Here is a 284661-nt window from a genome sequence, read left to right as displayed (position 1 = left end):
GCGTGAGCCACCGTGCCTGGCTGGAGCCAGCTACTTCTTATCCTCATCCTTGTGTATAAATCTTGTTGTAAACTTTCAAACAATTTTTTGTTTTATTTTTATTTTTTTACATTTGAGACAGGGTGTCTCTCTGTCATCCAGGCTGGAATGCAGTGGCATGATCACAACTCACTGCAACCTCAGCCTTCCAGGCTCAAGTGATCCTCCCACCTCAGCCTCCCAAGTTGCTGGGACTACAGGTACCCATCGTCACACCCAGCTAATTTTTTTTTTTTTTTTTTTTTGAGATGGAGTCTCGCTCTTTCGCCCAGGCTGGAGTACAGTGGCGCCATCTCGGCTTGCTGCAAGCTCTGCCTCCCGGGTTCACGCCATTCTCCTGCCTCAGCCTCCCCAGCACCTGGGACTACAGGCGCCTGCCACCATGCCTGGCTAATTTTTTGTATTTTTAGTAGAGACGGGGTTTCACTATGTTAGCCAGGATGGTCTTGATCTCCTGACCTCATGATCCACCCGCCTTGGCCTCCCAAAGTGCTGGGATTACAGGTGTGAGCCACCGTGCCTGGCCACACCCAGCTAATTTTTGTATTTTTAATGGAGACAAGGTTTTGCCATATTGCCCAGGCTGGTCTCAAATTCCTGGGCTGAAGCGATCCACTTGCCTTGGCCTCCCAAAGTGCTAGGATTACGGGTATGAACCACCTCACCTGTACTTGTAAACTTTTTTTTTTTTTTTTTTTTGAGACGGTGTCTTGCTCTGTCGCCCAGGCTGAAGTACAGTGGTGTAATCTCAGCTTACTGCAACCTCCACCTCCCAGGTTCAAGCAATTCTCCTGCCTTAGCCTCCCGAGTAGCTGGGATTACAGGCGCCCATCACCATGACCGGCTAATTTTTTGTATTTTTACCAGAGATGGGGTTTTGTATTTTTAGTAGAGACAGGGTTTCTCCATGTTGTCTAGGCTGGTCTTGAACTCCTGACCTCAAGTAATCCACCCACCTTGGTCTCCCAAGGTGCTGGGATTACAGGCGTGAGCCACTGTGCCTGGCCCTTGTTACAAACTTTTAATTGAACAAACAATGGATAGTAGAGACGTTCTAAGATTTGTCTAATGAAATGCTTTGTGTTCCCATGCTCTTTCACGTACTAGCTGTGTCAACTTGAACAAGTGACTTAAGTTCTCAGTGTCTGCTAACGGTCCTTACACAGATGGTTGTTGTTGTGAGGCTTAGTTACCACACAAAATTCTTAGATTAGTGTCTGGCACATAATAAGAACCACAGCCCCCAAATGCTAGTTGTCATTCATTATCTTAGCATACCATGTGAAGCTTGTGTTCTTTTACATTCTGTAGCCATCTGTATTTTAATATAAAATTGTGTTGTCTTTCTCTCTCTTTTATTTTTATTTTTTGAGTAAAACAGACATTTCAGAAAGATGTACCAGATTTTTATCACATGGCTTTGTGAGACACGGCACCCAGCCAACTTCACACACAGTCACACATATGCATGCATGAGCACACATGCATGCAGACACACACACTTTGACAAGGCATGCTACGCCGGGCTGCTTCCCAAATGGGCTGAAACAAGTCCTGTTGCCCTGAAGAACCGCCTGTCCCCTCTCCCACCCACTCATCACGCTCCGTGGAGTGAGACAGGAAAGGGTGATTGGCTCACAGTGGCAGCATAGCCCTTGGCAAACCTGTTGGCAAACATGACTTGGGAGAAAGGACTGGCTCCAGCTCTTATCCCAAGTGTCAGAGCCTCGGTCCCAGCCCTGACTCGATGCCCTCCTTTGCTGTGCAACCCTGGCCATGTAACTTCACTTCTCTGAACCCCAGCTTTGTCTTTTGAAAGGGAGCTAACTGTTCCTACCTCTCGGGGTTATGAGGATTTGACAGACACATGGAAAATGCCTGGCATGTCGCTGTTGCCCCATAAATGAGAGCTCTCAAAAGACTGGCTCCTTTTTTAGCTCAGTAAAAGCTGTCTTTTATAGTCTTTAAGAAAATGGGGCTGGCCGGGCGTGGTGGCTCATGCCTGTAATCCCAGCACTTTGGGAGGCCGAAGCGGGTGGATCACGAGGTCAGGAGATCAAGACCATCCTGGCTAACACGGTGAAAACCCGTCTCTACTAAAAAAATACAAAAAAATTAGCCGGGCATGGTGGCGGGCTCTTGTAGTCCCAGCTACTCGGGAGGCTGAAGCTGGAGAATGGCGTGAACCCAGGAGGCAGAGCTTGCAGTGAGCTGAGATTGCGCCACTGCACTCCAGCCTGGGCGACAGCTCAAGACTCCATCTCAAAAAAATGAATAAATAAATAAGTAAAAATAATAAATAAAATGGGGCTATGGTCTATGTGCCTTACATAATTAATAGACTTTATTGCTTTTTGATGTATCTGTTAATCCAATAAAGGTGTTTGTCTCCTAACACTATTTTATTTCATATTTTATTCATATTTTACAATGGGTAAGTCAATGGAGCCCACTAAACCTCAGTTTCCTTATTTCTAAAATGAGAAAGAAAAAACTTTCCTCAAAAGGTTGTTTGGAGAATTTAATGAGATGGTATATGTGTGTCCAGGAAGTAAGAGATCAGTTTTTTTGCAGCCCCTTTTCTCTCACTAGGCTAAATTTCTCAAAGACAGAAGGGAGTTATTATTATTATTATTATTATTATTTTATTATTTTTGGAGACAGAGTCTCACTCTGTCATCCAGGCTGGAGTGCAGTGGCACCATCTCGGCTCTCTGCAATCTCCACCCCCAGGGCTCAGTGGATCCTCTCATGTCAGCCTCCAGAGTAGCTGGGACTACAGGGAGAGAGTTTTATTTACCTCTGTATCCTCATCATTGAATATGTAGTAATACATTTAATAATAGCAGTGACAGTGACAACAACTTTCATTTACTGAACACTTACTGTGTTCGAGGCTCTGTGCCAAGTGCCTTTTTTTTTTTTTTTTTTGAGACGGAGTCTTGCTCTGTCGCCCAGGCTGGAGTGTAGTGGCACGATCTTGGCTCACTGCAAGCTCCGCCTCCCGGGTTCACACCATTCTCCTGCTTCAGCCTCCCCAGCAGCTGGGACTATAGGCACTCCCTGCCACGCCCAGCTAATTTTTTGTATTTTCTTTTTTTTTTTTTTTTTTTGAGACGGAGTCTCGCGCTGTGTCACCCAGGCTGGAGTGCAGTGGCGCGATCTCGGCTCACTGCAAGCTCCGCCTCCCAGGTTCACGCCATTCTCCTGCCTCAGCCTCCGAGTAGCTGGGACTACAGGCGCCCGCCACCACGCCCGGCTAGTTTTTTGTATTTTTAGTAGAGACGGGGTTTCACCATGTTAGCCCGGATGGTCTCGATCTCCTGACCTCGTGATCCACCCGCCTCGGCCTCCCAAAATGCTGGGATTACAGGCTTGAGCCACCGCGCCCGGCCGTATTTTCTTTTTTTTTTTTAGTAGAGATGGGGTTTCACCATGTTTAGCCAGGATGGTCTCGATCTCCTGACCTTGTGATCCGCCCACCTCGGCTTCCCAAAGTGCTGAGATTACAGGTGTGGGCCACCACACCCCGCTACGTGCCTCTTAATAGAAGGACAAGTAATAGACGTGTAAACGATTTGATTTTCTCTGCTGATGATTTAAACAAGAAGGAATTGTTTTACCTTTCCCTTGGGGAAGTTTTGTATTCCATACTGGAGACAAAGTTTATTCTTGGGCCATGTACATTGTTTCGCCAAATCAGTTGGATAAAAATTAGAGCAATCCGTAGTTTACTTACCTATAAAATGGAGCTTATGATTAACTTGACTCATGTAAAGGTGTCCCATAAATGGTACATAACTGACAATGGTTTTTGCTTACTCCTTCCTTTCCTCCCCATGTACACACACCCCTCCTTGGGGAGAAGGCAGTGACTAGGAAAGATTTGAAACTGAGTGGCAGAGAGCTGAGTCCCTTCGCCCCTCTGGGATTCTGTTTCTCCTTGGCATGGTGTGGGAGATTTTTCTGGAATAATTTCCTAATTCTGAGACTCTCCAAGCCCTAGCTTAAGTCCTGCCTCCTTCAGAAAAATCTCCCTTAATCGCCACAGCACCAGAGTCTACTTACACAAATACCACATGCCCCTGTGATCACATGTTGCATATTCCAACTGTATTTAAGTCCTAGAAGATGGGATTGTTTTTTTTTTTTTTTTTTTGAGACGGAGTCTCGCTCTGTCGCCCAGGCTGGAGTGCAGTGGCGCGATCTCGGCTCACAGCAAGCTCTGCCTCCCGGGCTTACGCCATTCTCCTGCCTCAGCCTCCCGAGTAGCTGGGACCACAGGCGCCCGCCACCTCGCCCGGCTAGTTTTTTGTATTTTTTAGTAGAGACGGGGTTTCACCGTGTTCGCCAGGATGGTCTCGATCTCCTGACCTCGTGATCCGCCCGTCTCGGCCTCCCAAAGTGCTGGGATTACAGGCTTGAGCCACCGCGCCCGGCCAGAAGATGGGATTGTTGTGTTAGTGTTTTGATTTCTGTTTTCCCAAACTCTCTCCTTTCTTTTCTCCCCTCCCCTCCCCTCTTTTCTTTCCGAGACAGGGTCTCACTCTGTCAGCCAGGCTGGAGTGCAGTGGTGTAATCATAGCTCACTGTATGTAGCTTCAAACTCCTGGGCTCAAGAGATCCTCCCACCTCAGCCTCCCAAGTCTGAGACTGCAGGTGCACACCACCACACCCAGCTACTTTTTAAAAAAAATTTTGTAGAGATTAGGAGGTCTTACTTTGTTTCCCAGGCTGGTCTTGAACTTCTGACCTTGTGATCCTCCTACCTCAGCCTCCCACAGTGCTTGGATTACAGGTATGAGCCACTGCGCTTGGCCAAGTACTTTCTTTTTTTGTTTGTTTTGTTTTGAGACAGTCTTGCTCTGTCGCCCAGCCTAGACTGCAGTGGCGTGATCTCAGCTCACTCCAACCTCCACCTCCCAGGTTCAAGCAATTCTCCTGCCTCAGCTTCCGGAGTAGCTGGGACTACAGACACTGAGCCACTCAAGCAAATCTGAGGCTCCAAAACAGCCAAACTGCAGAGGCCTTCAGGTATTTAAAAAGCACGCATTTTGGAGTCAGATAGTCATGTCATGATTCTGTCCCTTACTAGCTGTGTGACTTGGGCAAGTTATTTTACCTTCCTGAGTCTCCGTGTCCTTATCTGGAAAGTGGAACAACACCTACTTTTAAAATTGGTGTGAGGAAGGAATGAGCACAAAGCCTAGTGCCAAGAAGGTGCTCAGAGAGTTCCTAAGCTCAGGTGGGTTGATGGGGGGCCCTGGGATGTGGGACTGGCTCTTTACCCACTCTGTGGCCTTAGACAAGGCCCTTCTTATTTCTGGGTCTCAGCTGCTCCATCTATGACCACACCTGGGATTTTTTTTTTGTATTTTTATTTAGGCGGGGTTTCACCACATTGGCCAGGCTGGTCTCGAACTCTTGACCTCAAGTGATCTGCCCACCTGGGTCTCCCAAAGTGCTGGGATTACAGGTGTGAGCCACCATGCCTGGCCAGGTACTTCCTTTTCTTTTGAGGCAGGGCGGGTCTCACTGTGTCACCCAAGCAGGTCTTGAATCCAGGACTCAGGGGATCCTCCCACCTCAGTCTCCTGAGTAGCTTTCATCCTTTATAAACCTTTCAAAGTCTCCAAGTCATAGATGGAGCAGCTGAGACCCAGAAATAAGAAGGGCCTTGTCTAAGGCCACAGAGTGGGTAAAGAGCCAGTCCCACATCCCAGGGCCCCCCATCAACCCACCTGAGCTTAGGAACTCTCTGAGCACCTTCTTGGCACTAGGCTTTGTGCTCATTCCTTCCTCACACCAATTTTAAAAGTAGGTGTTGTTCCACTTTCCAGATAAGGACACGGAGACTCAGGAAGGTAAAATAGCACTAAGTCACACAGCTAGTAAGGGACAGAATCATGACATGACTGTTTTTTAAATACCTGAAGGCCTCTGCAGTTTGGCTGTTTTGGAGCCTCAGATTTGCTTGAGTGGCTCAGTGGACAGCCTCTCTGAGTTTCTGTAGCGGTAGTGTTGTACCTCAAAGCAGGGAGTCGGTTACCAAGGCTGATGCCTGTGCCCACCTCCTTCTGTCCCAGCAGCTGGGGTCCAGGGGTTCACAGAGCAGGCACTCACGGCCCCTGCTCTAGCAATGATCTGCGTGGCATGCCACCCCATCCCCAAAGCCCATTGTCTCCCCAGGAGACAATATGGAGAAAGGACCCAGACTAGTGGGCTGCCTGTATCCATCTGTAACCATGGAAACCCCTTAGGGAGATAATTCCAAAACCCTCCTTGCCGCCTCCCACCCTGCAGCTGTGCCTCCAGGAGCCCGGCCTCCAGCAGGAGGGGAATTACTGATAATTGCCGCTCCCCTAGCACTGCCACCACCAAATGGGACACAGCTGGACCCCCCTCCACAGGGATCTCCCCCACCCTCCCAGTCCCAGAATTGGTGTTGGTAAAGGGGCCTTGGATGGGTTTAAGGCCTAAGCTGTATTTCTTTTGCAAGAGTCAAAAGACCCTTGTGGTTCCGCACTGGTGAGATGTGTCCTTGATCCCACATTTGGGCATAGAGAAAAAAGGACTCAGCACAATTCTCAACCAGTGGCCTGGGAAGGGCTTAGGTCTTCAGTGCATGACTCCCCTCTGGCGGCCAGTTGCTGCAATTGTCAGAGAGGAGCACAAATGATGACCTCTTTTCCTGGGTATTTATTGTGGTCCAGATACACACACACATTAGATCTAATCCTTCCTACCTCTCGGTGAGGGGGGTCTTCTTGTCCTACTTGCACATGCTGAAGCCAAGGTGTCCAGAGAATATCCAGAGGAAGGATGACAAATTGGTTGCGAGGGTGAACCTGGACAGCCCTGGCTCAAAACCACCTCTACTGTCACCAGCCCCGTGGCCTTGGGCAAGTTACCTAAATGCTTGGAGTCTCAGTTTCTTCATCTGTAAAATGGGGGTGATGATAGCATACATCTCATGGGGGTGATATGAGGATCATATGTGTGAAAGTTTATGAGCCTTCAGAAAGGTGATCCACACATAGCAAATAAAATTCAGGGCCCTGACGCACAAGCTGTCCTTCAGGCATAATCATTGAACTACACCCAGGCTCAGTTCTGTGGGGCTAATTGTGGCTTCCTCATAGGGCTGTTGTGATAATTAAGCAGATCTGGGCATGAATGTGCTTGCTTTGCAACTATTAGCTTTTTTTTTTTTTTTTAGATAGGGTTTCCCTCTGTCATCCAGGCTGAAATGCAGTAACACAATCACAGCTCATTGCAGCCGTGACCTCCTAGGCTCAAGAGATCCTCCAGTCTCAGCCTCTTGAGGAGCTGTGACTACAGGCATACACCACCACGCCCAGCTAATTTTTAAATATTTTTGTAAAGACAGAGTCTCGCTATGTAGCCCAGGCTGGTCTTGAACTCCTAGACTCAAGCCATCCTCTGGCCTTGGCCTCCCAAAGTGCAGGGATTATAGGAGTGAGCCACTGTGCCCGACTTCTTAGCATCATTTTTGATCTGCTTGTTTGGGAAGGAATAATCACAGGGGTGGAGTAGTGTAGGGGGCAGGGGGTGGGGGAGAGCAGTGGGTGAGCAAGTGAATTATAGGCCAGGTATGGTGGCTCACTCTTGTAATCCTAGCATTTTGGGAGGCTGAGGTGGGAGGATTGCTTGAATGTAGGAGTTCGAGACCAGCCTGGGCAACACAGCAAGACTCTTATCTCTAAAAAAAGAGAAATAAAGGAAAGAGAAAGAATAGGGGGAGCGGGGGGGGGGGGGGGAGGGAGGGGGGGGAGGGGGAGGGGAAGAAAAAAGTGAGTTATGTCTCTCTCCGTGAGCCTGGAGGAGGTACATGACAATTCTGGCTCCTGTGACTACCTCCTTGGCCTCACAAGGCCCCCAGCTCACCATTTCCCCCCAAGCAGAGTTACAGAAGGACTGTGACAGTGCACAGACTTCCTTGGAAAGTCTCTTGGAAACAGATTGTGAGTGATCTTGCACCTATTCCAAAAAACCTTTCTTTTTTTTTTTTTTTTTTTTTTTTGAGACGGAGTCTCACTGTGTCTCCCAGGCTGGAGTGCAGTGGCGCGATCTCGGCTCACTGCAAGCTCCGCCCCCCGGGTTCACGCCATTCTCCCGCCTCAGCCTCCCAAGTAGCTGGGACTACAGGCGCCCGCTACCGCGCCCGGCTAGTTTTTTTTTTTTTTTTTTGTATTTTTAGTAGAGACGGGGTTTCACCATGTTAGCCAGGATAGCTATTCCAAAAAACCTTTCATTGGCCGGGCCGTGTGGCTCACCCCTGTAATCCCAGCACTGTGGAAGGCCAAGGCAGGCGGATCACCTGAGGTCAGGAGTTCGAGACCAGCCTGGCCAACATGGTGAAACTGTCTCAACAAAACATACAAAATTAGCCAGGCACAGTGGCTCATGCCTGTAATCCCAGCACTTTGGGAGGCCGAGGTGGGCAGATCACCTGAGATCGGGAGTTTGAGACCAGCCTGACCAACATGGAGAAACCCCATCTGTACTAAAAATACAAAATTAGCCGGGTGTGGTGTTGCGTGACTGTAACCCCAGCTACCCAGGAGGCTGCAGCAAGAGAAACACTTGAACCTGTGGGAGGCAGAGGTTGCAGTGAGCCGAGATTGGGCCACTTCTCTCCAGTCTGGGCGACAGAGCAAGACTCTGTCTCAACACAGACAAACAAAAAACCTTTTGTTGAGTTTAGTTCAATAAGCAATTCTTGTGCTTGTACTCTGCAGTGGGTACTATGCTGGATATTGGGGTGTGAAAATTAAAAAGACAAGGAGAAGCTTAAATCTGAGGGTGGGGTGGGGAGGAAGACAGAACATTAAAACAACTGTAATTACAATTGCAAAACGATGATAGAGGGCCAGCATGGTGGCTCATCTGTGTAATCCCAGCACGTTGGAGGCCAAGGCAGATCACTTGATTCCAGGAGTTCAAGACTAGTCTGGGCAACATGATGAAATCCCTTCTCTACAAAAACAAACAAACATACAAACAAAAACGATGATAGATTGAGATTCCTAACAAGAGGTGGGGTGCAGGGCTCAGGGTCAGCTTCCAAAAGATGGCTGGCATAATCTACCACCATCCCCACTGTGGCCAACACCAAAACCACCTTGATTTCAAAACTGAATGTCTTGCTTATTTCAAAAGAGATCTGGGCTGGGTGCGGTGGCTCATGCTTGTAATCTCAGCATGTTGGGAGGCTGAGGTGGGCGGATCACTTAAGGTCAGGAGTTCAAGACCAGCCTGGCCAACAAGGTGAAACCCTGTTTCTACTAAAAAGAAAAAAAACAACACAAAAATTAGCTGGGCATGGTGGTGGGTGCCTGTAGTCCCAACTACTCGGGAGGCTGAGGCACGAGAATTGCTTGAACCCAGCAGGTGGAGGTTGCAGTGAGCCAAGATCATGCCACTGCATTCCAGCCTGGGTGACAGAGCAAGACCCTGTCTCAAAAAAAAAAAAAAAAGCCTGGGCACAGTGGCTCACGCCTGTAATCCCAGCACTTTGGGAGGCCGAAATGGGCAGATCACGAGGTCAGGAGATCGAGACCATCCTGGCTAACATGGTGAAACCCCGTCTCTACTAAAAAAATACAAAAAAATTAGCCAGGCCTGGTGGCGGGCGCCTGTAGTCCCAGCTACTCAGGAGGCTGAGGCAGGAGAAGGGCGTGAACCTGGGAGGCGGAACCTGCAGTGAGCTGAGATCCGGCCACTGCACTCCAGCCTGGGCGACAGAGTGAGACTGTCTCAAAAAAAAAAAAAAAAAAAAAGAGTTCTGAGTCATTTTTCAATGTTAGCAGTTGAGTTGGATTCTTAATTTTGTCCCAGGTTTCTGTTTTCTTAGCCTGAGGAGTTAAAAATGCACCCTTTTAAAATTGAGTGCTGTTTAAGATCATGTGGGGGATATGGCAGTACACAGCATTCTCAATGATTTGTTTATCTGGTTTACGAAAGAGAAGAAGGAAGAAACTTGTATCTGAGAGCAGAACAGTTTTTTTCTGGTGGCAGAGGTGGAGAGAGACATGACAAGCAGGGAGCACAGCATGGGCAACAGGGAGAGCTGAGAGGTCAGAGAGGGAGTTAGGAAGAGTGTGTTTGATTAGAACATAAGGGGGCCAGGTGCAGTGGCTCACACCTGTAACCCCAGCACTTTGAGAGGCCGAGACGGGTGGATCATTTGAGGTCAGGAGTTCGAGACCAGCCTGGCCAACATGGTGAAACTCATCTCTACTAAAATAAAATTAGCTGGGCAGTAGTGGTGCCTGCCTGTAATCCCAGCTACTTGGGAGCCTGAGGCAGGAGAATCGCTTGAGCCTGGGAGGCAGAGGTTGCAATGAGCAGAGATTGCGCCACTGCACTCCAGCCTGGGTGAAAGGGTGAGAGCCTGTCTCAAAAAAACAAACAAACAAAAACCTAAGGCCTATGTGTGAAGGGTCTGAAGATCAGAAGGACCTTGTGGTGGCGGTGGCTGGGCCATAGTGGGGAGCTGCTTGCCAGACCTTGAGCTAGAGAGAGACAAGGTCTGGAAAAGGAGGGAATAAACCGACAATTACAGGAATTATAGGTGGTATTATCCCTAAGAGGCGCTGAGCAGCTCTGCTGGGACCTGACTCCCGCATGGGATGTCCCTCTTCCCGCATGGGATCACCTCCACGGGACCCAACAGCTGTGAAAAACTTTCCCAGGGCCTACAGACACCTGGAAAGAATCTGGCCAGTCTAGTAGCCCTGGCCTTCTCAGCGGGGCTGCATCTTTCACATCCTGTTTCTCCTCCCCAAGCCCATAGCGGGTGAGTTACCTTGTTGATGAGAAGAAAGACGACTCGCAGGCTTTGGCAGGTGCTGGAGTTCACCTCTAGGTGGCAGCCTTCACCTTTCAGCCCCACCAGCTTCCAGCCAAAGGTCTGAGAGAAGGGAAAGCAACTAACGAAGACGCGGGAGGACCCACCAGGCGCGGCAGGCATAATCACCGAGCTGCACAGCCACCCTCTCAGGCACACGTCATTCTCTCCATGTCACAGCTCAGAGAAGTGAAGTCACTGGTCCAAAGTCACACAGATGGGTGGGCACGGTGGTAATTGGCTTCTCTGAGCCTCCAGGTTCTTCATCTGTACAGAGACTGACCCGTTCCTAGCAATCACTAATCTACTTTTTTTTTTTTTTGAGACAAGAGTGTTGCTCTGTCCCCCAGTCTGGAGTGCAGTGGTGTGATCTCCGCTCACTGCAATCTCTACCTTCCGGGTTCATGCAATTCTCCTGCCTCAGCCTTCCAAGTAGATGGGATTACAGGCATGCGCTACCATGCCTGGCTAATTTTTGTATTTTTAGTAGAGACAAGGTTTCACCATGTTGGCCAGGCTGGTCTGGAACTCTTGACCTCAAGTGATCCACCCACCTCAGCCTTCCAAAGTGCTGGGATTACAGGCATGAGCCACCGCTCCCAGCCTCTTTTTTTTTTTTTTTTTTGAGACAAAGTCTCACTTGGTTGCCCAGGCTGGAGTGCAGTGGCACAATCTTGCTTCACTGTGACCTCTGCCTCCCGGTTCAAGCGATTCTCCTGCCTCAGCCTCCCAAAGTGCTGGGATTACAGGTGCCTGCCACCATGCCCAGCAAATTTTTGTATTTTTAGTAGAGATGGAGTTTTACCATGTTGGCCAGGCTAGTCTCAAACTCCTGACCTCAGGTGATCTGCCCGCCTCGGCCTCCCAAAGGGCTGGGATTACAGGTGTGAACCACCAAGCCCAGCCCCACTAATCTACTTTTTGTTTCTATAGATTTATTTATTCTAGCCTGTAATCCCAGTACTTTGGGAGGCCAAGGTGGGCGGATCACCTGAGGTCAAGAGTTCAAGACCAGCCTGGCCAACAGGGTGAAACCCATCTCTACTAAAAATGCAAAAATTAACCAGGCATGGTAGTACACATCTGTAGTCCCAGCTACTTGGGAGGCTGAGGCAGGAGAATCCCTTAAACCTGGGAGGCAAAGGTTGCAGTGAGCCGAGATCATGCCACTGCACTCCAGCCTGGGTGACAGAACAAAACTCTGTCTCAAAAAAAAAAAAAAAAAAAAAAAGGCCGGGCGCTGTGGCTCAAGCCTGTAATCCCAGCACTTTGAGAGGCCGAGACGGGCGAATCACGAGGTCAGGAGATCAAGACCATCCTGGCTAACATGGTGAAACCCCGTCTCTACTACAAAAATGCAAAAAACTAGCCAGGCGAGGTGGCGGGTGCCTGTAGTCCCAGCTACTCGGGAGGCTGAGGCAGGAGAATGGCGTAAACCCGGGAGGCGGCGCTTGCAGTGAGCTGAGATCTGGCCATTGCCCTCCACCCTGGGTGACAGAGCGAGACTCCGTCTCAAAAAAAAAAAAAAAAAAAGATTTATCTATTCTGGATATTTCACTAAATGGGATCGTACAAACGTGGCCTTTCGTGTCTGGTTTCTTTCACTTAGCATAATGTCTTGAAGAGTCTTCCATGTCATAGCATGTATCAGTACCTCATTCCTTTTCATGGGGCCAGATATGGTAGTTCATGCCTATAATCCCAACGCTTTGGGAAGCTGAGGCAGGAGGATTGCTTGAGCCCAGGAGTCCAAGACCAGACCATGCAATATAGTGAGACCCCCATCACTATTAAGAAAAAAAAGAGGCCAGGCGCGGTGGTTCACACCTGTAATCCCCGCACTTTGGGAGGCAGAGCCAGGCGGATCACAAGGCCAGGAGATAGAGACCATCCCGGCTAACATGGTGAAACCCCGTCTTTACTAAAAATACAAAAAATTAGCCGGGCACGGTGGCAGGCACCTGTAGTCCCAGCAGACTGTAGTTCACACCAGAATGGTGTGAACCTGGGAGGCAGAGCTTGCAGTGAGCTGAGATCGTGCCACTGCACTCCAGCCTGGGGGACAGAGCGAGACTCCGTCTCAAAAAAAAAAAAAGAATAAAGAAAAAAAAGAAGGCTGGGTGTGGTGGCTCACGCCTGTAATCCCAGCACTTTGGGAGGCCGAGGTGGGTGGATCACCTGAGGTCAGGAGTTCGAGACCAGCCTGGCCAGCATGGTGAAACCCTGTCTCTACTAAAAATACAAAAATTAGCCGGGTGTGGTGGCGTGCGCCTGTAGTCCCAGCTACTCGGGAGGCTGAGGCAGGAGAAGGGTGTTAACCCAGGAGGCAGAGCTTGCAGTGAGCCAAGATCGCACCACTGCACTCCAGCCTGGGCGACAGAGGGAGACTCTGTCTCAAAAAAAGAAAAGAAAAGAAAAGAAAAAATTACATTCCTTTTTTTGGCTGAATAATATTCTGTTATATAAGTATACCACCTTTTTTTTTTTTTTTTTTTGAGGCAGGATCTTGCTCTGTTGTCCAGGCTGGGATGCAGTGGCATGACTTCTGCCTCCCAGGTTTAAGCAATTCTCTCACCTCAGCCTCCCACGTAGCTGGAACTACAGGTGCATGCCACTACACCCAGCTAATTTTTGTGTTTTTTTGTAGAGATGGGGTCTCGTCATGTTACCCAAGCTGGTCTCAAACTTCTGGGCTTAACTGATACACCTGCCTTGGCCTCCCAAAGTGCTGAGATTACAGGTGTGAGCCACTGTACCTAGAATTTTATGTATTTAACAAACATTCATATAGTGTTTACTATTTGCCAGTCACTGTTAGAAAGCTACTCGGGAGGCTGAGGCAGGAGAATGGCATAAACCTGGGAGGCGGAGCTTGCAGTGAGCTGAGATCGGGCCACTGCACTCCAGCCTGGGTGACAGAGCGAGACTCCGTCACAAAAAAAACAAACACACACACAAAAAAAAACAAAAAAAAAAGAAAAAAGAAAAGCCCACGAACCCATCTTCCAACAGTTTTCCAGTAAAAGGGTTACCACTAGCAGAACTTCCTTAAAGCAATAGCTTGTTTCTCTTTTTAAAAAATAACTTTTTTTTCTCCAATCTAATACATGTTTATTGTAGAATAGGAGAAGCACAAAGAAGATGGAGCAGGGACTTTTCTTCCTTGTTTCCCATAGCTCTGATCTGATTTCTCTGTGATTTGGGATTCGTGTGAACAGGTGACACACTGAGGAGCCTGGGACAGGGGATAGGTACCTTCAGGAAGTCTGTCAAGCAGTTTGTATTGTGATTAATAGGACTTTGAGCACAGGGAATCTGCGGAATTTTTCAGGAGAAGATATACCAGCTGGAATGGAAGTTCGCTTTAGTTTGGGGATTTTTCCAGGGCTATCTGGGGTTGCCTGAAACAGGAACTTCCTCACTTACCTGCTCTGTGGCAAGTCATGGCTTCCTCATCTGGAAAATAGTACTAAGTATCCCTTACTCATCCAGTTGTGGGGCACAGTCTTTCCACTTCCAACAGTGTCTGCAGCACTGGAACCCCTGGTTCATTAGCAGAATGTACCCTCCTTCACATGGGGTTTTGGGGCTGAGTTCATTGTTCACAACAGTGCAGTGCCTTGAGAGACAGAGATCTGGGTTCAGGTCCTGATTTCATCTTTTTTTTTTGTATTTTTAATAGAGACGGGGTTTCACCGTGTTAGCCAGGATGGTCTCCATCTCCTGACCCCGTGATCCGCCTGCCTCGGCCTCCCAAAGTGCTGGGATTACAGGCTTGAGCCACCACACCTGGCCGATTTCATGTTTAAACAGTTGTCAAGTTCCTTTACATATTTCAGTCTCATTTTCCTCATCTGTCCAAAATGTACCTGTGTTACAGGGTAGTTGGGAGGTTTCAACAAAATAATGTATGTAAAATACCTAGCTGGGTGTTTATGCCTAGGAAGTTCTTAGGAAATGTGAGCTATTATCATTTATTTCAGGCCTACTTTGTGCCTGGCATCTCAGGGGAGGAAGGCACAAAAGTGAAAACAAAGCCTGGGTCCTGCCCCCAAGGAGTTTGAAGCTTTGTTGATAGGTAGACTAGAGTAAAAGGGTCTTACGCACTGGAGATCGGATCAGAGACATAAGAACAACTGCCAATTCTTTTTTATTATTATTATTATTATTTTGAGACGGAGTCTGGCTCTGTCGCCTAGGCTGGAGTGCAGTGGCGCGATCTGGGCTCACTGCAAGCTCCGCCTCCTGGGTTTACGCCATTCTCCTGCCTCAGCCTCCCGAGTAGCTGGGACTGTAGGCGCCTGCCACCTTGCCCGGCTAGTTTTTCATATTTTTTAGTAGAGACAGGATTTCACCGTGTTAGCCAGGATGGTCTCGATCTCCTGACCTCGTGATCTGCCCGTCTTGGCCTCCCAAAGTGCTGGGATTACAGGCGTGAGCCACCACGCCCGGCAACTGCCAATTCTTGAGGCTCCTTATGAACCAGGTTCTGTGCTGAAAGCTTTATATGCATTATCTCATGAGATTTCCTCACAATCCTATGAGGTAAGTGCTATTAGGATTAGAAAATCAAAGATCAAAGATCAGAGAATCTTTTAGGAAATTTGCGTGGGTCACATAGCTAATAGTGTCAGGGCCTGGGTTTGAACCCAGGGGTGTCTGACTTCAGATTCTTTACTCCTTCTACTCCATTTGAGTTGGACCTTGAAGGATGAGTCAGATTTGGGCACATGGGGATGGAAGAGAGGAGGGGCCTGGAGAATAGGAGGATATGGAGCCAGGTAAGCAAAGCCTGGGAGATGGGAAAGTGTAGGGCATGTATGACAGAAACTCTGAGGTTTTTTTTTTTTGAGAGAGGGTCTCGCTCTGTGACCCAGGTTGGAGTACAGTGGCATGATCTTGGCTCAGTGTAACCTCCGCCTCCTGGGTTCCAGCGATTCTTCTGCCTCAGCCTCCTGAGTAGCTGGGATTACAAGCATGCACCACCATGCCTGGCTAATTTTTTTTTTTTCTTTGTATTTTTAGTAGAGACGGATTTTTGCCATGTTGACCAGGCTGATCTTGAGTTCCTGGCCTCAAGTGATCCACCCACCTCGGCCTCCCAAAGTGCTGGGATTACAGGCATAAGCCACCGCGCCCGGCCTGTTCATTTATTTTGAGACAGTCTTACTGTGTCGCCCAGGCTGGAATGCAGTGATATGATCATGACTCACTGCAGCCTTGACCTCCCTGGGTTCAGGTGATCCTCCCACCTCAGCCTCCTGAGCAGCTGGGATTACAGGTGTGTGCCACCACTCCCAGCTAATTTTTCTATATTTTGGAGAGACAGAGCTTTTACCATGTTGCCCAGGCTGGTCTTGAACTCCTGGGCTCAAGAGATCTGTCCACCTTGGCCTCCCAAAGTGCTGGGTTTACAGGCATGAACCACTGTGCCCGGCCTGAAACTGCAAGTATTTAGTCTGGTTCCATGTGAGGGCCTCTTTTGGTCCATTTCACAGAAATCTTAGCCAAAATATATTAAGTACCTACAATGCATCTGACATTTCTCTAAAGACTTTATAACCAACACCTTACTAAATCCTCACAGTAAGTGGAGAGGTCACTTGTGCACCCCCATTTAAAAGATGAGGAAATTGAGGCTCAGAATGGTCCACCGACCTGACCACGATCACAATGCTAGGAATGAATGGGGCAGGAATTCAAGCTCAGGGAGGCAGATTTCAGATCTGTGCCCCACACCTCTTGCGAGAATTAGTCAGTTCCCAGGCAGTGAAACTCTAAAGCCAGCCCCAGCTGCCCGAAACTCAACCACAGAGAGCTGGCTCTCAGCCCCTCACTGGCTTCCAGCCCCTCACTGGCTCCCTTCTTTTCTCCCAGCTCCACCCTGCCACCCCCATTTCCCTCCCTGGCCCTGGGGCCCTGCTCCTTCCCCAAACCTGCTCCACCACAATTCCTTCCAGGTTCCCTCATCTGTAAAATGGGGATAATAATAGTGTCTGCCTCAGGGTAGTGTTGTGAGGATCAGAGGAGGGGCTCAAGGTGCTTAGAACCCAGCGTATAGTAGGTTCTCAATAAAAATCAGTGACCTCACCACCACTGTCATTTAAGTAGTGTCTCTGAAGTCCTCTGAAACTGACTGACTGATAGCATTATCCACATTTGATGGTTGGGGAAATTGTGGTTAAGAGAAGTGAAGCAGCAGCTGTCCAGTGTCACTTAGCTAGGAAGTAGAGAGCGGGACTTAATCTGGGCTTCCTGATTTTCTGACTTCAGATCTCATTAACTTCTCTTATTCTTTGCAGCCAGGCAGATGAGTGAATCATAATCAGTATTTATTACCTGCCTTCTGCACTCCAGCCAGGCCCTAGATGCTAAGGGGCATTCTAGAGAGATCTGACCTAGATTCTTGAAGGAGCATAGAACCTAACTGATAAACAAGGTATGAAAACAAAGCCTCGTTTTGTTGAGGTAGAACACACAAAGGGTCCCAAGAGGGCAAGAATCATTTGACTGAGAGGAAGCAGGCAGGGGAGGCTTCTTGAAGGAGATGAAGTTTAAGCTGGGCCGCAAAGGACCAATGAGATATGTAGACTAGAGTAAAAGGGTCTTATGCACTGGAGATAAGTTCAGAGATGTGACCGGGCGTGGTGACTCACACCTGTAATCCCAGCACTTTGGGAGGCCGAGTAGGGTGGATCGCCTGAGGTCAGGAGTTCGAGATCAGCTTGGCCAACATGGTGAAACCCCGTCTCTACGGAAAATACAAAAATCAGCCAGGCATGGTGGCTGGTGCCTGTAATCCCAGCTACTTGGGAGGCTGAGGCAGGAGACTCACTTGAACCTGAGGCAGGAGAATTGCACCGTTGCATTCCAACCTGGTGACAGAGTGAGACTCTGTCTAAAAAAAAAAAAAAGGCAGAGATATAACAACATCTGCCAATTCTTGAGTCTCCTTATGATCCAGGTTCTGTGCTGAAAGCTTTATATGCATTATCTCAGGAGATTTCCTCATGATCCTATGAGGTAAGTGCTATTAGGATGAGAAAATCAAGGATCAAGGATCAGAGAATTTACAAAATTTGCCTAGGTCACACAACGAATAAAGTGTCTGGGCCTGGGTTTGAACTCAGGGCTGTTGGCCACACAGCCTGGGCTCTTAATCATCATGGGTTATTGCCACCTTGTCTTCAACCATCTAATGAGGAATTAAGCTGTGGACTGTCTCTGGAGGGCTTTGAATGCCAAGGCTCAGACTTGCATAAAAATCACACAGCACCAGGCAAGAATCAGACCTGGAATGTAGCAGCAGCTTCTAGCAGCTTTACCACTCACTACCAAAAGTTGCTTCTCTGAGCCTCTCTAAACTGGAGTGATGAGGAATATATTATCAGCAATGAAGATTTTTGAATGAGGCAGGGAGGCTCTTGTGACAAAAGGATTGTTTAAAAGAAACCTGGAGATGTTCAAACATTTACTGAGTGTTGGGTCCTAAGAATACAACTGTGAATAAGACAAAGCTCTGCAGTGGGCCTCTGACCCTGCTGTGCCGGCAGGCAGCTTGGGAGGGTAGGAGAAGAACCCCTTAACTGGAAAAACAAGGGCTCCAGAGCTGGGACCTGTCCCAGATTCCATTGCCAGCTCTCAAATCAGGGAATCTCTCTGTATGACCTTGGGCAAGTTACCCAGCCTTTCAGACTGTCAGTCTTTATCATGGGGATCATCATTCCTCTTCCCAGGATTGTTGGAATAAATTAACTAAAACAACCCTTGTAAGGATCTAGCATGGTGCTTGGCATCCTGCAGGCGCTGAATAGATGTTCGTTTTCCCTGTAAAGAAGTAGACTAGTTTGCCTCCATCCCTCACCCCTCTGCCATTAAAGGGAACAAGTTCTTGGCCTTCATTTTAGCAGGAAAGGGGATATGAATGCACATGTGCTAGCTAAGCAACAATGCAAACTAACAAAAGGGCCTGTGGCCTGGGGAATACACTGCTGAGTCTGGGCTCAGGTCGGGACCCGGCGCCAAAATGTTTCCCTTCAACCCCAGGGAATCCGGGCCCATTTCTCGGGGCGCTGTGCTCTGTTCTGGCCGCCTCTGCACTGTGCATCCCAGAACCACCCTGTCTGCGTCTCGCCGGCTGCTAGCTAGCGCGTCCAGCGGCGGGCGGCACCGACAGCAGGTGTGGCTGCCCCTTTAAGCAGCGAAGCTCGTGTTGCAATCGCCGCCTCGAGTACTGGTTCTTTCCGGGGGGTGGAGCCTGTACTCTTGCAGCAGCCAACCGGAGCGCGGCATTTTCCGCGGGAGATCCGAATTTCGCGGCACGCCGTTTGGCGCTAAAAAAAAAAAAAGAAAAGAAAAGAAAAAAGAAAAAAAAAGAGGCAGAGAAAAACTCAGGGACTAGAGAGCCGGCCGCAAGGAAGTCGGTGCAGTCGAGACCCCCTTCCCCGTCCCAGCGCATCGCGTCTCCACCGAGCTCGCGGGCACGCCGGGGACTCCTCCCCAGAGCCGGCCGGACCCCAGGTGCCGAGGCCTTGGGGGGCGCGGGGCGTCCCGGGTCGCGGTGCCCTCGGGGCGGGACAGCCCCTGGCAGTGCCACCACCGCAACCGCCGGTCGATCTCCAAGCGGCGATCTCCAAGCGCTGCTCTGCTCGGCTGCGGGCCAGGAGGGGAGGGTCCGGCCTTGCCCCGCAGACGTCCATTGGTGGCTTCCCCTGGCCTCCGCGCCATGCCGCGGGCCGTGTGAGCGGCTGCAGCACCGGAACCCGCAGGTGTCCGCGGGCGCGCCAGGCCCGTTTGGGTAGGGGGCGCCTTACTCGCTATGCTGCAAGGGCCCCGGGCCTTGGTTTCGGCCGCTGGGCAGCCCCCGAAGGTGGTGCCCGCGATGAGCCCCACAGAGCTGTGGCCATCCGGCCTCAGCAGCCCCCAGCTCTGCCCAGCTACTACCACCTACTACACGCCGCTGTACCCGCAGACGGCGCCTCCCGCAGTGGCGCCCGGCACCTGCCTCGACGCCACTCCCCACGGACCCGAGGGCCAAGTTGTTCGATGCCTGCCGGCAGGCCGGCTACCGGTAATGCTGGGGCCCCCACCGCTTCCCCCTATGCTTTTCCAGGTGTGGGGAAGGAGGGAGGGGTGCCTGAGATCCAGTTTGAGTGGAGCAGGTAGAGTTTTGGGAAGAGGGAACATGAGCTTTCAGTTTCCAGGACCCAGTGCCCCCAATATCTGAGTAGAAGACCCCTTCATTTTCAGACTTTGGATGAAGTAATCTCATCCATTCTAGTGGAGTGGAATGAGCACTGGATTGTGAGTCTGGAGGGAGACCCAACCCACTACTCCCAGTGCACTGTGTGACCTTGGGGAAGCCCATGCAGCCAAAGTTGCCCCCATTCATTCATTACTTCATTGTTTGGCCAGAAACCAGCACTGGGTGCCTGCTATTGTCCAGGCAAAGAGCATGCCTGGGGACACTGTGGGACTTTGGTAAGACAGAGGGATAGGTCTAGTGAGTCTCTCAGGTTCAATCTGCCATGGACAGACTCCAAATTGTCCAGCCAACTCCTAGTATAGCCCCAAGTATCTGCCCTTGGTCCTCCCCAAGGCCCAGTCTTCCCTCCCAGGCAGCCTGTAGCAGAAATGTGGGCAGCCCCCTGGGTTCTGTTCAGATTGGCTGCTCTCTCCTTAAGCTCCCAGGCTCGTTGCCAGAGATGGCCCAAAGTGTAGTGGCACCAGGCTGCCTGCCGACCTGGGCTCAGGGTGTGTTTTGTGGGAGTGGAATTCCTGGAGCCCATGTGAATCAAAACAACTTTAGGGTGGGGGGTGGAATGGGAAAAGCCCGGGGAAGTGGGGGTGGTGGTGGTTGAGGAGCCTGGTTTCTGGTGTGACTCTGCCATTAATTCTCTGTGTGTCCTTGGACAAGTCTTGGCCCCAGTCTGGGCCTCAGTGTCCTCTCCTTGACAATGCGTGTGTGCACAGGGTGGCTGTGGGGCTAGCTCTTCTCTGCCACATTCGACTCCAGGTCCTGGGTTTTGGAAGCCGGCTCCAGGGAGAGGATTGGGGTGTTATAGGTTTGCTTAGTTGTGGGTGTGGTGAATAAGTTCAGGTACAGGGATAAGACCACCCCCCACTGCCCCAGAGGCATCTGGTCAGACCTGTGCTAGTCAGCAGGCACGGATGCCCAGCCAGCTCTGGATGCAGGCAGAGCCACCACTCCCTGCCAGTGGACTCAGGCTTTGCCCATGTTCAAAACGTTAACCTTCCCGGAGACCCTTCCTGCACATGATTTCTAACTAGGAGGGCAGTGGGCAGGAATGGTATTGTCCCCATATTACAGGTTAAGCAACCGAGGATAACTGGGATTGGTGATCTTGTGGTCAGCATTTTATAGCCCAAAACATCTTTGTAGATTGTGAAATAGATGGCATTAGTAGCTCCATGTTACAGGGGGAAGCAGGCTCAGAGAGGGGATGTGACCTAAGGTCAGAGATGGGGATGGGGTAGAGTGATGGGACTCACAAGGCAGTAGGCTCTTCTCTGTTTTATTTTTTGCAGAGACAGGGGTCTCCCTATGTTCCCCAGGCTGGTCTCAAACTCTTGGGCTCAAGCGATCCTCTTGCCTCGGCCTCCCAAAGTGCTGGGATTACAGGCATGAGCTGCTGCACCTGGTCAGGCAGTAGGCTCTTCTCTATGTAGCCTTGACTTTCTTTAATACTGCCTGACTTAGGAGCTGAGTACCCCCCCGGGAAGGGAACTTTGCAGCAGGCCCACTCTTCTCTGGCCAGCTGCTTTCACACTGGAATTTTCAGTAACAGCTGTGGTTTTACACTGCTTTGAACCCTCCCAGAGGAGCCCAAGTGCATCTTGTCTGTACCTCCCTCCCAGAGGGGCTCAGTGATCTTAGCAAGAAGGTCTCTTTTTTACTGAGTGCCTCTCGTGTGCCAGACACTGCTTGGCACTCTTCACGTTCATTATCTTGGTCAAGATGTTCAGAATGAGGCATCTTGCAGATAAGGAAACTGAGCAAAGAAAGGAAGTCACTTGCCTGGGTCACAAGCAAAGAAGCAGGAGAGTCTCCTTGCAGCAGACCACCCTAAAGGCCTGCCAGGCCCAGAGCTCCCACTCCTGTCAATCCCCAGATGCCCGGGGCCCAGCCCCGTGGGTAGGCCTGCCCTCTGCTTACTCATTTTACAAGGGTGTGACCTGGAGCAGCTCCAAACCCAACCCTGGGTGTGGCCACTTGCTTTGTGGCCAGGCTGCAAAGTGCAGGGTGAGCAGGATTTGTTGGGGAGCTTCTGTTTAAAGCGACCTCAGGCACTGTCCAAAGATGGCAACCAAGTTCAGTGGCAGAATGAAGGCCAGAACCCAGATCTCCTGGCTCCCTGTCCAGAGCTCTTTCCAAGTCCTCTGAGGAAAGCTCAGGGAATGCTCCTTTATCGCATGCCTCCTCTGGCCAGGCGCATGGCATCATTCTCTTTCATCCCTGCAGGAAGCTCTGCCCAGGCTGGAGTATAGTAGTATCATCTCGGCTCACTGCAGACTCCGCCTCCCAGGTTCAAGTGATTCTCCTGCCTCAGCCTCCTAAGTAGTTGGGATTATGGGTGCCTGCCACCATGCGGGGTTATTTTTTGTATTTTTAGTAGAGATGGGGTTTCACCATGTTGGCCGGACTAGTCACGAACTCCTGACCTCAGGTGATCCGCCTGCCTTGGCCTTCCAAAGTGCTGGGATTACAGGCGTGAACAGAAAATTTGTCTGCATTTTCCAAATTTCCTCTTGTGAGGCAGAAAGAACACAAAAATTTTAACACACAACTCTATAAGCCAGGTCAGGTGAGGAGATGTAGGCTCAGAGAGGCAGACAGTGAATCCCAGGCTGCCCAGCTACCAAGTGGCAGAGCTGGGATCTGAAAGCAAGATTCGACCCCTTACATTTGCTCCTACCCCCACCATCTAACTTAGGGCTTAGGAGAGACCAGGCTCCACTCTGTGTGACCTTGGGCAAGTCACTTCCTCTTCCCCAAGTCCCAGTTTCCTCACCTTGGTGCCTGTAAGGGGGTTGTGCCTGGGATCTCTGACCCTCTGCACTTCTACAGCTGCCTGAGTAAGGAGCTGTACTCTTCTCCATAGGGGTTGGCAGGGTGGGCTTGAGTCCTGACCAGGCCTTGAAGATCCAGCCAAAGGGGCTACCTAAGAGCGTCCAGGATAGAGCTAAGCCGGTCTCTGGCTGTGGCCATAGCCTTTGCTCTCCTCCTCCCACCGCAGTCTCTTTTCAGCTCACCCTTGAACTTCCCCCTTTTCCCACTGGTGCTCCCCATACGTCAGTGCTAGTAGCCCCCCGATGGGAGCACTCCCTGTGGGCAAAGCGCTTTGCTGCACTATCTCGCTGAATCCTCAGCATAGGTGGAGACAATGATGCCCATTTTATAGGTGACTCGAGGTCAACTGATTTCCCAGCTAAGAAGGGGAAGGCCTAGATGCAAACCCAGGCCGGTCTGACTCCAAGACCTGTGCTCAGCCTCACCTTGATCCTGATCCTCCTGGGCTTGTCCTCTGCTACCTGTGTTCTGCAGGTTCAGCCCAAGCCATAGGCTGACTTTACTCTGGGCACTGCCCAAAGGTGTCAGGGAGGTATCCTTAGGGGGACACTTTGCTGCACTGGGACCCTGGGAGTGCAGACTAAGGGTAAAGGAGGGTGAGAAAAGAGAGACGGCTGTGTGCGTGTGTGTGTGTGTGTGTGTGTGCACGTGCATGCAGTGATGGGGACAGGTGGGCATAGCCCAGGCCTTGGCCCAAATTCTAACAAATCCTGGGGCAGCGTGTGTGGGATGGAGCTGAGGCAACCTGGTACATGGCTTTGGAGTCAGGCCTGGGTTCAGACCCTGGCTCTGGCCTTTGTGTGACCTTGGGCATGTGCCTACTCTCTGTAAGTCTCCATTTCTTGTCTTACGAGAGCCAGTGCCAATACTGATGCAGTAGGACTGTTATGAGCATGTAATAGGCCCAGCATAGATATTCTGTGCAAGGTCTTCCCGGGGTTCTTCCTGGTGTGTTCTGTGCGGGGAGGCAGGTGTGGCTGGGGAGGCTCTGGGCTGCCCCACGTCTGCATCAAGTAGAACTCCACCTGAGCGTCCCTTCTCCCTGCCCTTGGTGCTCCTGCCGGGGGATATATGAAGAATACTGGGATGCGCAGCCTTGGTCAGGATTGATGGAGGACTCAGAGCTCCCCAAGCCTCAATTACTTCAGCTGTACAATGGGGATTAGTGGTGTGGGAAGATTCAGGGAAGTGATGAATGTTGGGGCGTGGTGCAGGGCATGTGGAAGGTCTCTGCCAGTGCCTGGCCCTTTCTCTACTGACAGGGTGGGGCTAAATCCCTAGAATATAGGTTTTCACCAGTTAGGAAGGTAGAAAAGGAATATTCAAGAGACTCATTCAAGAATGAGCAGTAAAGTGTTTGGATGGTTTCCAGGTCTGGGTAGTGGTGGAGAGCAGGAGTGTCATATCCAGCCTCCTCAAATCAGCCCAGGAAGACTTCCTGGACGGGGCAGGAGTGGGGGCAGGGGAACTGACAGCAGGAAGAGCTGTCACCACCCCCAACACCTGTCAGCCCAGCTGTGCTCAGCAGCAGTTAGAAGTCTCAGCCCTGCCGAGCATGACCTCAACACCAAATGTTAAAATAGGCTTCTCTGTCCAAGCCGGGGTAGGGGTGTCTGGGGGATCCAGAGTTGGAAGGAGGAAAGAAATGGGCTTGATGACCCCCAGAAGGATGTATCAAGGAAGAGGTCGAGATTAGATTTTAAGGAAGGGACTCTGCATTTCCTGAACACCTACTGTGTGCTGAGACACAGGCTGAGAACTTTACAGAAGTTAAAGGAGCAGGAGCTACCCAGGGTCTTTCTTCAGCATGCAGACAGGGAGCTAAATAAGTGCTTCAAAGGGAAGCGATGCGGGGATTAATTCAGCCTGTTCCAGGGTTTTTAAGATCCAGAGGCTGCCCAGGTAGTGCCTTCCTTGAATCCTTACAATAGCCCCTTGAGGTAGGCATTTTCTACCCCATTTACAGAGGAAGAAACTGAGGCTCCTAGATATGGAGCTCGTACAGTGAGCCTGCAAAGGAGCTGGAGATTCAAGCATGGGTCTCTGACCTATGTCCCAGTGTCCCAGTGCCCCAGCCCTGCCCCTGCCCTGCCCCTGCCCAGCCCTAACCAGGAGAGAGGCCCTTTCCGGGCCAGTGCAGCTCTGGGCCTAATTGGGGCCCGGGTGGCGACAGGGTGGAGAGGAGCAGATGGGTCTGTGGTTTGATTTCCCCGGCAGGTGTTTCCCAAGCTTGGCGGGAACAGAGAGGGGGAGCGGGAGGGGGGTGGCCTCAGCTGCTTGTCCTTAGACACGGGAAGGATTCATTGTCTGCGGGAAGGATTCATTGTCTGCCCCTCTCGGCAAAGAAAGAATGGCAAATGCAGTCTATTCAGGAGGCCCTGGGGCCCTCAAGCTGGAGCCCAAACATGGGGGTGGGGATGTTTGTACTGCTTTCCACTGTGGGCACCTCCCTGGGGTGTGGCACTGAGCCAGGAAGTCCACTGGGTCTGGGCGGATGCCCAGCCCCACCCTGATAAGGACCAGCTGTGGGACTGTGATGGGCACTCAGTCTGGCTGGGCCAGCTGCTTCTGTAGGGGGCCCTTTCCCCACCCTGATGTGGTTTAGGCCCTACCCACTGCTTCCTCCTGGTATCATCCTCTGGGTGTGGTGGGGTGAGAAGCGGGTGTAGGAGCGGGCTTGAGGCCTGTGGTTAAGGAACCCTGAGCCCCTGGCCAGACTGGCTTTGGTAGGGTCTCAAGTGCCTGGGCCTCAGAGGATGGGAATTTTATTTGCTCTTCAGGAAACAAGACTTCCCCTGAAAGCTCACTTCCTCAGGTCATTGATATTTTCCTATCAAGTACAGCAGGGCTTCACCAGGACTGGCGGTAAACTGAGGCACAGAGGTGGCTGCTAAGTGACCTTATCACTTTGGCCCCATATCAGGGAAAGGCTAAAGGAGGAATGATTCTCAAACTCTGCCTCTCTCTTCCCCTTCTCTCCAAGGCCAAAAGGAAGCTGGATCTGGAGGGGATTGGGAGGCCCGCCGTCCCTGAGTTCCCAACCCCCAAGGGGAAGTGCATCAGAGTGGATGGCCTCCCCAGCCCCAAAAGTAAGCAGTGCTGATGGGGCCTCTGGGGTGGGGTGGGGCAGGGACAGAGGGCAGTGCCCTGCCCAATCACTGGGAGTCATATTTGGATCACTTTCCAGTTTGCAAAAGCTTCCTGTGCATTTTATCAAAAGCTTCCTGTGCATTTTATCACTTGATCCTGCCGGGTAGGTAGGCTTGTCTCTCTTTACTAATCAGGCAACTTGAGACTCTGAGAGCTTGAGTGACTTGCCCATAGTCTCAGAGTGGAGTCAGGACTAGAGCCTGGACATGTAAGTCTTGCACTACTTCTACGTTTTTTGCTTTTTGTTTTTGTTTTTTGTTGTTGTTTTGAGACAGGTCTCGCTCTGTCACCAAGCGTGGATTGCAGTGGTGCCATCTTGGCTCCCTGCAACCTCCACCTCTGGGGTTCAAGCAACTCTCTCACCTCAGCCTCCCAAGTAGCTGGAACTACAGGTGCATGCCATCATCCCTGACTAATTTTTGTATTTTTAATAGAGACACAGTTTCCCCATATTGGCCAGGCTGGTCTCGAACTCCTGACCTCAAGTGATCCACCTGCCTCGGCCTCCCAAAGTGCTGAGATTACAGGCGTTAGCCACCGTACCTGGCCAGTCTCGCACTACTTCTACCATGCCATGTACTGCTCTCATGATCTAAATGCAGTGACCAGTGTTTTACTTGGGAATTTATTATTTTTAAAAAGTTTTAATGTTTAGGTCAATGTCAATTTTTCTCAATCAGAGGAGCAGGGGCTAACTGGGGTCTTTCTCCCACATGCAGACAAGGAGCTGAACAAGTGATTCAAAGGGAAGGGAAGCACAGATTAATCCAGTCTCTGCCACCCCAGAGGTTTTTAAGATCCAGAGGCTGCCCAGGTGTGCCTTCCTAAAGCTAAGTTGGAGGGGGTTGCTGCCTCTTGATATTTTCAGTCAATATCCTGGATGGGCCGGGTGCGGTGGCTCACACCTATAATCCCAGCACTTTGGGAGGCCAAGGCGGACAGATCACCTGTGGTCAGGAGTTCCAGACCAGCCTGGCCAACGTGGTGAAACCCCATCTCTACTGAAAATACAGACATTAGCTGGGCGTGGTGGTGCATAATCCCAGCTACTCGGGAGGCCGAGGCAGGAGAATCGCTTGAACCTGGGAGGCAGGTTGCAGTGAGCCGAGATCATGCCACTGCACTTCAGCCTGGGAGACAGAGTGAGACTCCATCTCAAAAAAAAAAAAAAAAAAAAAAAATTCCGGGTTAGAGCAGGAGTTTAAGCAACTGTGTTTGGAAGGAACACTAGTTTTGGGGGTCCAGGAAGGCCTATGCCCCGACCTGACAGTTCACTCCTGTGAACCTTAGTTGTCTCGTGTGAAAGGAGGCACAGCTAGATCAGGAATGGCAAGAAAGTTTCCTCTACATTTGATTGGTCAAAGCTGCCCAAAGCACTGTCTTAAAGGATCCTAAGGCTCATGATAACTGGTCCTCTTCCAGAGGAACCTAAGACTCTAAAACTCAGGCTCCAGAATTATTAGATTGGCCACTAACTTGCCATATGACTTGGAAGTCACTCGATTACAAAAGTCCCCTTGTGGTTTAAGATGCTGCAGCTGAGATGTGGTCTTGCAACATCAACCTCATTTGAAAAAGGGACCTTTTTCATGAACCTCCCCCACTTTATGTTACAGGACCGATTTTTTTCAGATCACTGTGATTCACATGGGAAAAAAAAGCAAGTGCGTATCTATAAAAATGCTCTTAAATCCAGGCTTATCATTTCTACCCTATTCTAATTCCAAACTCCGGACATTTAGGTGGCAGGATAGGGTAATGCTTAAGAAGGAAAACTCTGGGCCGGGTGCAGTGGCTCACGCCTGTAATCCCAGCACTTTGTGAGGCCGAGCCGGGCACGATGACGGGCACCTGTAGTCCCAACTACTCGGGAGGCTGAGGCAGGAGAATGGCATGAACCCGGGAGGCGGAGCTTGCAGTGAGCCGAGATTGCATCACTGCACTCCAGCCTGGGGAACAGAGCGAGACTCCGTCTCAAAAAAAAAAAGGAAGGAAAACTCTGGAGCCAGACTGCCTGGATTTGAATTCCAGCTTTGCCACTTTCTAGCTGAGTGAGCTAAGCAAATTACTTAAACTGTGCCTCAGTATTCTCATCTATAAAATGGGGATGACTGTACAGCAACCTTATAGGGTGTTGTAGGACTTAAATGTGTTCGTATATGGAAAGCACTTAGAACAGTGACAGTAGTTGTGGATGGTGGTATGGCAGCCCTAAGCTGTGGTGGAAATGTGCATTTAACCAGGAGTCAGGACACTTGGCTTCCAATACTGCCCACTGGCTGTGAGACCTTAAGCAAGTCACCTTCCCTCTCAGGTATCAGGTTTCCTGTCTGGACAGTGGTGGTGATGGATGCCCTTGCTCACAGTGCTTTGTAGACTGGAAGGTGGTGAAAAGTTGGTACTTAATGAGCCTAGATCAATGGACGAGGGTCCTGCGTGGGCCCTCCCTGAGCTGTGACTGGGTCCCCTTCTTCCTCAGCCCCCAAATCCCCCGGGGAGAAGACTCGGTATGACACCTCGCTGGGGCTGCTCACCAAGAAGTTCATTTACCTCCTGAGCGAGTCAGAGGATGGGGTCCTGGACCTGAACTGGGCCGCTGAGGTGCTGGACGTGCAGAAGCGGCGCATCTATGACATCACCAACGTGCTGGAGGGCATCCAGCTCATCCGCAAGAAGGCCAAGAACAACATCCAGTGGGTGTGAGTGCCTGGGCGGCCAGTGGTACCCTCCAATGGGTACTTGCGCTGTGGGCGGAGCCAGAGGCAATAGCCAGTGGCTGTGAGTGGCAGGGGCAGGGCTGAGAGCAACATCCAATGGGCACAAGGGCTGAGGCGGACCAAGAGCAACATCCAATAGGCTTATTGCTGGGGGTAGAGCCAATGTATGGTGAGGAAGAGCGCAGTGTACCTGCTGAAGTAATAGGAGAACGTGATGCAGGGCAGAGTGACGAATGACATCTGGGAGGTGTAAAGGCCAAAGGGGACCCCAGATTCTTCCTCTCGAGTCAGAGATCCTAATATCCACTCCTTCTAGCTTAGGGCAGTCCCCTGGGAGCTAAGTAGGGGGATCCCGGACTTCTTCCAGATCTGAGATAGGAGTACTCCAGCCTCCTCTCTCCATTTCTACAGGATTTAAAGAACTGACCTACGGCCCTTGGCATAGGTGGCCTAAGAGAACCTAAGAGTTCAACCTAAGAGGTGGCCTACAGCCCTGGCCTAAGAGAAGCCAGAGTGGGGAGTCAGGACTGAGGCTACTCCAGTTGGAGGAGGCTGGGGGATAGGGATGAACAGAATCGAGAGCCCCCCAGAAGTGGGGTTCAGGCCTTGACTTGTTTCTTCTCCCAAGCCCAACCCCCAAACCTCTCGTTCCAATCCCTGGTAGCTCCCTGAGAGCCAGGCATGACCACTGATTTACACAACCCAGGGGAGCACTCTCATAGACTATTTTTTGAATGGCCTTGTTCTGGAGTTTCACCCACAGACTGACACTGGGGGGCTGCTCTGTTCCCAGAGGCAGGGGAATGTTTGAAGACCCCACCCAGCCTGGGAAGCAGCAACAGCTGGGGCAGGAGCTGAAGGAGCTGATGAACATCGAGGAGGCCTTGGACCAGCTCATCCAGAGCTGCTCTCTGAGCTTCAAGCACCTGACTGAGGACAAGGCCAACAAGAGATATCCTCCTTCGTTGGGGGAAGGTGTCAGGGAGCAGGAACCTGTTGCATGTCTATATCTATCCTGAGCTGATTCAGTAACTTACCCTAAGGGTCTGGCATCTGTTTCTTCCTTCCTGGGTGGCCTTTCTTCTCAAGTCTATTTTTTGAATTATTTATTTATTTTTTTTAGAGACAAGGGCTCATTCTGTCATCCAGGCTATAGTACAATGGCATGATCATAGCTCACTACAGCCTCACACTCCTGGGTTCAAGTGATCCTCCCACCGCAGCCTCCCGAATAGCTGGAACTACTGGCATGCGCCACCATGCCTGGCTAATTTTTTATTTTTTGTATAGACAGGGTCTCACTTTGTTGCCCAGGCTGGTCTCTAACTCTTGGCTTCAATCGATCCTCCCACTTCAGTCTCCTGTCTCCCAAAGTGTTGAGATTACAGGCATGAGTCACTGTGCCTGGTCTCAAGTTTATTAAAGGTATTTTTTCATTATTGAAAATAAGCCAAGTACATTTGCCTTTAAATCTGGAAAATGGAGAAAAAGAATGACAAACTGCCACCTTAACATAGCCATTGTTCCAGAACTGCACACAGAATGTGTGTTATTTAAATATAGTTGTAATATAGTTGTGTGCCTCTGCACATAGCTTTTCTTTCTTTTCTTTTTTTTTTTTAAGACAGAGTCTCACTCTGTCGCCCAGGATAGAGTTCAAGAGTTCAACCTCCACCTCCCAAGTTCAAGCGATTCTCCTACTTCAGCCTCCTAAGTAGCTGGGATTACAGGTGCCCGCCACCACGCCTGGCTAATTTATTTATTTATTTATTTTTTGAGATGGAGTCTCGCTCTTGTTGCCCAGGCTGGAGTGCAGTGGTGCGATCTCGGCTCACCGCAACCTCTTCCTCCTGGGTTCAAGAGATTCTTCTGCCTCAGCCTCCCAAGTAGCTGAGATTTCAGGTGCCTGCCACCACACCCAGCTAATTTTTGTATTTTAAGTAAAGATGCGGTTTTACCATATTGGTCAGGCTGGTCTCAAACTCCAGACCTCAGGTGATCCACCCGCCTCGACCTTCCAAAGTGCTGGGATTACAGGAGTGAGCCACCACACCCGGACTTCATGCCCGGCTAATTTTTGTATTTTTAGTGGAGATGGGGTTTCACCATGTTCGCCAGTCTGGTCTTGAACTCCTGACCTCAAGTTATCCACCCGCCTCGGCCTCCCAAAGTGCTGGGATTATAGGCATGAGCCACCGCGCTCGGCCGAATATCTTTATACATAGAACGCTTTCCCATATTTTTACTTGTTTTCCTAGGTCAGATCCCTAGGATTAAAATGAAGAGGTCAAAGAGCATGGACTTTGCTAAGGCTCTTTCATACATTTTCCAAAATTGTTTCATATCAAATTGGTTTTGGATATGATCTTGTATTTTTGGAAGGATGTGAGGCATTGTGAGAAATATAAAGAAATAAAACACATCTTCCTGCCTTCTCAGAACTAATGATCTAGTTTGAGAGATGAAGCCTTTATATAAAAAACTGATATAAGGCAACAATTTTTATGATTTATATCCCCATTTGCTTTCCAAAGGGATCCAAGGTAGCTTATGATTTTTTTTTTTTTTTTTTTAGACGGAGTCTCACTCTGTCGCCCAGGCTGGAGTGCAGTGGCCAGATCTCAGCTCACTGCAAGCTCCGCCTCCCGGGTTCACGCCATTCTCCTTCCTCAGCCTCCGGAGTAGCTGGGACTACAGGCGCCCGCCACCTCGCCCGGCTAGTTTTTTGTATTTTTTAGTAGAGACGGGGTTTCACCGGATTAGCCAGGATGGTCTCGATCTCCTGACCTTGTGATCCGCCCGTCTCGGCCTCCCAAAGTGCTGGGATTACAGGCTTGAGCCACCGCGCCCGGCCCAAGGTAGCTTATGATATTAACAGGTTACAGATTGTAGTTATTTCTAAGCTGCACAAGGAGTGAGGAAGTAATGTTCAGAGGCTTAGGAGGTGAAGGTGCTTCCTGGCAGGCTTGGGGTTTGAATTTTGACCAGACAGTCACTTTTCTTGACTCTCCTGCCCTACGCTGGCCTATGTGACTTACCAGGATATCCGTGCTGTCGGCAACTTTAAGGAGCAGACAGTGATTGCCGTCAAGGCCCCTCCGCAGACGAGACTGGAAGTGCCCGACAGGACTGAGGTGAGAGGCGAAATATTTGGTGGAGAGCAGGGTTGAGACCCTGCTAGGGAGGGTTCCAGGCAGCTCTGCAGACTGTCCCGGGCACTGCCTAGCCCCATGCTTCCCAGGCCCATTCTGGTGTCCATGGCAATATTGGTGGCCTTCAAGCTTGAGCAGAAATGGCAGAGGCTGGAAAGGGCAACCGAGACTGAGCAGTGGCCTGAGAAAATCTCTGTTCCTAGTTTCTTCTGCATCCCACCGGCCCTGGGTTCCTGCACACATGCACACTCGTGCCCACGTATGACGGTGTCAGTACTCATGAAAATCCCTTCATGCTGACTGTGCTTTCCCAAGTTAAAGACCAAAATTCCTGACGCTCCCTATGAGGCTTCGGTGCTCTGACCCCAGCTGGCCTCGTCCTTTTCCCTGCTGCCCCATCTGTCTTTGTTTTGGCCACACTGACCTGTCTGCAGTTACCCCATTGCACTAAGTTCATTCCTAGTATGAGATCTTCTGTTTTATTTTATTTTATTTTAATTATTTATTTATTTACTTATTTATTTTTGAGACGGAGTCTCATTCTGTCACCCAGGCTGGAGTGCAATGGCGTGATCTCGGCTCACCGCAACCTCCGCTTTCCAGGTTCAAGCGATTCTCCTGCCTCAGCCTCCCAAGTAGCTGGGATTACAGGCGCCTGCCACTATGCCCGGCTAAGTTTTGTACTTTTTTTAGTAGAGATGGGGTTTCACCATGTTGGTCAGGCTGGTCTTGAACTCCTGACCTCGTGATCCACCCGCCTCGGCCTCCCAAAGTGCTGGGATTACAGGCATGAGCCACTGAGCTCGACCTATTTGATTTTTTTTTAAAGACAGGGTTTTGCTTTGTCACCCAGGTTGGAGTGCAGTGGCATGATCTCAGCCCACTGCAACCGCTGCCTCCCAGGCTCAAGCCATCCTCCCACCTCACCCTCCTCAGTAGCTGGGACCACAGTTGCATGCCACCATGGCTAGCAAATTTTTTGTACTTTTTGTAGAGACGAGGTTTTGCCATGTTGTCCAGGCTGGTCTCGAACTCCAGCGTAGAAGTGATTTGCCCACCTTGCCCTCCCAAAGTGCTGGGATTACAGGGGTGAACCACCGCACCTAGCTGTGCAAGACCTTCATACATGCTCTTCCCCTCAGCTGAAATGCTCTTCCCTCTCTGCCTGGTTTACTGCTATTCATCCTACAGGTCTCAACTCAAATGTCACTTCCTCAAGGAAGCCTTCTCTGATTACCTCCAGACTTCGTAAACACCTGTGCTTTTCCACTGCCTTTAATCTCCATTTGCTGAGGTATATTTGGCATGATTACACAATTGCATTCTGCTTCATCTATTAAAGTATAAGCTTCACAAGAGAATGTTCTGCTCACGTTATATCCCTTGCCCAGAGCCAGCCCCAGGAAGAACGGGGGCTGCAGAGACGATTAACGTCCCGCCCCTCCCCTGGAGGAGTTCAGGACTTAGTGGGAAAAAAAAACCGCTGTCATTTATAGACAGAAGATGTGCTTTGAGAGCATAGAGAAAGGGTAGTTAGAGGAGGTATCCCAGATAGGAACAGTTAAACTAGGTCTTAAAGAACGAATAGGGTTTTTGCTAGGTGTAGTCCTGTGGGAGCACAGGCATGGAGACCTGGACATGTGCCGGGATGGCAGGCATGTCATCAGTTGTGGCTTAAGTTGTAGTTATGTGGTACGGAAGAGGCAGAGTGGGAAGGCCAAATATTAGGACTCTTGGTTACAAGTAACAGAAAGCCAAGTCCAATTGGCTTCAGCCGGAGGTATGCGTAGGGGTGGCGGGAACCAAGTGACAAGTCCTGGGGGAGATTCAGAGATTGCGGGCAAGGCTGGATGTAGATGCCCAAACTATGACTTCAGGTCTGTCTCACGCTTTTCATCTCTCTGCTTTTCTCTGTGCTGACTCTATTCCCAGGTGGGCTCTCTCCTTGTGGTGGCAGAGACAGCTTTTATGATACCAGCTCAGCAACCCCAGTGGGAAGGGGGCTCCCATTTCCCACAAGTCCAGCAAAAGTCGTGGGCCTAGTGCTGGTTGGATCCACCTGAGCCATTTGCCACCCCGAACCAATCATGTCACACTAACTTTCCTGGCTGCGTCACAAGCTCACCTACTGGCATTGGGGAAGGGTTCTGCCCCCCTGCTCCCAAACTACATGACCTGAGAGTGGAGGGAAGAGTGATTTCCCACAGGAAAATCAAGGTGTTCCCCCTAAAAGAAGTGGGTTTCGGGGCCAGACAGCAGAAACAGCGGAAGTCCACCTTAGGCCAGATGGAGTTGGTCTCAGTGCCAGCCCAGGGGTTGAGCTTACACCCAGGGATGGCAGCAGCCATGTGCATCTGTCCATACACACTGAGTGTAAGTGTCCAGCTGCCCAGAGCAATGACCTGGCTTCTCTTCCTCCTTCAGGACAACCTGCAGATATATCTCAAGAGCACCCAAGGGCCCATCGAAGTGTACCTGTGCCCAGAGGAGGTGCAGGAGCCGGACAGTCCTTCCGAGGAGCCCCTCCCCTCTACCTCCACCCTCTGCCCCAGCCCTGACTCTGCCCAGCCCAGCAGCAGCACCGACCCTAGCATCATGGAGCCCACAGCATCCTCAGGTAGGGCCCTTGTCCAGAGGGACAGGAGGTCGGGGGAGCGACCGGCCTTAGTTTTCTCTTCTACATCAATGTTGAAAATCTCCTGTTTTATCCAGCAGCTGGAGATGCAGTCATCCTACCCCACACATGTGCATTGTACTTCATGCTTTATAAAGCCCCGCTAGGAAGGCTGGTGCTGCTCCAGGGCAGAGGAAGGCCTGGATCTGAATCCCAGCCCAACCACTTACCAGCTTTGTGACCTTGGACAAGTTACTTCACCTCTCTTGGCCTCAATTTTTCTCATCTGTGAGTTGGGCACAGTAATTAATACTGTCTAACTCATAGGTTGTTGTGAGATTATAGCTCATGCCTATAATCCCAGCACTTTGGGAGGCTGAGGCAGGAGAATCATTTGAGACCAGGAGTTCAAGAGCAGCCCAGGCAACAGGATACCCTGTTTCTACAAAAAAATTTAAAAATTAGATGGGTGTGGTGGCACACGCCTGTAGTCCCAGCTACTCGGGGGGCTGAGGTGGGAGGATCACTTTAGCCATGGAGGTTGAGGCTGCAGTGAGCTATGATCATGCTACCACACTCCAGCGTGGGCAACAGAGGGAGACCCTGTCTCAAAAATAAAAATAAGAATAAAATTTAAAAAGAATAGGCCAGATGCTGTGGTTCCCACCTATAATCCCAGCACTCTGGGAAGGTGAGGTGGGAGGATCACTTGAGCCCAGGAGTTCAAGACCAGCCTGGGCAACATAATGAAACTCCATCTCTAATAAAAATAAAATAAAATAATAAAATTTGCCCATTACAAAAAATTAAGGCATAGAGGTGATGTGTCTTACCCAAGGTCTCCCAGCTGGGAGGCAACAGAGCTGTGTCTTGAACCTTGGTCTATGCACTCCCAGCCCAGTGCTCTCTCCACAAGGCATAGAACAAATCAAAGAAGGGGCTTCTGGCTGGGAGGTGGACAGTATGGTTAAGAGCTGGCTACCCCTGGTGGAAGGTAGTACAGGGAAGTTGCCAGGGAGCAGAGTTCCTGAGAGCTTCCCAAAGAGGGTGGGAGTCCAGAAGGAGTACAAATGGAAGCCTGTAAAGGCCCCTCTCCAGAACAGTTTTTGCCTTTTCCTGGGATCACACATCCGGTTAGACCGGCACGATTCTTCAAGGCTGTGTAGGCCAGTGTTCCACTTTTTATCTTCTTATTTAGCAGCAGCATTCTCTTAAGTAGAACCATAGTGTTTAGACAAAGGTAGGGCTAGAGCTGGGCTGATGGAATAGGCTTGCTGGAAGGGTTCTGCAGTACCCTGGTTGTGTCCGTTTCTCTAACTAAGAGGTTAATAAACTATTGCCTGCAGGTCAAATCTGACCTGCTTTTAATGACCCATGAGCTGAGAATGGTTTAACATTTTTAAAGAGTTGTGGGAGAGGCCGGGCACGGTGGCTCAAGCCTGTAATCCCAGCACTTTGGGAGGCCGAGACGGGTGGATCACGAGGTCAGGAGATCGAGACCATCCTGGTTAACACGGTGAAACCCCGTCTCTACTAAAAAAAATTCAAAAAACTAGCCGGGCGAGGTGTCGGGCGCCTGTAGTCCCAGCTGCTCGGGAGGCTGAGGCAGGAGAATGGTGTGAACCCGGGAGGCGGAGCTTGCAGTGAGCTGAGATCCGGCCACTGCGCTCCAGCCTGGGCGACAGAGCGAGACTCTGTCTCAAAAAAAAAAAAAAAAAAAGAGTTGTGGGAGAAAGAAAAAGAAGGCAACTGTGTGACAGAGACCACAAGTGTCCCACAAAACCTAAAATACTCTCAAGCCTTTTTTTTTTTTTTTTTTTTGAGACAGAGTCTCGCTCCGTCACCCAGGCTGCAGTGCAATGGTGCGATCTCGGCTCACTGCAACCTGTGCCTGCCGGGTTCAGTCAATTCTCCTGCCTCAGCCTCCCAGGTAGCTGGGAATACAGGTGCCTGCCATCACGCCCAGCTAATTTTTCTGTGTGTGTATGTATTTTTAGTAGAGACAGGGTTTCCCCATGTTGGCCAGCCTGGTCTTGAACACTTGACCTCAGATGATCCACCTGCCTCAGCCTCCCAAAGTGCTGGGATTACAGGCTCCAGCTCTTCATAGAAGTTTGCTGTCCCCATCTAACTCAACCCTTCTTTTTACACATGAATGAACAGAGGCCCAGAGAGGGCAAGTGGCTTCCCTAAGGTCACACAGCAAGTTGATGGCAGAGCTGGGACCAGAGCCCAGCCTCCCAACTCTTCTCTAATGATCTCTCGTGTGTCTTGTCAGGCCTCATCAGGGACCAGAGCTTCTCCCTGTGCCAGCCATCTGTCCCTCGGGGCACCTCCCCAGTGCCTATCTCCCATCCCAGACCTGTGCCCCACCCTCTGGTCCATCCTCCTCCTGCTGTGCCTCCTCACTCAAGTGTTAGCATGCGCATAGCCCTCCAAAGCTGGAATCACCTTCGCTTCAGTTGTCCTCTGAGACGTTGGGTGGAGGTGGCAGATCCCAAAGCATAAACAAGGGTGTGAAGTTGTTTTTTTTTTTTGAGACAGAGTCTCACTCTATCACCCAGGCTGGAGTGCAGTGGCATGATCTCGGCTCACTGCAACTTCTGCTTCCCAGGTTCAAGCGATTCTCCTGCCTCAGCCTTGTGAGTAGCTAGGAGTACAGGCACGTGCCACCACGCCTGGCTAATTTTTGTATTTTTAGTAGAGACGGGGTTTCACCATGTTGGCCAGGCTGGTCTCAGACTCCTGACCTCAGATGATCCACCTACCTCAGCCTCCCAAAGTGCTGGGATTATAGGCATGAGTCACCCAGCCTGGCCGGATGGGAAGTTTTTACCTGAGGTTTACAAATCAAGATCCTGAGGCCTAGAGAGGACTAGAGGCTTACAGAACAATCAGTGGTGGGGCCAGCTCTCATGTCATAGCTGTTCCCCCGACCCTTGTCGCATGGCCTCAGTGTTACCCTGCTGAAGGGAAGAAGAGGAAGTTTTCCTGGTCTCGGCTCACTGCAACCTCCGCCTCCCAGGTTCAAGCGATTCTCCTGCACAGACACACACACCCCCCCACACGCGTGTTCCGTGCTGTGTTCTGAAGTAGTGTTGTTTTGAGGTCTGAGTGCCAGAGGCCATGTAAGAGAGGAAGCTGCTACAGTCTTGGGACCTGGGTCCTGGCCCTGGTTATGCATTACCAGGGGAAGTGTTCTCTTCAGCCTCAGTTTCCCTCATTTGTAATAGAAGGGGTTTGAACAACATCATCTCTGACATTTCTCCAGGCTCTGACATTCTGAGATAAACCTAAATGTAGCTGATGGCACAGGATTTGAAATTGGGAGACCTGGGTTCAAACCTGTATCTCACCTCTTAGTGACTTGGTGACTGTCAGTGAATCACTTTAACCCCTCGAAGCCTCAGTTCCCATATCTCTCAAATGGGGACACTTGAAATTTCCTCGCGAATACTGAGTGGGTTATAGGAGATGATATGGCATAAATGTGCTTTTTTAAAAAAAAAAAAAACTTATGTGGCCGGCCGCAGTGGTGCACGCCTGTAATCCAGCACTTGGAGAGGCTGAGGGAGGTGGATCATTTGAGGCCAGAAGTTCCAGACCAACCTGGCCAACACAATGAAACCCCGTCTCTACTACAAATACAAAAATTAGCCGGAGGTGGTGGTGCATGCCTGTAATCCCAGGTACTCAAGAGGCTGAGGCACAAGAATCACTTGAACCAGGGAAGCAGAGGTTGCAGTGAGCTGAGATTACATCATTGCACTCTAGCCTGGCCGACAGAGTGAGACTCTGTCTCAAAAAAAAAAAAAAGGCTTGTGTGAAGAGCATCTACTAGCTGGGCCTAGTGCTGTTTTAGAGACGGAGCCATTCAGAGTGTGGTGGAGAGACACATATTACAAAAGGCGATTCTATTTCTGGACGTGATCAACAGCAGGAGACAGTAAGGTCTGATCTATAATAGACATTTTCACATGTGTCTTATCAGTTACTGCTTCTAATACTCATCCCTGTTTTTCCACATGAGGAAACAGTTCTGGGGTTCCATGGCTGGTGAGAGGAGGCGCCAGAGTCTGAGCCCACATGCTCCCCGCTCCCAAGCCAGGCCTCTGACTGTAACATCAGCAGCGTGCCAAACAAACTTTAGATTTTTTTTTTTAATTCAAATACATTTAATTGACTTATTTGGGCCCTAGTTTTCTCATCTGTAAATGGGGGTAACAGCATGAACTCCCTCAGGGCCGTTTGAGTGTCCAAGGAGGCTAAACCACGCCTTGCCTCAAGGGCAGTGTCACCACCTCCCCCATTAGTCTTGGTAAATGGGAGCAATTTTTTTTTTTTTTTGTGAGGCTGAGTCTTGCTCTGCCTCCCAGGCTGGAGTGCAGTGGCTTGATCTAGGCTCACTGCAAGCTCCGCCTCTTGGGTTCACGCCATTCTCCTGCCTTAGTCCCTCCTGAGTAGCTGGGACTACAGGTGCCCGCCAACACATCTGGCAAATTTTTGTAGTTTTAGTAGAGATGGGGTTTCACCATGTTGGCCAGGCTGATCTCGAACTCCTGACCTCAGGTGATCTGCCCACCTCAGCCTCTCAAAGTGCTGGTATAGGCATGAGCCACTGCGCCAGGCCAAACCAGTGCTTCATATGCACTTACCATGCAGTCCTCTGAGCAACCCTTTGAGGTAGGTAGAGCTACCGTGCCCCTTGCAGAGGGGAGGAAGTGGATGCCCTAAAACGTGAAGCCCAGAGCAAGACTCCATCTCAAAATAAATAAATAAATAAATAAATAAGTGAAATCACATGTCTACGGGTGCACCTCCAGTTTCAACAGGCAGCCTAGCATCCCAGCGCAGTTGTATCTTCAAAATACTACTTGGCTGGGGCTTAAGGAATGACTCCAATGGGGGGAGTTCTGAGCATCAGGATGTATGTGGCAGGCAATTTCCAGTGCCTCATTGCATGTCCCTGTATGGGAAATCACCATCTTACCTCTTAGTGGAAATGAGCAGGCTGGGTGTGGTGGCTCATGCCTGTAATCCCAGCACTTTGGGAGGCTGAGGCAGGAGGATTGCTTGAGCCCAGAAGTTCGAGACCAGCCTGGGCAACAGAGTGAGACCCCATCTCTACAAAAAAGTTTAAAAATTAGATGGGCATGGTGGCATGCACCAGTGGTCCCAGCTACTCAGGAGACTGAGGCGGAAGGATTGCTTGAGCTCAGGAGGTTGAGGCTGCAGTGAGCCGTGTTCACCCTACTGCACTCTGCACTCTAGCCTGGGCAAGACCCGGTTTCCAAAAAAACAAAAAAAAAAAAAAAAAAAAGAAGAGAAAGAAATGAGCTTAAAGTGCTGGAGAATGGCTACTGAAAGGTCAAATAAGATGAGGCCAGATAAATGACCATTGAATTTAGCAGCATGGAGGTCATTGGTTCAGGGACATGGTGGGGAGAGATCCCAGACTGGAGTGAGTTGAAGAGAGAATAGTAATAAGGAAGTAGAGACAAGCTCAGGCTACTCTGGAGAAAGTTGACTGCGCGAAGGAGCAGAAAAATGGGCCAGTAATTGGAGAGGGTGACGAGGTAAGGTATAGTTGTGTGTCGTGGGGAGTAGAGTCAACATAACAAAAATTTACCATAGTAACTATTTTTAAATGTACAGTTCAGTGGTAATTAATACATCATAATGTTGTGTAACTATCACCACCATTCATGTCCATAACTCCTTCCACCTTGTGAAACTAAACTCTGTACCTATTCCCCATTCCCCTCTCTCCCCAGCCCCTGACAACCACCCTTCTACTCTCTGTCCCTGCAATTTTGACTAAGTATTTCATATAAGTGGAATCACACAGTATTTGTTTTTTTGTGATTGGCTTATTTCACGTAGCTTAATGTCCTCAGGGTTCATCTATGTTGTAGCATATATCAGAATTTCTTTCCTTTTTGGCCGGGCGCGGTGGCTCAGGCCTGTAATCCCAACACTTTGGGAGGCTAAGGGAGCCGGATCACTTGAGGTCAGGAGTTTGACACCAGCCTGGTCAACATGGTGAAACCCCATCTCTACTAAAAATACACAGATTAGCTGGGTGTGGTGGTGTGTGCCTATAGTTCAGCTACTTGGGAGGCTGAGGTGGGAGAATTGCTTGAACCTGGGAGGTGGAGGTTGCGGTGAGCTGAGATCACAACACTGCACTCTAGCCTGGGTGATAGAGTGACACCCGATCTCAGAAAAATAAAAAGTACATGAAAAGGGGTAGGGTTGGGTGTAGACTCTGGAAGGTGGATTTTGAGAGCAGGGCATTGCACCCAGGCTGAGGAGAGAGGAGAAGGGTGCAGTCGTCCAGAGAACCGGAAGTCTGTCCTCGTGTGCTGAGGACTTGGATGCCAGGGCCAGGCGTAACGTTTGTCTGTTTGTCTCCAGTGCCAGCGCCAGCGCCAACCCCCCAGCAGGCCCCACCGCCTCCATCCCTCGTCCCCTTGGAGGCTACTGACAGCATGCTGGAGCTGCCGCACCCACTCCTGCAGCAGACTGAGGACCAGTTCCTGTCCCCGACCCTGGCATGCAGCTCCCCTCTGATCAGCTTCTCCCCGTCCTTGGACCAGGACGACTATCTGTGGGGCTTGGAGGCGGGTGAGGGCATCAGCGACCTCTTCGACTCCTACGACCTCGGGGACCTGTTGATTAATTGAGTGGCCCCGCCTGCCCCCAGCAGCCTGCCCCTGACTCTACCTCCTCACAAACAGGCTGACAGGCCCTCTGCCTGCACAGGGACATTGGACACTAGGTGCTGCCCTCAGGGAATGGGGTCTCCTCGCCTTTCCCACCCCAGCCGGCAGAAGCTGTGTGGGGAGATGTGAATGGTACGGGTGAGGAGGGGATAAGGGTGTGGGTCCTCACCTTCCTAATGGAAGCTGGGCCTGGGGAGGCCCATCCAGTCTTCTGACCTCTGACCTCTCACGAGAAGGCTGCAGGTGAGGTGGCCAAGTCCAGGGAAAGGCCCTGCTACCTCCTTTTGAGGGGTAATTAGGACCCTCGACGTACCAAGAAGCACTTAATGCCTTTGTATTTATTTCAGGTTGAGTGGTTTGTTTGTGCTCCCTGAGTTTTAGCAGGGAGGTTGTTCTAGTTTTTAGTGAGGCCTCCGCAGACAGGCCCATCAGGGCCCATCGCTGTCCATGTTCCAGGGCAGGTCTGGGTTTCCAAGGGAGGGACCCAGGCCACGTCCCTGGTTTCCCCACAGTGGTGGGGCTGGGTCTCTGAGGGGCTGTCCAGTTGGCCGGAATGCTAATTGCACTTAGGCCTCACAATTCTAGTAAAGGGCAGCTGTGGGCCCTTTCGTCTCTCCCCCTGTTCTTGGCCTCACATCTCCAGCTGAGCTGCCAGTCTTGGCTTCCTGGTCACCTCTGTCCCAGAGATGGTTCCAGGGAGCCATCCTAAGGCAGGTAGCACTGTGGCTCCTTACCTCTCCCTCCCTTTGAGATGTAAAAATGGTCCAGCAGAGACAAGCTCCCAAGGAAAACAGACAGGAACATGGGGGCAGCTGTCATGGCTGTGGCGGGCACCTTTCCTCAGAGTTTCTTCCTTGGTCTGGTCCAGGAGCCATTTTGCACCAAGGACTTGGTAGGCAGAGGCAGCCCCACTGTAAAGAAGGGTCAGATTAAAACAAAAAACTGCCCAAAGCATCCCCTCCGCCCCCCGATGTGGCGCTGGCATCATTCTCTGCTTCCCTGGGAGGAAGTTTTTTATCATGTTATTGAAGGGGATGGTTCCTTAAGGACCGCTGCACCCCTCAGAGCTCACTCAGACCCCCAAGGACAGAGGTGACTGGGGCTTGGTGACTTGTTCACCCCTTTTTTCCCAGGTATACTGAAGGGGTGACAGAGAGAGGTCTTCATGGCAGACCAGGCCTTCGCAGCTAATGGGGAGAGGAACTCATGTTACCTCTTCAGGCCTTGGGTCCTAAGGGGGTCTTTTGGCTTCAGCCTGTTCCCCCAGAGGCTTGATCATCCCACATTGTCCCTGCAGTCCAGCTGCTCTTGTCCTCCACTCACCCTGGGATGTGGGTGCTCTGGGCTGAACCAAGGCCGTGCCTTCTGGAGAGAGGCGCAGGGGTTGGTCTGAGAGGCCTGCCACCCACCGCTCAGGGAGCTAGGTTTTCTCAGAGGCTCGGCTGGACAGCACTTTTTTAAAAAGTCTGTAGCATTAAGCTGGTTTAAAATATGAAGTTGGTTTTGTTGGATGGCTCCTGAACTAACTGACTGATGTCTGAAGTTTGAGACGGGGGATTATTTCAGGGTGGGGCCCAATGTGATCTAATGCCCAGTTGGGGACAATTGTGCCTCCTCATTTGCTCAAATTCCTGGGCCCCCAAGTTAGCCCCCTCCCGGGAGTGGTCAGCAGGTCACAGCTGCCCCCACTCTATAAGCAAGGCTAATTTTGTACCCTTTACAGAAATACTTTTGGTCTCCCCTCCCCAAATACAAGGGTCTTATCAGAAGCCCATCTTAAAGTCCAGCATGCTCAGGAACCCGGCGTGGGATCTCGTTTGGGGTGAGTGGGCTGATCTTCTGAGGTCTCCACTGGGCTGCCATTTAGCCATGTGCCATCCCTGGAGTCAGAGGTGTTTGACTCCCATCCCTTGGGCTCTGTCTGGAGCTTTCCCCAAGAATTACATCAGAGAAAAGGAAGAAGAGGCCTGCAGGACCCATTGGGAATGAGGTTTAATACTGAAGTCTGGAATGTAAGCTCATGCCCTAAACACCTCTCCGTATGGCTGGACAGGGGAGCTGCCCTCAGGCTTGTGCCCTGTGTCCTCAGCAGCTGTCTCTGTCCCCCTCTGTACTGTCCCTTTCATGCCTTGCCTAGCCACGGGGCTAGACCTCCCAGGCTAAGCCTCAGATTCAGTGCAGAACGCAATCTCATGCCCGCTTCCTGCCAGTGACACTTGAAGCCTCCCGACTTCCACAGAGCGCTTTCAGGACGCATTTTGAGTGGTATTTTCTTTTTTCTTTTTTTTTGAGGCGGACTCGTTCTGTTGCCCGGGCTGGAGTGCAGTGACCTGATCTCGGCTCATTGCAACCTCTGCCTCCCAGGTTCAAGTGATTCTTCTGCCTCAGCCTCCCAAGTAGCTGGGACTATAGGCATGCGCCACGACGCCCGGCTAATTTTGTATTTTTGGTCGAGACGGGGTTTTGCCATGTTAGTCAGGTTGGTCTTGAACTCCTAACCTCAAGTGATCCACCACCTCGGCCTCCCAAAGTGTTGGGATGACAGGCATGAGCCACCAGGCCCAGCCTGAGTGGTATTTTCTTTAGGGACCAGGTAGACTTTAAAACTAGGGTAGGAGAAAAACCAGTTTCTTTCTGAGGTAAATAATTTCTGGCAGGAAACTTCCCAGCCCCACCAGCAGCCCCCGCAAAATCCCCCATGTCCTCAGGGATGTCTAAAGCTTGGGGCTCCAGGAAATCATCCAGTAGAGTTGGAGATTCAGAGATTTCTTGAAGACGAGAACATGCTCCTAACTCCCTTCCCATTAAAGGTGTTAGACCAGAGGGTGTTCCTTTTCCACAGTAATGGGATCGGCTGGTGTGCCTGCAGGGAGGAAGAGGGAGGTGGTCAGGCTTGAAAAACTGGCTTTAGGATGGTTCTGACTTTGTTCTCCCTCCCCTAGTGTTCTCAGTCTCCATTCTGCAGTGTTTCGAGTTTTAGGGAAAGGGTTTGGGCGCCCCAGCATCCAGGTGTTGTGTGGCTTAGCGCACGTGAAGTGAAAACCTTTTGCGGTTGTTTGGAAGCAGCTTTCTGGTTCTTGTCATTGTATCCTGAGGTCCCAGAACCCTACTCTCCCACGAGGACCCTCAGTGACCATGATGGCATAAGCCTGGCCAGCCTGCTGGCTCCTGGTTGAGCTGAAGAACCTTGCCTGTGGCACTTTTCGAGGGTGAGCTGGACCCGAGAGTACATGGTCCCCGTGCTGGGACTCATGCGGGTCAGTTCCTGCGGCCTGATTTCGCTAGTCCTGTCTTGATGAGCACCATGTAAGCCTCCTTGTATTGAGATAATTGGGCATTAAACATTAAACTGCAACTCTGGGCATCTTGTCTTTGTGGATCTGGCCCCCCCCAAGCTGGGTGTTGGGGGCTGTCCTGGCCAGTGCCGGGGGCACATGATTGCCCAGTGGATTTCCCTCCAAGAAACAGCCTCTTATCACCATGCCTACAATCTCACCATTAAGGCATTGAAAAGTTCGCAGCACCCAGATCTAAACTGTGATCAGCCTTGCCTCTGTCACCTCCCATCTGGGTTATTTCCACAGCTTCCTGAATGGTCTTGCTGCCCACACTCTCCATCCCACCCTCTACATCAGTGGGTCCAACTGTAGTCCTCAGACCAGCAGCAGCAGTATCATCTGGAAATGTGAGGCACGCATATTCAAGACCATATCTCAGGCTGGGTGCGGTGGATCACTTGAGATCAGGAGTTCAAGACCAGCCTGGCCAGCATGCTGAAACCCCATCTCTACTAAAAATAAAAAAATTAGCCAGGTGTGGTGGTGGGTGCCTGTAATCCAAGCTACTGAGAAGGCTGAGGCAGGAGAATTGCTTGAACCCAGGAAGCAGAGGATGCAGTGAGATCATACCACCGCACTCCAGCCTGGGCTACATAGTGAGACTGTCTCAAAAAAAAGGCTGGGTGCAGTGGCTCACACCTGTAATCCCAACACTTTGGGAGGCCAAGGCGGGCAGATCACAAGGTCAGGAGATCGAGATCATCCTGGCTAACACGGTGAAACCCCGTCTCTACTAAAAATACCACACACACACACACAAATTAGCTGGGCATGGTGGCAGGCACCTGTAATCCCAGCTACTCGGGAGGCTGAGGCATGAGAATGACTTGAACCCAGGGGGCGGAGGTTGCAGTGAGCCGAGATGGCGCCATAGCACTCCAGCCTGGGTGACAGAGCGAGACTCCGTCTAAAAAAAAAAAAGACCTTGCCTCAGACCTGCTGAATAAGAAACTCATGGGGTGGGACTCAGAATTTCTGAGGCTCCATGAATCTCCCAGGTGATTCTAATGCAGGTGAAGTTTGAGCTGACTTCTGCTACCCCACAGAGATCTTTCTACACTTGATCTTAGCCAAAAGGCTAAGAAGCAATCCCCAGAGAGATCTTTCTAAAATGTAGTTCTAATCATGTTACTCTCCTGCTTAATGCCCATCCATGACTCCTCTCTGCCCTCAGGATAAAGTTCTAACCCTTTTGTGTGGTATGAATGGCTATTTACAACTTCCAGCTGGCTTCCTCTACCTTACCTGTGGCCTCCCTGGCCACCCTTTCCCACCACCATTGCCACACTGGGCTTCCTTGTCATCTCCTGAAATCGACATGTCTTCCCTCTTCTGGGCCTGTCTACATGCTGTTCCTTCCACCTAGGATGCCCTGTGCTCCATTTCAGCTGAGTGGGCGCCTACTTATTCTTCAAGGCCCAGTTCAAGAATCTTTTTTTGTAGCTTTCTTGACATAACGTGTAATCATTAGTACTTTGCACATGGACATTGTTATAGCTTATTGAATATCTATTACATGTTGGGCACTGAGAAGATAAATATGAATAAGACCTAGTCCTCATTTTCAGGATGCTCACAAAACACAAACATAAAAATGTAATTATAAATAATGTAACAATGGTAGTGATTGGTATACATTACAGGAGTTGGTGGGAGGGGGATTGGTCATTTTGGAAGGCTTCCTGGCCTTCATATACCATAATCTCATTTAATGCTCACAACAACTTCAGGAAATCAGAGTTACTCTTATAATCACTTTATAGATACGGAAACACTCAGAAGTTCCCAAGTAACCCTCATACATTGTTGGGGATGTAAAATTTGAAGCCACTTTGGAAAACAGTTTGGCAGCTCCTCAAAAAGATAAACATAAAACTACCATAAGACCCAATTTTACTCCTAGGTATAGAATTATTCCTACTTGAAGTAGGTTCATTTCTACTTCAAGAGAAATGAAAACATATGTCTATGCAAAGACAAGACTTGGACACAAACTTGGACACAAATGTTTCTAGCAGCATTATTCATAATAGCCCCAAACTGGAAATACCTAAATATCTATCAACTGGTGAACAGATAGACAAAATGTATTAGATTCATACAGTGGAATACTTTTCAATATACAGAGGAACAAAGTACTGATACATGATACAATATGATCCTCAAAAACATGGTGCTAAATGACAGAAGCAAATCACAAAAGATCACATATAATTCCATGTACATGAGACATGAAGAACAGAAAAATCTACAAAGAATAAGTAGGCTGGGCGCGGTGGCTCACGCGTGTAATCCCAGCACTTTGAGAGACCAAGGCGGGTGGATTACCAGAGCTCAGGAGTTCAAGACCAGCCTGGGCAACATAGTGAGACCTCGTCTCAACAAAAAACAAACAAAACTAGCTGGGTATGGTGGTGCATGCCTGTGGTTCCAGCTACTTGGGCTACTGAGGCAGGAGAATCACTTGAACCCAGGAAGCAGAGGTTGCAATGAGCCGAGATGGTGCTGTACTCCAGCCTGGGTGACAGAGTAAGACCCTGCCTCAGAGAGAGAGAGAGAGAGAAAGAATGAAAGAACGAACGAAAGAAAGAACAAAAGAAAAAGAAAGAGAGAGAAAGAAAGAAAGAAAGAGAAAGAAAGAAATAGAGAAAGAAAGAAAGAAAAAGAAAGAAAGAAAGAAAAAGAAAAAGAAAGATTGGTGACTGTGATTGCCTGAGGAGTTGGGGTAGGAATGGGATTAATTATAAATGGGGATGAGGGCTCTTATAAATAGAGATGCAAAGATTTTCAACAAAACACAAGCAAACCAAATCCAGCAACATATAAATAAAAAGAATTACACTTCATCGGACTTATCCCAGGAATGCAAGATTGGTTTAACATCCAAAAATCAATTAGTGTAATACGCGTATCTGTAAAATAAAGGACGAAAACCACATGATCATGTTATTAGATGCAGAAAAAACTTGAAAAAATTTCACACCCCTTCATGATTAAAAAAAAAAAAATCAAGAAACTGAAAACAAGAAACTAGGAATAGAAAATAACTTTCTCAACCTGATAAAGAGCATCTATGAAAAACCCACAATTAGTGTCATACATAATGGTGAGATACTGAATGCTTCTCCCCCAACCCTGGCCCCAAGATCAGAAACAAGACAAGGATACCCACTCCCTCCATTTCTATTTAACATTGTACTGGAGGTTCTAGCCAAGACAATTAGGCAAGAAAATAGCATGGGGAGCAACTAGATTGATAGGAACAAGCAAAATCATCTCTATTTGCAGACAATGTAGAAAATTCTAAGGAATGCATTAAAAAACAACTAATAAATGAGTTTAATAAGGTTGTAGGATAAAAGATCAGTATACAAAAATCAGTAGTATTTCTATACATTGGCAATGAACAACCCAAATAATAAAATTAAGACAACACTGTCTTTTACAATAACACCAAAAATAATAAAATACTTAGAGATAGATTTAGCAAAAGAAGTGTAAAACTTATACTCTGAAAACTGCAAAGTACTAAATAATGCTTTGTATTTTAATTGAAAGAAATTAAAGAATACCTTAGTAAATGGAAAGACATTTTATATTCATGGATTGGAAGACTTAATATTGTTAAAATGGCAGTATTTCCCAAATTGACTTTCAGATTCAATGTAGTCACCATCAAAATTCCAGCGGGCTTTGCAGAAATTGACAAGCTGATCCTAAGATTCATATGGAAATTCAAGGGACTCAGAATAGCCAAGATAATCTCTCTTTCTTTTTCTTTTTTTCTTTTTTTTGAGACGGAGTCTTGCTCTGTTGCCCAGGCTGGAGTGCAGTGGCATGATCTTGGCTCACTGCAAGCTCCACCTCCCGGGTTCAGGCCATTCTTCTGCCTCAGCCTCCCGAGTAGCTGGGACTACAGGTGCCCGCAACCATGCCCGGCTAATTTTTTTGTATTTTTAGACGTATATTAGAGACGGGGTGTCACTGTGTTAGCCAGGATGGTCTCGATCTCCTGATCTTGTGATCCGCCCACCTCGGCCTCCCAAAGCGCTGGGATTACAGGCGTGAGCCGCCGTGCCTGGCTGATAATCTTGATAAGAAAAACGAAGCGGCCGGGCGCGGTGGCTCAAGCCTGTAATCCCAGCACTTTGGGAGGCCGAGACGGGCGGATCACGAGGTCAGGAGATCGAGACCATCCTGGCTAACACGGTGAAACCTCGTCTCTACTAAAAAATACAAAAACTTAGCCGGGCGAGGTGGCGGGCGCCTATAGTCCCAGCTACTCGGGAGGCTGAGGCAGGAGAATGGCGTAAACCCAGGAGGTGGAGCTTGCAGTGAGCTGAGATCCGGCCACTGCACTCCAGCCTGGGCGACAGAGCGAGACTCTGTCTCAAAAAAAAAAAAAAAACGAAGCTAGAGAACTTCCCGATTTCAAAACTTACCCAAAGCTACAGTAGTCAACACAAGCATAAGGATAGACAAATAGATCAATGGAATATAATTGAGAGTCTAGAAATGAGCCCTCATTTATAGTCAACTGATTTTTAAGAAGAGTGCCAAGACAATTCAATGGAGAAAGAAGAATTTTTTTCAACAAATAACCCTGGGACAATTGGATCTACACGTGAAAGAATGAAGCTGGATCCCAGTACTTTGGGAGGCCGAGGCAGGTGGATCCCTTGAGGTCAGTAGTTCAAGACCGGCCTGGCAAACATGGTGAAACCCCGTCTCTACTAAAAATACAAAAATTAGCCAGGCATGGTGGTGCATGCCTGTAATCCCAGCTACTCAGGAGGCCGAGGCAGGAGAATTGCTTGAACCCGGGAGGCAGAGGTTGCAGTGAGCAGAGATGGTGCCACTGCACTCCAGCCTGGGTGACAGAGCGAGACTCTGTCTCAAAAAAAAAAAAGAAAGGGAATGAAGTTGGACCCCCTAACTCACAACATATACAAAATTTGACTCAGAAATGCATCAAAGATCTAAATATATAAGCTAAAACTATAAAACTTTTAGAAAAAAGCATAGGCATAAATCTTTGTGACCTTATATTAGGCAACAATTTCTTACTTTTTTTTTTTGAGACAGGGTCTCATCTCTCACCCAGGCTGGAGTGCAGTGATGTGAATACAGCTCACGGCAGCCTCAACCTCCTGGGCTCAAGCAATCCTCCTACCTCAGCCTCCTGTGTAGCTGGGACTACAGGCACTACTTGCCTGCCATCATGCTCAGTTAATTTTTAAATTTTTTATAGAGACAGGGTCTTCCTGTGTTGCTCAGACTGGTCTTGAACTCCTGGCCTCAAGTGATCCTCCTGCCTTGCCTCTCAAAATAATAATTTCTGAAATATGGCACCAGAAGCACAAGCAACAAAAGGAAGAAAATAGATAAATTGGACTTTATTAAAATCAAAAGCTTTTTTTTTTTAGATGGAATCTCTCTCTGTCGCCAGGATGGAGTGCAGTGGCTCGATCTCAGCTCACTGCAACCTCCACCTCTGGGGTTCAAGTGGTTCTGCTGCCTCAGCCTCCCAAATAGCTGGGACTACAGGCGAGCACCACCATGCCCAGCTAATTTTTGTATTTTGAGCAGAGACGGGATTTCACCACGTTGGCCAGGATGGTGTCGATCTCTTGACCTCGTAATCCACCCGCCTCGGCCTCCCAAAGTGCTGGAATTACAGGCGTGAGCCACCGCACCCAACCTAAAATTAAAAACTTATTTGTTGCAAAGGACATCATCAAGAAAGTAAAAAACCAACCTACAGCTAAGTTTTTGATTTTTTATAGAGACAAAGTCTCACTATGTTCCCCAGGTTGATCTTAAACTCCTGAGTTCAAGTGATCCTCCTGGCTTGGCCTCCCAAAATACTGAGATTATAAGTTTGAGCCACCATGCCCGACCTATGTGATCTCACTTATATAAAATATCCAGAATAGGCAAATGTACAGAGATTCATGGCTACTTAAGGTTGTTGGGGAGGGGAGAAGAGGAATGACTGCTAATGGACACAGGGTCTTATGGGGCTGTGATGAAAATATTCTAAAGGTGATATGGTGATGGTTCCTGTGTATTATTTAGCAATCAGTGCAACCCTTCACATTAACAAATTAAAGGAAAAACCTATGTGACCATCTCCATAGATACAGGAAAAACACTTGAAACATTCAACGCTCATTCATGATTTTTAGAAAACTGATAGCTAAATAAGAATACACAGGAATTACTTTCTACAGCAAATATCAAACTTAATGGTGAACCTTTAGAAATAAGAGAAGGACATCCAGTATCATTCCTACAAATCAACATCATATTAGTGATCCTGGACAAAGCAATAAAACAAGGAATAAGAAAAAAGCCCCTGCCAGTCTGTTTGGAACTTATGCAATTAACTACAATGTTGTCCCGAACAAGGGTCATTTATTTATCAGACATTTATTGGGCATCTACCCTGTTCCAAGGTTGGGTCATAACTACTGCTCCCTCCTTGTCAAGGATATTTACCTGCCTTAAGAAATTGTTTCCTCTTTCCCTGGATGGCCAAGGCCTGGCAGGTGTGCATCTGCAGCAGGACTCTTGAGGTGCCTCAAGCTCTGGGTTGCAGCAGGGATAGAAAAGCAAACCTTTCAGGGGGTTTTAACTGAGAGTTTCAAAGGGCTCAACAGTGTGACAATACTTTTTTGTTATGTATATTAAGCTGCTTACTTTGCTTTTAGATCCTTCCACAGATCCTGGAAGAGAGAACAGGTAATAAAACTGAACTTTGGAAAATCTAAGATACTGAGAACCATAAAAAGAACCAAAAGGGCTCTTCACTCATTTGTTTCACAGAATTTTCCTTTTTTTTTTTTTTTTTTTAATTTGAGACAGAGTCTCACTGTGTCGCCCAGGCTAGCGTGCAGTGACGCAATCTTGCCTCACTGCAACTTCCGCTTCCAGGGTTCAAGCAATTCTCGTGCCTCAGCCTCCTGGGTAGCTGGGACTACAGGCGCCCACCACCACACCAGGTTAATTTTTGTATTTTTAGTAGAGACAGGGTTTTGCCATTTTGGACAGGCTGGTCTCGAACTCCTGACCTCAAGTGATCCGCCTGCCTCTGCCTCCCAAAGTGTTGGGATTACAGGCATGAGCCACTAAGCCCAGCCCACAAACCTTTCTTGAGCATCTACTATGTGCCTGCCTCTGCCTGGTGCTAGGGAAACCATGCCCCCTGACTTTATGGAGCTTACAGCCAATTCTAATTCCAACCATATAAAGTTTATGGATTTGAACACATATTTAAACAAACACCTTTGAGCCTCTGTGTGCTGGCTGGTAGATTCCAAACTTCAGTGCTCATCAGAATCAGAGGGCTTGTTAGAGTACAGCTTGCTGGGCTCCATCCCTAGAATTTCTGATTCAGTAGGTCAGGAGTGGGACCTAAAAGTGGACATTTCTGAGCCAGGTGTGGTGGCTCATGCCTGTAATCCCAGCACTTTAGGAGGCTAAAGCAGGCAGCTCACCTGAGGTGGGGAGTTCGAGACCAGCCTGACCAACATGGAGAAACCCTCTCTCTACTAAAAATACAAAATTAGCCAGGTGTGGTGGCGTATGCCTGTAATCTCGGCTACTTGGGAGGCTGAGGCAGGAGAATTGCTTGAACCTGGGAGGCGGTGGTTGCAGTGAGCTGAGATTGCATTATTGCACTCTAGCCTGGGCAACAAGAGCGAAACTCCATCTCAGAAAAAAAAAAAAAAAAGGCAGGGGGGCATTTCTAACAAGCTCCAAGGTGATGTTGAGGATGCTGGTCAGGAGGACACCACTTTGAGGACCACTGCACTGGATAACATGCAATGCCCACACTGGGATTCAGACATTGCAAAATGTAAAAAAGAAAGAAAACAATCCCTATTCCTGAGGAGCTCACAGCCCAGTGGATTCACTCACTTGTTCATTCATTTGTTCAACAAATTAGGGCCTTGTGTGCATAACATCATTTAGCCTCCAGCCAAGCGTGGTGGCTCACGCCTGTAATCCCAGCACTTTGGGAGGCAGGTGGATCACTTAAGCCCATGAGTTTGAGACCAGCCTGGACAACATAGTGAAACCCCATCTGTATAAAAAATACAAAAATTAGCCGGACATGGTGGTGGCATGCTTGTAGTCCCAGCCCTTTGCGAGGCTGAGCTGGAAGGATCACCTGATCCCAGAAGGTCTAGGGTGCAGTGAGTCATAATCATGCCACTGCACTCCAGCCTGGGCAACAGAGTGAGGCCCCATCTCAAACAACCAAAAAAAAAAAAAAAACACAAACAAAAATCAGTTATTAGGTTGGTGCAAAAGTAATTGTGGTTTTCGCCATTAAAAGCAATGGCTATGTGGTTTCCAGCAAAACCCTATAAAGTAGGTATTGTTATTAGCCCCATGTTTACAAATGAAGAAATTGAGACTCAGAGAGGTAGGGCAATGTGTACAAAGTCACACAGCATGTGATGGAGCCCAGGCTGTGCATCCCCAGGAAGCCCTACTCTTAACCTCTAGCCAAACCTCATGTATTATAAATACGTCGTTTATTAAATTGTTATTAGTGCCACCATCAAGGAAGAACGGAATGCTCTGGGAGCTCGGATAGACTCCATTTATGGAAGGATGGACTCCATCTATGGAAGGATGGACTCAGAGAGGGTTGGGGATGGGCCTGAAGGAGACGTTTGCCAAAGGAAAGAAGGGGAGAAGGTTGCACAGCAGGCAGAAGGAGCTCTTTGGGAAAAGGCCAGGTGGCTCCATGGTTAAAATATGTAGAATAGGGCTGGATGTGGCGGCTCACGCCTGTAATCCCAGCACTTTGGGAGGCTGAGGCGGGCGGATTGCCTGAGCTCAGGAGTTCACCACCAGCCTGGGCAACATGGTGAAACCCCATCTCCACAAAAATACAAAAAATTAGCCTGGTGTGGCAGCATGTGCCTGTAGTCCCAGCTACTTGGGAGGCTGAGGCAAGAGAATCGCTGGAACCAGGGAGGTGGAGATTGCAGTGAGCCGAGATCACGCCACTGCACTCCAGCCTGAGTGACAGAGTGAGACTCTGTCTAAAAAAAGAAACAACAAAACAAACATAGAATAGAGCGTCCCAGTACATCTTAATTCACTGATTCTAAGGCTTGTGCCAGTCCTCAAATGACCACAGCAAAGGGTGACCAGCAGGATGCCCAGTGTATCTGTTGGCTGGTGGTTGTGTTGACCTAGTTATGGCCACATACCCCTTCCTGGAGTGTGTAGTCCCTCAATTAAAGGGATCCCTGACCACTCTAAGAGTGTTTGCCTGGTCAGCACTTTCTAGGCCTCTGCCCAGACAGGTTATTTTCCCAGCATGGGGACTGCTGCCCTCTGGTGGTCACTCTGCCAAATGCAGCAATTGGGAAAAGCTAACTTTTATTGAGATATCTTTAGGGACCAGGTTTTAGTCTATGTCATTTTTTCAAAAATCTTATAGAATAGGCATTATTATCACCAGTGAGGCTCAAAGAGGTGAATTTAGTTATGTGAGGTCACACGGCTAGTAAGGGTGAGCAGGAGAGGCACTTCACCTGGTGATACAACCAGACTACAACATGGTCATCTAAGCTCCAAGGACCATGCTTGTGACTTCCATGCCTCCTAACTGACATTATGGGGGCTCCATTCTGACCTTTGAGATTTCCTGTGTGTGTACACTGCCAGATGCTGGAGAAACAAAGACATAGTCTTTTGCCCACAAACAATCTGACTAGTGGTCCCTCAAATATAAACCGTGAGAAGACACCTGGCTTCCGGAGCAGCAAAGGAAGCATGATATGCATGTGTGTGTATTTGGTATTCTAAGGAAACAGGCCCCTGGGGAAGCCTATAGGCAGTGTCCCAGCCACAAGGAATCTTCTTCCCAGACAATGCGTCCCCTGAGGCCAGCAATCCCCTACCCCACCACCACTACTAGGCTGTACTTTCAGGTCCCTGGGACAAGCCTGATCCTGTTATTTCTTTCTTTTCTTCTTCTTCTTCTTCTTTTTTTTTTTTTTTTTTGAGATGGAGCCTTGCTCTGTTGCCTAGGCTGGAATGCAATGGTGCGACCTGGGCTCACTGCAACCTCTGCCTCCCGGGTTCAAGCGATTCTCCTCCCTCAGCCTCCCAAGTAGCTGAGACTACAGGCACCCGCCACCACACCCAGCTAATTTTTTGTATTTTTAGTAGAGACGGGTTTTCACCATGTTAGCCAGGATGGTCTTGATCTCCTGACCTCGTGATCCGCCCGCCTTGGCCTCCCAAAGTGCTGGGATTACAGGCATGAACCACCACACCCAGCCTAATTTTTGTATTTTTTTTTTAAGAGATGGGGTCTCACTACATTGCCCAGGCTGGTCTCAAACTCCTGGGCTCAAGCCATCCTCCTGCCTCAGCCTTCCAAAGTTTTGGGATTATAGGTATGAGCCACTATGCCTGGCCTCATTATTTCTCTCTTTACACAAATCTTCCTCATGGTCTGAGCCCTTTCAGGATCACCGCCTTCTCTCGAGCTCTGTAACCCTGGCAGGGCCACCAGTCACCAGGTTCCTTGGAGGTACTAGGGAAGCTTTTGTGGATAAATGGCCGTGAACTTGCAATACAGTTGATCTGCTGTCACTTCTGACATGATGGTTATTGTCAGGAAAATGCTCACCAGTGTGAAGGTCATTCACATTCCTTTGACCCAGACATACCCATCTCTTCTCATGTTGCCAGCTTTTTTTTGAGACAGAATCTTGCTCTGTTGCCCAGGCTGGAGTGCGGTGGCACAATCTTTGCTCACTGCAACCTCCACCTCCTGGGTTCAAGTGATTCTCATACCTCAGCCTCTCGAGTAGCCAGGACTACAGGTGTATGCCACCAAGCCCAGTTAATTTTTGTATTTTTATTATTTTATTTATTTATTTATTTTAGTAGAGAGGAGGTTTCACCAGGCTGGTCTTGAACTCCTGACCTCAAGTGATCTGCTCTCCTCAGCCTCCCAAAGTGCTAGGATTACAGGCATGAGCCATGGCGCCCAGCTGCCAGCACCGTTTTTCCAAGTGTCCAAGGCAATAGTTTCCCCTAAAACCAATTCACGAGTTTTTACTGAGCACCTACTAGGAAAGCAAAACACAGGCGGAGGAAAATTTTAGAGGGAGAACTTCATGCCTTTTATTAAGAACCTGCGAGGTACATGGAATTGTCTTAAGCCTGTTACTCCTCACATCACCCCAGTTGGGAGGGGAAGATGAATCCTTTTTTAGATGAGAAAGCAGCTTGGAGAGGGATAGGGACGTATCGAGAATCACAGAGTAAGAGGCAGAGCTGAGATTTGAAGACAGGTCTAGCCTGATGACACCATCTCAACTTCTGTGCCTGTGGTCCTCAAAGAGTACTCCCCAGACCAGCAGCATCAGGATTACCTGGGTAGTTGTTAGAAATGCAGATGATCGGTCAGGCGTGGTGGCTCACGCCTGTAATCCCAGCAATTTGGGAGGCCGAGGCGGGCGGATCACCTGAGGTCAAGAATTCAAGACCAGCCTGGCCAACATGGTGAAACCCTGTCTCTACTAAAAATATCAAAAATTAGCCAGGCACAGTGGCAGACGCATGTAATCCCAGCTACTCAGGAGGCTGAGGCAGGAGAATCGCTTGAACTCAGGAGGCGGATGTTGCAGTGAGCCGAGATCGCACCAATGCACTCCAGCCTTGGCGACAGAGCAAGGCTCTGTCTCAAAAAAAAAAAAAACCAAACAAAAAAAAATGCAGATGACTAGGTCCCATCCCACATCAACTGAATCTGAAATTCTGGATGTTGGCCCCAGGAGTCTGCATTTTAATAAATCCTCCAGGTGATTCACATGCACACTCAAGTGTGAGAACTGCTGACCTATGCTGAGGCGGTCTCCGTGGTCCAGGTGCCCACGCTTAGATGGGAACGACCCTCAACTGGTACATACACAAACAACTCCCGTCAAGACAAATTCCATAATAGCAACAGGGGAGGGAGAATCATTCTGGGGGTTCTGGAAAGGTTTCATGGAAAAGGTAACATTTGAACTTGACCATAATGAATTGGAGGATTTTCAAGATCATAAATGGAAGAAAAGGGCTTTTGGGTAGAATGGAAGCAAGGAAGCCAGAAAGTACCTGTTCATAAAATGGGAATATAGGTCAATTCATGACATGCTTTGCCTGCTAGGCTGAGAGGTCTTGCCTTTATTCTGGAGGCAGTGGGGATCCCTGGTAGCTTTTTGAGCACAGGTGTACTCATAGCTCAAAGTCCCTATATGTCATTGCCCAACAACAGTGCTTTCTTTCTTTTTTTTTTTTTCTTTTTTTTTTGAGACAGAGTCTCACTCTGTCGCCCAGGCTGGAATGCAGTGGCACAATCTTGGCTCACTGCAACCTCCGCCTCCCGGATTCAAGCAATTCTCTGCCTCAGCCTCCCGAGTAGCTGGAATTACAGGCGTCCGCCATCACGCCTGGCTAATTTTTTCGTATTTTTAATAAAGGTGGGTCTTCACCATCTTGGCCAGGCTGGTCTTGAACTCCTGACCTCATGATCCACCCGCCTCAGCCTCCCAAAGTGCTGGGATTACAGGCATGAGCCACCGTGCCCAGCCAACAGTGTTTTCTTACTTACCCCTCATGGTAGGCAGAATAATGCTCTACTCCCAAAAGATATCAAATGTCCTAATCCCCCGAACCTGTGAATCTGTGATATTATATGGCAAGGGAAAATTAAGATTACAGGCGATAAGACTGCGAATCAGCTGACCCTGAGATGGGGAGATTATATTGGATTATCTAGGTAGACCTAACATAATCATAGTCCTGACTGGTCACAGTGGCTCATGCCTGCAATCCTAGCATTTTGGGAGGCCAAGGCAGGCGGATCATCTGAGGCTGAGTTTGAGACCAGCCTGACCAACATGGCGAAACCTAGTCTCTACTAAAAATACAAAAAAAAAATTAGCCAAGCATGGTGGTATACGCCTGTAATGCCAGCGACTCAGGAGGCTGAGGCACGAGAATTGCTTCAGCCTGGGAGGTGGAGGTTGCAGTGAACCAAGATCACACCACTGCACTCCAGCCTGGGTGACAATTTGAGACTCTGTCTCAATAATAATAATAATAATCATGATCATAGTCTTTTTGTTTTTTGAGACAGGGTCTCATTCTGTTGCCCAGGCTGGAGTGCAATGGTGTGGTCACAGTTCATCGCAGCCTCAACCTCCCTGGGCCCAGGTGATCCTCCCGCCTCAGCCTCTCAAGTAGTTGGGACTACAGGCGTGTGCCACCACACCCATCAAATTTTTTGTAGAGATGGAGTTTTGCCACGTTGCCCAGGCTGATCTTGAACTCCTGGGCTCAGGTGATTTGCCTGCCTCAGCATCCCAAAGTTCTGGGATTACAGGAGTGGGCTACCACACCCGGCCAATTGCAGTTTAAATTGGGTGGTCAGGATAAGCCTCCCTGAGATGGTGGCATTTGGGCTAAGACTTGGTAGAAAGAAGTGAGAACATTGGCCATGTGGATATCTGTGGGAAGAGCATGTCAGGCAGGAGGAGTAGCCAATGCAAAGGTCCGGAGGCACAAGTGTGCCAAGTGAACACTAAGGAACACTAAGGAAGTCAATGTGACTGGAGCAGTGGAGGAGAGGGAGAGTGAGAAGGCATGAGGTCAGAGGAAGGCAAATTAGGTAAGGTCTTCAGGCCATGCAAGGGCTTGGCTTTTGGCCTGAGTGAGAGGCATTAGAGGGTTTTGCAGAGTGCAATGATATAATCTGGTATCAGAGTCACTTGCTGCTCAGTTGATAATAGGCTATAAGCCAGGTACGGTGGCTCACACCTGTAATCCCAGCACTCTGAGAGGCCGAGATGGGCGGATCACTTGAGGTCAGGAGTTCAAGACCAGCCTGGCCAACATGGTGAAGCCCCATCTCTACTAAAAATACAAAAATTAGCTGGGCATGGTGGTACGTGCCTGTAATTCCAGCTACTCGGGAGGATGAGGCATGAGAATTGCTTGAAGCTGGGAGGTTGCAGTGAGCCAAGATTGTGCCACTGCACTCCAACTTGGGCAACAGAGCGAGACCCTGTCTCAACAAAAAAAAAAAAAAAAAAAAAAAAAAGAAGAAGAAGAAGAATAGGCTGTAGAGGAGCAAGGGTGGAAGCAGAGAGCACAGTGACGCCTCCTGCAGTGATCCAGGCAAGAGGTCATGGTGCTTGGACCAGGTCACTAGCAGTGGAATGATGAGGAGTGGGGTTCTGGATATATTTTAGGGCTAGAGCCAATGGATTTCATGATGTGGGGTGTGAGAGAAAGAGAGTCAAGAATCTAATAATACCATCAAGAATGTTCATCCTGAACGCTAGAAAATGGAAGTTGTGGGCTGGGCATGGTGGCTCACGCCTGTAATCCCAGCACTTTGGGAGGCTGAGGCGGGCGGATCATGAGGTCAGAAATTCAAGACCAGCATGACCAACATGGTGAAACCCTGTCCCTACTAAAAAATACAAAAATTAGGCCGGGCGCGGTGGCTCAAGCCTGTAATCCCAGCACTTTGGGAGGCCGAGATGGGCGGATCACGAGGTCAGGAGATCGAGACCATCCTGGCTAACACAGTGAAACCCCGTCTCTACTAAAAATACAAAAACTTAGCCGGGCGAGGTGGCGGGCGCCTGTAGTCCCAGCTACTCGGGAGGCTGAGGCAGGAGAATGGCGTAAACCCGGGAGGCGGAGCTTGCAGTGAGCTGAGATCCGGCCACTGCACTCCAGCCTGGGTGACAGAGCAAGACTCCGTCTCAAAAAAAAAAAAAAAAAAATACAAAAATTAGCTGGGCATGGTGGCACATACCTGTAATCCCAGTTATGTGGGAGGCTGAGGCAGGAGAATCACTTGAACCCAGGAGGTGGAGGTTGCAGTGAGCCAAGATTGCGCCATTGCACTCCAGCCTGGGCAAGACTCTGTCTCAAAAAAAAAAAAAAAAAAGGAAGAAAATGGAAGTTGCCACCAGTTTAGATGAGGAAGAGGTGTGTGCATGTGCATGTGCGTGCATGTGTGCGTGTGTGTGCGTAGGTGCTTTGGGTAAGGAAGCCAGGAATTCAGCTTTGCATAGGTTAAGTTCAAGATGGCCTACCAGACTTCCAGGCAGACGTGTCAGGAAGCAGTTGGATATAGTAATCTGCAGGTCAAGGGAGAGGGTCCAGGCTGGAGTTACAAGCTGGGAATCATCAGGATCTAGATGATATTTAAAGCCATGGGACTGGGTGGAATCCCCAAGGGAGTGAGCATGGAGAGTGGAGAGGAGTCCTCAGTGCTGAGAAATCAGAAAGAAGAGGAGGAACCAACCAAGGAGTTCAAGAAGGAGCCACTAGTGAGAGAGGAAGAAAATCAAAGAAGTGTGGTGTCTTGGGGCCAAGTGAAGAAATGGGGGAGACGTTAGGCAGCTGCTGGAGGGGCTGCAGTAAAACAATACAAAAAAGGCTTTGAGCACTGACCTCTGGGTTCAGCGAGCAGGGGGTCACTGGTGGCCTTGATGAGAGCAGTTCAGTGGCTGGTGGGAGCAAAATCCTGATCAGGCGGAGTTTAAGAGAATATCGCAAGGCCAGGCATGGTGGCACGCACCTGTAGTCGCAATGACTCTGGAGGTTGAGGCGGGAGGATCGGTCAAGGTTACAGAGCCATGATCATGCCACTGTGCTCCAGCCTGGGTGACAGGGCGAGACCCTGTCTCTAACCAGTGGCGTGATCAAAGCTGTCTATAGCCTCACACTCCCGGACTCAAGCAATCCTCCCACCTCAGCCTCCTGAGTAGCAGAACGTAGCAGGACTACAGACACGTGAGATCACACCTGACTAATTTTTAAATTTTTTGTAGAAGCGAAGTCTCACTATGTTGCCCAGGTTGGTCTGAAACTCCTGGGCTCAAGTGATCTGTACGCCTCAGCCTCCCAAAGGCATGAGCCATTGTGCCCGACCCCTTGATGGTTTGATTTTATCTGGAAAAAAACTTGCTGCAGAGAGCAAGCATCCCAGGACCTCTCTGAGCTCATTTCTTACCTTCCCCACTGCTTCACCCCAGCAGCGTCCTGGACCCTCCTCTTGGCACGTGGCAGTTTGCCAGTGAACCAAAATCAAGCACGAGAATCTAATAATACCATCAGAGGTGTTTAAACTAGAGCAACTCCATCTTGAATAGGGGCTAAGGCTGAGACCTACTGGCCTGCATTCCCAGAAAGTTGGGCATTCTAAGTCACAGGATGAGATACAGGTCACAAAGAAGTTGCTGATAAAACAGGCTGCGGTAAAGAAGTCAGCCAAAATCCACCAAAACCAAGATTGCTCCAAAAGTGACCTCTGGTCATCCTCACTGTATATGCTAATTATAATACAGTAGCATGCTAAGAGACACTCCCACCAGTGCCGTGACAGTTTACAAATGCCATGGCAATGTCAGGAAGTTACCCTATAGGGTCTAAAAAGGGAAGGAACCCCTGGTTCTGAGAACTGCCCACCGGGAAAACTCATGAATAATCCACCGCTTGTTTAGCATATAATCAAGAAATGACCATAAAAATGGGCAACCGGTAGCCCCTGGGGGCTGCTTTGCCTAGGGGTTGGCCATTCTGTATTCCTTTACTTTCCTAATAAACTTGTTTTCACTTTACTCTATGGACTCACCCCAAATTCTTTTTTGTGCGAGATCCAAGAACCCGCTCTTGGGGTTTGGACCCCTTTCCGGTAACAATACCAGCAGAGGACTGTTCGAGTAGCTGCTCCTGACTCTATATTTATTGATTGTATGCAGAAATGAGGATAAGTTATCTTGAGAGGTTCTGTTTTAAAAATTATGGCATTGAGAGTACAGTATTAAATGCATTAGGTACATCAAACACTTGCAATCCTTACAGTTTTCTCTCCTTCTCTATTTTGATCCAATATAAACATAGTCTTGGGCATGACATAATATCAAACACCCATAGATTACTTAAAGATTACCCCAAACCTAGAAGTTCAGAAAAAATTTCACTGTAATTGAATTGTTCACATAATATTTAAGTAAAAACAAAAAGTTATTTTACTTAAAAAGAGAGAGCGAGAGAGAATGGCCAGGATCAGTGGCTTAGACCTGTAATTCCAGCACTTTGGGAGGCTGAGGACGGAGGATCACTTGAGCCCAAGAGTTTGAGACCAAAGTGAGACCCCTGTTCCCTGACCTCCATATAAAAATTAAAAGTTAGCCCAGTGTGGTGGCATGCATCTGTGGTCCCAGGTACTTGGGCGGCTGAGATAGGAGGACCCCTTGAGCCCAGGAGGTTTAGACTATAGTGAGCCATGATCATGCCACTGCACTCCAGCCCGGGTGACAAAGTGAGACCCTGTCTCAAAATAATAACAATAAAACAAAACAAAAAACGCTCTGAAGTCATGCAGACCTGGGATGGAATCCTGGTGCTATTACTTGTTCATTCTGAGTTTATACAAATTAATCTCTCTGAGCTTTCATTTCACTGAGATGGGAAGCGTAACGTCACCTACCTCATAGGGCTGCTGTGAGCATTGAGTGGGTGTTGAGTGAGCTATTGCTTGTACAGCCCTTGGCCCTGTGACTAGTACATAGTAAATGCTCAATAAATAAATAAGTGTGCTAGAGCCCCAGATAAGGAAACAGATGATTACAGTCCACAGTGGTAATTGCTGTGGTGGGGGATACTGGGTCCTGTAGGAGTCCAGAGTAAGGACGTCAAGGAAGGGTTCTTGGAGGAATTGACATCTAATTTGGCCAGCTGAAAGGAGGTGGGAGGGCATTACAGACAGAGGGGAGAACAGTGCAGGGGCTCAATCATAGTGGGGACAGAGAGGTGAGAGATCAGCCTGTGAATGGCAGAAGCAACAAGACTGTGCAGGGCTAGTCATCCACGAAAAGAAGTTTGGCTTTTATTCAGAGAGCAGTGGCAGAGCACTGAAGAGTTCTAAGCAGAGGAGCAACAGAACAGATATGCAAGATTAGGGGCAGGGAGACCAGCGAGGAAGTGAGAGGTGGCGGTGGTCTGGACTGGGGTTGGCCTGCAGATGGAGAAGGTGGTCTCACTGGTGAGACTAGTGACAAGACTTGTTTGAGGGGAGCTTGGTAGAAGAAGGGAGGAGAGGATGACTCCAAGGGGGTGCATGGTGGTGCCTTCCATCAAGACAGGGACAGAAAACAATCTGGTGCAAGGGGTTGGGCGTACGAGATGGTGAGTTCAGTTTTGGACCTGTAGAGTTTGAGGTGTCTGTCTGTGAGACGGTGAAATGAAACTGTCTCATAGGCAGCTGGATACACAGACCTTGAACTAAAGAGTCCAGGCTGGAAATACAGCCTTGGAAGATGTGGTTGGCTCAGTAACAGCTCCCAAAGATATCCAGGTCCTAATCCATGGAACCTGTAAATGGCACTTATATAGCAAAAGAAACTTTGCAGATGTGATTAAATTAAGGATTTTGAGATAGGGAGATTATCCTGGATTATTTGGATAGGCCCTAGATATAATCACAAATGTCCTTATAAGAGGGAGGCTGAGCACTTTGGGAGGTCGAGGTGGGCGGACCACTTGAGGTCAGGAGTTCGAGACCAGCCTGGCCAACATGGTGAAACTCTGTCTCTACTAAAAATGCAAAAAATAAAAATAAAAAATAAAATATTAGCCAGGTGTGGTGGCATGTGCCTGTAATTCCAGTTACTCGGGAGGCTGAGGCACAGAAATCCATTGAACCTGGGAGGCAGAGGTTGCAGTGAGCTGAGATCATACCACTGCACTCCAGCCTGGGCGACAGAGCAAGATCATGTCTTTAAAAAAAAAAGAGAGAGAGAGAGGTTGAATTAGCTGGGTGTGGTGTCATTCACCTGCAGTCCCAGCTACTTGGGAGGCTGAGGTGGGAGGATCGCAAAAGCCCAGGAGGTTGAGACTTCAGTGAGATGTGATTACTCCACTGCTTGGAGTGACAGAACAAGACCCTGTCTCAAAAGAAAAAAAAAGAGGGGGCCGGGCACTGTGGCTCATGCCTGTAATCCCAGAACTTTGGGAGGCCGAGGCGGGTGGATCTCCTGAGGTCAGGAGTTCGAGATCAGCCTGACCAACACTGAGAAACCCCATCTCTACTAAACATACAAAATTAGCCGGGTGTAGTGGCGCATGCCTGTAATCCCAGCTACTCTGGAGGCTGAGGCAGGAGAATCGCTTGAACCCGGGAGGCGGAGGTTGTGGTGAGTTGAGATCGCACCATTGCACTTTAGCCTGGGCAACAACAAGAGTGAAACTCCGTCTCAAAAAAGAAAAAGAAGAGGGGTGGGGAGGCTGGGAGAAATTTGACCACAGGAAAGAAGGCAAGTAAGATGCTTGAAGATACTGCTGTCCTTGAAGGTGGAAGGTGCCGTAAGCCAAAGATTGCAAAAAATACAGCTCTTAAAGCTGGAAAAGCAAGAAAACAGATGCTCCCTTATAGCATCCAGAGGGAGTACAGTCCTGCTGATACCTTGGTTTTAGCCCAGTGAAAGTCATTTCAGACTTGTGACCTCCAGAAATGTAAAAGAATAAATGTGGCCAGGTGCGGTGGCTCATGTCTGTAATCCCAGCACTTTGGGAGGCCGAGGTGGGGGGATCACCTCAGGTCAGGAGTTTGAGACCAGCCTGGCCAACATGGCGAAACCCCGTCTCTACTAAAAAATACAAAAATTAGCTGAGTGTGGTGGCACATGCCTGTAATCCCAGCTACTTGGGAGGCTGAAGGAAGTTAGTGGTGATTTGTTATAGCAGCAACAGGAAACTAGTACAGAAGACATCAACATTACCATTGGGCTTGGATGAGGAAATCCAGGAAGGCTGACAGGGTGAGACATGCAGAGGATTTAGCAGAGAGCTCCCAAGGACTCCAGCATTTAGGATTCCTGCGGAGGAAGCGCATCTCAGAAAGGGCTCTTGGAGCAGCCAGAGGAAGGAGGGCCACCAAGTAAAATAGTTCTCCTAGGATTCAGGGGCAAGGGGGTTTCAAGGAGAAGGGAGTGGTTAACATTGTCAGGTGCTCCTAGAAGTCAAGCAAGAAAAGTGCTTGAGTCCAGGAGTTTGAGGCTGCTGTGAGCTATGATCACTGCATTGTACTTCAGCCTGGGCGACAGATTGAGACCTCCTCTCTAAAAATAAATAACAAGAAAAGTGCCTGTTTGGTTTCAAGCGTTGACCTTGAAAGGAACTGTTGGAATAGTTGTCTTCTCTATCAGATGGTACACATTTTTTTCAACTTTTAATTCTTTCTTTCTTTCTTTCTTTCTTTCTTTCTTTCTTTCTTTCTTTCTTTCTTTCTTTCTTTCAGACAGGGTCTCACTTTGTCACCCAGGCTGGAGTGCAATGGCACAATCTCAGCTCACTGCCTCCTTGACCTCCCAGGTTAAAGTCATTTTTCCTGTCTCAGCCCACCAAGTAGCTGGGACTACAGGCAAGAGCCACCACGCAGCAGGGCTAATTTTTGTATATTTCGTAGAGACAAGGTTTCGCCATGTTGCTCAGTCTGACCTCGAACTCCTCCTGAACGATCCACTCACCTCGGCTTCCCAAAGTGCTAAGATTACAGGAGTGAGCCACCGCGCCCGTCAACTTTTAATTCTATTACACAGTAGTATATGGTCATTGTATAAAAGTTAGGATATACAGATTCACCAAAAGAAAACAAATTACTCATAATGTCTTCAGCTAGTAACATTTTAGTGCATATCTTTCCGGGTTTTTTCTTTTTTTTTCTTTCCTTTTCTGTGCGAGAAAAGAAAAGATTCTCTAAATCGCCGCCCTGTGGGGTAAAATACCATGAGGCCATTTTAAGAGGGGGAAATTCAGGCTTAGAGAAGTAGGTACTTTATCCAAAGTAACCAAGATTGGAATCTAGGTTCCTCTGACTTCAAAACCAATGTTCCTTGCCGCGGTGCTTTCCTAGTTTTTTACTTGGATAACTTTCCCCCAGAGGACCTCAGGCTTCAAAACTAAACCTAAGTGGATTTCTAACCTGAACCCCATCCGTCATCTGCCCCAAAGGATGGTGAGCCAGGTTAAGGAGCGAAAGGCAGGAGCAGGAAGAGTAAAGGCGAGGGTGCGGTCGATGGTCTGGTAAGAGGGAACTGGTACACGCACGTGTTCGGTTCTTCGCAACATCACAAGCAAGCGGGCATCAAGCTTCCCATTGTACAGATACAGAAACTGAGGTTTCGAGAAGAGAAGTAATTTTCCCCAAGTCACACGCCCCGAGCCACACATCCCCGGGGCGGCGGGGGTTATCAGGAGGGAATCCCTGGATGCTTGCAGAGCTTAGGCTGAGAGCTGGACGTAAGCAGCAAGGGAGGAGTGGGGCGATTCGGGGCGGAGCGAGGCTAGGAGATTGGGCGGGGCTGGGGAGAGAAGAGGGGAGGGTGGGTTTGGATAGGGCAGAAGGGGCGAGGTCATGGGGAACTCGGAACGAATCAGCAGAGGAGGGAGGAAGAGGCAGGGGGCTCTAAGACTGGGTGCGGAGATGGGGCAGCCTGGGCGGTGCGAGGGAGGAGGATTTGGAAGACCCAGAGCGGATGAAAGGAGACTGTGCCGTGGAGGGGCAGGGATGGGGGAAGGCGGAGGAGTTTCGACTGAGGCCAGGGGCGGGGCATCGAGCCAGGGGGCGGGGTCTGAGGCCGTGAGGGGCTGGGGGCGGAGCCGAGGGGGCTGGCGAGGGCCCGGGGGTGCGGCCTGAGGCGGCGCGGAGCGGGGACTGGGGCCGGGGCCCGCACTGTGGCCATGGAGGCCGGCGAAGGGCCGGGGGCGGGGCCGTCCCAGCTGAGGATCGGAGAGCGGCTGGAGGGGCGGGGGCGGGGCCTGAGGAGGGGCGGGGCGTGCGGAGGCCGGGACGGCGCCCCCGGCAGGCAGTGAGGCCGGCTGAGCGCGGAGCAGCGCAGTGCCCCCCGCGCCCCGCTCCGGCAGCCCCACGCCCGCGCCCGCCATGCCTGAGCAGTTCAGCGTCGCCGAGTTCCTGGCCGTCACCGCGGAAGACCTCAGCTCCCCGGCTGGGGCCGCTGCCTTCGCGGCCAAGATGCCCCGGTGCCGGGGGGCGGCGCTGGCGCGGGAGGAGGTAAGGGGGCCGAGGCGGGAGGGGTCGGGGGTCGGCGCCGGGCCTGGCTTTGACCTCCACAGGCGTGACCCGAGCTGCGACGGCCCTTCACCGCGCCTCGAAACTTGCCCCCTCCCTAGGTCTGGGAGGACAGAGCGCATCTCCAACAGCTGCGTCCTTACCGTCGAGGCGGGGAGAGGCCCAAGGGACCGTTTTGGGGGGCCTCGAGGTCACTTCGATGACAGACTCCACAGATCGGGGGACGTACCCCAAGTGCCCCGCGTGACCGCCTCATCACATATGTGTTTGCCTAGCGCCTTCCAGCCGCAGTTTGCGTTTTCATCTTCGGAGCCCCACAAGTGTGACCCCCGAGTCACTCCTCTTCTGAGAAGCAGGCTTCCCGCCTCAGTCCTGAACTTTCTTTCCCCGGGCTGCAAGGAGGCCCTCTCCCCCTTGCGGCTGGTTCGGAGATTTGGCCCGCGTTTGTGGAATGAATGCGGATGGGAAGGCGCCAGGAGCCGGGGTTCACCTTGGCCCGGCTGTTGGCAAGTTTATCGTCTCCTCTCCCCTCCCCTCTCCTCTTTGTCTTTCCTAGCAAAGCGTCCCAGGCCTTTTCTTTCGGCCTTGCAGGCTGCCCCACCCCATTCCCATGCTCTTCGGAGTTCCTTCCATTCCTCTTCTCCGAACCTGCCGCAACTTTCCCCAGCTCCTCTGCAAGGAATATTCTAGGACACCCCGTGGCCTTGGTCCAACGGAGAATAATGTGTTTTTACAGCTCCCCATCCAAAGGATAATGTGTTTTTACAGCTCCCCATCCAAACGATGCCCTGAATTTTTACAGCTCCCCATCCAAAGGATGCCCTGAATTTGGGTGGCATTTTGGACCTCAGCAACCCTTCCACCCTTCACCCTAAGTGTACTAGGCACCCACTGTGGGGCAGATACAAAGCTCAGTAGTTCATAACACCCTGCACCAGTGTCGGGAAATCTCTCCTTCTCTTCTCTCTTGGCAGGCTGGCCCTCCATCTCGGAGTCTGGTTGTATCACTTTGTAAGGGTGATAGAGGATTGTGGAAGGAGCATTGACTTTGGGGAAGGCAGACCTTTTTTCAGACGATGGCTCTGCAGTTTGCCATTTGGGTGAACGTGGGCATGTGACCTGTTCTGTCATCTGTGGAATGGGGGTAATAATGTGTACCTCACATGAGACAATGCATATAAAGCAAGCATCTTTTTTTTTAGAGACAGAGTCTCGCTTCGTCTCTCAGGCTGGAGTGCAGTGGTGCGATCTCGGCTGACTGCAATCTCTGCCTCCCGGGTTCAAGCAGTTTTCATTCCTCAGCCTCCCAAGCGGCTGGAATTACAGGCACCCGCCACCACACCCGGCTAATATTTGTATTTTTAGTAGAGACAGGGTTTCACCATGTTGGTCAGGCTGTTCTTGAACTCCTGAGCTCAGGCAATCTATCCGCCTTGGCCGCTCAAAGTGTTAGGATTATAGGCGTGAGCCACTGCGCTGGCCCGTGCTTCTTGATAAATGGAATGATTATTATCAGTTTAATTGGCAGATCTCTTTAGACAGTGATTGGGTCTCCTTTGTCTTCATTTGTCTCACAGAGCCTAGCCATGTCTCATTTGTCTCACGGAGCCTAGCCTACTACTTGGCACATAGTAGGAGTACATGTTTTATTAAAACAAGCAGCCGGTCAACTTTGGCTTCCTTCCTTGGGCAGAGCCAGTAGCTTGGAGTCTACTGCCTGTGGATGTGGGTTATATTTTACTGTGGGGCTCACAGGGAAACACTGCTGTCCAGCCCATCCTTTGGAGAGCTTCCTGAGGTTTGTCTTCATAGCCTTGCATTTCACGACTCAGAAGAGCTCAGTGCCGTCTGCATTCTTAGGGGTTTCATGGTTCATCCTTCTGCCCAGGTTGTTCATTAGAGTCTTAGAGCAGGAGAAGGGGCTCCAATATGAACCTTATCCATGGACAGAAATGCCCATTTATGTAAGTGTAAGTGTCAGCACTGTGTGTGTTGGGGAGGGGCCCTTAGAATGGGTCTAGAGGCCGCAGCAGGCTCTGTTCAGGGCTCAGCTTTGCCCCAGTTCAGGCAAGACAAAACCCATACTCCTTTGCCTTCAGATTTTTGGTTTGGTGCACGCAGAGGTTCCAACAAAAAGGCTTGTGGCCCCCAAACACAGGTTTTCTCTTCAGCATTTCAGGGCCCCAAAAGTTAGAGTCTGACCTTTGGATTAGACTTCCCTGAGGTTTCCTGTTTGGTTTTGCATTTGCATTTATATTTTGCGATTACATTGTGTTTACATGTAGTTTGATGCTGCAATTTTTTCCCCCAGTTCTGGGCATGACTAACCCACCCCCAGGCTTGAAGCTCTACTTGACCGAATCAAAATGCAACTGATTCTTAAGTCAAGTCTTCCAGTTCTGGCTGGTTTCCTGGGGGTAACTAGGGACCCTGTCCTGGGACTTGCAGCCCTTTTGTACAGTCCTCCTGGGAAGGACCCTGGGCAGATCACAGGAAACTAGAATGTCAGGGTTGAGGGACCCTTTCAAGATAGAGACCAGCTAGAAAGTCTCCCAGATAAGATGGAGAAACTGAAGTCCAGAGAGGCCAAGAGACTTGTCCAAGCTCCTGCAGCTGGATAGTGGGAAAGTTAGCATTTCTACCCACATGTTTTACCCCTGGTCCTGTTCTCTTGCCTTTTAAAGTCCATCTGTCTGTCCTCCCTGTGTAACTTCTCTGAACCTCGTTATTTTATCCTTAAAATGGATCTCTTAATCACTCCCTGCTTAGCTTACTGGGTTGTTAAAGTTTTTTGTGTTAAATTATGAAACAGCGTGCAACTGTGAGGGAGTATGTTAAGATAGTCATTACGTCAACCAGCCTCTTCCTGTCTTGGGCCCCTTTATGCCCATGATGTCATTGATATTCACAACAACAGGTGAAACCGGGCCTAGGGCAGTGAAGGCAGCTGCCCTGTGTCACATAGTGGGTCTCTCTGACTCTGCTGTGCTCTGCCTGGGCTCTGGCCAGCTCTCTGTGCCATCTCAACGGACATAAAGTATGCTAAGGACATAAAGATGCTGCTTTGATGTGCTGACTGACAAGGGAGAAGCAGCCTGTTACAGGGAGATCAGTAAGAACCCCAGGAGTTTGTCCTGAGTCCCCAGAGAAGGGTACAGTGAATGCCATAAGAGGCAAGTAGAGCAGGAGAGGGAGAGAGCAGTAAGGACTCGTGCAATGTGGGAGAAGTTCCTGGAGGAGGTGATACTTCCAGGTGGAAGGATAGATGAACCCCATTTAGCGAGAGGACAAGGGGGTGATTTCAGAGACTGGTGGGAAGAGTGCATATTGGGAACCAAGTAAGCCATTTTGACCAAAGCTAAGAATTCATACTATTTTATTTTTATTTTTATTTTTTTTTTTTTTTGAGACGGAGTCTTGCTCTGTGCCCCAGGCTGGAGTGCAGTGGCGCGATCTCGGCTCACTGCAAGCTCCGCCCCCCCGGGTTCACGCCATTCTCCTGCCTCAGCCTCCCAAGTAGCTGGGACTACAGGCGCCCGCCACCTCGCCCGGCTAATTTTCTTGTATTTTTAGTAGAGACGGGGTTTCACCATGTTAGCCAGGATGGTCTTGATCTCCTGACCTCGTGATCCGCCCGTCTCGGCCTCCCAAAGTGCTGGGATTACAGGCTTGAGCCACCGCGCCCGGCCCGAATTCATACTATTTTGTGTGCCTCAAACTGCTAGTGGACACACACCCGCCCCCTGAGTAGGTGTCAGATGAAGCAGTCTGCCACAAATAGGAGGTCTTCAAAGGCTTGTTTTGTATATATTTTTTGAAATTTAAAAATAAAATTTTAATTTGACAAGCAGCACAATTTATTATTATTTTATTTTTTGAGACAGGGTCTTACTCTGTCACCCAGGCTGGAGTGCAGTGGCACAATCATGACTTATCACAGCCTCAGCCTCCCGGGCTCAGGTGATTTTCCCACCTCAGCCTCCTGAGTAGCTAGGATTACAGGCGCCTGGTTAATTTTTTTTTTTTTTTTTTTGAGACGGAGTTTCACTGTGTAGCCCAGGCTGGAGTGCAATGGTGCAATCTTGGCTCACTGCAACCTCCGCCTCCTGGGTTCAAGTGATTCTCCTGCCTCAGTCTCCCGAGTAGCTGGGACTACAGGCACGTGCCACCATGCCTGGTTAATTTTTTGTGTGTATTTTTTTTTTTTTTGTAGAGACGAGGTTTCATTGTGTTAGCCAGGATGGTCTCAATCATGACCTACCCGCCTCGGCCTCCCAAAGTGCTAGGGTTACAGGCGTGAGCCACCACACCTGGTGTGCCTGGTTAATTTTTGTATTTTTTGTAGGGATGGGGTTTCAGCACGTTGCCTGGCTGGTCTTGAACTCCTGGGCTCAAGCGATCTGTCCACCTCGGCCTCTGAAAATGTTAGGATTACAGGCGTGAGCCATCATGCTCGGCCAGGGCATAATTTTTAATAAGAAATTTAAAACGTAACGGACAAGGCCTATGAACAACTATCTCAATCCCTATATTCTCCCCAGAGGTAATTGCTATGGAAATGTACATGCTTCCCAATGTATGTTCTCATGGAAAATATATTATCAGTGGGGGAATGGGAGTGGCTGGGGGAATGTTTACCTAAACTGGTATCAGGTCTTATAATGCACAGTTTAAATTGTTTTGGAGTCACATTTTACTTTTCCTTTGTGACTTTTGCTTTTTTGAATCTTGTTTTAGAAAGGATTTCCTTCTTAATTTTTAATATTCTTGTGAATTTTACAGTTTGCTTTGTAATATGTATTTTAGTGTTAAAATTGTGTAATCTTAGAGATTGTTTGCAAGAAACATAAACCCTGTCAAGCTGGTTTCTGTTGGAGGGAAATTTGTTTGTTTGTTTTTTGATCATCAGGCAAGAAGATTGAGGGGAATTGGCTTTAAAGAATTAGATGTGCCTCATGGGACTGAAGAGCGAGAGGTAAAAGTACACCTCTCCAGGGCCTGGAGCTGGAGGCTGGGAAGTTGTCAGGAACTAAGGCAGCTGCTTCATCATTCTTGTTCTTTCCTGCCTCTGCTTCTCTCTGCACATCTGATCAGTGCTTTTGCTCATTCATCATCACACAGGCCCCAAAGCACAGCCCCCATGCTCACGTGACCTCACTGGGCCAGTGTCTAAAGGTAACCGGACACAAGATTGAGCCAGTCTCATGTCCCACTTCCAAGTTCCTGGCAAAGGTTGACAGCCCGGCCCAGCTTCTGGATTGGTTCCAGTAGCTGGGTCTCCACCCCTGGTTTCATCACCAGAGGTCATGGAGGGAAAGTGACAGGCAGGGTAAACATGGCCATTGAGACCTACGGTGTGGGAGGGGGCACTTCTCAGAGAAGAGGGGTGCAGCCTGGAAAGTCCCCTCAGAAGTATCTATGGCGAGTCCTCTTTGTTTCACACAGTCCAGGTTCCAGGGGGAGGTGCCTTGCCCATCCTGTTCTGTACCTCCCTGGTTTAGCTCATTTATGCATACGCTCAGGTATAGAAGAACCCGTTTAGAAAACTCAGGTACAGGAGGTTTTTTATTTTTTATTTTTATTTTTATTTTTTCAAGACGGAGTCTCGCTCTGTCACGCAGGCTGGAGTGCGGTGGTGTGATCTCAGCTCACTGCAAGCTCCGTCTCCCAGGTTCACACCATTCTTCTGCCTCAGCTTCCCGAGTAGCTGGGACTACAGGTGCCCACCACCACGCTCGGATAATGTTTTGTATTTTTAGTAGAGACGGGTTCACCGTGTTAGCCAGGATGGTCTTGTTCTCCTGACCTCATGATCCGCTCACCTCGGCCGCCCAAAGTGCTGGGATTACAGGTGTGAGCCACTGTACCCGGCTGGAGTTTGTTTTTGTTTTGTTTTGTTTTGTTTTGTTTTAAGACAGAGTTTCAAAAAAAAAAAAAAAGACAGAGTTTCACTCTTGTCATCCAGGCTGGAGTGCAATGGCACAATCTGGGCTCACTGCAACCTCCACCTCCCGGGTTCAAGCTGGGATTCAAGGATTTTCCTGCCTCAGCCTCCCGAGTAGCTGGGATTACAGGCACTCGCCACCATGCCTGGCTAATTTTTGTACTTTCAGTAGAGAGGGGTTTTGCCATGTTGGCCAGGCTAGTCTCGAACTCCTGACCTCAGGTGATCCACCTGCCTCTGCTTCCCAAAGTGCTGGGATTATAGGCATGAGCCACTGCGCCCAGCCGGGTATAGGGGTTTAAAAGATTTAAAAGATGAGATTAGAATGCTAAGGGGGTGCAGCAAGACTTGGAGGGTCTTGAATGCCAATTGAGCATTCTGACTTTTTGTTGGGCAGTGGGGACAAGTGGACCCAATCATGTTGCTCAAGGAATGGATGAGGTTGGCCCTGCCTGCTCCATGCCAGGCCCTGTGTGAGGCACTGGGCAGATGCATCGCTCAGTTAAAGAGATACAGTCCCTGCCCTGTGGACCTTACAGTCTTCTGGCAAAGCCTGACAGTAAGCAGGCAAACAAGTCACAACCAGGTGCAGTGGCTTATGCCTGTAATGCCAGCACTTTGGGAGGCCAAGGTGAGAGGATCACTGGAGCCCAGGAGGTTGAGGCTGCAGTGAACTCTGATGGTGCCACTGCACTCTAGCCTGGGCGATAGAGCAAGATCCTGTCTCCAAAACAAAACAAAACAAACAAAAAGAACAAATAAGTCAGAAATTGCTCATTGTACTAAGTGGCACGAAGACTCATCCTCCTTGTCAAGGCCTTCCTTGAGGTTTGTTCTGGGTCCTCATCTCTTCAGGGAATCTCGTCCACACATGTGGCCTTAGTTACCTCTCATCTCCAGGTGACTCACACATTTGTACCTGTAGCCCAGATCCTCATGTGCCACTGCATACTTGACCACACTTCTGACTTTCCTCCAGGCTCCCTTCCAGCATTCTTTTCACAATGAGTGGTATGACCTCTCACCTCCACCCTTGTGCCCCTCATCACCAAGGATCATCAGTTTTACCTTCTTTTTTTTTTTTTTTTTGAGGCGGAGTCTCGCTCTGTCACCCAGGCTGGAGTGCGGTGGCGCGATCTCGGCTCACTGCAACCTCCATCTCCCGGGTTCAAGTGATTCTGCTGCCTCAGCCTCCCCAAGGCAGGTGGATCACCTGAGGTCAGGAGTTCGAGACCAACCTGGCCAACATGGTGAAACCCCGTCTCTACTAAAAGTACAAAAATTAGCCGGGTGTGGTGGCATGTGCCTGTAATCCCAGCTACTCAGGTGGCTGAGGCACAAGAATTGCTTGAACCCGGGAGGTAGAGGTTGCAGTGAGCCCAGATCGCACCATTGCACTCCAGCCTGGGTAGCAGAGCAAGACTCTGTCCCCCCCGCAAAAAATTATTTTATTAAGATCTGATTTGTCAATAGATTTTGACTTCTATGAGGATATAAACTAATCTCACTCTTGTGTCCCTAGTATTTACCATAGAACCATAGTGTGTTTTCAGAAAATATTGGTTGAATAACAAATGAAAGGAAAAAAAACTAAAAAGGAGCATTCGTAGAGAATAATGGTATGGGGGTGCTCCAGATGGAGGGGACATCTGGCAAAGGCCCTGAGGCAGTAAAGAAGCTGAAATATATGTGACCCTGAAAGGGGGCCCAAGGGGCAAAAGCACTGAGGTGGGCAAAGGGAAGGGTGGCACTGGCTGAGTTCGGGTGGCGGTGGCGAGGTCATATTCAAGTTTGATGGCCCTGGTAGCGAGTTTAAGTTTTATTTCATATACAGGCAAGCAACATAATCCAGTTTATATTTTAGAAAGATCGTATCAGTTGTTGTGTGGAGACTAGATTGGAAGGGCCAGGAGAGGACCCAAGGAGGCCATGCAGTTACTTAGGGAAGAGATGATGGTGGTGTGGATAGGGTTGTGGTTGGTGGAGGAGGAGAGAAGAGCACAGATTGTAGAAGTGTTTTATAAGCAGTCAAGATTTGTTGATGTAGTACATGTGGGCAGTGCTCAAGACTGGGTCCCACATTTCTTTTTTTCTTTTTCTTTTTTTTTTTTTTTTGTTTGATTGGGATGGAGTCTCACTCTGTTGCCCAGGCTGGAGTCCAGTGGCACCATCTTGGCTTACTGCAACCTCCACCTCCGGGGTTCAAGTGATTTTCCTGCCTCAGCCTCCCAAGTAGCTGGGACTACAGGTGCCCACCACCACACCCAGCTAATTTTTGTATTTTTAATAGAGACAGGGTTTCACCATGTTGGCCAGGCTGATCTCAAACTCCTGACCTCAAATGATCCGCCCGCCTCAGCCTCTCAAAGTGCTGGGATTACAAGTGTGAGCCACTGTGCCCAGCCTTAAATTTCTGATGGAAGGGTGCCATATACCGAGAAGGGGAAATCTGGCAGGGGAACAGGTTTGGGAGAAAACAAGAATTCTATTTTTTAAAAAATTTTTTGTGTTTTAGAGACAGGGTCTCCTTCTTTTGCCCAGGCTGGAATGCAGTGGTGCAATCATAGCTCACCACAGCCTTGAATTCCTGGGCTTAAGCAATCCTCCCGCTTCCATAGGCACATGCCACCACATCCATGCTAATTTGTTTTTTCTTTTGGTAAAGATGAGGTCTCACTGTGTTGCTTACGCTGGTCTCAAACTCTTGGGCTTAAGTGATCCTCCTGCCTTGGCCTCCCAAAGTGTTAGGGTTACAAGCACAAGCCACTTGCGCCTGGCCAATAATTCTATATCTTTATAGGTCTTGAGACATCCAAGTGGAGATGTCAAGAAGGCAATATGTGAGTTTGGAATTCAAAGGAGCAGGCTGGAGATACACATTTGAGAGCTGTCAGCATCGAGACAGTGGGTTTCAAACTTGCATCTGTGTCAGAATCACCTGGCATCATTCCCAGAGAGTATGATTCAGTGGAGGTATCTTAGGCTTTTTATGGCAAGCAAGAGAAACCATCCTGAGCTGATTTAAGCAGAAAAGGGCTGCACTGAAAGGGAATGTTCAGTAGCTCACAGAATTTCTGGGAAGTTGGAAAACTGGGGCTGGGTAGCAGGCAGGATCTCAGCCAAAATCATGCCACCGAGCCAGTTTGGCAAGACACTGCTGCCACACACTAAATGCCATTGCTGTGTCACTGTCCCCTGGACACTAGGCACCATTGCTGCTGTTGCCACCAGCATTGGAATGGATCTTCCACTGTGCTCCTGATTCAAACTGTAATGAGGGCTTCCGATTGGTTTAGCTTAGGTGTAAGGGAGGCTGGAAAAGCAAGAATTTGTTGTTTTCAGCTTTCATAGGAGGTGAACTCTGCCAAGACTTGTGCAGCAAGGAAGTCCCCAGACATAAGAAGGAGGTCAGCTGCCAGACTGGCACACAATGACGGATGTACTTGACAGCAGGTTTGCCAGCTTGTGGGACTGTCTGGGAATCTGCATTTAAACCAGCACCCTGGAAATTCCCATGCAGGTGCTGCCTGAATCACATTTGCATCCATTGCTTGAACTAGTACTTAAAGCTGTGGGGGCTGGGCGTGGTGGCCCACACCCGTAATCCCAGCACTTTGGGAGGCTGAGGCAGGGGGATCACTTGAGGTCAGGAGTTTGAGACCAGCCTGGCCAACATGGTGAAACCCCATCTCACTAAAAATGCAAAAAATTAGCCGGGTGTGGTGGCACGCACCTGTAATCCCAGCTACTCAGAGGCTGAGGTAGGAGAATCGCTTGAACCTGGGAGGTGGAGGTTGCAGTGAGCCAAGATTGCGCCACTGCACTCCAGCCGGGATGAAAGGGCAAGACTGTGTCTCAAAAAAATAAAAAAATAAAAAATAAATAAAGCTGTGGAATGGACAAGATCACCTAGAGAGAGGAGTGAAGAAGGCCCAGGCCCAAGCTCTGGGGACCCTCAGTATCAAGAGATTGGGATAGGAAGAGGAATTAATAAAGGAGACCAAGAACGGGCTGCCAGTGGGGAAGGAAGGAAATAAGACAGTGCTGTGCCTCAGAAGCCAGGAGAGAAGTGTTCTGAGGAGAAGGGGTGCTCGAGTCTGTTAGATGCTGTCCAGATGCCCAGAGGTAAAATAAGACAATGACAGAGACACAGCCTCTGGCTTTGGCGACATGGAGGTCATTGGGAACCTTAAGAGCAGATTTATGGCTCACGCCTGTAATCCGAATACTTTGGAGGGCTGAGGTGGGTGGATCACCTGAGGTCAGGAGTTCGAGACCAACCTGGCCAACATGGCAAAACCCCATCTCTATTAAAAATACAAAAATTAGCCAGGCATGGTGGCGGGCACCTGTAATCCCAGCTACTCAGGAGGCTGAGGCAGGAGAATTGCTTGAACCCGGGAGATGGATGTTGCAGTGAGCCGAGATCGTGCCACTGCAGACACAACAAGACTCCATCTCAAAAAAAAAAAAAGAAAGAAAGAAAAAGAAAAAAAAAAAGAGCAGATTTAATGCCATTTTCGCCTCCACACCAGCCTGGACTGATTTGAGGAGGGGGCAGATGCGAAGTTCTCCCGAGAAGGGAAGCAGAGACATAGGGTGTGGCTAGGGCCCTGGGATCAACAGGGTTTTCTAGGATGGACTGGGGACCCAACTCCACTGAGCCAGCCTCCTCCCTACCAACAGCCTCTGCACAGGGGGCCAAGGGTCTTCCCAGAGTTGTCAGCCTTGAGCCTGTCTCTCAAAGTCTCCTTCTCTCCCCAAATTTGTCTTTTTTTGTACTCACTTCCTTGCCTAGTGTTCAGCTGTTTCTGGTCACTGAGGTGCAAGGAGACAGATGACTCAGGCAGATTTGGAGGCAGAAACTGTAACTTTAGGTCAGAGCAGAAGGAACATGCTTTCCCTGAAGGCGACTTGATCATATCATTCGCAGACAAGATGCTGCTAGAGAGTCCCTTTGATGGACCTAGAACTTGGGCCCAGGGCAGATGAGGGAGTGAGACCCACAGGGGCACAGTGAGTGGCTTCTGTGACTCTAGGGCAGGGCCCTGGGAAAACTGTGATTCCACCTCACCAACGTCACAGGAGGTGCTTTAGAGGGCATGGGAGGCTGAGCTGGGAACAGCTGCTGAAGGTTCTCTCACTTGACTGGTTTTAGACCTTGAAAGAGCTTTTAAGAATCTCAGCTGCCGCGGGCTACACCCAGACCCACTGAATCAGAATCTCCCAAGGGCGAGGCCTGGGCAAGCGTGCAGTTCAGAAGTTCCCAGGTAACTGATGGGCAGTCGGGGTGAAAACTATTGTGGTGAGCTATTGCATGCCCACTGAAGGTTGGTAATCCATTAAGCCATATTTACTCAACGCCTGTGGTGTACAAAGGCAGGCTCTGAGGGCATGGAGAGATCCAGACAAGGTCCCCTTCTCGGTGGGAGGATTCTGCCAGTGAAAAGCTGATTGACAGCCTGTAGCTTACAGGGATGTGGCTGAGGTCTGTGGCGAGAGTCCAGTAACTAAAGTCAGACAGACTTGGGTTTCAATTCCTATTGGCTATGTGACTTTGGGCAAATGACTTAACCTTTCTGAATCTTGGTTTTCTGATCTGTGAATTAGGGATGATGATAACTGTCTTATGGGTTTGTTTGAGGGAATAACACATAAAAAATCTAGCAAGCATATGCCTAGCACCTAACAGGTACTTAGTAATTTTTAAAAATTCCCTCTTACTGTAAACACAAGTACACCTGCACACAGGGTAGTTAAAGAGATCAGGAAGCATACAGAGAAAAGAGGAAAGTAATTGCAATAGGGATGAGGTAATTACCATGAGTGAGTGTTGAGATTATCTGTGCGGTCCTGGCACCAGAGCAAAAAGGGAAACCTTGTATACATTGGAGGTGTTGGGGAATGAACAGCTGAGCCTGATTTTGGACAAGGCAGGGTCTTCCCTCAGCTCTGCCCTTTGCTCTCTGCCTTCTGTTCATTTCTTTGTCAAACATTTGCTGAGGCCAGTGCAGTGGCTCATACCTGTAATCCCAGCACTGTGGGAGGCCAAGGTGGGAGGATCACTTGAAGCCAGGAGTTTGAGACCACCCTGGGCAACAAAGAAAGACCCTGTCTCTACAAAAACAAAACAAAATGTTTGCTGAGAGGCTACCTAGCAGTTCTCAGTCCTGGCTGCACCCTATAATCCCTTAGGTTGCTTCTAGGGAGATTTCTTCTCATTCAGATAAAATTCACATAACAGAAAACTCAGCCATTTTAAAATGTACAATTCGGTGGCCTTAAGTATAGTCACAGTGTTGTGCAGTCATCACCACTATGTAATTCCAGAACATTTCCATCACCCCAAAAAGAAACCCTGTATTGATTAGTAGTTACTCTCCACTCCCTTTCACCCGGCCCCCGGCAACTTTCCATCTCTATGGCTTTACCTATTCTGGACAGTTCACGTGAATGAAATCCTACTATATGTGGCCTTTTGTGTCTGATCTCTTTCAGTTGCATAATGTTTTCAAGGTTCATCCATGTTGTCTGGGTTGTGTTAAAAAGCAATAAAAATAGGAATAATAAACACACCGGGCAGTGTTGTAAGCATTTTTCAGATATTAACACATCATAACACAGGGCCTGTCCAGTTATTTGGATACACAGAAGGTGTCTGCTGGGCAGGAATAGCTACCGTGAAGCCCTTTCTGTGTGTCATATGCTGGGCCATGTGCTTAAATGCCTGACTGAGTTCAGCCTGATTAGATAGATGCTGTTATTATGCCATTTGACAGATGGGGAACATCTGTCAGAGAAGCTGTGTCACTTGCCTCATGTCACACAGCTACGAGGACTAGAACCAGAATTTGGACTTCAGGACAGTACGACTTGAAAGCTGGAGTCCTTAACCCTTGCTCTATTTTCTGTATTGCCATTGGGCCTTGCTAATAAGTATTCATACATTTAATCATTCATTCATTCATTCCACACGTGCTTATTAACACCCATATCCTGAGCCTGTGTTGAGTGCTGCAGATACAAAGGTAAATGAGCCATTCCCTGCCTTTCTGGAGTTTTCAGCCCCATAGAGATCAGACATGTATGGCAAATAAGGGCCTGGATGCTCTAATGAAAGCCTGTAGTGGGCACAGGACGGAATAAAGGCAGGCAGGATCAGTTCTGTTGTGGTGGGAGGGGGTGACCTGTAAGTTGAGTTGGGAAAGATGAAGTGTTTACTAGACAGAATGGGGCAGAGGGAGCAGCATGAGCAAAGGTCTGATGACTGGAAACAGTTTGGCATATTTAGGAAATTGCCAAGAGTTCCATAGGGCTGGTTTTAAGGGATCAGTGATGGATAGCAAGTCCAAGTGGGGGGCAGGAAGGGATTAATCCTGGCCAAAAAGGGAACCCAGAAGGTGGGAAGTACCGTTTGTTGCTCTGTCCAAGAGGGCAGGCCAGGTTCTTCCCCAGGGCTGGGTGGAATTCAGGGCTTGGGGCCAGGGGTCGGGTAGAAACCTTTGGCAGTTAGTCCAGCAAAGTTCTTGTTCTCTTAGCTCATCACCGCCAAGCAATCTCCTGAGGACAATCCCAGCCAGGAAACTTGGGGTTTGCAGAGGCCTCAGCATATATTGAGGGTGTGGCTCCCTTCCTGCAACCCCTCTTCCTCCCTGCTTCCCACCACCCCACAAGGGGCAGCCTGTAAGGCTGAGCTGGTGAGGCTGGACAAGTGCCCAGGCTAGGAAGACGTCTGCAGAGGCCTGACCAGGGGGCGCACGGCCAGTCACGGGCTCCAGCAGTGCAGGAAGGAAAACAGCAAGAGGCCAAAGGATCCTGAAATAATAAATGTCAGAGCAGACAGGAGCCTTCCTTGTCACCACCCAAACCCTTCATTCCAGAAGAGGAGTCAGAGGCTCAGGGTGGGAAGGAGACTGGCCAGGTCACACTGTGGGACAGGGGCAGGGCTGGGGCTGGCTCTGGGTCCTGGCTCCCAGGCCTTGCGGTGTAGTCACCGCAGAGGCTGTGGGGTGGCAAGCAGGGCCAAGGGCCACCTTTGCATGGATGAGGCAGAGGGATAGCTGGGAAGAGCACTGCCCTCCTCTGGCACCTCCTTCTGCCCCAGCCTGGACTCTCAGGTGCTGGAGTGGGGGCTGATCCAGAGGAAAACCATTTGGAATCTTTTGCTCGCTCCTGCTGGCGGCTGAGGTTGGAGCAGCCTTGTAGGGTATGACTGACCTCAATTGCATCCCAGTGCTTTGGCCTGGAAGGGGATTTAGAGCTCATGTCTGTTAGCTCAAAATTGGACAGATGAGGAAACTGAGGCATAGAAGGAGGAAGGCACTTGCTCAGAGGCACACAGAGGGCTTAATGGCAGAGACAACCCTAAAATTCAGCACTTTCCAGTTCAGGGCTCTTGGTCTCACGACCTTGTTCTATATGCAGTAGAAGGCTGTTCTCGCAGAGTGTTTCTGCGGCTCCTCTGAAGATGCCTGGCGTCCACCATTAGAGAAAACATTATCTCAATTTGTTTTCACAGCAATCCTTACAGAGATAACTGGGGCTCAGAGAGAGAGGATTTAGCTTGTAGTTTGCTTTAGTGTGATAGCAAGAAAGGGCTCTGGAGGCAGAGTTCTCTGCGCTTTTTTTTTGAGATGGAGTCTCGCTGTGTCTCCCAGGCTGGAGTGTAGTGGCGCAATCTCGGCTCACTGCAAGCTCTGCCTCCCGGGTTCACACTATTCTCCTGCCTCAGCTTCCCGAGTAGCTGGGACTACAGGCTCCCGCCACCACGCCTGGCTAATTTTTTGTATTTTTAGTAGAGACGGGGTTTCACCGTGTTAGCCGGGATTGTCTCGATCTCCTGACCTCGTGATCCACCCGCCTCAGCCTCCCAAAGTGCTGGGATTACAGGCGTGAGCCACCGTGCCCGCCCCTCTGTGCTTCTTAGAACTTGGTACATGACCTTGAGCAAACTGCCTAACCTACCCCAGCCTGAGTTTCCTCATCTGGAAGATGGGGAGGATAATAACTACCTCACAGAGTTGTTGGGAGGAATAGGCCAGGTAACAAACATAAAGTGCCTGTCCCAAAGTGAGCAGTCAGTGAGTGGGGCGGTAGGTAGGTGAATTCATGCTGATAATAGACTCAAGCTGGGAGCTTGGAATGGGAGTCCTTCCTGTTGGGTGATCTGCTCCAGGCCAGGGCCTGGCTGTGTTCCCATCACCCTGTCATGCCTGGGGGACACGGCTGAACCCTCTTTGTCCCGCTTGAACATGGATCTGCAGCCAAGCCCTGGAGTTAAACTTTCTATGTTGAGAATTACCAAGTAACTGCCCTCCTGTTCAGAACCCTTTAGGAGCACCCCATCATTTATAGAATAAAACCTAGAGGTTTGGTTAAAAGCATGGACTCTGGAGCCCAACTGCCTGGGTTTGAGTTTATGTATTTATTATTATTGTTATTATTATTTTTGAGATAGGGTCTTGTTCTGTTGCTCAGGCTGGAGTGCAGTAGTGCAATCAGAGCTCACTGCAGCCTTGACCTCCTGGGCTCAAGTGATACCCTACCTTAGCTTCCCAAGTGGCTGGGACTACAGGTGTGTGCCACCACGCCTGGCAAATTGTTTTGTATTTTTTGTAGAGACAGGGTTTCGCCATGTTGCCCAGGCTGATCTCAAACTCATGGGCTCAAGCAATCCACCCACTTAGGCTCCCCAAAGTGCTGGAATTACAGGCAGGAGTCACCACACTTGGCCTGCATTTTCTGTAAATTGGTAATTGGATCTGGAAGTGAGAAGCCCTGGGTTGTTTTTTTTTTTTTTTTTTGTACTTTATTTATCATTTTATTAAATACTTTAAGTGTAACTTGGTTTGTTCATTAAGATATTGTATTTTTTTTTTTTTTTTTTGAGACGGAGTCTCACTCTGTCTCCCAGGCTGGAGTGCAGTGGTGTGACCTTGGCTCACTGCAAGCTCCACTTCCTGGGTTCAAGCGATTCTCCTGCCTCAGCCTCCTGAGTAGCTGGAACTACAGGCACATGCCACCACACCCAGCTAATTTTTGTATTTTTAGTAGAGTCTGGGTTTCACCATGTTGGCAAGGATGGTCTCAAACTCCTGACCTCGTGATATGCCCGCCTTGGCCTCCCAAAGTGCTGGGATTACAGGCGTGAGCCACCACGCCCGACCAAACATTGTATTTTTAGGATCACGTTTAATATGTAGTACATATAATTTAATCATCTTTGCGGACATTGGAGTCAAAGACCAAAGAGCCAGGATTCAGCCACCTCACAGGAAAACTCCTTTTTAGCGTTGGGGTTTCATTGATCTTCCCACATCACTTATACTGTTAGTATTGACTGATTGAAAAATACGGGAAAGAACAAAAAGCTACCGTGAATTCAGGAATGCTTTTAAAGAGTTCTGTGTCTTATTGATCATAGAGTTGCATATATTTGGAATGTGGTCAGACTAATTTGTGAAACATTTTTTTTTTTTTTTGAGACGGAGTCTCGCTCCATCGCCCAGGCTGGAGTGCAGTGGCCAGATCTCAGCTCACTGCAAGCTCCGCCTCCCGGGTTCATGCCATTCTCCTGCCTCAGCCTCCCGAGTAGCTGGGACTACAGGCGCCTGCCACCTCGCCTGGCTAGTTTTTTGTATTTTTTAGTAGAGACGGGGTTTCATCGTGTTAGCCAGGATGGTCTCGATCTCCTGACCTCGTGATCTGCCCGTCTCGACCTCCCCAAGTGCTGGGATTACAGGCTTGAGCCACCGCGCCCGGCCGTGAAACATTTTTATTCTCGTTGGTAGTGCTCATGATAAGTGTAGCTTCAAAGGGTCCTGCTAGTAACACCGTGGACCTCCAGGGTCTGGGTCCATTGCCTGGAAATGAACAAGGGAGTTAGAGTCTTAACAGTTTAGTTCCCAGGTCCACGTTTTGGCTGTGTGAGTTCAGGCAATGATCTTCACTGTTCTGTGCCTCACTGACTCATCAGCCAGATGGGAACAAAAACGATGACTGCCCTTTTAAGATGCTGTGTGTGTTAAATGGTGGATGTCAAACTCCCTTACAAACTGCAAAGCTTGATACAAGTTTTAGTTTGCATTTTTTTTCCTTTTTTTTTTTTGAAACAGAGTCTCGCTCTGTCACCCAGGCTGGAGTGCAATGGTGTGATCTTGGCTCACTGCAACCTCCGCCTCCTGGGTTCAAGCAGTTCTCTGCCTCAGCCTCCTGAGTAGCCGGGACTACAGGCGCCTGCCACCACACCCGGCTAATTTTTTTGTATTTTTAATAGAGACGGAGTTTCACTATCTTGGCCAGGGTGGTCTTGAACTCCTGACCTCGTGATCCACCTGCCTCTGCCTCCCAAAGTGCTGGGATTACAGACATGAGCCCCCACGCCGGCCTAGTTTGTATTTGTTCCTTAGTTTGTTTGCATTTCTAGTGAAACCTGGGGCAAGAAACTCACCTGAGCCTTTATTTTGCAGTCTGTAAAATGAGGAGGTAATGTTAGATAATCTCTAATATTCTGTGACTTTACCTCTTAAGGAACAACACCATAGTCCAAAGCAAAGATAGAAAATGTTTTTCATTTCCTGTACCAACTCTAGTTTAATTAGTAGGAGCTACTGTTATGTTAACAGAATGATGAACCAAACCCACAGTCAGTGGGGAAAATACTGTGATCGATTAATAATGGCTGTAATGGGCTGGGCGTGGTGGCTCACACATGTAATCCCAGTACTTTGGGAGGCCGAGCTGGGCAGATCACGAGGTCAGGAGATGGAGACCATCCTGGCTAACACGGTGAAACACCCATCTCTACTAAAAATACAAAAAAATTAGCCAGGCATGGTGGCGGGCACCTGTAGTCCCAGCTCCTTGGGAGGAGAGGAAAATGGTGTGAACATGGGAGGCGGAGCTTGCAGTGAGCTGAGATCATGCTAGTGCACTCCAGCCTGGGTGACAGAGACAGAGCGAGACTCCATCTCAATAATAATAATAATAATGACTGTAATGGGCCGGGTGAGGTGGCTCACACCTGTAGACCTACCACTTTGGGAGGCTGAGGTGGACGGATTACCTGAGGTTGGGAGTTCAAGACCAGCCTGGCCAACATGGTGAAACCCCCATTTCTACTACAAAAACATAGCCAGGTGCAGTGGTGCATGCATGCCTGTAATCCCAGCTACTCTGGAGGCTGAGGCAGAATAATCGCTTGAACTTGGGAGGTGGAGGTTGTAGTGAACTGAGATCGTGCCAATACACTCCAGCCTGGGCTGCAGAGTGAGATTTCATCTCAAAATAATAGTAATAATCATAATCATAATCATAATGGCTGTAATGGTCATGGGATGACACAGAAGTGATGCCTATGCACTGTATTATAATGGTCCAAAGGAATGAATGTCTAATGGTGAAATGTAATCTGTATCTCCCAAGGCCTTAGCTCTAGCAGCTCTGCCCCCTTGGCTGAGTTGCCTTGGTAACCACGGCTGGCTCTGATAAACCATGGGAATGAAGAATGGGTCCTATTGATGAATCCTGACCCAGGAGGGGGGCATGCAGAAGGCCCTTCTAGGCAGGGCAGCTGGGCATGGCCTAGTGCTGCCATCTGTGGTCTTTTGCCTGCAGAGAACACAAACCAGGGAGCCAGAGCATGGTGTGTGTATGTGTGTGTGTGTGTGTGTGTGTGTGTGTCTGTGTGTCTGTGTGTGTGTGTGTTGGGATCAGGGTAGGGTAGGGGACACAAAGGGCAGTGCCAGCAGCTGGAATTTAGGCCTTGTCTAGGGCCAGCCAGGGTAGGCTGCCCGAAGGACTCCAGTGGGCTTTCCAAGCTCAGACGTGTCTCTTAAACTCAGACGTGTTTCAGCCACCTTTGCCCAGTGCCTGCCAGGCTCTTGCATGGATCCATTGACTCTTAGCTTTGAATGAAATCTAAATAGCTGTCCATTCTAATCCAAAATCCAGTGTCTGAATCACTCTCTAGCACCTAAAGTATTTGAATACTTCAAGTGACAGGGAGCTCACTCCCTTCAGGGGTGGCCTCTTCTTCCTTAGGAATGTCCCCTGTTTGAGCTGAAATCTGTTTCTGTCTCCCTAACTTCCACCTCTCAGTCCTGGGAATCCTCTCTGAGGCCAGCCTGAACAAATTCGTTTTCTTTTCAGTAGGATATCCTTTAGAGTGTTTGTATTCGGGGCCTCACCATTGCTGTCAACCTTGTTTTCCTTGGACAGATCTCCCTCTGTGCCCCACCTTCTCCCTCTCCTAAGACTGAGGGAATAGTGAGGGAATATGGCATAGTAGTGGAATTGGGATTTAGGTTTGAAGGCAGATCCAGTCCCAGGATCAAAGAAGCTGTGCCCCCTAACCTTTGTGGGGCAGCTTGGAGATGGGGAAAGAACATTGGCCCTGGATTTGGCTAGTCCTGGGTTTAAATTATAACTCTGGGCCAGGTGCAGTGGCTCACACCTATAATCCCAGCATTTTGGGAGGCCAAGGCAGGTGGAACACCTGAGGTCAGGAGTTGGAGATCAGCCTCGCCAAGATGGTGAAACCCTGTCTCTACTAAAAATACAAAAATTAGCTGGGCATGGTGGCACATGCCTGTAATCCCAGCTACTCAGAAGGCTGAGGCAGGAGGCTTGCTTGAACCCAGGAGGCAGAGGTGGCAGTGAGCTGAGATCATGTGTCTGCACTCTAGCCTGGGTGACAGAGTAAGACTCTGTCTCAAAAAAAAAAAAAAAAAGGAAAAAGAAAAAAGAAAAAGTTACAGCTCTGCCACTGTTCATCACTATGTGACTTGGACATGTTCCTCCCCCTGACAGCTTCATCTTTAAAATGGGAATGGCAATGCCTTCCTCAAAGAGTGGCCAGGATAGTGACAAGTAATGAGGCTGCACAGAGCAGGCACTTGGGACATACTGCTTGCACTCTCCCTGCCTGGCGGTGGAGGTCTGCTGTGGTCCCTCTCCACCTGTGGTTCTTCACGGCTTGCTGATGAGGATCAACATGGAGTTGGGAGTGTGGGGAGATATCTTTAATTAATTCAATGAAACTTGAGAAATTCCTAAACCAAATTCAATTTAATTTTGAAGTAGATGACATTTTTAGTTATCAAATAGTAGACAGTATTCTAACCACTTTACCTACAGAATTTACTTAATCTCCCCAACAACCTTATGTGGTAGGCAACATTATCATCTTCATTTTATGAATGGGGAAATTGAGGGACTGAGAAGTCACCTCAGGTACCTGGTGGAGCTGGAATTCAAATCCAGGTAGTTTGGGGACAGCCCCATACTTTTAGCAATGATGATGTACTGCATCTCTGAAGAGAATTAGAACAGTAAATGCCCAAACTTTAGCATGCATTAGAATCACCTGGAAGGCTTGTTAAACTGCAGATTGCTGGACCTCACCCACAGATTTTCTGATTCAGCTGGAGAATTTGCTTTTCTAACAAGTTCCTGGGTGATGCTGCTGCTGGTTGAGGGCCCCCACCTTGAGAATCGCTGACTATAGGGATTAAATGGGCCCACCTGAACCTAGAGGCTGATTTTTTTTTTTTTTTTTTTTTTTTTTTTTTTTAAGACAGGGTCTCATTCTGTCACTCAGGCTGGAGTGCAGTGGCATGATTATAGCTTTCTGCAACCTCGAATTCCTGGGCTCAAGGGATCCTCCCACCTTAGCCTCCCAAATAGCTAGGACTACAGGTGTGTGTCACAGCACTTGGCTAATTTTTTTCTTTTTTAATTTTTTGTAGATGGTCGGGTGCAGTGGCTCACGCCTGTAATCCCAGCACTTTGGGAGGCCAAGGCAGGAGGATCACTTGAGGTCAGGAGTTCGAGACTAGCCTGGCCAACATGGTGAAACCCTGTCTCTACTAAAAATATCAAAAATTAGCCGGGCACAGTGGCGGACGCATGTAATCCCAGCTACTTAGGAGGCTGAGGCAGGAGAATCGCTTGAACCTGGGAAGCGGAGGTTGCAGTGAGCCGAGATCACACCACTGCACTCCAACCTGGGCAAGAGAGAGAGACTCTGTCTCGAAAAAAAAAAAAAAATTTTTTTTTTTTGGTATAGATGGGGTCTCACTTTGTTACCGAGGCTGATCTTGAACTCCTGGGCTCAAGCGATCCTCTCACCTTGGCCTCCCAAAGTGCTGGGATGATAGGAGGGAGCCACCACACCCGGCTTTTCCTTAATCTCTCCAGTTTCATGGGGAATGAGGGCTGATCTCACACAGAGGCAGAAAACAAACCACAGTAAGAACCATGCTCATGTTTTCCAAATGCCTCAAGCCTTGCCACATGCTGCCATGTTTGTGATCTCATTAAGCCTCACAGTAATTCTGTGAGTTAAGCAGAGAATGGATTTTTTCCATCTGTAATCCCAGCACTTTGGGAGGCCGAGGCCGGCGGATCACGAGTTCAGGAGTTTGAGACCAGCCTGGCCAACATGGTGAAACCCCATCTCTATTAAAGATACAAAAAAGTAGCCGGGCATGGTGGCGGGAGGTGGAGGTTGCAGTGAGCCGAGATTGCACCATTGCACTCCAGCCTGGGTGACAGGGCGAGATTCCATCTCAAAAAAAAAAAAAAAAAAAAAAAAAAAAAGTTTTAAAGAGAGGAAGTTTAGAAAACTAACTGGGCTAATATCACCCAAGGAGATAATTTCGGAGAGGCTAGGGCTAGAATCTTAGCTACTGACTCATCACAGCATTCTGGAAACCTCTCTGCCTTTCCCCACAATATCTTTCCCCAGGCTACTATCAGAATTGTCTCCTTAAAACTAATTTTTTTTATTGGTCTGCAGATGAGTGGATTAAAAAAAACCCCTGCATTTCTTTAGCTTAAATCTTTGAGCCCCATTACACCACGGGATAGATGTTGTCAGTCATTTATACCCCAGTGTGAATGATTTTCAGATATTTTCTTGAGAAAGGAGTCATTAGAACTTTTCCCTTTTCATGCTCCCTTTGGGCACTTGTATGTTCTGAAGTCTGTGGGTCTCTTGAAGGAAGGGGCCATGTCTTATGTGTCCCCACCATCTGGCACCATGCCTGGCTGAAACAGTCACCAAGAAATGCTTGTTGAAATGAATGAATGAATGGAGGAACTATGTTCCTCTGCTTGCCTATTCTTCCCAGAGCAAGCCTTCCTGGCAGTCCTACCATTTATACCAAGTGTTCCCTCCCCTCTACCTCACAGTGCAGTCTCTTTAGTCTCTTTTCTGCCTGTCCAGGGGCCAGAGTTAAGCATCACAGCTTAAGGGAAGCCTTCCCCATTCCTTCAAAGCAGACATGGCTCTGTTTTCCCTGGACTCCCAGGAACCTTCCATCATAGCCCTCATCACATTGCATAAGTGTCTGCTTATAATGGCTTTTTCTTTTTTTCTTTTCTTTTCTTTTTTTTTTTTTTTTTTTGAGGCAGAATCTCGCTGTGTCACCCAGGCTGGAGTGCAGTGGTGCAATCTCAGCTCACTGCAAGCTCTGCCTCCTGGGTTCACACCATTCTCTTGCCTCAGCCTCCTCAGTAGCTGGGACTACAGGTGCCCGCCACCACACCTGGCTAATTGTTTGTATTTTTAGTAGAGACGGGGTTTCACCGTGTTAGTCAGGATGGTCTCGATCTCCTGACCTCGTGATCCACCCACCTCAGCCTCCCAAAGTGCTGGGATTACAGGCGTGAGCCACTCGCCTGGCCTGTAATGGCTTTTTCTTCCCTTCAACGATGATGTTCTTGAGAGCTGAGATTGTGTCTTTTTTTTTTTTTTTTGAGACGGAGTCTGGCACTGTCCCCCTGGCTGGGGTACAATGGCGCAATCTTGGCTCACTGCAGCCTCTGCCTCCCGGGTTCAAGCTATTCTCCTGCCTCTGCCTCCCGAGTAGCTGGGACTACAGGCACATGCCACCACGCCGGCTAATTTTTTTGTATTTTTAGTAGAGATGGGGTTTCACCATGTTAGCCAGGATGGTCTCGATCTCTTGACTTTGTGATCCACCAGCCTTGGCCTCCCAAAGTACTGGGATTACAGGCGTGAGCCACTGTGCCCGGCCGAGATTGTGTCTTTTTTACACAGGGTGTAGTGGGCACTCAATAACTAGTTGAATGACTAAACAGCCACGTGAACTTGGCAGCCAAGAGGATTAGGGACGGGAAGGGTATCTGGCTGGGAAGCCGTTTCCTGATAGATGTCTGTCTGACAAGGGCATCAAAAAAAAGTCTGTGGCTGGGTGCGGTGGCTCACACCTGTAATCCCAGCACTTTGGGAGGCCGAGGTGGGCGGATCACGAGGTCAGGAGATCCAGACCATCCTGGCTAACATGGTGAAGCCCAGTCTCTACTAAAAAATACAAAAAAGTAGCCAGGCATGGTGGCGGGCGCTTGTAGTCCCAGCTACCTCAGGAGGCTGAGGCAGGAGAATGGCGGAACCTGGAAGGCGGAGCTTGCAGTGAGCGGAGATGGCACCACTGCACTCCAGCCTGGGTGACACAGTAAGACTCCTTCTCAAAAAAATAAAAATAAAAATAAAAACAGTCTCTGAATGATTCGGGTGACTTGTCTCCCTGTACTGGTTAAAACTAGTTTCAGCTACAAGTGGCAGAATACCCAGTATAACAGTGGCTCAAATAAGAGATTTCTCTTTCATACTAAAGAAGTCTACGGATAAGTAGGCCGAGGCTGCTAGGGTAGTTTCTAATCACTCAGGATAAGGCTGATATCTTGTTGCTCTGCCATCCATTACAAATGGTTTCTACTTCATGGTCCAGGATTGCTGCCTGAGCTCTAGACATTGCAAGCACATTGTAGCCAGAAGAAAGGGGTGACAGAGGGTACCCTTGCATTCACCTTTTTTCTTTTGTTTCTTTTCTTGGGGGGCATTGTTTTGAGACAGGGTCTCACTCTGTTGCCCAGGCTGGAGTGCAGTGGCACGATCACAACTCACTGTAGCCTCAACTTCCTGGGGTCAAACAGTCCTCCCACCTCAGCCTCCTGAGTAGCTGGAACTACAGGCACATGCCCCCATGCCCGGTTTTTTATTTTTGCAGAAACAGAGTCTCACTATGTTGCCCAGGCTGGCCTCGAACTCCTAGGCTCAAGCAATCCTCCAGCCCCAACCTCCCAAAGTGCTGGGATTACAGCCGTGAGCCACCACACCCCAGCCCCTTTTTTTCTTAATTAAAAAAAAAAATTGACTTTATTTTTTAGAGCAGTTTTAGGTTCACAGCAAAATTGGGCAGGAAGTACATAGAGTTCCCATATACACACAGCCTCCCAGTCTGTCAGCAGCTCTTACCAGAGTGGTACATTTGTTTCAATCAATGACCATACATTGACACATCATCACCAAAAGTTCATAGTTTACATTAGGGTTCACTCTTAGTGTTGTACATTCTATAGGATTGGACAAGTGTATAAGTCCATGTATCCACCATTATAGCATCATACAGAAATATTTCCCTGCCCTAAAAAGCTTCTGTGCTTCACCTGTTCCTCATCCCTCCCCCAATCCCTGGCTACCACTGATCTTTTTACTGTCTCCATAGTTTTGCTTTTTTCAGAATATCGTATAGTTGAAATCATGTAGTAGCCTTTTCTTTTTTTATTTGAGACAGAGTCTCACTCTGTCACCCAGGCTGGAGTGCAGGGGTGCGATCTCGGCTCACTGCAACCTTCGCCTCCTGGGTTCAAGCAATTCTCCTGCATCAGCCTCCCGAGTAGCTGGGATTACAGGCACCCACCACCACACATGGCTAATTTTTTGTATTTTTAGTAGAGATGGGGGTTTCACCATCTTGGCCAGGCTGGTCTTGAATTCCTGACCTCGTGGATCCACCCACCTCAGCCTCCCAAAGTGCTGGGATTACAGGCGTGAGCCACCGCGCCCAGCCGTAGCAGCCTTTTCAAATTGGCTTCTTTCACTTAGTGATATGCATGTAACTTTCCTCTGCATCTTTTCATGGTTTGATAGCTCATTTCTTTTCAGTGCTGAATAATATTTCACTCTCTGGATGTGTGACAGTTTCTTTATCCATTCACCTACCCAAGGACATCTTGGTTGTTTCTAGATTTTGGTAATTATGAATAAAGCTGACATAAACATCCGTGTGCAGGTGTGCATACATTTTCACCTCATTGAGAAAATATGATGGAGTATGATTGCTGAATCATTTGGCAATGATTAGTTAAAAAACTGTCAAACTGTCTTCCAAAGTGGCTGTACCATTTTGCATTCTCACCAACAGAGTTTCTTTTGCTCCACATCTTTCCCAGTATTTGTGGGTTTTTTTGTTTGTTTTGTTTTTTTTGCATGTGTGTGTGTATGTGTTTAGATGGCCGGGCTGGAGTGCAGTGGCACCATCTCGGCTCACTGCAACCTCTGCCTCCCAGGTTCACGTGATTCTCCTGCCTTAGCCTCCCGGGTAGCTGGGACCACAAGGATGTACCACCATGCCTGGCTAATTTTTGTATTTTTAGTAGATACGGGGTTTCACCATCTTGGCCAGGCTAGTCTTGAACTCCTGACCTCAAGTGATCCATCCACCTCAGCCTCCCAAAGTGCTGGGATTACAGGTGTGAGCCACCGCGCCCGGCCTCCCTTGGCAGTATTTGGTGGTGTCAGTGTTTTGGATTTTGGCCATTCTAACAGGTGTGTAGTTCCTCCGTCCTTTTTTATTTTTTATTTTTTTAAAGCCACTTTATTGAGGTAGGATTGACATGTAAAAAGTTGTACATAGTCAGTGTATACAACTTGATGAGTTTGGGGGTTATCTCCCTTCTTTGTAAGATACCTTTTGGAAGTTAACAAATAAAATATTATATTCCATGGCCAGGACTTAGTCCCATGACCACAGTTAGCTGCCAGGTAGGAAATGTAGTCTTTATTCTAGGTGGCCAAGTGGCCATGTGAAAAGTCAGATTTCTTGTGGAGGAAGAAGAGAGAATGGACACGGAGCCACCCAGTGATCTCTGGCACATTACAGGGAAGGGAAATCTCAAACTTGCTTAAAGGAACTTCGTTGGGTGGGTTCAGGGGTATTTTATGGAATTTCACCAAAGACATGATGTGTGGAGGTTGCCTCTGAAGAGGCAGCATCTGGAAAGTTGCCAGAAACCAGCACCGTTCTTCCTCTTCTGCCTTGCTGAGGCAGTATGCGGCTCGTTCACTTCTTTCTACACATCTGCTCCATTCTTTTCTCTCTGCATGTGGCAGGAAGGACATCCCAGCTTTAGCATTTCAGTCAGTTAACTAGCTTTCCAGAGCCCAATTCCAAAGTCCTTGGAGAGAGACTCTGATTGGTCCAGCTTGGATCAGGTGGGAGAGAGAATCTGATTGGTTTAGCTTGAATCAGGTGTCTGTTGAGTCTGGGTAGAACAAACAAGGCTGCAGGGGTCCACCTCCAGAGGAAAGGAGGGCAGTTTTCAGAAAATGGGTGTCATGGGATGGGAAGACTCCTCAAAATATATCTACAGCAGAACATATTCCTCTCAGGTCCGTGTCCCAGGACTTTGCAAACCGTCATTCATTTAGGTAAACATTTATTGAGCACCTGCTGTGTGCTAGGCACATGGATCTGCCCTCTAGGGATTTTGGAAATCTCTTTGGAAATTGTTCATATCTTTTTTTTTTTTTTTTTTTGAGATGAAGTCTCACTCCCATTGTGCAGGCTGGAGTGCAGTGGTGCAATCTCAGCTCACTGCAACCTCCACCTCTTAGGGTTCAAGAGATTCTCCTTCCTCAGCCTCCCGAGTAGCTGGGATTACAGGTGTGCATCACTATGCCCGGCTAATTTTTGTATGTTAAGTAGAGACAGTGTTTCACCATGTTGGCCAGGCTGGTCTTGAACTCCTGACCTCAGGTGATCCACCACCTTAGCCTCCCAAAGTGCTAGGATTACAGGCGTGAGCCACACTGTGCTGGCCCAGTTCTTCATATATTTAACCTGGATTGTCTGTTAAAGCAAAATCATAGCTCTTTAAATTACTCATCTTTTAGCTTTCCAGGTTTCAAGATGGGGATCAAGGGATTTGGTAAACACATGCTTCTGTTTCCCCATCTGGATTCTGGGGAACCATAGAGATGGCCATGTTTTCTCCTCTTTTTTTTTTTTTTCTTTTTCTGTTGACCAGTTTAGAAAGAAATGTTCTCCCCTCCTTGTCTTTGTCCCTTTAATAAGAAACATTTTGGTTGTTTTTTGTTGTTTGCTTTGTTTTTTGAGACAGGGTCTCCCTCTGTCACCCATGCTGGAGTGCAGTGGCACAGTCAGGGCTCACTGCAGCTTTGACCTCCCCAGGCTCAGGTGATCCTCCCACCTCAGCCTCCCAAGTAGCTGGGACTATAGGCACATGCCACCACATGGAGATGGGGTTTTGCCAAGTTGTCCAGGCTGGTCTTGAAGTCCTTGGCTCAAGTGATCCTCCTGCTTTGGCCTCCCCAGGTGCTGGAATTACAGGTGCACACCACCACACCCAGCTAATTTATTTGTTTATTTTTTCTTTTCAGTAGAGACAAGGTCTCACTATATTGCCTAGGCTGGTCTTGAACTCCTGGTCTCAAGTGATCCTCTTGCCTCGGCCTCCCAAAGTGCTGGGATTATAGGCATGAGCCACCATGCCCAGCCTCATGTTTTAACCAACTCAAATATGTTGCCCTCTCCTTAATCTACCTGATTCTTTTGTTTTCTTTCTTCAGCCCTGGGATAGGCCTCCATGGGTCTCAAATATGGAAGTGTCTCAAGTTCACACCTGAGGAGGAAAATGTTAGGTTTCTAGCCCCTGTAGGAAAAGAACCCAGAACTTGGCAGACCTTTCTAGCATCAGCAGCAGCTGATGATAATGATCACCAGTGCTGTTCATTGAGGACATACTCCATGTCCAGCACCAAGCTAAATCCTGTATGTGCATCCTCTCATACATATAGCCCTCATACCAACCCCGAGAGGTAGGCATTGATTTCCCCATTTTACACATGGCTAATCAGGAAGCTCAGAAAGAATAGGCAACTTGTACCTGGGCACGGTGGCCCATGTCTGTAATTCCAGCACTTTGTGAGGCCAAGGCAGGTGGATCACTTGAGGTCAGGAGTTTGAGACCAGCCTGGCCAACACAATGAAACCCCGTCTCTACTAAAAATACAAAAAATTAGCCAGGTGGCGGGCGCCTGTAATCCCAGCTACTCAGGAGGCTGAGGCAGGAGAATTGCTTGAACCTGGGAGGCAGAGGTTGCAGTGAGCCAAGATTGTGCCACTGCACTCTAGCCTGAGCGACAAGAGCAAAACTTTGTCTCAAAAAAAAAAAAAGAATAGGCAACTTGTTCAAGGTCACATAGCCCCCGAGTAGTGGAGCTGAGCTTCAAAACTAGACCCCCCTTACTCCAGAGGCTTCCCACGTGCCACAGGCCTCTGAGAACACTCCACATTGCCTCTGAGGTCTGCCCCATGCATGTCCTCCTGTGGGTATCATTTTGCATCTTTGGCGGTACCATTTCGAATGTGTTTACTAACTCTTGTCATGTAACTCTGGAAATCAGACTCTGATCCCATTTTATTTTTGTCATTGGAAAGAACAGCTGGGCTGGGGTCAGGGTGGGGCTGTGGTACATGGATGGAGCACTGTTCTGTGCTCTGCGGCTTCCCCACCATGTGACTCTGGGTAAGGGCCTCCTCTCTCTTGGCTTCAGTTTTCTCATCTATGGGCCCTTTCCAGCTCTGACATTCTGTGCTTTCCAAGTTAACTGTGCATTTCACAAGGATTTCATGAGGTTGTCAACTTCCACCCCACACTGAAAGAGGGAGTGTGTCTGGGAAGTTGCCCATCTAGGCTGAGCCTGCCTGGGACATGTGAGACTTGGTTCTTGTCATCACATCTCTGGCCTTTCCCACATTCTGATGTTGTTCTGCAGTCTCTGGGCTTTGGGGTTATCTGGTGTTGTCTCTCCAGTTCTCCTCAGTGGGGCTGAAGTGTGCTCCCTCCACCCTCTGCCATCTCCCCAGATCCAGGTGACTGAATGCCTCCAACCCCTCTCTGCTCACCCATAGCATCCTGGCCTCTTCCTCCTTGTCCTGACATAACTGTTTATTGAGCCTGGGGTTTGGTGAACAAGTGTCCCCTGCTTTTATCTTAAGGGAAGATAGAGATGTCTGTGTTCTCCCCTGTGGCCTTTTGCTCAGCATTTTGTACATATTTACAAATCATTCATCTGCTCAGCAACTCCACAAGTCCCCTAGTATCATCCCCGTTTTGTAGACAAGGCACTTAAGGCTAAGAGAAGTTAACAGATTTGTCTAACGGACACGCCGGCTAGTGCCAGAGGCAAGATTCAAACCCAGGCCTGGCACACCCTGTCATGCCACATGACTTTGACTCACTACATTTACATTGCATTGGATTCAGGGAGAAAAGTCCGTGGTCTTCTTGGAGTGGTGTGACTGGTCTCTGGTTTCTGTGTGTTTTTTTGTTTGGTGGGGTAAATAGGAAGACCCTAGAGAGAAGTTCCAGAGGACAGCAAAACTCAATGTATTTGTTTGGGGTTGTGGGGGTTGGGAATCACAGAGACAGGGTTCCTGAAGGAAGCACCTTCTTCCAGCTCGGCATCCCTGAACGTCTATCCACATTTGCTTCTAGATCTTGGAAGGAGACCAAGCCATCCTGCAGAGAATAAAGAAGGCTGTGCGGGCAATCCACAGCTCCGGCCTTGGTAAGTGAGCCTGCTGGGTGCCCCGCCTGGTCAGGAAACTCCTCTCCCAGCCCTAGCCTGGAGCTAACTCCAAGCTCCCGTCCGTACCTCCACAGGCCATGTGGAGAATGAAGAGCAGTACCGAGAGGCCGTGGAATCCTTAGGCAACAGCCACCTGTCCCAGAACAGCCATGAGCTGTCCACAGGCTTCCTGAACTTGGCCGTGTTCACCCGCGAGGTTGCCGCACTCTTCAAGAACCTGGTGAGGCCCCTGTCTCTTCCTTGCCCAGCCCTCAGCCGGACTCAGGGTAAATCTCATGGTCTTAAGAACCTGACTGGGAAAGAGTCCGTTTCCTTCCTTCTCCCGATTTGCCCTTGACCTCTGATCAATGATCTGAGGTCCCTTTTCAGCCCTGACCCTTCTTTTGGATAATCCTCCTTTCTCTCTGGCTTCTTACCCAACTAACTCTTCTCTCTCTGTTCCCCTCCTTCTCTTCACCCAGGAGCAGAGGAGGGTCTTACAGCAGGGAAGAGCCCCATGCAAGGGAGAGTTCCCTGGAGGAGCTTTGGGATAAAGGAGAGAAAGGCTCGGGGGTCCTACCTTTATACCGCTACTGCTGCCGCCGCCACCGTCTCCTCCTCTCCTCAGTCCCTCTTTATCCTCTGCTTTCCCAGTCACATCTGCTTCGTACTCAAATCCCAGGACCTGTCCCTGCCCCACAAGCCTCTCAGCCCCTGCACATGGCCCAGTGGCCTCAGGTTGCTTCCTGATGGCCTCCTTGGTGACTGCCTCCTCTCTGGTCCTTCAAGTCCTCGCCTCAAGGCCACCCTGTGATAGCAGCTCTTCCCATGAGCAGGCACAGTTCTCACTACTTCACATGTTCACTCATTTAATCCAGGGTGCACAGCTCTGTGGGGCTTGTGTGACTGTTGTCTCCACCTTACAGGCTAGGAAACTAGGACCTCCAGGTTAAGCAGCTTGCCCGAGGTCACACAGTTTGGTCTGAACCCAGGTTGTCTGACTCCAGAGTCCAAGCATAAGCCTGGCTGCACTGCCTCCCAGGAAAGCCTCTTGTCTCCCTCCAGGCTATGGCACTGGACCAGCTCTTGTGGCTCCAGTCCTACCCAGCATCCTCCCTGGTTGGCAGGGGCCACATCACCCTTGAGAGGCAGTGTGCTCAGTGGTTAAGCACCCAACCTTGGACTTAGACTCCATCTTGGAATCCCCACTCTGCTGCTTACTAAGTCAAGTCACTCAGTCTGCCCAAGCCTCAGATCTCTCATCTGTGAAACTGGGATAATAATGCTACCAACTTCACAGGGCGGTAATGAGGATTAAGCAAGTTAGTGCCTACTTTATGGTAAGCACTCAGTAAATGTTGGCTAATATTATATTAATGGCAAAACAGCAATGACTTTTGCATCAACCTAATAAAATCTGTCATTGTTATAGCTCTTGGCATAGCTGTGCCTCGTACACTGTCCTGCATGTAAAAGCCTTTAACAATGTTTGAGGCTGGGTGCAACAGTTCACACCTTAATCCCAGCACTTTGGGAGCCTGAGATGTGCGGACTGCTTGAGCTCAGGAGCTCTAGACCAGCCTAGGCAATGTAGTGAGACCCTGTCTCTACAAAAAACTATGAAAATTGCTGGGTGAGGTGGCTCATGCCTGTAATCTCAGCACTTTGGGAGGCCGAGGCGGGCGGATCACTTGAGGTCAGACATTCGAGACCAGCCGGGCCAACATGGTGAAACACTGTCTCTACTAAAAAATACAAAAATTAGCTGGGCATGGTAGCAGGTACCTGTAATCCCAGCTACTCAGGAGGCTGAGGCAGGAGAATCACTTGAACCCGGGAGGTGGAGGTGGCAGTGAGTTGAGATCACACCACTGCACTCCAGCCTGGGTGACAGAGTGAGACTCCATCTCAAAAAAAAAAAAAAAAAAAAATTAGCCAGGTGTGGTGACATACGCCTGTGGTCCCAGCTACCTGGGAGGCTGAAGTAGGAAGATCAGTTGAGCCTGGGGGAAGTTGAGGCTGTAGTGAGTGTGATCACACCACTGCGCTCCAGCCTGGGGGACAGAGTGAGACCCTGTCTCAAAAAAAAAAAAAAAAAATAGTATATGAGTTCAATTGAATTAGTGTCCTCCTTTGTCTTCACCTCTTCTCTCCCTGTTTCAGTCAAACTAGTGTTTCCTGGGGGTCTGCTGTCTGGTGGGCATTGTACCAGGGGTTGGTGATGCAGGAAAGTGTCAGACTGCCTCAGAGAGCCACAGTCTAGTGGGGGAGAGAAGAACTAAGGTGTGGACTAGTATCAAGAAATACCAGCAGCATGGTACAAACTCAAGGACCCAGCAGCTGGTTACAGAGGCCTAGTGTTGCCATGGTTCAGAAAAGGGGAGATCAGGCAGGAGGAGTAGCCAGGAGAGGCTTCCTGGAGGAGAAGTCGAGCCCCAAGCTGTATCTTGGAAGCTGGTTGAAATATTAAGCCTCTTTAGGTTGTGAAATTACAGAAACCCAACTCAAACTAGGTTACATTTTAAAAAGGGAATTCATTAGCCCCTGTAATGGGGAGTCTAGGGGTACAGCTGGCTTTCCTTTTAAGATAGTTTCTCTGTCTCTGCTCAGTGGGCAGGATAGCCCAGCAGGCCCGGATGCCCATCTTACCAGAATAAAGACGGTCTTTCTCCCATGACTTAGGCAGAAAAATCCCAGAGAGGATTGTGATTGGCTGGCTTGGGTTGTGTGCCTGTTCCCTATCCAGTCCCTCTGTCCTGGGGCTGGGGTGCCCTGCTCAGATCTGACTTCTGCGTTTACCCCATCTGACCACAGAGGAGGAGTTTCCCACAGGAAAGGGGGTTCTATGACCATTAGTAAGGGAGGCTCTGAAGCGTTAGCCAGCCCAGAACAACAGATGTGCTCTACTGGTCAACTCGAGAGAGTCAGAGAGGAGAAGGGAGGCTGCTTCTGGAGAGGAACAGGGGAGAGACTGACCATGGGATGCTGCTGGAGCAGTGCAGCAATGAGGCTGGAGCCATCAGGGGAGGGGCTCACTCCGACATACCTCGGCCTCCCCTCCTGCCCCCTTTCACACAGGAAGCCTGGTGGGCAGCAGGTCAGCCATCCTAAGCTGACCCCAGAGCCGGGTCCTCTAGTCCTCCCCAGGCTCAGCATTCCTGCCATCACGGCCCTCCTCACTTGGCTGTCATCTCTTTGATGACATCTCTTCCTCTCCCCTGCTTCCCTTCCCTGCTGCTCTCTTTGCCAAGTGATGCTTCACCATACCCCGAATCCCTAGGGGCTGGATGCCGGTCACCTGAGGTAGGAATGGGCGTCTGTTTTTTCCAGATTCAGAACCTGAACAACATTGTCTCTTTCCCCCTGGACAGTCTGATGAAGGGACAGCTGAGGGACGGTCGACAGGTGAGTCTCCATGCTGGGAGTGGTGTTGGGACAGAGTGAAAGAGGGGTGGGCAGGAGACTGTCGGGGGGGCAGGGCTGGACTGAGGGTGGAGGCCAAGTGAAGGGGCTGTCTTAGCGGGAGTGCTGAGCCTGGGGAGATCTGGAGGACCTGGCTTGGGTCAGCCTAGGATGGCTGACCTGCTGTCTGCCAGGCCCCTTGTGTGAAACGTGTCTTGTAAATCTTACAACCATACTATGAGGTAGGCTTTGTGGGTACGCTCATCCCCATTTTGCAGTTGAAATTCGAGGCCTAGGGAGTTAGGTAACCTGCTGATGGTTTACATAGCTAGGAAGCAGAGAGCTCATGTGGGAATCTAGGGATCCTGAATCCCATACTCGAGCTGTTCTCTCTGTGCCTGGCAGCCCTTGGCTGGATGCAGAGTGGAGCTCAAAGAAGGTGACAGAATAATCTCCCTGGGCAATCTGCCCCAGACAGCCCAGGGGAGGAGCCATGCTCCCCCAAGAGGGTTCCCTCCCTGCCCTAGGCTGCCAGCCTGGCACCAGTCTGCTAACCACACAAACCAGACAGGCAGCTTTTTCACCTTGGGAGTCTCAGGGTTATTCAGAAGGGTGTGAGCAGCCTGGCTAGATGAGGCTTAGGCAAGCTAGGTGGGGAGTAGCCAGGTCTCCCTGGCTTGCTGTATGGCCTTGGGTAGACTTCTCAACCTTTCTGCACATGTTCCTTGACCTGTACCCTTGCTCTAAGAGGATGATCTAGCACCAGGCAGGAGAAAATACTGGGATAAAGTTAGGCGGGGGGGGGGGCGGTTTGGCCTTCATCCTCCCATCCTCATGGTCATGACTGATCTCTCTTCTGAGCAAGAGGACTCAGGGTAGAGCCCAAAGATCTCTCCATACCTCAAGCCAGGGCCCACCAAACCTGACTGATTCTTGGCATCTCTGGGGAGGAGAAGGTCTGCTGGGAGGAGGGCCTCAGCCCTGAGAAATGGGGTCAGCTGAGCCTGTTTGGTGGGGGCAGGTTTGCAGCAGGACTGTGGGGGCAGGGGCTGGTTAGAGATGGCTCTGAGCTGCTCAGGGGAGCACACTAGCATGTCCCCCTACAGGCAGTAGAGCATACTGTTTATTCCAGTGCTCCAGCTTCCCTTTGGGCAAATTGTCCTTTTTTAACCCACAGGATTCCAAAAAGCAGCTGGAGAAGGCATGGAAGGACTATGAAACCAAAATGTAAGTGGCCACAGCCAGGGTGGTTTGTCCAGGACAGTAGCGCTTACACTGCAGCAGGGGGCTGGATAGGGAAGAACCTAAATGCTGCTGAGCCATGTCATCCAGAAGTGGGTGGCATCTGGCTCTGTAGAGGCCTTTACAGGGGATTGTTTATACCCAGACCTGACTGGATTCTGGGGACTGGGCCACAAGATCACCAAAGGAGCTATTGTGAAGGGACCTCAGGATGCTGCTCTCAGAGTCCCATCTGCTCAGTGGTGCCAGACATGGGCAGGGATGGAGAGGAGCTAGCACTGACTGAACACCTCTGCGTGCTGGCCATTTAATCCTCACAGTCACCCAGTCATGTGAGAGAGAGGTATTAGTATCACAGTTACCACAGTAGGACTCAGAGAGGTTAAGTCACTTGCCCAAGGCGCCACAGCTTGGCAGAGGCAGAACTGGGGTTTATACCCCTTGTTCCTCGTTCTTCAATGCCAGGTGGTATATCTAGAGGAGCAAATGAAGTTGATGTCACACTCAGGCTTCCTGTGTCCTATGCACACCACACGATACTCCAGATCTCTCACCAGCTACTGGGACATCATAGGGAAAGAAGGAGCCTCAGGCAACCAGTGGCCAGTTCCTCCTGGGCAGAGACTCCTTGGGCTCTGTCTTCTGAGGAGTCTGTCCAGATCCCAGCCCTCACCCTCTGCCCAGCCAGGCCCATACTGTGGAGCATTGTTTGTGCTTTTTTGTAAAATTTTGTTTTCTCTTGCATTTTGCCAAAGCAATTTATGCTTATTATGAATAATTCAGAAGATGTGGAGAAGTAAAAGAAGAAAAAAAATTAATTATCCTTAGCAGAGGATTAGGGTCATGGCAGGGGGATAATACTCTCTGTTGTTTGAATTTTTTTTTTTTACAAGGTCTGGGTAACATTGCAATTTTCATGATTAAAAAAAAAAGTCGGATGGGGAGAAACTACCCAAAAATAGGAGGAAAATTCTTAATTTTCTTTTTTTTTTTTGAGATGGAGTTTCGCCTCTATCGCCTAGGCTGGAGTGCAGTGGCCAGGATCTCAGCTCACTACAAGCTCTGCCCTGGTCACCATTCTCCCGGCTCCTCAGTTTCCCGAGTAGCTGGACTATGGTGCCACCACCACCTCTGCTCCAGCTAGTTTTTTTTTGTAATTTTAGTAGAGGACGGGGTTTCTGCACTTGAGCATGAACCTAGATGGTCTCACCCCTGACTACTTGATCCGGGCCTTGGCCTCGGCCTCCCAAAGTGCTGGGATTATAGCTTGAGTTTCACTTTTGCTTCAGCCAAAATTCTTAATTTTCAAGCCTAAAGTATTAACATTTTAACATTTCTTTTTCTTTTTCTTTTTCTTTTTTTTTTTTTTTTTTTGAGACAGAGTCTTACTCTGTCGCCCAGGCTGGAGTGCAGTGGCCGGATCTCAGCTCACTGCAAGCTCCGCCTCCATTCTCCTGCCTCAGCCTCCCAAGTAGCTGGGACTACAGACGCCCGCCACCTCGCCTGGCTAGTTTTTTGTATTTTTTAATAGAGACGGTTTCACCGTGTTAGCCAGGATGGTCTCGATCTCCTGACCTTGTGATCCACCCGTCTCGGCCTCCCAAAGTGCTGGGATTACAGGCTTGAGCCACCGCGCCTGGCCAACATTTTACCATTTATTTTTCTATGTACAAAGAAATGTTTTTATAAAAATGAGATCATAACAATGTACTATTTTGTAATCTCCTTTTTTCATTCAAAAATATATTGTAACCATCTTCGTACACCATTACATATTCTTCCACAACATCAAACAGTTGTGCCAAAACATGCATAAGCCATCATGTGGTTAATCTGTTCCTGTCACTGGAGAAGCATCCTTGGATTTAAATGTTTGCCCCTACTCATAATTATTTCTGCAGGATCAATTTCAAGAAGTAGATCCTGGAGCTTTTTATTGTTCCCTCAGCTCCCAGAGCCATGGCACTGTTCCAGGTCTGAAGGAAGGCCACATCTTGTCCCTACACAAGCATCTCCATCCCCAGCTGTGGGCATAGATCCTGTGATGAAGGGTGTAGGCACTGTGTGGCCATCCCTGTGGGGCCCCATCCCTGCCTGTGACGGGGCACGGCCATCTGCTGTCACTGGAGGTCCAGGGATGGGTCTTTATGATTTGCTGTGGGGCCACATGGCCCTCTTCTTCCTGAGTTACCTTTACTAAGCCCTTAGACTTTCGGGGATCGTCTACCAAATGGAAATAATAAGCTCTACTCTGCTGACCTTCCCGAAGCAGGTCTGCTTTTCCTAGGTTTCTATATTGAACCTTCCTGTAGGATTTCATTTACAGGCCAGGCTCCATTTAGTTGATGGGAAAGGGGGCTTGGCTGAGGTTATTCGGTGAATTATAGACAGGACCTGGACTAGAACCCAGGCCTTCTGAGTCTAGTGCTATTTCTGCCACGTGACCTCCTGGCTCCCACCATGGAGCCACATAGTTTGAGCTAATGTCTTGGCACGGGTGACTGTACATTCCTTTTCCATACGGGCTCCAGGTGTAGCCAGATATGCGTGAGCCATAAGTTGCTATGTAATTCCATCACATTCTTGCCAAACAAGTCTGAGCAGCAGCTGGAAGGGCCCAGGGCCCTGATAGCATCTGTCAAATACCACTGGGAGCGTCACCTCTGGCTGTTCATATAGGAAGAGGATTCCATCTCCACGTGGGGCTGCTGAGAAAGGCATCCCAGGCCCTGTGCAGAGGCCAAGTTTATCTAGGCGGTTCCATGTACAGGTCTGTTTCCTCATCTATAAAATAGGGACAGTAATACTTTGCAGGGTGATGAATGTGGCGATGAATAAGCATAGTGCATATAAAGCACTCAGCACTTCAGTTCAGCAAGTATTTATTGACCACCTCTGAGCCAGAACTAGGACCAGAATAACACAGGAAGAGACTGAGAGGCAGAAGCCCATACATCTGCTGATAGCATTTCCCTTGGCCAGCTTTTAATCTTGTGCAAGCCATTTTCCTTCTCTGGATCTCAGTTTCATCATCTGTAAAATGGTCCCTGTTCTGAGAGAGACTGTTATCTCTCAGAAAAGAAACAGTGTGACTGTCAGCAGCTTGCAGGAATGAGGCAGGGAAGGAGGAATGGAACAAACCTGAGTCACAGTGTTGGTTGCCAGGGCTGCCCCTAAGGCTCAGGCACCAGCCAGTCCTGGGTTCAACTCCTGGCCCCACCACTTAACAGCTGTTTGACTTGGACAAGTGACTTATCTCACCACAGGTTCCTCTTCTATAAAATGGGATAATGATTCTGCCTTATGGGGCCATCATTTTAGCATGTGAAGGGCCTAGCAGAGTGCCTGGGCCTAAAAATTATAATTAGGAGCCTGTAATCCTAGCACTTTGGGAGGCCAAGACAGGAGGATCACTTGGGCTCAGGAGTTCGAAACCAGCCTGGGCAACATAGTGAGACCTTGCCTCTATTTAAAAAATTAGTAATAATAATACCTATATAACAAATGTAAATAATACATATATATATATATAATTAGAAGCCACATGTGGTGGCTAATGCCTGTAATCTCAGCTACTTGGGAGGCTGAGGCAGGAGGATTGCTTGAGGCCAGGAAATTTGAGACCAGCTTGGGAGACAGAGCTAGACCTTGTCTCTAAAAAAGAATAATAATAATTAGTAATAATAGCAGCTTCTACTTATTTAGAGTTTACTTTGTGCCAGGCACTGGAGTAAGGTCTTTGCATCTATTACCAGATTTATTCTCCCTGGCAGGGAAAGCTGCTATTGTTATTCCCAATTTATAGGTAAGTAGTGAGGAATCCCAGCCCACAATCCCTGCCTTAGTGGATGCCCCCTGGTTTGAAAGGCAAGAAGAGAGGCAGCTCAATAAATAATTAAAATACAAAGTGGTAATGCCATAATGATAGTATTAGCACAGAGATGGCAAAAAAAAGTATTTTTTTTGAATGGAGGGAAGGGTAGTCAGAAAAGGCATCACGGGTGACATGGCACCTAAGCGTGGCTCAAGGTTTCAAGGTTGGTGGGTGTGTGATTTGTTTTAAATACTTTCCTGCCTGTACCAGGAGTACCTGTACCCATCCCATGAATAACACTGGACTGTTGCTGTAGTTTCCTTCTGCAATGATCTCAGTCTTAGTAACTAGCATTTAAGTACTTTCACCTACTATTTCATTTCATTCCTTCTGTTGCAACTCCACTCATAAGAAAGAAAAATGTTTCTAACATTTGAAATGTTTTAAAAATGTTGGCTATCCTTTGAGGATAGGGAAGGAATGGGACTTGTTATTTTATAGGGGAAGAAAAGCACTCCCCAGTTATTAGGTCATCTCAGAATGACTATGTCAGACTTTGTAGGGAAAATCTCTATGAATTATCTTAGCTGAGGCTGAGGGACAGAACTTTGATAACTGACAAAGCCATTTTGTCAAAGCTATGTACATTTTGTCAAAGCTGAAGTACATTGACAAAGTTGTGTACTTCACAGCTTATCTACACCGAGTTAAGTAGCACCATCTTTTCATCTCTACTAGCATTCAAAAAATAAAAGAAAGAAGAAAGTACCATATGCTGAAAAAAATTATATAAAAGGGATCATCAGTATTTACCACTCTAGCATCATTGCCATCATTAGAAACATCATAATCCTACCATTCATTGAGGGCTTGCCATAGGCCAGGAACTGTGCTGTTTCCTATGCATTATATTATCCAAGGACTAGGTGTCATTACAGTGGTTCCCCCTTATCCTTGGGGGATATGTTCTGAGACCCCCAGTGGATGCTTGAAACTGAAGATGATACTGAACCTTATATTAAGTTGGTGCAAAAGTAATTCCGGCAGTGTATAGACCAGGTGTCCTCAACCCCTGGGCCATGGACTGGTACTGGTCCAAGGCCTGTTAGGAACCTGGACTGAATAGCAGGAGGTGAGCATTGGCAGGTGAGCGAGCATTACCGCCTGAGCTCCGCCTCTTGTCAGATCAGCATGGCATTAGATTTTCATAGGAGCACGAACCCTATTGTGAGCTTCACATGCCAGGGATCTAGGTTGAATGCTCCTTATGAGAATCTAAGCCTGATGATCTGAGCTGGAACAGTTTTATCCCAAAACCACCCTCCCCCACCCTGCCATCTGTGGAAATATTGTCTTCCATGAAACCAGCTCCTGGTGCCAAAATGTTGGGGACTGCTGGATAGACAGTGTAAATACACTGGACAAAAGGATGATTCATGTTCCAGGCAGGATGGAGCAGAAGGATGCAGGATTTCACATGCTACTCATAAAGATGCATAATTTAAAACTTACGAATTGGGCCAGGCATGGTGGCTCATGCCTGTAATTCCAGCACTTTGGGAGGCCAAGGCAGGCAGATCACCTGAGGTCAGGAGTTCGAGACCAGCCTGAAACACATGGCGAAACCCTGGCTCTACTAAAAATACAAAAATTAGCTGGGTATGGTGGTGGGTGCCTGTAATCCCAGCTACTTGGGAGGCTGAGGCAGGAGAATTGCTTGAACTTGGGAGGTGGAGGTTTCAGTGAGCTGAGATCGTGCCATGGCACTCCAGCCTGGGTGATAAGCAAAACTCCATCTCAAACAAAACCAAAAGACAAAAAAAGTACGAATTGTTTATTTCTGGAATTTTCCATTTAATATTTTTGGACAGGGATTGACCATGAATAACTGAAACCACAGAAAGCAAAACTACAGAGAAGGGAGGACTACAGTATTATTCTCATTTTCCAAATGGGGAAACCATTGCAGAAAGTTTTATAAAGGTTAAGTAAGTGAAGGAGCTGCCATTCAAATCCAGAATCTCCATTTCTAACCACTGTACTATATTGTGGTTTGCTTTTTGTCCATTTACTCTGGAGCAGATATCTTTCCATGTCAGTATAGTCATCCCTCAGTATCCATGGGGGATTGGTTCCAGGACCCCCGCAGATACCAAAATCTGAGGATGCTAAAGCCCCTTAGTCAGCCGCCTATATCCTCAGGCTTTACACCCACAGATATGGAGGGCTGACTGCATGTACAGATATTCCTTTTTTTTTTTCTTGAGACACGGTCTACTCTGTTGCCCAAGCTGGGATGCAGTGGTTACAGATCAGAATCTCCATTTTCCAGATAAGGAGGCTCAGAGGCTCAGAGAGGGGAAGACAACTAGTAGCAGCAGAACTTGTATTAATCGCACTCTGTCTTTGTCTTCTCTGCTCAGGGCTGTCCCCGCTTGACAGCAGAACTATTAAGCAAGCCCTCTCCTTTACATGGGATTCGGAGTCACATGCACCCAGCCTGAGATGTGGAAATGCTCTCCTGGCTGCGAGTGGGTAGTCTGCTGGGCATGAGATTTCCAGGAAACCATTTACACACAGATCCACCCATCCCCAAAGACGGAAAACAGCCAGCCTCTGAGAGGGAAGGCCCCCGTTACTCTTAGCTACAAGGATGGGAAGCGCTTTCTGTCTCCACTTAAAAAAAGAGCACGGTGGGGCGTGGTGGCTCATGCCTGTAATTTCAGCACTTTGGGAGGCTGAAGTGGATGGATCACTTGAGGCCCGAGTTCAAAGACTAGCCTAGCCAACATGGTGAAACCCCGTCTCTACTAAAAATGCAAAAGTTAACTGGGCATCGGCCAGGCACGGTGGCTCACACCTGTAATCCCAGCACTTTGGGAGACTGAGGTGGGTGGATCACCTGAGGTCAGGAGATCAAGATCATCCTGGCTAACACGGTGAAACCCCATCTCTACTAAAAATACAAACAACTAGCCAGGCATGGTAACACCCACCTGTAGTCCCAGCTACTTGGGAGGCTGAGACAGGATAATCGCTTGAACCCGGGAGGCAGAGGTTGCAGTGAGCCAAGATCGCACCACTGCACTCCAGCCTGGGCAACAGAGTGAGACTCCGTCTAAAAAAAAAAAATGGGTGGGCGTGGTGGTAGGCACCTGTAATCCCAGCTATTCAGGCGGCTGAGGCACGAGAATCGCTTGAACCTGGGAGGTGGAGGTTGCAGTGAGCTGAGATCGCGCCACTGCACTCCAGCCTGGGCTCAGAAGAATGAAAGCACTTTGAAATAACTCAGAAACAGAAAGTCAAACACTGCATGTTCTCCCTTATAAGTGGGGGGTAAGCAATGGGTACATGTGGACAGACAGAGCAGAATAGTAGACATTGGAGACTTCAAAAGGTGGGAGGGTAGGTGAGGGATGAAAAATTACCTATTGGGTACCATGTACACTATTTGGGTGATGGGTACTCTAAAAGCCCAGGCTTCACCACTGCACAATATATCCATGAAACAAAACTGCACTTGTACCCGCTGAATTTAATACAAATAAAAAAGATTGAAGGCACCTGTGCTGTTAAATCCCTTCCAGGAAAATCAGAACTGTTTGCCCCAAATCTCACTTGGCCCTTGTTTGAGCCCTTCATCCCCCTGCATAAAAACCTTCAAATCCTTCCCATTACTCTTGGGATAAAGACCAAGAATATATTAACATGGTGTGAATTAGACCCTGCATGGTCTGGCACCTCTTCACCTCAGTGGGCACCAACCCTCTCCATCTTGGCACTGTTGCTCCTGCCTTGGGACCGTCATATGGTCCAGCTCTCTTGCCCAGCAGTAGCTTCCTCCAAGCTTCTCAGGCTTCAGATCCCAGCTCAGACATCAACGAAGCAGCCCCAACGAAGTTGGATCCCCATTTTCTCTCCCATAGTTCTCTGTGTGGCTGTGATTTGATTCATGTCTTTCTCCCCCATCACTCTGTGGATTCCCTAAGCTGTCTTGTTCATTGTACCCAGCCCCACCACACAGCTGGCACAGGAGGGCCTCCTGCACCATGTGGCCCCTTTGCTCATGCATCCCTGGCAGAAGAGGATGTAGGGGCTGCTGAGAGTTGTTCAGGCTTCTCTTTCCTTGGGGTCTAGGGCCAAGCTGGAGAAGGAGCGCGATCGGGCTAGGGTGACAGGAGGGATCCCTGGGGAGGTGGCCCAGGACACGCAGAGAGAGCGGCGCATCTTCCAGCTGCACATGTGTGAGGTAAGGGGTGCTCTGGATGAGGGAGGGGGGCGTGGGATGTGTCTTCCTGTCTGCCTCTCCAGGGGACCAGTCACAGGCTCAGCTCAGGTCCTGGCCACATGGCCCTGTGGGATGTCACCAAGGCCCAGTCGCAGCCAGGAGGATTAGCCTGGGATGGGGACTGCAGCCTCTCGTTCCCAGGATTCTGCTTCAGCTCACATGACACATCTCGCCCTGCCCTCCTCCTAGTATCTGCTCAAAGCTGGGGAGAGCCAGATGAAGCAAGGTCCCGACTTCCTTCAGAGCCTCATCAAGTTCTTCCACGCCCAGCACAAGTAGGTATCTCCCCACGTCCCTGCCACTAACCCTTCCAGTGTCACAGAACAAGGCCCCTCTCAGGGTGTGGAAGACTGGCAAGTCTCTTTGGAGGCCTGCATCTTGTTGGCAGAACTTTCATAGCTCCTCCTCATTGAGTGCTCACTGAATGTCAGGCACGAGTACTTTACAAACATCAATTCACTCAATCCCCCAACACTTCTGGGAGCAGGTACTATATTATCCCCATTTCATAGATGAGAAAACTGAGGCTCATTTTCCAAGATTACACTGCTAGTAAGTGGGATTTTAATCTAGTCAAGAGAGACTTGTCTATGGAGTGTCTGTTCTTGACCATCAGACTACAATGCCCTGAGGTGCCCTGTGATCCTTACAGCAGCTTCTCCCACACTTCTGGCTTCATCTCTCATTTCCATCTTTATCTGGACCCTTGTTTGGCCTCTGACACCTCTTAGCTTTTTCCAAGATGGCTGGAAGGCTGCCCAGAGCCTGTTCCCCTTCATCGAGAAGCTGGCGGCCTCAGTACATGCAGTAAGTTGGGTCTCACCCTTGGGCACGTGATCAAGCCCCCTGTCCTTCCAGGAAAGTCTGTGGGTGTGGAAGAGCTGGCTCCTGCCCACAGAGTGAGGCTACTGCTCTGCTCTTCTGGTTCTGGGCTCTGTACTGACACATTTGTTGGCTGGTGATGGGGTCCCTTCCTCTGTCCCACAGCTCCATCAAGCCCAGGAGGAGGAGCTACAGAAGCTGACCCAGCTCCGGGACTCCCTCCGAGGGACACTGCAGCTTGAGAGCAGAGAGGTCAGCCCCTGAACCATCCCAAAAGGAATGCCTTCCCCCAAAGCCCACCATGGAGGGAGGGAGAGAAGGAAGATCCACAGGGTCCCCTGGAAAAGTCTCCCTGAGTGAGACCCCGCAGAATGGGGCTCTTTCCACTGAGATGCCCTGAGGTCTCCTTTGCATGTCCGAGGGACAGGAACACCTGAGCCGGAAGAATTCAGGATGTGGCTACAGCATCCACCAACACCAAGGCAACAAACAGTTTGGGACGGAGAAAGTGGGCTTTCTATACAAGAAAAGCGACGGGTAAGTGATTCAGAGCTTACATAATTTGCCCAGTGTCACACTGCAAGTAAATGACAGGGTTGGGGAAGCTGCCCAGAGGAACTGTTCTGATCATTTATGTAGACACAGAGGGTTACAATGCAAACTCCTCAAATCCTGGGTTGTCCAGGATACCTGGGCACGTGAACTTCTGCTAAAGGTGATTGGTTGTTTTAAGTTAAAGAAGAATAGCAGTAGCTAACACTTATTGAACACTTACTATGCCCTCATTCTTTTTTTTTTTTTTTTTTTTTGAGACGGAGTCTCCCTCTGTCACCCAGGCTGGAGTGCAGTGGCACGATCTCGGCTCACTGCGACCTCTGCCTCCCGGGTTCAAGCGATTCTCCTGCCTCAGCCTCCTGAGTAGCTGGGACTACAGGCGCCCACCACCACACCCAGCTATTTTTTTATATTTTTAGTAGAGACAGGGTTTCACCATGTTAGCCAGGATGGTCTCGATCTGCTGACCTCTTGATCTGCCTGCCTCAGCCTCCCAAAGTGTTGGGATTACTGGCGTGAGCCATTGTGCCCAGCCTATGACCTCATTCTTAACGTCTACAATATACTGAATATGCCTAGAAATGAAACTATTGGCTGTGCCTTGCTCCCTAGTGTAAAAAAAAAAAAAAAAAAAAAAATCAGTCTGTGGGCCAGGCACGGTGGCTCACACCTGTAATCCCAGCACTTTGGGAGGCCAAGACAGGTGGATCACTTGAGGTCAGGAGTTCAAGACCAGCCTGCCCAACATAGTGAAACCCCATCTCTACTAAAAATACAAAAACTTAGCCGGGTGTGGTGGCATGAGCCTGTAGTCCCAGCTGCTTGGGAGGCTGAGGCAGGAGAATCGCTTGAACCCAGGAGGTGGAGGTTGCAATGAGCCAAGATCATGCCACTGCACTCCAGCCTGGGCAACAGAGCAAGACCCTGTCTCAAAAACAAACAAACAAAACAAAAACAAACTGCTGTGAAATGCAAAGGCCCCTGTGGGATATATTCATGTTTCTACCTACCAATCAGTTTAATTAGAGAAGAATAACCTTGAAGAAGAAACCAATGAATATTTACCTGTTACAGGAGAAGTGTTTAGTTTTGGATCATGGACTTGCTAATTTTATTTTTGGGGTATTGATATTGATCTTGCTTAGTTGAACCATAATTTGTTTGTTGTTGTCAAGAGCCTGTGCTTCTTAGACTAGGAGCTCCCTAATGATATAAGCTGTGTCTCCCCCATCAGACTAGAAGCTCTCACAGAGCCAAAGTCACATCATCTCCTTAGAATAAGGATTCCCAGGGAGTGAGGCTGTGTTTCTCCATCAAACTGGGATCTTCCTAAGAGCAGAACTGTGTCTCCTCCATCAGAAGGGAGCCCCAGAGAGTCGGGGGTTGTGGGGAGGTGTAGGGTTAGGAGAAGAAAGAGGTAAAGGGATGTGGCTAGAGATCATACAGGTGGGGGCAAATCTCTGTTCTCTGACACCAGGGAATTAGGTGTGAGTCTTGGGTCACTGTCCTTCTATCCCTCTGGGCCTTAGAATTCGAAGAGTCTGGCAGAAAAGGAAGTGTGGAGTCAAGTATGGCTGCCTGACCATCTCACACAGCACGGTGAGGCCTAGAGGTGGTGGGTGTCTCAGGGCACGATGGACCCTCTTCTGGTGTTCTGAGCAAACAATGTCAAGCCCTCCCTCCAAGACTGACCCGCAAACCTAGGTCCAGGGAGCTGGAGACCCTTGTGGGAGGACAGATGGGACCCAAAGGCCCCAATCTAGTCTTAGTCTACACACGACATCCTTGAGGTGCTGCTGGGTGAAGAGAAACACAAATGGAACAGGATGATTATGCCCATTTAACAGAGTGGAAAATGGAGGCCTAAAGAGTGGGGAGGGCCAGAGGTAATGCATACATCCTCCACCCCCAAATTCCCACAGATAAACCGGCCCCCAGTGAAGCTGACCCTGCTGACGTGCCAAGTGAGGCCAAACCCCGAGGAGAAAAAGTGCTTCGACCTGGTGACCCGTGAGTGGTCTCTGTGCCTCTCCCCTACAGCTGCCCAGGGCTTCTCTAAGACACCTATCAGCTCCCAGGGGACTTCAGTGAGGGGTCTGTGTCCAGTTCCACACATGGTATTGAAGAGCTGCTACTGCAGGCATAAGAATCCTTAGGTCCAGGACACCCACATCACATTAAACGTCAAAATGCACCCACTTTCCATAATAAATGGGACTATTTTATATAGAGTATATTTGAGTGGATTTGGGTCATCTGGGTTTTTAAATCATTTCTTTTTATAAAAATATTGTACCTTTTTTCCCCAAATACCCAGAGCTGAAGGAGATGAAATTATTGTTTCTTTACATTTTCCACTTTTCGTTCTTTGGAGCCTTTGGTGCAGGCTTTGTGTGAGAGCAGACACAGGCTGAGAAAGACCTAGATCTTGTCCTCAGGAAGCTCTCTGGCAGGGGTGTGGGGTGGGTACCCAGGACTGTAAGATGAGGGGGCTGTCCAGAAGATGGGTGCAGATATAGCCCCATAGGAGATTAGGGAGCAGGAAGGCCTGCACTGCTGTGGGGAACCAGGAAAGGCTCTTGGAGGAGAGAGTATTTGAATTTAGCCTTGAAGGACATGTAGAGTGAAGAGTTTGTGGGGTGGGGGCTTTTGAGGAGACAGGATTAGCATGATGAAAGGCATGGAAGCAGGAGAGTGGGGCCGGCCAGTTTGGCCAGAGTGGAGGGTTCATGTAGCAGAGTGAGAGATGAGGCCTGGAAATCCCTCTTAAAAGTTTGGACCTTATTTCCTGGCAATAGGGAGCCATGGGAGATCTTGGAGCAGGGCAGTAGGGCAGTGGTGTAGTTAGAGCAGAGCCTTGGGCACAATAGTTGGGAGCTGGTACAGGCTGGAGAAAAGAGGAAATGGGAAGCAGGGAGATCAGACAGGTAGCCTGGTCGCCCCGGAGGAGACCAGGAGGAGCCCAGTGGGATGGTGACAGTTGGTTCAGAGGATGCCCTGCCTCTGAGCTGGGTTCTCTGGGGTTCTATGCCCTGGGAGACCTCATCTGAGCCTGGAACCAGGGCTTCACGCAGAGAGAGCTTTGTTGGGATCCTACTTCGGAAGCCACTTCTGAGAAACTGCCCCTGCTGTTGGCCACTGTCATTCCGCTCCCTTACCACTCCTAGCTTGAGAGTCCAACTTGGCAGGGACACATCTCCATGTGGCCCAGCGGCTTTTGGCGGGGGCTCCCTGGGCTTCGGGAAGGCCAGCAGCATTTCTGTGGGCCAGAAGCCCCCTTCTCTCCCGACAGACAACCGGACGTACCACTTCCAGGCAGAGGACGAGCACGAGTGTGAGGCGTGAGTGCCCGGCCAGCCTTGTGGGTGGGGGCGGCAGCCCTATCTCTTCCCGCCTGACATCCCCGTCCCACCCCGCTCAATCTCCGCAGGTGGGTGTCAGTGCTGCAGAACAGCAAGGACGAAGCCCTGAGCAGCGCCTTCCTTGGGGAGCCCAGCGGTGGCCTGGGGTCCTGGGGGGCCGCCGGGCATGACGGGGAGCCCCATGACCTCACAAAGCTGCTCATCGCGGAGGTGAAGAGCAGGCCTGGGAATAGCCAGTGCTGCGACTGCGGGGCTGCAGGTCAAGCCTCGGGGCCCGGGCTGGAGGGAGGGGGAAGTAGAGGGGAGGGGCTACACCTCCAGGCTCCAGCTGCTTTCCTCTGCAGACCCCACGTGGCTCAGCACCAACCTGGGCGTGCTCACCTGCATCCAGTGCTCGGGCGTCCACCGCGAACTGGGCGTGCGCTTCTCGCGCATGCAGTCACTCACCTTGGACCTGCTGGGCCCCTCGGAGTTGTTGGTGAGGGCGGGGCGGGGCCCAGAAGGGGCCAGACGCGGAGATAGGGGTGTAGTTTCATCCGGTGGCGTGGCGAGACTTGCAGGTTGTGGGTGGGACCTGGCCAAGGTGGGCTGGGACAAGCCAGGTAGCTGGTGTTCAGGGGCGGGGCCTGAACCGGGAGGGCGCCCGAGGGGCGGGACTCTGGGGGCTCGGAGCTCCACCCCGTGCAAGCCTAACCACCCCTATTTTCCCACGACTCCAGCTGGCCTTGAACATGGGAAACACGAGCTTCAATGAGGTCATGGAGGCCCAGCTACCCTCACATGGCGGCCCTAAACCCTCACCTGAAAGTGACATGTAAGGGGATTCTCAGAGAGAGGGGCGTCCTGCCTACGGGATTCTGCCTCCGCAGCTCCCAGGGTCGCAGAAAGGTCTTAGATCAGAAGTCTGGGGAGGCTGGGCGCAGTGACTCACGCCTGTAATCCTAACACTTTGGGAGGCCAAGGCGGGCGGATCACTTGAGGTCAGGCGTTCAAGACCAGCCCGGCTAACATGGCAAAACCCCGCCAGTACTCAAAATACAAAAATTAGCCGGGCGTGGTGGCGCATGCCTGTAGTTCCACCTACTCAGGAGGCCGAGGCACGAGAATTGCTTGAACCCTGGAGGCAGAGGTTGCAGTGAGCCGAGATTGCGCCACTGCACTCCAGCCTGGGTGATAGAGTGAGACTCTGTCTCAAAAAAAAAAAAAAAAGCCTGAGGAGCTGGGGAAGGGGAGCCTCAGATCTGGACATCTTCAGGACATGGTTCTGGAGAAAAGGAGAACTGTATCTCCTGTGGGAGGGCCCCAGAGATCAGCTGGACAGACATGGTCCATGCTCTGAGATCCTGTGATTGTCTTTGGTAGGGGCACCCGCAGGGACTACATCGTGGCCAAGTATGTGGAGCACAGGTTTGCACGCCGGTGCACACCTGAGCCTCGGAGACTCTGGACAGCCATTTGCAACAGGGACCTCCTGTTGGTACTGGAGGCCTTTGCCAATGGGCAAGACTTTGGACAGCCGCTGCCAGGGCCTGAGGCACAGGTGAGAACCCCCTCCAAGGGCCACTTATAACCCACCTGCCTCACACTCTGACATCTGCTCAAATCTCACCCATCAGAGTGGTAAGTGGGAAGGAGCACAGCTTCAGTCAAGCAGACCTGGGTGGGAATCCTTGCTGTTTTTTCCTAGCTGTGTGATCTAGTGCAGGTTACTTCTCTGAGTCTCATTTCCTCATCTATAAAAGGAGTTAATAATAGCACCCATGGTGATGAAGTGAGAATTAAGTCATGTATATAAAGGGCTTAGTGTACAATGGGTATGCAATAAATGTTCATATCTTTTTCTTTCACCTAAGTAGCCCTGAAATGTAAGGGCAGGTCAGTTTAGAGCCAGGAAGACCACATTGCTTTGGCTATTCCAAGAACAAACACATGAGCATGGGGAAAGGATATCAGAGACATTTGAAAAAGTAAATCAACAGGAGTTGCTGACTGATTGGACATCAAAAATTGGATGTTGGCTGGGTGCGATGGCTCACGCACTGTAATCCCAACACTTTGGGAAGCCAAAGTGAAAGGATCACTTGAGCCCAGGAGTTCAGAATCAGCTTGGGCAAAATAAGGAAACCCCCATCTCTACAACAACAACAACTAACATTAGCTGGGTATGGTGGCACACATCTGTGGTCCCAGCTACTCAGAAGGCTGAGGTGGGAGGGTGACTTGAGCCCAGGAGGTTGAGGCTACAGAGAGCTGTGACTGCGCCACTGCCCTCCAGCTTGGGTGACAAAGCGAGACCCTATCTCAGAAAAACTAAAAACGGGTATCTTTGAACTGTCTGTCTGATATCTTGGTGGGCTATCCAATGAGCAGTGCAGCACTTAGGTGAGGTAAGAATTTGGAACAGCCTATACGTGTGTGATAGTTGAAAACGTGAGGTTGCTGAGGTCTTGGTGGGGAAGTACAATCAGGGAGAGGAGCCCAGAGCCGAGAAAGAAGTTTGGGTAACACCTGTTGGGGGCAGAGGAGGAAGAGCCATGAAAGGGAACATTGAGAGAATGGCCCTTCACCTTCCTGCCAAACATGAAGCTCTGCCCTTGCAGTCTCATCTCTCCAGGGTTCTGGCAGCTTCCTATGGGAGGATAAGAGGGTAGCAAGAGTGCAAGAGGGAAATACTGGGTTGGAGGCAGGTGCACTAGGGGGAAACTCAGGAGTGGATGTGTTTTCAGGCACCTGAAGAGCTCGCCCTGCACTTGGCTATCAAAGTTGCCAGCCAGGCCTCCCTGCCTCTGGTGGATTTCATCATCCAGAATGGGTGAGAGCCTCCCTGCCTGTCTCTCTGGCTCCTCACACTCCTGCTCCTTTCCTTCCTGTTCTCCCACTGTCTTCCCTCCTTTCCCCTCCCACTTTTTCCCCTGACTTTGATCCCTTCATTGATCTGTTCCCCTTCCTTTCTCCCTGAACCCTCCTCTCCCCAGTGGTCACCTGGATGCCAAGGCTACTGATGGGAACACGGCTCTGCACTACGCAGCACTCTACAACCAGCCTGACTGCCTCAAGCTGCTGCTGAAGGGGAGAGCTTTGGTTGGCACAGGTGGGGTTTGAATACCTCCTCCGTCAGACTCCTATTCCTGACTGCCCCTTGTGTGGACTTCCGATGGTCTCGGGCTCTAATCCTGGCTTACTTCTGACCACATCTGTGATCTTAGGGGTTTGTCATTCATCTCTTGAATTTCAGCTTCCTCATCTGTAAAATGGGAATAATACCACTGACCTAGCGGGACTGCTAAAGAGAAAAGAAAATATTTCTGGAAGTACTTAGGCAAATAAATATTAGCTGGATCTGAATGATAATGATTGTAATAGCTAATATTTATTGTGTAACATATGCCTGGCAATGGGGCAAGTGCTTTACATGTGTTAATTAAACGAATCCTCATAAGCACTTCATCAGGTAGTTCCAAGTACTCATCATAAACAATTTTGTCCCAAAAGGTTATATAACTTGCCCTGTGGTCACATAGCCAGAACATGGCAGAGCCAGGATTCAAACCCAGACATTCTGATTACAGAGGCCCGTCCTCATCTCTAAACTGTAATGTTTCTTTGACCATGACCATGACCATGACCATGACCCCTGAATTTCCCCCCTCACAGTAAACGAAGCAGGCGAGACAGCTCTGGACGTAGCCAGGAAGAAGCACCACAAGGAGTGTGAGGAGCTGGTGAGGTCTCGGGGAGGCAAGGGGCCCCTGACCCTTTCTCTCTCCCTGCTGAGCCCCCAACCCTCTGAACTGCCAAGCCTTTGTGTTTGGCAGCTGGAGCAGGCTCAGGCGGGGACCCTTGCCTTCCCTCTACATGTGGACTACTCCTGGGTAATTTCCACAGAGCCTGGCTTTGACAGTGAGGAGGATGAGGAAGAGAAGGTGGGTCCCAGCCCTGTCCCTCAGACCTCTGGATGGCAGAAGGAAAGAGCCAGATTGGGCTGGGTGTGTGTTGGCGGGGGCGGTGAGGTCGGGGGACAGGGCTACACCAGAGGAACCAGGCTGCCCTCATCCTCACTCTTTTGCTCTGGCAGCGCTGCTTGCTGAAGCTCCCGGTCCAGGCCCACTGGGCCAGTGGAAGGCTGGACATCAGCAACAAGACCTATGAGACTGTCACCAGCCTGGGAGCAGCCACCCCTCAGGGCGAGAGTGAGGACTGTCCCCCACCCTTGCCAGTCAAAAACTCTTCTCGGACCGTGGTCCAAGGGTGTGCAAGACGTGCCAGTGGAGGTACAGTTGGATGCCCAGATAAATGCTCACCATGCCATTCACAGAGGGCCTGTATATGCCGGGGCACTGAGCTGAGTGCGTATGTTAGTCCATAGCATCCTTATGATGACCTCCCAGATAGGGGTTCTCATCTTCCCCTTACAGATAAAAGAACAGAGGTGTTAAGTCACAAGCTTAAGATCTCACAGGTAATAAGTCTCTGATGTAGGATTCAAATATCAGCCCATCTTATTCCAAATTCCTCAACGCTCCACTTAACAAGAGAGAAAAGAGTTTATTGAGCATCTCCTTCATCCTGAGTCCTTTGAGGGCTACCAAGACACAGTCTAGTAGGGGAGATAAAAACTGGAATGCAATTCATTATAATACAAGGCACAGTGTGATATAGAATGTGAATCCCAAAAGGACAAGGACTTCGAGTGTTTTGTTGAATACTGTTTTTCCAGCGCCTAGTGCAGAGCCTGGCTGTTCTCAAGAACTATTAGTTGAATGAAGGAACAGACTTGTTCTGGGAGGTCAGGGCGGTTGGGGAGGGAGCATGTCCTGCTGGGACTGGGGGTTGGTTTAGGAAGGCTTCCTGGTGGGGATAGCATCTGAGTGAACCTGAGGGATGGGCAGGAGAATCCAAACTGGGATGGGGTGTGAGCACAAGCAAAAAAGTGAGTCAGCATGGTCCTGGCCACCGTGAACAAAGGCTTCATCAAGGTAGATGGGGAATGGACTATTGGCAGAGAACCAGAAGAGATCCTAGCCCAGACGCGGTGGCTCACACCTGTAATCCCAGCACTTTGGGAGGCTGAGACAGGCGGATCAACTCAGGTAAGGATTTTGAGACCAGCCTGGCCAACATGGTGAAACCCCATCTCTACTAAAAATGCAAAAATTAACCAGGCATGGTGGCATGCACCTGTAATCCCAACTACTGTGGAGGCTGAGGCAGGAGAATCTCTTGAACCTAGGAGGTGGAGGTTGCAGTGAGCCAAGATTGTGCCACTGCACTCCAGCCTGGGTGACAGAGTGAGACTCTGTCTCAAAAAAAAAAAAAAAAGAAAAAGAAAAAGAAAAAAGATCCTAGAGGCCAGAGACTGCTTTGAGGTTGGGCACAGAGCAACTGATAAAAGCTTTGTCATTTCTGATTCCAGATCATTCTGAAGTCTCCAGCCTGAGTTCAGAGGCCCCTGAGACCCCTGAGAACCTGGGCAGTCCAGCCTCCTCCTCCAGCCTCATGAGCCCCGTGGAACCTGGGGGTCCCAGCCAAGCCCCACCCAACTCTGAAGAGGGCCTCCGGGAACCCCCAGGCACCTCCAGACCGAGCCTGACATCCGGGACCACCCCTTTGGAGATGTACCTCCCCGTCAGGTTCAGGTTGGTGAGGGCTCAGCTCTGCGACCAGGGCAAATCCCCTGACTTCTCCGAGCATCCATTGATTTCCACACCTCTAAACAGTACCTGCCTGGGTCATGCTCCATCTCTGGGTCCATCACTTATGCAGAAATGTTGGACCCTGGGACCCCTTCCCCCTTCACACACTTGCTCCCAAATCCTGCATGGAGAGCTGAGGAGGAGCCAGGGATCCTGCCTGCTGATGTTGGAGTAAAGGAGGCTTAGCCCTCTGTGTGGCTTATTCTAGAGGCTCTCAGTGGGCTCTTCACTCTGTCCCCACCTCCAACCCAGGATCCAGTCTTCTCCCTTCCTTGCAAACCTATTCAGTCTGGAGTTTGGGGAGAAGTAGACCGGGGATATCCACAGAGTCTTCTGGAGGTCAGTTCCAGCCTTCTTGGGCCTGTGATGGACCTGGTCTGGGGACCTTGTGGACTCTACCCACCCATCCTAAGCCCCCAGACTGACTCTGTTCCTGAGCCCTTTCTCCCCACTCTGAGGGGCTCTCTGGACACAAGGGTCACATTGGCCTTTCCCTGCCTTCCAGCTCTGAGAGCACTCGCTCCTATCGGCGGGGGGCGCGGAGCCCGGAAGATGGTCCCTCAGCCAGGCAGCCTCTGCCCAGAAGGAACATGCCGGTAGGAACTCTGGGACCATGGTTCGAGGGGCGGTGGCAGGGTGCCTGAGAGGCAGAGTTAGTCAAGAGTAAGTGTATTGGGGTGGGAGACCTCCCCATGATTGGGGTACAAATGGACCCAGGCAGCCACAGTTTGGACAGTCCCTGTCCTAGTGCCCAGGTGGCCACGGTTTGGCCAGTCCCTCTCCTGGTGCCCAGGCGGCCACGGTTTGGCCAGTCCCTCTCCTGGTACCCAGGCGGCCACGGTTTGACCAGTCCCTGTCCTGGTGTCCGGTGGGCAAGGTTTGGCCAGTTCTTGTGCTGGTGCCCAGTCAGATGCGGTTTGACCAGTCCCTGTCCTGGTGCCTAGGTGGCCGCGGTTTGGCCAGTCCCTGTCCTGGTGCTCCTCTTTCCCTGCTCTAGCCCAGGGCTGGGTGAAGCTGAGGAGAACCCAGGCCTTGACGGATGGCAGTGGTGATGAGGCCCAAGCTCTGGCTTTTCCCCGGGGGAGGATGAGGGAAGTTGTGTTAGCCAGGCCAGTTGCTCAGAGAAGGCATCACTTCCCTGCAGGAGAGGCAGGATTAGGTGGCCGTGTACCAGCCCTTGTTTGCCTAACTTTCCCCTTGTTCATTAGTCTCCTGGAATCCACAGGGACTTTCAGATCCCAGGCATAGAGGGATGTGACAGGGACAGGGCAAGAGCTGTCATCCTTAATGCAGCTTCTCCCTGCTGAATCACCAAGTCTCCAACAATGGCATATATTAATTGAACCTAGGAGTGGGCACAGATCAGAGCCAGTTGTGTTGGGAAGGAAGCCTCTTCTGTCCCTTGTTCCTCTGGGAATTCCTCAGAATGGCATTGGTTATGTTGGGAGTCAGAATAGCAGGGGCAGAAGCTGGTTCTGTCCGGGGAATCATCATCTTTAATCCACCAGAGTTAGGCACGAGACACAAATCTATGTCCACATCCTGGTTCCACTATTGCCCTGAAAACCAAGTATCCATCAGATGGCATTTAATTGATGCCTGTGATTGTGGTGTGTATGATAGCAGGAGCTTGAGCTTTAGAGTGAGGAGACTTTGGACAAGTGGCTTCACTTCATCAAGCCTCAGTTTCTTTGTAAAGTGAGAATAATCTATCCACAATAGGACAGATGTGAAACTGAGTGAGGTGAACACCTGGTGTGTTACAGGTGCTTTGAAAGTGTCAGTTTCATCCTTCTTTCTGCAGGTTGGCGTCACTGAAGGAGATGGCTCAAGGACTGGGAGTCTCCCAGCAAGTTCTGTGCAACTTTTGCAAGACTAGCTCCTTGCTGGCCCCCTCATGTCCCATTCTGGGCCCCAACGTTCAGCGCTCACAAAACTGGGGAGCTGAGACGTTTGTTCTCTTGGATCTCACTCTCTCTGTCACTTGTACCTCTGTGACTGGCCTTCTTCCTGCCATGGGCCATGTCCCTACCAAGGACACATGGCCTTTCCCTGTTAGGGCTGATGGCAGTTCTTTTCTATCTCATTACCCGCTAGGGGCCTGGGAGCCCTGTGGCTGGATCTGAGTGCTCCTGAGCTGGCTTCAGTTACAGAACTCTCAGTCCCTCATCAGATCGAGACTCTATTTCCCCCATCTGTCTGGGGGCTTCACAAGGGCAGGAGAGCCCTCCATCACTGACTTCCAGATCAGGGACCCTGCCAAGTAGGGACTGTCTTCTCAACCAGCCGTTTATTAGTCTAGTATTCCTTTACTAAATTCCAGCTCTATGTCTGGACCTGTGTTAGTCACTTCAGATGCCACACGAGTAAGACAGGGGCCCTGCAGGGGTGGTCCTTTGGTGGAAAGCTGGTCTTAAGGGTTGGGCTTGGGAATAGGCAGGGTCAGATTCCAGGGCATGACTCTGGACTCAGCGGGTTTATACCTGTGTGACCATTGCAGTTGTCTATAGACCACATCCATTCTGGCTGTCAACATGCATGCTATACTGGCTGTTAAATAAAAATATTCTGAATGTCACCCCTTTTGAGGGACAGCACAGCCTTCCCTAGGCACTCTCCTACATTCCCCAGCCAAGTAGTAGAGTCGAATGCACCCACATTTGCCTGTGTCCTTGATTTAGCAGGAAGGAAAGAAATGGTCTGGGTTGATGGATGCCCACTTCTCTTCTCTTTCTCTTGGTCAACTCAGGAGCCTTTTAGTCTGAGGGAATGGAGAGGCAAAGAAATAAGGGAGAGTAATAGAAATGGGAGGGCAGAGACTTAAGGGTTCTGCTTTGCAGCACTAGAAATTCTATCATTACTCAGCCCCAATGAGAAAGCAGATACACCTAAGCCATCATCAGCTGCTAACATCTCAACTTGCCAGTTGCTGGGTGCTGCGCCCTGGCAGGAACGGGCCAAGCCAAGCAGGGGAGACCAGAGAGCACCAATGGCCAACACTGCTGCCTGGCTGTGGAGGCTGTGCTGTTTCCCCTGGAGACCTGACCAGTCTGTGGTTCCCACAGGACCAGGGTTGTCTTTTGAGCCCCCAGTGTCTGGTTTCATTCATCTCAGATTTGTTATTTCACTCATCTCTAATAAAGGATTTGGGGGTCAGTTTCCAGTGGTTTCATTTATGTGATCTAAAGAGCAACAGGGAGGGGAACGGAATCTTGGGGCTTGAAATTCTTTCTCTGGACCTGGCAAGGGAGATGGCCTGATGTGGAATAGTGGTTTGCAACCACAGTGTTTTGCCCCAGGGAACTTCTGATAAAGCAGAAAACAGTTTTGACTGTTCCCAACTGGAGGGTGCTAGTGGCATTTAGTGGACAAAGGTCAGGGATGCTCCTAATCATCCTATGGTGCACAGGTCAACCCTCCATAGCAATGCAGTATTCAGTCCAAAATGTTAATAATGCCAAGGTTGAGAAACCCTGGAAAGAACACTGGACTGGGAGTCTGGAGACCTGAAATTCTAGCTCTCCCGTGGTCCTCTGCCACTGTCTCTGCTGATTGCTCCTGAGACAAGGATTTGCGAGCAAGTAGCTTATCTGTGAAATGATCCCAGGAAGCATAATGAGGGAATAGAGAAGTGAAACAGAAAGTCAAAGAGCAATAAAGAGCTGGGTGTGGTGGTGAGAACCTATAGTCCAGCTATTCGGGTGGGAGAATTGCTTGAGCCCAGGAGTTCAAGGCTGCAGTGAGCCATGATGGCGCTACTGCACTCCAGCCTGAGCAACAGAGCGAGTCTCTGTCTCTAACTCTTGTTGAGGACCTGTGAGAAACAGTATTGACTACAACATGCCTTCGCATTGTCCCATTGAGAGTAAAGAAACTGGATGTTTTCCACCAACTCCGGTTTCTTGCTGGTTGGGGGTATCCTTTCTGAGGGCATCAATTTCCTATCACCCCAAAGCTCCTAATCAGAGAAATGTGGGGAGCTGTCCAAGGTGTGTCCAGGAATTATCTTCCAGTGACCTGCAGGGTGGATAAGTAGGCAGAGGGGATATGATGATATCAACAGGGTCCAACCCTGAGAGGATCATCACCCTCTTTAGGCCTCAGTCTTCCCATCTATACAATAAAGAGGTTGGACTCCATGTTTTCTTAGGGTCCTTCATACGTGGATGTTCTAGGTGACCGGCAGCGCACCATGCTCAGGTCACACAGCTTAGGGTGGGGACTGGGTAGAAGTTTGAGAAAAATTCTTTTTTTTTTCTTTTTCTTTTCTTTTTTCTTTTTTTCTTTTTTTTCTTTTTTAATGGCTCTGTCTCCCACACTGGAGTACAGTGGTACAATCAGAGCTCACTGTAACCTTGAACTCCTGGGCTCAAGCAGTCTTCCTCCTTCAGCCTTCTGAGTAGCTGGGACTATAGGCCCATGCCACCATGCCTGGCTTTTTAAAATAATTTGTAGAGATGAGGTCTCTCTCTGTTGCCCAGACTAGTCTTGAACTCCTGGCTTCAAGCAGTCCTCCTGCCTTGGCCTCCCAAAGTGCTAGGATTACAGGCATGAGTCACCACTCCTGGCCTTTTTTTTTTTTTTTTTTTTTTTTAAAGGCAATCCTAAGTAGCCTCAGGCTGCTGAGGTTGAATCGCTTCAACCCAGAAGGGCTTGGCTGGGATTGGCCAAAAGGCCTCCCAAAATCCCAAACCATTAGAGTCTAACCTCCCAAATGTGACTGGCAGCTCTGCATGCTCAGGTCCCACCCACTGCCTCTCCCCCACACTCCTCACCTCTGTGCTGCAGCCACGCCAAATTTTCAGTTCCTCCAACACTGTCAGGCAGGCCAGGCACCCTCCCATCCCTAAGCTTTGCACATTTGGAACTCACTCCAAGAGAAGAGGACTGTTTTGTTCCTCTCTGGGTATGCAGAACAAGAAATGCCTGGCACATATTAGGTGCTCCATAAATATATGTTGAATGCTTCTTCCTTTCTTCCGTGAACACTCTTCCTCCTCCCCTCCATGGCCGCTGTGTGCTTCAGCCCAAAGTTTAAACTTCGTTTCTTCAGAGAAGATGGCACCCTAAATAGTGCAGGTCCCCTCAAATGTGTCCTTAAGGTCCTTCACTGCTTCCTGCCCTTCACCCCAGCTATGATAAATACATTAATTGACCATGTCTGTTTTTGTTTAAGGTTTCTCTTGCCCATAGACTGAGTCTCAAGCTTTCTGGGACCAGGTCTGTCTTGTTCATTGCTTGGACACTCAATATGTATTTGTTGAATGGATGAAAAAACCCACTCTGTCCTACCTTGATCCCAGTCACAAAGCAATTAGAAGATAGGTGTTCACACCAAGCTGCCTCTGCGACCCAAGCTGAAATGGCGTTCGGTCAGGAAAATGGGGAGATTTCACTCGACACCCCAACCCCAGCTCCCACAGTTGCAACCTGCACACCCTGTGGACCACTTTTCATGCCTTCCCTCCAGGTTCCTGAGCCCCACTCCCGTCACAGGAAGATCATTTTCTGTCCATTAAACTCATTTAGCAAGAGAACTGCATCTGTGGGAGATACTTGGAGATCACTGGAGATCATTCCATGGGAAGGCAGATCTGTGCATGGCTGGGGAAGGTAGACACAGTTGTGTTTCCACCACTCCACCAAGATGACCCTTCTAAACCCAACCCCACTGAGGGGGCACTGGCCTGACCTGGCAGCCTTGCACCTGGATCAGTATTTCTCAAAATTTGGTGCACGTAAGAATGAATCTTGTCTGTAATCACAGCTTTGGGAGGCTGAGGCAGGAGGATCCCTTGAGACCAGGAGTTCCAGACCAGCCTGGGCAACATAGCAAGACTCACTCTTTACAAAAAAATTTAAAAAATTAGCTGGGCATGATATATGACTCCTGCCTGTAGTCCTTGCTACTCAGGAGGCTGAGGCAGAAAGGATCACTTGCGCCGGGGAGGTCGAGGCAGTGAGCGTGATTGCTCCACTGCACTCTGGCCTCAGCAACAGAGGGAGACCCTGTCTCAAAAAAATAAAAATAATCTCCCCCACAAGCTCTCACTACTCAAGAGTGTAGTTCTGGGACCAGCAGCAACCCCAGCACCTAGGAGCTTGTTCAAAATGCAAAGCCTTACTAACAAAATAGCCAGCAAACTAAGTTTTAAGTAGACAGAGGCAAACAGGAGCCTGGATACACGTGGCATGCACAGGCCGTGTGCAGGATGGAGTGAGTGCAGGTTAAAGCAGAGCTGGATTTAGTGATCTACACACACACACACACACACACACACACACACAGACGGGATTCGAGCGCACCCAGTTGCCTCCACTTGGGCATAGGCGCGGAACTGAGTCCTCCCGTTTTGAGATGCAACGGTGCAGAGACCCGGGAGCCCAGAACGCTTCCCGGGGCCCCTGGGACACCCTCGGGCGCCCCCGCGACCGCCGCCTGTGGCCAGGTCACAGCCTCCCAACTTGCCAGAGAACCCTCCTTCCCAAATCTCCCTTCGGAGGGTCCCCCCTCTCAGCCTCGTTCCTCCCCTGAGGCCCGACCGGCCGGCGCGGGCAATCAGTGCCCTGGCAAGTCCTTGAAGTCTATATTTAGTGCCCGCCACCCCTCCCCCGCACAGTTGGAAGGCGGGCGGTGGGGGGTGGGGGTGGGGAGAGCCCCGCCCCCGCCGGGCGTGTGTGTCGTGTGTGTTTGGGGCCCGCTCGGGTTGCGCGCCCTCCGCCTTCGCGCCTCCTGCCCCCGAGGCCCGACTGCTGCCCCTGCGCCCCTCGCCCCGCCAGGCGTCGCGGGCCAACATGGGCCAGGAAGAGGAGCTGCTGAGGATCGCCAAAAAGCTGGAGAAGATGGTGGCCAGGAAGAACACGGTGAGGCTGCAGAGTTTGGGCCACGGCCCCCGCCCCCGGGAGGCGCAGGCGAGCCCCGGATTCCGGGGTGGGGACGTACTGGCGGGGCGCGTACGGGTCTCCAGGACCCGAGGGAGGAGCGGCTGGTGCAGGGCCCAAGGCCCCTTAGGGACCCTTGCTGAGCACCTCGAGGTGGGTGTGTAGGTGGCCCAGGACGCCAGGGGGATCTTGCGGGTCCCAGAGGCGCGACTTGTGCACGTCCCTTTGGACGTGTAGGGTTCACCCTGGGCAGCTAATGCGGGGCCCAGGAAAGCGGGCGAAGAGAGCTGGACGTGGGAAAGGACTTTGGGAGTCCCAGGACTTGGCGTGTGCAAAGCCCGGGGAGTGGCGGCGATGGCGGGGGCGGGGCTGGGGGCAAATCCTGGTGGCCCGAGAAGTGGCAGAGAAACTTGGACTGACGGGGGTACTGAGCTGCATCCCTGCACCCCGGAGTGGGTCTGCGGGAGAGAAGTAAGAGGCCGTGGATCGTGCGACCCCACAGCTTGGGGCGTCAGGAGCGGTTCTTTTGGCAACTTTCCCTTTCCTTGGCCTTGGGGTGCGGCCCGGACGGGCGGGGGCCGAACAGGTGCGGGGGCCCGCGGGGCGGGGGAAGGGGGCCGGGCTGGAGGCCTGTGCAGCAAGGGCGAGGGCGGAGGGAGGAGCGGGCTCGGCGGGAGGTTGGGAGCAGGGCTGACAGCCCTACCGGAGGGTCCTGGCCAGAGCGCAGATCCAACTGGAAGTTAATGTTTGATCTTCCCCGTGATCTTTGCCTGGGATTGGCGGCCGACTGGTCGCCTGGCCAGAGCAAATTTGGCCTTGGGTCCTGGAGGGCCTGGGCTCGCCCTGGGAGGGAAGAAAGGGAGCCTGGTGAGCATGACCATCCCACCTCCCCGCCCTGTCCCTGGGTCCTCTTCCTCCCACCATTGGTAGCCATGTGCTGCAGCCACCTGCACTGCCAGGACCTAGGAGCCTGGGAAAGGAAGAGACCCTAAGGGAAGTTTTAGAGCCAGGAAGAGTAGCCAAGGCGCAGGGAAGGGTCGCTGGAACCATGGAGTGGCAGGATGGACACTGGGCAGTCATGAGGTGGTGTCTATATAAAGGCCAGAGCCTCAGTTTCTCCATCTGTAAGAAAGAGATGAGATTATCTGCCTCTAGAGAAGGGATGTCACTGGATTCTTGTCTCTGCTGGCAGCGATGAGGATTGGAGAGATGAGACAGAGATGTAAACCCCTTAGTAGGACTCAGACCGGTGCTTGGTAAGAGCTGGTGAACAAGATCTGCTTCTAGGCAGCCAGGTCCAACACAAAAAGGTACAGCACAAACCTGCAGAGTGCTGGGAGCTTCTCACCCGACACTCCCAACCTCTACGCGCTCCCTATTCCAGACTCCTCCACAACACTCAGTGCAACTGAACCTCAAGTCATGGGGGGCATTTTCTCAGCTGGGGTTGGCGGAGCCCAGTCAGGGATTCTGAGCCAAATTCTACTTCAAATAGAGAGGTTATCCCAGCCCAGCTCCTTACTGACCCCCAATTTTGGGCCAGGAAAGAAATTCTGGGCCTCTGGGTAAGAGGGGTAGGGTGGGGACGCCTAGAGACCCAGGGACAAGCAGCCTGCTTGGGGTAGAGCTCTGGCTGAAGATGAAGGAACCTGCCATGGGCTCCCCCTCACTCCTTTTATGACCCTAGGCAAAAGCCACTCAACCTTCCCTCTCTGGGCCTCAAGTTTCCTCTTCTGTGAAGTGGGAAGAGGAAATGGTGTCTTTTGGAGATGGATTCCTGTGGAAGTGCCCAGAGCTGTCCCCAGAAAAGATGCAAGTCTGGCCGCAGGGTCCCTGCAGCATGGAGCCAGTTTACAGCCACGTCTGCGCCTGGACTCTTGGCAGCATCTGGGTGGGCACGGAGCTCTGGGCGTCTGGCCGAGAAAGGTGGGGCCTGCTCTAGGAGTGAAAGTGGACCCGCCCAGCGGTGGTTAGGCAGAGGAGGACATACTTCCTGTAATAAGACGGATCCTCCACGTTGCAGCTCAGGCCTGGGGTTTACTGCCAATTGCTGAAGTCTCAGCCACTTAGGGCTTTGTCACATCCTCTGAGCATGCACTAACAGAAGCAACTTCAAACATACAACAAAGTGCCTACGGTCACAGCTACACACACACACACACACATAGCTATAATGTGCGGCTACAACACAGCAGTTAAACAAGCAACTGAACCTAACTGCATATGAGACACGGCTACTGACACCAACATGACAAGCATCCTGATCCATATGACCCACATTGACCATTAGAGTTACAGAATGATACACAAAGGCAGCCACACACGTGTGCACGCAGCACAGCTACACCCAGACATGCAATGCTACAGACTAGCAAACGGCCACATTTATACATTCAAATGTTATAACACAGGCATCATCCCACAAAGACAAATAGACACAGCTGTGCCTGGAGCTGCATATTCACAGCTCCACACTTAGACCAGAGATACTGCTGGCTGCAGAACCCATATGTGTATTCAGAGAGATACACCCAGCAACATTTGCACAAGGTTTGTGAACCCAGCTACAATCCAGGCTCATGGCTGTTCTCCTCCAATATGACCCAGTTATACAACCGTGACACACGAGGCATATACCCAGTGGGGAGCTGGAACTGGCTTAACGCTGATTGTTGCATTTTCAGGAATTTTGCAACCTGGTGGTTAAACACAGCAATTGTTTTAAAAAATTACATTATCTGCTTACAATTAAATAAATTATATTAAAAACAAAGGTAATGAATCCTCCAAAATAATCACTTCCTGATTATTTTACTACATTTTACTGTCATGTATGGTCAGAGGTAATTTACTTCTATTGTTATCTGTACGGTGGAAATGCTGTAGAATGTACATCTATAGTACTGTACATCTCCTCCCAAAACTTCCTTCAGTTCAGTGACAGCATGTCGGTAGCTTGAAATTGGCCATGGGATGAGTGTTTACACCACAGAAATTGGCAAACACTATAGGTCGGTTGTTTTTTTTTTTTTCCCCCTTGAGAACTGGTTGTTAAACGTTGGCCAGCACACCACTGCACTTACCCATGTTGATATTCCATGATTGTGTATGTGTAGACAGATCTATACCTACGCTAACACAATTTGTATAGTAGTTAGAGCCCAAAAGGCCTGAGTTTGAATCCCTGCTTGGCTCCTTATAAAGCATGTGACCTTGAGAAAATTACTTAACCTCTCTGTTTCTTGGATTGCTCCTTGGTGAACATGGGATAATAATTCTGTAAAAATGGGACTAATACGCAGGACCCACCCGATAGGGTCATTGTGAAACTTAAATGAGATAATGCAGGTAAAATACTTAGAAGAGTACCCAGTACATAGCAAGCCTTTAATTAATGTTACACTTGGAGTTGTGCACCCCCAAGTTCACATGCACACACATCTGCAGGTCACACCTCTGAAAACATACCGCGAACCCAAGTTCTCAGGGAGGCTAAGGACTGACAGAGGGCAGCTCTTGGGACATGGTCCAGGTCCTGGCAGGGTAGGGATTGGCAGCTGGAACCATGAAGTGTGGGCCAAGGATAGGAACATACAGGACACAGTCAGCTGGTGCTCCCCAGGGAACTGATCTCAGGACAGCAGGCAGGTATGGCTTCTAGGAAGGGGTTGGGGGAAAGGAGAAGGCTGAAATGGGTCAGAGGGTGTCCAGGGCCTGGCAGCTCACAGATTTTCAAACCTAAACCTTATTTTTCTCCCGCCCGCCTTCTTTCTGCTTTAATCCTGCACAAGTTCATCCACTCAGGAAGCACTGGGCTCTCTGCTGAGCCCTAAGGTCTCAGAGATTAGAACGGTTCTCTTTACCTGAGAGAAGTCAAAGTATCTGTCCACACAAAGACTTGAAATGAATGTACCTAGAAGCTTTATTTTTAGCAGCCCCAAACTGGAACCTATCCATAAGTCCCATCAACCAGTGAATGAATTGAAAACATTGTGGTAGACTGAGCGTGGTGGCTCACGCCTGTAATCCCAGCACTTGGGGAGGCCAAGGCAGGAGGGTCACTTGAGACCAGAAGTTTGAGACCAGCTTGGGTGACATGGCAAAACCCCATCTCTACAAAACAATACAAAAAATTAGCCAGATGTGGTGGTTCATACCTGTGGTCCCAGTTATTCGGGAGGCTGAGGTGGGAGGATCACTCGAGCCTGGCAAGTAAAAGCTGCAGTGATTGTGCCACTGCGCTCCAGCCTGGGCAACAGGGTGAGATCTTATCTCCAAACAAACAAACAAACAAACAAACTGTGGTACAATACATACAGTGGAAAACCACTCAGCAATAAAAATGAACTACTGATCCACGAGACAACATGGATGAGTCTCAGAAATAATTATGCCCAAATAAGCCAGATAAAAAAGGGGTTTTGCCCTACATACTCTATATAAAATCCTTAAAGATACAAGGTCACCCATAGTAACAGAAGGCAGAATTGTGGTTGTTTAGGATTGGGGATGGGGAGGGATGGATTAGAAAGAGGACAGGAAGAAGCTTTTGGGGTTGGTGGCTGTGCTTTTATCTTGATTATGGTGAGGATTCCATGGGTGTACAGGTATGTTGAAACTCATCAAATTTTACGCTGTAAAATATGCAGTTATTGTATGTCATTTATACCTCAATAAAGCTGTTTTTTTGTTTTGTTTTGTTTTGTTCGAGTTGGAGTCTCGCTCTGTCACCCGGGCTGGAGTGCAGTGGCGCCGTCTTGGCTCACTGTAACCTCCATCTCCCTGGCTCAAGCAATTTTCCTGCCTCAGCCTCCTGAGTAACTGGAGTTACGGGCATGCGCCACCACGCCTGGCTAATTTTTGTATTTTAGTAGAGATGGGGCTTCACCATGTTGGCCAGGCAGGTCTTGAACTCCTGGCCTCAAGTGATCCACCCACCTCAGCCTGCCAAAGTGCTGGAATTATACGTGTGAGCCACTGTGCAGGCCAAGCTGTTTTGTTTTGTTTTTTAAAAAGGCCCCGGTCCGGCCGGGCGCGGTGGCTCACGCCTGTAATCCCAGCACTTTGGGAGGCCGAGGCGGGCGGATCACAAGGTCAGGAGATCGAGACCACGGTGAAACCTCGTCTCTACTAAAAATACAAAAAATTAGCCGGGCGCGGTTGTGGGCGCCTGTAGTCCCAGCTACTCGGGAGGCTGAGGCAGGAGAATGGCGGGAACCCGGGAGGCGGAGCTTGCAGTGAGCTGAGATCCGGCCACTGCACTTCAGCCTGGGCGACAGAGCAAGACTCCGTCTCAAAAAAAAAAAAAAAAAAAAAAGGCCTCGGTCCTCAGCCTGCGAAGTTCACAGTGGGGAGGTAAGGGGAGGACCCTCCAGGCACACGAGCAACAATAAGCCAGGAAGGAATTCATTTTGGAGGAAAGGTGGGGAAAGGGGAGGACATTCCTGGGAAGAGGCACAGCAGAACCAAAGGCTGGAGGTCAGGAGCCTGGCTCAGAGGGTTTGAACCCAGCAGGTGGCGGGGGATGAAGTTAGAGCATCGTCTAGGACAGAATGTTTCTCGTCTCTCTCCTTCCTTCTGCCCCTTGCCTGTCCTTTGGCCACGTGTCTGTATTCTCCTCCTCCGTGTACCAAGACCACACAGTAGTCAGAGAAGCCCGGGCAGGACCCGGGCCCCAGTCCTCACCTTGTGGTCTCCCACAGGAAGGGGCCCTGGACCTTCTGAAGAAGCTGCACAGCTGCCAGATGTCCATCCAGCTACTACAGGTGGGGTGGGGGTGGGAAGCCTTGGGGCAGTGCCTGGGAGGAGAGCTGGTGGGTGAGGGAAAGACCCCCAATGGGGGAAGGTGGAGTCTGGGAGGAATTTCTGAGGGGAGGCCGCGGGGGTGGGAATCTTGAGGTGCAGACCTCCCAGGGAGGGACTGAGGGGGACACAGGGGCATCTTGGGGGCAGAGAGGGTACCTTCTAGGTGTCAGGGACCTCTGGGCCTTGGAGCAAGACTGGTTTGCTTTTCTTGAATACTCCAATTCCCAAGGCCCTGGGCCTGTGGGATCCAGGAGGCCAATGATCCAGGGAGAGGGAAAAGTCCCCCATTTAAAATCCCTGTGTGGCCCTTAAAGTCCCCAAATTTACCAAAAGCTCCTGGCGGTGAAAAATGAGCACAGACAGATGCAAGGTCGCATAGCTGGAGCTGCTGTCTCAGTTGAAACTGGAGCTCAAAGACACTAGAGGGAGCTGGCCACGGTGGCTCTCGCCTGTAATCCCAGCACTTTGGGAGGCCGAGGAGGGCAGATCATCTAAGGTCAGGAGTTCAAGACCAGCCTGGCCAGCATGGTGAAACCCCGTTTATACTAAAGATATAAAAAGTAGCTGGGCACGGTGACAGACACCTATAACCCCAGCTACTCGGGAGGCTGAGACACGAGAATCACTTGAACCTGGGAGGTGCAGTGAACTGAGTGCAGTGAACTGAGATTGTACCACTGCACTCCAGCCTGGGCAACACAGCGAGACTCCATCTCAAAAAAATAGACACTAGAGGGTTGGGAATGGGAGGGGTCCTGACAGTCAGCCAAGTGCCGCCCCCAACCCTAGGTGCAGCCTTTCACCAAAGCCACAGGTATCCTCCATGTCAGGCTTAGCCCTGGGCCCTCGACCTCGTGCAGAGCAGGGCCTCAGTTGTAGTAGTGGGGTTCTGACCTCAGCCAGGAGTCAGGGCTAGGACTCTGGGGATACAGGTTGGAAGGGGAGGTGGTGGTAGAGCTGGGGCAGGACCTGCCAATGAGGGCAGCCATTCCTGTGTATCCATTCCCCGATCATGCCTTAACCCTGTCACTTTGCAGACAACCAGGATTGGAGTTGCTGTTAATGGGGTCCGCAAGCACTGCTCAGACAAGGAGGTGGTGTCCTTGGCCAAAGTCCTCATCAAAAACTGGAAGCGGCTGCTAGGTGAGACAGGACAAGGTTGACTTGAGTCCTGTTTTTCTTCTAGCACTTGGGACAGGACTGGGCCTGACTCATAGCCGGCACTCAGTGTATGTCTGTTGAGTGACTTAATCAGTGACAGATGGCCTCTGGATCTGGGAGGTAGCTAGTGGGGGACTGCCAATGTTTGTGTACATAAGTACAAGATTTGTAGACTTGTGAGTTTTGTGTACATGCAACCCTTATGTGTTTGTGCTCTCACGCATTTGTCTATATAATACATGTCTACATACATGCATTTATCTGAATATGTGCAGAGGTGTGTTTGCCAATGTATTTATGTCCCCATGTGAGAATGCATATTTGTACACATGGTTCTGTTGTATGTGCATTTGTGTGTAAATGTGTTTGCGTGTGTGTTGGGAGTGTGTGTGCAGCTGTCCTCGTCCCTGCCCTTTGCTCCCTGCCCACTAAAGTCATGCTGGGTTCTGCTGACACAGAGCTTAGCTGAGGGACAATGCCACCCTTTTGCTTTCAGACTCCCCTGGACCCCCAAAAGGAGAAAAAGGAAAGGAAAGAGAAAAAGCAAAGAAGAAGGAGAAAGGGCTTGACTGTTCAGACTGGAAGCCAGAAGCAGGCCTTTCTCCACCAAGGAAAAAACGAGAAGACCCCAAAACCAGGTATCCTTTTCTGGGATGGAGACAAGGGAGCTGACACTTGTCACGTCCTCTGCCAGCAGCTCTGTGTATATTATCTCATTTAAACCTCACATCCTGGGGAGGAAGATATTGGTATTATCTCATGCAGTGCCCCCTCTGGGGGTCTTCTTTGGCTCAACCAGACGTTAGACTCACAAGACCCAAATAGGCCATAAATAGTACTGGCTTTGCCTAGAAGGATGCAGGGACAGGAAAGAGTGCGTCTGCAGGAGGGCCTCCAGCATTCCTCTACAGAGAGTTCCCATAGGAGACCACACAGCAGTCTAGAGCTCTTCTCTGGCCCACCCAGGCAACAGACGGGGTGCAGGGAAACAAGACCACAGTGGGTGTATACCTCACATCCAAATTTTGTAACAGTCCCAAAGACAAAGTTTCTAAGATGCTAGCAAAGGCAATAGCCACTTATAAGATTCACTGCACCTGGTGTGGTGGCTCACACCTGTAATCCCAGCACTTTGGGAGGCTGAGGCAGGAGGATCACTTGAGCCCATGAGTTTGAGACAAGCCTGGGCAACATGGCAAAACTCCGCCTCTACAAAAAATACAAAAATTAGCCAGGTGTGGTGGTGCACACCTGTAATCCTAGCTACTCTGAAGGCTGAGGTGGGAGAATCACTTGTGCCCGGGAGATGGAGATTGCAGTGAGTTGAGATTGCGCCACTGCACTCCAGCCTGAGCAACAGAGCAAGACCCTATCTCAAAAACAAACAAAACCCAAGACATATATTGTAAATTAAAAGGATCTCTACTTTCTGCATTATACAATAAAAATTTTAAATCTGAATTGTTGGGGTTTTTCGCAATGATCCTGTACTGCTTTTGAAACAAAAAGATAATAATAGTGCTTTTAAAAACTAAACAAATAAGAGTGATAAATATCTATTGTAGAAAATAATGGAAGGCCGGGCACGGTATCTCACCCCTGTAATCCCAGCACTTTGGGAGGCCAAGGTGGGTGGATCACCTGAGGTCGGGAGTTCGAGACCAGCCTGATCAACATGAAGAAGCCCCATCTCTACTAAAAATACAAAATTAACGGGGCGTGGTGGCGCATGCCTGTAATCGCAGCTACTCAGGAAGCTGAGGCAGGAGAATCACTTGAACCCGGAAGTTGGAGGTTGCAGTGAGCCAAGATTGCGCCATTGCACTCCAGCCTGGGCAACAAGAGCGAAACTCCGTCAAAAAAAAAAAAAAAGGAAAATTTAGAAAAGTAGAAAAAAAAATCACCCACATTCCCACCACCCAAAGACAATCACCACTCTTGATGTGTTGGTGTATGGCTTTTCTTTCTGTTCTCTCTTTGACTTGTTTTCTATAGTCATCCCCAATTTTAATAGTCTGCTTTTTAAAAGGTAATGCCTGTGAGACGGTTTTGTCACATTTTCTTTTTTTTTTTTTTTTTTTTTTTTTTGAGATGGAGTCTCGCTCTGTCGCCCAGGCTGGAGTGCAGTGGCCGGATCTCAGCTCACTGCAAGCTCCGCCTCCTGGGTTCACGCCATTCTCCTGCCTCAGCCTCCCAAGTAGCTGGGACTACAGGCGCCCGCCACCTCGCCCGGCTAGTTTTTTGTATTTTTTAGTAGAGACGGGGTTTCACCGTGTTAGCCAGGATGGTCTCGATCTTGTGATCCGCCCGTCTCGGCCTCCCAAAGTGCTGGGATTACAGGCTTGAGCCACCGCGCCCGGCCTTGTCACATTTTCTATGTTCCGTTCCTTTCCATTGCTTATTTTGCAAGTGTATCCTACTTGGAAAAACCCTAACTGGCATCTAACTTTTCACATGAGTGTGTTTTCTTTTCCCAAAGGGGTTAGAAGTGTGGCTGGGGGGAGTCCCTGACCATCTCCACAGTGCCTAGTACGGAGTGAACATTTACTGAATATTGCCAGCCCATTTGTAGCAGCATGGTCGCCCGCCCTGTGGATTACCTCCCGTTCATGCCCTAGCTGGTCTGGCCATGTCTGGAGCACCTGTGTGGTTATGAGAACCTTGGCAAATGAAGGACCAGGAGCAGGAGAGCTCTTGTGAGATGAAGTTGAAGGACTAGAGGCTGAACTATTGGGGACGGACCAAATGGGATTTGGGACTAATCTGTCACGTGGGGAGTGTAGGCATTGAGGTAAAGGTGGCAGCCTGAACATATGCAGTTTTTGTTTTTGTTTGCTCCATCCCCAAGCCCCACTAAATGAATGGTAAAGAGGCTGGGCGCAGTGGCTCATGCCTGTAATCCCGGCACTTTGGGAGGCCGAGGTGGATGGATCACGTGAGATCAGGAGTTTGAGGCCAGCCTGGCCAAGATGGTGAAACCCCATCTCTACTAAAAATACAAAAATTAACCAGGGGTGGTGGTGCACGCCTATAGTGCCAGCCACTCGGGAGACTGAGGTAGGAGAATCGCTTGAACCCGGGAGCAGAGGTTGCAGTGAGCTGAGCTCCCGCCACCGCACTTAAGCCTGGGCAACAGAGCGAGACTCCATTAAAAAAAAGAAAAAAAGAAACAAAACAGTAAAGGAATTTATTTTAAAGGCCTGTATGAGGACAACAGGTGTAGGAGAGGTAACAATGGAAAAGCAGAAAGCCAGGTTCTGGGCTGAACTTGGTCACTTATGGCCTTCATCTCTGAGACTCAGTATTATGGCCTGAAACACACACATCATTTTCTCAGTTCTTTCTTCTTAAAAATAAAATGTTTTATTTGTAATAGTCTTTAATTATATTTTAGTTGTTTTTGTTTAGCTATTTTGTGTTTTTTATAATACAGATAATTAATTGCTCATTGTAGAAAGTTTTAAAAATACAAATAAATAAGAAAATAGGCCAGGCGCAGTGGCTCATGCTTGTAATCCCAGCACTTTGAGATGCTGAGGCAGGTGGATCATGAGATCAGGAGTTCAAGACCAGCCTGGCCAATACAGTGAAACCCTGTCTCTACTAAAAATACAAAAATTAGCTGGGCCTGGTGGCGGGTGCCCGTAATCCCAGCTACTCAGGAGACTGAGGCAGGAAATTACTTGAACCGGGGAGGCAGAGGTGGCCGTGAGCCGAGACCGCGCCACTGCACTCCAGCCTGGGCGACAAGACTATACTCCATCTCAAAAACAAAACAAAAAAAGAGATAAAGGCCAGGCATGGTGGCTCACCCCTGTAATCCTAGCATTTTGGGAGGCTAAAGCAGGCGGATCACGAGGTCAGGAGTTCAAGACCAGCCTGGCCAACATGGTGAAACCCCGTCTCTATCAAAACTACAAAAATTAGCTGGGCATGGTGGTGCGTGCCTGTAATTCCAGCTACTCGGGAGGCTGAGGCAGGATAATTGTTTGAACCGGGACCCGGGAGGCAGAGGTTTCAGTGAGCTGAGATTGCGCCACTGCACTCCAGCCTGGGTTACAGAATGAGACTCTGTCTCAAGAAATAAAATAAAACAAAGTAAAATAAAATAAACTAAAGTATCATTTATTATCTAGAAACAAGCACTCACATGTAATTGTGTGTATATATACATATATAAAATTTATATATGTATCTATACATCCTGCTAGACTATTTCTATGCATTACTACCTATAAATAGGTATAAAGTACCTATTTGTTTTAATAAAATTGAATTACACTCGTATACTATTTTGTAAACTTTTCACGTACATAAATGTATTCATTTCAGTAGCAAGGTGTGTTTAGTGTAAAAAGTTTAGAAAATCAAACACAAGAAGAAAATAACAGGAATGACCATTGTTAACATTTTGATATATATCTTTATAGTTTTTTAAGAACATACAGGCCAGGCCAGGCTCAGTGGTCACACCCTTAATCCCAGCACTTTGGGAGGCCAAGGCGGGCAGATCACTTGAGGTCAGGAGTTCGAGACCAGCCTGGCCAACATGGTGAAACCTTGTCTCTACTAAAAATACAAATATTAGCTGGGCATGGTAGTGGGTGCCTGTAATCCCAGCTACTTGGGAGGCTGAGGCAAGAGGATCGCTTGAATTTGGGAGGCTGAGGTTGCAGTGAGCCAAGATCACCCCACTGCACTCCAGCCTGGACAACAGAGCGAGATTCTGTCTTTAAAAAAAAAAGAACATACTTATGGGCTGAGCAAGGTGGCTCATGCTTGTAATCCCAGCACTTAGGGAGGTGGAGGCAGGTAGATCACTTGAGCTCAGGAGTTAGAGACCAACGGCGAAACCCTATCTCTATTAAAAGTAAGAAAAATTAGCTGGGCGTGGTGGCTTGCACCTGTGTTCCCAGCTACTTGGGAGGCTAAGGTGGAAGGATCACTTGAGCCTGGGAGGCGGATGTTACGGTGAGCAGAGATCACACCACTGCACTCTGGCCTGGGTGAGAAGTCTCAAAAAAAAAAAAAATTCATATGCACATTGATATTTATATTTTGTTAATAAAATTTGAAGTGCACTATACATTTTCAGGGACACTAAATTGTTATGCCCGGTCACTTTTCACAGCCATGGAGCTCTGAAATGAAGTTGTTGCTGAGGCTGAGCAGAAAATGGAGAGGTTTCTCCTCATTCTGCTGGGAGAAGCCAGTTGTCAGGGGTCCTATTTCAGCTCAGTTAATTAATTTCCTTTCTTTTTAGTTTTCTTAATGATAATTCATTATACAAACACTGTAACCACATTAGTGAAACTTAGAATAAGCATGGGAAATATTTGTGCACATCAGACAAATTAAGCAGCTTTTATTTTTCTTCTTCTCCTCTCCCAGGCCTGGTCTAACTACATACGTAATTTTTCTATTCCTTTAGGCAGAGTGTAAATTTTTTTTTTTTTTTTTTTTTTTTTGAGGCGGAATTTCACTCTTTTTGCTCAGGCTAGAGTGCACTGGTGCAACCTCGGCTCACTGCAACCTCTGCCTCCTGGGTTCAAGCGATTCTCCTGCCTCAGCCTCCCGAGTAGCTGGGATTACAGGTACCTGCCACCATGCCTAGCTAATTTTTTTTTTTTTTTTTTTTTTGAGGTGGAGTTTCGCTCTTGTTGCCCAGGCTGGAGTGCAATGGCGCGATCTCAGCTCACTGCAACCTCTGCCTCCCAGGTTCAAGTGATTCTTCTACAGGCATGAACCACTGCGCCCAGCCTCTTTACTGCCTCCTGAGTAACTGAGATTACAGGCATGTGCCACCATGCCTGGCTAATTTTTGTATTTTTTTTAGTAGAGACAGAGTTTCTCCATATTGCTCGGGCTGGTCTCGAACTCCCGACATCAGGTGATCTGCCCGCCTCAGCTTCCCAAAATGCTGGAATTACAGGCATGAGCCACCACGCCCAGCCTTTTTGTATTTTTAGTAGAGACAGGGTTTCACCATGTTTGACCAGGCTGGTCTTGAACTCCTGACCCCAGGTAATCTACCCACCTCAGCCTCCCAAAGTGCTGGGATTACAGACGTGAGCTGCCATGCCCGGCCAATTTTTTTTTTTTTTCCAGACAGAGTCTTGCTCTGTCTCCCAGGCTGGAGTGCAGTGGCGCGATCTTGGCTCACTGCAAGCTCTGCCTCCCGGATTCTCGCCATTCTCCTGCCTCAGCCTCCCAAGTAGCTGGGACTACAGGCGCTCGCCACCACACCTGGCTAATGTTTTGTATTTTTTTTTTGAGACAGCGTCTCACTGTGTTGCCCAGGCTGGAGTGCAGTGGCGTGGTCACAGTTCACTTCAGCCTGCAACACCTAGGCTCAAGTGATCCTCTAACCTCAGCCTCCTGAGTAGCTGGGAGTGTGGGAAATTACTTTTTTAAATATAAAACAGTATTTGAATTTTTGTCCTTAGGAACTATAAAGATTATACATGATTTGGAAATGAGACTGTAGCAAACAATGGCCAAAGAAGAGTCACCCATTCTATGCCTTCTCCTTTGTCTGGTCACTCAGAAATATCCTACTATCAGCTATTATTTTGGGAAACTGAGGACCAGAGAGACCAATAGGAGAACAGGAGGACTGTTTATTTAAGGTATGCACCGGCCCAGTGGATTCATATCTAAAAAGCTGAGCATTTTAACAAAGACAGAGCAGGGTTTTTATAAGCAGTCTTACAGAAGCAAAGCAAAAGCAGTTAATTACATGATAGGTCACATAATCTACAGCATAGCATAACTTGTGGCGTTGCATAGCTGGTGGCCTTGTAGCTGTATTGAAAGAAAAAAAAGAACTGGCTAAATACAGACATTTGTAAAACATAGTCATGCTTAAGAAGCTAGGGAAAGGAGTAATAGTAAAGGAATTTATCTTTCTTTCTTTTTTTCCTTCAACCTTGCTCTGGAGGGGAGGGGGGTCTGGAGCCCATTCCTTTGGCCTTGGCTTCTCAAACAGCGTTATCTTATAACTGTCCTTGAAGTGAGCTTGCTAGGCAGAGGAAAATTTGTTCTTTTCTTTTAACCCTTGCCTTGCCTGTTACTTTTCTTGGAGTGAATGAATGCATATTTATTTTTAAATTTCTGCCTCACTATGATTGTTGTTGCTTATCACCTCCCATTCTTTTTATCCATGTATTCACCATAGTCTACTTTTTCTTCTGCATAAATTCGAGACCCCTGGCTGGGTGCAGTGGGTCATGCCTGTAATCCCAGCACTTTGGGAGGCCAAGATGGGTGGATCACTTGGGGTCAGAAGTTTGAGACCAGCCTGGCCAACATGGCAAAACCCCATCTCTACTAAAAATACAAAAATTAGCTGGAAATGGTGGCGTGCACCTGTAATCCCAGCTACTCGGGAGGCTGAGGCATGGGAATCCCTTGAACCCAGGGGATGGTGGTTGCAGTGAGCCAAGATGGTGCCATTCTATTCCAGCCTGGGTGACAGATTGAGACTCCATCTCAAAATAAATAAATAAAAATAAATTCCAGACTCCTTTTTCACTGATGTGCCACATCTCCAAGGCCTGGCTAGAATGCTGATATTCTGTGCCATGTCATCTTGACAGACATCACCCATTTGGCACACTTCCCTGTCCCCTGATCACCACATCTCATTTGCTGCTAGAGAAAATATTGTGCTGGAGTATTTCCTTCCATCTGTCTCATGATAGGGTCCTAACCCACTTGCCTGAGTAACTGCACACAATTCAGGGACATTTCGAGAAGCAAACTGCTAGCTGTTTTGGACTCATGCCTTACAAACTGATGAAGTACCTGTAATACAGGTCTTCGAAACATGGTTTCTATTTTCTTTCTTTTTTTTATTTTTTATTTTTGAAATGGAGTCTCTCTCTGTCGCCTAGGCTGGCATGGTCTCAGCTCACTGGAACCACCATCTCCCAGGTTCAAGTGATTCTTCTGCCTCAGCCTCCCAGTAGCTGGGATTACAGAGCACGCCACCATGCCCGGCTAATTTTTGAATTTTTAGTAGAGATGGGGGTTTCACCATATTGACCAGGCTGGTTTCGAACTCCTGACTCAAGTGACCTGCCTGCTTTGGCCTCCCAAAGTGCTGGGATTACAGGTGTGAGCCACCGCACCCAGCTGGTTTCTATTTTCTTACAGTCTAATCTTTAGACTTTTCCTAATGCTGTAGCCCAGACCTGTATCAACTAATATGTCACCTTTTTATTTATCTTGCTATCATATTCTAAGCATGTTTTCATGTTCCTGAATAGTTTTCATAACAGTCATTTGCAATAACTGCAGAGCATTTCTGATTTGTTCTAAAAAGAAAAGCAATGAGGAAGAGTCAGAAAGTGGTTCTCCAGGGTGGAGTCTCGTGTCTTCTCTCCCCTCTCCCACTGTAGGAATTCCAGCTTATGGTTCCTGCTTGCATTGTCTATCCACAAGGGGCACTAAGGAGAAACCCCACAGAAGAACTCCCAGGGCCTGTTGTGGGAGTGCAGGGGCATGTGAATGAGGACCTCTGTTCCCCTCTCCCGTGTGTCTGCTGGAGGGCTGCTCCTGGGGTCATTAGTTAGTGACCAGCACTTCCAGCCAGCCTAGCTGAGGGAGAGAACTCCTTCAAACAGAGGCCCTGGGGAGCTTGCAGGAGGCAGCTCTTGGGTCCAGAGGCCACTGAGAGACTGACCACCCAAGGGGAAGTGGGCTGAGCACAGATAGTGTTCACCACAGTGACCAAAACCTGCCAAATGCTGCTCTTGTGGAATTTACATGGGGTGTCAGACAATAAATATAATTAAATATGAATAAGTAAATTGGCCGGGCGCAGTGGCTCACGCCTGTAATCCCAGCAGTTTGGGAGGCCGAGGTGGGCAGATCACCTGATGTCAGGAGTTTGAGACCAGCCTGGCCAACATGGTGAAACCCCCTCTCTACTAAGAATATAAAAATTAGGTAGGCATGGTGGCACGTGACTGTCATCCCAGCTACCCGGGAGGCTGAGGCAGGAGAATCACTTGAACCCAGGAGGCAGAGGTCTCAGTGAGCCGCTGAGATAGCACCACTGCACTCCAGCCTGGGCAACAGAGTGAGACTCTGTCTCGAAGAAAAAAAAGTCAATTATGCTAGTCAAGTATGCTAGAAGGTGACATGTGCTACGGAATTAAAAGGAGGGCAGGGTAAGTGAGATGGGGAGTGGGGTTTGCAATTAACAAACAGATGAATTTTTTAAAACCAGTAAAAGGAAGAACTACATTATATGTCATAAAAAGAATGTAGCTGGCTGGGTGCAGTGGCTCAAGCCTGTAATCCCAGCACTTTGGGAGGCCGAGACGGGCGGATCGTGAGGTCAGGAGATCGAGACCATCCTGGCTAACACGGTGAAACCCCATCTCTACTAAAAAAAATACAAAAAACTAGCTGGGCGAGGTGGCGGGCGCCTGTAGTCCCAGCTGCTCGGGAGGCTGAGGCAGGAGAATGGCGTAAACCCGGGAGGCAGAGCTTGCAGTGAGCCGAGATCCGGCCACTGCACTCCAGCCTGGGCAACAGAGCAAGACTCCGTTCCAAAAAAAAAAAAAAAAAAGAATGTAGCTGCGTGCATTTTGGAAAAATTGGGGGGAAAATTCACTTTTTAAAAAAAATTTTTTTATTTTTTATTTTTTGAGAGGGAGTCTTGCTCTGTCACCCAGGCTGGAGTGCAGTGGCGCGATCTTGGCTCACTGCAAGCTCCGCCTCCTGGGTTTACGCCATTCTCCTGCCTCAGCCTCCCGAGCAGCTGGGACTACAGGCGCCCGCCGCCGTAGTAGAGACGAGGTTTCACCGTGTTAGCCAGGATGGTCAACGATCTCCTGACCTCCTGATCCTCCCGCCTCGGCCTCCCAAAGTGCTGGGATTACAGGCTTGAGCCACCGCGCCCGGCCGAAAAATTCGCCTTTAAACCCATCACCCTAGCTGTAAACAGCATTTGAGTATATTTTCTTTAGATCTGCTTTTCCTCCTGTGCATTGGTTTTCTTGCGTGACTTTAGTCACAGTCCGCATCTAATTTTGTCTCTTGCTTTTTTGATTGCTATTTTAACCCAGCTCTTCTATCCCCAAGGCCCATGTGTTTCTCCTCTCCTCCTCCTAAAGTGCCTGCCAGGGAGGCTGAAGCTCATCTCTCTGTTTCTCTGGTTCCAGATGAGTACAGACAACTCCAGGAATCCAGTCTCTGTGGACTCCAGTTAGCTAAGGCCTGCCTGACAGCCAGGAGGACAGGGCCTGCTGAGAATAGTTGTTAATAATGAGCAACACAACATATGTCACATACATGCGATATGTGTTAGGCCCTTGGCAGATATCGACTTCCTTCCCTTGTATTGGTTCATTTGATGGAGGGTAGGTGAAGGTCATGACCAGCCAGCCGGCACCGCCTGGAGCTCCCTCTCCCACGTAGCTGTGGTTCGGGTGGGCTTCCTTAGCCTCAATCCAGCTGGCCTTTTCCCAGGATGCTTTCTCCCCACCTTCCTGTCAGCACTGATGCTAGCCTACAAAGCAGTCTCATTGCCAATTTCTCTTCTTTCAGGAGAGACTCTGTGGACTCCAAGTCTTCTGCCACCTCCTCTCCAAAAAGGCCATCAGTGGAAAGGTAAAGGAAGCCACAGCCTTCTCCATCCCAATGTCCTATTCAGCCTGTGTCCCCTTCTCTGTTTTTATGGAGGAAGGCTAAGGCAGAGGAAAGAGGGGAAGGAAGAAACGTCCTACGTTATGTTGCCCCCATATTCTAAGACCCACACAGTCTTTCCACATTTCAGCCCTGGGGGACCCTCTGGATGTGCCTTTCATCTCTCTGTGGTCAATTGCTCAATTCATCATGTATTCATTCATGTATTTATTCATCCATCCATTTAGCAAGTGGGCCCCTGAATCAGGCGTGTGGCTCCTTCCCTGGGACAGCTGACTGGTTGCTGTTGCCCCATCATTGTCAGACGACCAGTCTCAAGGTCTGATTGAACCCAGTGAGGACAGAGGTCTTGAAAGCCGATACCTAGGCTGGGCACAGTGGCTTATGCCTGTAATCCCAGCACTTTGGGAGGACGAGGCAGGCAGATCACTTGAGGTCAGGAGTTCGAGACCAGCCTGGCCAACATGGCAAAACCCTGCCTCTACTAAAAATACAAAAATTAGCCAGGCATGGTGGTGGGCACCTGCAATCCCAGCTACTCGGGAGGCTGAGGCAGTAGAATCGCTTGAACCCAGGAGGCAGATGTTGCAGTGAGTCGAGGTCACGCCACTGCACTCCAGCCTGGGCAACAGAGTGAGACTCCATCTCAAAAACAAAAACAAAACAATGGCCAGGCACAGTGGCTCACACCTGTAATCCCAGCACTCTGGGAGGCTGAGGCGGGCGGATCACGAGGTCAGGAGATTGAGACCATCCTGGCTAACACGGTGAAACCCCGCCTCTACTAAAAAAATACAAAAAAATTAGCCGGGCGTGGTGGTGGGCGCCTGTAATCCTAGCTACTTGGGAGGCTGAGGCAGGAGAATGGTGTGAACCTGGGAGGTGGAGCTTGCAGTGAGCTGAGATCGCGCCACTGCACTCCAGCCTGGCTGCAGAGCGAGACTCTGTCAAAAAAAAAAAAAAAAAAAAAAAAAGCCTATACCTGGAGTGGGCTCTCTGGATTTGGGCTGAACTGGCTAGGATGTCTACCCAAAAAATCATCCAGTCATTTAGTCATCAAATATTTATTGAGGGCCTACTATGTGGCGAGAACTGTTCTAGGTGCCAGGGATACAGAAATTCACAAAAGAGACAAAAATCCCTGCAGTGATGGGGGGCCTTTAGTCTAAATAGGGGGCGACAGGTAAAGTTTAGAAGGTGACAAGTCCTATGGAAAACAGAAGTGGAGAGGGAAGAGGATTGGGGAAGGATATTCATGGAGTTGTCAGAAAAGGCCTCATTGAGGAAGTGACCGTTAGGCAACAGCTTGAAAGAGGGTTTTAGCCAAGCAGATATTGGGGTCATTCCAAGCCAAGCACCCTGAGGTTGGGGTGTGCCTGGCAGAGTCAAGGAGCAGTGAGGTGGCCAAGGGCTGGAGCAGTTTAAGCAAGGGGGAGAGTTGGAGGAATGAGTAAAGCTGGAGCTATTGGAGGATACCGAGGGCGGGAATGATGTCACCAAATTTATCAGGATGGCTCTGGCTGCTGTGCCAGGAATGAAGGAGCAGCAACACCAGCCAGGAGGCTGTCGTGGTAATTCAGGCAAGATATCACAGTGGCATAGATGAGGGAGGTAATGGTGGAAGTAGGGTGAAGGGGTGGTTTCAGGATATATCTTGACAGGAAAGCTGACAGAACTTCCTGACAGATTGAATGTGGGGAATGAGAGAAACAGAGGAGTCGGGGATGAGTCCAAGATTTTTCACTTGAGCATCTGCAAGGATGGAGTTGCCATGAATTGGCATGGGGAAGACTGTGCTTATGCAAATCAGGCTTGGGGTGGAAAATTCAGAGTTCAGGTCTCGATGTGTTGGATTCGAGGCGTGTGTTAGTCATTCAGTTGGAGAAGTCGAATATGCAGTTGGATTATATGAGGCTACAATTCAGGAAGAAAGTCTCAGCTGGAAATATAAATTGCAGAGTCAAGGCCAGGTGCGGTGGCTCATGCCTGTAATCCCAGCACTTTAGGAAGCCGAGGTGGGCAGATCGCTTGAAGCTGGGAGTTCAAGACCAGCCTGGCCAACATGGAGAAACCCCATCTCTGCTAAAAATACAAGTCAGTCGGTGTGGTGGCAGGTGCCTGTAATCCCAGCTACTCAGGAGGCTGAGACAAGAGAATCACTTGAACCTGGGAGGCAGAGGTTGCAGTGAGCTGAGATCACGCCACTGCACTCAGCCTGGGGGACGGAACGAGACTCCATCTCAAAACAAAACAAAAATTGTAGTCATTAGTGTGTAACTGACATCTGAAGAACCTGGATGAGAGCACCAAGGAGAGATTGTGAGTAAAGGAATGGGTGTGAAGTGTGGTCTAAGAGAGTAGTCAGAGGTCACAGGAGGAGAAACAGGGCCAAGGAGAGCAGGCCAGGCCAGGAAGTAGCCAAGCAGCAGATCAAGGAGAACGATTAGGGTCCATGGGGCCATGTTGGGTTTTGGGGCACCCTGGTGGGAAGTTGCAGAATTATTTTAAGCCTAATGTATCAGTAAGATTGCCATTGGAAAGAAAAGTAGAGACACAAAAATTAGGTTGTTTAAGGTTTTATGAAGATTAAACAGGGCCGGGCGCGGTGGCTCAAGCCTGTAATCCCAGCACTTTGGGAGGCCAAGACGGGCGGATCATGAGGTCAGGAGATCGAGACTATCCTGGCTAACATGGTGAAACCCTGTCCCTACTAAAAAATACAAAAAACTAGCCGGGCGCGGTGGTGGGCACCTGTAGTCCCAGGTACTTGGGAGGCTGAGGCAGGAGAATGGCGTAAACCCGGGAGGCGGAGCTTGCAGTGAGCTGAGATCCGGCCACTGCACTCCAGCCTGGGGGACAGAGTGACACTTCGTCTCAAAAAAAAAAAAAAGATTAAACAGGCCTAGGCTGCATTGCACACCTCCATCCAGCATGGCAGCCGCTCCAGCTGATGAGTGGAAGCTATCTGGAGTGCTGATTGGAGAGGGAATCAGAGGCTGTAGAAAAGGTTCTGCAGTCAATTAGCAATGTCTGATGTGGGTCAGGCCTAGAAATGGTGGCTCCTAGAAATGGTTCTAGACCAGTGGATCTCAGCAGGGGTCATTTAGAAATGTGTGGAGGCATTTTGGGTTGTCACTATGACTTGGGCCAAAGTAGGGGTAGGGCGAGAAGGAGAGGGATACTCCTGACATTTCGTGGCAGGAACCAGAGATGCCACGTGTGAAGACTTTCCTGGATAATGAAGGGTCATCTTATTCCCAGATGAAACACTGGCCACTTGTGACATTCTGGATTTGATACTGTAATAAAAACACTCAGGTGGGGCGCGGTGGCTCATGCCTGTAATCCCAGCACTTTGGGAGGCCAAGGCGGGTGGATCACGAGGTCAGGAGATCGAGACCATCCTGGCTAACACGGTGAAACCTCATCTCTACTAAAAACATAAAAAATTAGCCGGGCGTCGTGGCGAGCTCCTGTAGTCCCAGCTACTCGGAAGGTTGAGGCAGGAGAGTGGCGTGAACCTGGGAGGCAGAGCTTGCAGTGAGCTGAGATCACGCCACTGCACTCCAGCCTGGGCGACAGAGCAAGACTCCGTCTCAAAAAATAAAAAAATAAAAAAATAAAAATAAAAACACTCGACGTTCGTGTAAGGATTTGAGCCTCCAGAATCCTCCTGACTTTGCCTTCATGGTCTTGAAATCCCCTAGCTCCCTCCCATAATGCATTCTTTCTCTGAAGATCAGTCAGACAGAATCTGTTTGTCCTTCCAGAAGCTGTGCCATTTCCTGCTGGTTCACTAGTGAGGGTAGGAAACCCAAAGGGACACAAGCAAGTCTCATTATCATTATTTTTTTGAGATGGAGTCTCACTCTGTCACCAGGCTGGAGTGCAGTGGAGTGGATGAATGAATAAATGAATGACTACATGATGAATTGAGGAACTGACCACAGAGAGATGAAAGGCACACCCAGAGGGTCCCCCAGGGCTGAAATGTGGAAAGAAGAAGGTCCTCTTTGGAAGGAGTGCAATGCAACCTCCATTTCCCGGGTTCAAGTGATTCTCTTGCCTCAGCCACCCAAGTAGCTGGGACTACAGATGCGGCCCACCATGCCCAGCTAATTAGTTGTATTTTTAGTAGAGACAGGGTTTCACCATGTTGGCCAGTATGGTCTCAATCTCGTGACCTCGTGATCCACCTTCTTCAGCCTCCCCAAAGTACTGGGATTACAGGCATGAGCCACCATGCCCAGCTGCAAATCTCATTAATTTATCTCCTACCCAGACTGTTTCCTGCACGATTTATTTCTCTATTTCATTCATTCATCCATTCATTGATTTGGTAAGCACATCTATTGAGCACTTCCTTGCAAATTCAACATTCTCCAGGGATCAAGGGCACATGCATATACTGGGTGACTAGTGGAGATCATGGCAAACTAGAAAGTACGTGTCTGTCTGAAGGGGACAACCACTACCCCACCCCAGCTGATTGTTGCTTTGGGGAAATGCAGGTCCAGTGTGCCATGTCTTCCAATTACTTAAAAAAAAAACCAGACACCTAGATTTTCATATGAGACTCCCCGCAACCACCTTCTTTGAGATAGGATCTTGCCCAGGCTGGAGTGCAGTGGTATAAACAGGGGTCACTGCAGCCTCAGTCTCCCATTCAAGTGATCCTCCTGCCCTAGCCTCCCGTGTAGCTAGGACCACAGGTGCATGTCACCACACCTGGCTAACTTAAAAAATATATTTTTTTGTAGAAACAGAGTCTCACTTTGTTGCCCAGGCTGGTCTCAAACTCCTGGGCTCAAGCAGTCCTCCTGCCTCAACCACCCAAAGTGCTGGGATTACAGGTGTGAGCCACCATGCCCAACCAAAACTCCCAATTATCAGTATCAGCAACATATTCACATTTTTCTGTGACACAGTAGGGAGACAAAACATATTTGTAGCCCACCTGTTTTCGACCTCTAAGGCCAGGCAAAGGTTAAAACTCATCATTTCTCCCTTCCTAGGGCTAACCATGAGTGCAGAGGCAGACACCAAAATGCATGTTTTTAGAAAGGGGTAGGTATAAAACACCATGGGAGCATAGGAAGCATGTCTCAATATGACTATAAAAGTCAAAGGAAGCTTCATGGAAGAGAAAGTATTTGAGCTGAGAATGGAAAGTCTAATAGGAGGAGTTTTGGAGGCAAGTCAGGAAAGTCATTTCAAGCAGAAAGAAATGGCACACGCAAAGGTGTGGAAGTGGGAGTGAGCACGATGCTCTGGGAACTGTAGCTGGAGTACCAGGAAGAAGACCACGAAGGATACCATGGTGACAGGGGAGAAAGTTGACTGTTCTCAGTTGTCCTTTTACCTGGCTGTCAGAATGATTTGCTACTTGCAGAGCATGCTCGCTGATGCAGTAACAGAAATGCCCTCGAGGTGGCGCACAGAAGCAGCGAGCCCGGCCTCCGGATGCCTCTACTCAGACCTGTGGCAGGAGGGTTTTTTAAGGGCTAGTGCGGTGCAGGCACATCCAGGGAGCAGAAGGAAGCTGTTGATAAATCCAATCCCCAATCCCACCCCGGCTGGTGATGCCCTCTCTGCAGTTTGGCTCAGTTCCCAGGCGTGTGCACTGAAAGCAAAATGAGTGTGGCTGCCTGAAATGCTGCCCAGACACGAATTCCAGCCAGCCAGCCAGCTCCTAACCGGGGAGGCGGGACCAGGGCTGGGTGTGCCCTGCCAGGAAGGTGTGAAGAAATGCTCCAAACAGCCTAGTCTTGCTCAGGTAAGAGGACTCTGGAAACCCTTCTTTTAGAGACACAGTTGATGTGTTGAAAATAATTTGGAAGGGCGACAGACAGGTTCGTGGTCTGACTATACCCTTTGCTAGTTGGATGGGTAACTTGGGACAGTAACTTGGACAGATAATTCATTTCAGCTCTCTGAGCTTCAATCTATTGATCTGTAAAATGGAGACGATTATGAACCCCTCTCAAGGTCATTGTGAGGATTAAATGAGGTAATGAAATACCCAGCACTGTTCCCAAACCATGTAAGTGCTCAATGAACACATAATACTTTGTAATAATACTCACATGAAACCTGGTTATCTATGTAAACTGCGTAACACTTTGTCACTTAGTTGCTTTCATCTGCCCCTTAAGATGGGTACTGTTGTTTAACCTATTTTACGTGTGAAAAAAACTGAGGCACCTAGGGGTTAAGCAACCCAACCAAGGTCACATAGCTGCAAAGTGTTGGTATCAGGCTGTGAACCTGGGAGTTAAACTCCAGAGCCTAGGTTCTTAATAAGTAAACTAACTCAGTGCAGTCATTTCAAAAATGGCCACCATTATTACTGTCACTCGTTGGGGCTCCCTCAAAGCAGCATGCTACAGGCTCCCCTGACGGTTTTCCTGTGGTGAGTCATAGCTGTTGAGAGTGTGTAAGGGCGCGCACAGGTCGTCGAGGCACCATCCCAGCTGCAGGAGATGGCGTTACCTGGGTCCTGGGAGTTGACGGAGGCTGGCTCCGAGAGAGATCCCTCTCGTACTCCTGATCCCTCTCCTAGGCCCAGAGAGTGGAGCCACTGTCCTTCCAAAGAGGACCTTCTTCTTTCCACATTTCAGCCATGGGGGATCCTCTAGATGTGCCTTTCGTCTCTCTATGGTCAGTTCCTCAATTCGTCATGTATTCATCCATTTATTCATTCATCCATCCGTTTAGCAACGACGTATCAAGTGTCCACCTAGGGCACTGTTACAGGAGCTGGAATGCAGTAGTGAACCTGTGACGGGGTCCCAATACTCTGGAGCCTGTAATCTGGAGATGGAGGCAGACGATGTTTATAAACACATGAACAAGTTAATCATACACTTGGATAAGTGCTGTAAAAGATAGAAATCAGGTGATGTGCTAGGGAGTTACAGTGCGGGGACTGTCAGCCTTGGCTGAGGTGGTGACGGAAGGCCTCCCTCATGCCAGCTGAGACCTGGAGGAGGAAGAGCATTCCAGGAAGGAAGACCAGCCTGTGCAAAGGCCAGGCACTGGGAGGATGGGTATGTTTAAGGAACAGAAAGAAGCAGTGCTGTGGGGGCCTTCCAAAAACCATGAGAAGAGCATGGCATGAGATTACATCAAAAAGCGGGTAGGGGCAGGAAGTGCAGTGGCTGGGAGGCTGTGGTGAGTTTTTTTTGTTTTCTTTTTGTTTGTTTTTTTGGAGACACAGTCTCGCTGTGTCGCTCAGACTGATGTGCAATGGCATGATCTCGGCTCACTACAGCCTCCGCCTCCCGGGTTCAAGCGATTCTTGTGCCTCAGCCTTTTGAGTAACTGGGATTACAGGCGTGCGCCACCATGCCCAGCTAATTTTTATATGTTTAGTACAGACAGGGTTTGGCCATGTTGGCCAGGCTGGTCTCGAACTCCTGACCACAAGTGATTCTCCCACCTCGATGTCCCAAAGTGCTGGGACTTTAGGCATGAGCCACTGCACCTGGCCAGGAGTTTTACTTTATGCTAAAAATAATTGGAAGCTGTTACACCACCAATCCCCAACCTTTTTGGCACCAGGGACTGGTTTCATAGAAGACAGTTTTTCCACGGACCAGGGCTTGTAGGGGATGGTTTCAAGATGAAACTGTTCCACCTCTGATCATCAGGCATTAGATTCTTATAAGGAGCGTGTAACCTAGATCCCTCACGTGCACAGTTCACAATAGTCCCACTTCTTGCTGTGTGACCCGATTCCTAACAGGCCACAGACCGGTACTGGTCTGTGGCCCCAGGGGGTGAGAACCCTGTGTTGGAGGGTTAGAAGCAGGGGAGTGACTTGATCAGTTATGGATTTTTGAAAAGTCCCTCTGGCTGCCCTTTGGCAAATGGGTTGTAGTGGGGGAAGAGGACACAAGGAAACCAGTTTGGGGGCTGTTGTGACTGTTCAGGTGGGAACCCAGTGACCAGGACCAGGCTTGGGGGCAGGCACATCCATTTTTGGTTGCCGACAGCCCCACTAGTTCACACCCTGTCCAGCCTTTCCTCACCCAAACCTCCTGCTGCAGTCTGACTCCAGGAAAAATCTGCTTGGATCTCAGCTTCCCTGTCCCTCCACCATGCTGCCAGGCAACCCAGTTGTCAGGCAGGGTCAGGTAGAATCAAGGCTAGATTAATCTAGGACAGCAAGTTTCAAAACTGCATTAAAAATAAATAAATAAATAAAAGCTAGGAAATGAATCCCTTTGGACAAAATTTTTAGAAATTCAAAATGTAAACCTTATAAGAACAGAGCTTTGCATCCCCGGTCCACCTCACCAGTATGCACGGAGACACCTTTGCGGAACCTCAAGTCTCTAGAGAATGCAAAAATCCCAAAGGTCCAGGGGTCTGGAGTGAAAGAGGGGATCCAAGGTCAGGCCAAACAGCAAGAGGTGGGGGACAGGGAGGTCACCAGCAGAGTCCACACTGAGCTGTGCCCAGCTAGATGTTGGATGAGATTCTCTGGTAACTCCAGGTTGTTGATCCTGAGAAGTCTGGGCTACTCAGTCAGTCTCACTCTCAGACACAACTCCCTGGGCCTGAAAGACTTTGGCAGAAGTCCAGAATCCTCTTCTTCCTGAAAGGAAGTAGCATGTCTACAGCCTGAAAGTGAACATGAGAAGCAGCTGTGGATCCAGGTCCCAAGGCTGCCTGGTGCAGCTGCCCAGGCTGTGCACTGTACAATTACAGGAGGTATCAAGCTAATAATGTGAATGGTGCCTCCTGGAGTGAGGAAATGCAGCAGCTTTCTGGGCACTTCCACAAGGGCTCAGTTTGGTAAGACCCTCGAGTGGGTCTTAATTTCACTCCAGGAGGGGACCTTAATTTTTTCAACTCTGATGAATCCACTTTTTTCTGAGCAGAGATATAGGGGCTGGCTGGCAGATTCTGATGGGTTATTGAAAAAGGAGGTGAGACGAGCAGGGGAATGAAGACAGAGACTTCCTAACTTCCTGGCTCCTACCCTAAGAACAGTGCAAAAACATCTCTGGAGGGAGGGAGTTGTGCAACTTTCACAAAGTCATGCCAGGCACAGTGGCTCATGCCTGCAATCCCAGCACATTGGGAGGCCAAGGCGAGTGGATCATTCGAGGCCAGGAGTTTGAGTCCAGCCTGAGCAACATATTGAGAACCCCATTTCTACAGAAAAAAAAAAAAAAAGGCCTGATGTGGCAGCATCTGCCCGGAGTCAGTCCTAGTTACTTGGAGGCTGAGGCCAGGAGTTCGAGATTGCAGTGAGCTATGATTGACACACTTCACTTCTTCAAGGCTTCGTTCTATCATCTGTAAAATGGGCCCAGTAATTTGTGACTTTTAGGGTTATCAAGAAGAATAAAGAGCAGACCTGCGGTAAATGGTGGCTTTTGTTTTACCATCCTTAACAAACCCCAGAGTCTGGTTAGATCTTTTCTCTCCAACTCCCTCTCCTGCTCACAAGCTCCCTCGCCCTCACGCTCCAGCTACACTGAGCCCTTTGACATTGCCCATGCAAACCTTGGTCTTCCACACTTCCATGCATTTCTGGCACGAATGCATTTTTTGGCTGGGCACCATAGCTCATGCCTGTAATCCCAGCACTTTGGGAGGCCAAGGCGGGTAGATCACCTGAGGTCAGGGGTTCAAGACCAGCCTGGCCAACATGGCGAAACCCCATCTCTACTAAAAATACAAAAATTAGCTGGGCGTGGTGGCGCATGCCTGTAATCCCAGCTACTAGGGAGGCTGAGGCAGGAGAATCGCTCGAATCCAGAAAGTGGAGGTCACAGTGAGCCAAGATTGTGTCACTGCACTCCAGCCTGGATGACAGAGCGAGACTCCCTCTCAAAAAAAAAAAAAAAAAAGTGTTTCTCACATCACAAAAGTAGATATATTCTTTATAGAAGATTTAGCAAACAGGCATAAGCAAACAAAGGAAATCTATCATTCCACCTCAGAGAGATAATTGCTATTAACATGGTGTTATGGGCTGAATGTTTGTGACCCCCTAAAATTCATATGTTGAAATCCCAAACCCCATTGTGACTGTATTTGGGGATAGGGCCTTCGTTAAGGTTAAATGAGGTCATAAGGGTGGAGCCCTGATCCAATAGGATTACTGTCCCTATGAGAAGAGCCACCATGTAAACACAATGAGAAGACTGCCATTCGCAAGCAAAGAGAGAGCCCTCACCAGAAAGCAAATTGGCCAGCAACTTGATCTTGGGCTTCCCAGCCTCCAGAACCATGAGAAATAAATTCTGTTAGCGAAGCCACCCAGTCTGATATTTTGTTATGACAGCTTGAGCCACATAGTTAGCCTTCTAAATGTCTGTGCGTGTATGCATACACACACACACACACACACACATACACTGAAAACCAGTATGAGATAATTCTTGGATAGTACATCATAGATTATAGCATAGGTGTTGACTGGGTGTGGTGGCTCACACCTGTAATCCCAGCACTTTGGAAGGCCAAGGCAGGTGGATTGCTTGAGCCCAGGAGTTTTAGATCAGCCTGAGCAACATGGTGAGATCCCATCTCCACAAAAAAATGTAAAAATTAACCAGGTATGATGGTGCGCTTCTGTGATCCCAGCTCCTTGGAGATTGAGGTGGGAGGATTGTCTGAGCCCAGGAGGTCAAGGTTATAGTGAGCCATGATTGCACCACTGCACTCCAGCCTGGGTGACAGAGAGAGATCCTATCTCAAAAAATAAATTAATAAAAAGAGCATAGGTGTTGGAATTAGACAGATGTAGGTTCAAATCGTGGTGGTGTATAGCCTTAGGCAAATCTCAGTGGTGTACCTCTCTGGGTTTATTTCCTCATCTTTAAATGGGGATGATGAGAGTATCTACCTCCTGGGACGAGTATGAAGATTAAATTGGAAAATGCTTGTAAAGTGCCTGGCACAGTTCTGGCATCCAGTAAAGCCAGCCCTTTTAAATGGTGGTAGATAGTCGCTATTCACTAGACTGTAAGCCCCTTGAGGGAAGGAGCTTTGCTGACTTATCTGCATTATCCCTTGTTCTTGGCAAGTACCTGGAGAATAGGTGTCTAATAAATATTTAGTGAATGAGTGAATAAACAATTCATACATTTAGGAGACCATAGATAGCAGCTAGCACAGTGCATAATCAATTGCATATAATTATTGGTGGCGTTACACTGTTCTACAATGAGGAAAGCACAGTGGCTGGTTAAGAGCCAACTGCCTGGGTTTGAATTCTGTTTCTACTGGTTCGTCGAAGTGTGACCTGAGCCAAGTGCACCTTTAGATACATCTTTCTCTACCATGCACTTTAAAATGCGTCTCTCAAATGGGGATAAGAATAGTATCAACCTCATGGGGTTGTCACGAGGATTAAATGAGATGATCCATGTCAAATGCCTAAAATAGTACCTACCTCATCGGGTTATGAGGATTATAGGAGATCATCCATCAAGACATCTAGAATGCTGCTCAATAAATGCTTTACTCTCTTAATGTCAAATGTCTGTTACTGATTGTCATCCTCAGATCAAACAGCAGCAAATCAAAAGCGGAGAGCCCCAGAACACCTAGCAGCCCCTTGACCCCCACGTTTGCCTCCTCCATCTGTCTCCTGGCCCCCTGCTATCTCACAGGGGACTCTGTCCGGGACAAGTGTGTGGAGATGCTGTCAGCAGCCCTGAAAGCGGACGGTGAGAGAGCCTGGGCTAGGGATGAGGGAGGGAAGGGGTTCCTTTTCCCAATCTCGCCAAGGGCAGATGAGATTCAGTCTTTCTCAGCACCCCTGGGGATGGTACAGGAACACTGTAGTTCCTGGCACAAGCAGGCTTCACTGCCTATGTTGTGTCTGGCTGATACCTGTATTTCTCGAATCTCTTTTAGATGATTACAAGGACTATGGAGTCAACTGTGACAAGATGGCATCAGAAATCGAAGATCATATCCTTGAATTGTGCCAGGGCTGTGGGTGTCTGGACCGTCTAGCAGCACCCCTCCAAGGTGCAAGCGAGCTGGGAGAGTGAGGAAGGAGAGGAAGGGCTCCAGGAACAGCCCCTGCTCTGCCCCTGAACCAGAGCTCTTAATTCTATCTAACATTAATTATTATTTTACACCTGCCAGCAAAACTTGAAAATGAGCAGTACCTCATTTAGTGTTGATAACAACCCCACAGGGTAGGTTCCCTGATTTATCCAGTTTCATGGGTGAAGTCACCGAGACTCAGAGAGGTCGAATCATTTCCCAAAGCCCATACAGCTAACAGTAGTAGCAGAGATGGGATCTGAACCCAGAAAGTGTGACCCTGGGACCTGGAGGCTCAGCGGCTGTGCCAGCTAGGCTGTGTCATAGCGTGCCTCAGTTGGTCAAGTCGTTACCTCCAAGAACAGACTAGACTGAGAAGTCAGCATTTCTCATGCTCAGCCTTTTCCCTTCTCCCATCCTCTGATGTTAACAGCTCCCCTTTTTTTATTGTTGTTGAGACGGAGTTTCGCTCTTGTTGCCCAGGCTGGAGTGCAATGGCGCAATCTCGCCTCCCTGCAACTTACAACTTCTGGGTTCAAGCAATTCTCCTGCCTCAGCCTCTCAAGTAGCTGGAATTACAGGCATGCACCATCACACCTGGCTAATTTTGTATTTTTAGTAGAGATGGGTTTCACGATGTTGGTCAGGCGGGTCTCGGACTCCTGACCTCAGGTGATGCACCCCTGCTTTGCCTCCCAAAGTGCTGGGATTATTGGCGTGAGCCACCATGCCCAGCACCCCCTGCCCCATTTTTTTACTCCCAAATATATATCAAACACTGCAATGGCCAATTGACAATTCCTACCTCTGTTAGCTCTCACAGCATTCTCTGTGAGGCAGGGACGGTTCCCATTTTACGGAAGAGGAGTCTGAGGCTCAGAACTACTCGGTGTCAAAGCGGGACTGGAGACTTTGTCTTTGGATTCCACCTACTGAACCCTTTCGATGTGCCCCCTGCTCCCCAGCTTATCACCTGAAAGGGGCCTTGTGTAGACAGGAGAGGTGACCACCACTGGGATATATTAATAGATCTCTTGCACCAAAAGATGTTTGGCTTGGGAGAAAAAAATTCCCTCCTCACTTGGCCCCCATTGAATGAAAACATGGAGCTTCTTTTACTAGAGATAAAGGTTTGCATGGTGTTGGAGCGGGGAGGCAATCAGGGGACAGGAAGTCTAAGTGTCACACCGAGATGCAAGCGACCCTTTTGAGGGCTCCTGGGCTCTACCTGTGGAGTTCAGCAGGGTCTGTTGGGGAGGGTCAGGGGCCGATCTGCAGACGACAAATTTGCGTTTCCATCTCCTGCCTGTGGCCTACCCTAATTCCCTCCAACTCATTTTCTGGTGGTTTCTCTCTACTCTCATTTAATGATTAATCAGCAATACCTCAACAAGTCTAGAGCCATTCAGCACCTCAAAAAGTACATTTTCATCATTTCCCATTAATTCAGGAAGGCAGAACCCAAGGTATCAGAACTATCACAAGTTTCATCTTCATTTTCTCCTGAACAGTCATCCCTCCAAGCAGGTCCTTTCCACCTTTAAGCCCAGTTTGAAACAACAGCAGATGGTCCAGTACAAAGTTCCACTCCCAGCCTTTCCTCCATCCACTTTTTTTTTTTTTTTTTTTGAGACGGAGTCTCGCTCTGTTGCCCAGGCTGGAGTGCAGTGGCCGGATCTCAGCTCATTGCAAGCTCCGCCTCCCAGGTTCACGCCATTCTCCTGCCTCAGCCTCCCGAGTAGCTGGGACTACGGGCACCCACCACCTCGCCCAGCTAGTTTTTTTAAAAATATTTTTTAGTAGAGACGGAGTTTCACCGTGTTAGCCAGGATGGTCTCGATCTCCTGACCTCGTGATCCGCCCGTCTCGGCCTCCCAAAGTGCTAGGATTACAGGCTTGAGCCACCGCGCCCGGCCTGAATGTCCCTGTTTTAAAGGAGAGGAAATCAAAGCTGCATCAAACCCTTTAGCTCTTTGTTCTTAGCTAGCTGGAGGTCAGGGGGAGGGTACATTTGGGGGCTTGACTGCTCTGTGTCCTAAAATAGATCTGTGCTCTTTGGAGTGGCCCTGTGCTAACAATGCAGCCAAAAGTTCCTCTGAGGGGCCGGTGCCCCCTGGTCTGCTCTCCACCTCGTCCCCTCCTGTGACCTTGGGGCATGGAGACGGAGTCAGAGACTGGTGAAATATCGCCAGCCCTGCTGGCTCCACATATCAGTACACCCGAGGAATCCCAAGTGGCACATTTTCAAACACATTTTTTAGCTTTCACATGCATTGTGGCATATTCTTTGCTTTTCACACTTTTATTGTACAGACAGCATTAAAACAATAACAGAATAAAGAAAGAATACCACCTCCCCTCCCACCACTTCTAGCAAGTCATCTGTTTTCATTTTTCCACATTCCCCGCAGTCGCTTTCTTGTATATGGTTATTCCCAGCAACAGCTTTGTCTTCCTGATCTTCTTTGGCTCAGGAGACCAAGAAAATGAGGCTGTGTTCCCCGAGCTCCTCCAGAGGGTGGAGGGAGTGGGAGGCTCGGAAGCCTGCCTAGGATGCAGTGTTTGGACAGAAACTCACTGTGGTTGGTGGCCAGGGGTGACTTCCTGCCGGGTGAGTGGAGAGAGTGTTACCGTCAGGAGGGGTCTGGCTTCCAGCCCCGTCTCTGCCGGGAATTTGCCCCATGGCCTTGAGCAAGGGCCTGCACCCTTTCTAAGCCTCAGCTGCCTCATCTATTAATGGGAGAAGTAACTCTGACCAGCAATTCCCAGCGTGGGTTCCATGGGATGGTAACAGGTCTTGTAGCGGAAAGGATGGAGGGGAAGGGGACTCTATAATCAAATGTATTGGGAACACCAGATTAAACAAAGCTCAGTGGTTTCTTTTTTGCAATAAGGCCTCTTAGAACCTTAAACATGTGGCTCTTAATCTTTTCCGCTGACAGCAGGACTCACAACCTCCAGGGGCCCTTCCCAACTAGAAGTTCTCTGCATCCTTGTCATCATCTTAGCAGCCCATGTATGTTGAGCATTTGATATATCCCAGACACCACACTACTGCATCGTGTGGCTTAGTTCACAGAATCCTTGTATTTTATAAATAAGGAAACTCAGGCGTATAGAGGTTGTGTGACTCACCTGAGGTCACACAAGAGGCTCAGACAAACCCAGGGTCCTGGTGTCCCTGACACTATAGTGCTTGCTATGATCTGATCTTACCCCAGAGACTGTTTTCTGTCTCTGATACTTGGCTGACCACAAATGCCCAAGAGAGATCCCCACTTGGGGAGTCAGAGGTCACAAAAGAGGGGCCCAACCCCTGTAGAAATCCAGGGATAGGAAGAGAGGGTCCTGGAGCTCCTCAGGCATCAGGGCCAGGCCTGCACCCTTCCGTGCCCCTCCACGAGTGGCTGGCCCACCCTTGACTGTGTCACATATCTACCAAGAGCTCAAGAGCACAGACATGAAGTACCGGAACCGCGTGCGCAGCCGCATTAGCAACCTCAAGGACCCCAGGAACCCCGGCCTGCGGCGGAATGTGCTCAGTGGGGCCATCTCTGCAGGGCTCATAGCCAAGATGACAGCAGAGGTGAGAGCAGGGCGTCTGCATGGTGGGGCAGGAAGCCAGGTCCCCCCAGCCCTGCCTAGTGCAGAGGGTCAGTGGCTTGTGACTCAGCAGCGATGAGCCAGGGAGCTTTTCCAACCAGCCTCATCTCAGCCTCCCCACCAGGCTCTGGACTAGCAGAATCCTGAACACAGCTAATAGGTTCTAAGTGCTGTGCTAAGCATGTTCAGAGAATTGGCCAAGTTGTTCACACCAACTGAGATAGAAAGGTGTATTATCCCCATTCTACAGATGAGGATCCTGAGGCTCAGAGGAGTAAATGGATTTGCCCATGCACACAGCTAGAAACAGCTGAGGCCAGGAGGCAAGCTGTCTGGCCCCAGAGCTAGATTGTGCAGAGTGCGTGGGGGCTGTACGTGTGGAGTGCGTGTCCGTGTGGTACATATGATGTGTGAGGTGTGTAGGGGTATATGTGGGGTGCGTGTGTGGTGTGTATATGTGGGGTAAGTGTGTGGTGTATATATGTGGAGTGTGTGTGGTATGTATGTGTATGTATGTATGGAGCATGTGCGCATGGTATATATTAGGGATCCCCAACCCTCGGGCCACCGGCTGGTACCTGTTGGGAACCAGGCCACACAACAGGAGGTGGGCAGTGGGCAAGCTAGCGAAGCTTCATCTGTGTTTACAGCCTCTCCCCATCACTCGCATTTCTGCCTGAGCTCCGCCTCCTGTCAGATCAGTGGCGGCATTAGATTCTCATGGGAGCACAAACCCTATTGTGAACTGTGCATGCGAGGGATCTAGGTTGCACGCTCCTCATGAGAATCTAATGCCTGATGATCTGTCACTGTCTCCCAGCACCCCAAGTGGGGACCATCTAGTTGCAGAAAAACAAGGGATCTCAGGGCTCCCACTGATTCTACATTATGGTGAGTTGGATAGTTATTTCGATATCTATAACACAATGTAATAATAATAGAAATAAAGTGCACAATAAATGTAATGTACTTGAATCATCCTGAAACCATCCCCCACCCCGTCTATGGAAAAACTGTCTTCCAGGAAACCAGTCCCTGGTGCCAAAAAGGTTGGGGACCACTGGTGTATATGATGTGAGTGGGGGCTGTGTTTGCAGGCGGGTGAGGCATGGTCTGAGGTCTGGCAGTGGAGACACGACGTGAATGGATGGCAGCATGATGACCAGTAATGACGATATGACCAGGCACGACGCGGATGCACGCATCAATGACGACCGCGGATAAGGCGGCATCGATCGTGATTAATGCGGGCACGACTGCCGCGGATGGCAGCATCGACCGCGGATCGCGGATGTTATCGATCGAAGGATGGCATCGACCGCAGAATGGCGGCACGACGCGAATGCGATCGACGCGGATGCGACCGGACTCCGCGGATGGCATCGATCCGCATGATGGCAAGCACGATCTGGCGGATGCGGCGGCGCGCACGATCTGCGGATGGCGCGGCGCACGATCACCGCGATGGGCAGCACGATCGCATGACCCGCGCGTTAATCTGATCTATGATTTGCTGGCACGATCCGGGAGGGTGGCAGACTGCAGAAATGTGGATATGGCATCGCAAGTGACAGGTGGTGAGGCAGCACTGGACGTGAATGGAGCAAGGCGGGTGGATAGTGGAATGGATCGTGGATGGGGTGGTGGTGGATGGAATGGAAGGGACAGAATGGAATGGATGGTGGGTGGCGGCATCGATCGTGGCGGATACCGTGGTGACCATCCATGATCGCACGATCGCGATGGTCTCGAGGCACGACCGTGGATAGCGGTGGCGGCACGATCGTGCGGATACGTTAATGGCATCAGGTAATGACGTGGATGCGGCATCAGCACGGATCGCAAATAATGCACCGGATTACGCGAATAAGGCGGCACGATCGCGTGAATGGCATCGATCGCAAGCGGATATGAGTGGCACGACGCGGCGGATAAAGGCAGTACGGACCGCGATTAATCCTATAAGCACGATCGCGTGATTACGCGCCACCGATCGCGCGGATAGCGTTAATCGACGCATCCATGAAATTAATGGCAGTGAGCAAGGCGATCGACGACAGTAAGTAATAATCGTGCGTGAGCAAGTGGCGGCACGCATAATGCTATCCCAGGGTCGACGTGAAAGCGCAAGGAACGCTGATCCTCGATTTATCCATTCAAATACCCAAAACAAACAGCAAAGAGCCTTGGCGTTAGGACAAGATGGAGAACTTGGCACAGGTAGACCAGGGTTATCTTTCTGCCTGATTTAAAGATCTGATCTTTTTGGGTAGATAGCAGCATATGCCTGGAGTTATAAATTGCAACTTGGCTTTACAGTGTGTCTTTCGTCAGTTCAGACTGCTATAACGAAATACCATCGCCTGGGTGGTTTATAAACAACAGGCATTTATTCCTCACATTTCTTTTGTTTGTTTGTTTGCTTGTTTTTTTGTGTTTTTTTTTTGAGATGGAGTCTCATTCTTTTGCCCAGGTTGGAGTGTAGTGGCACAATCTGGGCTCACTGCAGCCTCCGCCTCCCAGGTTCAAGCGATTCTCCTGCCTCAACCTCCCTGATAGCTGGGATTACAGGTGCGTGCCACCACCCCCGGCTAATTTTTGTATTTTTAGTAGAAACAGGGTTTCACCATGTTGGCCAGGCTGGTCTTGAACTCCTGACCTCAGGTGATCCACCTGCCTCAGCCTCCCAAAGTGCTGGGATTATAGGTGTGAGCCATCGTGCCTGGCCTAGTTCTCACATCTCTAGAGATTGGACAGTGCAAGATCAGGGCACCAGCAGACTCAGTGTCTAGTGAGGGCCTGCTTCCTCATAGACAGCCATCTTCTCACTGTAACCTCACATGGTGGAGGGGTCTTTCTCAGGCTCCTATTAGAGGGGCACTAATCCCCTGCACCAGGGCTCTGCCCTTGAGAGCTAATCACCTCCCAAAGACCCCCTAATAACCCTTACCTTTCAACAGGCCGGGTGAGGTAGCTCATGCTTGTAATCCCAGCACTTTGGGAGGCCGAGTTGGGCAGAACTCCTGAGCTCAGGAGATCAAGATGGCAAAACCCTGTCTCTACTAAAAATACAAAAATTAACCGGGTGTGGTGGCACACACCTGTAGTCTCAGCTACTCGGGAGGCTGAGGCAGGAGAATCGCTTGAACCCAGGAGGCAGAGGTTGCAGTAAGCTGAGATCCTGCCACTGCACTCCCAGCCTGGGCGACAGAGTGAGACTCCGTCTCAAAAAAAAAGAAAAGAAAAGAAAAAAAAAGAAAAATCTTAGCTTGGGCTTGGGCTGCCTGCTGTGCTGGGAAGCTCCCATCAGGACCCATGCGGATGGTGTCTCTCTCAGCATTCCCTTCCCCGATTCCCTTTTTATGCCTCTTTCCTTGTTCATCTGACTCCCTCATTCTTCCTTCTTCTCTTTTCTTCCCTACCCAGACATAGCAAAGAATGGAGTAGGTTCCGAGACACCCATGAGCACTGCTGAGTGGACATACCATCCTGTCAGTGCCCCGAGAACCAACATTCACAGTCCACCCAGCACTGACAACAGTGTCTGGTACATCACAGGGCTCAACAAATAGGGATTGAATTGTGGTCTGTGACTCTCATTGCCCTCATTTTCTACCTTATTTTCTACAGTATTGTACCTATTCTCCGTGTCTCTGATGCTGCCTCATTCTAATGAGGCAGGGCAGAGAAGTAAATGGATTGGCATGTGGCTGGATAGATTTTTCTGTTCTCTATTTCTCAGCTGGCACACAAGACCTTCCTTTCACAATCTGACCTCCAGCCACATCTCCCGCACTCGACTTGAACCTACCCCAAATACTTTTACCCAAACGTGCTATTCTTGTCCTCTCATCTTTTGTGCCTGCTGTTTTTTTGGGTTTTGTTGTTTGTTTATTTGTTTTGTTTTGTTTTGTTTTTCTTTTGAGAGGGAGTCTGGCTGTCACCCAGGTTGGAGTGCAATGGCATAATCTCAGCTCACTGCAACCTCCACCTCCCAGGTTCAAGAGATTCTCCTGCCTCAGCCTCCCAAGTAGTTGGGACTACAGGCATGCACCTGTAACCATGTAACCATGTAATCATGCCTGGCTAATTTTTCTATTTTTAGTAGAGACGAAGTTTCGCCATGTTGGTCAGGTTGGTCTCAAACTCCTGACCTCAGGTGATCTGCCTGCCTCGGCTTCCCAGAGTGCTGGGATTACATGTGTGAGCCACTGTGCCTGGCCCTGCTGTTTTATTTGTCTGGAATGTGCCACCACCCACTCGGGGAACTCCTATCTTTCAAGACTGGTTAAAGTACTAGCTTCTTCATGACCCACCAGACCCCAAACAGTTAACCACCATACCCTGCTGCTTCCCCTGCACCTTATACACCTTCGCTTTAGTACTTCCTTCCCTCTCTTGCAATCCTATGTAAATGCTTGGCTACCCTACCAGATTAGCACTACTTGGGAGGAGGAACCAGATCTTCCTTTTTGAATCCGTTGGACTCAGAGGCAGTAGCATGCTTGAGCTAGCTCCTACCAGCTCAAGGGAGCTCCTGATGTGTAGCTCTTCCCAACTCTGCGTTCAGTTATATCACATTAGCAGCTTGAAATTGGCCATGGAATTTTGTCCCATTGACCATAGCATTTTGTCCCCTGGAAGCTGACAAACGCTACAAATCGAGGCATCCCCACAACCAAAGCTGATTTACTGATTACACTGATACAGTTAAAGGCATTCAATAAATTGGCATCCAGTAGATTTTGTTTTTGTTTTTTGAGAGAGTCTTGCTCTGTCGCCCAGGTTGGAGTGCAGTGATGCGATCTCGGCTCACTGCACTCTTCACCTCCCAGGTTCAAGCAGTTCTCCTGCCTCAGCCTCCTAAATAGCTGAGATTACAGGCGTGCACCACCACGCCTGGGTTTTTTTTTTTTTTTTTTAGATGGACTCTCGCTCTTGTTGCCCAGGCTGGAGTGCAATGGTGCAGTCTCAGCTCACTGCAACCTACACTTCCCAGGTTCAAGCAATTGTCCTGTCTCAGCCTCCCGAGTAGCTGGGATTACAGGTGGCTGCCACCACACCCAGCTAATTTTTTTGTATTTTTAGTACAGATGGGGTTTCACCATGTTGGCCTGGCTGGTCCTGAACTCCTGACCTCAGGTGATCCTCCCATCTTGGCCTCCCAAAGTGTTGGGATTACAGGCGTAAGCCACTGCACCCGGCCACATCCAGTAAATTTTGAATGGGCAAATGCTTTGTGCTCTGGAAAATTCCCCCAAATTAAAGTCAGCTACTTTTTACTCATATGGGTAAATGACTTTCATTGACCTGCTTTTCTATATTCTCCTGCCATTGGTTAGGGCCTAGCCTTTGAATTTAACACACTAGGACTTTAAAAATTAATATGCACCAGAAAAACTTGAGGACACTAGTGAAAATGCATATTCTGGCCAGGTGCAGTGGCTCACGCCTGTAATCCCAGCACTTCGGGAGTCCAAAGTAGGCAGATAGTTTGAGCTCAGGAGACTGGCCTGGGCAATGTGGTAAAACCCCATCTCTACCAAAAAATACAAAAAAAAAAAAAAAAAAAAAAAAATTAACCAGGTTTGGTGGTGCATGCCTGTAGTCCCAGCTACTTGGGAGACTGAGGTGGGAGAATCACTTGAGCCTGGGGAGGTTGAGGCTGCTGTGAGTCATCGCACCACTGCACCCCAGCCTAGGTGACAGCAAGACCTTGTCCCAAAAATAAATAAATAAATAAATAAATAAATAAATAAATAACTTTAAAAAATGCATATTCCTGGGCCTGCCCTTAGCAATTCAGATTCATAGGAATCTGCATTTTATCAAGAAGCCTAAGTGGTTATCATGAAAGGTGAGCACACTAAAATACTTTGACCTTTATGCCAGCTTTCTTCTCCATGGTTTAAGGAGTCCTGACAGATAGCAACAATGAAAAAGTTTAGGACAGGCGTGGTGGTTCACACCTGTAATCCCAGCACTTTGGGAGGCCTAAGCGGGTGGATCGCGAGGTCAGGAGATCGAGACCATCCTGACCAACATGATGAAACTCCATCTCTACGAAAAATACAAAGATTAGCTGGGCGTGGTGGCAGGCGCCTGTAGTCCCAGCTACTCAGGAGGCTGAGGCAGAATCGCTTGAACCCGGGAGGTGGAGGTTGCAGTGAGCTGAGATAGCACCACTGCACTCCAGCCTGGTGACAGAGTGAGACTCCATCTCAAAAACAATGTTTAAAATCCTCATTTTGACATTCGCGTCAGCCACCCTCCTTCCCCTTCCACCAACCCTTAACTGGAGCTCTCTGCAGTTTGACTGTCACCCTCTCTGCTCTCCTCTGGCAGAGGCTTAAGGGGAGACAAGTGGCCAGGGAGATGGACAGAGAAGGCAAAGGCATGGGTGATGCGTGCTCACAGATGAGCAGTTAGTTGTGTGAGCCCAGGAGCTTCAGGGTGGGGGTAGCAGCAGCAAGTCATGGGTAGTTGTGCCAGAGTTCCCAGGAAGCAGAACAGCAGGGCAGTGATCACAGCGTAAAAGAGCACTGGATCAAGTCCAGAGAGGAAGACTAAGGGGAACATCATAGACCAGGTGGCAGTGATCAAGCAGCTCAAGCAGGAGGCTTCAGGCCAAGGCCAAGGTCCTGGCAGGCAGGATGAGCCCCAGATCTGGAGAAATGTACACAAGAGTGCTTGTCCTCGGGCAGAGGCTGTTTGCCTGCTGCTCTCCTAAATGTGCTTTATGACCTTCCAGTCATGGGCGGCAGGGGACTCTGCGGGGACAGCTTTCTCCCAGCTGGGGCAGGACCTGGAATCCAGGCCTCCCTCCAGCTCCTTGCAGTCAGTAAAGCATGTTAGCTCCTCTTCTGTTCAGGCTCTCTAGAAACTGGGTGTGGGGCAGGGCCCCTGTGACCCCTCAGCCCTGAAGGGCAAGCTCTTTTTTTCTCCAGGAAATGGCCAGTGATGAACTGAGGGAGTTGAGGAATGCCATGACCCAGGAGGCCATCCGTGAGCACCAGATGGCCAAGACCGGCGGCACCACCACTGACCTCTTCCAGTGCAGCAAATGCAAGAAGAAGAACTGCACCTATAACCAGGTATGGACAGTAAGGGGATGGGCTGGAGGCGCTGGCGGCCGCAGGGGCAGACAGATGGAAAATCAGAGAGAAGCTTAGGGAAGAGCCAGAGGGGAGAAAGGGTTAAAACTCTCTAAGCTTGGCCGGGTGCAGTGGCTCACGTCTGTAATCCCCGCACTTTGGGAGGCCAAGGTGAGTGGATCACCTGAGGTCAGGAGTTCGAGACCAGCCTGGCCAACATGGTGAAACCCCATCTCTACTAAAAATACAAAAATTAGCCAGGCATAGTGGCACATGCCTGTAATCCCAGCTACCCTGGAGGCTGAGGCAGGAGAATCACTGGAACCTGGGAGGCGGAGGCTACAGTGAGCCAAGATTGCACTACTGTATTCCAGCCTGGGCGACAGAGTGAGACTCTGTCTCAAAACAAACAACAAAAAAAAACCTCTCTAGGCTGGGCCAGCTCAGTGGCTCACACCTATAATCTCAGCACTTTTGAGAGGCCGAGGCAGGCAGATAGCTTGAACCTGGGAGTTTGAGTGCAGCCTGGGCAACGTGGTGAAACGTCATCTTTACTAAAAATACAAAAATTAGCCAGGCTTGGTGGTGCATGCCTGTAGTCCCAGGTACTAGATGCGAGGGGGAATGGGTGGTGATGAGGCATGAGAATCACTGGAGCCCAGGAGGTTGAGGCTCGAGTGAACTGAGGCTGCAGTGAGCCGTGATTGCACCACTGCACTCCTGCCTGGGTGACAGAACGAGACCCTGTCTCAACAAAACAAAGAAAACCTTAAAAACTCTCCAGGCTGCAGAGAGAAGGGCGAGCCTTGGTACACTAACATGATGCATCTGTGGCTTCTGGACAATGTTCTGAGTTTAGAATCATCCCACTATGTGTCTATGAGGCATGGTCAGTGTGTTCTCGTCTGCCCTGAAGTGACAAGAAGAAGAATCAGACTCATGGCGGCTGAAGAGTCCCAGACAGTTGAAAGGGAACTTGGCAATGTGAAACCCAGCTCCCTCATTACACACCCAGGGAAACTGAGGCCCACACAAGCCACAGATGGGCTTTTTAGCCTTGCCCAAGGTGGCAGAGCAGGCTAGTGTCAGAGATAGTAATAAACCAGATCCAGATCTTTCTGCCTGCAATCCAGCTAACTTGGTCAATAAAGCCTAAGGGCTTTAGCTCTGATTCCTACAGTTGAAGACAATTGCCTTGGCATGGGGAACTTGGGAAGGCTGTGGAGGCCCCTTCCTTTTTTTTTTGAGATGGAGTCTCGCTCTGTCGCCCAGGCTGGAGTGCAGTGGCCGGATCTCAGCTCACTGCAAGCTCTGCCTCCCGGGTTTACGCCATTCTCCTGCCTCAGCCTCCCGAGTAGCTGGGACTACAGGCGCCCGCCACCTCACCCGGCTAGTTTTTTGTATTTTTTTAGTAGAGACGGGGTTTCACTGGGTTAGCCAGGATGGTCTCGATCTCCTGACCTCGTGATCCACCCGTCTCGGCCTTCCAAAGTGCTGGGATTACAGGCTTGAGCCACCACGCCCAGCCGAGGCCCCTTCTCTTAAAACCAGAGAATGGCCTCCTCTTTCTGGGTTGCACATGGTACGCCCTTACAGCACAAATATCCTTGGATTCTCACTGGCGTCTAGTTATTCTAGAACTCTATTCAGAGTTCTCCGTCTGTTCGGCACACACCATTTATCAAGGGCACCTTGCCTGCGGCATTCTGTGGCCAGGGCAGAAATGCAGTCAGCCTTGTCATTCTGGAGGAGTCCCTTGGAGAATTCCAGGTCTGGAATTCGGAGATGTTTGTGCAAGCTTCTGCTCTCTCCCAAGCACCTTTCCATGTGGAGTGATGCACTTCCTGTGCCTCACTTCTTTCTAGAAGTAAACTGCCCACTAGCAAAGTTTTCTTTCTGCTTGTCACTGCTATCCCCTGACCAGGCTGCACTAAGCTGTGTACGCCTGGCAGACTGCTGGGCTGCTGGGGCTCACTCAAGGAGGGTGGTGGGCATAACTCGTCCCACACCACAGATTCCCAGCTGACATCATTCATATCTGATTGTCAGCAAAGTAATGACTTGCTACATGTCATGGCCAGCCAAGGTCGGCCTTAGGAAACCAGAACAGGAGCTGTTAAATCTGGAAATGCCAGGGCTTTACTGTGGGATACCCGGTTCCTGCACCTGAATGATGAGGCTAAGAGGATGAGAAAACATAATATTAAATAGTCCCAAAGATATTTAGGTCCCTTTTCCTCTCTGGGCCTCAGGTCTTCCACCAGTAAAATAAGGAAGATGAACTAGACCACTAAGCCTGCTTGCAGCCCACTCTAGCGAGTGTGTCCAGTAGGGTGTGTTCAGGGGTGAGTCAGGGAATACTTCCTGTAGGAGATAAGTCTTGAGGCAAGAGAAGAGAGATCTGTTATGAAAGATCAACAAGAGTGAAAGTCCAAATTAGCTGGGCATGGTGGTGGGCGCCTGTAATCCCAGCTATTCAGGAGGCTGAGGCAGGAGAATCACTTGAACCCAGGAGGCAGAGGTTGCAGTGAGCCGAGATGGCACCATGGCACTCCAGCCTGGGCAACAGAGCGAGACTGCAGTGTCAAAAACAAAACAAAACAAAAAACAAACAAACAACGACAACAACAAAAACAAAGAGTGAAAGTACAAAAGGCCAGGTTAAGCCAGTAAGATACTGGGAGTGAGCTGATGGACTGCCAGAGGAGAGGAAAGCATGATACTAATATTATGGAGCTGTCAGTGATAAGGAAATTGCCAACATGGGGTGGGAATATCAGTGCCAACCTCTGGGATTTGGACCTATTCCCAAAGACAGTGGGAGCCATGGCAGGTCCTAGAACAGCGAAGTGACTTCATGAGTCGTTCTTCTCTCTCTCTCAGGTGCAGACACGCAGTGCTGATGAGCCCATGACTACCTTTGTCTTATGCAATGAATGTGGCAATCGCTGGAAGGTCTGTTTGTTCATATATTTCCCCCTTCCCTGTCATCCACATACCTTGCCCGCATAAGGCGTAGTATACCCACATCCCAGAAGGGGCCTTGTGCATGGCAGCGCTTGCCAGCCTGCACAGAGTAGGCCTGCAGAGCCAGAGATAGTGGCGGATTGCTGTTGGGGAGGTGGGAAGAGAACACACAGGCATGTTTTCATTTTAGAAGGGCACCAAGCTGGGGTGGGGGCAGCAGCCCACATTTTATCACAGGATGAGTAAGTCTGTCATTCGAGCACAGATGGAATTGGCTTCCTGAGATCCACAGAGGAGAGGAAAAACATTCTGCACTTGGACCACGCCTCTTTGGAAAGTGCTTCCACAGATGGTATTTCCTTTGAACCTGGCCACAGCCGGGGATGGGAAACAGGAAGGCTGAGCCCTGTCAGAAAGGAGTTGACCCTAAATGCCACCAGGTCATCCTTCCCTCCTAAGGAAGCTCTGGAAGTCTTACATTACCCAAGTCTGTAACTCAGACGCCCCAGCTCCTGCAAAGGCAGAAGTGTTGTTTTCAGGCATGGGAGCCAAGCAAAGACTCCTCCCAGAGTGCTCCTTCCTGCCAAGTCTCCTGAAGGAACAGAGTGTGGTCACGTGACTAATGTCAGTTTCCAACTGCTATCCGACTTGTATGTGCACCATGTGATGTCTGGGCCACCAGGCAGGCTACAGGTGCTCCAGAAGTTCTAAGGTACTTAGCAAGGAGTACAAGACAAGTCAGGATCCCTGGCTTCAGGTGCCATTCTGCGCTACTCACCCTGAGCGTGTTACTCACCTCCTTGAGCGAAAGAGGAATAATAATGCCTTTCTCCCAGGGTTGATGATGTGAGGATCATTTTGACATGAGGATTATTACATATGCATAAACACTTTGCAAACAACTACAAGAATTGTTCCTTTATAATGTTATTCTTACTTTCAGACAGGGAAATTGAAATACAGAAATAGTTAATAAGCATAAAGCCACAGTTTGGAGCACTGAAAGCTGATGCTCCGACTTCCTGATCAGTTCTTTTTCTTACTAAGGACCTCAGTAGTCTTTACTGGGGCCTCATTAGAACTGCCATATTTTTAAAGGTAAAAACCAGATAATTATGTATTTTTTCTTTTTTCACTTATTGAGCACTTAGGGATGGGGTCAGTATAGTGGCCTACTGGTTTAGAGCGTGGGATTTGGCATCAGGCTCGAATCCTAGCTTTACCCCTTACAAAGTGACTTAGCTCAGTGACTTGAACTCACTAAGCCTGGATTTCCTCATCTATAAAATGAGGGTATTCATATCTAGCCCACAGAGCTGTTTTGAGGATTAGAGAAGGTAACACATGTAAAGCATTAACAGGGCTTTGAGAGCTCATATGGCATCTTTGTCAAATTAGGAAAAGGTGTCCCTTCCTCCAGGTGACACAGCCTCATGCCAGGGTACAGAGCAAATAGAGCAGGGGCTAAGTTTCAGCCTCAGCTTGCCCCTTTGGCCAGGCTCTTTTGTGCAGTCAACAAATTATACAACCATACAAAAAAAAAAAGGCCCTGAGCACAGACATACCTGGTACATAAAACCACGATTCTTACTATTTTGGGTATGCCATCTATTAGTATTATGGGAGTTTGAGCAACTTGCTTAACCTCTCTGATCTGCTTCCTTACCTGTAAAATGGGAGTGATAGGCCAGGCATAGTAGCTCATACCTGTAATCCCAGCACTTTGGGAGGCCAGTGGATCACCTGAGGTCAGGAGTTTGAGACCAGCCCGACCAACATGGAGAAACTCTGTCTCTACTAAAAATACAAAATTAGCCAAGTGTGGTGACACATGCCTGTAATCCCAGCTACTCAGGAGACTGAGGCAGGAGAATCGCTTGAACTTGGGAGGCAGAGGTTATGGTGAGCCAAGATCTTGCCATTGCACTCCAACCTGGGTGACAAGTGAAACTCCGTCTCAGAAAAAAAAAAAAATTGGGAGTGATATTAGTGCCTACCTCACAGAGTGATTGTAAGGGGGAAATGAGTTAATACATGTTAATACTGCCTAGCACAGAGTAAATGCTCAATAAATGTAGCTCTTGTGATTTTGTTACTGTTAGAGAAAGGACATTCTGAATGCTCTAAATCCAGCTCCTCCTCCTTGATTCCTCCTAGTTGGAGGGACAGGATCCACTAGAGGTAACAACTACAGGCTTCTGAACACACTTCCAGATGGTCTCTGTTACCACGTGGGAGACTGAAAGTCTAACCAAGTTAGTAGTAGACTGTTAGGCTACTAACAGTCTAACCTGTTAGTAGTCATCCCAGTGATGTTCTTGATCATAAATTGAGAGCTCAGCACATTCCTGGCACCGAATCGCCATTCATTTATTACCTGATATCATTCTCACATTCACCAGCATTATCAGCTCATTTTACAGGTGAGTGATATGTTCAAGATCACACAGCTAATAATGGCAGAGCTGGGCTTTGGACTCTGGTCTGTGTGGCTCCAGACACCACCTTCTTTTTCATATTCCCCCACAGCCTCCTTGGAGGATGCTGAGAAACCTTTCAAATTTTGTTGCCTTTCTGGTTTTGTAGTTCTGCTGATGGAACAGCCAGGACCGCCATGAACAAGGTGAGGAAGAACAAAGAGGAAGCGCTGAACTGTCTAAACTGGAGAAGCAATAAAAATTAAAGTGAAGGAAGATACTGAACTCTGAGTGGGGTGGTATGAGTTGGAGGAAGAATTCTCTTGCAAATTAATAATCAGTCATTAGAAACAATTGGTTAAGTGGGGAGCCTAATTGGAGTATGATGCTGAGAATCTTATTGATGAACCTCTTGTAGAAACTGCAGAGGACCAGGCACAGTGGCTCATGGCTGTAATATGCAAACTCCTGGAGACTGAGGTGGGAGAATCACTTGACCCCAGAAGTTTGAGTCCAGCCCGGGCAACATAGCAAGACCCCATCTCTACAAAAATAAAAGAAAAAGAAAAAATAAAACTGCAGCACGTTAGACCTGAGGTGTCGTATCTTTGACGGTAGGCTGGCAGACCTTTGCTTTGAGTTCCTTCTCTCCCATTGGGATCTCCCAGCCTTTTTCTGAATTGAAAAATGCCAGATCAACACAAAGCTCACCCACCCCCCGACTTCAGAGTCACACATGCAGAACAGCTGATACACCGTTTGGCTTCAGCAGATATTACTTCCATACTATGTACTAGGTTGCAGCAAAAGTAATTGCGGTTTTTGCAATTACTTTTGCAGTAGCCTAATAGAAATATTTCTTCCCTACTCTTTCCTCATCTCTTCCCAAACTCTTTGCTATTCCCTGTTCACAGCTGGCTGTGGGGGCTTTTGAGGACTCCAGATCATATCCCTTTAGGCAGGGAACAAATCCTCTTGAGCTGGGCTTTCTGAGTGAAGATTACAGCAGCACTCTGACTTCCATGGCCCCTTGAAAGTCCTGAGCCTCAGAACCCACCCAGGCCCTAGCAATGTGTCCCTCACAGCTCCATCTGTGACCTGAGCTTCACAAGACATCTGCAGAGCACAGAGACTTTGCCATGCTTCTCCCATGATAATTATTGGCTTGCTTTTTTTGTTTTTGTTTTTCTTTTTTAGAGGCTGGAATGCAGTGGTGTGATCTCGGCTCACTGCAATTTCCACCTCCTAGGTTCAAGCAATTCTCCTGTCTTAGCCTCCTGAGTAGCTGGGACTATAGGTATGAACCATCAACCCTGGCTAATTTTTTATATTTTTAGTAGAGACGGGTTTTTGCCCTGATGGCCAGGCTAGTCTCGAATTCCTAGGCTCAAGTGATCCACCCTCCTCGACCTCCCAAAGTGGTGGGATTACAGGTGTGAGCCACCATGCCTGACCTTGGCTTGCTTTTGATGCTGACAGGAACTTTCGGTAAAGCTAGAAACTTCTAGAAAAGCCTTGGGGAAGCTGTTGGGGCAACTACAACCCAAGTTCCTCATATACCCTGGACATCATTTACTTTAGAATTGGTTACTGTCTTCTTCCTTCCATCCATAAGTGCCTTCTCCTGTAGATGAAGCCGGGAAATAAACTAGGTACAGGAGTCTTCCACCGTCTTTGACTTTTATTTATTTATTTCTATTTATTTATTTATTTATTTTTGAGATAGGGTCTCTCTCTGTCGCCCAGACTGGAGTGCAGTGGCACAATCTTGGCTCACCGCAACCTCCGCCTCCCAGGTTCAAGCGATTCTCCTGCCTCAGTCTCCTGAGTAGCTGGGATTACAGGCGCGCACCATTACCACCAGTTAGTTTTTGTATTTTTATTACAGACAGGGTTTCACCATGTTGGCCAGGCTAGTCTTGAATTCCTGACCTCAAATGATCCACCCACTTTGGCCTCCCAAAGTTCTGGGATTTAGCCACTGTGCCCGGCTTCATCTTTGACATTTTTGTTTCTGTTTGAGACGGAGTTTCTTGTTGCCCAGGTTGGGGTGAAATGGCACGATCTTGGCTCACTGTACCCTCCGCCTCCTGGGTTCAAGCGATTCTCCTGCCTCAGCCTCCTGAGTAGCTGGGATTACAGGCCCCCGCCACCACACCTGGCTAATTTTTTTTTTTTTTTGTATTTTTAGTAGAGACGAGGTTTCACCATGTTGGCCAGGCTGGTCTTGAACTCCTGACCTCAGGTGATCCACCCACCTTGGCCTCCCAAAGTGCTGGGATTACAGACGTGAGCCACTGCACCTGGTCTGTCTCTGAGTTTTAAACAGTTGATTTGGGATGAATCCCTTCCTTGGAAAGATCGAAAATCCTCTCACAGATGATACAACACAAAGAGCTCATAAATGGCAGAGCCAGGACACAGACCCAGGTCTTCTGCTTGCTATCATTGTGCCATAAGACATCCAGAGCTGGCCGGGCGCGGTGGCTCAAGCCTGTAATCCCAGCACTTTGGGAGGCCGAGACGGGCGGATCACGAGGTCAGGAGATCGAGACCATCCTGGCTAACTCGGTGAAACCCCGTCTCTACTAAAATAAAATAGCAAAACACTAGCTGGGCATGGTGGCGGGCGCCTGTAGTCCCAGCTACTCGGGAGGCTGAGGCAGGAGAATGGCATAAACCCAGGAGGTGGAGCTTGCAGTGAGCCGAGATCGCGCGAGACTCCGTCTCAAAAAAAAAAAAAAAAAAAAAAAAGAGATCCAGAGCTATACACAGTGATCAGCCCCTACCTTCCAGGAAGTCACAACCTGGCAGGGAAAGAAACCATAGGCACAGATTTCCACACCAGATGGGATGCGATAAATGCCACATACATCTGAGGGACCAATATTATCCACAGACGTGCAGGGGGGTGTTGCTTAGAAACCCAGATGTTTCTGGCCGGGCGCGGTGGCTCAAGCCTGTAATCCCAGCACTTTGGGAGGCCGAGACGGGCGGATCACGAGGTCAGGAGATCGAGACCATGCTGGCTAACACGGTGAAACCCCGTCTCTACTAAAAAATACAAAAAAATTAGCCGGGCGAGGTGGCGGGCGCCTGTGGTCCCAGCTACTCCGGAGGCTGAGGCGGGAGAATGGCGTGAACCCAGGAGGCGGAGCTTGCAGTGAGCTGAGATCCGGCCACTGCACTCCAGCCTGGGCGACAGAGCGAGACTCCGTCTCAAAAAAAAGAAACCCAGATGTTTCTTAAACTTTAATACAGGTGAGAGTTCACTGGGGATTGTACTGAAATGCAGATTCCAATTCAATGGGTCTGGGGTGTGCCTTGAGATTGTTCATTTCTTTCTTTCCTTTCTCTCTCTTTTTTTTTTTTTTTTTTAAGACAGGGTCTCACTCTGTTGCCCAGACTCCAGACTGGAGTGCAGTAACGCCATCATGGCTCACTGTGGACTTGACCTCCTAGGGTCAGGCGATCCTTCCACCTCAGCCTCTGGAGTATCTGGGGCTACAGGCGTGCACCACCACACCTGGCTAATTTTTTATTTTTTATAGAGATAGGGTCTCCCTATGTAGTCGACGCTGGTCTCAAACTCCTGGGCTCAAGCAATCCTCCTGCCTCAGCCTCTCAAAGTGCTGGGATTACAGGCATGAGCCAGCGCATCCAGCTGATTTTTCATTTCTAACCCAATGCAGCTGGTCCACAGACCACACTTTGAGTAGGAAGGCCTTAGATGTCCAGATTTTTCTCTGTATTATCTAATCCTCCATCCAAATGTCTAGAAACCAAAAGCAGAACAAAAAGCAACCACTGTCAATTTAGTAAGTCCAATAAAGGTTACTTTTGTGTGAGTTTTGTTTTGTTTTGTTTCGAGACAGAGTCTTGCTCTGCTGCCTGGGCTGGAGTGCTCTGTCACCCAGGCTGGCGCGATCTTGGCTCACTGCAACCTCCATCTCCCGGGTTCAAGAGATTCTCCTGCCTCAGCCTCCCAAGTACTGGAACCCCAGTGCTGGAACCACCACACCCGGCTAATTTTTGTACTTTTAATAGAGATGGGGTTTCACCATGTTGGCCAGGCTGGTCTCAAACTCCTGACCTCAGGGGATCTGCCCGCCTTGACCTCCCAAAGTGCTAGGATTACAGGCATGAACCACCACGCCTGGCCTTGAGTGAGGCTTTTTTTTTTTTTTTTTACCTTGGGGCGATTTTCAGTAGTCACAATCTAAATATCCATTGTGTTTCCTGTGTCATAGCATAGGGATTTAGAGCACAGGAAAAAGAAAAAAAAAGAAGAAAACTGATCTTCACCCTCAATAACCTTACTGTTTACAAAGGAGATGAGTCAGATTAAACAGCAAAAGAACAAGTCAGCTCAAGTCCACACATCTATACAGTATACATTCACATTCACAAAAGGACACAAAAGAGTATGAACAGGCTACAGACTGTCATCAGCAGGCGGCAAAACCCTCCCTGCAGGCCTTCCCGTGTCCACTCTGGATCCACTCCAATTCATGCTCTCCATGACAACTGACCGGAACTGGCTTTTCCACATTGTAAAACTGATCCTTAGAGTCTCCCACTCTACACTCCCATTTAAAACCCTCCTCCCCCCCTTCCCCCACCACTGCTCTTGGCAAGGTCTACAAGGCCCTGCAGGGCGGGCCTGTGCCTCGCCCGCCCCCGCACTTTGTGCTGCAATCACACTGGCCTTCTCTCAGTTCTTCACGACATGCTGTGCTCCTCCTTGTCACAGTCTTTCCACACGCTGTTGGCTGGAACATGTGGTTTAACCCCATCTCCTTCATAACCAAAGATGAAGAAGGTGCGAACTACAAGCGAGTTAGCATTCACTTCTGCCACCCAGGAGGGCTTCCGAGGGGAGGGGAGGTGGTTACTGTATGGGAGGAAAAAGACAAGGTCAAGTGAGGCGAAACAGGCAACATGCTTGGAATGAAAGAGCTCACCAGAATGTTATGGCCAAAAGAACTTGAAAATAGGCTGGGTGCGGTGGCTCATGCCTATAATCCCAGCACTTTAGGAGTCCAAGGTGGGCAGATCACTTGAGGTCAGGAGTTCGACACCAGCCTGGGCAACATGGTGAAACCCCATCCCTATTAAAAATACAAAAACAAACAAAAAAAATAGCTGGGCAAGGTGGCGCATGCCCGTAATCCCAGCTACTCTGGAGGCTGAGGCAGGAGAATCACTTGAACCCAGGAGGCAGAGGTTGCAGTGAGCCGAGATTGTCACTGCACTCCAACCTGGGTGACAAGAACGAGACTCCACCTCAAAAAAAAAAAAAAAAAAAAAAAGAACTTGAAAATGGAAGAATGGAAGATGGTTCAAGATCCTATGGCCAATTTGGGTGTCTTCAAAATGTTCCAGGAACCTAAAATACGTACAGGATGAGAAGTCTTTCTTAGTATTTTCATCCAGACTACCAAATCTCTCATTAGCCCCGGTTTTTCTTTAGTTCAAGACTTACATTGCCAAATGCCTATTTGGATACCTCCTCGCAAGCACCCCACTGACCCTCTCAATACCATAATCCAGTTAATCTGAAACTGAACTCACGTCTCTGTTTTTTAATTTAAAAATAATTTTTTTGAGATAGGGTCTCATCCCGTCACCCAGGCTGGAATGCAGTGGTGCAATCACAGCTCACCGAAGCCTTGATGTTTCAGGATCAAGTGATCCTCCCACCTTTGCCTCCCAAGTAGCTAGAACCACAGGTGAACACCACCACCCCGGCTAATTTTTTTTATTTGTAGAGATGAAATCTCGCTGTGTTTTCCAGGCTGGTCTCGAACTCCTGTGCTTGAGTGATCCTCCCACCTCAGCCTCCCAAAGTGCTGGGATTACAGGTGCGAGCCACCATACCCCGCCATTTTGTTTGTTTGTTTTTTGAGAGACAGGGTCTCACTCTGTTGCCTGGGCTAGAGTGCAGTGGTGTGATCATAGGTCACTGCAGTCTTGAACTCCTAGGCTTAAGTGATCCTCCCACCTCAGCTTCCTGAGTAAATGGGACTACAGGCACATGCTACCACATCTGGCTAATTTTTTTTTTCTTTTGTCAGGCACGGTGGCTCATGCCTGTAATCCCAGCACTTTGGGAGGCTGAGGTGGGCAGATCACCTGAGGTCAGGAGTTTGAGACCAGCCTGCCAACATGTACTAAACATCTACTAAAAATACAAAAATTACCCAGTCACAATGGCGCATGCCTGTCATCCCAGCTACTCAGAAGGCTGAGGCACGAGAATCGCTTGAACCTGGGAGGTGGAGGTTGCAGTGAAGTGCCACTGCACTCCAGCCTGGGCGACAGAGTGAGACACTGTCTCAAAAAAAAAAAAAAAAAAATCTGTAGAGATGGGCACTCGGGGGGGGTCTCCCTATGTTACCAAGCCTGGTCTCCAACCCTGACCTCAAGCGATCCTCCCGCCTGGGCCTCCCAAAGTGTTGAGATCACAGGTTTGAGCCACTGAGCCACTGAGCCACCGAGCCACTGCACCCCATGCATCTTTTCTTTGGTCCCCTCTTCTGTCTTTCCTATTTATCAGCTAATTCATTCCTTAAAACCATCTGTGACCCTTTCCCCTTGTCCTCTTCACTTATTTCCCAATTCTAGAGTCTCTCCCTTCACCAACCCTTATCTCCATTCCCATCACTGTCATCACGGCCTTTCAGGTTTTCTTTTTTTTCTTGAGATGGAGTCTCACTCTCGCCCAGGCTGGAGTGCAGTGGTGCGATCTCCACTCACTGCAAGCTCTGCCTCCCGGGTTCATACCATTCTCCTGCCTCAGCCTCCCGAGTAGCTGGGACTACAGGTGCCCGCCATCACGCTTGGCTAATTTTTTTTTTTTTTTTTTTAGTAGAGACGGGGTTTCACCGTGTTAGTCAAGATGGAGGTTTTCTTTTTTCTAGGACTGGTGCAAAGGTCTTCTACTGATCCCCCAACTCAGAGCACTATCTTCCCTGCATCTACCCTGCCTGGCTCTGAGCGTCATTCCCTGTCTTCAGCAGGTTCCACCAGCTATCAAAATTCAACTATTTGGTTTGATTTTCAAAGCTCTGTCTGCCCTCTGCCTTTTTTGGGGGAAGGCAGGGGGACCTAGAGGCTTTTATGTCTGACTGCGCCAATGGGCCCTTGCCCTCTGCTTGGCTTTGGTGGTTCATCGTCCACCCCTGCTGTCCCTTATGCTCCAGGCTAAAGGAGATATTTGCCCTGTGTTTGAATACCCAATGGACCTTCTCATTTGTGACTGCTTGTATTGCTTCCTTTTCCCCAGCCTGATCCAAATCTTATCCATTCTTCAAGGCTCACCTCAGATGCACATCTTCTTATGAGGTCTCTAATCCCCTAGCAACGCGAGACGGTTCCTTAGAACTCCCACAGCATCAAGAAATTCTCATAGCACACATTGCATTCAACCATGATGATGATGATGATGATTCCTTTAAAATTTTTGTATGACAGTGTGAGTAATATCTATTAATCACTGAGCATTTACTAGCTGAATATCTTGGGCACATTATACAATTTCTGCATGCTTCTAGTTTCATCGGTAAAACAGTGGTAATAAGAGCTCCTAGCTCAGAGGATTGTTGTGAGGATTCATTTAGTTAATACAAGCAGAGCAGCAGAATCAGGCCTGACACATAGTGACTGATTAGTTGTTACTAATATTAGCTACGGTTGTTACTATGAGTGCAGGGTAGCACTTTACATTGATTGCCTCAATGAGCCCTCTGACCTCATGAACTAGGTTACTATTATTATACTCTTTTTAAAAAATTGTAGTAAACTACACATAACATAAACCATCTTAGCAGTTTTTAAAAATTTATTTTGAGACAGTCTCTGTCGCCCAGACAGGAGAGCAGTAGCGCAATCTCGGCTCACTACAACCTCTGCCTCCTGGGTTCAAGTGATTCTCATGCCTCAGCCTTCTGAGTAGCTGAGATTACAGGTGCACACCACCGGGCCTAGCTAACTTTTGTATTTTTAGTAGAGATGGGGTTTCAACATGTTGGCCAGGCTGGTCTGGAACTCTCAGCTTCACGTGATCCACCCGCCTCGGCCTCCCAAAGTGCTCGGATTACAGGCATGTGCCACTGCGCCCAGTCCATCTTAATAATGTTTAACTATATAGCTCAGTAGGGTTAAGTACATTCATATTGTTGTACAACCAGTCTCTAGAACTCTTCATCTTGCAAACTGAACCTTTACACTCCTTAAATAACTCATTTCCTCCTCCCCTCAAGCCCTGGAAAGCACTATTCTACTTTCTATGAATTTGTATTATTTTAGTCTTTACAGACTGAGAAAACCAAGGTTCTGAGAGTAATTTTTTTTTTTGAGACGGAATACGGAATCTCACTCTGTCGTCCAGGCTGGAGTACAGTGGCACAATCTTGCCTCACTGCAACCTCCACCTCCCGGGTTCAAGCAATTCTCCTGTCTTAGTCTCCTGAGTAGCTGGGATTACAGGCCCACGCCACCATGCCCAGTTAATTTTTGTATTTTTAGTAGATACAGGTTTCACCATGTTGGTCAGGCTTGTCTCGAACTCCCGACTTCATGATCCGCCCACCTCGGCCTCCCAAAGTGCTAAGATTACAGGTGTGAGTCAAATAATTTGTTTTTAGAGAAAGAACCTGGATTTGAACCCAGAGCCCAGGTCATGCTTTGAGCCACTTTGCAATATGTTCACCTCACAGAACATGTGTGATGTGTTTTCCCTGCCCCATAATAGTGATGGCCATGGTATGCCAAGGCCCTCCTCTGTACCATTCTCACATTTAGTCCATGCAGCAGCCCTGCAGTCGTTGTGAGGGGTGATGTCCTATTTCCCAGCTCAGTAGCTGGTATAGAATCGGGTTCAGTGAGTATGGGTCTGTTTGACGTCTTTAAGTAGGCGTCTTTAAATAATACTAAATAAGTTTGTATTGCATTTTTAATGCAATTGTCTATATTTAATGCAATTGTCTATATATTAATGCAATTGTCTATATACTTGGAAAATATTGATTCTTTTTGGAGAAAACCAGTTGAAATGTATGAGGTCATAAAGAGCTTCCCAATCATCTCTACTTTCCCCTCCTCTGCAGAGTCAATCTGCTCTCCTCACCCCAGGCCAGTCCCCGGGCCGTCCCCCCATCTTTACCTCATCACTAGCATTGCAACTCACAGCCAAAGGCAGAGACAAACAGGCAGACAGGCAAGGGGACTAGGAGATTCTCCGTGCTCTGCTTCCTCCCCCTGCTGCTCCACCCCCACACTATTCCCTCTAGCCAAAACCAATCCTGACCAGCCTGGAACATGCTCTGGCCTTTCACGCCTCCGTGCCTTCGCACATGCTGTTCTTGAAGACTGGAATGCTTTCCCTCCCACCTTCTCCACCTCCAAACTCCTACAGTCTTACCAGCTCAGATGTCACCTCCTCTGTGAAGCCTCCCTGCCCCGCTCCCCGCCAGCTAGGAATCCACCCCCTCCTGGGTACAGACAGCACACCCCTTATTATAGCACTTGGACTGCAATGGCTATTTGCAAGTCAGTGTGTCCCCCATGTCCCCAACTCCTTGTGCAGTGATGAGCCTTTATGCAGCCCAGGTCACTTTGATTTTCTGAGGTGCCCATCTGTCTGAAAATGAAGAGACGACAAAACAGGATGACACACATGAAGGCAGGTTTTTAAATGTTTAACAAATTAATGTTAAATACTATGACAATTGTGCTGCTCACAAGATAATTATAAAATTTATTAAAATATAAGAACTTAGAGTGCTCCACAGGCACAGTGGCCTGGTAATAGAGTACAGGTTTAAGGATATACAAGGAGGGTCTTTGATCCCATCAGCCAGTGGAGCCGACATAATGTATAACCTTACTTAGAGATAAGGTCGAAAGCCTAAATTGGAGACCCTGGCCAAATGGCTCTTCTGGCCTCTTTCCCAGTGATGACAGGCTGTCCTGCTGCCTCTGCACATAGTAGGTACTCATTGTTTGCTGAATCATGGGAACAAATACAGCTTTCCAATTTGGTTACCAAAAACCCACATACAGTAAGTATTCCCAAGAAACACTGCAGTCTAGAACAATGGGGCAGGAAGCCACCTCCTCCTCCAATGACCCCAACCCTGAGTCCAGCTGAAGGCTGCAACAGGAAGCCCCTCAGCCACTGTCCTTCCACTCCCTCTTCCCCACTGCCCCCAGGGGCTCCAGATGCAGTCATGCTTTCCATCCGCTCCCAGCCTCTCTTCTCTTTCCAACCTCTAGAGGGTCCCAGGTGAAGAAAGAAAAAAGCACTTGAAGAAGGAGGCAGGCAGCCAAGCTGAGCCCAGAGAGCCGTCCTGGGCGCCACCCCGCCCCCGCCCCGCAGGCCTGAGGAATAAAAGAAACAGCAAGAAGACAAAGAAGGGCTTAAAGCACTGGGGCAAAGGGGTGGGGGGAAGGCCTAAGGAAGTTTACAAAGCAATCTGTCAGAGAAGGGATGAAAAGGGAGCCCCGCTGGGCTGAGGGGCTCAAGCCCTCAGCTCACCTTAGGCCCAGTTAGAAACCTGCAATTACTTCAGCTAGTCAGAAAGACTCCCCTCCTCCTCGCTCCGAGAAGTGTGATTATTAACCTCTGAACCAGAAGTTTCCCTGAGCGTGAAGCCTCAACTCGCTGGGGTTTTGGCAGCCCCAAGTACCTATGCTCTACTAGGCTCAGCACACCGCTCAATGGAGCCCACCAAACTGGCCCAACCTCTGTTGCGTCTGAATTTCTGGAAGAAACACAATGAGGATAAGGTCACCCACAGTTTCTCACAGCTATTGAGCCACTTTGATTTCCCAAATTTTCTGGGCTATCCAATATACCCACAAGCAGTTCTGGAAGTTTCCCTTACCACCAAAGCCAGGGTTCATAAAAAGTAACGGCTATCATCCAAGAGTGCACGCTCTGGAGCGCTTTAATCATCTCACCCACGCCTCACAACATCCTTAGGTATGATGGCCCTCATTTTAGAGAAAAGGAAATGGGCCTGGATTCAATGACTTTCCAAAGGATACACAGCCTGGATTCCGAACCAGGTCTGTCTGACCTTGAGGCCCACGCTCTTTCCACTGGGGATACCGCCTCTCAGGAATCCTCCAGGATTCCATTTTATATGGTGCTCGGATCAATTTTATTTTTACAGCCAGTCTAATTTAGCAGTGGGGGGCTGTATACTAACTTTAGTGATATTAATGTTACTAAGTCTGGTAACCCACTATAATCGGACCAGCCTCGGATCGATTTTAGATGAGGTAGGATGGTATAATTCTGTGACATCTGAAGAATTCCTAGCCCCACAGTTGCGGGTGGAAAGAGAAGGAATGGGAAAGTGTGCATTATGGCTGGGTCGGGTCCTTCTAGTTCTTTTTAGACACTTGAGTAATTTAATCATAAATGACCGGGCATTGGGAACAGGACACTCACTAATAAAAGCATGGCCTGGAGTTATGTTTGAAAAAAAATGTCAAGTTCCTCAGTGGGTGGATCTATCTGCAAAACAAAAGAAAGGCCCCTTTCCCAGCCCAGGCAGAGAAGTCTCCTGTACAGTTAGAGACAACAGGCTTCCGGGCACGTAGCCAAGGTTCTGGGGATATTTATAACTTGAAGAGGGTGGGAGTCCCTAATAAGCTGCTATATTCTTTTTCCATCACTTCCCTCTCCAAGGCTACAGCGAGCTCGGAGCTCTTCCCCACGCAGAATGCCTGCTTTCCTTAGTGCTGGACTTCCATTGTCTAATTTCCTCATACTGGCTGGGGAAAGGGAAAGCTGCGAGTCCTCCCGTTCCGAGGAACTCCAGCTGAATGCAGTTTAGTTGCTGGTGGTTTCTTGGCCAACCTCTGTGGTCTCAGGGATCTGCCTATGAGCCTGTGGTTTCTTTGAGCTGCCTGCGAGTCTGAGGCCTCAGGAATCTGAGTCTTTAGGATCAGCCTACGACATCTGGGTTTCGCCTGCAAGTCTACAGATTCGAGATCTGCCTGCGGGTCTGAGACCTCCGGGACCTGCCAGTGCTAAAATCTTTCTGAACGCCAGGTCTGAGAGAACGCTGCGGCTCTGGGATCCGTTCGCGGTCTCAGGTTTTGGAGACGACGATCTAGTGGATCTTTTGCGCGACAGGAGGTAAGTCTGTTCGTCCCCCACTCGGGTTTTCGGCTTCCTACCTTCAACCGAACAGGGACTACTAACATCCTGAAGGCCCGCCCGGATCAGGGCCTCAGACGCCCAGGGTCCCTTCGGTGCGGGAGGCCGCCGGGAGCCCCTGTAGCAGACTACCCCTCGGGGACGATAAGCAGGGCCCGCCCCCGCCCAGGGGCCTGGCTATCTCCTCCTTACACGCCCTACACCGCCACCCGCTTCTGAGTTCCCCCAGGGTTTTCGCCTCCCCGCCGATGGACGCCACTCAGTCCGCCGCTCGAGGGGCGCCCTCTTGAGAAGGACGCAGTCGCACGCCCCTACAGGGTTAAAGCGCCGAAGCCGAGATACCGCCAGGGTATGCTGCCGACCGCACTCCCGAGTCGCCCGGGCGGCGCGGGGCGTCTCGGGAGTTGTATTCCGCACGGAGCCGCGCGGCCGCAGGCGCTGCTGGGAGATGTAGTGCGTGGGCGGGGCTCAAAGTTCCAGCTCGGCCTCCGAGTCTCCCCTGGGGAGTGGGCGGCTGCCGCTTCCCTCTCCAGCCTGTGCTGTCAAGCAGGGGCTAATTCTAGCTCTGCTCAACACAGACCGGCGTCTAAATTAGGCCTGACTTCGCAGAAAATAAGGCCCGACTCAAGAGAAGCTTCTAGGGACGTGAGGCGAAGCAGGGCAGCCTCCCTGGCTGAATCGTGCTGCAGTCTCCATGAGAAGAAAGCGAGAATACTCCGCCCTGACTGGGAGGACGTGCTTACTTCTTCACCCTTTTGTTCTTTTCCCTCCTCGGCTTTTGGCCTCTGGCTGGCTTTTGTACGCGGGAGTGGAACTCCAACTCCCGGTAGGCCATGGGGGCAGGCACAGGCGCACTAGAGGCTCTTGGCCACGCTGTGGGAGGCGGGCCTAGTGTTCCGCCTCTGATTGGTAGAGTGTTTCACGAACTTCGCTCGCTGATTGGCTGAGGCAGCTGCCGGAAAGGACTGGGCCTCGAGACGGCAGAGCGGAGGCGTTCCCTGGGCTGGGCTGAGCGCCTCCTCCTGGAAACAGCATCGGTCTAACCCCCGGCGCGGGAGGGACCCAGCCAGGGGGCTGTCCTAGTAGATTCCGGCATTGCCTCCACCCCGCTGTGGCGGAGACACAGAGGGCGGGTGGCGCTCGAGGGTCAGGGAGGAGAGTGACCCGGCCCTGGTCCAGGGCCCTCCCTGCACGCCTTGGGGCCAGAACTCCAGCCCTGGGGAGTGGGCAGGGCCTGTTTTCCGTGCCTCACACCCTGCTTTTCGCCTCCTTCAGCGCTGTCTGCTAGCTGCTTTTCCTGCTCTCTCTCCCTGGAGGCGAACCCTTGTGCTGGAGATGGCAGCCACCCTGCTCATGGCTGGGTCCCAGGTAAGCCGGGGGTGGCTTCTCGGACCTTATCTCTTCTTACCCACCTCGTCCGGCGTTTCTCTGCTCTGCAAGTCCCTGTGGGAAATTCCCTGGGATTAGTAATTCGCTGGCTTCGATATTCTGCCTCCAGGGGCCTAGTACCAAGCCAGTATTGTCACAAACAAGCATATATCGAACACCTGCTGTATGCCTTTAAATACTGGGGAGATAAAAGATGGACGAGATGGGCGCTACCTTTTGGCTCACAGTTCACAATCTATAGGGAGAAAGGCGGATCCACTTAAGCGTGGCACAACGTAATAAGTGCTCTATTTGCTGTAGGAAAAAAGTGCTGTAGTGTGGGAATCACTCCCAAGAAGTGGGAGTGATTAAGTCTATCTGGGGCATCCGAGGGGAGTGAAGTAGTGCAGAGGGGTAGGGGGCATTGAAGAACAGTTGGTACTGGAGCGGGACCTTAAAAAGCAGTAGAATTTCACTAGTGTGAGAAGGATGTTCCAGGGAAAGAGGGACATTATGAGTAAAGGTATGGAGCAATGCAAGTGCCAGATAGGTCCTGAGAAAAGCACAGCCAGAGGATAAAGTTCCTGAGTGGGGCAGGGATAGCTGGCCATGGGACCAGAACAATCAGCTCATAAATTGCTGCCTTTACCACGTCTCTTTTTTGCTCGAATATTTCTTCTTTGGACTCTATAGATCACATTTAATATCTTTTTCCTCCTGAATATTTCTAACTATGTTTGTAATTTCAAGAAGTCCTAAATACAGAATAGTAGGGAAGCGTTGTGTGATTTCAGGCACCTGTGACGTTTGAAGATATGGCCATGTATCTCACCCGGGAAGAATGGAGACCTCTGGACCCTGCACAAAGGGACCTTTACAGGGATGTTATGCAGGAGAATTACGGAAATGTTGTCTCACTAGGTAAGTAAGGAGTCTACCTTTCTTTGCCTCCACGTTTTTGAGATCATGTCAAAATGACTTGGTTATTTCAACGCAGCCTAGTGGTTTGATGTTTTAAAGCACTTAATTGCTTATTGGCTTGACTTGAGTCCTCAGGCGGATCTTTGAATGTGGGAACATCCAGGTCATATTGTCTAAAAAGAAAAAAAACTGCTTCTGCACATTTTAGAAACGTTCAGATTTCTTGTGCCCTGAGTCATTTTCCAATCTCCAGCCTGTTTGTACAGATCACTGACCAAACAGGTCTGGCATAATAGTGCTTGCCAGAATATAAATGCCCCTATAAGTAGTGCTTTTACTCTAGGGTGCTAAAAAATGAGGGGATTCTAACCCAGGTTCATGGGAGGGCGAAAGCCACCTTTTTGTGTTTGTTTTGGCTTCAGAGCACTAGCTTTGACTCAAGTTCCTTAGCTGAGTAGGTTGCCGTCTAGAAATGTTTCAGTGTTGATGATGATAGATTTCTAGTGTGTCAAATGCTGTTCCAGAAGAATGCTGCAATAGATCACAAATTCTATTCGAGAGGGCAGCTGATTTTTTTTACATGATCTGCAAGCCTGTCTTCTCTCTTTGCTGTACTTTGGTCTGGGTGTAACTAGAATAAACAGTATATTCTTGAGCTGAACGGTCTTTTGACTCACTCTGCCTCCTGTCAAGACTTGACAGACATTAGCAAGCGTGTGTGGGTCACTAGGTCATCTGCCACTCATTAGGACTAATCCTTTTTTTGAAATCTTTATTCCCATAGCCTTTCTCAGAACAAAAGGCAACTCTGAGGGCTTTCCTTTTTAACTTGAGCTTTCTCTGATATCCCTAGTTTCTTGAATCCTTTCTTTATAAAAGTAACTATAAATAGTTATCTACCCAGATCTATTGCAGTCTGTAACCCAAATATTCCACTTAATCCAACAAAAGCAAAAAATGACAATCATTTAAAAATGTGAATTTACATTTCTATAGTTTAGCCCCAAAAGCACTTGTTAGAAGCAGGGAAGCACCAAAAAACTGGTTTTTTGCCCAAATAAGTTTGGGAATGGGAATGGGTTTAAAAATGATTACAAGACGACCTTTTTCTTTTCTTTTCTTTTTTTTTTTTTTTGAGATAGGATCTTGCTCTGTTGCCCAGGCTGGAGTGCAGTGGCATGATCACAACTCATTGCAGCCTTGACCTCCCAGGCCCAGGTCATCCTCCCATCTCAACTTCCTGAGTAGCTGGGATCACAGATGTGTACCACCTTGCCCAGCTAATTCTTTTTATTTTTTTTTAATTTTTTAATTAAAAAAGATTTTTTTCTGAGACAGAGTCTCACTCTGTTGCCCTGACTGGAGTGCAGAGTTCAAGCGATTCTCCTGCCTCAGCCTCCCAAGTAGCTGGGATTACAGGCACATGCCACCATGCTCAGCTAATTTTTGTATTTTTAATAGAGACAGGGTTTCACTATGTTGGTCAGGCTGGTCTTGAACTCCTGACCTCAAGTGATCCACCCACCTCAGCCTCCGAAAGTGCTAGGATTACAGGCATGAGCCACCACACCCAGCCTCTTTTTATTTTTAATAGAAGAGAGACCTCCCTGTGTTGCACAGGCTGGTCTCAAACTCCTAGGCTCAAGTGATCCTCCTGCATCAGCCTCCCAAAGTGCTGGGATTAGAGGCCTAAGCTACTGCATCTGGCCTTATAAGGCCTTTTTACCTTAGGATTCCTTAGAACCTTTAGTGTGTTATTAGGCATTGTGAATTTTGAAGGAAACGATATTGTATGTACCATTTACCAACCTAGTTTATTCATGAACCGTTTTCTCCTGAAATGCATACTTTCTTTCTGAAGAGTGTACTAAGAAACCCAATTTGGAGAATGCAGTGTCTGGTATAAAACTTCTTGTAGACAGTGGTTGTGTATTTTGATTTTCATTTGAAGACTGCATGTGAAATAGACAATGCCAAGGACGTTCTCAGCCAGACATCTTTTTTGCCTTCTTCAACCTTCCCACTTCTATGTTCATTAAAAGGTCACTGAAAAGTAGGAAGTGACATTTGTCAGTCACTTTTCTGTCAACTATGACATAGGTAAAGATTCATTTTTCTCCATGTTAACATAGTTGGTTCTGGCTGGGCACGGTGGCTCATGCCTGTAATCCCAGCAGTTTGGGAGGCCGAGACGGGCGGATCACCTGAGGTCAGGAGTTCAAGACCAGCCTGGCCAATGTGGTGAAACCCCATCTCTACTAAAAATACAAAAAAATAGCTGGGTGTGGTTGTGGGCACCTCTAATCCCATCTACTCGGGAAGCTGAAGCAGGAGAATCGCTTGAACCCAGGAGGCGGAGGTTGCAGTGAGTGGAGATGGCGCTATTGCACTCCAGCCTGGGCAACAAGAGTGAACTCTGTCTCAAAAAACAAAACAAAACAAACAAAACAACCGTAGTGAGTTCTTAGTAAATATTTCATGATGCTACTAATGATGAAGGCTTGGCAAGTTAAAAAATACACACTCACAAAATATCTGGACTCTTGCCTTTTAGATATTCTAATTTAGAGTCTCATATTTTCTGCTTCCAGTTTTCTTTCAAAACACGAGGAATATATATAGTTTTCTTTTCTTTCTTTTTTTAAGAGACAGGGTATCGTTCTGTCACCCAGACTGGTGTGCAGTGGCACAATCACAGCTTATTGCAGCCTTGAACTCCTGGGCTCAAGTGATCCTCTTACCTCAGCCTCCTGAGTAGCTAGAACTACAGTTGCATGCCACCACACCCACCTAATTTTTTAAATTTTTTGTAGAGATAGGGTCTCCCTATATTGCCCAGCCTGGTCTTGAACTCCTGGCCTGAAGTGATCCTCCTGACTTGGCCTCCTAAAGTGTTAGGATTACACGCGTGAGCCACGGCACCTGGCCTGTGTAGTTTTCTTAAGGAGTCATTAATTACAGCGATACAGAACATGAATTTTGACAGACCTGAGTTTGAATACTGGCTTTACCATTTACTATGGCGTTGAACAAGTCAATTCACTTGTCTGGGTCTTGGATTTCTCATTAATGAAGTAGAAATAATCACAGTTCCTGACCCTCAGAATAGCTGTGATAAAGAATATAGTAATTCATATAAATAATTTAGGCTGGGCACAGTGGCTCAGGAGTTCAAGACCAGCCTGACCAATACCGTGTAACCCTGTGTCTACTAAAAATAAAAAAATTAGCTGGGCGTGGTGGCATGCACCTGTAGTCCCAGCTACTAAAGAGGCTGAGACAGGAGAATTGCTTGAACCTGAGAGGCAGAGGTTGCAGTGAGCCAAGATCATGCCACTTCACTCCAACCAGGGCAACAGAGTGCGACTCTGTCTCAAAAAAAAAAAAAAAAAAAAAAAATTAATATAGTGCCTGGCACATAATAGGTAATTTTTGTTCTTACTAGCCTTATTGTTTACTTTTTATTACAGATTTTGAGATCAGGAGTGAGAACGAGGTAAATCCCAAGCAAGAGATTAGTGAAGATGTACAATTTGGGACATCTGAAAGACCTGCTGAGAACGCTGAGGAAAATCCTGAAAGTGAAGAGGGCTTTGAAAGCGGAGATAGGTCAGAAAGACAATGGGGAGATTTAACAGCAGAAGAGTGGGTAAGCTATCCTCTCCAACAAGTCACCGACCTGCTTGTCCACAAAGAAGTCCACACAGGTATCCGCTATCATATATGTTCTCATTGTGGAAAGGCCTTCAGTCAGATCTCAGACCTTAATCGACATCAGAAGACCCACACTGGAGACAGACCCTATAAATGTTATGAATGTGGAAAGGGCTTCAGTCGCAGCTCACACCTTATTCAGCATCAAAGAACACATACTGGGGAGAGGCCTTATGACTGTAACGAGTGTGGGAAAAGTTTTGGAAGAAGTTCTCACCTGATTCAGCATCAGACAATCCACACTGGAGAGAAGCCTCACAAATGCAATGAGTGTGGAAAAAGTTTCTGCCGTCTCTCTCACCTAATCCAACACCAAAGGACCCACAGTGGGGAGAAACCCTATGAGTGTGAGGAGTGTGGGAAAAGCTTCAGCAGGAGCTCTCACCTAGCTCAGCACCAAAGGACCCACACGGGTGAGAAACCTTATGAGTGTAACGAATGTGGCCGAGGCTTCAGTGAGAGATCCGATCTCATCAAACACTATCGAGTCCACACGGGGGAGAGGCCCTACAAGTGTGATGAGTGTGGGAAGAATTTCAGTCAGAACTCCGACCTTGTGCGTCATCGCAGAGCCCACACGGGAGAGAAGCCGTACCACTGTAATGAATGTGGGGAGAATTTCAGCCGCATCTCACACTTGGTTCAGCACCAGAGAACTCACACTGGAGAGAAGCCATATGAATGCAATGCTTGTGGGAAAAGCTTCAGCCGGAGCTCTCATCTCATCACACACCAGAAAATTCACACTGGAGAGAAGCCTTATGAGTGTAATGAGTGTTGGCGAAGCTTTGGTGAAAGGTCAGATCTAATTAAGCATCAGAGAACCCACACAGGGGAGAAGCCCTATGAGTGTGTGCAGTGTGGAAAAGGTTTCACCCAGAGCTCCAACCTCATCACACATCAAAGAGTTCACACAGGAGAGAAGCCTTATGAATGTACTGAATGTGAGAAGAGTTTCAGCAGGAGCTCAGCTCTTATTAAACATAAGAGAGTTCATACAGACTAAGTCCTGTAATTATGATGGCTGAGAAATGATTCATTTGAAGATACAATTTTATTTGATATCAATGAACGCCCTCAAGACTGAGCTGCTTTTATCATACTCTTGTAGTAGTTGTGGGCCACAATTTAAACCATCAGAGATGACAAGCCATTTGAAATTCTGACCCTCAGCTTTGGGAATGTTATCTCCTCCAAAATGGTGATTTTTATTCACTCAATGGGTTACTTCATTAAAATCAGCCCCACAAGTAACTGGAAAACGGAAGACCAGGGGACAAATGCTGGTGAATGCCCAGGCTTGGAAATGGAGTAAATCTTTCAATGTTATTTTCTCCCATCCTTGGCCCAAGGAACTATGCTAAGTGAAATGTGGGACTGTAATAGGGTGGTCATGGCTGCTTTGGAAAAAGGCAACTAGAGACTCTGCCTGAATTGCCACACCTATTCACACACCATAGTAGTTGGGCACACACATCTTCCCCTCCAAAGGGCTTTTTCCTTGAGTTGCTCATGCATTTGTATCTTTTCCATCTTCCTGAGGGCAAGATTTTGCACGATGAAGGCAATGATTGTAACTTTTCTTCTCACTGTTTCTAATTAGCTCATTTAAAACTTGCATCTTTGTGAAAGCTAACTGAAGATACAGTTGGAAAGGAAAAACAAGACACAGGTTTGGGGACCAAGGACCCATCAATGATGGTGACTTTAGCAGAAGATGCCCACAGTTATTACTGCCATTAATCAGATTTATGAATTTTCTTTGGGGATCACTATAGGGAACATTGCAGGGAAAATATCTTCAAGGAAAGATAGGACCATCAGTGACAGTTAAGTTTAAGGAGCAAGTGGAATTGACTCCTTCAGGGAAGGAATCACAGAGTCCCTTCCCAAGGAATGTAGGTCGTTTCTGTGTTTTTCCCTCTCTAATGTTTAAGATCAACTCTTCCTATCCTGCTAACTCTAAGATTTGATAAGGGCCACATCCCAGTGTTTATCTTAGCTTGCATCAGGGCATGTGTATGTACAGTAATGTGTATTCCTGTGGTTTTTCTAATAGCAGAAACTGAATTTACAGAGACTTAGCATGTTCTTGAGTGATGTGAGTCATGTGACAGAAGTATAAACATAACTCCAATGTGAGAAATGTCCTTTTTTCATTATGAAAAAAATTTAAACACTAGTGCTTTAGTGTGCACTCTCCTGTAAGGTCTGTCTTTGTTCAGAGCTAAGCACTTGTTTGTATGTGTTTGTCAATTGTGGAAGATAATGACCAGACAAATAGGTCAATTGTCCTATTCTCAGAATGAATTATCTTCTATGGCAATGAAGAACTCTTTGGCTTAGAAGGAATTAACAAACCTTGGTAGGAATGTATTTCCATCCTCCCACCCTACAGATATAAGTGGTTAAAATAACAGTTCACCCAATTTAAACCCAGTAGTGTCCGTTTTCCTAATCTCAGTCCAGGTAGGAATTAAGAAATATCTCAAATGTTGATGCTTATCCAAGCATGTTGGGGTGAAAGGGAATTGGTGCCCAGAAAATGGGACTGGAGTGAGGAATATCTTTTCTTTTGAGAGTACCCCCAGTTTATTTCTACTGTGCTTTATTGCTACTGTTCTTTATTGTGAATGTTGTAACATTTAAAAAATGTTTTTGCCATAGTTTTTTGGGACTCGGTGTTAAAGGAGCCAGTGGTCTCTCTTGGGTAGGGTATTATAATGAGTTATTGTGACCCACAGCTGTGTGGGACCATATCACTTGTTAATAACACAACCTTTAAAGTAACCCATCTTCCAGTGGAGTTCCTTCATGTTGCCACTCCTTTTTAAGGACAAACTCAGGCAAGGAGCATGTTTTTTTGTTCTTTACAAAATCTAGCAGACTGTGGGTATTCATATTTTAATTGTCAGGTGACACATGTTCTTGGTAACTAAACTCAAATATGTCTTTTCCCATATATGTTGCTGATGATTGTAATAAATGTCAAAGTTCTCCTGTTGCTTCTGTGAGCCACTACGGGTATCAGCTTGGGAGTGGCCATAGATGACAGCATTTCCATGACCTAACTGTATTTCACCCCCTTTTCCTTCCCTACTGTTCTTGCCCCACCCCAACCAGTTCTTGCTGCTGCTTTTGGCTTCTTAGAGGTGAAGGGCTCAAAACAAGGCTTCTAAGCACGCAGCTATCTCCGTACATGAACAATCTAGCTGGGAAACTGAAAGGACGAGGGCCACCCCAGCTGTCTCCTCTCTTTCTGCCAATTGTTGCCCGTTTGCTGTGTTGAACTTTGTGTAGAACTTATGCATCAGACTCCCTTCACTAATGCTTTTTGCATGCCTTCTGCTCCCAAGTCCCTGGCTGCCTCTGCACATCCCGTGAACACTTTGTGCCTGTTTTCTATGGTTGTGGAGAGTGAATGAACACATCAGTATGTAGAACAGTTTTCCTCATGGTATTGGTCACAGTTATACTAGTGTTTGTATTATTCTAACTATATTCTATAATTAAAAGTATAATTTTTAAAGTCAGCAAACCTGAGAATTATTTTAGTAATCCAGTACTGATTCATATAATGGCTTTTCATCAGATTCATTAAAATCGGGCATGACTGTCTTTACACTGATGCATTTTGTACAGATGTACAGATATTTTACACAGATGATCTTGTAGGCATTTAGGAGTGTAGTATCTTGAGCCCTATGGTTATTGCCATATCTTGGGAAGATGAAAAAACCCGAGTAGTTTTCTATGAAGGTTATGCTGGTGATAAAAGCCATATGGAAATATTTGGTATGGGTGACTCATTAGCTTTGGGGAAGGAAAAAAAAAATCCAAAAAGAAAAAGGCCTTGTTGCTTTAAGGAGATATTTTGGAGTATTCATTAAGAATACTAAGTCTTCTGGGTGCGGTGGCTCATGCCTGTAATCCCAGCACTTGGGGAGGCCGAGGTGGGTGAATCATCTAAGGTCTGGATTTCGAGACCAGCCTGGCCAATATGGTGAAACCCCATCTCCAGTAAAAACACAAAAATTGGCCGGGCATGTTGGCTTGTACCTGTAATCCCCACTACTCAGGAGGCTGAAGCAGGAGAGTTGCTTGAACCTGGGAGGCAGAGGTTGCAGTGAGCCGAGATCACACCACTGTACTCCAGCTGGGTGACAGAGCGAGACTCTATATCAAAAAAGAAAAAAAAAGGAAAAAAAACTAAACTAAAACAGTTTCTACCACACTAGGATTGAGTTCCTAGAACAGATACCTCTTAGAAACAAAGACTCTATTCATGTCATAGTTGTACAGTCTGCCTAAGGCTGTGATTAGGTATTACCAGGGTGTGGCCACAATTTACAAATTACTTACAAGTAATTTTCTCTCAATGAAATCTTTTTTAAAATGGACAGCCAGCCTAGGCAAAGGTAGGGATGGAAGTGCTTTATTTTTTATTTATTTATTTATTTTTTTGAGACGGAGTCTTGGCTCAGTCGCCCAGGCTGGAGTGCAGTGGCCGGATCTCAGCTCACTGCAAGCTCCGCCTCCCGGGTTCATGCCATTCTCCTGCCTCAGCCTCCCGAGTAGCTGGGACTACAGGCGCCCGCCACCTCGCCCGGCTAGTTTTTTGTATTTTTTAGTATAGACGGGGTTTCACTGTGTTAGCCAGGATGGTCTCGATCTCCTGACCTCGTGATCCGCCCGTCTCGGCCTCCCAAAGTGCTGGGATTACAGGCTTGAGCCACCGCGCCCGGCCTTGGAAGTGCTTTATATTGGGGAAAATATAAATACGAAAGAAATGTTTTTAATTCTGTAGTCAAGACTTGCAAAGAAGAGAAACTTCATCAAAACCCAACCCCCCCCCTTTTTTTTTTTTTTTAAGACAGAGTTTTGCTCTGTCACCCAGGCCGGAATGCAGTGGCGTGATCACAGCTTATTGCAGCCTCGACCTCCCCAGGCCCAAGTGATCCTCCCCACCTCAGCCTCCTGAGTAGCTGGGACCACAGGTGTGTGCCACTACACCCAGCTAATTCTTTTTGTTATTTTTTTAGAGATGGGGTCTCCATGTTTTGCCCAGGCTGGTCTCAAACTCTGCGGCTCAAGTGCTCCAAGTCAGCCTCCTAAAGTGATGGCTTACAGGTGTGAGCCACCATGCCTGGCCTCAGAATATTATTTAGGCTACTCTGGGCCACTCTGCTTATGGGTGAGCCCTGCTATGTCTATAGAGCAGCCAAAAATATATATACATATAAACTCTTAGCCGGGTGTGGTAGCAAGTGCTCCCAACTACAGAGGCTGAGGCTGAGGCTGAGTTCGAGGCTGCAGAGCAATACCTCATCTGTTAAAAGCAAAAACAAAAACAAAAACAAAAAACTCGGCCGGGTGCGGTGGCTCACGCCTATAATCCCAGCACTTTGGGAGGCCGAGGCGGGCGGATCACGAGGTCAGGAGATCAAGACCATCCTGGCTAACACGGTGAAACCCTGTCTCTACTAAAAATACAAAAAAATTAGCCAGGCGTGGTGGCGGGTAGTCCTAGCTACTCAGGAGGCTGAGGCAGGAGAATGGTGTGAACCAGGGAGGCGGAGCTTGCAATGAGCCGAGATTGTGCCACTGCACTCCAGCCTGGGCGACAGAACAAGACTCCGTGTCCAAAAAAACCAAACCAAAACAAAACAAAAAAAACAACAAAAAAAACTCTTCTTACTGCATGTTCAGCATTTTTCATTGCTGGGAAGGAAAGTTAAGGGAAAATGCTAGTTCACCTGGAGAAGTATAGCTCAAGAGCCTCCCTCTAAGAGTATTTGATATGTTAATATCTTGCCATTGTTGTTATTATTGAGCAAATTTCCTTCTGTGTGAACTGTTCTCTAAGACCCTAGAGGTAGGTTAGGACTGTGTTTCCGGGCCATTAGGACATCACTGAGTGCACTGAAATGATAATTTGTTAAGTGGTTCCCTGGTGTTGTAGAAGTTAGTGTAGCTCCCAAAGGAGTTCCCAAGCCCTGGGAGAAACTGACTCTTTGGAAGCAGTTGTTAGATACCCACCTCTGTGGTAGAGTAGCAGATGTGGGCTCTGCTTATCAATAGGAGACTTCGATCGTTAGTGAAAAACAGCTGAATTAATGGGAGAAAATTACCCTGTAATGACCTAAAATGGGTCCGTGGGAAATCCCATTGCATAGTCTGTTTTTCTAAATGCTTCGTTCCCAAAGTTTATATCATTTTCAGCTTCTCTAAAATGCTTTTCTTTTGTTTTTCCTTTTGGGTAAGATTGAGAGTGATGACACCAAAATCTGGCAAAGTTTCACACCAGCCCCTGCAGCTGCTTTCTGGACAGCTCCGCTTGGAAATTACCCATCAAAGCATGAACAAAATAACAAAACTAAGTTAAAAAATTATAATAGGAAATTACCCAGACATCTTGAAATCAAACCCAGAACTCAACTTGCCACGTTTTCCCCTACTCCCTGCCTGCTTCTCCTGTTTCTAACTCAGTCATTGCCCACTTATCCAAGCTAGAAACTTGCATATCATACTTACTCCCGTTCCTTTAGCCACCCTCCCCAAATCAGTAACAAATATTGTGTAACTATTTATCCAGTCACGCCCATACCACCTCCTAAATAGTTCTCAGATCCTTCTGCCTCGCTCTCTACTGCCACCACTTACCACGTGACTTCCGGCAATTATTTAGCTTTTCTGTTCCTTGGATTCCCCATCCGCAAATGGGAGTAATTATGTCTACCTCATAGAGTTGCAAAGATTAAATGAGATCACGGGACTCAAACTATTAGCAGCAATTATTCAGACCATCACTGGGCCATATCTCGCTTACTGAAACGACCTCCTAATGAGTCTCCTCTTTTCTATTTTGATTCCCATCAGTCTGTTCTCCCTTTCTGCTAGAACAATCTTTCTGAAAGGAAAAATCCCTTTATGCCACTCTTCTGTGTAAAGCCCTGTCATGCTTCCCATTGCCAGCAGCAAACAGTGAACCTCCTTTGGTGTGATATCTGAGGGGGTCATTCATGATCTGGCCTCTGTCGCTCTCCCCAGCTCTGGTTCCCTCCTCTTTTCCTGAACTTGCAACACTCCAAGCTGCATCTCTTCTGGCCAAGTCCTACTCAACCTTCAGGTCTCATACCTAACTTGCTCTAGGAAACTTTTCCCAATCCCATAAGACTGGATCAGGTGTTCCTTTTCTGTTTTCCCTGGGTTTATCCCAATCAAAGCACTTTATCCTTGTTTTGTAATTGCCTGCTTACTTTTTTGTCTCCTCCATTAAACTTTGATATCTTTGAAGAAGTCACTGTCTTGCTCACCGTTGTGTCTTCAACCCCCAGCAAATGTTTGGGGTAGAATAAGCAGGCAACAATAAAATAAGGAGAATACATATAAATGTTATTCCCTTCATATTTCTGATTGTCACCACACCAAGCTACTCTTTTTTTTTTTTTTTTTTCTAGAATCTCACTTTGTCACCCAGGGTGGAGTGCAGTGGTATGATTTCGGCTCACTGCAACCCCTGCCTCCCAGGTTCAGGCTGATTCTCGTGCCTCAGCCTGCTGAATAACTGGGATTACAGGGCACCTGCTGTCACGCACAGCTGTTTCAGTATTTTTAGTAGAGACAGGGTTTCGCCATGTTGGCCAGGCTGGTCTCGAACTCCTGGCCTCAAGTGATCAGCCCACCTTGGCCTCCCAAAGTGCTGGGATTATAGGCTGTGAGCCACCGCGCCCGGCCGGTACTCATTAAAAGAACTGTAGAATTTCTGTCATTAGTGCATCTGGTGAGGCCTTCTGGAAAGAAGGCGGCTTCCAGAAGTAATGTGAGTCATCTAAGACCCTCCAGGTAAAGACTCTCACTCTGTCACCCAGGCTGGAGTACAGTGTCACAAACACAGCTCACTGCAGCCTTAACTTCTGGGCTAAAGGGATCCTCTCACCTCAGCCTTCCCAGTAGCTAGGACCACAGGCATGCCACCATCATGCCCAGCTAATTTTGTTTTTTATTATTTATAGCGGGGGGGGGGGGGATCTCCCTATGTTGCCCAGGCTGGTCTTGAACTCCTGGGCTCTAGGGATCCTCCCGCGTCAGCTTCCCAAAGTGCTGGGATTACAGGAATGAACCAATGCACTTGGCAGAGTATGCTATTAAAGGAACCAGAACATATAAAGAGGAGGAGTCTGGGATTGGGGATAAAGATTACAAGTAAATGAAGTCATTTAATAAAAATTCATTGAGCACCACCAGGCATTCTGGCTCACGCCTGTAATCCCATCACTTTGGGAGGCCGAGGCAGGTGGATCACCTGAAGTCAGGAGTTCGAGACCAGCCTGGCCAACATGGTGAAACCCCATCTCTACTAAAAATACAAAAATTAGCTGGGCGCAATGGCGGGCACCTATAATCCCAGCTACTCGGGAGGCTGAGGCAGGAGAATCGCTTGAACCTGGGGGGTGGAGGTTGCAGTGAGCCAAGATTGGGCCACTGCATTTCAGTCTGGGTGACAGGGCGAGACTCCATCTCAAAAAAAAAAAAAAAAAAAAAAAAGCCAAGCGCAGTGGCTCATGCCCATAATCCCAGCACTTTGGGAGGCCGAGGCCAGCGAATCACGAGGTCAGGAGTTTGAGAGCAGCTTGATCAACATGGTGAAACCCCGTCTCTAGTAAAACTTAAAAAAAATTAGCTGGGTGTGGCCAGACGCGGTGGCTCACGCCTGTAATCCCAGAACTTTGGGAGACTGAGGTGGGCGGATCACGGATCATGGGTTAGGAGATCGAGACCATCCTGGCTAACATGATGAAACCCCACCTCTACTAAAAATACAAAAATTAGCTGGGCATGGTGGTGGGCACCTGTAGTCCCAGTTACTTGGGAGGCTGAGGCAGGAGAATGGTGTGAACCCGGGAGGCGGAGCTTGCAGTCAGCCGAGATCACGCCACCGCAGTCCAGCCTGGGTGACAGACCGAGACTCCGTCTCTAAAAAAAATTAAAAAAAAAAAAATTAGCTGGGCTTGGTGGCGCATGCCTGTAGTCCCAGCTATTCAGGAGGCCGAGGCGGGAGAATCACTTGAACCAGGGAGGCAGAGGTTGCAGTAAGCCGAGATCGCACCACTGCCCTCCAGCCTGGGTGACAGAGTGAGACTCTGTCTCGAAAAAAAAAAAAAAATCATTGAGCACCACCTTATGTGCCTGGTATAAAACTAAATGAGACAAAGATTCTGCCCTTGCTGAATTTCTGTTTTTTGGGGAGAGGGACAATAAACCAAGACATATATAACGTTAGCTGGTAACAAGTGTAATGAAGACAAAAGAGACTGCTTTTAGAGGAAGTGGTCATGGAAAGCCTCTCTAAAGAGGTGACATTTGAGCACATCTCTAAGACATCAGGATATCTGGGGTAAATGTTCTAACTACTCAGTTTATTGAAGAGCAAATGTGAAGATGCTGAAGCAGCAGTTGGTATGCTGGAGAAACCACCACCAGGAGGTCGCTATGAGTGGGGTTCAGTGAGGAAGGGATCACATGGTAGGAGATAAAAATCATCTTTAGTCATTTAGTTTGAGGAAACTGTTACATCCAAACATATATTCATATGCCCAGCAGGCAGCTGGAAATATGAATTCAGAGCTCAGGACCAAACGTGGTACTGTAAAGAAATGGGAGGCCGGGAGCAGTGTCTCACACCTGTAATCCCATCACTTTGGGAGGCCAAGGCGGGCGGATCACTTGAGGTCGGGAGTTCTAGACCAGCCTGACCAACATGGAGAAACCTCATCTCTACTAAAAATACAAAATTAGCTGGGCATGGTGGCGCATGCCTGTAATCCCAGCTTACTCAGGAGGCTGAGGCAGGAGAATCGCTTGAACCTGGGAGGCGAAGTTTGCAGTGAGCTGAGATCAGGTCATTGCACATTGCACTCCAGTCTTGGCGGCAAGAGCGAAACTTCGCTAAAAAAAAAAAAAGAAAAGAAAAGAAAAAAAAAAGAAAGAAAGAAATAGGGAATAGGCCAGGCACAGTGGCTCACATCTGTAATCTCAGCACTTTGGAAGGCCAAGGAGGGTGGGTTGCTTGAGCCCAGGAGTTTGAAACCACCCCGGACAACATGGTAAAACCCCATCTCTACAAAAAAAAATTGTTTTGAAAAATTAGCCAGGCATGGTGGTACACGCCTGTAGTCCCAACTACTTGGAGGGTGAGGTGAGAGGATTGCTTGAGCCTGGGAGGCAGAGGTTGCAGTGGGCAGAGATTGTGCTATTGCACTCCAGCCTGGGTGACAGGACCCTGTATTAAAAATAAATACATACAAGGAAAAAAAAAAAAAAAAAGAAATGGGAATAGCTAGTGTCTGCATGGAGATGATAATACTAGTGAAACCATGCAAGTGAATGAGATAGCCGTGGCAAAATGTGAGAACAGTTGTCAGGGATGAAGTCCTGGGAACACCAACAGATAATGACAGGCAGAGGAGAGGACCTACAAAGACATATTACAGGGTCTAGAGAAGAACCAGGAGAGGAGAGTCACAAGCCAAGGTCATGGCACATTTCAAGATGTTCAAATGCAGCAGAGATATCTCATGAGATACAGTACTTGAAACTCATGAAAACTGTTAAGTACAAGGTGTTGTTATCACTATTCATGATAATTAGAGAGCATCTCTAAAGGATTTTTTTTTTTTTTTTTTTTTTTTGAGATGGAGTCTCTCTCAGTCACCCAGGCTGGAGTGCAGTGGTGAGATCTCGGCTCACTGCAAGCTCCACCTCCCAGGTTCTCGCCATTCTCCTGCCTCAGCCTCCTGAGTAGCTGGGACTACAGGCACCCACCACCATGCCCAGCTACTTTTTTGTAATTTTAGTAGAGATGGGGTTTCACCATGCTAGCCAGGATGGTCTCGATCTCCTGACCTCATGATCCGCCCGCCTCGGCCTCCCAAAGTTCTGGGATTACAGTTGTGAGCCACCGTGCCCAGCCTCTAGTGGATATTTTAACTTTAGGGTAGTGAGAATTTAGTTATATCCACAATCTACTGATAACCAATTCTTATTGTTTTGTTGAATTTTCAAAATATATGCAAGTTATACTGAATGCTATAATTACTCCATGATACTACACTGATGTTGGGAACAGGACTCACAATCCCTGCAGAATCTGATTTGTGGAACTGTATATTCAACTTATATATCTGAATACAGGTTCAACTTGTATATCTGAATATGGGTAATAATACTTATCTTAGATTTCTACTGGATTTTAGTTAAAACCTCACAGTAACACCTCCACTAAAGATTTGCAGCATGTGGCTCTTCTGTCTATAGGGAAGCCTGATAATAATGAGAACTCAATGGAGTTACGTACAACAGTCTCCTAGAATTCAATTGATGGAATTAGGCTGCAGCTGTTGCTGTTGCCTCTTTCTCCCTTCCCCTTTCCCCGACCCTTCTTTTGAAACAGGCACTCACTCTGTCACCCAGGCTGCAGTGGTATGATCAAGGCTCATTGTAGCCTTGAACTCCTGGGCTCAAGTGATCCTCCCACCTCAGCTTCCCAAAGTGCTGGGATTACAGGCATGAGTCACCAGGCCCAGGCACCTGCAGCCTTTTTAAAGGCTCAGGCCTGTAATCCCAGCACTTTCGGAGGCCAAGGCAGGAGGATCACTTGAGCCCAGGAGGTAAAGGCTGCAGTCAGCCATGATAGTGCCACTGCACTCCAATCTGGGCAACAGACTAGGGTGAGACCCTGTCTTAAAAGAAAAAGGCTGCAGAGTTTACTCTCAGTGGGTGGGTGCACCAAAGTCCTGGTGAGGAGTTGCTAGTGTTGTGGAATGAGAGAATGTTGTGACTGAGTGTTCAGCACTCTTAAACTGGATTTAACAATCCTAAGAGGACTTATTTTTATTTGTTTATTTATTTATTTATTTTTGAGACAGAGTTTCGCTCTGTCGCCCAGGCTGGAGGGCAGTGGTGCAATTTCAGCTCACTGCAACCTCCACCTCCCAGGTTCAAGCGATTCTCCTGCCTCAGCCTCCTGAGTAGGTGGGATTACAGGCAGGCACCACCACACCCAGTTAATTTTTGCGTTTTTAGTAGACACGGGGTCTCACCATGTTGTCCAGCTGGTCTCTAACTCCTGGCCTCATGAGATCCATCTGCCTAGGCCTCCCAAAGTGTTGGGATTACAGGAGTGAGCTGCTGTGCCTGACCAAGACATGTTCTTTTCTAACAAATCTACCCAAAGGGGTGTTGCTTTCCAAAGTTGAGACCTTGTGAGGCTACAATTTTATTCCTGCATTGTTCATTTTTCAGAACAAGTTTAAATTGTGCTATAATGCCAATTTGCAAACCACACAAGGTAAATATTCTCATTATCTTATATCACAGTTGGCTTTGCTCCCTAACTAGTGTTTTCTAACTTATTAATCAGATTGACCAGACAATTTTTTTTTTTTTTTGAGACAGGGCCAATTGCAGTGGTGCAAACGTGGCTCACTGAAGCCTTGACCTCCCCAGGCTAGGTGGTCCTCCCACCTCAGCCTCCTAGGCAGCTGGAGCTAGAGGTATGTGCCACCATGCCCAGCTAATTTTTTGTAGTTTTTGTAGAGATGGGGTTTCACTAGGTTGCCCAGGCTGGTCTCAAACTCCTGCACTCAAGTGATCCGCCTGCCTCAGCCTCCCAAAGTGCTGGGATTATAGACGTGAGCCACCACTCCTGGCCACCTATATGATTACTTGACTGGTACCTTCAAGAGAAGAATCTGCCAATACTGAGACAATAATTGAACAGTTGCTTGGTAAAGTAGCTTTGGAGTTACGCAGACGACATGTGTTTGATTCTCGGTTCAGGAGTGCGGTGTGCCTTTCAGCGAATGTTTTAACCTCTGTAAGCCTATTTACTCAATAAAATGGGATAATATTACTGAGGTTGCAGGTTCCATATAAGGATCAGCAATAGCATATGTGGAACACTTGACACACAGTAGAGCTCAAAAATGGTAGCAGGCCGGGCGCCGTGGCCAAGCCTGTAATCCCAGCACTTTGGGAGGCTGAGGCGGGCGGATCACGAGGTCAGGAGATCGAGACCAGCCTGGCTAACACGGTGAAACCCCGTCTCTACTAAAAAAAAAAAAATACAAAAAACTAGCTGGGCGAGGTAGCGGGCACCTGTAGTCCCAGCTACTGGGGAGGCTGAGGCAGGAGAATAGCGTAAACCCAGGAGGCAGAGCTTGCAGTGAGCTGAGATTGGGCCACTGCACTCCAGCCTGGGCCACAGAGCAAGACTCCATCTCAAAAAAAAAAAAAAAAAAAAAAGGTAGCAATAGTGCCACTAAAATGGAAATACACTTTCTTTTCATTTTAAGACGGCTTTGATACGTTTGAGAACTAGAAGGGCATTCCACAGACCAACTCGAGGATAATCTTCAAAAGAAAAAATGCTATAAAAATGGTGATAAAGCCGGGCATGGTGGCTCAAGCCTGTAATCCCAGCACTTTGGGAGGCCAAGGAGGGCAGATCACCTGAGGTCAGGAGTTCAAGACCAGCCTGGCCAACATGGTGAAACCCCATCTGTACAAAAATACAAAAATTAACCGGGCATGATGGCGGATGCCTGTAAACCCAGCTACTCAGGAGGCTGAGGCAGGAGAATAGCTTGAACCTGGGAGATGGAGGTTGTAGTGAGCCTAGATTGCGCCACTGCCCTCCAGCCTGGGCAACAGAGCAAGACTCCGTCTCAAAAAAAAAATTTATTTAAAAAAATGATGATAAAGCAGGCACTGCAGTAAGATCTTGAGGTAAGCTAACTATAAGCCATTGCAAGTCATCTACATGGCATTTTATTTTTGTAAAAGAAGCATCATCTTAGGAGATATAAATGAAAGACAAACAGCTTAAGTGCTGGTCAATCTTAGTTGGAACTCCACCATTTTGCAAAGTGTTTTAAAATAATAAAAATGATTCTAGTTTTTTTTTCTTTCTTTCTTTTTTTTTTTTTTGGTAGAGTCTTGCTCTGTCACCCAAGCTGGAGTGCAGTGACACAATCTCGGCTCACTGCAATCTCCACCTCCCAGGTTCAAGTGATTCTCGTGCCTCAGTCTCCCAAGTGTCTGGGACTACAGGTGTGAGCCACCACGCCCAGCTAATTTTTTGTAGAGATGAGGTTTTACCATGCTGGCTAAGCTGGTCTCGATCTCCTGACCTCAGGTGATCCACCTGACTCAGCCTCCCAAAGTGCTGGGATTACAGGTGTGAGCCAAAATTTTCGTAATTTTTGTAGAAACGGAGTTTCACCATGTTGCCCAGACTGGTCTTAAACTCCTAAGCTCAGGACATCTGCCCACCTCGGCCTCCCAAAGTGCTGGGATTACAGGGGTAAGCCACCATGCCTGGCCCCTGTAATTGTTATAAGAAGCAAAAGTATATTCATTGACATACCAGCTCAGACAACAGGTTTGGTCTGTAACAGGGAAGAGATGCAGAAGGGCCTGGCTGCACCATGTTACCTAATTTCAGAAATTATGGGTATAGCTGGAGCTTCCCCTAGCAACTTTTTTTTTTTTTTTTTTTTTTTTGAGACGGAGTCTCACTCTGTTGCCCAGGCTGGAGTGCAGTGACGCGATCTCGGCTCACTGCAACCTCTACCTCCCTGCCTCAAGCAATTCCCCTGCCTCAGCCTCCGGAGTAGCTGGGGTTACAAGCGCAGGCCACCGAACTCGGTTAATATATGTGTGTGTGTGTGTGTGTGTGTGTGTGTTTTTAGTAAAGATGGAGTTTCACCATGTTGGCCAGACTGGCCTCGAACTCCTGACCTCAGGCAATCTGCCTGCCTCGGCCTCCCAAAGTACCGTGCCGTCATGAGCCAGCGCCCAGCCCCTGCTTTTTTTTTTTTTTTGGGATGGAGTCTACAGGCTCCATGAGCTGGTCACAGTGGCGGGATCTCAGCTCACTCCACCAGTTCCGCCTCCTAGGGTTCTTCCTCGACCTCCGGTAGCTGGGACTACAGAAGCCTTCACCTATTGACTACTTTTGTATTTCTTAGAAGAGACGGAGTTTCGCATTGTTTCCCAGCCAGGATGGTCACCAGTCTACGACCTGTTGATCACCTGATGCATACAAAATTGCCAGGGTTACAGGCTTGACCACAGCGCCATTATACTTTTAAATGTTTATAGAAGATTTGATACCACCTCTCTTCAGATGGAGGACAGGGATTCTGTTTTATTAGTTTTACACTATTCCCTAGGTTATTTATTTATTTATTTATTTATTTATTTATTTATTTATTATTATTTTTTTTTAGAGCCAGATCGCTCTGTCGCTCCGGGCTGGAGTGCAGTGGCGGATCTGCAGGCTCGCCACCTGGCTCCGCCTCCTCGTTGGCCTCATTCTCCTGCCTCAGCCTTGGTAGCTGGGACTACAGGCATGCCACCTTGCCCAGCTAATTTTTTTAGTTTTTAGTAGTAAGAGATAGAGTTTCACTGTGTTATGGGATGGTCGATTATTCAGTATTTGTTTATTTATTAATTGATACATTGTGTTTTTGGGGATACCAGTCTTGCCCTCTATGCATGGGCTGGATGCAGTGGCGGATCTCGGCTCTGCCTGGCTCCGCCTCCGGGACGCCATGGTATACCATAACCTCCAGTGGCTGGGACTCTGAAACCGCTTTACTGCGCCATTCATTTTGTTTTTGTTGAGGCGGGGTTTCACCGTGTTAATGGGATGGTCTCTCCATCCTGACCTCGTGATCATCCCTCACCGACCTCTAAAGTCTTCAGGGATACGACGAAGTACTGGCAGCCCACGACTGTATTGGCACCCAAAGACAGGATCTCATTCTGTTGCCCAGGCTGGAGTGCAGTGGTGCATTCACTTGCTCACTGCAACCTCCACCTCCCAGGCTCAAGTGATCGTCCTACCTCAGCCTCCTGGGTAGCTGGTACTACAGGCATGTGCCACCACAGCCGGCTAATTTTTGCAACTTTTGTTGAGACGGGGTTTCAGCATGTTGCCTGGGTTGGTCTTGAACACCTGAACACAAACGATCCTCCAGCCTCAGAATCCCAAAGTGGTGGGATTACAGGCATGAGCCACCGCGCCTGGCTTTTTTTTTTTTTTTTTTTTGAGACAGAGTCTTTCTCTGTGGCCAGGCTGGAATGCAGTGGCGCGATCTTGGCTCACTGCAACCTCCACCTCCTGGGTCCAAGCGATTCTACTGCCTCAGCCTCCTGAGTAGCTGGGACTACAGATGTGAGCCACCACACTCAGCTAATTTTTGTATTTTTAGTAGAGACAGGGTTTCACCATATTGGCCAGGATTGTCTAGATCTCTTGACCACGTGATCCACCTGCTTCAGTCTCTCAAAGTGCTGGAATTACAGGCATGAGCCAGGGCGCCCGGCTTTCCCTCCTCTTAACTCCAATATTTTATTTTTTCTTTCTTTCTTTTTTTTTTTTTTTTGAGAAGGAGTTTTCACTCTTGTTGCCCAGGCTGGAGTGCAATGGTGTGATCGCAGCTCACCGCAACCTCTGCCTCCCAGATTCAAGTGATTCTCCTGCCTCAGCCTCCCGAGTAGCTGGGATTACAGGCATGTGCCACCATGCCCAGCTAATTTTTGTATTTTTAGTAGAGACCCGGTTTCTCCATGTTGGTCAGGCTGGTCTTGAACTCCCGACCTCAGGTGATCTGCCTGCCTTGGCCTCCCAAAGTGTTGGGACCACAGGCGTGAGCCACCGTGTTGGCCAACTCCATGATTTTTACATAGAGGCATGCAATACATACTTGTGGAGTTTCAACACTCCACAAGTAAAAAAAAAGTTCCAAGTAAAAAAATCAAGATATATGGTCTGAAATGTGGAGTATACCTTTGATGACTACATAGCAGAACATTTGAAATATTATCCCAGAAAATACTGGGTGATAGAATCTTTTTAAATTACACATCTAGGCCAGGTGCGGTGGCTCACACCTGTAATCCCAACACTTTGGGAGGCCGAGGTGGGCGGATCGCTTGAGGTCAAGAGTTTGAGATCAGCCTGGACAACATGGTGAAACCCCGTCTCCACTAAAAATGCAAAAATTAGCCAGATGTCATGGCAGGCACCTGTAATTCCAGCTACTTGGGAGGCTGAGGCAGGAGAATCACTTGACCCGGGAGGTGGAAGTTGCATTGAGCTGAGATTGCACCACTGCACTCCAGTATGGGCCACAGAGTGAGACTGTGTCTCAAGAAAAAAAAAAAAAAAAAAAAATTACATATCTGGCTCATGGGTTCTCATCAATGGACTTAAAGGAGTCCCTGAATGGAAGTAAGGAGTACTTTAACTTGGATGGGGGAAAAAATAATAATGTCTTTGTTTTATCTAACATCTAACTGAAATTTAGCATTTTCCCCCATTGTGAATGTAGACAACATATCACAGTAGAATTAGTAATACCTTTCCCTTTGTCACCAATAGAAATCATTTTCATATCACTTTATTACTGTCATGGATTTCTTGAAATATCACTCTACAATTTCTGTAGTTATTAGACCTGCTCTAAGATCTTAATAGTTATTGTGTTAATAAAGAAAAAGTTCCGGCCGGGCGCGGTGGCTCAAGCCTGTAATCCCAGCACTTTGGGAGGCCGAGACGGGCGGATCACGAGGTCAGGAGATCGAGACCATCCTGGCGAACACGGTGAAACCCCGTCTCTACTAAAAAATACAAAAACTAGCCGGGCGAGGTGGCGGGCGCCTGTAGTCCCAGCTACTTGGGAGGCTGAGGCAGGAGAATGGCGTGAACCCGGGAGGCGGAGCTTGTAGTGAGCTGAGATCTGGCCACTGCACTCCAGCCTGGGCGACATCGCGGGTCACCATCTCAAAAAAAAAAAAAAAGAAAGAAAAAGTTCCTGCCTGGGTAACAAGGTGAAACCCGTCTCTGCAAAAAAAAAAAAGCAACAATTAGCCCAGAGCAGTGGCCAGTGCTTGCAGTTCCTACAAGCCACTAGGGAAGCTGAGGTCAGAGGATGGCTTGAGCCCTGGAGGCAGAGGTTGCCATGAGCCCAGATTGCACCATTGCACTCCAGCCTGGGTGATAAAGTGAGCCCATCTTTAAAAAACAAACAAACAGGTTCGGCGCTGTGGCTCACGCTTCAATCCCAGCACTTTGGGAGGTCGAGACGGTGGATCACGAGGTCAGGGACGATCAAGACCATCCTGGCTAACACGTGAAACCCCGCTCTCTACTGGGCTAAAAATGCAAAAACTAGCCACGAGATGGCTGGAGCCAGTCCCAGCTACCGGGAGGCTGAGGCAGGAGAATGGCTTGAACCCGGAGGTGGAGCTTGCAGTGAGCTGAGACCGCCACTGCACTCCAGCCTGGCGGCAGAGAGACCCGCCTCAAAAAAAAAAAAAAAAAAAAAAACAAACAAACAAAAATTAAAAGTAAAAGCTTGGCCCGGGAAGCGGTGGCTCACGCCTGTAATCCCAGCACTTCTCCTAGGCGATCTACCACGAGGTTAGAGATCCAGACCATCCTGGCTAACCCGTGAAACCCCTCTGCCTCTACTAAAATTACAAAAATTACCCGGCGCGGTTGCATGCTTCGTAGTCTCAGCTACTTCCGGAGGCTGAGGCAGGAGAATGGCGTGAATCCGGGAGGCGGAGCTTGCAGTGAGCCCAGATTGTGCCACTGCACTCCAGGCTGGGGGCCACAGCGAGACTCCGTCTCAAATAAATAAATAAATAAATAAATAAAAATAAAAGTAAAAGCTTACTATATCACGAACGTGTTTTAAAAGTATATTTCCGAATTGTATTTCAATATAAATGGTTTCTTTTGTATTGCTATGTATTTTATGCATTTAAAAACTGAGAAGATATTCATAGCTTTTAGCAGACTTCCAAATGGCACAAAATAGGTTAAAAATTATGGCGCTAGAGGCAGATTTATGTGAAGCTAGTAAAATTTAAGCTTCAGGCTGGGTGCCTGTAATCTCAGCATTTTGGGAGGCCGAAGCAGAAGAATCACTCGAGGCCAGGAGTTCAAGACAGGCCTGGGCAACATGGCTAGATTCCCTTCGCACCTCCCGTATCTCTATTAAAAAAAAAAAAAAAAAGTTGAGCTTCGGGGTCCTCCCTCACTTTTACAATGTCCTTCCAAGCCTCTGTTCCTAAATTTATATTAGTCATTTAATATGATTTTTCTTAAAGACTCCCAACATTTCTCTTTCCTTGTTTCTTTTCCTTTCCTTTCCTTTTTCCTCCCTCTCTCCCTCCCTCCCTCTTTCTTTCTAGAAGGAGTTTCGCTCTTGTCGCCCAGGCTGGAGTGCAATGGCACACTCCACCTGCAACCTCCACCTCCCGGGTTCAAGCGATTCTCCTGCCTCAGCCTCCCAAGTAGTTGGAATTACACGCACGCGCCACCACGCTCGGCTAATTTTTGTATTTTTAGTAGAGACGAGGTTTCACCATGTTGGCCAGGCTGCTCTCGAACCCCTGGGCACAAATAATCGTCCACCTCGGCCTCCCAAAGTGCTGGAATTACAGGCGTGAGCCACTGCGCCCAGCCTAAGACTCGTGGCATTTCTGTAAGTCTCACACCCCATAACACAAAACTTGGATCTACCCAGAGATTTAACTTGGTGGGCATTGCAGTCTGGGGTTGGGAAAAAAAGGGCTGGCACCACAGAAGTGAGTTCGGAAGGTTTCAGTGAGACGGGACAGGTTTGGACTAAGGACAGGGAACAAATCAGTAGAAATAGCAGGTGAGAAATAGGTTTAGGACTAGCAAGAATTAGTGTCCTTTGGGAATTACCCCTTTCCCCTGCATGGCTCTTTTGGCTTCAGAGATGGATGTATCTGCTTTATTTTATGAATATCAAGTAGCTCCAAATCCTGTGGGGAAAAGGTTCCTGCTCTATTACTTGTGTTATACATCGCTCTGGAGTCATTTTAACGATTTCCCTCACAGTCTGCCACCAACGATGTGTGGACGGCAGCCAGGGAGGGAGAGAGGCATTTCTCCGATCGTTCCAAGGAAAGATTATCTAGACAAAATCCTCAGCAAAATGACGAGCCAAATCATCCTTAAATTGTGTGCTCACTAGAGGCGAAAAGATGACCGAAGGAGGCCCGAACGCGTGGCTATGGGCGTGTCTGGGGCGAACGCCGGCAGCAGGGGTGCGAGGGAGGACTCGGGGGCTAAGCGCGGCCGGTGGCGGGACGCGAGCGCCATGGCGGAGCGGGGCCAGCGCTGACTGTAGGGGGCGGGGCTCCGGATGCGGCCACGCGGCGCGAGGCCTAGATTTTCGGCCTCGCATCGGCGGCAGACGAAGAAGGAGGAGCCTCGTCCACCCAGGACCCGGTGCCCCCAAGCCTCGCCGCCACCAAGGGCTTCCACCACAGACCCCTTTGTGTGCCTGCCCCCGCCTCGGAGGCGCCCCAGCCAGCGGCGCTGAGCACCCTCATTGGTTCAACCGACAGCTTCATCGATTGGCTCTCGAGTCGTCCGGCGTGGTCCGTTTTGCCTCGATACTATTGGTCACCTGAGCTGCCTGTCAAGCCGCCTCGCCAAGCGATTGCCCCGCAGCTCGGAGTCCCTGGAAGCAGTTCCGGGAAACCCCGCGTGCTGCCGGGATCGCGTCTCTGTCCATGAGTGGGGGGAGGGGGTGGCGCGCGCGCCATTTCTAGTCGTTTTCAAAGCGCCTCGCGCTGATTCTCACGGGCCCGGCCGCCGGCCCCCGCTCTGCCCTGGTGAGTCTCGCGCCGGCCCGTGGGGGGAGGGGCCGGGAGCCCCGATCCAACCCAACTCAGCCAGGGCTCCGCGCCTGGTCCCGTTTCGTTTGCGTTCCGAAGCCCCGGGGTGGGGGTGGGGACGGGCTGGGGGCGGCTTTGGTCTAGTCCGGCCGCGCGGCTGTGGGCCTAGCCCGGCCGAGACGCCTCTCGCCCTTGCTCTTCCTCCCCCCGCCCCTCCAGCCCGCGGTCCGGCCCGCCGGGCGCTCTCCGCGCGGCCTGCCGGGGCCGGCCGTGCTTTTCCCGCCTCCGCCCGCTGCTCCATGCGGCCGGACCCCGCGAAGGGCCTGAGGCGCCCGCGGCCCTGCCGCTTCTCCCCGCCGGAGCCGCTTCGCTCCCGCCGCGGCCGGCCTAGCCCGAGTGGGATGTGCTGATGATCCGGACCGGCCTGAGGGGGTGGGGGTGGGGGCGGAAGGCGGGGTGCAAATCCCAGGGTTATCTGAGCCAGAAGAAAAGTTTTGTGTGAGCAGAAACCAAAAGGCCGATTTGTGTGGGAAGCCTCCCTCCCCTCCCACATTCTGCATGCCGCGGGCTGAGATTTGAAGGAAAAAATGACTACTAGAGGCCGTGGAACTTAGGCTCCAAGCGGCGCCTGAAATGGATAATTCTGAGACTGTCAGAGGCGCACCAAATTGGAAAGGCGATCCTTTTTCTTATACGGTAGTAACCGTATTGCCAAAATTTTTAAAAAGCCCAGGGCTTCTTGGAAGGTTCAGTCCTTTGACACTACCTGTTTGAGATTTTTGCAGTCCTCAAGTGGCTGAATTGATGTCTCATGAGTCAGTCGTAGGATGAGAGCTCGACACTGCTAAGCCATGAGATAACCGTTAGTCTCATTTCGTTGGTTCTTTTAAAGCCCGTCTCTTAATATGAAGAATTTGCACAGGGAGGTTCAGAAAAAGTCAGGGAGGCGTTAGTGCTGACATCCCGAATTTCCCAGCAGCCCTTTTAAATCTTTAAAAATGTCTCCTTTTTTTGCAAAAATGTTTAGATCAAATGACTCCCGTCACGTTAGTATATTTGCTGCATCCAGAAATATGGTTTGGCTGTGTGGCATTGTGTTGAATTGACATGAGTTTCAAATGGTCTCATATGACATAAAAAGTCTTTTTAAAATGAGCACTTTGTATTTGGCTTGAAGAGAGAGGGCTTTTCTTGATCCGAAAGTTTTATTTTCTGGAATCTAATTATTTTACGGTTTTTTTGTTAAAATTTACAAACTTTTTTGGAAAAATTTAACCAATTTCAATATCAACTTGTAGAGCCTTTGCAATGATATGGTAGGCATAAATATTTCTGTCTTGTGCTTAATACACAACTTGTCTTTTTGCTTTACACATACTTAAAAACACCACCTTAACAGATGTTCATTGAACTTTTCTGTTAAAAATTTGCCTCTTTTCTGTGACTAATAGTATTCCTAGGTGCAATGCTGTAAGGGTCTTGTGATACTGAGAACTTTTGAGTTCTGATGATCTTAAGGTAGTATGTGGGGATGGGGGAGCATGGGAAAACAGAACTATATGTTCGCAAGGAGATTTTGGGTTTAGGATGCATCTTTATAGAAATAGGTTGTGTTAATCAGTAAACGTATTCATCTCACACAATACAGTTTCTTGATCAAAAGTGTGACAGTTTCGAATGTTTCCGTTTTTGCTAGTTCATCAGAATTTGAAGCTTGCCTTGAGAAACATCCACCCAGAATTTAACCACAGTCTGCGTCTATTAAGGGCTATCGAGTCTTAATAGTGTTTTGTAATTGTGAGGAGTCATGTTATCTCATTTCCAGAGTAACCCTTTGCATTTTCCTTTCTTCTTCCTACTCTGTACTATTACCTCCTTCCCCTCTTGGTCTTCCTCCCTCTTTCATCAACTTCGACTAAGTATCAGTGGACTTTGAAATGAAAAGAAATTGTTTTAAGCCAGAAGAGTGCACCTGGTGCATTTGCACAATGTTCGATAAGCTGTCTGGAAGTGTGGTTATCTTGTGTGTCTTAGTACTTTGTAGGAGACTTGTATTTTCTTTATAGATGACTAGGTATCTTGAGTTTCATCAAGAAAAGTAGGCTTTTTCTTGAGATCTACCTTTATGTCTTTTATTTAGTATGTGTTGCAATGTCTTGTTCTGCTGCCTATTATCTTCATCACATTATAATTTCACCACAGACAAATGCACTTTAATTCCCTGTCTTTTGAGGCAGTATACAGACTGGCCTTGTATGGTTTATTATTTACTCTCTCTCTTCAGGGAATCAGTCCATTTCAGCATTACCTACTGAATGTACAAAATTATTTTTTGTAGGTTAATCTGAGAAATCTGGCTGAAGTTTAGCCTAATTAGGTAACGTTTTTTGAAATATTTGGAAGAAGTTGTCTATTCTTCAGTATGTTTTTACATCTTTATTTTAGTGATATGAAAATTTCAACATGTACTTTTTTTTTTTTTTTTTTTAAAGCAACCTGAACTATAGCTCACTTAGTGTTTTATGTGGACTTAAAACAATTGTTTCGCTTTTAAACTTGGTCATTTTTTCTTTTAAATCTGTGAATGGGAATAGCGAATTAATCTTAGAACAAAAATTAATGTCAAGTTGGTTTTTTTTTTTGGTTTTCATTTTGTGTTAAGTTAGGTGGAGAAAACCCAAACCACCACCATGTTGAACTAGAGAAAACAGGGCACTTATTTCACACTGATACTGTATTTGAAGCAGAGCCAGGAAAATTTGAAAGTCCTTAAATCTTGATTAAGTGGTCTGTGGGTGTTCATTCTGTTTTTAAACCAAAACTTTTTAAAACTGTGTAAGACCTGAGAGCTGAGGGGCTTTTAGGATTTTGTAGTGATTTTGATCTTTTTACCAGGACACAACAGCTGCTTTTGTTAATCAGCAGTTCTACCTTCAGTAAATTAAAGCCTTTATTTTACCCGGTGTACATGAAGTTCCTTAAAGATCTAATGCTTCCATGTACATTTTCTATGGTTTCACAGGATTATTATTGCCAATTTAGGTCAGATACATCACAGGAGGAATAAATTATTATTTTGATAGAGGTTATTAGCAGCATGTATACAAATTAGTTTAGATAAATCATGCATTGTCCTACAAACTAGTTATTTCTGGCTTAATGTAATATAGCTCCTGAATTTTTTCCAGCAGCATAATAAAATGGCTAATCAGGTGAATGGTAATGCGGTACAGTTAAAAGAAGAGGAAGAACCAATGGATACTTCCAGTGTAACTCACACAGAACACTACAAGACACTGATAGAGGCAGGCCTCCCACAGAAGGTGGCAGAAAGACTTGATGAAATATTTCAGACAGGTATAATATGCATTTCTTGTTTCTGACTGGTTATGAAAGTGAGGGCAAACCACTTTGAATTTTATAGATTTTTAAGGTTAAATAATACTTATTGTTTCTGATCTGTAGAGCTGAATGTTTTTGTTACTTTCCCTTCATTGAAGGCATATTGGGTTTGACTTTGATACTCCTTATTTCATTATTTTGAAGCCTTCTTAGTGTTGAATATGCAGTCTTAGTTGTTTCAGAACAGCACATCAATTTGTCTTAGATTTACCACCCATTAAAATGTATGTTTCTGCATACCAAATTTTACATTTTTTTCTTAATCGAAATCAGTCATCATTTTGCTTTTACTTTTCTACTTTTAGCTTCTTAAAGTGATTGTTAAATCAGCTTAGGTCTGATTAGGTGGCATAATAAGATGATAGTTAGACTGTATCGTCTGAAACCATAATAAATGTCAGACTCCTTGAGAGTTTGTGGCTTGTCTAGTTTCTAATAGAAATCCACATCTCTCCATAATTTGGAAGTGTTTGGTTTGTAACAGCTGCTTTTTTTTTTTTTTTTTTTTTTTTTTTAAATCCAGAAGTGCCATGGTTAAGTGCTTAAGCAAATTTGAACATCTTTATATGGTTGGTTGTAAGTGGTTTGAAGTTTTAAAGAGGGAGAGAAATATTTACCCTTAGGGAGCGTTGTTCATAAATAAATGTGTCCTCCTCCTCTGGGGACATAGATGGAAACTTTCTTCCTCTGTGTTGTGTGTGCCTATTCAGATTCTGAGAGAGAATTGAATTGTCTCACTCACAAATGTGTCTTAAGTACAGTAGTAACAAATAGCTGGTTTTTTTTTTTTTTGTCCTTAAAAATTTTTTAAATCTGGGAAGCTTAGTATAATTTTAGACATTAAAATGACTTATAAAAATGACTCCTGGGTCATGGTCTTATTTGAAAATCAGTCCTCAGGAACTTTCTGTGACATTCTGCCATAGAGAATTGGCAGTGATCTGCTTAGAGATGCTCTCCTGTAGAGTGTTTTGTTATCGGTAAGAGGCTGATGGTTGGTCGTAGGCTTGGTTTGACAAAATGGATTGATGGGTGTCCTGAGTTGTGGCTTTGGGTGGTGGTATGGAATATTCAAGTAAGGCAACTCCAGTTATTTACACATGCTCATTTTGAGCTTTTGAAACAAATCATGGCAACTTTTTAAAAAAGTAACTTTGGAAGTGGCATTACATTTATTTAAAATTTACTATATGGAATAAAGTTCTTTTTGGCTTTATCAAAATGGAGTCACTTTTCATGTTCATATGAACTTGGGGGTTTTATTCTACGAAATACTTCCATTTTTACATTGGATCAATTCTGAAATATATTCCATATATATAAATATGACATAAACTTAACAGACTTAAGAAATTATATTTTAAACTTAGTAGATGTTCTGTGTGCAGTTGAATATACTACATATATGAAATGCAGTGTATGTATTTTCTGTCGAGTTTACTTGTAAGTCCATAAAGTCTTTATTGCCGTTTGAAAAAGATTGTCATTCTTGACAGTCAGTGTGAATGCCACAGCATCTTTTAAATCTCAGCTTATCACTTCAGAAAAACAAAGAATGCCTTAAAGTATGACTTTCAGAATTGATTAATCAAGCTGCACTTGCATTTGTAGAAGTTTAAAATTATGCCTTTCCGCATTCTGACTGCAGCAAAATGGATGCTCAGATAAACAAATGCTTTTCAGTTTATCTTTGGTGTTCAGGAGAGAAAGTCTTTTGACACTTTTTGGAGAGTGGAAAGAATTACTTGGTAAAATTTGTTTTCACATTTTCCTCCACCTCTTATGTGGTTAGCATGAACTGTAACCGTCTGTAATCTGAAGGTTTATCCTTGGAAAATACAGTGTATTCTTATCACTCTAATATAAACCAAAATTTGTTATATTAATGCATAATCTGTAATACAGTATGTATGTCAGGTTTAACCTTCAAGACTTGTACCTTTGGGGGAGTGGGAAATGGATATTAGGATTTGTGGGGACGGTTTGTGGATATGGAGATTGAAATTCATGTTTTTGGTTGTTGACATTTTATCTTTATTTTCATATTTGTACTGGACCTTTCTATGTAGTATTTGGATAGCTGCATATATGCATATAGTTAAATGAAAATATAGTTTGTTGGTGATCATATTGAATATACCAATTCTTGATTAAACATCAGTAGAGCTTAGATTACCCCTTTTGTTGGAATAACGTTACCCCTTTTCAATTTAATTTTTAGGATTGGTAGCTTATGTCGATCTTGATGAAAGAGCAATTGATGCTCTCAGGGAATTTAATGAAGAAGGAGCTCTGTCTGTACTACAGCAGTTCAAGGAAAGTGACTTATCACATGTTCAGGTAAGGTCATTACTCAGAAATGTCTTTGAACAATTAGTGATCTGGAATTATTTTACTATTACTTTTTTTTCCTGTGGAGAAGTGGTGTTTTTTGTTTGTGACTACCTCTTCTTTTAAAAAATTAGTTTAAAGGAAAAAAAGATCTGCTTGTAGCAGAGTTTCAGAAGCACAAGTATAAAGCAAAAGTTTCCTCCCACCCCCTTGTGCAGTGAGTTATTTTAAAAACTTAAAATTAAAGCCAAGTTTTGACGGTTGTTACTATAGGTTTTTACATGTTACTCAGCTTTTTAACATTTGGGGGTTATTTGATCCTGTTTTGTTACCTTGGGGGAGAATGTAGGTGGGAGGAATAGTTTCAGACATCTGGCAAAGACAGTCTAGATGCAGTCACATAACAAATGGAAAGACTGTGTTTTCCCAGGGTAGAAGGTAAGCTCCCTATACTGCCTTACTGCTGTCTGCTCCAGTCTCTGGCACTAAGTAACCACTCAGCAAATACTTGTTGAATGAATCAGTGAATATTTTGTTAAAATCCTGGTTTTCTGAAATTTATATTTAATTATATATCTGATCCTTCAAAGATTTTTGGTGATTCTTTTTATTGAATTACTTGTCTGTTCTAGAACAAAAGTGCATTTTTATGTGGAGTTATGAAGACCTACAGGCAGAGAGAGAAACAGGGGAGCAAGGTGCAAGAGTCCACAAAGGGACCTGATGAAGCAAAGATCAAGGTAAAACTTGACTTGGGTAGTTGTAATGAAATTGCATTTAATGATGAGGTCAAATGCTTCTTTCCATGTTTCCTAGAAAGTTTCACTTTTTTTTTTTTTTTTTTTTGAGACGGAGTCTTGCTGTGTCGCCCAGGCTAGAGTGCAGTAGCGCAGTCTTGGCTCACTGCAAGCTCTACCTCCCGGGTTCACACCATTCTCCTGCCTCAGCCTCCCGAGTAGTGGGATTACAGGCATGCACCACCACACCCGGCTAATTTTTTGTATTTTTAGGAGAGACAGGGTTTCACTATGTTGGCCAGATTGGTCTCTATCTCCTGACTTTGTGATTCGCCCACCTCGGCCTTTCAAAGTGCTGGGATTACAGACGTGAGCCACCACGACCGGCTGAAAGGTTCACTTTTTAAAACTGGTGTTTAGAAGTGAAATAATTTAGAGGAATTACATAAGAAGGATAATTTTGGGGGTCAGCACTCAATTGCATGTTTAATGAAAAGCCCTACTTCATACTCTTCCTCATTCCCTGTTTTGTGGTGATGAATGACGTGTATTTATTGATGCTTCTGCTGGTAGTTTCTTGGATTGATCCAGTAATGTCTCTTGGTTCAGTTATTTTCCAGCCACTTTGTTTCTTTTCTTTTTTTTTGAGACGGAGTCTTGCTCTGTCGCCCAGGCTGGAGTGCAGTGGCCGGATCTCAGCTCACTGCAAGCTCCGTCTCCTGGGTTCACGCCATTCTCCTGCCTCAGCCTCCCGAGTAGCTGGGACTACAGGCGCCCGCCACCTCGCCCGGCTAGTTTTTTGTATTTTTTAGTAGAGACGGGGTTTCACCGTGTTAGCCAGGATGGTCTTAATCTCCTGACCTCGTGATCTGCCCGTCTCGGCCTCCCAAAGTGCTGGGATTACAGGCTTGAGCCACCGCGCCCGGCCTGTTTCTTTTCTCTTGATAAAAAGGTGTTACAACCGCTTTCCTCCTTTTGAATTTTCAGTTACCTCGGTTTCTTTATTTGTAAAATGGAAATGGTAATAGTGACTACCTCACAGAGTTATTATAAGGAGTAAATGAATTAACATATTATAAAGCACTTAGAATAATGCCTGGAATGTAGCAAGAACTATGTAACAGTGAACTGTTATTATTATTACCATTTTATTACTTAGATAAACAGCTTTGAAAGGTATATATACAGCTTTTAATGAAAGACCAGTGAACTTAATTCGTTAGTTAAATGGATGGATGTTCATGTCTTGCTGTAGTGATATACTTTTTTTTTTTGAGACAGAGTCTCGCTCTGTGGCCCAGGCTGGAGTGCAGTAGCACCATTTCAGCTCACTTCAACCTCCGTCTCCTGGGTTCAAGCGATTCTCCTGCCTCAGCCTCCTGAGTAGCTGGGACTACAGGTGTGCGCCACCACACCCAGCTGATTTTTTTTTTTTTTTTTTTTGGTAGAGTCGGGGTTTCACTGTGTTAGCTAGGCTGGTCTTGAACTCCTGACCTTGGGGGATCTGCCCACCTCACCCTCCCAAAGTGCTGGGATTACAGGTGTGAGCCACCATGCCTGGCCTGTGATAGACTTTTTGATTAGAAATAGTTATTTGGTGTTGAAGTTATTTCTGTTACTATTACATTGTAATATGTAATGAAATAATCATACAACTCACCATAGTGTAGAATTAGTAGGATCCCTGAGCTTGTTTTCCTGCAACTAGATGGTCCCATTTGGGCATACTGGGACGTAGTGACAGATCTTCAGGCATTAGATTCTCATAAGGAGCATGCAACCTAGATCCCTTGTATGCGCAGTTCACAATAGGGTTCATGCTCCTATGAGAATCTGACGTGGTTGCTGATCTGACAGGAGGCGGAGCTCACAGCTCAGGCAGTAATGCCAGCAATAGGGAGGATGAGGAGCGGCTGTAAATACAGATGAAGCTTTGTTCTCACTTGTCCACTACTCACCTCCTGCTATGCAGCCCGGTTCCTAACAGGCCACGGACCAGTATGGGTCTGTGGCCCAGGGGTGGGGAGACCCCTGTTTTACATTACATTTATGGCTCTGTTTCAGTCAAAGGTAGAAGAATGGAACGCTGAAGGTATGCATCCCTGTGGAATCTTAGTGTTCACCGAACTTGATGATATCTAAAGTCTCTTGCCGTTCTGACAATGTGTGATTTTAAAAACCTGGCCGGGCGCAGTGGCTCACGCCTGTAATCTCAGCACTTTGGGAGGCTGAGGTGGGCGAATCACGAAGTCAGGAGATGGAGACCATCCTGATTAACATGGTGAAACCCCGTCTCTACTGAAAATGCAAAAAATTAACCAGGTGTGGTGGCCCATGCCTGTAATCCTAGCTACTTGGGAGGCTGAGGCAGGAGAATGGCATGAACCCGGGAGGCGGAGCTTGCAGTGAACCGAGATCACGCCACTGCACTCCTGCCTGGGTGACAGAACAAGACTCTGTCTCAAAAAAAAAAAAAAAAGGTACACTAGAAAGACAGTGGGGGCTGGGCACAGTGGCTCATGCCTGTAATCCTAGCACTTTGGGAGGCTAAGACAGGTGGATCACTTGAGGCCAGGAGTACCTGACCAGCCTGGCCAACATGTTGAAACCCCATCTCTACTAAAAATACAAAAATTGGCTGGGCATGGTGGTACATGCCTGTAATCCCAGCTCTTTGGGAGGCTGAGACAGGAGAATTGCTTAGACCCAGGAGGCAGAGGTTGCAGTGAGCCGAGACGATGCCACTGCACTCCAGCCTGGGCAACAGAGCAAGACTCCGTCCCAAAAAACAAAACAAAAGAAAAAGAAAAAGAAAGACAGTAGGAAGAAATGGATGTGAGAGTAATAGTAAATGAGAGAAGCTGCATGGAGGTAAGACTTAATGCTTAATTATTTTTTTAAGGATAGAGAACATTTTATTTGAAAAGACTCACCAGTAGAAACGTGTGGGGAACCAGTGTGAATTTTGACTTTGTTTTACCTAACCATAAAAATATATCTCCTAGGAAGTTGGAGTACTTTTTGGAAAAGATTAATATACTGATTCTTGTGTGTTGGATTTAGTATTCAAGTATAAAGAGATGTATAATTATCTCTAGGCCTTGCTTGAGAGAACTGGTTATACTCTGGATGTAACCACAGGACAGAGGAAGTATGGTGGTCCTCCACCAGACAGTGTGTACTCTGGCGTGCAACCTGGAATTGGAACGGAGGTAAGTGTTCTTTAGCTGTTTACTAAGATCTTTCCAGTTTGGAAAGTGTTTTATCTACTATGCAGATACTATACAGATGGGGGAAAATTCTTGATCCGTTTCAAAGTTTAGCTGTTGTTATTTTTTAGATATCCATGTGTATTTTGCTGCCATCATGAGGATAGATAATCTTGTGACTGGTAGATACCCAAATACTTTATATAGGAATATAATACAGAGTTCTTGGAACAGGTTGCTAAAACCATGCTACTAGCAACACACCATTTTAGATACTTGGAGTAAAGTTATTTGGAAGACACAATTGCTTTATTCTGTTTTTTTTTCCCGCCCCTGAGATGGAGTTTCGCTCCTGTTGCCCAGGCTGGAGTGCAGTGATGCAGTCTCGGCTCACTGCAACCTCCGCCTCCTGCGTTCAAGTGATTCTCCTGCCTCAGCCTCCCAAGTAGCTGGGATTACAGGTGCCTGCCACCACACCTGGCTAATTTTGTATTTTTAGTAGAAACGGAGTTTCACCATTTTGGTCAGGCTGGTCTTGAACTCCTGACCTCAAGTTATCTACCCACCTTGGCCTTCCAAAGTGCTGGGATTACAGGCGTGAGCCTCCACACCCGGCTGCTTTATTTTGGTTTTTGCTTTTTGGGGATTGTTTTTGTTTTTGTAGAGACTAGGTCTCACTATGTTGCCCAGGCCGGTCTTGAACTGCTGGACACAGGCAGTCCTCCCGCCTTGACTTCCTGAAGTGCTGGGATTACAGGCATGAGCCACAGTGCCCAACCAGGTTTTTTTGTTTCTGTTTTCTTTTTGTTTGTTTGTTTTTTGTTTTTTTGAGACGGAATTTTTGCTCTTGTTGCCCAGGCTGGAGTGCAGTGTTGCAATCTCGGCTGACTGCAACCTCCACCTCCCAGGTTCAAGCGATTCTCCTGTGTCAGCTTCCCAAGTAGCTGGGATTATGGGCATGCACCACCATACCTGGCTAATTTTTTGTATTTACTAAAGACAGGATTTCACGATGTTGGTCAAGTTGGTCTTGAACTCATGACCTCAGGTGATCCACCTGCCTCTACCTCCCAAAGTGCTGGGATTAGAGGCATGAGCCACCGTGCCCGGCCAAGTTTTTTTTTTTTTAATATCAATAATTTAGAACTGTACTTGTTCTCTCCCTTGCCTCACCTATCGCTCAGAAGGGACATAGTATTTACATAAAGATATTATTGATGGGCGTGGATTGCACAAGGGAAGAATGTGGAATCAGATAAAAGATTGAGTATGTTAGTCCATACTTGAACAAAGAAGCAACTCTTCCTCCATCTGTGTCTTCATAAAGGTTTTTCCATTTGCCTTATTGCTAGCCTATTCTAATCCCTCCCTCCCTCCCTTCCTCCCTTCCTTTTTCCCTCTTCCCTCCCTTCCTCCCTCCCTCCCTTCCTTCCTTTTCCTTTTGCTCTTTTTCTTTCTTTTTTTTTTTTTTTTGAGACGGAGTCTTGCTCTGTCACCCAGGCTGGAGTGCTGTGGCCGGATCTCAGCTCACTGCAAGCTCCGCCTCCCGGGTTCCCGCCATTCTCCTGCCTCAGCCTCCGGAGTAGCTGGGACCACAGGCGCCCGCCACCTCGCCCGGCTAGTTTTTTTTGTATTTTTTAGTAGAGACGGGGTTTCACCGTGTTCGCCAGGATGGTCTCGATCTCCTGACCTCGTGATCCGCCCGTCTCGGCCTCCCAAAGTGCTGGGATTACAGGCTTGAGCCACCGCGCCCGGCCTTTTTTTTTTCTTTCAAGTCGGAGTTTCACTCTTGTTGCCCAGGCTGGAGTACAATGGTGCGATCTCAGCTCACTGCAACCTCTGCCTCTCAGGTTCAAGCGATTCTCCTGTCTTAACCTCCCGAGTAGCTGGGACTACAGGCGCCTGCCACCATGCCCGGCTAATTTTTCTATTTTTAGTAGAGACGGGGTTGCGCCAAGTTGGCCAGGCTGGTTACGAACTCCTGCTAATCCTTCAAATGGAGAAAACTATGTGCTGAAAAGTAACCTGTTATACGAGTGACCTTTTTTTTTTTAGAAACGGTCTGTCACCCAGGCTGGAGTGCAGTAGTATGATCATAGCGCACTGCAGCCTCAAACTCCTCCTGACTCGAGCAGCCTTCTTGCCTCAGCCTCCCCAGTGGCTGTGACTACAGAATCATGCCACCAAGCCCAGCTATTTTGTGTTTTGCTCTTGTTGCCCAGGCTGGAGTGTAATGGTGCAATCTCAGCTTACTGCAACCTCTGCCTTCCGGGTTGAAGCGATTCTCCTACCTCAGCCTCAGTAGCTGGGATTACAGGCATCCGCCACCACACCTGGCTAATTTTGTATTTTTAGTATTTTTAGTAGAGGAGAGGTTTCTCCATGTTGGTCAGGCTGGTCTCGAACTCCTGACATCAGGTGATCCTCTTGCCTCGGCCTCCCAAAGTGAAGCCCAGCTATTTTATTTTTTAATTTTTTGTAGAGACGGAGTCTCCCTATGTTGCCCAGCTGGTCTCCAACTCATGGGCTCAAGTGATCTTCCCACCTTGGTCTCTCGAAGTGCTGGCATTACAGGCGTGAGTCACCATGCCTGGCCTAATAAACTTGGAGATAACCAATTTGAAACAAATAGTTGATATGTTAATTGTAAAACACATATATATTCTCTCAGATTGCATTGTTCCTTTAGGAGAAAGATGCATTCTTCTGTATGTTAAATGTTATATACAGCAGATATGATTCCAGCAAAATCCCTATATGAGATCACTAGCCTAAAACCACTCTTGTCAAGCAATTACTTTCAGCAAAATCGTAGTGTAAAGTTTCAGATTTCTCTCATAAAGTTAGATTTCATGAGATTGTGCAAGTATTTGTTGACAGTTTTGAAAATTCAAGAAAAATAGGTTTTTAATGTGTTGCTAGTAGATGTAATAAATTGGTTTTAATTGTTGTGATTTTTGATGTGAGGTTTGGTTTTTGTTCTTTTATATTTTCTTCCAGTCATCATTAAACCTTTTTAGGTCTTGATTGAGGAGGTTGAAGTTAAGGTCAGTGCCTGAGACTGTGCAGTATTAAAATTATGAGAGGATTATGATATCTCATTTTTGGATAAAATCTGTAAGTTAACCCATTAGATGAGCATTCATTAACAGACATTGTTGCTAAGTATTGTTCTGAGATGAGAAATATACAAGGATGATAGATAGTAATTTTGAAATATATTTTTTAGTTGTAGTATTTTTGTATTCTTCAGCTAGTATTGTTAAGCTGCTTTGGGAAGCAAGTTCTGTTTTTGTTTTTTTGAGATGGAGTCTCACTCTGTCGCCTAGTCTGGGGTGCAGTGGCACGATCATTGACTGCCACCTCCGCCTCCCAGGTTCAAGAGATCCTTTTGCCTCAGCCTCCCAAGTAGCTGGGACTACAAGTGCACACCACCATGCCCAGCTAATTTTTGTATTTTTAGTAGAGATGGGGTTTCACCATGTTGGCCAGTCTGGTCTCAGACTCTTGATCTCACGATCTACCCGCCTCAGCCTCCCAAAGTGCTGAGATTACAGAGGTGAGCCACCTCGCCTGGCCAAGTTCTGTTTTTATTTGTTTCCATTACTATAAGCAGGATTCATGGAGGTCATGACTGTATATAATAAATTCTTATCTGTTTGCAGAGTGTACCACTGATGTTTTGCAGAGTAATGAAAAGAAATGGTAGATTGAGATCTTATTCTTTGGCTTGTTCATGGTGGTGAAGAACCCCAGTGTATTTAACAGAGACCTAAAGTATATGACTTTGTGGCAGCTGAATTTTATTATGTGTGAGAAACTGATACATTTGCAAGATAGCAAATGTAAGTAGGAGCTAGATAATGTAAGAATCCTAATTGATAACCAGAAGACTCTGTTGACTGGGTGTGGTGGCTCATGCTTGTAATCCTAGCATTTCAGGAGGCTTGAGGCAGGAGAATCATTTGAACTCAGGTGTTTGAGACCCACCTGGCTAACATAGGGAGACCCCGTCTCTATAAAAAATAAAAAATCAGCCGGGCCTGGCGGCATGCGCACAACTGTGGCCTCAGCTACTTGGGAGGCTGAGTTGAAAAGATCAGTTGAGTCTGGAGGTCAAGACTACGGTGAGCTGTTATTGCGCCGCTGTACTCCAGCCTGGGTGACAGAGCAAGTACCTTGTCTCAAAAAAAGAAAAGACTGTTGGATGACTTGGTTACTTCCTTTATTACTGTTGAAGTACTTGATGGATAAATTGTAGACAGCTAAAACTTTTTCTGGGTCTTCATGGCTGATGAGTGAAGAAAGAAGTGTTATTATGGTATTCACTAGATTCTGTTGGTTCCGAAAAGGGAGGAGGGTTACCTGCAGATGACTGAGTGCTTGCTCTGAAAGGGCTCACATGGATCCAGAATGACTCAGGACTAAAAAGTTAATAAAAGGAAAGTATTCCTATTTCATTTTAGTTAATTAAAAATTGAGCTTAAAAACTTTAAAAGAAGGCCGGGCGCGGTGGCTCAAGCCTGTAATCCCAGCACTTTGGGAGGCCGAGATGGGCGGATCACGAGGTCAGGAGATCGAGACCATCCTGGCTAACCCGGTGAAACCCCGTCTCTACTAAAAAAATATAAAAAACTAGCCGGGCGAGGTGGCGGGCGCCTGTAGTCCCAGCTACTCCGGAGGCTGAGGCAGGAGAATGGCGTAAACCCGGGAGGCGGAGCTTGCAGTGAGCTGAGATCCGGCCACTGCACTCCAGCCTGGGCGACAGAGCGAGACTCTGTCTAAAAAAAAAAAAAAAAAAAACTTTAAAAGGAACAGTGCTGAATTAGTTTTTGAAAACTTTAGCCTTTTAAATTCTTTTTAGGTCCTAAGTTAAATTGATCTTGAAATGAAGATATTCCTGTTTCTTAGATAAACTAGTGTTTTCAATTCGTGGTCTGTTTCTTCACAGACTCACATGACTATAGTATTGGGGACTTTATTGGCCACAGATTTGTTGATGTTTCTTCTATATTTATTTATTTATAAAAAGAAGGTCTCACTCTTGCCCAGGCTGGAGTACAGTGGCACAATCGTAGCTCACTGCAACCTCAAACTCCTGGGCTTAGGGGAACCTCGTGCCTAAGCTTCCCAAGTAACTGGGACTACAGGTACATGGCACCACACTGAACCAATTTTTAAAATTTTTTATAGAGGCAGGGTCTTGCTTTGTTGCTCAGGCTGGTCTCAAACTCCTGGGCTCAAGGAATCCTCCTGCCTTGGCCTCCTTGAGCGTTGAGTTTACAAGTGTGAGTCACCATGCCCAGCCCACATGAGGAAGTTGAGACTCATTGCTTAAGAAACTTGGCCAGGTGCCGTGACTCATGCCTGTAATCCCAAAACTTTGGGAGGCTGAGGCTGGCAGATCACTTGAGGTCAGGAGTTCGAGACCAGCCTGGCCAACATGGTGAAACCCCATCTCTACTAAAAATACAAAAATTAGCCAGGCTTGGTGGCACATGCCTGTAATCCCGGCTACTCAGGAAGCCGACACAGGAGAATTGCTTGAATTCGGGAGGCAGAGGTTGCAGTGAGCTGAGATGGCGCCACTGCACTACAGCCTGGGCGACAAAGCGAGATGGCATCTCAAAAACAACAACAACAACAAGAACAAAACTTGCTCAAGGTAACTAAAATGTAGATTTGAATCGCATATAACTGAAAACTCACTGTTGCTCACATTCTTATCACCTGCATAGCCATCACCCTACTATACCAGGCCACTTTCATCTCTTTCCCAGATTGCCCTGTTCACCTGACTGGTCAGCCTGTTTCTCCACACAATCCATTTTCTACCCAGTCGCTGAAGTGTATCTTTTAGAACATAAGTCATACCCAGTCATTTTTCTGCATTAAACTCTCTGATGGCTTCCCAACACATCTGGGAGCAGAAATGCCTAACCATGGTTTAACTTACTCTGGCCCCGTTCTCTGTTTTCCACCCACTGTCACTTTTATTCTGGCCACTGGCCTGTGTGCTGTTCTTCAGATATGTTGAGTGTACTCCCGTCTCACATCTCACAGCCTTTTGTACTTGTTCCCTCAACTTGGAATGCTCTTTCTTCAGATTTCTTTTTTCTTTTCTTTTTTTTTTTTTTTGAAACAGAGTCTTGCTCTGTTTCTCAGGCTAGTCTAGAACTCCTGGCGGGCCTCAAGTGATACTTCTGCCTTGGCCTCCCAAAGTGCATGAGACAGTGCCCCCTCACCTTCCTCAGATTTTTACTTAATTTTCTCTTAGATCTCAGCTCAAATTTACCCCTGTAGGGAAGCCCTCCTAGTGAAAACACAGCCCCATCATTTATCCCCTCTTCCTGTTTTTTCATTCTTCTTAACATTTAATACCTCTTAAAATCATATAATCACTATGTATTTATTTATTTAAGACAGAGTTTCACTCTGTTGCCTAGGCTGGAGTGCCATGGCGTGATCTCCACTCACTGCAACCTCCACCTCCCTGGTTCAAGTGATTCTTCTGCCTTAGCCTCCCGAGTAGCTGGGATTACAGGCTTGTGCCACCATACCTGGCTAATTTTTGAATTTTTAGTTACAGACAGGGTTTCACCGTATTTGCCAGGCTGGTCTCAAACTCCTGACTTCAAGTGATCTGCCCACCTCGACCTCCCAAAGTGCTAGGATTGCACACATGAGCACCATGCATGACCCATATTGTTTACTTTTTTTATTTTTGTCTGTCTCTCTCAGTAGAATATAAACTTCATTAATGCCTAGACCTTGTCTGTGGTAGTCACTATATTTCTAAAATCTAGAAAAATATATGGCACATGAGTCCAAGGTATGTCTAATTCCTTGTCTCATGAAAGATTTGTATTATACAAGTTCTGAGTAGGGCGGGAGCCATGTGTTTGTATAGGCTAGGCATTTACATGGAGCAGCTTCAAGCAGGTACTTTAAAGATTAATTGGGTGCTCGCTTCGGCAGCACATATGCTAAAATTGGAACGATACAGAGAAGATAGCAGGCCACTGCGCAAGGATGACATGCAAATTCATGGAGCATTCCATATTTTTACTAGAAATACCATTTGACCCAGCTATCCCATTACTGGGTGTATGCCCAAAAGATTATAAATCATGCTGCTATAAAGACACATGCACACGTATGTTTATTGCGGCACTATTCACAATAGCAAAGACTTAGAACCAACCCAAATGCCCATCAATGATAGACTGGATTAAGAAAATTGTGGCACATATATACCATGGAATACTATGCAGCCATAAAAAAGGACGAGTTCATGTCCTTTGTAGGGACATGGATGAAGCTGGAAACCATCATTCTCAGCAAACTATCACAAGGACAAAAAACCAAACACCGTATGTTCTCACTCATAGGTGGGAATTGAACAATGAGAACACTTGGACACAGGAAGGGGAACATCACACACCGGGACCTGTTGTGGGGTGGGGGGAGGGGGGAGGGATAGCATTAGGAGATATACCTAAGGTAAATGATGAATTAATGGGTGCAGCACACCAACATGGCACATGTATGCATATGTAATGAACCTGCACGTTGTGTACATGTACCCTAGAACTTAAAGTATAATAATAATAATAAAGTATAATAATAATAAAAGATTAATTGGATATGGGTGATAATGGGAGGAATTGAAAACATCTGAGATGTCTGTTTATAGAAGTAGTTCCTCAGTCACCTGGAGGTGGGGGCTATGAGGGGAGAGAAACAGAAATTATAGTCTTCTAAAGGTAGATGGGGGCAATCAGAGGAGCCAGTTGACAAGGCTGGGTTTTAATCGTTTTGATTTTTAGAAAAAATCATTTGTTACAAACATGTCTTCATCATAGATTTCAAGGTACAAAAATGAGGTTGGTAAAGTATTCTGAATACTTAAGGGAAGAAAAGTTTTGATGGTGGCGGTTGCATCACCAGTGTTAATACTTGTAGAGAAGGCAAGGATGATGAGAACTGAGGGGGAAAAGACCTTTTTTTTTTTTTTTTTCCTGAGACAGTTTCACTCTTGTCGCCCCGGCTGGAGCGCAGTGGCATGATCTCAGCTCGCTGCAATCTCCGCCTCCCAGGTTCAAGCAATTCTCCTGCCTCAGCCTCCCAAGTAGCTGGGATTACAGGCGCCTGCCACCATGCCTGCCCAATTTTTGTATTTTTAGTAGAGATGGGGTTTTACCATGTTGGCCAGGCTGGTCTTGAACTCCTGACCTCAGGTATTCCGCCCAAAGTGCTGGGATTACAGGCATAAGCCACTGTGCCTGGCCCGGAAAAAGACTTTTGAATTTGGTTATTAGAAGTTTATTAGTGACATCTGGGTACACAGTTCGAGTTAGAGGAAGAAGCCAATTATAGAGGGTTAAAGAGAACATAGATGCCGTGTATTCTTCCGAGTATGTTTTTGTTAGAAAGATGGTTCTGCAGGGACATCACTTAAATCACATATAACAGTATCTTGTATCCCTAATTGTCATGATGCCATAGATGTCTTATTTATACTTCTCTTTGGCTTCACGGTATTAAGCATGTAGTAGATGTGTTGAAAATAATGACTGTGTGAGTGAAAAAAAAACGTACAGATGGTGTGTTCGAAACAGGCCAGGTGCAGTGGCTCATGCCTGTAATCCCAGCACTTTGGAGGGCCAAAACAGGAAGATCACTTGAGCCCAGGAGTTCGAGACCACCCTGGGCATCATAGCGAGAGCCTCTCTTACCCCCAACCCCCACCTCCAGATATTAGCTGGGCATAATGGAAAGAGCCCGTTGTTCCCGCTACTTGAGAGGCTGAGGTGGGACGATTACTTGAGTCTGGGAGTATGAGGCTGTAGTGAGCCATGATCATGCCACTATGCTGCAGCCTGGGCAACAAGGTGAGACCCAGTCTCAAAAACAAGCCAAACCTTTATCAGTGAAAGGAAATAAATACAATACAAGCTAAAGTGAGGGGTGTGTTGTTGTATTTTGTTTATGGATTGTTTGGAGACAGGAGGGAACCAGTGGGAAGGGAAGGATGGTACTGAGCAAAATATGAGAGTTGAAGGAATAACGGTTCGCAGTTGTTTCCAGAAAGTGGTAAGAAGAAATGGGCTTATTTATTGGGGTTAAGGAGTTAACCTTAGAAAGGAGGTAGATCTCTTTCTCTGAGGTGTGATAGAAGTGAAAGTAGACATAGTGAGAGGTAAGAATATGAAGAAACCAGTGACTTTCTCAGGTGATATCCTTAGGATGAGGTTTAGTGAATGAGGATTGGGGACCTTAAGGAGGTAGAAGAATTGCAATAACTATTGTGTGAGAATCATGCTAAGGAGTCAAAAGAATTCCTCAAGTTTTACCAGATAGCAGTGAAAGTGAGTCTTGATTATTTTGGAAAGGATTATCTCTAGATAGTACATCTGTTGTAGAGCTTAACTTCAGAAACTTAATGTCCATAATAATGTCGGCATATTTTGGATTGGATTGCTGTTACTACTTTATTATTTACCTATTATTCCAGCTATTTTTCAGACTGTGAAATGGTGGTGTAGATGAGTTTCACTAGAAAACTTGTCATGCAAATACTAATTTTACTCATTCAGACTTTGTGGATTACAAATGTTTTAACATAAAACTTTTTTTAAAATTTTATTTATTTTTTTTTTTGAGATGGAGTCTCCCTCTGTTGCCCAGGCTGGAGTGCAGTGACACGATCTCGGCTCACTGCAAGCTCCGCCTCTCGGGTTCACGCCATTCTCCTGCCTCAGCCTCCCGAGTAGCTGGGACTACAGGCACCTGCCACCATGCCCAGCTAATGTTTTGTGTTTTTAGTAGAGACAGGGTTTCACCGTGTTAGCCAGGATGGTCTCGATCTCCTGACCTCATGATCCGCCCACCTCAGCCTCCAGAGTGCTGGGATTACAGGCGTGAGCCACCACACCCAGGCAACATAAAACATTTTTAATGTTGCTTACATTGGAGGAACTTGAAGAAAATTATAATCTGGTATCAAATGAGGATTTTTGACTATATACTTTTTAATTTGTTGTTGTATATTATAATTTAATCCTATATAATTTGTAATTGAAGATCAGAAATTCTTCAAAGGTGAAGAGATGTTTTTCATACCTTAAAATTTAATATTTAATATCTGGGTAGAGAAAGGAATAGATTGAAGCACTGGAGTTTCTGAAAAATACTGAGGTTGCTTTTTAAGTAGTAAAGATTTTAGAGTTGAGATAACTTGAGGGCTATGTCAATCTTTTATTCAATTATTTTATTTTTATTTATTTTTAATTTATAAATTAATTTTTTTATTTTAAATTGTAGAAATGGGGTTTCACCATGTTGCCCAGGCTGGTTTTGAACTCCTGGACTCAAGTGATCCACCTTCCTCGGCCTCTTAAAGTGCTTGGATTACAGGCGTGAGCCGCTGCATCCAACCTCCTTTATTCTGTTTTTATGAGAACAAGTCAAGTTATAAAAATTTAAAAATTAGAGTTAATACAGATTTTACACTCTTATTAGTTTCCATTTTTCAAGAGACTGTTGTTCTTTGATAACCCTAAGGTCATTATAATAAAAATTAGGATTAGCTCTGCAAGTCAACTGTTAAGTTTCAGATTGTTTCCGTTCTTTCTTAACCATCTTCTTCTGCCCGCATCTTTAAAAAAAAAAAAAAAGACAGTAGGCTTTATGACTCTAAAATCAAATGCTTATGTTGGATTCTAATAAGGGGGTTTTATTTCAGGTGTTTGTAGGCAAAATACCAAGAGATTTATATGAGGATGAGTTGGTGCCCCTTTTTGAGAAGGCTGGACCCATTTGGGATCTGCGTCTTATGATGGATCCACTGTCTGGTCAGAATAGAGGGTATGCATTTATCACCTTCTGTGGAAAGGAAGCTGCACAGGAAGCCGTGAAACTGGTATGTGATAATTATCCACTGTCTAGCAAGTCACTATTTGAGGAAATAAACTTTAATTCAAAAATGTTTGTAGTTAACATTATTTTGATTCCTTCAGTTGTTGCTTTGAATATTTCTGTACTGACCAAGTTGGTATGTGACTTTTGCTTTTTTTCTGACTATAAAACTAAAAAAGAACTGAAAATACCCAAGAAGTAATGTTTTATAGAAAGTTTCCCATTGATTTAAGAAGTTATCTATTAGATTGATTAACATCAGAAGTTTCATATGAGTATTTGGCTTCGGGATTTCTGTTTTTTGGTTTTAGGCAAAAGGATATCAATTCTTGATGTTAAACTTTAGGATTCTTATAGTATAATGAAGGCTGGAATGGGCTGTGGGGAATGTAATAGTGGATGACAGTGACTTTTAGGATTCCATTCAGAAAATAGTTGTGAATCTGTTTTATTTTTATTACAGCCTATTCATATGATTTATTTCATATTTTCTAAGTGTATTTTTGTTCTTTCTTTATGTTTCTTGGCCCTTGAGTCTTCTCTGTCTTTAATCTTTCTCTCTCCTCCTCCTATTTATAGCCAGTCTCAGATTAATTTCCTTTCTTTAGAGCCTTTAACCACTTGGTGCTCATTTCAGACCAGTAGTAGTAGTAACAAAGTTCTGCAAATCAAATGTATCTTCACTCCTGCTGTATTTAAGACACAGCTATCTCAGTATCTTAAAATAACAATGTCATTTTTTTTTTGGCATACTCTTGCCTGACATCTGAGGGCCTCACTAAGTCTGGTTCTAGCCTTTCTAGATGATCAGCCTGTTTCATCATCAAGGCTTTTGGTTTCATTACTGGTGTCTGAATCAGTTCCACTCGTAGCTTGACCCAGATTGTAGTTTTTATTATGGATTTTTCCTTCAAACTTGTTTATTTAATATTAAGTTTTCATTTTTGGCAACATATGATTTTCTTTTTAATACTCATATCTCTTAGTAAACTAATAGTTAAATAATATTAAAGTATAAGAAGCTAAAATTGGCCAGATGTGGTGGCTCACGCCTGTAATCCCAGCACTTTGGGATGCCGAGACAGGTGGGATCACCTGAGGTCAGGAGTCAAGATCAGCCTGGCCAACATGGTGAAACCCCGTCTCTACTAAAAATACAAAAATTAGCTGGGCGTGGTGGTGCACGCCTGTAGTCCCAGCTACTTGGGAGGCTGAGGCAGGAGAATCACTTTAACCCGGGAGGTGGAGGTTGCAGTGAGCAAAGATTGTGCTACTGCCCTCTAGCCTGGACGACAGAGCGAGACTCAGTCTTAAAATTTAAAAAAAAGGCTAAAATTTGTCAAGAAAATCTACTGTAGTGATTTAAATAAAACACTTTTTGAAAATATTGTGTTTGGTAGACAATTTAAAACTATATATTTAGAATTCTGTGACTTCTGTAGAATTTGGAATTTTTCTAATCCAATTTACATTTCCAAGGACCCTGAATGATCAGTCTCAGGTATTTTTTTCTGAAAAATCTGTGGGAAAACGTTTTCAGATAGATAAAATTAAAATATGAAATAAGATACTTTAAACAATAAAGTGAGTCATTTTTATATGGAAGAGTAGTGAAGGTTAACAAAACCAAACTAAAACAAGAGACTGTGACAAGTTTAAAGTATACATTCATATTATGGAAAGCATGAGGGAGCTTGGTGAGTTGATGAAGCAGGGAGCATTTGGCCTTAAATTGTTGAATTTTTTTAGATTAAGATCAGTTGTCCTGAGTTTGGGGTGGTTTTGGGGTCTCTGGTTCTTTTCTTCATTGCAGTGTGACAGCTATGAAATTCGCCCTGGTAAACACCTTGGAGTGTGCATTTCTGTGGCAAACAACAGACTTTTTGTTGGATCCATTCCGAAGAATAAGACTAAAGAAAACATTTTGGAAGAATTCAGTAAAGTCACAGGTAAAACAAAAATGTATTTAGAAATTACTTTTGCGAAATGTGTTATACTACTTATAAGTGCTCACAAAAACTGAGGGATTGTATGTATTAAATTAAGAATTCAGGTCTTCGGTGTCTAAATTGCTTCCTTTCTGCTTTATAGTGGTTTGGATTTAAACAAATTCCCTTATATCCTTCATTTCTTGGAATGTCCCCTTCACTTCTTTGTCTTAATTGAACCTTGGCTTTTGCTGGAGCTTTTGCTCTATAGCCTTCAAGTGAATGCTTTTTTCCCCCTTGACAGTTAGTGTATTTTAGGACCAAGAGAATGAAAGTTTTTACTCCCTCCCTGTTGCCTTGTCTAGATCAGATATTTTGTTTATTTGTTTGTTTTTTGAGACGGAGTTTTGCTCTTATTGCCTAGGCTGGAGTGCAATGGTGCTATCTTGGCTCACTGCAAGCCTCCTTGGTTCAAGCAATTCTCCTGCCTCAGGCTTCCAGGTAGCTGGGACTACAGGCATGCACCACCACGCCCGGCTAATTTTGTATTTTTAGTAGAGATAGGGTTTCTCCATGTTGGTCAGGCTGGTCTCGAACTCCCAACCTTTGGTGATCCGCTTGCCTTGGCCTCCCAAAGTGTCAGGATTACAGGCGTGAGCCACTGTGCCTGGCCGATCAGATTTTTTAAAATATCCAATTCTAAATCCATGGAATTGATTGAGAAGTAGATTTTATATCGTAGTTCTGTACACATTTATATATAACTGAAACAATTTAACAAAACTGTACTTTTATTTATTATACATGATTTATTTTGATACTTCTTATTCTATTTCATTTTTTAAAATACCAGTTGTGATCTAATACTACCTATGATTTAAAAACACTGCGTTAGACCACTGCCTCCCCTTGTAAAAACTACTATTCCTTTACATTTTTATCATTCAGACAAATGCTTTCCCTTTTGTTGAAGCTGTCAATCATTGCTCTTCTGGTTTCAGCCTTTCATTAATCTAAAGATTGCTTCTGGCTCACTATCTTCCTCTTCTGCCCTAAATTAACTTATTTCTAGTACCTTTAACATCTACATTGGTGAACCATCCAGGGCTTTAGACTCCTACCTATTTCTGTGATTACCTCATCTTTAGTCCTTTACTTCAGCTCCACTATATCCAGATTACATTCTGGATCTAGGCACCAGAAATTCTGTGCACTTTAAACTCTTAATTTCTAGCGTCTCACTTTGTAACCACTGCCACCATCCACTATATTGTGTTGTCAAATACCCCTGTTGGCACAATTCTTTGACCTCATCACTTTATTATCTATATCTCCTTCTGGCTTCATGATCATTTATTCATTCTTTCAGCAGGTGTTTATTAAAGTTTCTGTTAAGTGCTGGCATTGTGCTATGTGCCTGGGATACATTGGTGGCTAAGAGACATATTCTCTGCTTTCATAGATCCTATATGGTGGGAAAGGAGATAAGACCAAGAATATAAATAATAAAAATTAAAGGAATATTTAGACATTGTAATAAGACACTGAAGCAGGAAATATAGGATATTTAGTTAAAGAATAGCTACTATCCCTGTTTGGATGGTTCTGGAAGACTTTTCTGATAAGATGACATGTCAGCCAGCACCTGAAGGATGAAGAAGATGTAGCATACAAAAAGCAAAAGGAAGTGCATTCCAAGGCAGCAACACATGCCAAGGTTCCAAGGCAAGAAAGAAGTCAGTATATTACAGTAACTGAGGAGACTAGTGTTATTAAAAGGTAGAATTAGGAATATAATTGTATGAAATGAAGTAGGCAGGGCTTCTGTAGGCCATGTAAGGAGTTGGGTTTTTATTGTATATATAATGAGAAGGCATTTAAAAGTTTTAAGCAGGAAATAACACCTGTTTCATGTTTATGGGATATTATTCCTACTGCTGTGTGGATAGGGACTTGGAGAGAAGGGGCATGAGTGGAAGCTGATAGATTAGTTGAAGCTGTCATACTAGTACAGATAGAGGATTAGACTAGCGTAATAGCAGTGGAGATAGAAAGAAGTAAATGAGTTTGGAATTGGTTAGGAGAGATGAAGTAAAGGAAGAAATCAAGAATGTCTAACCAATTTCTGGCTTCAGAACCAGGTGGATGGCACTGTTTATTAGATAGGAAGTCTAGGGAAGGCAGATTTTGGCCATGGTGGTTCAGTTTTGGACATGTTAAATTTGCGATTCTAAGACATCAAAGAGGATACATCAGGTAAGAACATAGGCACATCTAGAGCTTAGAGAAGTCTGGGCTAGGAAAAAAATCTAAGCATTTGTAAGGGTATAGATAACATTTAAAAATAGGGCTAGCTGACATTATTCAGAAAGAACACATATGGAAAGATAAGGGCAAAGGACTAAGACCAGAGGAACACTAATATTTAGTGATCACTTCCATTCTTGGTTAAAGATAGTAACTTTTAAGTTAGCTTGGCCATGATTAGTTGTCAAAAGTTGGGCCGGGCGCGGTGGCTCAAGCCTGTAATCCCAGCACTTTGGGAGGCCGAGACGGGCGGATCACGAGGTCAGGAGATCGAGACCATCCTGGCTAACACAGTGAAACCCCGTCTGTACTAAAAAATACAAAAAAAACTTAGCCGGGCGAGGTGGCAGGCGCCTGTAGTCCCAGCTACTCGGGAGGCTGAGGCAGGAGAATGGCGTGAACCCGGGAGGCGGAGCTTGCAGTGAGCTGAGATCCGGCCACTGCACTCCAGCCTGGGTGACAGAGCGAGACTCCGTCTCAAAAAAAAAAAAAAAAAGTTAGTTCTCTTGGGTTTATGTTAATCGTTTTGTTTTTAAGATCCTTGTTAGTGCTTTTATAGTCATGTTATATCAAACGCTCTAAAATATTGTAGCATGTTAAATGTCAGAATACAGTAGTTAGATTTGTTGTATATGGCTATACCTTAAGAACCCCTAAAATTAAAAAGGAACATCAAATACTGTCCCAAACCCCATATCTGATTATGTTGATTTAATTGTCTACTAATTGTCTACAAAGTTAGTGACTCATTTTGAGGCTGCGTCACTTATTTTTTGCTCATCGTCAAGCGGATTTAGGTCTGCCTAATCGCTAGATGTGTGGTGGATGCTTTTGGCTTATATATCTGGCTGTTGGTTTAACAGAGGGTTTGGTGGACGTTATTCTCTATCATCAACCCGATGACAAAAAGAAGAATCGGGGGTTCTGCTTCCTTGAATATGAGGATCACAAGTCAGCAGCACAAGCCAGACGCCGGCTGATGAGTGGAAAAGTAAAAGTGTGGGGAAATGTAGTTACAGTTGAATGGGCTGACCCTGTGGAAGAACCAGATCCAGAAGTCATGGCTAAGGTAAATACAGTTGCTTGGAGTGGGCATAGGGTCATCATTTAAATTTTGTACTCAGAATGAAGCTCAAATATTTTGAGTTTTATGATAAATAGAAATTGTAGCTTTAGACTTTAACTGTTTGGCAAGGAGCAGCTTTAACACTAAAGTTAACAGCCTGTGTTGGTATCCAGGAATTTCCATTAACCATCCCTTTTCCTGCAGATTAAATGTGCAAAAGGAACTGAAATGAAATTCCTTCAATTAAGTATTTTCATACACACTGGGTATTTGTTTAGTGCTCGGCACTGTGAGGGATAGAGGTTTTTTTTTTTTTTAAAGGTCTTGAGTAAAGTGAGAAGTAATGTTTTGGAGATTATAAATTATAATCTTCATTGACTATATATTATGCCTTATTACTTGGCTGTGAATTATGTTTTATTTAGATTTATAGCTGGTTTTTCTTTTTTTAAGCTTTTTTTTAATTTTTATTTTTTATTTTATTTATTATTATTACTTTTTGAGACGAAGTCTTGCTATGTCGCCCAGGCTGGAGTGCAGTGGTGCGATCTCGGCTCACTGCAACCTCCACCTCCCGGGTTCAAGCGATTCTCCTGCCTCAGCCTCCCGAGTAGCTGGGACTATAGGCGCCTGCCACCATGCCTGGCTAAATTTTGTATTTTTAGTAGAGACAGCATTTCGCCATATTGGCCAGGCTGGTCTCGAACTCCTGACCTCGTGATCTGCCTGCCTTGGCCTCCTAAAGTGCTGGGATTACAGGCGTGAGCCACCGCACCCCGCCTGTTTTAAATGATCAAGTTCCATTAGTGTATTGTCCCCATGAAGAAAGGCAAAAGATTGTCGTGTTTGCTCTTATTCGTTAGTGGCAAAATATGCATGGCAAGTCCTGAAAAGGGCACTCAATTCCCTCCTAATTCCTGTGCTTGCATTGCCAGGATCTTAATAGTGGTGCCATGAGTACTGGTTCTTAATTTTTCCTTTGGGCGACTCCTGGGACACATCACAGTTGCATTTCTTTTGTTTTTTGAGATGGAGTCTCGCTGTGTCTTCCAGGCTGGAGTGCAGTGGCGGATCTCAGCTCACTGCAAGCTCCGCCTCCCGGGTTCACGCCATTCTCCTGCCTCAGCCTCCCGAGTAGCTGGGACTACAGGCGCCTGCCACCACACCTGGCTAATTTTTTGTATTTTTAGTAGAGACAGCGTTTCACCGTGTTAACTAGGGTGGCCTTAATTTCCTGACCTCGTGATCTGCCCTTCTTGGCCTCTCAGAGTGCTGGGATTACAGGCGTGAGTCACCGCGACTGGCCTCAGAGTTGCATTTCTGCTGCTTAAAATGAGCTCTTGAGCATTTTAATTGTATCTTCCCTTCACAGGGAGGCAGCAACTCTGAATGGCCATGAGTTAATGGTTGGATTCTTCTTGATAAGTCAGAAGTCAAGGTTTTTATTCCAGAATTTGAGGAGGCAAACCCTTGCTCTAAATAGTTTGGAGGAGAACCCTGGTTTATACTTGTATGGTAAAGTCTGTGTAGGCAATGACATCTTTGGGTTAAGCAGGTAAGATCTATTGAGAATGAACCAGAGAGGCTCTCAGAAGTGCTACTCAGTATCTTTTATCTCATATTCCTTGAGTAGATGGGTAAGGGATAGAGAATTCAAATAGTTCTTAGTTTTTATTTTAATTTTTTACTAGCTTGATTTTGATTCCCATTGTTTCTTCTCCTAATACAACTATGACTTTGGGTAAACTACTAAACACGGATGTCATCTATTTTATTGAGCCTGGATCAGTCTCTAAAGATCACCACAAGTTTGAATCCACCTGTAGTAACTAAATAGCCTGTGTTGCTTTTTCTGTGAAAATATTTTAAAATAGCATTATAGATGTATTACGTATTATAAAAGAGGAATAAAATCCCATGAAAACCAAAAGTATAGCTTGTAATTTGCTTACCAGCCACTTTTCACATAACCTTTAGTAGCTGCTTAGACGGAAGTTCATCCTAATCTTTTTTTAGGGTTAGAAAACTTCAAGATTTTATTCTGGTAACTCCTTTTTCGTAAATCTAAAACAGGTTTTGGAATGAAAATGAGGCCTCCATAAACCTAGGATTAAATATTGTAGAGCCCTTTATTTTTTTATTTTATTTTATTTTTTTAAAGAGATTGGGCCTCATTATGTTGCCTAGGCTGGAGTGCAGTAGCTGCTTACGTGTGTAATCATAGCCCACTGCAGCCTTGAACTCCTGGGCTTAAGCGTTCCTCCCGCTTCAGCCTCCTAGGTAGCTTGGGACTACTGGTGCTTACAACTGCACCCAGCTCCTTTACTGTTTCCTAATTGAAAAGAAAAGTTTATCCATTTGAGTAAAGCTTCTGTTATTCACACTATCAATTTACAATTCACTGAAGATTTTTTTGCCAAGTTGGGTCAGTTTTACAATGTACCAAAACCTAAAAGCCTAAATATATGTCTCTTAAAGGGACCCTTTTTCCTGTTGAACATTTTAAACACAGTTTCAGTAAGTGATTTTGATATAGTATGTTAACGGTTTCATCATAGAAAATTCCATGTTGAATTTTTTTTAAAAGCAACTGAGCCAGTGGGAGTCTGTGTAACATAGAGATATGATAAATTGAGAATAATAAAGGGGATGGAGCATTTGTGAAAAATGTTAGTTTTTTTTTCCTCTTTAAATTAGTAACTTCTTATTAGATAGTCCTTTATCTGAAGCAACAAGTTGTTCAATATGTTAGTTTTTTATTTGGATAGGTACTATATTTTCTTAGTTTAAAAGTTATATAGAAAAGTATAGACAAAGAAATTTCCTTTCTGCCCCTATGCCTATGTCTACCAAATCCCCTTTGTCCCCTATAAGGCATCCAGTTTTAGTAGTTTCTGGTTTATCTTTTTAGTATTTCCTTAGGCAAATATGAATATACTTCCTTAATTCTTACATGAGTGGTAGTAATGTTGGCAGCCTACTACATTCACTGATCTACTTTTTGTTTATTCACCATCCTGTTTCATCAGCTCTGAGGAAATACACTATTATTATATGAACCACTAAGTAGTTATAAAACACTGCCAACTAAACTATGGCACAGTACTTGCTTATCACATTGACTGTAAGTTGTTTCTTTATTTCAGAGATGTAAAAACAGGAAAAACAGTGTACCCTGTCAATCTCTGTTAGCTCATAGAGCTCTTCTTCATTTTTTGGGTTTTTTTTTTGAGACGGAGCCTTGCTGTGTCACCCAGGCTGGAGTGCAGTGGTACAATCTTGGCTCACTGCAACCTCTGCCTCCCGGGTTCAAGCGATTCTCCTGCCTCAGCTTCCCGAGTAGCTGGGGTTATAGGTGCCTTCTACCACACCTGGCTTATTTTTGTATTTTCAGTAGAGACGGTGTTTCACCATGCTGGCCAGGCTGGTCTCGAACTCCCAACCTCAGGCAATCCGCCCACCTCGGCCTTCCAAAGTGCTGGGATTACAGGCGTGAGCCACTGTGCCCAGCCCTCTTCTTCAGTTTTTATGACTACATAGTAGTCTATTCTGTGGAGGTACTATAGTGTATTTAACCAGCTGGATATTGAATTGTTTCTGATCTTTTGCTCTTACAATGCTGGAATGAATACGTTTATGTTAGTTGATACAAGTGGAGATATATCTGTAGGATAGTTCTTAGGGGTAGAATTGTGGGCCAAAGGGTAAATACATCTGTAATTGTTAAGATACTGCCATATTCCTGTCTGTAGGAGATACACTATTTTACATTCCTACTAGCAAAATACAAGATAATTATTTTCCTCATTCTTGACAAAATAGTGTATGATCAAACTTTTGAACTTTGCCAACCTGATAACAAATGGTCTCAGTGCCATTAATGATTAATGATTTGCGTCTCTTACTATGAATGGTTTGAACTTTAAATATATTTTAAGAGCCATGTGTGTTTCTTTGTATGAACCACATATTCATGAATTTTGCCTATTTTTCTATTCAGTTGTTGAGCTTTTTCTTATTTTCTGGTTCTCTGATATAAAAGAGAGATTAGCTGTTTGTGATACATGTTGCAAATACCTCATCCATATTTATTGTCTTTGCTTACAGTATTTGTTGCAATATAGAAGTCATTTATTTTTATATATCATTCTTATGGCTCCTAGATTTTAAGTCATAAGGTCATCCCCACTCCAGTGTTACATGAAGGAATCATTCTTGTTCTGATACTTTCACAGTCCTCCCTCCACCCTTTTATTATTTAAATTTTCGATCTATTTGGAGTTTATCCTGGTGTATAGTGTAAGGCATGGACCAACTTTTCTCCTTTTTTCTAATTAACACTACCTGATTTAATGATTTAAGCATTATAGTTTGTTTATATTCGGTAGGGCCAGTCTCTAAATTTCACTCTTTTTTTTCCTGGTTATTCTTGTTTGTTTATTTTTTCATATGAACTTTTGAAAGTTATTCAGTTTTAGAGGAAAGAAACAGAAAAACTTGTTTTGAAAGGGACTTGGAGACCATGTTAAACTTGTTGATTAGCAATAATAATTATGTGTTGGTTCTTTGAAGGTTCTATTCAGTGTTAGGTGCTTTAATGACAACATAGGAGAAGGCAAGAACCAATAATTTTTATAAATTGGTGACTGATATCAGTGTCATTTTCCTAGCAATTTCTCGTACTACCTGTAACAACACTTTCAGCGCTTAATGTTTTAGAGGAGAAAAGCCTATGCTATGAAGACAGGAAGAAACACTTTTCAGGTAAAATTAAGTAGCCAATGACAGTTTTGTTTATTTGTTGCTTACTAGGTAAAAGTTTTGTTTGTGAGAAACTTGGCTACTACAGTGACAGAAGAAATATTGGAAAAGTCATTTTCTGAATTTGGAAAACTCGAAAGAGTAAAGAAGTTGAAAGATTATGCATTTGTTCATTTTGAAGACAGAGGAGCAGCTGTTAAGGTAGAAATTTTGAAATTTTGGTTCTTGATATTTGAATTTTGTTTCTGAAACCTGCCAAACACGTAAAGTAATGTTAAAAACTGAAGTAAAATTGACTGTTAGCTTTTGCTGAACTCTTTCTATTTAATCTCTGTTAAGTGGTAATAGTATAACAGATAAGACTCCATATTTCAAAGCCAGATTATTACTGAATTTGTGATCTTAGGCAAGTTATTTTTAATCTCTATTGTTTTGTAAGATTTGATAGCATGATGCCTTGGAAGTATTACAAGGTATAAAAATTAGCTGCTGTAAACACTAAATAGGTAATGAATATATTATAACTACTTAGTTTACCTCAGTTTGTGTACCTATGAAGGAAACTGAGTGGTGTACATGACTCATACAGTATTTGAGTAGATGTATGGTGATGAGGGTATGATTAGTTTTACCTTTATTTAATCATTTTAGAGTTAAAATAGCATTCACTATGTTTTACTGATTTCAGTAATTGTTAGAGCTATCTCTTGTGTATAATAGTTGATTTAGTCTTTGATGATAATGATAAGTATGAAGAAAGTATTTTCATATGGTATTTGGAACACAAAACCTGCTTTCTATTGACAGTGGGTTCGGACTATCTTTAATGGGTGAAATTTTCAGTTTCTTTTTCTTGTTCATCTCTCCTTCCTTGAGGGGATGGGAAGCAAGACAAAACACTACTAAAATCTTTTTTATGTTACTGGGAAGATAGATCCAGAATGCTTAGTGACACAGGCATGGTTCTTTTTTGGCATGTTTGGTTGGTGGGATACTACCACCTCTAATTTGAGCATTTTTTGGTTTTGTTTTTTGCCCAGGGTACTGCTTTTAAAACAGGCTTTCTAGAATCTCTGACTCGTTTATAGTTAATCGGCTTGCTCATTGATGGTAGCTAATTAATGAGGCAGTATTGTTCATAAAATTCATAACTTGTCCAAGATCACAAACTCAGTAATAATCTGGCTTTGAAGTATGGAATCTTATCTGTTATACTGTTACACTCTTATCTGTTAATGTGTGGCGTCTGAAATTTTTACTGGTATAGAATGCAGATAACTAATAATTTTATGCTTTCCAAATATTCCTCCTGACTCAACTGGTTTTAAATAACTGGTTGTCCTGATGGAAAATATTTATAGGATGGTTTGCCAAGGAAGCCTATTAAATTATAAAATATCTAGTCCAGGAACTGGGAGTCACCAGGATGGTCGGGGCAGAGAGTAGATGTTTCATTTTTTAATTTATGCCAGGAAGCTTTTGTAAACTTGTTTAGTTGCTTTTACTGAAGCAGTACAGGGAAAATTGCAATCTTGAGGACTAGTTTCATTTTTGTCTAGATACTTATAAATCACTAATAGCTCGTTATAAATAGAACATTTTTTTATGTGTGCCCAGAGTGGGGAAAGGTATAGGGAAACAAAAAATAAAATATGAGGAGGTGACATTTTGTTAGTGAGTACCTGAACCTTTTGATGTATGGCAGAGGTTGTTGGGTGGAACAACATGAACAAAGGGCTAGAACATGGAATGTTTGATTACTGCTTTCTACGTAATTGCTTGAGTCTTCATTAGTCCAGGCCTTTTCTGGCTCTGTACTTGAAACTGTTCAAGCAAAATACATTTCGAGTTAAGCATTGTGAGGGAAACCTAGGTTTTTTGTGTTGGTATCTTGAATTTTACAGATAATCTCACTCTGTAACCTCATTTGTGCTTCAGATCCTTGAAATTTTTGTATAAGAACAGTGTAAGACCTGTATGTTGTATGCTACATGTTTATTTAAAAATTCTAATCCTGAAAAGTTAATCTTTGGTTCGTATTAATATTGGCATTTTTCCCTGGTATGGATTTGCTTCTTTGGTGTGGATTTGCTTCTTTGGTATGGCTTATCTTTTAAGGAGTTAGTTATTTGGAATTAAGGAGCAGCAATAGGTGGCAGCCCTTTTACCTTTTAAAATACAGTATCAGGAGGTAGGTTTTGTTCTAAATGTCATTTACATATAAAAAGATAAGGTCAAGGGAAACGTATTTTCTTTGTGTTTGTGTTTAACTTTCTGGCTAGATTCACCTTTTGGCCATTTAAAATAATTGTGCAGTAAATTATTAAATATATTAAATGAGTCAAGTATGATAGCATGCACACTATATAAAACGTATAGCTTTATATCATAAAATAAATTTTTCAATTTTTTGTAGGCTATGGATGAAATGAATGGCAAAGAAATAGAAGGGGAAGAAATTGAAATAGTCTTAGCCAAGCCACCAGACAAGAAAAGGAAAGAGCGCCAAGCTGCTAGACAGGCCTCCAGAAGCACTGCGTGAGTCTACCTTTTAGTAGATATGTCTTTGGACAAGGAATCTCCATTTGATAATGGAGATCGGATTAATAAAACACAATCAGAGTCTTGAAGCAAACTGATTTGTTTTTTCTTTTCTCCCTTCCCTCCTTTGCTAGGTATGAAGATTATTACTACCACCCTCCTCCTCGCATGCCACCTCCAATTAGAGGTCGGGGTCGTGGTGGGGGGAGAGGTGGATATGGCTACCCTCCAGATTACTATGGCTATGAAGATTACTATGATGATTACTATGGTTATGATTATCACGACTATCGTGGAGGCTATGAAGATCCCTACTACGGCTATGATGATGGCTATGCAGTAAGAGGAAGAGGAGGAGGAAGGGGAGGGCGAGGTGCTCCACCACCACCAAGGGGGAGGGGAGCACCACCTCCAAGAGGTAGAGCTGGCTATTCACAGAGGGGGGCACCTTTGGGACCACCAAGAGGCTCTAGGGGTGGCAGAGGGGGTCCTGCTCAACAGCAGAGAGGCCGTGGTTCCCGTGGATCTCGGGGCAATCGTGGGGGCAATGTAGGAGGCAAGAGAAAGGCAGATGGGTACAACCAACCTGATTCCAAGCGTCGTCAGACCAACAACCAACAGAACTGGGGTTCCCAACCCATCGCTCAGCAGCCGCTTCAGCAAGGTGGTGACTATTCTGGTAACTATGGTTACAATAATGACAACCAGGAATTTTATCAGGATACTTATGGGCAACAGTGGAAGTAGACAAGTAAGGGCTTGAAAATGATACTGGCAAGATACGATTGGCTCTAGATCTACATTCTTCAAAAAAAAAAATTGGCTTAACTGTTTCATCTTTAAGTAGCATTTTGCTGCCATTTGTATTGGGCTGAAGAAATCACTATTGTGTATATACTCAAGTCTTTTTATTTTTCCTCTTTTCATAAATGCTCTTGGACATTATTGGGCTTGCAGAGTTCCCTTATTCTGGGGATTACAATGCTTTTATCGTTTCAGGCTTCATTTTAGCTTCAAAACAAGCTGGGCACACTGTTAAATCATGATTTTGCAGAACCTTTGGTTTTGGACAGTTTCATTTTTTTGGATTTGGGATAGATTACATAGGAGTATGGAGTATGCTGTAAATAAAAATACAAGCTAGTGCTTTGTCTTAGTAGTTTTAAGAAATTAAAGCAAACAAATTTAAGTTTTCTTGTATTGAAAATAACCTATGATTGTATGTTTTGCATTCCTAGAAGTAGGTTAACTGTGTTTTTAAATTGTTATAACTTCACACCTTTTTGAAATCTGCCCTACAAAATTTGTTTGGCTTAAACGTCAAAAGCCGTGACAATTTGTTCTTTGATGTGATTGTATTTCCAATTTCTTGTTCATGTAAGATTTCAATAAAACTAAAAAATCTATTCAAAACATTACCTATTTCAAATTCAATTGTGTCCTAAAACATTATTTTATTCGTAATCCTTGCAAGGAATATTGTTTTCAAAGTATAACTGCCTATGTGAGTGATCAAATTCATGCAAAATTTCTTGTCTATTCCAACATGTATTGTGGATATTAGACTGAGGATTAGTCTAAATTCAAGTATTTATTCCAATTAGCACTTCATTGATTGGTGTTCTCTCATAGTCTCTTCTAATTTTGAAATTTTATCTTTTATTTAAAAAAAAAAACAGGTTCATAGACTTTTGAGCATTCTTGCAGGCATTGGATAATTTGCGTTAAAACAAATAAAATGTGGCTGGGAAAGCAGACTGCAATCTATTTTGACCCACATTCTTTATAAGGGATAATTTGTGACTGAAGACCTTATTTGCTGGATAAGTGAATGTACATACAGGGAAAACTGTTAGTACTGTGGCGTCAATTGCACTGCGGACTTTAGTTTTAGTAAACGTGATTGTGACTACCATTTCAGTTACTGGTTTAGGAATATAATTTCCTATTACTATGTAAATTTGCTTTGAGAAACATTCATGCCTTGTAAGAGAGGCTTAAAAATATCCAGTAGTAATACCTCTGACTTTCTGTTAACATCTCGTTTATTTTTATTTATCTGCTATCCCTAATGCCTATATTTTTTGTTGGCCAAGACATAACATCTATTTCCCTATTTCCTTTTGAAATTCTGATTTATTCTAATGACTTTTTTGCTTGAGAATGAGAGGAACAAAATAATCTAAGCTTTATGGTACAGAAAAGTCTGAATCACTTTCAAATTACTATTAAGTTTTCCCCTCCATCTCATTCTTACGTGGTTCTCAAATGTTTTTATAATGATAAAAATATCAGAAGCCATTGGGGAATAATTAAAATGGATACACCATTATTCTGTGTTTTGTTCCTGTTTGGTGTCTTTGTGATAGGAATATTAGATTTCAAAATCATAAGCCACTTAATTCCGTGTAATCTTGGTTAGATCATACTGGGTTTCATGGCTTCTTTTCGTTTCAAATAAGATTAATATTTACTGATGAAAGTCAATATATTTCATTTCTTTTTCAAAGTACACTTATTACACAGTATAGTCATTTAACAGACCTTATTGATAGTTTTTTGGAAACTGATAAAGGAATTATGGTCTGTTGTTGTATGATAGTTTTGAGTTAACATGGGTATTTCTTTGGTAAGACAGATCCAGTTGTTTTTCTTATGCCCATGTAAGTAAAGACACCAAACATTCTTTAAATGCTGCTTTTAAACTTTGAAAATACAATTTGAAGTTGTAACTATGCATCTAATTAGACTTAAGTAAAATCCTGATTTTTTTCTTGGAAAGAACAAGCTCTACAAATAAAATTTGAGTTGTTTGTATTTCTTAATTAGGTGTTACAAGCTACAAAGTTGTCATAAAGAATCTTAAGAATGGGGATAGAAATGATTCTGAGAAAGCATAAACCCTCGCAAAAACTGTAAGATTAAAACTTGGGTTCCATGTCAAAATCCTTTCCTTTAATTGCAAATTATATTTTGAATTTTAAAGTGGCCACCTCCTCCTCTGTCCTTTTCACTAATTAAAAATATATTTGCAGAGGTACCCTTTAATTTTTGGTTTAGAGGTTTTGTGGCTATTTAAAATTGTAAAACATAATCCTATAAACATTAAAACTCAAGAGCTTTTCTTCTTTCATGTCTTATAAATTAACACTGTAGCAGCATTCAGAGAAAATAGATTCAGAGGTCAACTTTTCACATAAATAAATCTAACAGTGTAATATATAAACCTGAAAAATGTCAATTGAGGGAGGTCTTTATTCTAGATTGGCATTTTTAAAAAAATAGGTACAAATTATGAGTTCTAAGGAACTTGGTTTCTTGCTCTCCTGTCTTTCCATCTTTTTTGTTCCCCAAGCTAATTGATTTGGCTTTATTTATGAGCCTGTTACAGTAAAGTGTGTGTTGGGAAATATATTGAGGTGTAGAACTATTCTTTGTAGGTACCCTTGTGAGACTGATACAGATATGCTCCTCCCCATAATGGAATACTAATTTTTATTTGATCACTCATTTATAGCAGTTGCTTAAATGTATGTATTTATATGAAGGTATTTTAATTTTTAAGAGCAAAAAAGTTCTAATAAGTTTCCAGATTTCTAATAAATCCAGGTTTATTTGGTGAAAAGATAAGGAAAATGAGTTATGATTCTATAGTTTTTTTAAAAATGAATTCAGCATAATTGTTTTTCAGGTTTTTTTAGTTACTGGGGTTATTCTGCATAAGAAAGCCCAATGCTTTCTGATAGTAGGAGATAATTTTTCTCCCTTTTGACTTTGAAATCTGACTTAGGAGATGAATTCTTTTTAAACAGGTCAGCATGCAACAAAATAAATTATATATTTTAAATTTTAAAAGAGAAGGGACATAAAATTTCACTTCTAGCATAAAGCCATATAATATTATTCTTGAAACTCATTACATCATTTGCCTCCTGCCATTTGAATATAATCATACCTGCGTTTTATTAATTGTGTATTTGTAAAACCAAACCCTTCCAGTAAATACTTGCTATAAGGCTATTGCTAATTAGTTATCAAGGCTTCTAAATATGTTAAAACTTGTCATTTTGATTTTTCAAAGAGAATTTTATTATACTGAGCTACCAGTATTCTTAAAGAAAACTAACCAAAGTTAATTTTAGTGTTGTCCATTATTTTGTGAACATTTATTACATGGAATCTCTTAAGTGAACAGCTAAGAAAAAGCCTTATAGAAAGACTGCACTGGATTTATAAGTGTGTTTATGTTTCTCTAAGAATGGGAGCTTCTGTTAACTTAGGGGTGGAGTTGTTCTGAGGAAACCAGTAGATTTGATGACTGACTGGAGAATCCAGAATAACAAATCCGTTAGCCAGACATGTTTACTTTTATATTAGAAGTTTGTTGATTAGGTCTTAATTTTCAAATGCAAACACCAAGCTTTAAAAATACTGCATATATAATGTATTGGTCAGCAATTTAATAATATTTAATTTGAAGTTAATGATTGTTAATCCTTCCAGAAAAGTTTTTTTTCTTTAAATAAAAATACGTGTATATACTTTTTTATTTAGAGGTTACCAGAAGCTCTGGTTTTGTTTTGTTTTGTTTTTTTGTTTTTTAATCATTTTCAGATGTTATCCAGAAATCTGCAAGTGTACTTTTCCTGTTTTAACTCCTTCCTTTTATCACCTGACTATCAGGGAAGCGAGGTTGAGGCTGCCCTGACCTGACATGTCATGATGTCGACTTGCTAGGTGGGGTTCGCTGGGGACGATAACCAGTGGAATTGTTGGTAAGAACTTTTTTTTTCCTATTTTTTTTTTATCAGTAGTGGGGCATTAAGTGTGGGAGAATGCCCATATCCTATAAGTGGGCAATTATGTCAGCCTTGTAGAAAACTAGGACTTTAATATTAAATTATTTCTGTTCTTAATAGGAACATATAATAACACTTTACTTACTCTTAAATTGGTAGCAGATCAGCAAGAAAGGCCCGCAAATATGAAGTAAGAAATACTCAGGGTATATTTTAAGTGAGCAAAATAGACACCTTATAATCTTAAAAAGTGTTGGAGAGATAATAAATTTGCTTTAACTGTCATTTCATTCTAGTATTATATTTTCTATATTTTGTTGGATAGATTAACATAAAATGTATCTTAAAGAGATATTTATTGCACATTAATTGTAGTGAAAAGAAGACATTGATAGAATGGAGGGTTTAAACACCAAAGATACTATTTTTAAAAATCTTCCAAACTAATCTTAACATTGTAAAATGGAACTTTAAAAAGTTTCAGCAGGTTGACAATAATGGCCTCAATTTAGAGATATATTGAGACAATGACTTTGGGTCAAGAGGAAATTATATAGCTGAAATATTAAGACTTTGAACATAGCAGAAACAAACCTATGAACAACTTGTGTTTTGTGTGAAAGCTAGGATAGCTGATAGGATTAGTAGATATTGGTAGAATTGAGTCAATATTTAAATTATTGCTAAAGATTAAAATCCCTCATCTTATAGTCTGTAGGGGATTCCATGGTGGTAAGGTAGAGATTGAAATTAAATTTAGTAACTAGGCATTTCTGACCATATCATATAAAAAAATAATTGTAATATGGTATAAGCACTGATTAAAAGTAATTATGAATTTTCATGCCTGAAGAACCTTCTCAGTATTCTTATAGCACTGTATCTTCTTTATTGGTTGAGAATATCAGTCTAGAAAGAATTTCCTAGATGTTAAACGTGCTAGTCAGTGTCATGAATATAAACCCTTACCTGTAAGTTTGCTATAGACTAGTTGTGCAACACTGGAATGAAATTATATAATATTTTTAAGAATTGGCAGTGATTGCAGGGTTGTGTTAAGGTAACATTTTATGCATGTATCAGTGACAGAAAGGATCAGGGTATAAAACTTGCACTAAATAGCCTGCTCCTTAGGAAGTTTCAAGGTAAACAGTAGGAATATTCATGTAATTCTGATGAGTTTATGTAAGTTAAGGAAAATGCAATGCCAGTTTGTTAGCTTTAAACACTCAGAACAAAATACATTTCATGGAACCAACAAAGGAGACATTCTGGGGAAAAACTTAAATTGCTCAAATTTAAATAAGGGCTCTCACTTTATTTAGTAGATTTGTCAGGATCCCATGAACATTGCTTTTCTTGATTCCTCACATATGAGGGTTGGGCAAAAGGGACTTCTCTAGCCTGTTCAATAACATAGGTAGACTTGTACTTACTGAATCCTATTGTAATATTAGGTACTATGTTCTAAGACTATTTCTATAATTGGGCTGAAGGCTCCTGCAAACATAAATCGCTGATATGGATATAGTAACATAAGAAATATCAAAATAGGGACATTTGCAAGACCTTTTCCATTTAATCATCAGTTTAATAAAAATCCTTTTGGTACAGTGTTCATGTACCATAACTGTATTGGAATATTTGTACAATGTTAAATATTTTTAATAAAATTTAACATGTTCAAAATGTTGTGTTGGTGATTTTGGGTGGGGTGTGATGGGTTTGATTGTGCAAAAAGATTTAGTAGTTATGTGATTAAGGCTTTTGTAGTCAAGTGGAGTTTCTGTCTTCAAATTTAGTACTAGATATTGGATACCTGTTCTAAGGAAGGTAGTGAAGGAGTAGGATAGTAAAAATGAAAAGGCTGAACTCAACAGAGATTTATTAAATTGTCAGGAAGCTTGGCTGAGGTTAGAACTAGATCTACAGGTGGCAGATGGGAATATTGGCTGTGGCATAACAGGCTGCCAGTAGCGTTTTTCTCAGGAAATCATGGCATTTTGGAAATGTTCCTAGAGAATCTGCAGAGGTGGGCAAACAGAAACATTTGTACAGTGCTTTCAGTAGGCTTTTTATTGCCCCAGTGCCCTTGTGCCCTTGATGTGACATGCCACAAGTGAAGGAGAAGTGGTGAGGGGGTTATTTGAGGAAAGCTGTGTTGGACAGTTTGGATGCATCATCGGGAAATACTGCCAATTTACAGGAAGTACTGTATAAAGAGTTCTCTCTTTATGTCTTAAAGTTAACTTTATGAGGTTTCCTATTCTCTTGCAGGTAGCCCTAATATGGTGGTTTTTCTTTTTTTTTTGAGACGGAGTCTCGCTCTGTTGCCCAGGCTGGAGTGCAGTGGCACGATCTCGGCTCACTGCAAGCTCTGCCTCCGAGGTTCACGCTATTCTCCTGCCTCAGCCTCCCGAGTAGCTGGGACTACAGGTGCCCGCCACCACGTCTGGCTAATTTTTTGTATTTTTAGTAGAGACGGGGTTTCACTGTGTTAGCCAGGATTGTCTCAATCTCCTGACCTCGTGATCTGCCCACCTTGGCCTCCCAAAGTGCTGGGATTACAGGCATGAGCCACTGCGCCCAGCCGGTTTTTCTCATGACTTATTTTTCTTTGAGGGTGCCCTTCGTTTCTCACCAGTCAAAAACGTAGAAGTTCTGCAACTCAGAATGGAAATTCACTTGAAGTAATGTGTGATTCCTCTGTAATTAGTGCCGTTAATAGCAAAAAATATTTAAAAGGAAGATGATTGGGACCTAATAGTCTATAAACAAATTGAGTAAGAAAGTATTAAGAAGGACTAGTAGTGTATTCTGCCTTGTTTCTTTCAAATGAAGACCATTAAACTGAGTTACGGGGAAGAAAAAGTGAATACCCTATTGTTTCAAGGTAATGAAGAGTAGATAGTATACTTCCTTTTGGTTAGTGTTTTCCAGAATTTACTGTTCTTGTTTTGTATTCTTTTTGTTCCAAGATCAAAAGATCACTCACTGAAACAGGAAGGAATGTTCTAACAGCAAAAATATCTGAACTTGAGCATCTTTAGGTGTTTGCAGAATGGGATGAAAGGTGGGGCAGCTCACTAATATGCGATGTATTTCTTCCAAAAATAAAGGATTGCTTAAGCTTTAGCTCTGTCAGAAGCCCTGAATTTATTAGTTTTAGAAATAGCAAGATTTCGTTAGGCATTTTCATGTGGAGTATATTATATTCACCTAGGGAGATATCTTCTGTCTGTAGCTATGAAAAGAAATTACATTTCTATTTCCTTAGTATCGAAAGTTGTGACCAAAATCAAGACCATGTGTAGACATTTCCTCCATATCATAAGCAAGAGTAGTGTTTTATTCAGCTGTTTGCTGAAAATTCCAAATGGTGACTTTTAGGCCTAGATGTCCATTTATTAAGAGACAGGAGGGGCTCTGTGCAGTGGGGTTCATGCTGGTAATCCCAGCACTTGGGGAGGCCTAGGTGGGAGGATTGCTTGAGCTCTGGATTTCAAGACCAGCCTGGGCAACATAGGGAGACCCCATCTCTACAAAAAATCAAATTAGCTGAGCATGGTGGCACACAGCTGTGGTCCCAGCTACCAGGGAGGCTGAGGTGGGAGTATCACTTGGGCCTGGGAAGTAGATGCTGTAGTGAACTGTGATCCTGCCACTGCACTCCAGCCTGGGTGACAGAGTGAGACCCTGTCTCCAGAAAGAAAAAAAAAGGCAAGAGATTAAATTAGACACAGTTTAGTCGTGCCTTTTAAAATAACAAGGAGTTTGATCATTTTAAGATTGGGGTAAAGGTGAGGATCAGTATTGTCAAGTATGGTAACATTGGCAAGAAAAGGAGCTCAGTCTCAAGTAAAGGGGTAATATTTCCTTAGATACGAAAATATTACATTATTGCAGATCTCAATACTATTTAATAGAATTTAAAAACATTCCTGTATGGTGGTTCTTGGGAGATTATTCTGTACTTCAGTCAGGAATCCTTTAAGTCTGTAAACTTCAGTTTCAGCCTAGGTTTTTAAGTAGATTAAGCAGAAGTTAATACTTTTTTTTTTGAGACAGTCTCGCTCTCTCCCCAGCCTGGAGTGCAGTGGCGCGATCTTAGCTCACTGCAAGCGCCGCCTCCATGATCTCGGCTCACTGCAAACTCCGCCTCCCGAGTTCGCACTATTCTCCTGCCTCAGCCTCCTGAGTAGCTGGGACTACAGGCGCCCGCCACCTCGCCCGGCTAATTCTGTTTTTGTATTTTTAATAGAGACAGGGTTTCACCGTGTTAGCCAGGATGGTCTTGGTCTCCTGACCTCGTGATCCACCCTCCTCAGCCTCCCAAAGTGCTGGGATTACAGGCGTGAGCCAGCACACCCGGCCATTAATATGTTTTAAAAGGCCACTATTTTTATCAGCTAAATCACTTTTGAAAATTTTGTCTTATACTCAAAATATCATCAAAACATTCTGTTTTCATTTGAACCTATTGATTATAATGGTGCTTATGTGTTTGGCTATTGTTCAAGTACCTGAATTGGCTTGATTAGAAGGACTTGGGTGTTCTAGCCAGCTGTCGTATAACTAAATATTTTTTGGTTAAATGGTACGTGTTTAGCATTGTTTTGTCATTTTGAAACTTTTCTATGATTCCTGTTAAGAAATAGAACCTTACCAAATTACTCATATTGAAATATAATCTGTATAGTGTTGGTATGGGAAACGATCTAAATACAACCAACAATAAATATTTTTATTGAAACTTCCTTTTAATTAATGAGCAGTAATGTGGATATCTTCATTAGTTGTAATGTCATTTCTGTTTTACTATCCTAAATGTGAAAGCAAAGATGAATGAGACCATTTCTTGCACATATCAAATGATTTTGAAGGAATTTCTGGTGATTATTTAAATTTTCTAGTTAAGCTGTCTAGGTCACAATTCATTCAAAAATGCTGCTCAAACTTGAAGTGAGTAGGAATTTTGGGGATTTTGATTAAAATGCAGTTTCTGACTCATTAAATCTGAGATGGGCAAGAGTCTGCATTTCTAACAAGCTCATAGGTGATGCCAGTGTTCCTGACTACACTTTTAGTAGCAGAGTTACAGATTATCTCACATTTTGGGGGATTTTGGAGAATGATCTTAGTAGAAAGGATAACAACAGATGTTTGCAGTGATTTGCCTGGATGTAGTTGGTCTGAGATTTAAAACTACAATAAAGGTTGCCACAAATGTTTAATAGTGTTTGGGATCCCAAGGAAAGGTTAGGAACATTGTCTGCAAGAAAATGAAATAAATTTAGAAAAACAGGTTTTAATAGTTTCAAGGAATTGCTAGAAAATAATGGGAAGGAATACGTAGAAAAAATCAGGATGCTGAGAAAATGTCATGGCATGTTTATTTAGGAATTAGATCTGAAAACAGTTACATGAGTTACAGAAAAAATAAAAATAACTTAAAGCTCAGAAAGGAAAGGTTAATAGGTTACTAAAAATGCCTATGTGGTTTTATTTTTGGAATCTGTAACTTTGTCTCCCCAGAAAGGTTTTCCTTAACTAGTTCAAAGTAAATCTTTGGCCAGGTGTAGCGGCTCATGCCTGTAATCCCAGCACTTTTGGAGGCCAGGGCAGGTGGATCACTTGAGGTCAGGCAGGCATGCACCTGTACACAGCTACTTGGGAGGCTGAGACCAGAGAATCACTTGAAACCAGGAGGCAGAGGTTGCATTGAGGCGAGATTGCACCACTGCACTCCAGCCTGGGCGAGAGAGTGAGTCTCCGTCTCAAAAAAAAAACCAACCAACCAACCCCCCACCCCCCCCCCCCAAAAAAAAAAATCAAAGTAAATCTTGGGTAGTAAAAGCAGACTAATGATAAAAAGGTGCCTTTTTTTTTTTTTTTTTTGAGATGGAGTCTTGCTCTGTCACCCAGGCTGGAGTGCAATGGTGCGATCTTGGCTCACTACAACATCTGCTTCCGGGGTTCAAGTGATTCTCCTGCCTCAGCCTCCTGAGTAGCTGGGATTATAGGCACATGCTACCACGCCTGGCTAATTTTTGTATTTTTAGTAAGAGATGAGGTTTCACCGTGTTGGTCAGCCTGGTCTTGAGCTCCTGACCTCATGATCCCCCCCTGCTTCACCTTCCAAAGTGCTGGGATTACAGGCGTGAGCCACTGTGCCAGGCCTGACTTTTTTTTTTTTTGAGACAGAGTCTAGCTCTCTTGCCCAGGCTGGAGTGCGGTGGCGCGATCACAGCAAACTGCAACCTCCGCCTTCTGGGTTCAAGTGATTCTCCCTGCCTCAGCCTCCCAAGTAGCTGGGATTACAGGCAGCTACCACCACGCCCCAACAGTTTTTGTATTTTTAGTAGAGAGAGGGTTTTGCCGTGTTGGCCAGGCTGGTCTGGAACTCCTGACCTCAAGTAATCCACCCACCGCGGCCTTCCAAAGTGCTGAGATTACAGGCGTGAGCCACAGTGCCCAGCCCTAAAGGTGACTTTTTTAAAACAACTTTCAGCCGGGCACTGTCGCTCATACCTGTAATCCCAGCACTTTGGGAAGCTGAGGCTGGCGGATCGTGTGAGCTCAGGAGTTCGAGACCACCCTAGGCAACATGGTGAAACTCCATCTTTACTAAAATACAAAAATTTAGCCAGGCATGGTGGCGCATGCCTGTAGTCGCAGCTACTCAGGAGGCTGAGGCATGAGAATCGCTTGAGCTTTGGAGGTGGAAGTTGCAGTGAGCTGAGATCACGCCACTGTACTACAATTTGGGCTACAGAGTGAGACCTTGTCTTAAAAAATAAAGACAATTTAGATCAACAGCTGGGAAATTCTCATGAAGAACAGAGACGATAAATGTGTCTTTCTTTATGTAAAGAGGAGCTAGAAGGTGATCCCTGAAAACTGATTTTTTTTTAAGTCTGATTTTCAGCTCTAGAATTTTATTTTGAAAAATAAAAATAGTGTAGATGAAGTATGGGTGGAAAACATTCTGCTGTTTCTTTTTTCATGGCATGCTTTTTTTAAAATGATAGATTAGTAACACCTACTAACTATAGTGTAAGTACTATGCACCATGCTCTGTACTAAGGAGGCATTTTATATTCTGTGTATATCATGTAGTTTACAACCCTGCAAGGTAGGTAGTATTGTTCCTACCTACTTTACCTATAAGGAACTCAAAGATTGAGGTTAAGTAACTTCATATTTGTGGCTATTGGCCACCTGTCTATGAAGTGGCAAGGCCAGGATTCAAACCCTGTGCTACCTGACTTAAAGTGTACATTCTTTACTGCTGGAGTGGAAAGACCTAATGTGAGGTTAGAACTAAGTGGGAAAGTTTATGTGTACTTAAAAGCTCTTTAAATTATGTCTAAAATAAAGCTAATCTAGAGTTTAAAGTAATATAGTTTTGTCTGAAATTAAAGATTACTTAGGCTTTTTTGTTTGTTTTATGTTGATAGTTGTCATTTGTTTTGCTCTTTTTTCATCATTCATTTATAAAAACTTAAGCCAAAATGTATTGGATTTTGGTCTTTAGGAAGCCACTTTTGGGCTGGGTGCAGTAGCTCACGCCTGTAATCCCAGCACTTTGGGAGGCCAAGGTGGGAGGATTGCTTGAGCCCAGAAGTTGAAGACTGTCTCGGGCAACATGGCGAAACCCCATCTCTACAAAAAATTTAAAAAACTAGCTGGGCATGGTGACACACCTCTGTAGACCCAGCTACCTGGGAGGCTGAGGTAGGAGGATCACCTGAGGCCGGGAAGTTGAGGTTGTAGTGAGCTGTGATCAGGCCCCTGTACTCCAGCCTGGGCAACAGAGTGAGACCCTGTCTCAGAAAAAAAGAAAGTTTTTAACCTAGGTAAACTTATACTTGTTTGGAAAAGGTTGCAGGAGGATCCCTTGAGCCCAGGAGTTGGAGACCCAGCGTCAGCAATATAGTGAGACATTATCTCAAAAAAAAAAAAGAAAAAAGCAAATATTTTAAGCTCTCCCATCGCCTAATTTTTAGTTTCAGTCCTATACTTTTTTTTTTTTTTTTTTTTTTGAAATGGGGTCTCTGTTGCCCTGACTGGAGTGCAGTGGCATGATGTTGGCTCACTGCAACCTCCGCCTCCCAGGTTCAATCGATTCTCCTGCCTCAGCCTCCCAAGTAGCTGGAATTCCAGGCGTGCACCACCACCCCCAGCTAATTTTTGTATTTTTAGTAGAGATGGGTTTCCCCATGTTGGCCAGGCTGATCTTGAACTCCTTACCTCAGGTGATCCGCCTGCCTCAACCTCCCAAAGTGCTGGGATTACAGGCGTGAGCCAGCGCACTGGGACTTAGTCCTGTATTTTTCAAGGCCATAGAGAAGAGTTTGTTAAAGGGCTTACTTATCAGACCTGAGTGTGTGTTTGCTTTTGTATGCAAGATACAGAATTACACATAACGAAGCCACTATGCTGGCCCCTAAAATTGGTGGGTGTAGAGAACCTGCTTTCCATATGTATTCTTATAGGAAATGTTATCTTCCCTGGTACAGAAAGAAAGATGGTTTTTAAAACTGTTTTTTTTTTTTTTTTTGAAACGGAGTCTTGCTCTGTCACCAGGCTGGAGTGCAGTGGCATGATCTCAGCTCACTGCAACCTCTGCCTCCCAGGTTCAAGCAATACTCCTGCCTGGCCTCCCGAGTAGCTGTGACTACAGGTGCACACCACCACACCTGGCTAATGTTTTGTATTTTCAGTAGAGACAGGTTTTCACCATGTTGGCCAGGCTGGTCACAAACTCCTGGTCTCAAGTGATCTGCCCGCCTTAGCCTCCCAAAGTGCTGAGATTATATAGGCATGAGCCACTGTGCCCGCTTATCTTTTAATCTGGAAAGTAAGTCAAAACAAGGATAAATGTTTCATAAAATTTATTCAAAAGATTGTAGTTGGGCCAGGTGTGGTGGCTCATGCCTGTAATCCCAACACTTTGGGAGACTGAGGCAGGCAGATCACTTGAGGTCAGGAGTTTAAGACCAGCCTGGCCAACATGGTGAAACCCCATCTCTACCAAAAAACACAAAAGTTAGCCAGGTGTGGTGGAGTGCACCTGTAGTCCCAGCTACTCAGGAGGCTGAGGTGGGAGAATCACTTGAACCTGGGAGGTAGAGGCTGCAGTGAGCTGAGACTGTGCCATTGCCCTCCAGCCTGGATGACAGAATGAGACCCTGTCTCAAAAAAAAAAAAAAAAATTCTGGCTGTGGCAGATTACTTAAATGTATATAGATATATGTGGCCTTAAAGAAAGAAGTGTGAGTACTCCACCAGCTGAACAGTTAACATGAATTATTCTCAGTATATAACTTATGTGATCTTACCTACCAATAAACATTTGAGAGAAATGTTTAATTCTAATAAGATAACAGAACCAAATTGAGTTCTGTTGAGAAACCTTCATCATGGCTTGCAATGTTGTTGGAAATTCTTAATTCGGATCTTGTTTTTATTGATGTAACATGGGTTTTTTTTTGTCTTAAAAATGAGGATTGCAAGACCTATATGACAGTTGCTAGTTTATTTCTTCATAGTGTGATACGATAATAGGAATTTCCAGAAATTCCCCTCTTGAGTTTTGTCCTTAAGAAGTATTATGAAAGTAATTAACTTTCTTTTCTTTTCAGAAAGTACAGTAACATCTCGATCAACCTGTTAATGCTTTGGAAGGGATATCATTAAATGGATTGATCTTAAACATAATCAAATATAGATAACTAGTTCAAAGTCAGCCATTTATTGAAAATGTTAAGTCTAGTTTATACCTAACATTGATAATTGATATGATATTCATTCTAAATTTCATGGCCATTGTGTGTTTGTTTCAGAAGTTAAGAATACAAAATTAGTAAGTCATGGTCATTGCCTTCAAATAATTTAGAGAAGATTGTAGGAAGCAATAAAAGATTTAAATAGTAGTGATAATCATCAAACCAAATGTTCCAGAAACACCATTGGAAGTTTGAAAGGTGTCCTGTGCTCCTAAGAAAATATTCAGATTATAATTGCAATACATGAATAATGAATAATTAGATTAGGACAGCAGAAGAGTTTGTAAAATGTGTATATTCTGATTTTTTTTAGCCAACTAAAAAAATTAAGCTTAATGTTCACTGAATATGATCAAGTAACTTGATTTTTAAGAATTTTCACCTATCTAGTTCAAATTTTATTTAAAGAAAATATTAAAATGTAAAGGTGGAGTGATTGAGTGTGTTAATCTGAAGGAACGAAGGTGAAGGTAGGTTTCCTAAGCCTGAAAACTTAAGGCTTCATGTGAGAAATCCTTGGTCAAAACTGAATTAATGATCACTTTTCTGAACCATTTCTTTCCTCCCTGAAGAAAAACAGACATACAGATGTTGCTTGGTTAAAATTGAATAGATTTACCAAAAATAACATTTTAATCCGTTTCCCGTAACTCATAAGGTTCCCTATGAAATCAGGTTGTTCCATTCCTCACTATGGCTTATGAAACTGGTTAATCTAGTGTGTGATATACATTTTTTGTATTATAGAACGTTAATACGTTTGACAGGAGTGACTGCTGAAGTGACTTCTTTAGAAAGAAAACATAGATGATAGCTCCTATTTAAACAAAACAAAAACAAAACTCAGGACTACATGTCTCCTAAGAATGCATGGTTTAGCCTAGTATTCTAGCCTTTTCAGCTCTTCATTCTCTATTTATTATTTTTCACCCGTAAACATTTTCAAGACCAGCCAGGCACAATGGCTCATACCTGTAATCCCAACACTTTGTGAGGCCAATACAGGCAGATTGCTTGGGCCCAGGAGTTCAAGACTAGCCTAGGCGACATGGCGAAACCCCATCTCTACAAAAAATACAAAAATTGGCTGGATGTGGTAGATCATGCCTGTAGTCCAGCTGAGGCGGGAGGATCACTTGAGCCGAGGAGGTTGAGGCTCCAGTGTGCCATAATGGTGCCACTTGCCACTGTACTCCAGCGTGGATGACAGAACGAGATCCCGTCTTTAACAAAAAAGAGTTCTAAGACCCATAAACTGCCATCTGGCACTTTTAGCATGAGAGAACCGAGGTTAACACATTGAAATGGTTATAATTTCATTCAAAAGCAAACTAATACTGAGTATTTCCGGTGTGCTGCCATTGTCTTAAATACCTTATGTTAACTTACTAAACTTCATACTAACCCTGTAAAGTAAGTATAAATGTGGATACTAGACACACGTATTTTAGTCCAAGGTCTGCCAACTAGAAGTTGCCCATCTAGTGTTGAACCTAGATAGATCTGATACCAGAACTCATTTTTTGTTTGTTTTACGAGATGGGGTCTGTCTTTGTTGCCCAGGCTGGAGTGCAGTGGCACGAATTCCTAGGCTCAAAGCGATCCTCCTGCCTCAGCCTCCCAAAGTGCTGGAATTACGGATTTGAGCCACCACGCCTGGCCCAGAACTCATATTTTAAACACCACTCTGTACTGCCTTCTGGATTTTACTTGTTCTGTGCAATCATATTAGGTAAATGTCATTAGGCTTCTTTGAAAAATTGGTTTACTACTCGCTAGCTGGTTATGCTAATGGTTTCTCCAGCCCAGGACTATAGGTGGGGCCAACAACTGGTATTCCAGAAATAAGAACAAAAATGATTTTCTGTCGTGATATTAAGATTAATGATAGCCTCTCAATAGCTCAGAAACTTCTGTTTTGTAAATTGTGTGCTGTCAGTAAGTATAGCCTTCACTAATTGAACAATGCCCATTTTGAGACTTTCCCAGTTTCTCAAACTGCTTTTTTTGTGCTTGTGACTTTGTCACACATTTACTAAACATTTTGTGATTCAACCCTTTTGCCAGTTTCCAATGATCTCCTAGTTAGAGTGTTTCAGAATTTGTTTCAAATTGTTTTTAATAAAATTGAGCCAGGCTGTGGTATTTTATCTGCAACTTACTACAATTTTACGTGTAATTCAATTTTATCCTTAACTACTTCTCTCCAGATTGGAGTTCTTATTCTTTGAAGTCAAAAGCCACTTTATTTCTGTGAATACTTCCTTTGCACCGTTTTGTACCTTCCCTGGCTTTCTATTACGTCTTTGAAGTGGCTACTGGAAGGTAATGAAGTATGCTGGATGCATATATATTAACCATGGTTTTGTGTCGTGTTAATCATCCTTTAAAAAAAAAAAATCCTTCCAAATTATCCCCAGTTGTTATCTTTCTGTTTGTGTGTGTGTGTTTTAGAAGGGAGGCGTTAGGCCGGGCGTGGTGGCTCATGCCTGTAATCCCAGAACTTTTGGAGGCCGAAGTGGGTAGATTACCTGAGGTCAGGAGTTCAAGACCAGCTTGGCCAACATGGTGAAACCCCGTCTCTACTAAAAATACAAAAGAGAAGTAGCCGGGCATGGTGGTGGACGCCTGTAATCCCAGCTACTCGGGAGGCTGAGGCAGGAGAATCACTGGAGCCCGGGAGGTGTAGGTTGCGGTGAGCTGAGATCTCACCATTGCGCTCCAACCTGGGCTACAGAGCGAGACTCCAAGAAGTTGTGCATTATTCCCATTTCATTTCATGATTTGCCTAGGCATGCATCATAGAAGAAAGATAAAACAGGGCTGGATGTCGTGGCTCATGCCTATAATCCCAGCATTTTGGGAGGCCAAGGTGGGTGGATTACAAGGTCAGGCATTCAAGACCAGCCTGGAAAACATAGTGAAACTCCATCTCTACTAAAAATACGAAAAATTAGCCGGGCGTGGTGGTGCATGCCTGTAATCCCAGCTACTCGGGAAGCTGAGGCAAGAGAATCACTTGAACCTGGGAGGCAGAGGTTGCAGTGAGCTGAGATCATGCCACTGCACTCCAACCTGGGCGATAGATCAAGACTGTGTCTCAAAAGAAAAAGATAGAACCAGAATTTATTTCCTGGTAGATTTTCACTAACTCTGATTCCTGGAGAAAGGCTGTAGTGGAATTCATAAGCAAAGTTAAATGGCATCCTGATTTCCTGTTAGCTTTGAGAAAATCTATTGTCTTTTTGAGACAGTCTCGCTCTGTCACCAAGGTTGGAGTGCAGTGGCATGATCTTGGCTCACTGCAGCCTCCACCTCCTGGGTTCAAGCAGTTCTCCTGCCTCAGCCTCCCGAGAAGCTGGGACTACAGGTGTGTACTACCACACCTGGCAAATTTTTGCATTTTTAATAGAGATGGAGTCTCACCATTTTGACCAGGCTGGTCTCAAACTCCTGACGTCAAGTGGTCCGCCCACCTTGGCCTCCCAAAGTGCTGGGATTACAGGCATGCGCCACCTCAGCCAAGAAAATTTGTTCTCTGATAGTAACAGGTCATATGTATATCTTGTTGATTGAATAAATAGCCAGCAATATCAGAACTGGGACTTACTTAATGACCTGGAAAGTATTAATGAAAGCCAGACTGGCTGTAGTTATATTTAGCGCCAAGACCAACTTCAGAATTTCAAACGGATATCTATCTGACTTACAAGGTGCCCTCAGTTGTTTTGGGATTCCATCTAGCTGTGTTCTGCCTGGGATTAGTTACAGAATTTAGTTGCTGTTCAGTCAAAGCCGGTGGGTAATAGCAGCAGTAATCTTCAGGTCATTTCGGCTGCCTTTTTTCCTCCCAGTTGTTATTCTCGATCCTTTATTTTTGACACAGTTGGATAAACTTCCAAACTGTTCTAGCTTTTGCTGGTTCTATTTGATCCATAATTCCGTGTTTTTTGTTGGCCCTATAACACTTCTTCCCATGTCTTTTTGTCCCGCGTTAGGGGCTTCATCCACTGGTTGGGGCTCTACTGGATTTTAGTATACTCCCAAGTCATATCTCTAACCACAGTCTTTCACTTTACAATCTCGTATGTGCCTCCAGATCACATGAAACTTGATAATGTTGAAAAACAGTTACAAGCATGTGTTCACTTAGAAACATGTAGTGAATATCAGTATTCCAGGCACTGGCACTGTGCAGTCACGGGTATACAGGGGGAACAGCTGTGAAAGGAAACAAAACCTTAATAGGCTTAGCCATGAAAATTGTGAGTTTGGAAAGCACCTTTTGATCCCACCAATTGAAATCTTAATAGTTCTTTTGTTGAATTTTCTGTTAAGTCGTGGTGATTCTTCTCTGTGATATCTTTTTCTTAATATCTCTAGTCATTAATCTAATATCCTAAGGTGATGGTTTTTAATGACTTGGAACAAATGTAGAAAAAAATACCAGACCAGCCATAAGCAATAACAGCTATAGTTTAGTACTTGGAGTTCTAATCGGTTGATTAGGAAACGTACATTAAAAACCTTCTAGGAATTCAGCAGTATTTTGTAAGTGAATTTTATTTTATTAATTACAACAGCTTTTATATCAGATTCAGACTATATTGAATGTTAGAAGGTCATTTTTATGCTAGATATTCTAGGTACTGAAAATACATCAGTGAATAAAACAGGCTGTCTCCTATGGAGTTAATGTTCTGTTAAAGGAGACAAAATTAATTCACATTTAGTCTGTTTGATATATTTCAAAATCCAAGACTTACAGGGTGGGAAGCACTGCTGTGGGCCTTAAAAGTCACTTCCTGGATTATTATAGCCCTCTTCCTCGTCATCCTGCCCAATCCCTCCTACTATCCTATTTGTCCTACGCAGTTGTCATAATCATCACACAGACACCCACATGCCTACTATGTCATGGTGTCAAGTTTAAATTCTTGAAGTTTGAGACCTTTCATATACTTGGCATCTTATGTTTCCTTTAAACCTTTTATCAATTTCCCAGTCTGTCTGCAGTTCTGCCTGACTTTTCTGTCATCCTTAGGAGGGTTATGCTGATTGTTTTCCCAGTACTTTGGTCCACCTTGCTTTAACCCATTGCTTTCTAGCAATTATTTTGGCAGTTACTTCATTTTCCTAAGACAAAGATTAGAATGTATTGTCACTGGTGAAATAATAGAAATATATGGTTGAGCCATATACAAAATAACTTACAGACTCCAACCAGTGGCCCTCTTCAGGGAGTATTTGGAATCATTTGAGTGACAGTTTGACAACAAATTTGGACTGAATCTTAATATCTAGATGCTGTGTGTAACAAAATCTGTAAATAGAAAATATAAAATGGTTAGAATTAGTCCATATGAGAGTTTACATTCAGAGGTTTGGAGGGCAAACCTAGTGACTCAAAGGGAACTTCTGAAGATTTCTTGCTCTTGACTATTACATAGAGCAGTCTCTTGCTTCACAGTTGTCAAAATCCCACTTCATGAACGCTTACAGACCAAATGGCAGAAAATAACCCAGTTGTTTTCCCAGTTGTTTCTATTCCTAAAAATTGCATAGGTGGGTACATATCGTATTCTATTGTATTTTCTGAAAGCAAAGGTACTGTCATGTTCTTGTGGTCTATGTGCATATCGCTGTAGTTATCCATGCTATAGATAAAACTGTTGAAAAGAATTAATTGTGGTGATAAACTCCCTTAGATGGACTCTGTTAGACGTGCCTCCTTATGGTGTTTGTGCCTTAACTGTCTCTTCTAGGGGAAATTAATGTACGAAAGAAAGGCTTCTTGATATTTAGACCTTACACTTGATATCTAATCCAACACCCTCCCTCCCCCATTTATAGGAATATTACTCATTTATTGAGTACTACTATATGCCAGACACAAAAAGCTAGGTACTTTGTTTTATTTTTAGATCCACAATAACCTTGATTTAGGTAGTAGTATCCCTGTTTTACTAGTGAGAAAACTGAGGCCCAGAAAGGTTAAATTATAATTGTATGGCTAGTTTGTGACAACTACAGATACTGCAACTAAAAATTTACCTTTCTGGGTTTTTTTTCATTCTTTCTCTAGAAATACATATTTAGCTCTTTAGAGCTAGTAACAGTATATTTTTTAGGTTAGACTTATTGTGGGAAGTTTTGAATTTAAAAACTAAAAAAAAAAAAAAAAAGGTTTATTCTAAAGGTTTAAATTTTTTAAATTTTAATCTGCTGTTATGTGCTTCTGTTACTCCTGACCTTAGCGTTGCAGGATACTTTCTTATCCATATTTTGTGATTGATATATGTGTGATTCTTTGTATGTACAAAAGCTTGAGCTTGAGGTTTTTAGAGGAAAGGAATAAAAGAAATTAAGTTGGTTGAATTGAGTATGGCTTGCTGGATTTGGTTATTCCCACAGCAAACTTGAGCATTCAGTTTACCCATGATTAAGGGTGCTGATACTACATATAAGGGCGTTCTGCCTTCCATCTCTTTTCTAATATCAATAGTATTAATTGATGCCAGGCAAGAGGAGTGCTGCGATATTTGAGTCAGCTACTTTGTCAAGAGAGTATTTTGCAGAATGCACCTGAAGCTGTTCTGAAAGTTAAGTATCATTAAATACGTTGTCAAACCCTGAAGTTGAAATTCCAGCCATTCAGGGAGCCCCTCAGGGAGATCACTGCTTTTCCCTTGCAAAAATAAAAATAGTAGCCTATAAAATGCTATTTAAATATATACTCTATGTCTAATTCTAATAGCTAGTATTTGTTAAGTGCTGAGTAAGTGCCAAGTGCTGTTCAAATTGCTTTTTAGGCTCACACCTATATAATCCCAGCACTTTGGGAGGCCAAGGCAAGAGGATTGCCATCTTGAAATTTTTTTTTTTAAGTACTTTTTAGGTGTTCTTTTAAATGATTCTACTTTACAGATGAAGACACTGATGTGCAGGGAAGTTTAATTCACCTTTTTTTTTTTTTTTTTTCTCAAGTTTACAGCAGGTATTTAGTCATTGAGCCATCATTCAAATCATAATAACTAGTCTTTACAAAATAGAGCCCCAGAGTGCTACAGATAAAAAGTTTTTGTTTTGCTTTGCTTTTTAACTTTGGTGTTGTCTCTTTCCCTTTCTTTCTCCCCTCATCTTCTCTCTACCCTATGATCTGTTTTGGATTTTTCTCGTTATATATAAGCTTTAACTTCTCTTTTCTTCCTTTTTTTTCCCCCTTTATTTCTTTTTGAATGGTTTTAGTGTTTGTGGGAGCAGAAAACTCTGGAAATGTATTCATAAGTTTAGAAATTATATAAGATACTTCAGAATAATAATACTTCATTGTTTTAGAAATTTCCATTTTGAATTATGTTGTTTATGGGGAGGGCTATTAAAGTGTTCTCTACCAATTTATGATACATTTTAGATTTCCCACTTTTTTTCTGGATATCTGTCAGGAGATGGTGTAGAGGTTTGGTAAGTAATACAGTTTGATTTTGTATGTCTCAAGGGTTACTCATTCAGTCACATATTTGAGTTTATTGTATTCTGGCCTTTTTTCCCTGTGGGGATTCTGTTTGCAGTATTAATTGAAAATCTTTATGTTAATGCTAATTTTGATTTTTTTTCCCACTAGCATGTATTGGAGCACTCAGGCTTGAAGAAGGACATAGGTAAAAAGTATAATATGGAACATTTTCTAACATTAGGGTTGTGAAAATTCTCTTATTGTTTAGTTGCATACTTGGCATATTCAATCTGAAAAAAATTATTTATAAAACAATTTAAAAGATAATGTTTAAGCCAAAACAGTTATTTATATTTCAATTCTCTTTTATTTTTATAAATAAAACACCAATTTCTTTAATCACAAAGGTCAAGAAAGGTTATCTCATGTTACATTAGGACATACTTAGGACTTCAAAGTATTTCCCTTCCGTGTGAAATTTTATCCAGAAGACTTGAATTACTTAATTGTAAAGTGACTAGCAAACGTGAATCTAAAACATGGTTGCAGTTTTTCAGAATCAGGCCTGCTTTTTCCCTAAATGCTTTCTTATTTCCCCAAAGCCCTTATTGGATTTAAGCCCCATATCATATCTCACATACCTGAGACAGACATACCACAGTGAACCCTGCATGTCTTTGTTAGTTCTTTTCCATGCCTAGAGTTTGTAGAAGACCAAGGAACCTTGGAAGTGACTTACTCTTTTGCTTCATAAAGTTGCTTTAAAACAGCCTTTATTTTAATATATTAACAAGGTATGTCACGCATTTTTAAATTTTAAGGTTAATTTAGTCATTAATTTTGTCAAACAAATGTTCTTTGGAAACTAGGTATCTTCAGTGTCTTTTACTTGGAGTTACTTGAAGTTTGCTTAAACTTTATTCACTTGGAGTAGAACTTCCTAGTTAAATGATTGAAAAGGACTAGTTCTGCAAATCTGTGAGAACATGAGCTTCTGCAAATGCATAATATAAATTCTCTCTCCTTTTTTTTAAAAAAAAACTTTATTTTTACAAACCTAGATCTCTTCCTGCTTTGATTTGTCTTTATCATATCTTTCAGAACAAGCCTTTGATGGAATTCTAGGAAAGGTTGAGATTAAGAATATATTAAAAATATATATATATATTTTTTTGAGACGGAGTCTCGCTCTGTCGCCCAGGCTGGAGTGCGGTGGCCGGATCTCAGCTCACTGCAAGCTCCGCCTCCCAGGTTTACGCCATTCTTCTGTCTCAGCCTTCCGAGTAGCTGGGACTACAGGCGCCCGCAACCACGCCCAGCTAGTTTTTTGTATTTTTTAGTCGATATTCCACTTTGTACATTCTGTTTATATTATAGTAAACTAAGTTAGCAAGATAAAATTAGGAATTTCACCCAAGGTATCAATCAGATGGAACCATTAGTCCACTGAAGAATTTACTTTTTAAAAAAAGTTAGTGGAGGAAAGGCAATGCTGCTGCTTAAAAGTAATCAGAAATAAAGATGGTAAGCATCATATTATACATGGTAAATATATACAAGTTTTGTCAATTTAAGAAAAAATACAAAGATGGTAAGGCATCTTTGAAATTAATTTGTTGTCAGTAGGAAATTTCATCTGATATATATAAATTTTGTTTCATAAAGCAAGGAGAAATGGTGTAAATAATACAAGTGTGGCTGTTGACATTTGAAAATGTCCATTTATTTTTGAAGTGACTCCCCCCACAGATTATATAACTGTAGAATCAAATACAGATTTTTTCACTTTTCTTCCTTGCTTTAGCATTTTTTCAAAAGTTACCTGAAAGTTCAGTTTAGATTGAAAAATAAGGGCCTGATTAATAGCGCTGTGTATGATGGTATTAGAGTACATATGTTAGTATTTTCATGAAAGAGGAAGAGAGCAATAACTGATTTGCCAATGATTAAAAGATAGTGGCGACATTTTCCTTTGAAAGTTTGGGCTAGAAATTTATAACCTTTGGCCCATGAAACTATAGTAGCTTCAGTCACTGCTTCCATGCCACATCTCTACCTAAAGGGAGGGTGGAATCCACCTTTTTTTTTTTTTTTTTTGAGACAGAGTCTCACTCTGTCGCCCAGACTGGAGTGCAGTGGCACAATCTTGGCTCACTGCAACTTCCATGTCTCAGGTTCAAGCAGTTCTCCTGCCACCACGCCTGGCTGATTTTTGTCTTTTTAGTAGAGATGGGGTTTCACCGTGTTGGTCAGGCTGGTCTCGAACCCTTGACCTCAGGTGATCCACCCGCCTCAGCCTCCCAAATTTCTGGGACTACAGGTGTGAGCCGCCATGCCTGGCCTGAATCCACCTTCTCAAAAGTAACTTCCATTCGCTTTGTCCCTGACAGTCTGCTGGTGACCATGATTTCTAAGGCTCACTCATGGGACCAAAGGCCAGAAGAAAGGGAGGAGGGTGGTAACCAGATAAACTTTGCAACCCCTTTGATATGACCTTTTGGGTGAGAATTTTTATGAAAAGTAATATATACTTCTACTATAGATCTACCTCTAGTTTCAACCTCTAGTTTTAACACTGATTTTTTTCCCTTAATTTCCAGAAGCATGATATAATATCTTTTTCAAAGAAGGTGGGAAGAATGTCCACAGATGTTAGCAGAAGACAATTATGCAGGGAAAATATTTTCTCAAATTAAAATTTAAAACAAAAGTTTGCAGGGAATGCGGTGGGGTTCAGCATTAGGGAGATAGGAGATGATAAAAATACATATTAAATAATTTGTAGCCTGATATGCTTTCTATGTAGATTGCTTACAATTAACATGAAATGAGCATTTCATTCCTTAAACATGCATTTGGGGAAAAATGGGGAGCCAGGCTGGAGGCACAGTTTTGCACCAGATGCTCTGTATCCAGATAGCAGAAATGACTAACAGCAGTGGTATCCATCAGTCCCAGAGCAGAAGCATCTCCAGAGGGGAACATCTGTAAATCCTGAATCTGATCACCTCATCATCATTAGGCAATGGATAGGATAAGGCTTCATGAAGAGAATTTTGGTGGCTTTAGATAGTTAAGAAAGTATATATAGGAAAAAACTGGAAATCATGTCCAAGATTTTTTTTCTAACTCGTTATCCTGGCATTGCTAACATCTCACAACTAAAATAATCTTAACAGACACTTGATTAGTTTTTAAAAATGCATTTTCATGACATGAGACTACAGAAATTGGCATTTTCTTAAGACGTAGTTTACATTTGACTGCTTACTATGTCCAGGGCATCCCCAAATTGGGAGAGATTGCCAAGTCAGTTGCCATTTTGCCTGCCTTTTACCAAGGACTAGCCTACAGGTTCAGTTTTGCTCTTGACTTTGGCCCTGAATTGAGAACTGAGTGGAAGTATGGAGACAAAGCCAGCAGCTTTACTCAAAAAATATATATGAGTCTAGTATTTTTTTGTTTTTGAAAGACATGTTACTGAGACCGACCCAGTCAGGGGTCACTGAAGATTGGGTTAAATAAAACAATAATGTTATTCATGTGTTTGAAATTAATATTTTAAAGACCCACACACACACTTTAAAATGTAACTCGATTTGCTGTATAGGCCAGAGAAATATGGCTGTTACGATGAAGGCATAAAACTTGTCTGGTTCTTGATTATTTACACCATTAGAGAAGAATGCAAATATGAATAGCTCAGAGTAGTTTAACTTTGTAGTTTTCTACTTTTTCTCATGTCCAGTGTTCAGTTTCTTACAAACCAGGCATGAAGAGAAACAAAAAATAATTCTCCAGATCATGAGGTTGTCTTCATCCTAAGCACAGAGGTATAATAATTACATTTCTCAGAAGTTCCCCTTCTGTTTAGAGTCTCAAGGGCAATTGAGATGTCAGTGAGGCTGTGATTAAACGTATTGGATATTGGAGGATTTTAAATACAAACAAGTATTACAGGTGTTACCACTGACCCTGAAGGTAAGATTTACTATGAAAATTTATAATGCAGGGAAGAATGATCATTTTCAAAATATACACTTTGCAACTTAAGTTGGCTGTCACAACAACAAAATACTACAAACCAGGATGTCTAAGAGCAGAAGTCTGTGGTTGCCAACTCTCAAGCCTCTTAGCTTAATCCAATCTAGGATGCATTTCCACTCTACAACAAACAGTATTTTTGCCTTATTTGCAGATAACAGTTTTAATGCAGGTACTGCCCACAGATTAGCTTTGAGCAGTGTCTTTTTGCTTTGGTTTTTTGATTTGTTTGGTTTGTTTTGAGACTGAGTCTCACTCTGTCGCCCAGGCTGGAGTGCAGTGGTGCGACCTTAGCTCACTGCAACCTCTGCCTCCCGGGTCAAGTGAGTCTCCTGCCTCAGCCTCCCAAGTAGCTGGGACTACAGGCGTGAGGCACTGTGCCCGGCCAAGCAGTATCTTTTTGCTTTAAGTAACTTACATGTACATTTGTTTTCCTTTTGAATGTTTCGTTTTAGTTGCAAACTAAGAAACACTGAGCTCAGCACATATAATTGCAAACTCTGTCTTAATTTCTCAGTTTGTTTTCTCAGAAAAAATGCAATTTCTTTTCTTTTTTAAATTTAATTTTTCTTTGTTTTTCTTTATAAAGTGAAGAGTAGGTAGCATGAATTCCTCTTGCCCTTTGCTATTTCAGTCTGGCATCAGTAGCAGTTGTTGCTGTGTCCAGTTTTCATCCATGGATTTTTCTGGGATTGAAGATGTGTTGAGTTCAATGTTGATTATTTAATTGGGCAGTATAAGTAAATTCACTGGCTCTCCTTCCAGTTTAGTGATTACTGAATATCATCCATGATATTTTATATTTCTTACACTTCTAGAATGCTAGCCTGAAAAGAGAAGTTGTAAGTCAGGGACAGTAGTATGCGCCTCTAGTCTCAGCTAGTTGGGAGGCTGAGGTTTGAGCCCAGGCCTTCATGGCTGTAGTGCACAGTGACTGTACTTGTGAATAGCCACTACACTCCAGCCTGGGCAACATAGCAAGACTCCCACCCCTTAAGAAAAAAAGAGAAGAGAGAAAAAAATAGAAGTTATGGAGAGGGAGGAGGATACTTGAATACTTTGACCATACTTGGCATAATAGACATTTTGAGGGCTTTTTGTTTTTCCTTAAAATTCTTCTGAATCAGTTTTTATTGTTTCTAGTCATTATATTTATCATTAATGAATTCATATTCTGCTCTAGCCCCTAAAGATAGTCTGATACGCTAACTTTTGTTTTGCCTTTCTAGCTGCTAAGATAGATAATGATTATTGCAAAATGCACGTTTTTAAATGGTCTCCAGTGTGGATTGCTTCTGAGCTGCTGATGGATTGAATACATTGAGAAGGAATGTGTCATTTGGAATCCAGGACCAGTCAGCAAGGATAACTGCCTGATTTTATGGTCAGAATGCTCTAACTCTTATGGCATACTGATGACTTTTTTTCCATTTTCCAAAAAAGCAAGTTTTGTCAGTCTCAGTGTTTCTCTGATCTAGCTACTCACAATTCCATTCCCAAAGTAGTGACCTAGTTCTGTCACTTGGGTTTCAAAGGGAGTTGAAGTGTCACTGAGTGAGTACAGCAAACCTGTTTAATGATTTATAGGAAGCAAAGAAAAAGAATTTTGTTTGCTAACCTAGAAGTATATCAAATTTTGGTTTAATTTATAATTTTGCAAAGTATGAAGATATTTCCTGGCTAACTCTAGATGAATTATTCAATATTTTCTCTCCTATCTTAATGAAGTTAATTTTAATGCTAATTTCCTATAACCAAGAAAACAGTTGAGTTAAATAACCCTTATCTTTTCAACTTAAAGCTTATACTACTAATAATCATATAACATTCACTTCCTTTTTTCTGACTTAATTGGTAGGTAAATAAAATATTTCAAATTTGATTGGCAAATTGGAAAATCACTTAGAACAATCTGCTAGTATTTTTTATGCCCTTTGTTTTTTCCTTTACACATTTATAGTGCAAAATAAATCAAGGACAAAGACTCGCACTGAGTTGATCAACTTGTGTTTGGCCTTCATGGGAATTAGAACTTTTTTCCCCTCAACATTTATTAAAGGAACATACGGAATTTCAGACTATAGCAAACTAATACCTTTAGCTTGACTAAGAGTTGATTTTCATTAAGGAACAGAACTTGTAATGTATTTCAACATACTTTAATGTATGACTCATCCCTGTTAAAGTTGTGAGACTCAAAACTATGCCCAAATCACTTAATTTTATGTCCTTCCCTGTTTACTGTGTCTGACCTTCAAGATTTCGTGACTGATGCTGAAATGGAAGCCAACCACTGCAGAAATTTGGGGGAAAATGAGATCTGAAGAATGCAAGGGGAAGTAGGAATACATTTCTAGCATTTCCAAACCTGCTTTATCGTGTCTGCTCCACCACAGTCAGAGGAAAAGACTGAGTTCATGGAAATTACCAGCTAAGCCTTACATCTGTCTTTAATGTTTTTAGGAAATATACCGAAAAGGTAAGTGAGATGTCTGTTTTAAAGAAAGGCTCTTACTAGGTACCTTAAAACCAGTTGTTTCCTATTAGTAAAGATGGGCAGCTTCTTTATTCCTAGCTTCACAAAGCCTTTCCCCTGTTCGGTGTGTTTCTCAGTATTGTGGAGAAGGTAGTTTCTGAGCAGGGTGGTGCTTTTCCTCTGCTTCTCAGCAGCTAAGACAGAAATTGCACTGAAGTGTACAAAATGCCAATTTTTGTTCTGTTGTACTCAAATCCTTTTTTTAAAAAAATTATTTCAGTTGAGTCTTAGTTTTATTCCTCACCATATAGGAAAAAAATATTTAATGCCTCAAAGTTCTAGTCAGCATTACATTTGCATTACTCTTATTTGCAGCAAATATGAGTAAAATTATAGGTTTTTAAAGGTCTCTAATAACATCCACCTATATTGGTTTTGTAGATAATCCATAAATTACCAGAAATGAATTATTCTACATTTATTATACACCCACGTAATAGGTGTAGTGCCAGGCCCTGGAATATACTATTGGCATCATCTCATGTGATAAAAAGACACATTCCGCCATCCTGGAGCATACAAAGGTAGACTAGCATGTAGTTCATGTGCTCAAGGAGTTCGTTTTTATTGACGTGATACAGACAGAATTGCAGTTTAGGGAGTCAAAATCTAATAAAATGAGACTAATTCCATTTTTCCTTTAATACTAATAACTAATGTGTAAATCTGAATAGGACACATTCTATATGAAAACTCTGTGTGTGCATCTGCACTAAATACTTTGTGTGTGCCAAGTACTGTTTTAAACTCTACATATATTTTTTTAATCCTCAGAACTGTTCTCTCAAATAGGTACTAATACTAAAGCTTATTGTTTAAGGAAGGCAGAAATTAAGTAACTTGGCCTAAGTTTGCATAATTATGATCTGGGATCAATATTTGAACCCATACAGGCTGATTGCAGAGCCTGCACTCTTAATTTGAGTGTGATATTTATGTGCAGTACCTGGCTATAAGTACCCACAAAACATTTCAAATTCTTTATAAAATTTGCTTAGTTAAAAAAAAGTACCAATTGCATAGTATGGTTATAAGTCTGGTAGTAGTTAGGCTTTTTACGAGACATGCTGCTTACTGCACCAAGGAGGCAACAAGGCTTTGAGAGCCCAAAATTCCCTTTCTTCAGCTCCTGCTTCCAAGACAGTCATTTTGCATGATAACCCTTTCCCCAGAAACACAGACACAAAATTTAAAGAACTGGAACAGAGGAAGCAGAGCTTATAGTAGTATATATATTTAGTACCCTGTCCCTTAGGTCCACCCCTCTTTCTTTATTGATTGTGGACATTTTGTTTTAAATGCTAAATCATGAGAATATATGACTGCTGAGACTTTTCCAAGGATTTTTAAAAAAACAGATTAGGCTTTGTGCAGAAGTAAAGAAAAAGTGCTCTGAGAACCCCAGGTAGGTAATTTACTTCCTATTGTACAATAGTTTGTTTGAAACCTCTTCACCTCTATCCCTTATTGTTTTATACTCTGTAAATCTGATTTTACCTTTAATAAACTTTTCTGAAGTGAGTGAGTTTTTTGGTCTTATTTCTCATTAGATTCTCTACCTTCTTTCTTCTCTTTATGTTATTGCCACTCTCTTCAAAACTGGTGGTTTAATTAAAGTGAGAGCATCTCCTATATACCTAGTACTGTTGAGGATTAAAAAATATATGTGTGCCGGATGTGGTGGCACACACCTATAATCCCAGCACTTTGGGAGGCCTCAGGCAGGGAGGATTGCTTGAGCTAATGAGTTCAAGATCAGCCTGGTCAACGTGGCAAAACCCCATCTCTACTAAAAAGACAAAAAAGTAACTGGGCATGGTGTTATGCACCTCTCACCCCAGCTACTCAGGAGGCTGAGAAGTGGGAGGGTCACTTGAGCCTGGGAAGTCAAGGCTGCAGTGAGCTGAGAACAAGCCACTGCACTCCAGTCTGGGCGACAGAGCAAGACCCTGTCTCCAAAGAAAAAGAAAAAAGTGCCAAGGCTTTGCTCCTAGTTCAGTGCAGTTTCCACCCAGTACTAAAACTTTGCAGGAAAAAGTTTTTTTTTTTTTGAGGGAAAAAAACAGAAGTTGTAGAATCAATATGAGCATTTGATTATATAGCAAGCAATTGTGGCAGAAAAAATTCACCCTAGTGAAATCAAGTTAACTATTCTGTGAATGAGATTAGCCAGAGGAACAGTTTCTACCATGTATCTTTTAAATCACTGTTTCTCAAAGTTTAATGTGTATGGGAATCACCAGGGATCTTGTTAAAATGCAGGTTTTGATTTAGTAGGTCTGGGGTCAACCTGGAGAATTTGAATTTATTTTCTCTTTTTTTAAAAGTAGCAGTTTGAAATATGTTTCACATACCATAAAATTCACTCTTTAAAACTGTCCAATTAACTGCTTTTTAGCATGTAGAATTGTTCCACTATCACCATTCTAATTTCAGGACATTTTCACCATGAAAAAAAAACCTTGTACCTATCACTCCCCATCCCCCTCTCCCTTCTACCCTTTCCTCCTCTGCCAGCATCTGGCAACCGTTAATCCACTTTCTGCCTTAATTTACATCTTCTGGACATTTCATACATTATATAGACTTCTATACCCGGCTGCTTTCACTTAGTGTTCAAGGTTCATCCATGTCGTAGCATGTATCAGTACTTCATTCATTTTTGTGGCTGAATAATACTCCATTGTATGGATATAGCACATTTTCTGTGTCCCTGCATCAGTTTCCATTTTTTGGCTATTATAATATAGCTATGAACATTTATGTACAAGATTTTGTGTGAAAGTATGTTTTCATTTCTGTTGGGAATATACCTAGGAGTGGAATTGTTGGGTCATATGGTAACGTTTTGAAGAACCGGGAAACTATTTTCTAAGGTGGCTGGACCATTTGAGAGTCTGCATTTCTGACAAGCTTCCAGGTGATACTGGATAGCAGGCTCTGGATAACATTTTGACATCTATCAAGCAAACAGGAACATGAACTTTAACTGAATTCAGCTGCCAGAATCTGGCCAGCAACAAAGAAGGTGGGGTGGTTTTGGTTTCCATAGGGCCTTGGTACCTCCAGTTTTCTACCATTAGTCTTAATGTACCTGGGCTTATTGTTCTGGCCTTTGAACTCTTCATGTAAATTGATATATCTGCTATCTAAAAAAGAGAATATTCATTTTTAGTTGAAAGAGGCATTTCTAAGTTGAGAATGGCCATACTCTCAGTGTGGTAACACTGTTTTTGATGGTGTTCTGCAAGCATGTTGATCCTTTCTAGGTGCCATCAGAGAAGGAAGGGTATGCTGGTGGAGCATGCACACGAATGATTTAATACATTGTAGTGAATGTTGGGACAGAGCAAAGGAGGGCAGATTCAAGGAAGACTTCCAGGAGACTGGGAGTTCTGAACTTAATCTCTTTATTCATTCAACTAAGATTTAATGTAGGAGATCTAGATTCTGTGGGAGTTCAGATGAGGTAGGGATTACTTCTGTTTTATTTGAGGTAGGATGACAATGGGGGTAGGTGGTAGTAGAAATTAGAATGTTTCTTTGGGATGATAGTTGAAGTAAGCCAGGATTCTAGATATAGAGGTATATGAGAAGGGCGTGTTCTAAGATGAATAAAGCAGAAGGAACTAAAATATAGAAGTCAAATGGCAGGACGTATACTAGCTATATTTACTGAATACCATGTGCCTAGGTGCTGTGTTAAGCCTCAGGTGTACAGAAACATAAAACACGACCCTGCCTTCATAATTAGAAGTGAAGTGCGATATTTGAAGTGTAATACAATGTGATTTGTATAAAAAATAGGTGTATGGTAGGAGGTATAGATTATTTTTTAGGAAGGCATAATTCTCTTGACTGGTGGTTGGTTCTATTTGGTTTAACTCTTGGGTGCCTGAAGTGAAAGGAGTAGGAAATACAGATGTAAAGATAAGTTGAGCTGTTATTTACTGTTGTTTACTCTGGCAGAAATGGTCTAAAAAACTAAGCATATGATGAGTAATGAGAGGGGAGCAGCAGGAGTCTGAGTTTGGGGTCTTTTTCTTCCATTAGTTCCTGTGTGACTCTCCCTTGTGATCATTGATTGATTTTTACTGGAGGTACAGAGTACCTGGTCTGGTCCTCAGTTTTAAGAAAATGAATTACCTAGTATACTCTAAGGCCCAATTTGTGTACCCCGTAGTTGGAAATTGTCAGCTGTCCTACAAAGGTTGATTTATGAGCTGCATTCCAAAGCAACTTCTTATAACATATTTTCAACCTTTTGACTGTTCACAATCAAGAGTGCTTCATTCTTTTCCCATCCCGGTAGATAAAATGGCAAGACAAAATTTCCATGAGTTATATTGGACAGGTTTTTGTGCATTATCTATTGTTGCATAACAAATTACCCCCCCTAAAACTTAGTAGCTTAAAACAAACATTTATTATCCTCTGCAATTACTCTGGGTGAAGAATCCAAGAGCGGCTTAGCTGAGTGATTCTGACTCTTCTTAAGAGGTTGCACGTGGGTGCAGTGGCTAACACCTGTAATCCCAGCACTTTGGGAGGCCGAGATAGGAGAATTGCTTGAGCTCAGGAGTTCAAGACCAGCCTGGGCAACAACAGTGAGACCTTGTCTCTACAAAAAAATTTTAAAATTAGCCAGGCATGGTGGCACATGCTTGTAGTCCCAGCTACTTGGGAGGCTGAGGCAGGAGGAGTGCTTGAGCCCAGCAGATCGACAGGTTGAGGCTTCAGTGAGCTGTGGTTGTGCCACTGCACTGCAGCCTGGGTGACAGAGGAAGACCATGTCTTTTAAAAAAATAATAATCTGAAGGCTTGACTAGGGTTGCAGGATTTGCTTTCAAGGTGACTCACTCACGTGCCTGACTGCACCTCAGTTCCTAGGCAAGTGGACTTTTGCATATACTGACTATTCTCATGTAGCTGGCTTCCCCCACAAAGTGAGTAGGAAGCCTCAATTTCCACAGTATCTCACTGACCACACAGGTCAACCCTCTTTAGTATGGGAGGAGACTGCCCAGGGCTAGAATACTATGAAGTGAGAATCACTGAGGCCACCTTGGAGGCTGGCTGCCAAAACTCAGGATGAATTTGAGGCTACTTTCCTATTAAGTGTATAAAGCTGACCTTTGACATGCAAACTTGATAATACCTATTTGTGATCCTGATGCACTTTAATACTCTATAGTGATTTTTTCAAAAGCATTTTGACCTAAATGTAAATATATCGCTCACTATGCATACATTTTTCTAAAAGGGAGTTTAATATCTACACCAGGATGAATTCTAGTATGTTTTAACGTATTTAAGGTGCTCGATAAATACTTGCTCAGCTAAAGTCAGGTGTGGTCATGCACATCCATGGCACTTGGAAGCTGAGGCAGAAGGATTGCTTGAGCCTGGGAGTTTGAGGCTGTGGTGTGCAGTGTTCATGCCTCCGAATAGCCACTGCCCTTCAGCCTGAGCAACATAGACTGTTTTTTTGTTTGTTTGTTTTTGAGATGGAATTTTGCCCTTGTCGCCCAGGCTGGAGTGGAATGGCATGATCTCAGCTTGCTGCAACCCTGCAACCTCCGCCTCCCAGGTTCAAGTGATTCTCCTGCTTCAGCCTCCCGAGTAGCTGGAATTACAGGCGTGTGCCACCACACCCGGCTAATTTTTGTGTTTTTAGTAGAGACACCATGTTGGCCAGGCTGGTCTTGAACTCATGACCTCAGGTGATCCACCCTCCTTGGCCTCCCAAAGTGCTGGGATTACAGGTGTGAGCCACTGCATCTGGCTGAGACTGTCTCTTAAACAAAAAAAAAGTGCTCAACTGATAAGAGAGAATTATCTTCCTCCTATTTTGGACTTACTTGATAAAGGCAGGAACTGGGAATCAATTTGGAGGCAGGTAAGAGTATGGCATCACTACTGGGTTTCTAGTTAGATTATCTGGTAGATAGTAACTATTTACTGATAAGGAATGCAGGAGCAGGCCTAGGCCCAAGAGAGGTGACTAAGAAATTTGAGCACAATCAGATGTGTCTCAAGTTACTGGAAAGTTGGATTTGGAAATCTGTCTATGTACATGTATTCCGAAGCTCCAGTGAGAGGTCAAGGCAATAGATAAAACTCCAGGAAAGTTGGGAAACAGGAACAACAATAAATCCACAGGAGAGAAGATTAAAGGAGAGGAATGTCAGCAATATCAAATATAGCAGAGGGTGAGAAAGGTGATTGAGATGTGTCCACGGTATTTTGCAATATGATGGTCCTTTGCCTGGCAATTTCAGAGGAACCATGGTAGGGGAAAGCAGACTGCTAATGAATTGAGGAGTAAGTGGGAGGTGAGAAAGTGGAGTAGTGAGGGCTACTTTTAAGAAGTTTGTGGCTGGGCACTGTGACTCGTGCCTGTAATCCCAGCCCTTTGAGAGGCTGAGGTGGAAGGGTTGCTTGAGCTCAGGAATTTGAGGCTACAGTGAACAGTGATTGTGCCAGTGCACTCTAGCCTGGGCAACAGAGCGAGATCCTGTCTCAAAATTTTTTAAAAAAACCTTGCTTAGGAAGGAGAGGAAATAGGGATAACTATGAGGGACTGGGCGGGGGGCTTAAAACAAAACAAAACAAAAAAACGGGAGGGCCAATGGAAATGTTGAAGATACGGGAGAGGGGATGATGACTTGTACCAAGGCTCCAGAGAAGATGGCAGTGAATGAGATGGAAGGCCCTGAAGAACCAGTTGACCTTGGACAAGAAAGCATACTCTGAGACGGGAGATAAGAATATGTAAGTTTGCAAGGTGAGAAAGGGTGGTTTGAACATTTTTGAAACTTGTTTCCTTTAAATATTGATTTTTTTTTTCCCAGAAATTAAGTTTCTTAAAAGTCCACAAGAGGAGGAATATACTATTGATTGTTGATATCTCAGGTGTCAGGAAGTCCCAAACATAGATTCATGTTTGAGACAAAGTTCATTTGGAGGCAAAACCTGAACATGAGGCTACACGTAGTTTTTATTGACCATGCTTCCTGTAGAAATATCAGTATGTTTGACTATAGATGCTGCTCCAGACCCTGCAAGAAATAATGCAGATGACAATGAATATCCACATTCATCACACTGACTAGGTGTGAGGCCTTGGATTCACTCTTTAATTTCTCTGGACGTCAGTGTTCTCATCTCTAAAAACAGTGCACCAGTTGCCCTTGGAGGTTCCTTCTAGTTGTGTGTTCCTGTGACTAATCCATCTAAATCACATTTCTCAGTAATGCGCTACAGGCATTGCATTCAGTTTGGCTAATTTACTACTTTTAAGTATGTATTGATGATACCTTTAAAGTATTGTTTAGTATTGGATATGTTCAAACATGCTACTATGCACTTTGAAAAATATGCTAAATTTGACCAGGCATGGTGGCTCCCAGCACTTCGGGAGGCCAAGGTGGGTGGATTGCTTGAGCTTGGGAGTTCAAGACCAACTTGGGCAACATGGTGAAACCCCGTCTCTAATAAAATACAAAAATTAACTGGGCGTGGTGGTGGTGCCTGTAATCTCAGCTACTCGGGAGGCTGAGAAAGGAGAATTGCTTGAACCCAAGAGGCGGAGGTTGCAGTGAGCTGAGATCGGGCCACTGCACTCCAGCCTGGGAGACAGAGGGAGACTCCCTCTCAAAAAACTTGAAAGAAAAAAAAAAAAAGACCCTGGGGCCTAGGTCCTTCCATTGTATGTTGTTACTCCTCAGCAGAGCCTGGAGCAGTATCCGTAGTCAAACACACTGATGTTTCTTCAGGAAGCATGGTCAAAAAAACTACAAGTAGCCTCGTGTTCAGGTTTTGCCTCCAAATGAATTTTGTCCCAAACATGAAAAAATTCTTTTGGTTTTTAGGACTCTTTGGGTTTTGGAATTGCAGATGAGGATTATGGATCTGCACTAATCAATCACCATGCATTTAGAAGGCCTACTCTGTGGTGGAGAGCTGTTTAGCACTATGGGCATTGCAAACAGAATAAGCCTTGGCTTTTTTCCTCCCTCCTTGTGCTGTTTGGACAATTTATCAAAAACTCCTGAGGCATCGAATGGAAGGAAGAACATGGGTAACTCAAGAGAACATGGGAAAAGACTTGAAACATGAATTAGCACATTGTAAAAGGGGATATTCCAGTGATTGCTAAACATATGGAAAAGTATTCAACCTCTTTAGTAATCAGAGAAATGTATATTAAAACCTCAATGAAATGCCACTTTGGTGAGTGGTGGAAATAAATGTGATACTGACGAGTGCTAGTGAGGACATGGAGCGATGGGAATACTTTCACACTGCAGAGTAAGTTAGAACAACCACTCCATACAGTTTATCTTTACCAAGTAAATCTGAAGATACATACACCCCATGACATATTGACATTCCTTAAATTTATACCCTAGAAAACTCATGCACATGTGTGTCAGAATACATACATAAGAATGTTGACAGCACCACTTGTCAGTGTCATAAACTAGAAACAATCCAAACTCCAAAAGTAGAATGGAGGAATTGTGTATTTCCATACAAAGTTAACCTATGCTACATAGATGAATCTTAAAAACATAATGTTGACCAAAGAAGCCAGACAAAAATAACAGTATGATTCCACATGGGACATAAAAGAAAAGCTAGACACTGATTTCCACGCAGTCAGGCTAGTGGTAACTTCAAAGAGGAGAGAGATGGGTGTGTAGTATGGAAGGTGGAAGGGACACAGGACAGCCAGAATTTTTATTTTTAGTCAAATGGTGATTCCATGAATGTTTGCATTCTAATTATTCATGAATCTGTATGTTTCATGCACTTTTTTCCTGCAGGCCTCTGAGCAGCAGCATGCACTTTATTGGTGTTACGTTTCACAATAAAAAAGGGTGTGTGTGTGTGTGTGTGTGTGTGTGTTTTATGGGCTTTGGAGTCTGATCTATGTCAGAACTTTGTGATCTTGAGCAAAATAATTAACATCCTTGAGGTATTGTTAAGGTTATTGAAGCAAACTATCAGTGCCTGGTGGTCCTAGTAATAGCAATAGTAGCATCTTTTCCAAGTACCAGGCATTGTGCAAAGATCTAATTCTTAGAACTTCCCTGAGATTGATGCTATTATGTTTTCATTTTATAGATCAAGGCCCAGGGAGGTTGTGTCAAGCCTATTTAATGGCTAACTCACTAGATTTACTTCTTTATAGAGTTTATAATAACTCGTAATGAATTCAATTTTAATAGCGTCAGCCGGTTTTTTTTTTTTTTTAACCAGCTTTCATTTTGTCTTTAATCAGCTTTTTAAGGCATATTCTGCCTTAACTCCCTGCTGTTACAGCTGCTGCTGTACCCTGGAGGGAGTTGAGGCAGAGCCCTCCCTGCTGAGGCAAGAAGGGAGGAGAGTCAAGCCAGGCCTGAGCTGCTGATCCCACAGATGGGTGCTACTGAAGGACATGAGATATAAGAACCCAGGCCAGATGCAGTGGCTGACACCTGTAATCCCAGCACTTCGAGAGTCTGAGGTGGGCAGATCACTTGAGACCAGGAGTTCAGGAACAGTCTGGCCAACATGGCAAAATCCCATCTCTACTAAAAATACAAAAATTAGCTGGGCATGGTGGTGCACGTCATAATCCCAGCGAATTGGGAGGCTGAGGCACAAGAATCACTTGAACCCAGAGGATGAAGGTTGCAGTGAGCTGAGACTGCGCCACTGCACTCCAGTCTGGACAACAGAGCTCTGTCTCAAAAAAGAAAAAAGCAACTTGTGAAGGAGGGCACCAGATGACATCTAAGAAAAGCAGACTCAAAGGGAGTGATTTCCCTAAATCACATAATTAGGAAACTGACAGGAAATATCGGAACCCAAGCGTTGGCATTTAAGTTACTCCTGTGGGTATTTCCTGTTTCAATTAGAAGATTGTGAGAAAATCTTCCAGACCCTAAGAAAGAAATTGTTTAATATTCGGATTTCCCATATTAGACAAGATGGCAACAATCTTAAATATATGAAGGCACTGAATGGAAAACAGTTTGGTCTCTGAGCCTTTTGTATAATGAGCAGGTCTTTGTGAGAACTTATGTTCAAAACTAACACTAAGTACATGGGGGATATAAAGAAGCAGAAGTATGGTGATCAGTTCTGGCTCCAACTCTTACGCTCTTTCTCGTGTATCAGGTTCCTTATAAATGTTGAACAACTAGAAATGGGAAAAGGGACTAGTAGTGTTCAGAAAAGGAGTAGGGTGGGATGGGGGGAAGAGTTAGTAGGGAAGACTTTATTTTTATTTTTTTGAGGCAGAGTTTCACTCTGTCCAGGCTGGAGTTCTGTGGCATGATCTCGGCTCACTGCAACCTCCTCCTCCCAGGTTTAAGCAATTCCCCTACCTCAGCCTCTCGAGTAGCTGGGACTACAGGCGCGGGCCACCACGCCCGGCTAATTTTTTGCATTTTAGTAGAGATGGGGTTTCACCATGTTGGCCAGAATGGTCTCGATCTTCTGACCTCATGATCTCCCCGCCGCGACCTCCCAAAGTGCTGGGATTACAGGCATGAGCCACCGCGCCCAGTCGGGAAGACGTTATTAGACTGTTCCTAACTCTGACCACCAGGTGGCCCCACTTTCACGGGTTATAGGTCTTGGTTGCTTTCTAGAAGAGTTAAAACCACTGATGTGTACAGTGTATTTGTGAAACTCACAGTAGCTCACAAAAAAATTTATCTTCAAATTTTAGAGATTAAATTAAAATAAAGATAAACATTTTATTTAATCTTTGAAATTCAAAGATAAATTTTTTTGTGAGCTACCCTGAGTTTCACAAATACACTTACTGTACACATTTTATTTTATTTTATTTTATTTTTTTTTTTTGAGATGGAGTCTCACGCTGTGTCACCCAGGCTGGAGTGCAGTGGCGCGATCTCGGCTCACCGCAAGCTCCGCCTCCCAGGTTCACGTCATTCTCCTGCCTCAGCCTCCGAGTAGCTGGGACTACAGGCGCCCGCCACCACGCCCGGCTAGTTTTTTGTATTTTTAGTAGAGACGGGGTTTCACCATCCTGGCTAACATGGTCTCGATCTCCTGACCTCGTGGTCCACCCGCCTCGGCCTCCCAAAGTGCTGGGATTACAGGCTTGAGCCACCGCGCCCGGCCACACATTTTATTTAATGTTTGAAATTTGAATATAAATTTTTTTGTGAGCTACTCTTGAGTTTCACAAATACACTGTATACACAAGTGGTTTTAACTCTTCTAATTTTTTGCAGAGATGGGGTTTCCCTGTGTTGCTCAGGCTGGTCTCCAACTCCTGGGTTCAAGTGATCCTCCTTCTTCAGCCTCCCAAAGTCCTGCAATTATAGGTGGGAGCCACCATGCCTGGCCTTAAATTTTTTTTTGTTTTTACCTTGACACTCACTGTTTTGAACACTGTAAGAGAAGGAGCATCAAGCTTAAATTTTCTGACTATAAGGACTTGAGTGATAGGCCCTAGTATTCAAAAACTGCCAGCTTGAGCTTCCATTTTTGGGATATTCAAATTCCTGGCTAAAAGACACTTGTTTACCCTGCCCTTTATAAGTGCTTATTTTACATAAATGTACAATAGGGTAACAGTAACCAATTCCAAAACAATAACTGACATTTAATTTGGTATTTTAAAAAATTCCTTTGGGCTCCT

The 284661-nt window shown here is 46.4% G+C and overlaps 5 protein-coding genes, 1 long non-coding RNA gene and 1 other non-coding gene across 29 annotated transcripts; all 7 read left to right on the top strand.

The window, feature by feature from the left end:
- The first annotated feature begins 19192 nt into the window (after positions 1–19192).
- Positions 19193–45160, top strand: E2F2 (E2F transcription factor 2). 3 transcript variants are annotated; one of them, XM_009201595.3, is made up of 7 exons: positions 19193–19982; positions 25987–26092; positions 28633–28846; positions 29664–29822; positions 31890–32004; positions 34447–34639; positions 41054–44716. In XM_009201595.3, exons 1-7 carry the CDS (start codon positions 19731–19733, stop codon positions 41320–41322), a joined length of 1308 nt encoding a protein of 435 aa, XP_009199859.1. In that variant the 5' UTR covers positions 19193–19730; the 3' UTR covers positions 41323–44716. The 3 variants fall into 3 exon arrangements, with proteins under 3 accessions (XP_009199859.1, XP_009199860.1, XP_003891360.1); XM_009201596.4 differs by lacking the exon at positions 41054–44716 and adding an exon at positions 44946–45160 and having other exon boundaries at positions 19198–19982; positions 28633–28852; XM_003891311.5 differs by having other exon boundaries at positions 19198–19982; positions 28633–28852.
- Positions 45161–66564: 21404 nt separating this feature from the next.
- ASAP3 (ArfGAP with SH3 domain, ankyrin repeat and PH domain 3) lies at positions 66565–122804 on the top strand. 2 transcript variants are annotated; one of them, XM_031665314.1, is made up of 25 exons: positions 66565–66822; positions 96395–96467; positions 96563–96708; positions 99798–99872; positions 101047–101096; positions 109063–109174; positions 109403–109488; positions 109945–110020; positions 110201–110287; positions 110463–110572; positions 112120–112189; positions 112513–112600; positions 113883–113931; positions 114021–114211; positions 114297–114430; positions 114672–114766; positions 115315–115492; positions 116679–116764; positions 116928–117043; positions 117607–117674; positions 117768–117875; positions 118028–118223; positions 119366–119588; positions 120151–120241; positions 121450–122804. In XM_031665314.1, exons 1-25 carry the CDS (start codon positions 66694–66696, stop codon positions 121522–121524), a joined length of 2712 nt encoding a protein of 903 aa, XP_031521174.1. In that variant the 5' UTR covers positions 66565–66693; the 3' UTR covers positions 121525–122804. The 2 variants fall into 2 exon arrangements, with proteins under 2 accessions (XP_031521174.1, XP_031521173.1); XM_031665313.1 differs by having other exon boundaries at positions 116661–116764.
- A 3495-nt stretch (positions 122805–126299) lies between these two features.
- Positions 126300–172721, top strand: TCEA3 (transcription elongation factor A3). 11 transcript variants are annotated; one of them, XM_031665303.1, is made up of 12 exons: positions 126300–126509; positions 132230–132292; positions 133370–133475; positions 133990–134131; positions 144054–144116; positions 155682–155845; positions 156036–156152; positions 158648–158784; positions 166724–166870; positions 169754–169825; positions 172424–172460; positions 172673–172721. In XM_031665303.1, exons 1-11 carry the CDS (start codon positions 126441–126443, stop codon positions 172430–172432), a joined length of 1089 nt encoding a protein of 362 aa, XP_031521163.1. In that variant the 5' UTR covers positions 126300–126440; the 3' UTR covers positions 172433–172460; positions 172673–172721. The 11 variants fall into 11 exon arrangements, with proteins under 11 accessions (XP_031521163.1, XP_017813622.1, XP_003891378.3 ...); XM_017958133.2 differs by lacking the exons at positions 158648–158784; positions 172673–172721 and adding an exon at positions 159605–159759 and having other exon boundaries at positions 156036–156092; positions 172424–172539; XM_003891329.4 differs by lacking the exons at positions 158648–158784; positions 172673–172721 and adding an exon at positions 159605–159759 and having other exon boundaries at positions 156036–156092; positions 172367–172539.
- A 9265-nt stretch (positions 172722–181986) lies between these two features.
- On the top strand, positions 181987–193965 carry ZNF436 (zinc finger protein 436). Of its 2 annotated transcripts, none has more exons than XM_009201545.4 (4): positions 181987–184408; positions 185705–185797; positions 186592–186718; positions 190189–193965. In XM_009201545.4, the coding sequence occupies exons 2-4, from the start codon at positions 185765–185767 to the stop codon at positions 191436–191438; spliced, it is 1410 nt and encodes a 469-aa protein (XP_009199809.1). In that variant the 5' UTR covers positions 181987–184408; positions 185705–185764; the 3' UTR covers positions 191439–193965. The 2 variants fall into 2 exon arrangements, with proteins under 2 accessions (XP_009199809.1, XP_003891355.2); XM_003891306.5 differs by lacking the exon at positions 181987–184408 and adding an exon at positions 184528–185255.
- Positions 193966–211034: 17069 nt separating this feature from the next.
- HNRNPR (heterogeneous nuclear ribonucleoprotein R) lies at positions 211035–245801 on the top strand. 9 transcript variants are annotated; one of them, XM_003891303.4, is made up of 11 exons: positions 211035–211162; positions 214357–214522; positions 216789–216907; positions 217531–217638; positions 220734–220847; positions 231592–231768; positions 233578–233713; positions 236863–237068; positions 241878–242027; positions 244243–244364; positions 244502–245785. In XM_003891303.4, the coding sequence occupies exons 2-11, from the start codon at positions 214366–214368 to the stop codon at positions 245112–245114; spliced, it is 1902 nt and encodes a 633-aa protein (XP_003891352.1). In that variant the 5' UTR covers positions 211035–211162; positions 214357–214365; the 3' UTR covers positions 245115–245785. The 9 variants fall into 9 exon arrangements, with proteins under 9 accessions (XP_003891352.1, XP_009199784.1, XP_009199789.1 ...); XM_009201520.3 differs by having other exon boundaries at positions 236854–237068; XM_009201525.3 differs by having other exon boundaries at positions 211046–211162; positions 214354–214522; positions 236854–237068.
- Positions 227807–227911, top strand: LOC116271965. The gene has a single exon (XR_004180697.1). It is a non-coding gene; the product is annotated as a U6 spliceosomal RNA (small nuclear RNA).
- Positions 245802–268676: 22875 nt separating the features above from the next.
- LOC103882269 lies at positions 268677–274518 on the top strand. Its single transcript, XR_644031.4, has 2 exons — positions 268677–271841; positions 272717–274518. It is a non-coding gene; the product is annotated as an uncharacterized LOC103882269 (long non-coding RNA).
- Positions 274519–284661: the final 10143 nt, after the last annotated feature.

This window comes from Papio anubis, chromosome 1, assembly GCF_008728515.1.
Source record: "Papio anubis isolate 15944 chromosome 1, Panubis1.0, whole genome shotgun sequence".
Taxonomy (NCBI): Eukaryota; Metazoa; Chordata; class Mammalia; order Primates; family Cercopithecidae; genus Papio; species Papio anubis.
Note: the sequence above shows the minus strand (reverse complement) of the source record. Positions and strands in the feature narration are given on the sequence as shown.

What these genes read in the sequence shown, in the direction of transcription:
- TCEA3 (XM_031665299.1), top strand. Translation starts at nt 126,441, where the DNA reads ATGGGCCAGGAAGAGGAGCTGCTGAGGATCGCCAAAAAGCTGGAGAAG. An exon ending in AGCAGCCCTGAAAGCGGACG is followed by an intron (nt 155,846 to 156,035) that starts GTGAGAGAGCCT and finishes AATCTCTTTTAG; the next exon opens with ATGATTACAAGGACTATGGA. An exon ending in AGAACTGCACCTATAACCAG is followed by an intron (nt 166,871 to 169,753) that starts GTATGGACAGTA and finishes TCTCTCTCTCAG; the next exon opens with GTGCAGACACGCAGTGCTGA.
- HNRNPR (XM_009201520.3), top strand. Translation starts at nt 214,366, where the DNA reads ATGGCTAATCAGGTGAATGGTAATGCGGTACAGTTAAAAGAAGAGGAA. An exon ending in ACAGAGGAGCAGCTGTTAAG is followed by an intron (nt 242,028 to 244,242) that starts GTAGAAATTTTG and finishes AATTTTTTGTAG; the next exon opens with GCTATGGATGAAATGAATGG. An exon ending in CAGGCCTCCAGAAGCACTGC is followed by an intron (nt 244,365 to 244,501) that starts GTGAGTCTACCT and finishes CTCCTTTGCTAG; the next exon opens with GTATGAAGATTATTACTACC.
- E2F2 (XM_003891311.5), top strand. Translation starts at nt 19,731, where the DNA reads ATGCTGCAAGGGCCCCGGGCCTTGGTTTCGGCCGCTGGGCAGCCCCCG. An exon ending in AAGTGCCCGACAGGACTGAG is followed by an intron (nt 32,005 to 34,446) that starts GTGAGAGGCGAA and finishes TTCCTCCTTCAG; the next exon opens with GACAACCTGCAGATATATCT. An exon ending in GGAGCCCACAGCATCCTCAG is followed by an intron (nt 34,640 to 41,053) that starts GTAGGGCCCTTG and finishes GTTTGTCTCCAG; the next exon opens with TGCCAGCGCCAGCGCCAACC.
- ZNF436 (XM_003891306.5), top strand. Translation starts at nt 185,124, where the DNA reads ATGAGAAGAAAGCGAGAATACTCCGCCCTGACTGGGAGGACGTGCTTA. An exon ending in TGCTCATGGCTGGGTCCCAG is followed by an intron (nt 185,798 to 186,591) that starts GTAAGCCGGGGG and finishes GTGTGATTTCAG; the next exon opens with GCACCTGTGACGTTTGAAGA. An exon ending in CGGAAATGTTGTCTCACTAG is followed by an intron (nt 186,719 to 190,188) that starts GTAAGTAAGGAG and finishes TTTTTATTACAG; the next exon opens with ATTTTGAGATCAGGAGTGAG.
- ASAP3 (XM_031665313.1), top strand. Translation starts at nt 66,694, where the DNA reads ATGCCTGAGCAGTTCAGCGTCGCCGAGTTCCTGGCCGTCACCGCGGAA. An exon ending in AGCTGAGGGACGGTCGACAG is followed by an intron (nt 99,873 to 101,046) that starts GTGAGTCTCCAT and finishes TTTAACCCACAG; the next exon opens with GATTCCAAAAAGCAGCTGGA. An exon ending in CCCTCACCTGAAAGTGACAT is followed by an intron (nt 114,767 to 115,314) that starts GTAAGGGGATTC and finishes TGTCTTTGGTAG; the next exon opens with GGGCACCCGCAGGGACTACA.